At 38.5% G+C, this 288358-nt stretch overlaps 2 protein-coding genes across 2 annotated transcripts; one reads left to right on the forward strand and one right to left on the reverse strand.

Annotated features, from left to right (window-relative positions):
* Window positions 1-71175: 71175 nt before the first annotated feature.
* On the forward strand, window positions 71176-203002 carry PCSK2 (proprotein convertase subtilisin/kexin type 2). Its single transcript, XM_032214642.1, has 12 exons — window positions 71176-71676; window positions 94314-94418; window positions 121005-121118; window positions 124436-124544; window positions 129704-129741; window positions 147949-148025; window positions 154779-154867; window positions 160387-160562; window positions 187256-187471; window positions 190143-190243; window positions 192002-192229; window positions 197926-203002. The coding sequence occupies exons 1-12, from the start codon at window positions 71494-71496 to the stop codon at window positions 198410-198412; spliced, it is 1923 nt and encodes a 640-aa protein (XP_032070533.1). The 5' UTR covers window positions 71176-71493; the 3' UTR covers window positions 198413-203002.
* A 7233-nt stretch (window positions 203003-210235) lies between these two features.
* BFSP1 (beaded filament structural protein 1) lies at window positions 210236-237378 on the reverse strand. Its single transcript, XM_032213021.1, has 8 exons — window positions 237008-237378; window positions 233115-233175; window positions 223626-223721; window positions 221899-221991; window positions 219091-219198; window positions 215723-215943; window positions 213381-213466; window positions 210236-211173 (listed from the first exon to the last, which is right to left on the reverse strand). The coding sequence occupies exons 1-8, from the start codon at window positions 237376-237378 to the stop codon at window positions 210236-210238; spliced, it is 1974 nt and encodes a 657-aa protein (XP_032068912.1).
* Between the last annotated feature and the right edge of the window lie 50980 nt (window positions 237379-288358).

Raw genomic sequence — 288358 nt, forward strand, 5'->3', positions numbered from 1 at the left:
GTCCTAACATAGATTCCTTCTTAACTCCTCCATGAGAAAATTGATCATTCATTCCTAAGATTCACTTTTTAACCATTGTCAATGGGCATGTCCTCTTATCCTACAACCATTAACTTTACTTAAGAACCTTTGATGAAGAGTTTTGTCTTTTTGGAAATCTAATGTACTATATTACCAAGGGCATTTCTATCCCTATTCACATGCCTGTTGTTTCATGCAGGACTTGGTTTTGATTTTCCTTCCTTTCTGACTTACCTTATCTCGGATTATTACTTCTATCAATTTGCCTATCCAGCTAGTTCTCACTGGACAACCACACATTCAAGTTAGGAAAGCACTGAATGAGGGAGACTTCTGACAGCTCCTCATAGTTGTTGGTCATTTGAGCACTTAGCAACCAGCTCACAATTGTGACATCACAGAGTCCCACTGTCTCATGATCACCATTTGCAAAATGACAAGTAAAGTCAATGGAGAAGCCAGAAAAAAGTTGCAATTGGTGATCATCTGACCTTGGGATGCTGCAACTGCACAGGATTCACCTAATGATGTCAACAGGAATCATTGCAACTGCCATTATAAGTTGATGTGGTAAGTGACTTGGTACTTTACAACTGCATCACCCACCAATTACCATAATTAAGTGAGAGCTTCCCGTAATTTCATGAATCTTCTCTTTTTTATATATTGATGTCATATTGGCTACCTTCCAGTCCCCTGGCCCTGAAATTGACTTGAATGCAAATTACGTATTTTTCCTAGAAGTACAGCTTTTCACATTTATTTAAGAATGCTCAGGCAGATATTACCAGTATGTGGTAATTTGTTACAGTATAATACCTTAAGATGTTCTACAATGTCTCATCCTGTTACCTCAAATAGTTTTAATTGTTCTGATTTCTTTCCTGAGAAAATCAGTACAAAATGAGTTATTTGTCTTCTATCTTTGACAGTAAAGACAAATGCAGAGAATTCAATGAATTATCTACAATCACTACATTCTCCTTGAGTTTCCCTTTTCTTGCTTTGTCATCTAATGACCAAACTTGACTATTTCTTTGCTTCATATGTATGTTAAAATTACTTATTATTCTCCAACCTTTCCTTCCTAAGAATTCCTTAACTTTCACAGCTTCTTGCACAAAACCATGCTGGCTTCTTTCTGGATTTGAATGATCTCTCTCTTACATTATGGAATCCCATTTGCATATAATCATTCCTCAGAGGAGTATCCTAAGTTTATGATTTGATCCCTCTTATACAAACATTCCTGATTCTCAGATTGAAGTCATCCTTCCCCAAGGCCCAAGCAAATGGTCATCCTGGAACTGGGGCAAAGCAATTACATCTGAAAGGTCTCCTCTACATACCCCATATTTTTTGGAGTATAAGATGCTCCAAAGTATAAGACGCACCTAGCTTTTGGAGAGGAAAACAAGGGGAAAAAAATCTGCTTCTGCCTCCCAGCAATTTGCCTCCTTGCAACAAACAGCAAACAGTACAGACAATATACACAATTTGCAATGTTACACTTCAGACTATACTTGTACAGATGCTGTTAAAATTGATGTGCTTTCTGGAAGTATAATTATTCTCTGCTATTTAAAAGAAGATACAATAGCATTGGGTCTTTTCAGATCAAGCATTTATTTTAAAAAGTTTCTTCATTTTGTTAAGCTGTCTAGAACAATAATAAAGCAGTCTTTAAAAAATAAGTATAATAATTTGAACATTCTATAGGCATTTATAGTTATTGACCTACCTGCTTGCAGCAAATAGCAAACAGCCTGATTAGCACCAGAAAAAAAAAATCTGCTTCTGCCTCCCAGCAATTTGCCTTGTGGAGCAAACAGCAAGTTTCACTTTAGTTTAAGGGCCTCCCGATCATCAGCTGTTTGAGGCCGCAGTGATTGCTATAGCCTATGGTAGCCTCCACAAGCCCCATTTTCCCCCTTTTCCTGCAAGGAGGTAAATTGCTGGGAGGCAGAGGCCAAAGGGTGGGGTAGGGCTATATTCAGTGTATAAGACACACCCAAATTTTCACCCTCTTTTAGGGGGGAAAAGGTGTGTCTTATACCGTCTTATACTCCAAAAAATACAGTATCTCTCAAGCTGTCTCAGCATCTCCAGTTCACTTATCTTGGCTTCAAGGGAAAGGATTTCCTAAGATTTGGGAGCTTTGTGAGCAAGAGTAATCTATGACTTATTCTCAAATGGCAGATAGTCAAACATTTACATTCTGTGCAGTAAATGGGAAAGCATCTCCCCCTTTGCTAATCTTCTATCTTCATAGAGGTTATTGTGTATTCTTTTTAAAGAAACTGTTCAACATGAAATATCACATCTGTACTATGCAGTAGTTGCAGAGTCAATTGTGAATACTTCAAGATTAAATACATTTTGCCCAAGATCTATTTTAGTCTGTCATCGGTAAATTCTTTGTAAGTCCTTTTCTCTCCCACCCAAGAGATCATGTGTGACTTGACATTTTTATGAAAATGGACGAGCGGTGGATACTAAAAGAAAAGTTTTCAATTGACCAGCAATGATATGAAGCTGAAGCTTGAGAATTAGAGCTATTCTACAGTAGCTCGAATGCCTGAAGCAAATGTTTTTATTCTTTTTCATAAGAAATAAAAGCACAGTGTTTCAGATACATACTATTCTAAATGGGATGAAGGAGAGTTTGGAAAATTGCACTTATCAACATTCTTTGCTAACTGGTAAAGATACTTAACTTTACCATATAAAAGTCAAGGAGTAAGGAACCTAGCAACCAGCTTGCAAGCTATTTTTGATGGACACATGCAAAGAGGGAGAGAGAGGGAGGGAGGGAAGAAGAGAGAGAGAGAGAGAGAGAGAATATACATACACAGAATAGAATGGAATATATACACTGTATATATGTGTGTATATACCGTATATACATACATATACATATATACATATGTATATACATAGACATCAGAGGTGGGTTGCTGCCAGTTTGGATCGGATCGGGCGAATTGGTAGTAGTGGCAGTGGGAGCGTGCCCAAACCAGTAGTAAAAAAACTGGCAACCCACCACTGATACACATAGAATGGAATGGAATGGAGTCAGAGGTGGGTTCCTACCAGTTCGCACCTATTTGGTAGAACCGGTTCGTCAAATCTACCAAACCGGTTAGAAAGGTTCCAGCAGTGGACCCGGAAAGCAGGCCACACCTACAGAAGAGGTTCTAAAATTGTTTGAAACCCACCACTGGTCCTTGGATATGATTATTCTACACTAACATGCTCATATGTATAAAACTCAGTGCCTCTGTCAAAGGTAAGGATGACTACTGCGTTTGTAGTGCAATCAGAACATTGCGTGTGTTGAAGTTGTTTTAATGCAAACCAAAGATGCCTTTTAAAAAACAAGTTTACATCATATTCTTATGCATGCCAGTGCTGTGTGTGAGGCAATATAAGGTGGTTCTGACAAGTGTTGTCGGCATCTTCATATCCGGTCACATGGGCGGCAAGCCACTCCCACAAAGAAGGCCACACCCACAGAGTAGGTTCAAACAATTTTTGAAACCCACCACTGAATGGAGTGGAGTAGAACAGAATAGAACAGAACAGAACAGAACAGAATATTTTTTTTAATAATCAAGTGTGATTGGACACATAAGGAATTTGTCTCCAGTGCATAAGACGTCAGTGTTCAAATAAACAACAAAGTAACGTAATCATAAGATGCCAATAGGAGAAGGTAGAAGGATAATAGTAATGCAGCCCTACTACCTGGGTATTGAGTAAATATCCTTAGATATAAGGTAGTGCTGGGGGGATTAGGTGTTTAGCAGGCTGACGGGATGAGGGAAAAACTGTCTTTGTGTCTAGTTGCTTTGGCACTCAGTGCTCTGTAAGGTGGACTTGGATTTTAAGAGGCATTACCTCTAACCTTTGGTTAATTAACACATTAAGAAAAGTTGTCAAATGCCAATACCACAGCCCACTGAATGAATCTGTCCTTTTTAAAATAAGAGTGCTCAGCTCTTCCTCTCTCGACATATTGCTTTGAAGAACTAGAGTTCCATTCCCACAAAATAATTAGTATAGAAGTGATTGCACATCACTTTCTCCTACAAACTTCACATTTTCCTCAAGCAAGTCTAGTTTAACAGAATCAATTTGCTGAAAATGTAGCAGCCAAGTCCAAATGATGCCAAGTAGGTGCCTATTTTAGGTAATGAGTATTAATTCCATTTTATGGTCAAATTCAGGCAAAATCTTGCATATTACCATTTAAGTTGAAATGAATAATAGTAACCACAAAATCAGCTGATATTAATATTCTTGGAAAAGGCAGGACCTGGAAAATCATTAATGGGTGTGATGACATTTAATTTTCAAATAAATTATTGGGTCATTTAAATCTATAGATCATTATAATTTGAAATATCAAGAACACTCTTTTACAGTATTTTAACTGAAGATTATAAAAAGGCAAAATAAACATGCAATATACTATTTAAAACAATAAGTATTATAGTATTGCATACTTCTCAATTATATAGCTGAATTTCATCTAGGAATTAGAATACCAATTGTTTGGTCGAGAGCTATAAGTCATTACATTGAATAAGATACTGATCAGGTAACCCAAGTAAATCTGGAAGAATTGCCCTAAAAAGGTTAGCAAATTTCATTTCAGTAGAGACATCCTGTGGCTTTTCAAATTTGCACCAAATTTCTTTAAAATTTCCTCCAATTCAGAGTACTTTGATGACTTATTTTCATAAAATGACATTCTAGTAGTCTCTATTAATCCCTTTAAGCTGCAAGGCATCAGTATTTGGATAGTTCCTAAAGCTTATGCAGTACATACAGTCACCCAAATCCAATGAATCATGAGTTCAATTCCCAGCAAACAGTTTCAATCCACATTTGAGATTCCCGATAAGGATGAAACAGGAACTGTGGTGTTTCTTGAAGCCAAATGTATTGAAAACATCACACAAGATACAGATTATGTAAAAATAGAGAAATTTGCCTATCTGCAAAAGAATTGATGGTAGTCATTATGTAAAATCCTTTACTTGCAGGTAAAATATAATGCAAACTCTGTACTCTGTGAGGGAAGTTAAGCTCTATCTAGAACCTAGAACCTAGAACCTTCAAGAATAATATAAGCCACCACATTTTGTGTTGCTTTTTCTATCCTTTGGATGATTTTGAACATTGACCTGAAGAAATGCGACTAGTCAGTAAAAAATACTGAAATACATTTGATGAACCGTTACTATTATTGGTATATTGTACGTCAGCTTAGCAATTCTCCCAAAGCAGCTTGCCAGCTAGTTTGATGACCCACACAATATTTTTTTTTAAACAGTGGAACTTTTATAATTTTTCTCCTAAGGCAAATAGTCCAGATGTCAATTTGATATTTCAGCTAGAGAAAGATTCAAACATAATCTTCTCACCCTCATTTTTTTCCCCTTAACTAGGCTTCTTCCCTTGATGATATTGGCTTGCTATAGAGTTCCTAAGTGTACCACAGCTGGCATTTCTAAAATTAGACAAAAATGAAAAAAAGTTGGCATCTGCAGCTCAAAGTCTCTATGTGTCCAGGTTTGATCACAGCAGCCTATTGTGTTATCCATCTTCCTCCTAATCTAACCCCCAAAATTCTTTAAAAAAATATATGAACTCTATCACTCGGAGATCAGATTATACACACACATATACACACATCCCTCTGCAATGTGTCATAGTAGCCAAACAGAATAGGAAAGTTTTTAATTTCCTTTTAGCATCAAGCAACTAGGGGCAAGTCATGAGCAATTTCCTTTACCATACGACTGGAGAGGCAGCTCATTAATTCAAGCTGGAGATGGATGATGATGATACAGCCCCTGCTTTTTCTACTTTTTAAAAAAAAGTTCAAGTATTTGGTTGTTTATCCACCAGCAGTTTATGATCTCCTCCTGCTATTTATTGACATCCTCCTGATTTTTTAGAGAGGCCTGTTTTCGTCTTTATATATGGATTATATAAATAAAAGTATCTTATTTCTATTTAATTAGAGGCTATAACAAGATTCTCAATGTACCGAAATAGCACATTCTAATGTTCTTTTTTGTCCCCACTTGATGGATTAAAAATAATTCACAAGGAAATCTTGGCAGATATTACAAACATGGGTGGCACTTGATTTCTTCTTCTATTTTTATAGAGTTCGCTGGATGAACCAACTAAATATATTATAGAATTAGCAACATGTAAAACCTGATAGGTGCTGTCTGTCTTTAACACATATGAGCTGCAAAGGTCTGCACAACCACAAGATCCAAAGAATGAAAGCAGGACAAGAAGCAACGGGTGGAAGCTAATTAAAGAGAGATCCAACCTGGAACTAAGGTTAAATTTCCTGAAAGAGAGAACAATTAATCAATGGAACAGCTTGCCTCTTGGAGTTGTGGGTGTTCCATTGTTGGAAGTCTTCAAGGAAAGATTGGGATGGTATACGTTCTCCTGCTTTGGGTGGGTGGTGGTGGACTAGAAGAGCTTCTAGTCATCCCTTCCAGCCCTATGATTTTATGTAATTCTATGTTACAATGACACTAAAGAAATACCCTAAACCTGGTGACCATTTGGGTTTTTGCTGCTGAGAACCACAGTTCTTCAAACGTCAGGGTTTGCTCTCCAATTGTACTACACAAATGGCTTTCGGGCAAATATCTTTAAGATCATGCTGCTTTATAATTCAAATTAGAATAGGATTATAGACTTGCTTTCAGTGGAGGATTTTAAACAATGGAAATGGACTTTAGAAATACTGTTAGAAGTATTACCTATACTATTCATTTTTTTTAATATTATTGATGCCTGTGAGACCAAAATTAAAGCATAAGTGAATAAAGCTCATATTGATTTTGCTCCAAGACAGGCAAAATATATGTTGTTGTTTTAACCATTTGGTCTCTGACTCTTGCCAACTTTATAGGCAAGGGCCCTCCATTCCACCCCATCAAGCACAGCTTCTTTCAATTGTTGAATGTCCAACTTTGTATGAGATTTGATGTTATCAAACAAGTGTGTTCATTGCTTGCCCCGTCTTCTTGTTCCACTAACCATTTCTGGCATCATTGCCTTCTCCAATGTATTTCCACAGATGACATGACCAAAGTAAATCAGACGTAGTCTTATGATTTTAGCTTCTAGTGATGTGTCTGGTTTTATAGGAGTTTTTACGGTAAAATTTATAGAGGTTTTCTAAAGAACAAAGTAGGCATATTTTGAAGGCAATCCTGGTTAGCTGTACATCAGCAAAAGGAATAATAGGGACTGAATGGATGCTTTCTTCTACTACATCCAGTCTTCCTTGTAATCCCCCCAAATATTAGAAACTTGAAAGAGCCTCTTGTAAAAGAGGTTTGCAAGGTTTTCAGAAGAATTAAAGGAGATGATGAGACCACCTCTTCTAGGAATATTTGAGTGACAATATATTTAATCAATTGTATTAATAATGAGGTATTACAGGATAGCTAGACCATCTTTAAAAACATTTTGAAGAATAAGTATGTCAAACTCTGCTCTCCTATGTGAATTGTTATTCCCATAGAAAAAAAGAAGGAAAAATGAAGATGTACTGTGCATGCTTTTTTCTTTAAAAATGAAGTATTTTTTTTTCTTTTGGTAATGGTGGGCTTTAGTTAAAAATTACAGTAATGTTGAAATAACAATATGGGAAGGGATTTTTGTGTGTTATTAATTCATTTAATTGGCTGCTTTTGTAAGGAAACATTTTAACATTTTTGCAACATGGCTTACTTATGTTTTATATGGAAACAATGGCCTTTTCATCCACTGTGAGCTCTTAAGAACAGAAAAAGAAGCAAAAAGAATGTATCAAAATTATTGAGATTATGAAAGTCGGTTTGATTTTCCACATCTCTGATTTCACTTAATGTGCCTTTGCACATTCCTTTTCAGGCTGACACCTTTTAAGAGTAAATACCTGTGTCAGAAACTATGTGCCATGCTGGTGGCACTACAATTATATGTTATTAATTTGTTCTGAGTGATGACAGAAAGCGGCGGTTTCCCACTAACAGGTGGGAATCTGTCAAATTTCTCACTTTTATTGAATAACCCAAAGGACTGAATTGACTTTGCCTCTCACACTTTTGAACTGCTTGTGTTTACTCTGGTGGTGTGTGCAGAACCTGTGGAAATGTTTGTTTTGTTTTCAGACATTGCCTTTGGGAAACATTGCTGTTTTGACTTATTTAGCAATGAAGGAATCACATAGTAGTGGCATATGTTAGGTAGTTAGCATTTCAAAATAATGTACTAATAGTTCCCAAACTGTAGAACATTTCCTTGAAGAGCACCAAACCTCAGCTACTTTGATTGCCTTTGGCAGAGAATTTTAGCAATCCAAATTGGAAGGGAACAGTTATGTTGTCACTTCACCACTGCTCCAAGTATTTGATCTACGAACTACATTATTGGTGGTGTTAGTTAGGTCAAGGCACAAGATAACACATTTAGAAGCAGATGAATTTTATAAAATTAAGAAGAGAGCTAACATAAAGAATTCTGTAGTCGAATACATTAGATTTTTCACAAAAATGTTTGGTTTGTAAATTTGCATTAAGGAAATCAAAGCATTTTCTCCCCTGTTTTTACTGGTCTGTTTTGTCTTTTGATGATTGCAAGCAATGAATCTAGTTCACAGGAACCAGCTAGGAATGAAAGGAGGGAATAGAAAGGAGGGAACAAGACTCTATTCCAGACATAGTATTGAGCCGGTTCTCTCTGGTTCGGGCGAACCAGTAACGGCGGCTGCAGGATGCTCCGCCCATCTGCCCTGACATAATGTCCAAACACTGCACATGCACATGCTCACATTTGTGAACTGGTAGGGAAGTTATGTGAATCCACCGCTGCTCTATTCCTGTATCTAGAGAAGGAATTTGGTGTGGCTCATGTACATCTGAGGACAGATAAGAAAGCTGAGACCTCTTCAGAAATTTCACAGAATATAAGAGGCTACAGTAGGTGTCAGGATACCCAGGCCCCTGTATATGCCCATCCTTCCCCTTTGGTTCCTTAACTTCATTATTATAAGAACCAGAGATAATGTTCATATGGAGAGCTGTAAATCCATTTAAATAAATTTGGGATTTGAACTCCATAAAGAGGAGAGGAATATGGAGAACAGTCACAGTTTCCTTCCCCTTTATCCCTTTCACCAATGGTGAGATTCACTTATCTTCCCTACTGGTTTGAAAATGTGAGTGTGCTCGCTCACTTTGTTCACAAACACCGCATCTGCGCATGTGCACCGTCTTCTGCACATGCACAGTGTTCATGCATTGTGTCGGGGCGGGTAGGCAGAGCCTCCCGCCGCCGCCACTACTGGTCCACCCGAACTGGAGAGAAACGGCTAAATACCACCTCTGCCTTTCACCCATTCATAAGGCTTTGCGCCAACTGTGATCTATTTGCAGTCTTTTGCTTCAATGGAACATGCGCACGCACAGTAGAAGCATCTATATGCAGAGTACAAATTGATCCGTGCAGTTCCTAATATTTATATATCTTTTCCTACGAAGACTAAAGCTAGGACAAATATTTGCTTCCTGTGTTATTACAGTCCTGGGTTGCTTGCTCCTTTGTTCTTATGAACTATTGCTCATATTCATTTTCGTAATCGTTCCTTGTTAGGGCATCAAAGTCTCTATTTTGTATAAAAACACTCTTTGTTTTTTTTCTTTGTTTGAAAGTCTTGTCTCAAATATCTTGTTTCAAACTTCTTTGAGCAATCCAGTTGCAAACATCCAAATTGTAGCTTTTGGTATACTGTGCCTTGTTTAAAAAATAAAAAAAGCCAAAAGCATGAAATAAGCTACTAGGTGATTTCAGGTTATCATATAAGACTATTCTTCTGAAAATTCATCTCCTTTTAAGTGATTTCTTCTTTAGTGAGAGCTACATATTCATATGTGCCAACTCAATTTCTTGAGGCTGAGCAGGCAACACTCAGATTAGAATAGAAACGGGAATCTTTTTTCTGTGGAATAAACATTCATACCAACTTTATTTAAATAATAATAATAATTTATCCATTTGGCAAATCATCATAGGAGAGGTTTTACTTTTGGCAAAATCCCTCATTCCTCATTCTGGCCATTAGGGAATTTTCTCCACTAAGGAGTTGATTCTCAGCAAGTCATCAGAAGTCTAGTTACTGTTGCATCCAATGTGCAGGCTTTTTACTCAATGTTCTTTGAATTCCCCAGGGCCTAATAAGAGGATATAGAAGGTACAGGAGACAATGTTCTCTCTCTTTCTACCATTCCCTTTCTCTTCTTAAAAACCATCACAACTCAGTTCTGGTTATCCATTAATTTTAGTTAGCAGAACATTTTGGACAAGAATGTCATATTTCTTAGCTACAGAATTAAAACTACCCGATTTGTAAAGCAAACCTTAAGCATGCGGTCTTTTTGGAATTTGAAAAGATTTAAGGGGTTTATAGTTTCTTTACATAAGAATTCTATTTCCAATAAATTCCATGGTGGGTGGAAAGGAAATAACTATATAACCTGCCTTGGGTTTTTTGTTTTTGTTTTTTTGTTTTTCTAGAAAATGCAGGATAAAATAATATATTACTAATAAAGGGTTTGCTTGTTATAAAAATTGTGTACCTGCCTCACCTGAGAATGTCATCTGAACACCCAGCCCTGCTTGATTGGAATGGATCTAAAAGTTGCTTAAACATAGCCCAGTCATTCTGCAGTTTACATGAAAGGACAGGCATCCAATAAAGCATTTATTTTGACATCTCTCTGCATACTTAATGCACACTAAGCAACCTGTGCATTGTTGAACATTGTTTAACAGATATTTCCTTACTTGCATCCGTTGCACCCTTCCAGACCCTTTTAAGTCTCCCTCTTCCAATTATTCTCCTCCTTGTACCCCCGCCAATTGTCCCCAACTTGTGCTGCAACCTTGTGCATTCTCCATGATGCACCTCTTATACACCTCTATGCACGCAGCGTACTCTTCTTTCTCTAGTATCTCTCATGTAGCTCCTGCACTGATTTGCACGCTTCCCAACCTGCACCAGAGGTGGTATTCAGCAGGTTCTGACCAGTTCTGGGGAACCAGTAGTGGAAATTTTGAGTAATTTGGAGAACTGGTAAATACCACTTCTGATTGGCCCTTCCCCCATCTATGGGGGAAGGGCCAGTGATCGGGAAGAAATGGGGATTTTGCAGTAATCTTTCCCTGGAGTGGAGAGGGAATGGAAATTTTACAGTATCCTTCCCCTGCCACACCCACCAAGTCATGCCCACCAAGCCACACCACACCCACAGAACCGGTAGTAAAAAAAATCGAATCCCACCACTGACCTGCACCCATGTGCAGGGATGTGTCACAGTTCAGGAATGATGTGCATGAATGCACACAGATGAGCAAGAAATGGCCATGAGTCAGAGAGAATATACAAAGATGTGGCATGATTTAGGGAGTGTAGGAAGCACAGGGATGTGAAACAGATGCCACACAGGTCAGAGATGTTGAGCAGGAGAGTGACACAGTTCAGGAAGCTTATGGGTGTGTGTGGCATCAGTGCAGAAAAGTTGGGGAGATAGCACAGGTGGGAGTGACTTACCTGACCAGCTTGCAACCTTCCCTGATGGCTTCCCCACTGCGTACACTCCTTGTCAGCTTCCCACAACAAAGACCTTATGGAAAGCGAGCAGGGAGTGTTGGCAATCACAACTGAGTTTACATTTCCTACCAACTTCCTCACTGACTTGTAGGAAGTTGGCAGGGAGCATTGGAAATAACAAACATGTGACGGTCCCACAGGTGTAATGGTCCTGCAACTTCATATGTTAGCCCATTTGAGGTACCTTGGTTAAAAAAATTGTTGCCCCATAACATACCATTTCTCCCAATTGAAAGTGGCAAGCAACCAGACACAGACACAAGAGTTTTAGTGGTATATAGATTAAAGAACTTGCCCGCAGAGGCTTTGAATAGAAAGCAGCAGGAGCAGCAATAGCAACAAAACAGTAACAAAAAACATTTGAGCACAGTGATAAGTTATTGAATGGTGCTCCAAAGGCACTAATCCAGGTGTTTGATTTTGTGCATTCATCCTGAGCAGCCATTTTTAAAGCGGCCACCTCCAGTCCCAGTGATAGCATGGGGTTGGGCCATTGATAGAAGAGATGTCTTCGGAAAAGAGCTTCTCTTTGTCTCCTTCTTTAGCCATAGCTTCTTCAGAGAGCCTCTCTCTGGCCCTGAGGATCACAATTTCCTGAATAATATCTTCTATGTCTTTAGCTGTTAAGATCTCTTTCTCTGCCCGTAAATATGAGAGCTTTGGAGATGGTAATTTGTCTAACAAAGGTTGTATTGTTGTTAATTTTATACTGTGTAGATCGCAAAATTCAGGCATCCTTTTTTCTTCAGTTTCTATACCTTCCTCCCGGAAGTTCTTAGCTGATTGGGATTGTTTTCCTTTTGCTTTATTCCCTTGTTTCTTTTTCATTTTGTCTTCTTCATCCAAGATTTTTTGAGCCACATCTAATATACTTGCCCACTGGGGAGGGTAAGAAAACTTTCTCCATTTCTTTGAAGGCTCCTAAAAATCAAACATGCAGAAATGGCTGGAAGTATTTGCAACTTTTCCCCCCCAAGTAATTTATTTATACATACAAGCAATTTAAATGCCGCCAAAAGATTCTGGGTGAGTCATTATTTTTAAAAAAGAAAACACTAATTATAAGAATTTTAGCTATTCATGTCAGGCAGTAAAAGTTTCACAGGGACTTGATTCTAATCATATCCAAAGTCCTAGGAATTTTTCTGTATATTATCAAGCACATACATTTGGTTCAAAAACAAAAATGTGCCCATGATTTGTTCTTCTGGATGAAAATGTTCCAACACTAGGAGGTTAGAAGTTCAAACAATTCCGTTTCTTCAGTAAGCATTGCTGGCTTTCAGCATTCGAATGAAAAATGGAAAATGACTCTGTCACCACACTGACTACTAAAAATGATCTGGAGAAGAAGGCCTGCCTTATTTTTTAAAGTAGTCTAAAAGGATATCTTTAATAAAATAGTTGGCCTCACCGTTACAGGAATTACAACACTTTGCACTAGTTTTTCTTTTTTGGTGTTCCTGAGCTCCACAGCTGACTGAGATGCTTGGAACAAATCTGTGAAAAGAAAAATGGCCAATGCATAGGGTTAATAATGTGTAGGATCACCTGATTAACTGAATGCATATTGGTGGGTGATTATACAATGAATTATAAAATGCAAACCAGGATATAAAGTTTAGATATACCTCAGAGGCACATGTGGTTTCCAAAATTTGTTACTATATATATTTTTAATGTGACCAAAAAGAAAATGCATAAAAATATGATGAAGAACCTTTAATAGGATTGTGTACAGCTCTGGAGCTGAAGAGCCGAGGTGGCGCAGTGGTTAGGGTGCAGTACTGCAGGCCACTTCAGCTGACTGTTATCTGCAGTTCAGCGGTTCAAATCTCACCGGCTCAAGGTTGACTCAGCCTTCCATCCTTCCGAGGTGGGTGAAATGAGGACCCAGACTGTGGGGGCAATATGATGACTCTGTAAACCTCTTAGAGAGGGCTGAAAGCCCTATGAAGCGGTATATAAGTCTAACTGCTATTGCTATTGCTATTGGAGTCTTGGGTGTTTTATTGCAGACATTTCATTACCCAATGTGGTAATATTATTAGGGCACTTGGCCATTGGGCACAGGGCGCTGATTATAATGTCTTAAGATATCACCTAGTCAGGTAATGAAGCTTCTGCATGTAAACAGCCATGCTCAAGTGACAACGAAGGACGCCACTGTTTAACCTTGAGGTACACTTATTCTCTTCTATTGGAGCTGTGTAAAGCCTGTATAAGGATCAATTTGGGTCCAAGTGAAGCAGTATTTTCATAATGTTAGAACAATGGCTTTCTCTACAAAGTGGAGTGCATGCTTCAAAGGCTGTCCCCACCTATCTGTGGGCCCTATTATTTAATCAAATATACATATGAATAAAAGTGACATTAAATTAAAAGTCATTTTTCAATCCACTGCTTGTTTAGGGTATGCTATCAAAAGGCTAACTATAATGCTTGATCTGAAATTAAAAAAAAAATCACGTTCTTGGTTGGTGCTGGCATCCTTTATCAGGTTCCTTAGCACTGCTACCACATGGGGAATTTTAAGGCAATACAAGGTCAAAGATTACTCCATTATGATGAACACCATCTTTCATAATTGCATCTAGCTGTATCCACCTTCCAGCAAACTGAGACCTGATGAATCAGGTATTCTTTCCTTACTTAAAGGTAAAGGTTCCCCTTGCACATATGTGCTAATCATTCCTGACTCTAGGGGGCAGTGCTCATCTCCATTTCAAAGCCGAAGAGCCAGCACTGTCAGAAGACATATCAGTGGTGATGTGGCTGGCATGACCAAACACCGAAGCTGCATGGAATATTGTTACCTTCCCACCGAAGGTGGTCCCTATTTTTCTACTTGCATTTACATGCTTTCAAACTGCTAGGTTGGCAGAAGCTGGGACAAGTAATGGGAGTTCACTCTGTTACGTGGCACTAGGCATTTGAACCATTGAACTGCCGCTGATCAACAAGCTCAGCGTCTTAGCCCTGAGCCACAGCGGCCCTTACTTACATGTCCCCAATGCTCTTCAAATCTACACTGGATTCCCAAGGGATCCTCCTATGCAGCTTTAGAGTGCTAGAGCTGCCAAGAAAAGCGAGGGAAATTCTCACTGGTGAAGTTAAAAGTCTCTACACCCCCAATATAACTTCAGTGAGCAGCTTTGATGAGGAGGCAGGCACAATGCCCTGGCACTAAAAGATCTATTCTTATGCCACGGCCATAACAAGCCAATATTTGGCAGCAAAGCATTCGGTGATCCCCTTCTGTGCTCTTTTCACATAAATGACTCATGCCTGTAGTCCAGAAAGGGTTTGCCTGGTGACAGCCCAGATTTTTTTTACAAGTGATACCATGGGCACAACAGGGGTCCTAACATTCTGAGTAACATAGGTTATGAACCAAGAATTGTTTCTGGGCCTGCCAGATTGTGTTGGCTAAAGTTTTACACTAAATTTGTCAAACATCTGATTTTCAAGTTGTGTCCAGCTGTGATGACACATCACAGTCTATCAGCATACGCTTCTTCTTCCTACCGGCAACAAAAGGAATTGGTTCAGGGAGCTGATCTTTGCTTCCCATTATGGTTCTTCTCTTTGCTCATTTTAGGATTTTTTCTTCTTCTGTGCCCCTGGATCTACAGTGGAGAGCAAAGCAATCCATCCTTGTGCTAAGAGATGGACTGAGGAAAAAAATCCAACAGATGTAACAAAGTGTATGCAGATGGGAAGACTGAGTATACAATTGACTGATCATAGCAAAGGGCTTTTTTAACCGGCAAAAAATGGATTGTCGCATAGCTCTGAAAAACAATTGGGAAAATTGACTTCCTCCATTGAGATGAAAAGGCAAACACCCTTTAGATTTCTATGCTTCAGGTTTGCCCTTGACTTACGACCAATGGTTGGATGTTCTGATGGACTTGGAAAAAATGATTTATGACCTGTCCTCAAGGCTATGGCCGTTGCATTACTCCCAGGACACAAATCAGGCACTTGGCAACTGGCTTGCATTTTACAACAGGACTGGCAATGTTTTCTAATCACATTATAGTGATCTGTGACTTTCTTAACCAGCTTTTGACCAATAAAATCAATTGGAGAAGCCAGGTTTGCTTAATGAGTTTGTGATTCACTTAACAACATATGGTTCAATTGATGACAGCAGTAACATTGGGTCTGGTGATGTGATGACTCTCTTAATGACTGCATTGCTTAGCAACCAAAATCATGGTACCAACTGTGGTCGTAAGTTGAGGACTTCCTGTTTTAAGATATATTCAGATAAAGACCATAAAGTCCTGCACAAACTTTGTTCCTTTTCAGGTCAAGAGGTACATTTACATTTATGGGTGACACAAGCTCTTCCACAACTCTTTTCAATCCACAGGAAGGAAAGAGCCTCTGCAGAAATGAATCCATCTGTTACAGCTATTCTTCTAAAATCATGGATACCTACCTAATGGCAAAGGTTGCTTCCATGTCCAAGGAATTTGTCCCTGATCTTTTTTCTTTCCCTTCCTCATTATCATTGAGATGTAGCTTGGCCTATACGTCTGTCACTTCAAAAGTGGAGCTGAAGGTTGTAAAGTTGTTCATCCACAAATGCATATTTAAAAATTTAAAAATATACAAGCTATATCATTTATTACAGTATTTACAATACATTCACATTTTCAGTAGTTATTGCCTCACAAATTCATAATCCAGTAGAAGAGCATGTGTCCAGATTTCAAGGACTACAAAGTTTGATAATTTTGTTTCATGCTCTTTTCCATTTCCTTTGACAATAAAAAATCTTGTGACATATGAACACATTTCTTATAGCAAAAGCTATCATAGATTACAACCCTTATTATCAGATGCATGGACAAGACTATCTCTCTCAAAATATCTAGTTCCAAGTATCTTCAGGATGAAAAGTAGTGTATATGTTACAAATTAGGATTGATGTTCAGAAGTCTTTCCTTTAATGAATAATAATAATGATTAAAACAATGAATGGAAGCTTACCTTGTTCTGAAAGGAAGGAGCAGAACAACAAGGAAAGCTGCTGCCATTCTGCTACAATACCTGCTTTTTTCTCTCCAGCTAACATTAGAAGCAGTTTTGAGGGATCATTTTGCTGTGAGAGGAAATAGGAAGAAGCAGACAAAACTTCAAGACAGGAAACATAAAGTAAAATAAGGGGGGGGGGGGAACCCTAGCATAAATCATGAAAAAGAACAGGTCAGGAAAAAAAAACCCAGAAACAGAAACCCACCAGTCCAACTGAAGATAGAGACAGACAGACAGACAGAGACAGAGACAGAGACAGAGACAGAGACAGAGACAGAGACAGACAGACAGACAGACAGACAGACGGATGATAGGTATAGAATGGAAGCAACCTGAACTGGAATGGTTGGTTTTAAATACACCTGGCCAACTAAACTAACCAGGAGTATTTTCTTTTCAAATTCTCAATTTCTTTGTTATCTATCTATCTATCTATCTATCTATCTATCTATCTATCTATCTATCTATCTATTTATTTATTTATTTATTTATTTATTTATTTGCTGCCCATCTCATTTTGAAGTAATTCTGGGGGACATTTCTGCTAGAATATAAATTCAAGGGAAATGCTGAGCTTTTTGTGAACTGCTTTTGTGAGAAGGGTAACTGGTTTGGCGGGAGGGGGGGGGTATATGACTGAATAATTAATCCTTCCAAAATATACCAAGGAGTATAAACAATAACTGGAAGAAAATAGTACATCGAATCTCAATTGAATGGAATGAATGACACTTTTGTTGGCTATACATGGAATATGATTCAGACTTTAAATGAATGTGCTCCTGCTCTTAGCATGTTCCACTGTTCTCATACAGTCAGAGAGAGATGTAATTTTGATTTTCCAAATCAGCTTTTTCAAGGATACCTGGAGTTTGAGGCTGAAAGGAGAATTGGTGAAGCACCACTGTTTGGAGTGTCTTCTGCAAATGAAGTCTTTTCCTTTTTCAGATGGTATGCCAAAGTCCAATCCATCATTACTTTGAAATACATGTGGTGCATTTACTGTTGCAAGGGAGAATTCAGTGCGCATGGGTATAACTTCAGTGAAAAGTTCATCAGTGGAAATAAGGAGTTTATTTTTTTAAAATCAAACATCTGAAAAAATGTGATGTATTTTAGCTGAGTGCAACTTGCAATTCCAGTAATTTATTTTGCATTGCACTATTAGGTTAGATATTATTAGTTGTTTATCCAACTTGTATTGTACCTTAATTAGTTAATTATTTCAGGGTGGAATCCCTATAGTCCTAATTTTAAGAATCTTATCTAAGAAATTTAGAACTTTGGTAAGAGCTATTAGTCCTTTCCAAATAGCCTTTTGCTTGAGGGGAAAGACAAGTTTAAGAGAAAAAAGAGAAGTAATATATATTCTTTTTTATCTTTGGCATCATTCATTGCTTATTCCAGCACACCATGATTTTTTTCTGTGGGACTGGTCTATCAGGGCAACCTCGTCTACCCAATTATGGGATGGAGCATACTGCTTCTATCTTCACCTTTTAGCCCCAATCCATGAGCCTTCGCATAAATTAAACATAAATTTAACCATGAATAAATACTATGCCATTTTTTTTGTAGGAACATAAGCCTTGGACTTTACAAGTACTGAAAAATATTCAGTGTAAAGAAAATTAGAGTTCTGGATGTAATGCGGAAGCTGGCATTGCAGTAGTAGAAACTATAGCAGACAGCAAATCAAGAATGAGGAAGCTAAATGGTAGTAAGAATCTTTGTCATAAGGCCTTTCCTATGTAAAGTCTAATTTTGTCACTCTGAAAAAGACAACAATGACCAGGTTAGAAAGATACAGAGCTCTAAGGCTCATGTAATTTTAGAAAGGGTGGAATGTGGGAGAATAAACTGAAATAACACATGGACAGGATCAGAGGTGGTATTCAGCAGGTTCTGACCAGTTCTGGAGAACTGGTAGTGGAAATCTTGAGTAGTTTGGAGAACCAGTAAATACCACCTCTGACTCACCCTGCCTCCATCTATTCTCTGCCTCCCGAGTCCCAGCTGAATGGGGATTTTACAGTATCCTTTCCCTGGAGTGGGGTGGGAATGAGATTTTACAGTATCCTTCCCCTGCCATGCCCACCAAACCACACCCACCAAGCCAAACCATGCCCCCCAAGCAATGCCCTTGACCACTTGAAACCACTTGACAGGATGAAGTTGTTACTGATACTTGGACTCACAAAAACCATGAATCCTAAAGAAGAGAGACCAGGGCTAATTGAAATGTTCTTTTTATAGAGCCACCTCTATAAAAGTTCACAAGTGACACATAGTGCTTATAAGTGGTCCCCCATAATACCTGTGTTAGAACTACTTCTAAGCTATTTTAAAGTCCTAAGTTATATAAAGTTTACATAACTTAAGCCCAACCTGCTTATAGGCCTGTGTACTATTTATAATTGAAAGATGTGCAAATTATCCGTGGGCTACTTTTTTCAAGGCCCACTACAGATGTCTTTACTTCCTCTGTAATGGAGACCAAATAATGGAAAAATGCTGAGTTGAAGTAAGTTGTTTAATCACAGCTAAGAAGGGAATTAAAAAATCATATTTGATCATTTGGGACTTTTAAAATATTTTTAAAAGCCTTGCTTTGTCATCTGATTACAGGTTTAGTCTGATACTTTCTCTTTTATTTATTTCTCTTTCATTTTTGTTCACAATGACGTTATAATACTTTGATTAATAGTTTTATTGAATCATGTTTTTATAAAATTAAAAAAAGAACACAACAATATAAAGAGTTAGAAAAGATAAGCATTAAGGTTGCAAGAAAAAATATATAAAAAGAAAATAGATAATTAAGGAAACAGCTTTCAATTTTGTTCGCGGCAGTTACAAAAGTATTTAAAACAATTTCTCCCCTTCAAAATTATACAACATCGTCCCCTCTTCCCCATATTCTGCTGTATGAATCAATAAATCCAGAAAACATCAGTTCATTTTTATCCATTTCAGCCCATAATGACTATATGATAGTTTTGACTATATTTTTATGAAAAATCTTCAAGCATATGGATGCCAATAGACTTATAATTCCCTCACAGCTGTGTGTCTTACCAGGATTTAGTGGTGAAAAGAAAGAAACCCTTTCCAATAAAAAAATGACATGTATGTTTGAGCCTTTGGAGAGAAACAAGATTTACAGAGCACTCATGCATCTCTTAGAAGAAATTAATTTGCTGTAAGTATCAGAGGGAGATGACAAGTTGAGGTAGTAACCATGCTTCTGAAATAAGACCAAGAATTTCCCCCAGCAGAGTTTGAATACTGCTAACAAATCTCAATAAATAGAAATCTGCACCCATCATTTTAGTTTATAGATACTGGGCAGCTGGGTTATGAAACCAGCATTGAGATTTCTAATTTTTTAAAGGTAGATCTATGAAAGTCTATTATTTGTCATAAATTAGCAGTATAATTTATCCAAGGTGGAGAAATAAATGTTCATTTGAAAATGATTACAGTAAGGATCCCCATATATAAAAAAAGGGAATAAAAAGGATACTAGTAATTATAGGTCCATTAGCCTGATTGACATTGCATCAAAAATATATGCTAGGTACCTTTTGAACAGAATTGAAATCTGGGTGGAGGAAAGCAATATCCTCACAGAAGAACAAGCGGGTTTTAGACAAAGCTGATCTACTATTGATAACTGCTTTGTCTTGAACCAGCTAATTGCCAAATAGGCTTATAAGAGGAAACCTCTGTTTGCTGCTTTCATAGACCTTACAGCAGCAGCATTTGATATGGTAAATTTTAAATTGTATTTTATTCCAATTTCATTTTAAATTGGATTTTATCAAATTCCATTTTACATTGCTTTTATCAAATTTTAGTGATTATTTGTTTCTGGAACTTTGCACTTTGATATGGCCCAAGGGCTAATCAATAAAGACTCAATGTCAATGAGATTACAGTAAGGTATATGCATATATATATATATATAAAAAGCGGGGGGAGTAGTGTTATTAGAAGAAATAAGAGAAGCATAGGATACTTTCTAGAAGAAGTTAGTTTTTACATTACCAGTCTGCCTAACTGGAAATAGAAACTAGAGATTAATAATGCTCAGATTCAATGCCACTGATATGCTGGGATTTACCATCCATACCTCTGCATGTTGGGCAGACATAAGATTAAAGGTAACCAGTTCAATCTGTTCCTGGAGTATGTTAGCCTCTTTTGTTGTATGTCATCTGGTATTTAACCAATCAAGGTTTTCTCATATGTGATGTCACAATGGTGATTGTCAGCTATTGGCTTGGTCCTTCAGGAGAGGCTAGCTTATCCCACATTGAGGTTACCTATTGTTTGAATGGATGCATCATTTCTAGTGAGGATAAATACCAGAAATTCCCCTATAAAGAAAGAGGTAGCTGGTGATGAAGAACCACCACTATGAACAATAGTTCCCAGCTATTGATGTCAGGCTGGATCCATTTCTTTTTCTTTTTTTGAAGATGGGAACCATGGTTAGCCATTTTCCAGTCATCTGGTAATTACTCATTTCTCCAGGATTTTTGAAAGATATAGTACAGTGATTAAGTTCCTTGTATAGTTTAATTATTAAAAATGTAAAAAAAAAAATAGCACAGAACCATCCCTGAGAGATTTTGCCTTAAGACCAAATTTACTATGCCATGTAATCTGAAGTATGTTTCTGCATAGATTCTCGTTCCTTTTCTCCCAAAATGATTACCTGTCAGAGAGTCTCTGAGCTATAATATGCAAGACAGCAGAAATGAGATGCTACTGTATAACTTGTAGCTTAGCAGCATGCAGTAATTAGGATTGGAGTTTTCAGCCTCCTTTTGAATTGCATTGTGATGCTAACAAATGGACCTAGCAGGGATGTATTTGTGCCATTTGATGCTGATGCTGCCAATCCATGTAGGTCTCTGTGCTTTGCTGGGAATAATTTTGGTGCTTAGGACTGAATACGAGAGGAGCAAATTATTTTAAGCCTAACAATAGTTCCAGAGCATATGCAGAGACCCTTTCCTTTCTTTATAGAATGCTTCCTTATCTGTTCATATCTTATAAGTCAAGAAGTCTTTCAACTCATTTTCAGTCTGTTGTTGTTCCCAGGATGCTGCCCCCATAAACACAACATTGCTTAAGAAGTAACTGAGGATGACATGGCAAGTTCTTATGTAAGTGTCAGAGAACAGAGCCATTCTGCAAAAAATAATTACCTTAAAGAAACCTCCTTGGCAACCTCCTTTAATTTTGTTCATTTTTTGAATACTTCATTACTGCATTTCTTGTCTAGTCTATTTTGCAACCTGGATGCATCATTTGCATTCATGATTTATCTTTTCAGAGAAGATGATCAATTTGCACATGAATCTGAATCAAAAACCTATACTGATTCTCATCCATTTTTTTTAAAAAAGAAACATTAATGCAATGTAGTGTTTGCTATGTAGATTAGCAGTGATGGTTTTAGAATTGCATTCAATGTCCTATTCATTTCAGTGGGTCAGTTCATCTGTGACAGGTGACTCCAGATTCTGGTAGTCATCCAAGATCACCAATATAAACAAAGGTAGCTGGGAGAAATTTGAGTTTTAATCTGAGCTAGATGGTTTTCATAATTCCTGCAATGGGATTACTCAGCAGCAACCTACAGAATGGGCCAAGCCCAGGGGTGAAATTCATCAGATTCTAACAGGTTCTGGAGAATTGGTAGTGGAAATTTTGAGTAGTTTGGTGAACTGGCAAATACCACCTCTGGCTGGCCCCAGAGTGGATTGGTAATGGAGATTTTGTAATATCCTTCCCCCAGGAATAGCAATAGCAATAGCAGTTAGACTTATATACCGCTTCATAGGGCTTTCAGCCGTCTCTAAGCGGTTTACAGAGTCAGCATATCGCCCCCACAGTCTGGGTCTTCATTTTACCCACCTTGGAAGGATGGAAGGCTGAGTCAACCCTGAGCCAGTGAGATTTGAACCGCAGAACTGCAGATAACAGTCAGCTGAAGTGGCTGCAGTACAGCACTCTAACCACTGCGCCACCTCGGGGAGGGAATGGGGAGGGAATGGGGATTTTGCAGTATCCTTCCCCTGTCACGCCCACTAAGCCACGCCCACAGAACCGGTATTAAAAATATTTGAATTTCACCACTGGTCAAGTCTTCTCCATAGTCCTTGAGAAGAAACGGAGCTATGAAGAAGCACAGAGTGCAGACTTATGTTTGCATTCGTAGCATACCAAGGTGCATTATTGCATTTCCAACATAGTCATCAGGATCTTGCGTAAAATATTAAGAATTTGGCAAATCGTGTGTGGTCAAGTTATTAGCTTCTGAGACAAAGGAGGCTATGAGGTATATTAGGAAGTAAAGAGGATAGGAGCTTTTGGAAGGAGATGTTGGACAGAGGATAAACAGTAGTTCCATTCCCAGAATACAGACCATTCCTACAACAATGACTTGTTTTTTAAAAGGTGGTCTTGCCATTGACATCGAGATGTTCTATATAATAGTTGACCAATAGTTGGTGTTCTAACCCTAATGTGGATTAAGCCTCCCACACAATCTCTTCTACATGAGATGTTTGTAGGATTTGCCCTTACAATTTGCTTCCTGTGCTGAGTGGACTATTACCTCAAATAGTTCTCTCTTTACCGGGGGCCCTTTGGCCACATTCCCAGTCATTGCAACTTTGGCATCCCTACACTTCAGAGGTGGGTTGCTCCTGGTTTGGCCCGGATCAGGTGAACTGGTAGCAGCAGTGGTGGGAGGCTCCACCCACCTGCCCGGACGCTTCCACACATGCGCAGAAGTGTCGCATGCACGAGTGCACCCGAATCAGTAGTAGAAAAATTGGCAACCCACCTCTGCCACACTTGTGGTAAACTATGGAGGCTTATTCTGTGCAATGAAGGACTAGATTCTCCTGGAAACACTATAACTGCAAACATACTTATTGTATGCATTTCTTGCAATAGTTATCTCCAGAATAACAACAACAACAACAACAACAACAACAACATTTGAGGGTGAGACTAAAGGTGAGATTGATGGGCTTATTATTGTTTTGTGGAATTCCATGCTTTTATCAGCTGTATTTTATAACACACCCTTTTAAGCTTTTGTTTTCTTTGTCCTCCTGTACCAGAAATGTCTGTGAAGTCCATTAACTTAATCAACATTTTCTAATACTGACATTCGGCTATTTGAGGATTTTATACAGTCAATTATCCATGACAAACAGTTTTCATGGAAGGCTACAACACATTCTGTTGTCCAGCGAATACAAGGATACCAAAAGAGTAATATGTAGTTCGCAAAGACCCTCAGTGCTGAATTTTTTGTCACAGTAGTGGGAATGGCAAAAATGCCAAGGGAGCTAAGAAAGTAGATTTTCTGGGGATGTACCTGCTCAGCAATGAAGTTCAAGATGATAGGAAGATAAGATCGGAACAAGCATGTACAAACCTGCCATATTTAACATTTATGTGGCTAAACTACAAAATTAGTTTCAGTTTGAATGGACAGTCCTAAACTGACAAAGTGGATAAGTTGAGCATTGCACTGGATTGTCTCTATTACTATTTTTTTTTAAAAAAATATTATTTCTCAGTAGTCATCTGAACTTTGAGATTGATTCCCCTGGCCCTCTCCTTTGGATAAGTAGGGCATTCAGAATAAGTACCTTTAAAATCTGTTGGACTAGTGTCAGATAAGTAGGTGCTGGATTATTATAGCCTTGGACACAACGTACATTTAACTTGGGAATAAGCCCCATTTAGCACAATATGATCTATTCTCAAGGCAATATATGTGTAGGATCTCACCTGAAGAACACAAAGACAAATCTCTTTCACTGTTAAATGATGCATTTTTATGACAATATGCTTCAAAGCAAAATGTTTTAAGGAGATAATTTCCAGAACAAACCTAAGTCTTGGATATTAATATTTGATGGGCACTAAGATTTGGGGTTGCATGCTTCTGCCCCCAGACAGAAGAATAGAATGTCCTTTGGTTCTTTAAGGGTGTAAATGATGCATGGAGATAATAAATCTAAAAACAAATTTAAATAAAATGGAGAGACTAAGCTATCACCATCCTCGCTTCTGATTTGTGCATGCCTTCTGTACATCCCTTGAATGCATCCAGGGTTGTTTGGCAGGAATTCAAAAAGCAAAACAAAACAAAGGGAAGATCTCATAAATAGGCAGCTATGTACATCCCAATAGGCATAAACAGACTTCAGTGCCGATGACATTTTGAGACAGAAGCAGAACTATCCATTTTTTGCTTCAGTCTCCTCAATGTGTTTGTGTTCACTGATATTTCCATAAGATTGGATGAGAAAGCCGTTTTATTTACCATTTTTCTCTTATTTATTTACCTCTTCATCTGCAAGCAACATAGAACAATTCATGTCTCACCCATTGTGACCCCATGGACAACATTCCTCCAGGCCTTCCTGTCCTCTACCATTCTCTGGAGTCCATTTAAGATCAAGCCTACTGCTTCAGTGACTCCATCCAGCCACCTCATTCTCTGTTGTCCCATTTTTCTTTTGCCCTCCATCTTTCCCAGCATTAGGCTCTTCTCCAGTGAAGAAGCTAGCTAGAACAATAGCTACCTACAATAATATTAAGGGCTGAAAGTGTTTTGGAAGAAAAATATCTTTAGGATATTCCAGAAGAAGAGTAGCTAACATCAGGGCCAGGATATTCCCGAAGGTTGGAGTCATTAATGAGGAAGCCTGATGCCTAGCCCATGTTCTCAGCACTTCAGATAGACAGGAAACGTTCATAAGATCTTCTCCAGATATTCAGACTGGATAGTCAGAATCTAAATGTTTGAAAAGATGGACTATTGCAAGAGCTTTCTGATCAAGTAGCACTGTAAATGCTGCCTCAGATTGGTCACAAATTTCATGTGCTATTCCGGTAGGAACTGTGAGTCCTAGATACTTATATCAAAGGCCAGTTTCTTCAATAGTTTTTGTTTCTTCAATAGTCTTTGTTCCTAGACTATTTATACATCTCTATTTGGTAGAAGTTTTGTTTCTCCGCATCAAAGTCTTAACAACCTCCAGACAGTGACCCAACATTTCCACAGCATCTCCAGTTTAGTACAAAGTAGTGATGTCATCATGAGTGCCATCAACATCTCAGCCCAAACTGAGAAATGATGTTTCGTAATGTCATAACCTTCCATTGGAATGCCCAAAAGTTCAAATACTTATCTCCCATGACTACAGAATGGAATCACCCACTCGAATGGGAGCTGAATTATTTTAAAATGGTGCCTTCTGCCTCCAACTTTTTCGGGCAACTTTAGAGGTGAGTATAGATGGTGGTATTGAATATTCTCAGAGTGCTAATAGGATGAAGAGGAGCACCATTCCCAAATATATATGAAGGTCAGCCACTAGAAAGACCAATACTATTTCCATCTCATGACGGCCTAAAAAGTAGGTAGTAGAGATAATTTGGTTAAGATTTTAAATAAGATTTTCATGTTACGTGCCTGACGTCTTTATATTTAAATGTTATAATGTACAATGTTCCACAAATCCTTACTTTTAGGAATGTTGAAGTATTCACAAATTATCAATATCTTCTTGCCTGATAATTGAACTCTTGATTGATAGTTTCTGGATTGGGGTATTGTTTACTACTTACTACTTCAAGCAATAAACAATACTCCAACTGAGGACCCACCATACCAAACAGTAAACAATAGCCTAATCAAGGAACCACCAAGAACATTCCCACCAACACTGGCAGGGCAAGCCACTTGCATATAAACAGAGACTAAAGTCCACTCCCTTCTAGCATTGATGTGCTACCTAGTTGGATAATGAAGCATCTACAAGAAAACAAGAAAGCTAGGAGAGCACCAAGCATGCCATAGTTCTTCCTGTGCCACAAATATGTTCTTCTATTGGTACAATGAAGTTTAGATGATTCAATAAATCTTCCATAAAGGAATGATTGGTACAAACCATTATTTCATTATTATGATGTACCTGTGGTTATAAAGGTTTTTCAGCCATATAATACATTGGACTGTTGCCTTGGTGACGAGACCCAAAACATCTATTTAATTCCCAGGAGCAGAAGACAGACATTGGCTAAAAGAATAAAACTGCTCCATACATACAAACACAGAAGAAGCTTAGGTAGTATGTTAGGTAGATAACAGCTGTTAAAGAACCAAGTCAAGTAATACATATGTACATATATTGTATACATACATACATACATACATACATGTATGTACATATGTGTGGAGTAAATTCAGGGATGCAGTTAGAAGAAAGATTCAGGGATGCAGTCTAATTATCAAAGGATTAAAACAGTTTTCTGTGAGTGGCCTAAATTTCATTACCATCTGATACCTCTTTAATTACAACATGCAAGAGTTTTCTCAAGGTTTCTCTCCTATATGCAGCTGCCACCTCAAAGTTGCTGGATCATTCTATTGTTTTTTTCTGTATCCTGCTGCCAAGTGATGACACTGAGCTGTGCTTTTGCATTTGATTTATTGCTTAGTGAGAATCTGTTGCCATTTTTAGCAGGTTTTTTATTTTAAAAATGGTTTCTACATTGTTTAAAAAGCATCTCAAGAAACTCCTAGAAAAATGAGCTAGAAAATTAATAAATGAATAACATTATTTTCAAGTACATCGTGAAGATCAAACAAAATACAAACTTGGATTCAACTGCGTTTCCCTAAAATGCGAAGCCTTCTTCAAAATGAATCTCGATGCACTACTTAGGGAATGGTGTTTAGTATTCTGAATGGTGTGCCACAAATTTAGCAGCAATGTAATGAGTAAACTATTCAGCAGAACTCAAATGTCACAGACATATCCCTGCAAAACAACAGTGCAAGAGACTAATGCAGCAATATATATTATTTTGTTTATAAGTGAGATTTAACACAAAAATCCTGTTTATGTGCTTGCTGAATTAATGGGAACTAAAAGATGTATTAGGAGCAGAATCAGCTGTTTAAACATTAAAACTTGAATAGAGTTCTACAAGCTTTTGCCATAGTTCTGCTATATCCTGAACTCTTACTTATTTAGGTACAAGAAAATCTTGGTGGCTCCTCTATAAATCAGTACAGGGAGGATTCTAAATATTTCTTTACTAAAGAAGTTCCAAAGCAATCCATAAACTCCAACAATTTGGAATAAAGTATTTAATTGATTCACAAAACAGTTATCTAAATGTAAACTGTAACTTTAATTATTCTATTTTCAACCCTTCTCCAAAGAAGGATCCAAACATATTACAGAGTTTTCTGTGTGTTTTTCACAAAAATGGGGGCATTTTTGCCTCCCCCAGCCCTGCTGAAGCCTGCAGAGTGCTCCTGGGAGCCAGGGAGGACAAAAACTTTTTTTTGTGTGAGAATGTGAGAAAAATAGACCAATACTTGGCCTATATGGCTAAATGTCAGGGTTCCAAGTAACATCCCCACAGAATCAAAACTCCAAGACAGGTATATTTCTCAAAGTTTGTATTTATTGGGCATGTCATATTGGCACATCTGGAAAAATCAGACTCTGATCCCCTCAGGTTTCCCCCTTAATTAAAAGTATATTTTTCCTCCCCTTGTCCATGCATCCCATCACATGGTGCAATCAGGTCACAGTCCAAAGTTCAACTGGTCTCACATCCCGCCTCCTGGGACCTGGTGGGAACATCCTTGGTTCTCCGAAGAATTTTATTTGGTTACAATCCTCTCACTATCTCTTCCCTCCCCCCTCCTGTTTCCACAGCTCGATGGCCTTCGCACTGGCAGCCTGAAGAGGGCTTTGGAATAGCTAACGTTGAGTTGTTTTATATATATTAATTATTATATATATTAATTTAAATTATATTATTGTCAGCATTCAAATATTATGCAGAATTAAATCAGAGTCTAAGGCAGAGCTATCGTTCAAGTTCCAATTTAATAAGACAGACATGTTAGCTCGAACTGTGGAATCCCAATCTAAAGCTTCCTGGGATTCCACCCAGTTGAAAGTTCCTGATCTTAACCCCACGCCCATAAATTCATCACATGGTCCAATCTTCTTCGGCCATGCTGGCAACCCAGCTGGTTCCGGTCAGGTGCAGAGGTGCAGAGACAAAGATGACCTTGGGCTACTAGAAAGGAATGAGAACAACACATTCCACAATTCTACTCCTTTCTATTCCCCCCTCCCAACTACCACACTAATGAAACAGCATAATGAAATAATAGAGAGTGTGGCAGGCCAAAGATCCTAAAAGGAATATGACTGCAGGCCTGACATATTATATTATTATATTATGTATTTATATATATATTATATATTATTATATATTATTATTTATATATGTATTTATTACATTATGTTATGTTATATTTATTAACATTTTATGGATATACCTTTAGTTTCTACAAAAACTAAACTGTCATCATTCTATACATTATTTCTGTTTTATTGTATTGTGTTGTGTGTATTTATCCTTTTGGTTGTCATCTTCTTGTTACACCTACACCTACCAATAAATATATGTTAAAAGAATTCCATTTTAACATAATCTAGAGAGGCAGCAAGATGCGAAGACTTGATTTTTAACAAATTGCACCTGAGAAATGCCCTTATGTATATTCTTTGCTGGGGAGATGAATGACACACCAGAAAACATCTTGATGTGTATTAGAAAGAGAAAAAAAAGGCCTTTGATATTTTATTCCCTTATGGTGCATGAGAACTGTCTTTCATGAGCAAGTATGCTCCAGCATTCACCTGGCACATTTCTACCTCTCAATGGATTGCTACATATTTATTCTTCAGAAAAACAACATTCAGTGGCTCTGTGCAATGAGAGTGACATCAAAAAGAAACACTGTAAAGACAAGTTGTGAAATCTGGAAACTTAGTGGTATTTTAATTTGTAATATATTACAGATATGGATCATCAGGTAGGAAAAATTAGGTAGAGGACAGCAGCAGTTCATGACAATGTTTTTGGCCCTCTTTTTCCTTTACTGTGCTTGAAGAAAGTCATTATTCAGGATGCGGACATTGTTTTATTATTATTATTATTTTTATTTAGGGTTTTATATGCTGCCCAATCCCAAAGGACTCTGGGCGGGCTTACAAGAATGATAAAAAACACATAATGACAAAAACAATTTAAAACAAAAGACAACCCCTCATACATTCATTCTAGTCGGGGCGGACCTCAGCAGTGAGGTCAACAGCCCCAGGCCTACCGGAACCGCCAAGTTTTTACAGCTTTCTGAAGGCCATGAGAGTGGGTATGGTCCGGATTTCCGGGAGGAGCTGGTTCCAGAGAGTCGGAGCAGCCACAGAGAAGGCTCTCCTACGAGGGCCCGCAAGCCGACATGTTTGGCTGACGGCATCTGAAGGAGGCCCAATCTGTGGGATCTTACTGGCCGCTGGGAGGTATGTGTCAGCAGGCAGTCTCAAAGGTATCCTCACCCTAAGCCATGTAGGGCTTTAAAGGTAATAACCAACACCTTGAATTGAGTCCAGAGACCAATTGGTAGCCAGTGCAGCTCACGGAGGATAGGTGTAACATGGGTGTACCTTGGCACACCCAATATCGCCTGCGCGGCCACATTCTGGACTAACTGCAGTCTCTGAACGCTTTTCAAGGGTAGCCCCATGTAGAGCGCGTTACAAATTATGTTATGATAAATTACTTAATATGAACATATGGCTAATTGCAGTCACGACATAGCACAATCATGTGATGTTTTAAATGATCACTGTCAATAGAGCAAACTAAGACTGCTATGGAATATTGACATTTTAAATGAAGACGTGCAAAGAACAGATACCTTCAACTGAATTTTACATGCTTGAACTGTGATGAAGAGAACTAAGTACATAGTCTGTCAGAGATGGATGTGCCGATTTTATCAACAGTGGTGTGGAGGATCTTAGGTCAAGTTGAAAAACGTGAGTCAGATTCAGAAATTGTAACAGAGACTCTGTTACTTGCTAACTAATGCAATCTCTCAAGTATCTACTTTATATATTCTCTATACAACTGGTGGAAGGCATTAATTATGTTTTTAATTGCCCAATAATGGGGCTTTCTGTGAAGGCCAGTCTTTCAAATGCCTGAAAATGAGTGATGTATCAAGGCGTGAGATTTCAATTATTTGTCTTTGTCTCTGCTTAGGCTTCACGATTTTAAAGCATACATATATTAGGCTGAGATTTGAAGAGAAAACAAGCACAAGAAATGTTTCTCTAGACAGTTAACTAGACTTTCAGGCTATATTGTATGTTGAAAAGTTGACATTTAGGGAAAACAATTGTGGCCATGCTGGTATCAGAAGTCCATATAGAATATCAAGTTATTCATAATAGACAGAAACTCTATTGCTTATGTTTGTGATTTATTTCATGCAATTTTCCTTCTGACTGAAATAATGACATCTAATTAGTTTATTTAAAAAAATGTCTAGAATGAAAGAACTGAAGAAGCTTCTTGGGTGAGAAGCAAAATATTTTCAAAGAAAACAACAACAAAGTCCTTCAAGTTTCCTTTTGAAAAAAGCATCTTTGGGATGTCTGGAATGAAATGTTTGCTAGAGATGCATCTATTTTCTTTGAACATTGGTCATTCTTTTTAATGAGGTACTTTTATAGAACAGCAATTGATATGTACTTTTATTCCATTCTCTATATACTGGTGCTTCTTTTGATATGTTTGCCTTTTTAAAACCATTGAAATTCCTAAAGCTGTTGGGTTTTCTTTTTTTTTAGTCTATTTTTTCAGCCAAGAAAAAAATTGTGAGTGTTTTGCCCCATAATCTTTGGTCAAACTTAATTCACTGTTTTCCTGCTGAAGTAATGAGGCTTTTGTGGAATCAAAGATCTGTGCAATTAACTGTTCTTTAATTTCTCCAGCAGGAAAAATAAACATTTACATGTTGCCAATGTGGCTCAGGAAAAATACTGTATCTGGTTCTTAGTCACAAGGGGTTGATTATCTTAACCAGGTGATATTATCAGGTAGCAATTTTGTGGAAAATTAGGTCTCAAAGCTACTTAGGTACCTTAGCTGGGCTGTCTAAGTACGACATTCAGGTCTATTTATGCTGGATTCTTGGCTACTACTCTGTATATTTGGACTAAGTAAGTCTAAAAAAGACTGAAGTCCTTTCATAGAAATTTCATAGAATGTTACATTTCTGCAAGGTTTCGCTGTATAAGTTGCTATTATTTGAGGAAATAGAAATGTTTCCATGACTGATAGACATTGCTAATATTCTATTGCAGGGATGAAAATGATAATGATAATGATGATGATGACGAAAGTGACAATTCTTAATAAAGATCACACAATAATCATTAAACTACCCTGTCACCATTTAACCAATCAGACCTGATTGACAGCATGAAGATTCTTACCTTGCTACACTATCCTAACACTTCATTTGCCATGCCCCAAACAAAGAAAACATCGGATTATTTTTTTCAAGCTAAATTCTTTAGTGTTTTACTTCTACAGACAAAACCATGTCAGACTGAACACTCTGCTATCTGCATATACAATATGATATTATTGAGGGACTGTTTTCACCCTCTTTCTCTCACATATAATGCTGGAATGGTATTTTTAAAAAATTCCTTATTATTTTTTATTCTTTTTATTCCTGGGGAATGCATTTCCTCACTTATAGATGGAATACTTCTGCTGGACCCCCCAAAAAATAGGGTGGTTTTTTTTGTAAAAATGTCCTTCTCAGAGCTGGACATCACATACTGTAACAACTGGTTTGCCCAGAACCGAAAATGTGAGTGTGCGCACATGGGCGTGGTATTGAAAAAAACCAGCGATAGGACGTGATAGCACCAGGGTGGGTGGACAGGCCCAGCCGCTGGTCAGAACTACTGGTTCTCCTGAACCAGTCCAAACTGGCAGCAGCCCACCACTGCTTCTACCACTGAAAAGTATCCTTAGATGGTTGGCTCTCTGTTACAGTGTAAAAGGAGACGTGCAGTTCCATAGTAAATTGACAATTCATGCGTATATTTCAGAGGCTACCGGTTATTTTATTCCTTTTTTAAAAATCATGCTATTTCTATAGGAGTCCACACAATTATTTTTCTCATTGTATGGAAGATAAAAACCTTACTGATATGGATAAATCTGACAAATTGTGATTTGTCAAAAATCAACTGATGAGTTCCATGGCTGAGTGTCAGTGGGATTTGTACTTGTTTCCCCCCCAATTAGACTGTGGAACATATCTATCTCTTTTTTATATACTTTTCTCTTTGAAGCCTTTGAATGACATTTCATATCTGATGTCTCACTGAAATGGTACATATTTGTGTGTGTTTGAAAGAAATTCAGATTGGCCATTATGAGCCGTCATAAAATCATGCTGCTTCACATGTAGGTAATCTTTTGCAGCTTTCCCAAGCAAAAGTGTAGATCAGGCAGCACAATGGCAAATTAATATTTTATTTGTAGCTTTTCTGTCATGGTGACTTATTGACTAAATGCTGTTATATGCACTTCAAGAGGAATAGCTGTGTTCTGAATGAACAGAAGATGCTTAACAACCATTTTTCATCTATAAGCCAGAAATGTAAAGCCTGAGTTATTTTTATTGTACTGAGAAATTGTAAAGGTAAAGGTTCCCCTTGCACATATGTGCTAGTCCAGTGTTTCTCAACCTTAGCAACTTGAAGTTGTCTGGACTTCAACTCCCAGAATTGCCCAGCCAGCGAATACTGGCTGAGGAATTCTGGGAGTTGAAGTCCGAACATCTTGAAGTTGCCAAGGTTGAGAAACACTGTGCTAGTCGTTCCTGACTCTAGGGGGCGGTGCTCATCTCTGTTTCAAAGCTGAAGAGCCAGTGCTGTCCGAAGACATCTCTGTGGTCATGTGGCCAACATGACTAAACCCCGAAGGGGCACAGAACACTGTTACCTTCCTAACAAAGATGGTTCCTATTATTCTACCTGCATTTTTACATGTTTTCGAACTGCTAGGTTTGCAGAAGCTGAGACAAGTAATGGGAGCTCATTCCGTTACGTGGCACTAGAGATTCAAACCGCCGACCTACCAATCTTTCTGATCGACAAGCTCAGTGTCTTAGTCCCTGCATCCCTTTAATCTAGAAATAAATGTACCTAAATATAAATGAACTCAAAAATGGTAAGCTCACTGTCCTGAGGAAAGAATTGATGATAACTTCATACTTTTACATTTGGGGACAGTAAGTCAAAAGCTCCTTTTATGAGCGTATTGGTAGAAATTATATTTCCAGCTGGTTCCGCTCTTCTCTGGCCAGGGATATTGTAATACTGGTATCTCCACTGGTTATTCAACCACTGAAATGAAAACTGTTGAACATGCCCAGGAAAAGAAGCTGCCAGGATTAGTTTTTATGATTTTTATTAAACTGATTGTGGTTTTTTGACCATTATTGTTCATTTAACTCGATATTTTTTATGTAATTTGGTTATATAGGCCCCTGAATGTTGAGAGGGCTATACCTATTTTAAATACATGAATAAACTAGAAGAGAGACAGAATGAGATGATGGCCTCAGGTAGCAAATAGTGGGCATTGTAAGGAGACATGACAACTCCCAAGCTCCCTGAGCTTCCTCCACTGTTAGAAAACCGAGTTGTGTTTTGTATGTAGATTGCTCTTCACCCATAAATGAGTATCAGGCAAGGGAGAATGCCCTTCCATCAACTATGTCAAAGTGCAATTCCTTAAGCTGATTGTGTTTATTGAATAAATGGAGAGAAGGAGATCACATCTTGTGCGATGTACTAGATTAAGATTAGAGATTTCAAGGCACCAGTGGAATGCATTCGAGAGCACTTGAACATAATGATCAGGTTTTATGAACATAGCATATTAACTGGCTTCAAAGATCAAGATTGTCTGCATATGTTTTCACTTCATGCTGGAAAATTATACTCAAAATGTTCAATAGACATTCGGTTGGGTTTTTCTTTTTCTTTTGCTCTTTCTTTTCACATTGCTTAGATACATTGATGTTGTTCACCATCTGGGTCATTAATTAATGCAACAAATGTTTACAGTGAGCTGGTAAGGATGTCTTTTAGACGGCCACGAACCTTGTATATGCTGCTCCCTTAGTACCATTTTCTGCTTAACTCTCAGTTAGCTCTCATTTAATATTTGGATGAAATTTTGGGTTGGGTTTAAAATGCTGCTCCCACAGTAGCAAATGCTACTTTAGTCCCAGCTCTTAAGTATTGTACTATTGGCTCAAGACCAGAATGTATTCCAAAGCCATAAACATATTTTATATGGTTTATGAAATAACCCCCTGTCTTTCTAGATTGTGCAATATATATAATCCCAAAGAGGAGACAGAACAAATAACAACAATAATGCTGATTCCCTCCTGAAAGTGCAGTAAAATGCATGCATGCATGCGCGCGCGCGCACACACACATACATACATATATATATATATATGAGTTTCAAGCACCCCAACTGATCAGTGATCCTGAATAGTTCAGAGTATATTACACATACACAAACATACATACATACTCACACACGAGATAACAAATCCATTAATTCAATCCAGGTGGGGACACCACCACCCATTAATCCCAGATATTCAAGGCCATTTTAAAGATATGAAGAGTGGAGCTTTCAAACCTCAGGGGGAATTCTATTGCAGAAGGCAGATGCTGCAACAGAGAAGGTTGACTTCCTAGCCTTCCATTAGATTTTATTAGGTATGGGGTATAGAGCAAGACCATTGTCAATTCTTATATGACAGACAGAAGAATGAAAGCAAGATTGTCCTTCATATAATCAGTTTTACTGCCATGAAGGATTTTATAGGTGATAACCAGGATTACGTTTTGAATCTACATTGCCAGACAGTGGTGCTTCTGTAGCAGAGTTGTTACATAGGTGTACCGGTCTCTTGTGGATCACTTGAAAGCTACAACTAGTCCAGAACACAGCCATGTGAGCACTTATGGGCCTATAAGTGCTCACACGGCTGTGTTCTGGACTAGTTGTAGCTTTCAAGTGATCCACAAGAGACCCATGTAGAAAGAATTATAATAGTCCATTTGTGAAGTGACTAAGAAGCCAGATCTTAAGAAGGCTTTCTGGACAATAGCTGCCACCTGCTCTTCAATATCCTGAATCTGTGCACCAATATACTCTGGGGAAGTGCCATCCTATTATGAATGCAGATAGAAAATCTCCTACATTGGAAGAACCATGTACCCACAGCTATTCATTTTTGTCAGAATTGATTTTAAGCCTATTCCTCCTGTTCCAAACCTTTGCAGTCTCTAGTTGTTGGAACAAGATCAGGTCAGCATCAGTTGGTTGATTACAACTAGGGGTTGGCCCTGATAGTGATTGACTGAAGTAAGTCAAGAGAGCGCCGGCTTTGGCTAAATGATGCTGCACATATTTGGAAGTCATGTGGGTTAGAATCATTAAAAAATATGGGCAACAATTCAAGGACAATAAAATAGATTCAGAATGCTTTATACCTGGGATAGGGTGTGTGCGGCAGAGGTAATTGCCTGTTTTTTCTCACCTGCGTTGCACATTAAAATATGAAATCCTATAGAAGTTTGTTTCAAAATCAAGGAAAACTATTCCACTCCAGTCAAAAGGTTTTGGGATTAATTTACTGTAATTTAAATCAAAGACTGGGAATTTGGGACCCTTCAGATGTTGCTAAACTAGAGTTCCCATCACTCCCATAAGTGCAATCAATGAAATAAATGCTCAAAGTTGTATTAGCAACATCTGGAGGACCACATGTTCCATGGCTCTGATTTGAGTGCTTTAAAAAAAAAGATGTTTCAAATTAATCCTTGTGTGCAAATGTAGAGATTAGACACAGTATAAAATCTTAATTTTGTGAGGCAGAAACAGTGAGTTGAATTCCAATGTTGTTCATTCACTGAAACTAAAGGCATCATTTTTAAGTTTAAATAACATATGGGACCGAATACATTATGATTCATCTCTTTACAAAATTTATGGGTTTACTAAGGTGCTCATATTGATTTTAGTAAGCACATTAATATCTATATTACCAAAATACATATAAGAAAGTAATGCATGGTTATTGTATTAATAATAGAGCTGAGGTGGCACAGTGGTTAGAGTGCAGCACTGCAGGCTACTTCAGCTGACTGCTAGCTGCAGTTCGGCAGTTCAAATCTCACCAGGCTCAAGTTTGACTCAGCCTTCCATACTTGTGAGGTGGGTGAAATGAGGACCCAGATTGTTGGAGGCAATATGCTGACTCTGTAAATTGCTTAAACAGGACTGTAAAGCACTGTGAATCAGTATATAAGTCTAAGTGCTAATGCTATTACTCTACCCTCTCCAGTTCCTCCTTCAAAACCTGATACTTCTCCAATTTCTCATACTCTTTTTTAATGTCAGTTGGCATCACTACTTCTGGTCCTTGTTTCTAGTCTTCTGGTTCTTGTTTATTACCACAATGTCTGGTTGATTGGTTAGTACCTTCCTATCTGTTTGGATCTGGAAGTCACAGGATCTTTGCTTTCTTATTCTCCACAACCTTTTATGAGTTGTCCCATATAGATTTGGAAGGTCTAGCCATTGTTCTGTAGAGATGTTCCTGTCCATAATGCCAGCTACTTGGTTGGGTGTTCGGTGTATGCTGTTCCAGACTGCAGGTTGGCAGGGACTGGGGCAGGAATGCCATCATGTGATGCTTGGGTCTCAAACAACCCAGTGTCACAACCACTAGGCCACCAAGCCCCATATGTATTATCTATCTATCATCTCTCTATCTATCTATCTATCTATCTATCTATCTATCTATCTCTATCTATCTATCTATCTATCATCTATCTATCTATCTATCTATCTATCTATCTATCTATCTATCATCTATCTATGGCATGGTAGTCTAGTGGTTGCGACTGTGTGTGTGTGTGTTTATACACACACACGCGCGCGCACACACACACATGCACAAACACACACGCACACATGCACACACACACACCCTGCACACAGCACACACGCGTACAAGTGCACACGCACACACGCACACACAAATTCAAGCTCTGTCCTTGAATATTTAGTTCAGTTCCTGGCTCATCTTGGGTAGTTCTCTATGTTCCCAAGTTCGCCTATTAGATGAGATTATATCCTATAATATATGTGGTTACAACCAATCTCATCTAATAGGCAAATTTAATTCAGCATTTAATCAGAATGCCTGGCATTAAAAGTGAACATGAGTAGAAAGAATCAGCGAATGAAACAAGTTAATCTTGTTATAATTTGAGGACCAAAATCAAAGGGCACTTATAGAAGAGCTTCTGGTACTGAGAAGGAATATAACTGTATATGGAAATTGGAGTGCAGTGCATCAAACTTTCTGCTGTTTGTGGCATGTTTTCTGCACTTATTCCCATTTTCCAAAATGTGCGTGGATCCCTAACATAGACAACCCAATATAAAGAACAAAGAATAACTATTTTAATGAGGCTGATTTTGTATTTTTAAACTCAGGAGTCACCTTTAATATACTGTCATTATTTAAACCCAAGTTCTATTTTTGAAAAGTAAAAAGGTCTGCTTTGTTTTTATATGTCCCTGTCTTAAGATGAATGGATTTATTTTCTGCATGTACAAAACGCAGACTATTTTGTACCATCTTGAAAGAAAAGCAGCCTATGTGCAACAGGTTATGCAAGCACAAAGAAAAATTGATGTTCTCCTCTCTCAACTTTAATTCCACCCCCTAAGATTTATTTGCACTCCCTTGATTCCCAATACATTGATTTCATTTATTTTTAAACTTCTTTATGCTAACTACTCTCAGAGTATAAAATGTAATAGTTAAAACATCCATGTTGCAATTAAAACAAATGTGTCATCATAAAACCCGGAGAAAGAGAGAAAAACCACCATCGGGAACAAACATAAGTATATAAATTAAAGTGGTAAAATTTAGAGAACCAATGTAAGGAAGGCCAAAAAAAAATCTGTTTCTACTCCCAGTGCAAGAGCCATAGGCAGCTGGCTTTGGGACCAGTTGCAGTTTCTGAGTATCTTTTATGAGTAGCCCCACGTAAAGTGCATTGTTGTAATCTACTCAGAGGATAATGAGGGTGAGAGTTATGCAGTTAGAACTTCCTGTTCTATGTGAGTTTGCAACTGGTACACTATCTGAAGCCGGGCAAAATATTCTCTAGAAATGGCCTTCCTTTTTGTTCCAAAAAAAAGCAATGAGTCCAGAAGAATTCTCTAAATTGGAAACCAGCTTCTTCATGGGCAGTTCTTATTTAGCCAGATAACCCTGCAATGCAAATAGTAATTCCATTTTACCTGGGTTTATCTTCAGTGCGTTCTCTCCATCTGGGCCCTTATAACTTCTAGTCATTAGGGCAGGTGGTCAACAACATTTCCCTTATGCTCTGGGGTGCAAATCAAAAGTTGGAAATTAGATATGGACCATTGGATGTCCTTAAACAGCTAAATGTATACATTAAAGAGCAAAGAAGAGTAAACTAATCCTGACAGTATTCCACATATCAGAAGCCATGGGGTCAACATTTCTCATTGGGTCAACACACACACATACCACCAATTGATTAAAACTATCCACTGAGGAAGGAGTGGAACTATTGCAAAACAGTGCCTCAAATTCCCAAACTCTCTGTAGGTAGGTCAGTATGATATTACAATCGATGTTATCAAAAGCTACAATGTAAAATCTGAACATCTCCCTCCCTCCCTGTTATACTCTAGTGAATTCAGGAGGAGTTATTATGAATCTCTGAGGCTTCCTCTATTTCCCAAGCTTAAACTATGTTTTTTAAACTGTTTTCTCTATCTAGCATCTCCAAGGTCATCTCTTTCACTTTCTATATTATGCTGATTCCTCCCCAAAAGGGAGTTGGTCACTGTAGACGAGGCTACAAACCAGGAACAGATTTTTTAAAGCTTTCTTCCCATTCAGCCCAGACTCCATTAGAAAGAGGATCAAAGGCAATAAGGAGGCCCTGTCCTTACTTGCTCCTTGATAAATGAGCAAAGATACTGTATACATATCCAAGAGTCTGTAAGTCTGCCTGTTCAGAATTTGGTGGCCAGTGATTAAAATTCAGTACTGCAAGCAAACTCTGCCCACAGCTAGATATTCAATTCTGATAGGGTTGAAGGTTGACTCAGTCTTCCATCCTTCTGCGGTCAGTAAAATGATAACCCAGATTGTTGGGAGCAATATGCCACCATTGTAAACCTCCAGAGAGTTCTGTAAAGCAAAATGGGGCATATATAAATCTACATGCTGTTTCTATTGCTATTTGTATGAGAATCTTGATTTTCTTGAATGTGAGCTGCTGTAATCAGACATAGACCTTCTGGGAAGCTCCAAAGTAGTTTGTGCCTGCCCAGGAGATACTACAGCTGTTTTACAGAGATACACTTTGTACTAATTGGCTGAGGAGAATGGACTGGATTAAAGAGGGAATACAGGCTTTCCTTGCTTCTGAAATCATCACACAGACTCATGCAGAATCTTAACAACAGCAAATGAACAGCAAATGAAATAGACTGTCACTGAGATTCTGGTGTAAGAAAGATTTATGTTCTCCCCACATTCATTAGTTTGTGGTTGAACTTCCCCACAGCTTTGTGATTTCCCCGTCCACTATATGCTTTATTGTATCATTAGATCCTTATAGATTAAGTAAAATCTGTATTGAAAAATTATTTGTTTTCCACCCTGCCACAATCTCAGATTGTGAAAGAACTTCAAAATAACAGCTGTAAAAACATGTAGATCAACACCACTCAAACAGAAACCTACAAACAATCAAAATAGAAAATATAGATGGCACAATAAAAGCAAAGACTTTCTAGAACAAGAACATCTATCTTCAACAGCTTTCAAAATGTCAGCAAGGAATGTGGGAACAGTAACAGTATTTCTATGTTCAATCAGGGTGGTACTGGCTGAAGTAGGCAATCCTACAGATAACTTTGATGCCAAACCATGAAGAACTTAAAACTAGCAGCTTAAATTGTACTTGGAAAACAATTTGCAAAACACAAAACTCATATTATTGCATATGACCATGCTACATTTTAGTCCAATGTAATTTGCAAGTAATTTTTAAGGGCAGTTCCAAGTAGAGCACATTGCAGAGGTCTAGCACCTGTTGATAAGCATATGAAGTTGCAGTAGATAGGTCCCACTGTAACATTATGTAAGAGTGATGGAGATACATCTCAGAGAACCAATACTCTGTTTTTAGCATTTGAAGATTGACAGTCCTACAGACATTGTGACAGTGGTGAAATTCAAATTTTTTACTACCTGTTCTGTGGGTGTAGCTTGGTGGGTGTGGCAAGGGAAGGACATTGCAAAATCCCCATTCCCTTCCCACTCCGGGGCCAGCCAGAAGTGGTATTTGCTGGTTCTCTGAACTACTCAAAATTTCTACTACCGGTTCTCTAGAACCTGTCAGAACCTGCTGAATTTCACCCCTGCATTGAGACTTTAAAAGGCTGGGGAATGTATGCAAAATTATATTTTTGTATCAGAGTTTCAGTGACAATGCCTTTCTTCAGAAACACTGCTATATCCAGTGCACTGGGTGATAAAAAGCTTTTTTGTTGGTAAATTATTTTAGAAAACCTGGGATAACTGCCAAACTAGCCTCTTTAAGTGCCTGCTAGGATTTCTTGTTGTTCGTTTCTTCCAACTGACCATGTTAGATGTTCTCTGTTCCATTTGCTCCTACCTACATTAACAAATCTTCTAATTTTTGGTAAGTGCAACTGTAGACAAATGAGCAACCTCATTTGCAGCAACCTTTCAGTTTTCCTTTATAGCTCTCAGACAGAGCAAAGTAATAAATTGCCACCTACAAATTCCCCTTTTTCTCCACATCTTACAAAGAGTTATGTAGATCACGGAAAAGCAGAGGGAAATATATAAGTATGTTCAGTGCCCCTATTGCCTTCTTTAGGGACATTTTAGGGTTCTGAAATGGAGCTTCCTAATTTGATTTGCTATATGAAGAAAGATATATTGGTAGATATTGACAGCATCAACATAGTGAGATGCATTAACTTTCTACTCAAATTATTTAGTCTCCATATTTAGTTATATATGTTGTATTTGTAATGACGTGTGTGTGAGAGAGAGAGAGAGAGGGGGTGGTGTAGAGAGAGTGCAAATTTGGTCCTTCAATTTTTGTTATTTTTTCTGTTTTAACAGCATGGTCAGGAACTGAGATACATAGAAGATGGATCTGATCTTATATAAAGCAGCTTTTAAAAATGTTGATTCAGCTATAAATAGCATGATCCCTTATAAATTTCAGGAAATTTTTCACATAAAGATCACCTAGGGTTCATTTTGCATTCTGCAATAACCATAATCAACACCTCTTTAGCTTTTTTCCATGAGTCCTGTTTAGACTAATCCTTGAAAAACAGTTCCTATTACTTGACCACAACATGATTTAATAACCTCTGATGCCAAGCTTCACATTTGAAATGCATGTAGATTACCACTGATTAAATACAAGGTGATAATCTCTTCTAATACAATTTCTCATAAAAGTGCCAGTCATGGTTTTAGTCCTGTTAAACTCAGTGCCTTCCTGTGTTAATCCCTAGAAATGAAAATGTCAGACACCTTCCGCTATTGGCAGCAATTGTAAACAGCAGCTCTTGTAATTTCTTTGCCTTCTCTGCTTTCTATATTTTTAATACTAGTCCTTTAGTTCCAGATCTTAGAAGATGAAAATTAGATCCAGCTGAACCAAAACTTTATTATTTTATAATACTTCAACAAATAGAACCTGATCACAATCAGTAAAATATAAATATAAATGGATTTAGTTCACATGTAACTGGACCCATGAACTCTTTGTTAAAATGTTCATCCCTATATGTTTATATTTTCATATCCCTTACATGTTCATATTATCCTTATAGGTATTCATATGAGATATCACAACAGCCCCAATGCTGAAAAGAATTTGGTCTTTTTGATCATACAAATACGGTAGGTGAAATGATTCTTAGTTTAAGCTTTCTCAACTCAACATTCTCAGGCCCAGCCTTTGCCCCAAAGCTTTGTTTATTTATTTAACTTAGAAATATCAACAAACTAGAATTAAGTAAAATCAGTAGGTAAATGTAAAAGAAAATAGAGTAAAATCATACACACTATAAGCTTCAATAAAAATGTCAAAGTAACTTAAATTAGTGCTACATACTGAAGTATTTCAGATACAAGAAATATCTGGTATAAGTTTAAGGCTTCAGAGAATACTCTTTGATAATTAAAAATAATAGACATTATAGTATGAATCATAAACTAAAATAATAATTAACAAAGTGTTCCATCTGATAAAATAATTTTGTCTGAATTAATGAACTTATATATTAAAGTCTAATTTTAAGAGTAATCCAAACTTTGGATGTGATAGAATCTATGTTCCCACCAATTTTTCACTACTGGCACATAACTTTTATGAATATTCCAGTGAATCATTTTGGTGACCGTATTATATCACTGTTTATAATCACTTTGTGCAATGTTCTTGCTGAGCTGAGTATATGACCTACTGTTTCTTCTGCATCTTTCCACAATCTGCATTTGAATTACTTTGATGATTTGCGGGGAAAATAGGAGGAGGATTATTACTTTTGTTCACTGCCTTGAGTTATTTATAAAAAAGTAATAAAGGCAGGATTAAAAAACCTAATAAATAAATAATACATTATTATTTAGAATTAGATTTAAAGGTCACCTAACTCCAAAATGGCTCAGTGTGGCTTACCTAAATATACATATTTGAACAATATATGTTCGATGTGCAGTTTATCTATGAATTATATATATGTATATATAATTTATATACCGTATATACTCGAGTATAGGCCGACCCGAATATAAGCCGAGGCACCTAATTTTACCACAAAAAAACTGGAAAAGTTATTGACTCGAGTATAAGCCTAGGGTGGGAAATGCAGCAGCTACCGGTAAATTTCAAAAATAAAAATAGATACCAATAATGTTTTTGAATATTTATTTCAAAGAAAAACAGTAAACTAGCGGTGTATTCAATGAAATACTTCACTCACCTCATGATGCTGATGTCCCGCTGTGATGATGATCCCGTGCAGCCGCGGGAGCGATGTCCCGCCTCCTATGACACACGGCACAGTGATTCCTATCATTGGATCACTGTACCAGAGGAGGTGGGACATCGCTATGTGGCTGCTTGCCATAACAAGGAGGTGGGACATCGTTGCAGAGCGGCAGGAGGGGAGGAAGGGGAATCGTAAGACAGCCCTGCATTACATTAGAACGTGAGGAGGGGGGATGGTGCGGTGCGCTGCGCGGCAAACTGACACAGAGGGAGGGGAAACTCACAGGGGCACTGGGCCATTCACGAGTGTCACCCAGCGGCATGGCCCCGCCCCTTTTTCTCCTCCATTTCGGGCAAATTTTTCACTGACTCGAGTATAAGCCGAGGCGGCTTTTTTCAGCCCAAAAAGTGGGCTGAAAAACTAGGCTTATACTCGAGTATATACAGTATATGAATTTGTCATTCTTCTGCAAAATGAATTATACATGATTACCAATAAAAAATATAAAATGCCCTGGCAGCTGTTATAGTTCTTCAAACCAACTCAATTTATTCTGTGGGAATATAATTTTTGCAATGTTAAACAGAAAAAAAAACCTTACAGGAAAGAGAATTCAGCCTTTAACATTTGATTTATTCTATAATAAATCATCTGGAGTGGTTAGGCTTTAACAGTATTGCCATCAAACTTGAATGAGTTATCTGACATGAGTACTGCATTTCCAACCTTTTTAGAAAAGGAGCTGTCTATTTTGGCAGTCAATATTGAAGTAATATAACAGTGAAACATCTCCTGTTTTATCAAAATGAGAAATTTCTTATCAATATGTGATATTTATAGAAAATTTAATGAAAGAATCATTTTGATATGATATGGACGGCAAATAAATTTAATAAATAAAATATATAACAAATGTAATATTTGTCTCCCACTGTTCACATTGTGACATATTTATTATCCTGCTTAAATTCTGCATTCAAATTAAAAACTCAATCTTTAACCTTTGTTTGAGTTTTGAGTCATTGTTCAATAACAATTTGTAAATATGCCCAAACGGAAGTTTTGAATTTTATTTTATTATTGTTTCAAATCTAGTCAAGTCTGTCAGTGTTTCACCCAATTTTTCTAATTCCTTTTTAACTATTCTACTTATTGGGAGATATTGAAACCAGTAGTGAGTCTGAGCATCCCCCACCAAAAAAAAAAAAACCCTCAAAATATTTCATCTTTGTTTTGTTAAGAATGAGGTCTTGCTATCTGAACAAATTATTCTTTCCCCACCATATTTTTGGGTATATTCAATTTTACAAAAATAATATTTAAAGTTGAATAAAGGGGCAATAAATCTGAACTAAATATTTTTCTGGCTTTACCCCATGTTTAACTTGCTATTTACAATGTGATAAAAATACTTTGTTTTATTGAGCCAAAGTTATTTATGCAAACCATCTAGAAGTCCTGCTCCAATGACAGAAACTATCCAGCCATAAACAGATACAATCCAGTCAATACATTTTCAAGTTTTTTCAAATGTCGGAGAAAGTGTACTGAACCTTAAAATTGACTCCTGATATTTACCGTACCTTTCACTTTCATCTTGTTCTTAGCAAAACATATTGTTTTCTTTTTATGACAGGAAATGCAAATGAGGTCTTTTTGATCCCCTCATCTCACTTCACTTAAATTGGATTCCTTGCGTTTGATAGAAAAGATGCAGAGACCATAAGTATAGAAAATGTAGAAAGAACACCCTTTCCAGTACAAAAAAAATCATAGAAATGCATTTGGAATAAAAAGTCAGGTAAATTATGGAAACAACATTTGTTTGCTTGGCTTGGTTGATTTATATAGCTATTGGTTTCAATTTTATGTGATTCAAGGTTTGCTTATAATAAAACAAATACATAAGACATAAGACACAATATAAAAAAGCAAATATCAATAAAGCACATAGAAGCTGGGTATAATCTAGCCATTCATCCACAGAACCAGAAGACGGACTCAGTCCCATTCCCACTTTTGGGCACAAAAGTGTCCAAGTGCTTATGAAAGGCTAACAAGGAAAGGGCCTGTCTAATCTCAGAGAGGATGATGTTCCAATGGGTGGATGTCACAATAAAAATGTTCTCTTTTTGGCCTTGGTCAGCCAATACTTCCTAGTGAATGGTACCCAGAATCTGTTCCTTCCTGCCAGATCAGATTAAAAAAAATTGAGGACAGACAGTCCCATAAATAACCCAAATCTAAACCATGAAGGACTTTAAAGTAAAAAACCAGCACCTTTGAAATGGCTCCTCTCCTAACTTGAGAAAGTAAAGACTCTTGAAATGGATTATTTCAAAAGGAACCTTTAATCAGTCAGGATGGAAACTATTAGAAGCAAAGCAGCATCTGAACCCTTTAGGCAATGCAATGGGAATTTAAGCTGATAATGACCCCTCCCCTTTGTCCGAATGCAGATTCTAACCAATACACAAGTGTGAAGTGTTTCCTTAACTCTTCTGCCGAGTCAATAAAACACACGTTTGCCATGGCTATCTCTAGTTAGACATTAAAGTAAGTTATCCCACATGGCTCTCATAAACATCCCCCCAGAGATGCTGGGACCTTCAGTCTTCCGGTTACAGGAAACCAGTTGTAAAGTTGTAAAACTCCGTTGTTACAGATACACTAGTGATTTTACTCTGAGCCCTCCCCTCCTCCCAATTGAATGGCAGTATCATTTTTAGGATCTGGACAACCTTTAAAGTACTGGCACCAACTAGTACCTGATGTCCTGCTGCATTCTGCACCAATTGGAGCTTTTGACTACTCTTCAAAGATAGCCCCAATTTTGAGAGCATGATTGACCAAGAGCAGAACCCATTGGTCCAGGAATGAGCACAATAGGATACACAGCCTTATGTTGTACAAAGGTCCTCCTTGGCATGGCTACCATGTGCTCTTTGAGCAGCAGGTAAGAGCAGAGGTGGTATCAGCAGGTTCTGACCAGTTCTGGAGAACCAGTAGCAGAAATTTTGAGTAGTTTGGAGAACCAGTAAATACCACCTCTGACTGTGACTGGGCCCACCCCCATCTATTCTCTGCCTCCCAAGTCCCAGCTGATTGGGAGGGAATGGGTATTTTGCACTAACCTTCCCCTGGAGTGAGGAGGGATTGGAGATATTACAGCATCCTTCCCCTGCCATGCCCACCATGCCACACCCACAGAACCGGTAGTAAAAACATTTGAGTCCCACCACTGGCTAAGAGTCTATGAGGACCTCAAATGTGGTACTGGGTTTATCTAGGCATTGCCATCCCATGCAAAACCAAGGATGGAAGGAGGGCCAAAAACATAGAGCCCCTCTATCTTGCTTGGGTTGAAGCCAAGATACATTAGTATGCATTGGTAGCATAATCAAGAAATAAAGAGATCAGTGGTAGGTTTCCAATTTTTTACTATCAGTTCGCTCGTGTATGTGCGCGCAGAAGGTGGCGCAGTGGTTAGGGTGCAGTACTGCAGGCCACTTCAGCTGATTGCTATCTGCAGTTCAGCAGTTCAAATCTCACCGGCTCAAGGTTGACTCAGCCTTCCATCCTTCCGAGGTGGGTGAAATGAGCACCCGGATTGTTGGGGGCAATATGCTGACTCTGTAAACTGCTTAGAGGGGGCTGAAAGCCCTATGAAGCGGTATATAAGTCTAACTGCTATTGCTATTGCTATCTGGGTGGGTGGGCGGAGCCTCCTACCACCGCAACTACTGGTTCGCCTGGGTCGAACTGGGAGCAGCCCATCTCTGAAAGAGATGTTTGAATAGTGAAAAATGTGTCTTTGGTATCTTGGTGAGATGGGATTTCACTGTCTCATCTAACTCTCCCCCCGCCCCAAATCGAAAGAAAGCATTACGGTCTTCACCTGCAGTCTTTTCTTCCTCTCATCCTCCCCCTGCACTCCTAAATACTCAAATCACAGCTATCATCTTTGTTCTCCCACAGCACTTTGCAGGAACAGATCGAAATTTCCTGCTTCTTGGTGTTTATGCTACAACTCTGAAGAGCTAATGTAGATGTGGCAATAATGGTGTGAATTTCTGTTATGTGAAAAAGATGGAATGCCTGTTGACGCAATTCCAGAACAATAAAGTATATTTATTTGGGTTTTTATTTCTTTGCTTGTTTATCAATCAGATACATTTGCCACCCATTTCGCATTTCAGATGACTCTGAACCGTTAGCGTTAGGGATATATGGAGGTGAAATTTAACTCACTGCCACAATTAGGAAAAGTACCCTCCGTCTTTAGCTGCTGTTTTCATTTTATGCAAAGCCACTTGCCAAAATGGATAACCTGAGACTGCAGAATTACATGTGTTTCCTGCCAAAATCTGGATGGTGTTCCCAGATAACTATCATTCCTGATGAATTCCAATACTTGAAATCCTTCCATATTTGTACTGATGTCCACTTTTCTACTAGACTATTGCAGAGGGTCTTGTGTTTCCCCCCCTTTCTGTTGCAGTGGTTGTGAACTACACAATAGCTGTTGTGAGTTAATCCTGAATTTATTTATTTATTTATTTATTTATTTATTTATTTATCAAATGGCAATTTCACTGCTTGTGTCTCTCAGTGGTAGTATAGGAGCAATAATATGTTGGCTTGCAAGGCAGTTTTAAGATTAGAGATCCTAGCTTGCATAGGGACTAAGTTCTCTAACATAGAAGGCCCTTGCAAATGTGAGCGTGCATGGGGCCAAACTGGACTTTAGTTGCACTTAGTTGGTAAAAATATGCCTCAACTTTACCATTAGCAAGAAATGTTGGAAGTGGCAGTAGTATGATTGAAGCTGTTGAACTATTTTATACCTTCTCTGTCTTGGTGGAGACTATTATATGAAAACTTCATTTAACTAAAGACATAAAGCAGTGGAAATCATATCTATGGATCATGTGTTGATATCATGACTGTGACTCGGAATATGAAAGAATAAAGGGTAAGAGTCATGGTGGTGCAGTGGTTAGAGTGCCGTACTGCAGGTTACTGCTAGATCAGCAGTTCAGCGGTTCAAATCTCACCGGCTCAGGGTTGACTCAGCCTTCCATCCTTCCCAGGTGGGTAAAATGAGGACCCAGATTGTTGGGGGCAATATGCTGACTCTCTGTAAACCGCTTAGAGAGGCCTGAAAGGCCTATGAAGCGGTATATAAGTCTACTGCTATTGCTATTGCTATTGCTGCCTGCTGGCTGCTTGCAATTTGGCAGTTCGAATCTGACCAGGCTCAAGGTTGACTCAGCCTTCCATCCTTCTGAGGTGAGTAAAATGAGGACCCTGATTGTTGGGGGCAATAGGCTGACTCTGTAAACCACTTAAGAGAGGGATGTAAAGCACTATGAAGCGTTATATAAGTCTAAATGCTATTGCTATTGCTAAAGAGCATGAATTAACAGATGAAGTGGGGAAAATGTTTATCATATGTCTATTAAACTAGGAGATAGGAAACAGGCAGTTGAACTGAATAAAGGTCATCTGACCTTGTGGAATAGATTGAATTAACGCATGCAAGGAAGTGAAAGAATCAATTTATTATGAAACAGAGCTACATTGTATGTGAGAAAGAAAGGATGAATGATATGCTCTAGAAAGTTGTAAATGTGTAGGAATGTAGGGATCAACAAATTGAAGCCAGTTTGCATGCTATAGTCAATGTTCCCTCTAATTTTTTTTCAGTGTGGGCGGAAAGTATAGTGTTTGAGCGGCACATTTTCATGCCTGAGCACCTGAATTTTTTTCACAGATGTCACCCAAGACCATTCTAGTTTAAACTTCCAGCTGCACTTTTTCTTCGTAACAACATTTACTCCAGCTTTACGTTTTGACATCAGCACTGACTGATGATGTACCTATAGGGTTAGGGTTATCAATTATTACAATTATCTTTTCAAATTCATTTTGGATTAAATAAAAAAGAGCTTTGAAATGTATATATAAATGGCACTTAATACCACTAATATTAAAATAGTAAATGTTTGATATACTTCATTTTAATGAATTTCACTTGATATACTTCATTTTAATGAGTTAACATTCAATTGCAAAAGTTGTCTATACACTGTATGCTTCTGTGAATGTATTATATGCAATTTGCTATTTTAAATGAGTAAAATTATTAAAATCACCATAATTAAAGTCTCACTCACATCTAAGAGTTTTCTTCATTGTTAATTTGTAAACTCAAGGATTTATTGCCTGCATGTTCAACAATGCTGTTGATTGTTTAAAAATTTGTGGAATTTGCTCCTTTCTGTACAGAGGGTTTCAGTAACCTACTACTACTGCAAAACTAATTTCTAAACTGCATACTACTTGCAAATATAAATAGATTGTTAAAATGGCTTCTACCATAACCAAATAAGAGAAAAAACACCTTCCTTTTGTTTATAAAGTAGTGATTTTAGTTTGCTCTATGGAAGTCACTATTTTAAACTGACAGATAGGAAGTTTAATTAGATTAAAAGCAAAATATTCTCAATGACTTTGAAAATCCCAATGAGTTATCAATATAGGTACTCCTTCATTACAACGTGGGACTGGAATTTTTATTACTCAGCAATGTGGTCACAAAGCTGATGTGTGTCATGACTCATGTGACCGGGCTCTCTCGCCTCTTTCCAACTGTGAGGGCATCAATCATGTTAGCCAAGGGATCTGCAAAGCTGGCTCTTTTAAGACTGGTGGACTTCAACTTCCAGAATTTTGAGAGTTGAAGTCCACCAGTCTTAAAACAGCCAACTTTGCAGATCCCTGTGTTAGCCCAAAGCCTGGCGCTGGGCTTTGCTCCCCCATTGGTGGAGCCCCGAGAAGCGAGGAGGGAGAAAAAGAGCTCAAAAGAGCTACATTGTTGCTAAATGTAACCGGGGGAGAGCCAGCCCAGGCAATAGCAAATTAGCCGATCTCGCAGCAGGTCTGAAAGGGGGGGGGAGCAAAACTCCAGGCAGGGCTCTCTGACTGTTCTAATTCCCCGTGAAAACTGTTGTTGCCTCTGAAGCATTCGCTCCAGTGTTTTAAATCTTTAAGATCCCTCTCCCTTCCTTTTTTCTTTTCGACCTACACAGAATCACAGATTAGAGAATCCTGAAGTCGGGCGGGGCTGAGGAGGGAGAAAAAGAGCTCAAAAGACCTACATTGTTGCTAAATGTAACCGGGGAGAGCCAGCCCAGGCAATAGCAAATTAGCCGATCTTGCAGCAGGTCTGAAAGGGGGGGGGGAGCAAAACTCCAGGCAGGGCTCTCTGACTGTTCTAATTCCCCGTGAAAACTGTTGTTGCCTCTGAAGCATTTGCTCCAGTGTTTTAAATCTTTAAGATCCCTTTCCCGTTTTTCTTTTCAACCTACACTGATTAGAGAATCCTGAAGTCGGGCGGCAATGTACTGCAGTAGAAAAGGTTTAGCTGGAGGAGGTTTTGATTGCGATCGCTCTGTAGTTCGTGTCCAGATACCTGCCCCACGTCCCTCTGCGCGGCAATTAGAAACTACTGCGCGGGGTATTGCAGCCATGTGTGCGGCCGTGCAGGCGCGCACCTTAGAGGGAACAGTGGCTATAGTCCTATCAATGTTGATTTAATTTTTAAATTAAATCTAACCACCTCACCACACCAGCTTGGTCTCATTTTTAAGTCATATGGAATATATTTAATTTCAAAGACAAGATCATTGATTTCTTTAAATAGATACTCCAGGTGAGTGGCAGTAATGAAAAAAGAGATAGACATTTTGGAGAAAACCATGGGATATTCTGAATCAGTATGATCCAGGCAAAAGTGTTATTTTGCTAAGTAATGAGAGTGAATTACTGAGAATATGATGAGATAATGCAGAAAAGCTATCAGACCTAGGAATAAAGGAGACGGTAATTATTTGTTGAGAATCTGCTTTAAAAGAGAGTGTTTTCTTGAAAACAAAATGGTTTCAGTATTCTTATTCATATGAACAGATGAGTGAATGAAAGTAATCCAAAAGCATGAGTGAATTAACTATTTAGAACGAATGATTGAGAGAATTATGAAGGTACAAAAGTAATGAAGAAGCAGAGAAATGAAAAAGAATGGAATGTGGTTGGTTTATGGAGTGATTATGACTCATTTTATAAGTATGTGAAAGAAGCAATGTTTGTTTTGTTCTCATATTTAAAAGGGGAAAGTAGCAAAAATGACCATTCCTGTGAAGGTGTCTGATACAACTCTGATTAAAAGTTTACAACCAGTGAGAAGGAGCAAAACAGGGCAGTTGATTGCAGCTTATGCCAGATAGGAAATGCAGAGACTAGATTTTTGCTGTTTTACAAGCCATTGAGAATGTATGAATGTGCAGAACATTTATTGTATATTTTGGATTTAGAGATAGTGTATGATAAAGTGAATGGCCTTAAATTATGCAATGTTTTGCATGAGTGTGGAGTTGATGTTGATAGTAATAGTAGTCCAATGTAATATATATGATGGAAGTAGAGTGTATGTAAGAAGATTTAGTTAATTATCTAAGAAGGAGTAAGGCAAAGATGTTTGCTGTCCCTTTGGCTATTTAATGTATTTATGAATAAATGTATATGAAATGTCCAGGGGTGGGCTTCAATAATTTCAGCAATGGGTTCTCTGCATGGTTGCTGGGTGGCCATGGCAATGGTAGGCATGCCTATTTGGCCTCTTGCACCACGGGGGGGGGGATTTTCACCTTCCCCAGGCTCCAGAGACTTTCCTTGAGCCTCTGGGAGGGCAAAACTGCCTCCCAGACTCCGGAAGCCTTCCGGGAGGCCCATTTTTCCTCTCCCCTAGCCCCCTGGGCCCTGAACTTACCTCATATGCAAAATGGGCCTCATGGAGACTTCTGAGATGGGCATGGTGGGGTGGCAGTGGCAGGGCGTGATGGGCGGGGCAGCCAGGGGTTGGATTTGGAGGTTCTCTAAACCAGCCATAATGTTAGCTTCTCACCATCCCAGGCAAACCCCTAGCAGCCCACCCCTGCAAATGTCTTGTTGACCTTTTGATGTACTGGTAGTTTGTTTCCATCTGCCTCTTGTTTATGCTATGGTCAAATTTGATATGCTTTTTTGTCATTGACTATTTGAGATTCATCTTTCACAGCCAGGATACATAAGATAGGTTCAAGTTGCCCTTACACCCAGAGTAAGTTGGGTGACCATATATATTTTCATAAATAAGAAAGAAAGAAAGAAACAAATAAATAAATAAGTTAAGTTAAGTAAGTAAGTAAGTAAGTAAGTAAGTAAGTAAATAAAGTATGCATACATATATACAAAGTCAAATGAATATTAAGAAAGAAGTACTTTAAGATGGTTGGGTCATATAGAAAGAACAAATGAGGTGGTCCTATAGAAAGAATGAATGAGGATCAAATATTAAAATACACAGATAAAAGAAGAGTGAAAGTACCAAGAGGAAGGGGAGACTGAGAAAGTTATGGTTGAAAGGAGTTGATAAGCTCCCCAACAACAGAACAGAAAGGCCTGTCTGAAGGTATGGCTTTGAAGAGTAGAAAGATATGGAATATATGGATGTTGGTATAAATTGGACTTTACGTCAATTTTGTTTCCTTACTGCATTATTTTAATTTCCTACTTCTTATTCCTGATCTTCACTTTTCATAATATTGCTTTCCATGAAAGAGAGTAGAGTGAAGGATATGAATGTACTTTTGAATGTACAATAGCAATGTGTATCTGTTTTACAGACCACAAAAGGCATCCTGTTTGGTTTGTTGGCTGGTCTGAGTGTTTAAGATAGTTAGCTGTTTATTCTCCAATTCTCCCTCATCTTAATTTCATTACAACATATTCATAATTGCTGGTGGTCTGCTTCTAGGCAGCCACACGCTATCGAAAACAGACAACAGGTTTCTGGATGAGATCACTGTACAGACTTTTCCAATTTGAAGGCTTGCTTCTTTTCAAACACTAGCTGCCAACCTGGGATTTACTCAGCTCAGATAACTTATTTATTTCCAGCAAAACTGAGCCTCTGTAATTTATGCTTTCTCCATCCTGTATTATTTTTGCTGAGAAAAGCCATGCTTTTATCTACTATTCAATTGCAGCATAAAAAATTTAACAGCAGTAAACAACAGTCCGAAAAAAGTTAAACAAACTAAAAGATTTATGAGGCAGAACTAGAGTACATGGAAAGGCTCATGATTTGGTGAGAAATTTCCAATAGATCTCAGTTGATGTAAGGAAACACTGCAGATTTTATCTGCCAAAGGAGACCTGTCCATAGCAAACATAAAATAGATCATTGATCATGAATTTGATTTTCTGAATGGACAACTATCAGTGGTGAGCCAGAATAGAGCTGTCACTTGTAGCCATATTATGAGCCTTGGATCAGAGGTGGGTTCCTACCGGTATGGACTTGTTCGGCCGAGTAGGTAGTAATTCAGCCGCCCATGCACTCGAACCAGTTTTATTGTTGGCAGCACATTCTTTATTTTTGCTTCTGTGCATGCGCAGAACATTCTCCATTGCAGAAATGTATTTTTCCCCTTTTTCTTACATTCTGCGCATGCACAGACCTTTTTAGGTGTAAATGCGCACATGTGCAGAGCATGCCTTTGGCAAACAAATTTGCATGCCGAACCAACAGTAATGCCAGTAGCAACCCACCCCTGCCTTGGATAGATGGACAATGGTAAAACGTTCAAGACCAAAAGACAAAGCTGGATTGGATGAAAGAGCAAATCCAAAATCAGAATCAAAGAAGAAGCAGAGCCATTCTAGCAATCTATGTGACCAGATGGACCTACAGCCAAACAGAAGAGGAAAAGGATGTTCTGTTCAATGCCTTCCACTTTTAAGAAAATCCAATGGGTAAGCTCAGCTTGGACCTCAGGGAGGTCTTCTGTGAGAAGTCAAACTTGTAGTTTAGTCACTCATCTTACGGGACTGCTGTGCAAAGAACCCAGCTATGCTTGAGTATATAAAAAAAGCTGCTTTAATTCTTAAAATGTAAAAAGCAATAACGGTTGGCTTCATCATTGCTTAGGTTGCACTGAGATCAATTCTAGTTTTCAACCATGAGATCTGGAACCTGTCCTGAAAAGTGAACGGACATACTGTATACCGGGGAAGTGTCCTGGCAAATGATTTTTACTTCCACTTAAGTTTCCTATAAAGGAATATTATTTCATGTAACAGGAGAGGATGTTTACTCATTTGAGATATGCTCAGGATAATGCAAATTGGAATGCACTGTTCAAAAACTAAGAAAGGCTCAGTTCAAATTCATGACACAACCTGGGGCATGAAATGACATTTCCTTGTCTTTTCAGCTGTTCACTGAATATTTAGCTGTGATGGACACCACAGAAGAAGAAAAAAGGAAGAGAAGGAAGCAGCTAGGTCCCTTCTCTTCTTAGGGAAACCTTGTCTGATACAACTCGTCTTCTTTTGGTGAGGCTGCACCTCAGAGTTGTCTGATAGTGATAATGTCATTTCCTGCTTTTAAAGATTTCAGTCAGTGCTAAAGATAGCGTGAGCAAAGCAAACTAAGCGCATGGAGATTCAGTTACAATCTGTGGAAGACAGATACAATACAGCTTTCTCACTAGCGGGTAAGCATTGAAAAGGGATAGCAATATGATAGGAAGCTGTTGGGGCAGAGAGAGGCTCCGGAAGAACAGCCAACCTTTTATAACATTTTTAGCTGCCAAGGTAATCTGCCTTGTTATTTCCATGACCCTGCTTGTGTATCAGAAATTAAATGTCAAGCTCCAGATAATGGAATGCTGCTCCCTTTTGTTGGTGGTGATCAGAACACTGATGTACGAAAATAAATATAGCACTTTCACCATTAGTTACATTACTGAGTTTTCCATTTTGTTTGCCATTTCCATATATTTCCTTCTGCCGGGTATTAATGGGCTGGCAATTACCAGAACCCTGTACTTGATGTATCTAGCAGTTACATAATATATTTAAGTCAGCAGTAAGTTTAAAATAATTTTCTCTTGTCACCATTGACAGCCACTTGCACAAAAAGAGAAGAGAGGGAAAGAGAGAGAATTAAGGAAAAATTGCTTGGATGTGATTGAAAATAATGAAAGAGACATGGGAAAAGACAATGGCTCACAGTTTCTACATTACCACATTTTATTAACATTAGCCATCTCATAAAAAAAAGAACTTGATATAGATAGCTTTTTTAATGCAATTTTATCACTAGATAACACTAAACTTTATTTATTTAAAACATTTATATACCTGCCCATCTCCTAACCAACTCTGGATGGTTTCCAATCACGTTACAATAGAACATCAAATGTTTCTACAGCAAATAAAGTCCTTTCCCTTTATCTATTACAGCCTTGCACTGAAGAATGGAATGTTCATCAAGATTCCATTGAATATCTTCCTTCCTAAAGAAGGAAGAAGGAAGAGTTAAATGTCCCCTGCATATCCATAGTACATGGACATTAGGTGGGGCTGCCACTTTTTCTCCCCTGCATTCCAGAACACCCTGGTCCTCCACCGACAAACTTGCAATCTCAATGAAAAGGAGGCTACCAAATCTACCAGCCTTTTAAAAGAACTTGTTATAGGTATTTCAAAATACACGAAAACGTAATTCATTGTATTAGCTCATTGTTGTGCATACAGGACATCACTTTGAACCCCTGAGGAGAATCATCGATTATGATAGAATAACCCTTTATCCCAATAAATGTGTTATTTATTTATTATTTTATTTATTTTATTTATTTTATTTATTTTATTTATTTTATTTATTTTATTTATTTTATTTATTTATTTTATTTATTTTATTTTATTTATTTTATTTATTATTTTATTTATTTTATTTATTTATTTATTTTATTTATTTTATTTATTTTATTTATTTTATTTGTTTATTTATTTTATTTGTTTTATTTGTTTTATTTGTTTTATTTATTTTATTTTATTTTATTTTATTTATTTTATTTATTTTTTATTTTTTTATTTTTTATTTTTATTTTTTTATTTTATTTATTTTATTTATTTCATTTATTTCATTTTTTTATTTTTAATTTTATTTATTTTATTTTTTATTTTATTTATTTTATTTTTTATTTTATTTATTTATTCATTTTATTTTTCAAATTTCTTCACCACCTATCTCACTCAAAGTGGTTTTGGGTGGTTTACAAATAAAAACTGTGAAAAGTAACACAGTTAAAAACAATAATAAAAACAGAGCTAAAAAATTAAGAATTCCAAAGGTTAAAAAAGTGGTTTTTTTAGAAAAAGGTTTAGGAGTGCATCAAGCTACTAATCATCTCCAGGGTTGCCTGTCATTCTTAAAACCCCTTGCCAGTTGACAGAGCCAGAACATGACTTTCTTCCGGAAGACCAGGTGAGAGGGTGTCTGTCTCACTTCTGGAGGCAAGATAACATATAAGTTCTCTTCTTAGTCCCCTCAAAGTGATTTTTTTTAGCCACTGTGTAACATGGGGTCCCCACCCTGCTTGACTGGGTGGGACAGATTGATGAAATAATTACAAGTTGGTTCCTCAGGTAACCTGGTTGCATATCATGAATGGCTTTAAAGGGGATAACCAAAACCCTGAATTGGACCTGGAAGAAGACCGACATCCAATGCAGCTTACATAGCAGAGTTTCATGCGTCCCCTGGAGGCACCCAAAACTACTTGTGTCACCACATTTTCCACCAGCTGCAACTTCCAAATACTTTTCAACAGTAGCTCCATGCAGAGCACATTGCAATAGGCCAAAGGAAAGATGGCCAGGTCATGAGTGTTGCAAAGAAGGCTTCTCAGTCCTGGAAGGGGTATAACTGGGGCACAAAAATGGCCCCCCTAGCCATGCCTACCACTGTTGCTTGTACAGGAGTTTATGCACCGGGTCCATCTGACTGGGACTGATTTTCCTCCTCTTGTTTTTGGGGCTGGCTTTGAGATTTCAGGGGCAATCAGGAAGTTTCTTGAGCTGCAAGAAAATTGAGACACATTCACACACTCATTTTCATGCTTACACCATACCCAAACACATGCATATATACTTTAATTTTCTCTTTCATCACTATGTTTACTCAGCCTTTATTTCATTTTTATTATATTATTATTATTTGAATTAAATTGTTTGTGTGAACCTTATAGAAAGTTCAAAACCAGCACAAATCTTTCTCATTCTCTTTGAGATTCTCCAAGAGACCCCAGATCTCCATGTTTCATAACCGAGTAGACTGCAGATCATACATTTGGGAAACTTGAAGAAGAGGGATGGAAACTTGAAATAGCTTCAACCTGCTTATATATGCTGTGTGAACTGAAAACCAGAGCCGAATTGACTCAGCCATCTGATGGCCTCAGGATCTGCCTTCTTGCTATCATTGATGCTGGCCATGCAAATGTATATGATGGTTATGCAGCTTACTTCTGCAAAATGTCAACAGGGTGCCTAACTAATATATTTGAAGGCAGAGAGGATGAAGTGGATTGGGGATATAGTGGTGAGCCTGATCAGCTTATGGTTTGGTTCTGTGAAAATATGAGCAATTAATAACTGCATCCAGAACCGGAATGTTTCTTTGAAATTTAAAATATTGTGGCTTAGCAAAATCATGGTGCTTTTAAAAATGTTTTATTGTGTATCTATCCAGATCACAGTAGAGTAGTATAGAGTAGGATGGGATGGGATATGTACACATTTGATAGTGAGCCAGCTTGAGAGTTAAAATCTCTCTATCTGTACTTCTCACCTGCATCCTTATGAAACTGCTATCTACTCCCTGGTGATGGGAGATAGGTAAGAGTGACAGGCAAAATGTGCTCACAGTCAAATTACAGCAGTGGGTAGAGTGGGTAGCACTATCAGAGAAAGTGCCATCATCCTTGCTTTAACTGTATTGAAGAATCTGTATTCTTCAATGACTGCGTTAGAATCTAGAAGATGGAATTATCTTCTGAAAAATATTAAGCTTTCCCTATATTGAGGCACCTTTTTATTTTATTTTTTATAATATTCTGCTGGCCAGTATAAGTATAAACTTTATTGTCATTGTACTTAAATACAACGAAATTGGTTTTAACCTCACTGGTGCAAAATTATAACAGAAATGAAAAAAGGAAGAAAAAGAAAAAAAAACTAGTGTGTGCATGGAGTAATTGTGGTTGTATTTAAAAATCTGACAGTCCAAGGATAGAAGCTATCTTTAAACCTCTTTGTTTGGCTGGCTATACTTTGATGTCTTCTGCCCAATGGTAGAAGTGCAAAGAGACACTGACCAGGGTGTGAATAATCTCTGAGTAGCTTCCTTACTCTGCTAAAGCAGCGAGATCTGGCGATGTCATCTAGCGGTGTCAGAAGGCAACCAATGATTTCTTGTGCCGAATTGAACACTCTCTGTAGTGCCTTCCTGTCCACAGCAGTTAAACCAGCATACCATACTAAACGCAATATGTGAGGACACTTTCTATGGTGGACCGATAGAAAGAGGTCATCAGCCATTGTTCCACCTGATTTTTTCACAGGACTCTAAGGAAATGAAGTCTCTGTTGGGCCTTTCCAATCACCAGGGACATATTGTTTTTCCAGGTGAGATCTTGACTATTAAGCACTCCCAAGAATTTAAAAGAGGAAACCCTCTCCACACAGCCTCCCTCGATATACAATGGGGAAGGCTCCTCTCTGTGCTTCTGGAAATCTAGCACTATCTCCTTTGTCTTACTAGTATTTAGTTGTAAGTTGTTTCTTAAGCACCATGCAGATACCTTCTGGACTTCTTCCCTGTATGCTGATTCGTCCCCTCCAGTTATGAGACTCAGCACTGTTGTGTCATCTGCAAACTTTATTATGACGTTGGATGGATCAGAGGATATGCAGTCATATGTATACAGCGAGTACAGGTTTGGGCTGAGCACTTAGCCCTAAGGGGAGCGTGTGCTGAGCTTCAGCGTGGAAGATGTAAAGGACCCAACCCTTACTGTTTGTGGACGATCTGTCAGGAAGTCTTTGATCCATTCACAAGTGAGAGGAGGGAAATTCAGGTCAGTCAACTTTTCAATGAGAATTCCTGGTAAGAGGGTGTTAAAGGTCGAGCTATAATCTATAAAAAGCATTCTGACATAATTCCCAGATTTCTCAAGGTGGCTCAGTGCAATATGTAGAGCAGTGGTGATGGCGTCCCCTGTCGACCTGCTGCTTCTATAAGCAAACTGGTGTTGATCAAAATTTGGTGGAAGATGAGGTGTTGTAGGGCCAGTCTCTCAAAGCACTTCATCACTATAGACGTCAGTTTGTTTGTATTTCTGTTTAGCCGCCTTAATGCCTCTTCTCAAGTTTGCCCTGGCTTCATTGTATTTGTCTTCATTTCCTGCCTTGAAGGTGGAGTTTCGGGCTCTCAGAAGTGATTGTACCTCTGCTGACATCCAGGCTTTACGATTACTGTAAACTCTGATGTGCTTATTCACTGTTACATTGTCTGTTCATGTTTTAATGTATGAGAGTACAGTGTCAGTGAATTCTTGCAACTCCAAATGTTCAAATATAATCCACTCGGTAGTCTCAAAGCAGTCCTGCAACTGGCAGAGTGCTCCCTCCGGCCAGATTTTGACAGTTTTCACTATTGGTTGTATCCTTTTCCTAAGAGGGATATACTTTGGGCACAGTAGCAGAGAGATATGGTCAGATGTACCCAGATTGGAGAGGGGGATTGCTTTATATTCCTGTCTTAAGTCTGAGTACATATGGTCTAAAGTATTCTTATCTCTGGTGGTACACTGCACAAACTTAGGGAGAACAGACTTTAGACCAGCTTGATTAAAATCCCCAGCCATGACAAAAGCACCCTCAGGGTAAGTTTGCTTCTGCCTCTCGATGGCATCATGTAACTTAGAGAGCGCTGCGCTAACATTTGCATCAGGTGGAATATAGACAGCAGTGATAACGATAACAGAAATCTCTTTAGGTAAATAAAATGGCCGACAAATGACAGTTAAGAATTCCACATCTGCAAAACAGTGTGTATAAGCAACTCTACTGTTAGTACACTAGTTATTATGTGTGTAAATACAAAGTCCTCCACCTTTGCTTTTACCAGAATTGCTGTTTCTGTCAAAGCTGTGTGTGGTGCAGTTAGTTAGCTCCACTGATGCATCCAATACAAGTGGATGAAGCCAGGTCTCTTGTGATGGTCATCACACAGTGGTCGCGAATGAGCATATTTGCTGCCATCCATAGCTCTAGTTCATCAGTTTTGTGGACAAAGGGTCTAGAATTGGTTAGAAAAATGCTTGGTAATGCTGGTCTGTGAGGCTACTTCCATAACTGAACTAGCAAACCAGCTCTGTTTCCCCGCCTCTGCTTTTGCTCTCTTCACTGCCTCCTAGGCCCAACAATGATCCATGGAGAGCCTGGTAGTCTTACTATGACAGTCGGTATATTATGAGACTGCTGGAAGTTGCTGGTGATATCTAGTCGACTAGAAGAGTCAATCTTTAGTAATTCCCTGCGGGTGTAGACTAGTTTTGGCCTAACTCCACTGTGACACCAGGAGCTCAAAGCCACAGCGTCTAAGCGCGCCACCATCTTGGGTAAGATGTAAGAGTAAGAGCAGCAATAGCAGTAGCACTTAGATTTCTATACTGCTTCACAGTGCTTTACAGCACTCTCTAAGTGGTTTACAGAGTCAGCATATTGCCCCCAATAATCTGGATCCTCATTTTACTGACCTTGGAAGGATGAAGGCTGAGTTAATGAGCTGATGAGAATCAAACTGCTGGCAGTTGGCAGAATTAGCCTGCAATACTGCATTCTAACCACTTGCCACCACCATTCAGTACAATTAGAAAATCAGCAGCTTATGCTACAGTTTAGTAAGAGGTCTTTTCACCAAAGATGAGTAGATAGTATGTTATATGTGACTACCTAAGAAAGCATGGCATGTGGGAGTGTAGGGGGACCATTGCTTTCTGCTTGGGGAAGAGTAAGGAAGAATCTCAATCATGTCACTTGTTTAGCCTGTGTATATGCTGGTTGACTTTGATTGGGTGCAATTAGAAATGTGCTTACCATAATACATACATATAAACAATCTAGTCCCTATTTTGTTTTTAAAAATGGCATATGTTAGTTGGGGGATTTATTAAGGTTTTCATTCTGTTTTATTTAATAAAGAGCATGTCATGGATGAATTATGTTAACATGTACATTTCAGTAAATAAGTTGTATTTGACATTCTGGTCCAGATGACATTGAAGTTTGAAATCTGTACCTGGTTATCTACACCTGTACATTCAGGACTCCATATCAAGATATTCTCCCTGCATAGAACATTAGCATATTCATGGAGAAAGACTCCATGAAATATTCTTTTCCTATATTGTGTTTTTTTTTTTTTTAAAAAAAGGTGAGAATATTTAAGCATTGGAGCAGCAAATTGCTTGCAATCAGTTTACCAGTTAGCTAAAACCCATTTATTGGAACTTTTGCCTGGAGTTAAGCTTCATCATGAGGTAGGTCTGTAACTGTTAGGTTGATAGGTCTCAATCCTTAGAACACAGTAGCCTTGAGATGGCCCTCTTTCCTTATCTGAGCTTTATATGGTTTTTCTGAGATTAAATGATATCTCTTTGGGTTCTTGGAAGAAATGAGATAAATATGCAGTTATAGACCAATAGTACAACTTCTACTGCACTTTATACATAATACAACATAGCTTACAACATAGCAACCAAACAACCAACTAACCAACTAACCAACCAACCAACCAACCAAACAATCAAGCAAATAACCAAAAGTTGCTGTACAGCTCAGAGGTGGTATTCAGCAGGTTCTGACCAGTTTTGGAGAAACAGTAGAAGAAATTTCGAGACGTTCGGAGAACCAGTAAATGCTACATCTGACTGGTCCCGCCCTCTTCTATTCTCTGCCTCCCAAGTCCCAGCTGATTGGGAGGGAGTGGGGATTTTGCAGTATCCTTCCCCTACCACGCCCACCAAGCCACACCCACCAAACTATGACATGCCCACTAAGCCATGCCCACAGAATCGGTAGTAAAAAAAAAATGAATCTCACCCCTGGTACAACTGTGAATGCTTAAAGTTTTTCCCCTTTGCTTTTGCAGGTTTGGATCTTTTCAGATTCTCAAAAAACATGGAGCTCTTTTTTGTTTGGGTTTTGTTGTTGTTTACTGCCCTTGTACAAACTGAATTGCTACTATCTCACTTAACCTTAAAGCAAATATAACCAGTTCTGATAATGATCATGTTTGTAATGATATAGTGCTGGTAAATTAAGGCAAAACTACGTGGCACTTTGTCCAGAAAGATGGCATCTGTCCTTTGAAGGTCCAAGGGCACTGATTTTCGAGCAACTAATGACATTGCTTGCTACAAAGGTTGGTGGCTTTGTTCATCGTAAGAGTTTGCAGACTTACAAGGTTTTATTATATGCTCACACCATTTTTTTAAAAGGATTTCATTGCTGAATATAGAATGCATTTTCTGCTGTGGAAAAATCCATGACTTGTTTTCCTGTGCAGGGTGGATACGTATTAACATTATTATTAATATTGATTGCATAATTGCAACCCTTTGTAGAGAGGTTGCTTGATAATTTGATAGTCACTATGCAAATAAGCAAATAAAAAGTCCAGACTGCCTCTGATTCAGCAAATGCCATACCCATAATTTTAGCATACACAAAAAGCGATACTTTGCATGGAACATTGGCAGCATGAGTAGGTAACATGGATTTGCAAAAGTGTCTGGTACCAGTAAGCAGCAGATCATTTGCATGCAAGATGAACGGATTTGGAAAATATAACAATCAACGCACATGGCTCATAAGAACATTTTAAAAGGCAGATGTATCTCTGCTGAGAATTCAATCTGAATTTTGCAAATGCACTGAAGGTGAGCTAAATGTCCTGCAAGTGGGGGAACAGTCTAGGATTATAGAGAAAGTGTAAGGTTTTTTTTAATGACTGAAGTCTTCTAAAGCACATATATTTTCATACCTGCCACATATTTTAGTAGATAAGTTGCTTTTGGCACTCTGGTATAGATGACCAATATCAGAAAATCTTGCTGAAACATCTGGACTATTCCCTCAAGTTTGTTTTTAAGAAATAAATTACTCTCACATTTTTTTTTAAAAAAAACACCTCAATTGCATCACTGCTCCACCCACTGACTGCCAAAATAAAATTGAAAGCAGGTGCCCTTCCCAGGGGCTGAAAGATTGCTTGTCCTTGAAATAAATCACCTAGGAGGAAATTCTGCAAACAAAGAGAAACATGAAAGATGGATCAGATTATCTGAAAGATCAGGAAATATGGGTCACTGGTTGATAGAGAAATTACAATGATGAAAGGAATCTTGAAGGTCATTCAATCTATCGCTGTGCACAGTGCAAGATTGATAATATTTAATCAAAGAACTTGAAGATGTTGATACATTATGAAGGAGGATGAGAGAGAGAGAGAGAGAGGGAGGGAGGGAGGGAGGAAGGGAGAGAGGGAGAGAGAGAGAGAGAGAGAGAGAGAGAGAGAGAGAGAGAGAGAGAAGCTCAACCTACATTGCCTGCATAGTAGTTTAAAAAAGTGCTTGTATTTTTGATGTCAGGCAGTTAAAAACAAAAGCTAATTAAAATCCAGAAATCTGCTTTACAGTCAGGCTGTTGTGAATAGTGTTTGTCTTTCCAGAAAGCTGCTTTTCCTGCACACAAAATGAAGGTTAATTTCATTCTAGGTTCCTCTAAGGATGTAGAGAGAACTCTGTCTCCTCCTTCTTAGATTAGGTGGTGTTCCTTGATCAAAGTGTTCCTACAAATATGTGTTGAACCCTGACTCCCATGCCCGAATCTTAATAAGAGATTTGGAAACAGTCTAATTCAGTCTTCTTGTCCCTTTAACCCAATGTTGTCTTCTTTTAGCATCCTTCCAGGGATTTAGATCTTCTGCTGACAATTCTTGATTCAAGAGCATGCTTATTCTTAGCTCTTAGGTCCAATGCAAATGGAACTGTCATTTATTGATCATTGGTTCTATCTAGTGGTAGCTTAAAACACTGACATTTTGGAGAGGATTTCCCCACCCACCCCCATCCTAGATATATACTGGAGGTAAAAACACGGAGCTATTTGGTTCCTTTATGGTAAAGGCTGCAGTGATAGGAAATATCACATACAGTCGTCTTACCAATAAATGAATAAGTAACAAAGCTTTGAGTCTAGACCAGTGGTGGGATTCATTTTTTTTGCTATTGGTTCTGTGGGCATGGCTTGGTGGGCATGGTATGGCTTGGTGGGCATGGCTTTGTGGGTGTGGCAGGGGAAGGATACTGCAAAATCCCCACTCCCTCCCCATCCCACTAACCTGCTTTCCAGCTCTGTTCTCCTGTTCAGGGCAACAAAAGAAGATCAGCTGGGAGGCTGGGAGGCAGAGGGGGTGAGGCCAGCCTATTTGCCAGTTCTCCAAACTACTCAAAATTTCCGCTACCGGTTCTCCAGAACCTGTCAGAACTGGCTGAATACCACCTCTGATCCAGACATTGCTTCTAGGAGAATTCATATGTTTCATACATTTTTTAAAATCATACCACTCATTCTTTAGCTTATTGGTAAAAAAAGGAAAAGCCTCAATTTTGAGGAAAAAAGGTGCATCTTATACTCTGAAAAATACGGTAATCTCCAACAGGCACTGAAAATAGGATTGCGCTTATCTCAATAGGATTATTATTCATACTATCTCTTCAGAATATTGTGGAGTATGTAAATATTAACGTGGACTTTCCTAATTTGCAAAAAAAGTATGAAATCTATTTGTTTTTTCAGTGTCATAATGCAATGGGATGCAAAATAGTGCATATTTAATTTCAATGCTGGATTAATTGGACTGAATTATTTTCCATTGGGTGAATAGGTTCCTAGCTTTTGGTGACAGTTCATGGCCATTTTAATGAATTAACAAGAGTGACCATGTTTCAGAAACCAATTGTTATGGAACATGTTTTTTTATGGTTATGTAAAACACAGGATAATTGATTTATTAGAAATGAGATGTTTCCCTGCAGTCATTTTTAAAATAAAATGTAACATGGAATCCGATGATCACTTTGCCAATCATGGATCAAATTCTAATGATTTGGTAGCTGCAATTTATTGAATTTACTTTTCTTTTTTCCAGTTTTTATACTGCAATGAGTTTTTAACTGAGGGCCTCTAAGATAGTTCACCACGCTAATTATAAGTGTGGACCAAAATATTACAAAATATTACAATTAGAAATATAAATATAAAACAAACCTCTTCCCTGTACTATAGAGAGCAGAGGAGGATAGAAATTGAAGATCACAATTTTAAACACTGAATTCAACAACAACAACAACAACAACAACATTGGGGGGGGAATCAAATTATAGCCAATGAGTGATAGAAGCAATTCCACCCAACTGAGGATAGTTACAGTGTTGTTTTTGCTTGCTTATGCTTTCATGTTCATTTTCACAAGGCATCTGAGGGTCATAAACCCTTTGCATTTGGAATTGAGATGTGTTGCTTTAAATATTTTTTATCAAACGAAAGTATTCCAGATGTGTTGGGACTTCAGTTTTGGATCTTTGAGCCTATATAGGCCTGTGGCTGAAATCTCCCAACCTTCTAAAGATTGTCAACCTGGAGAAAATGTATCCAACAGAAAAAACCTTGAATTATTAGAAGAAATCAGCCACAGCTTCTTTCTACAGCTTTGGTTAACTTCTATGGCATTATTATTCTAATCAAGCATTTCAGGGAAAATTGAATAGCTCAATCTATCTTTAACACATGTTATTTCCACTTGGTTTTCTGCAAGATGGATTAAGCTGTGTGCTCATAGTTTAAATGGATTATGGAAAACCTACCGGGTTGATTTTGGTTTTGTATTTCACAGCTAGATGTATTTGTGTCAAACAGATTACAAAACTGTTTCCATTTTCCAAAGATCTGGATTTCTTTGGAAAATCCTTGAGAAAGTATCTGCTTCTTTAGTAGATATTATTTCACGAAATCATAGAAGGCAAAATTGGAAAATAATATGCAGATCAAATGATGAACCCTCTGCTCCCTGCAGGAATTCACTACACCAGCATCCTCTGCAGAAAACACTGGAATGAGAGGAAAACAATTTACTTATTCTCATGCATTTATAAAGCTTAGTGTAGCCCATGATTTCTTGGCTCCCTCATTTTCCTTTTTTCAATAGATTGCAGATTATGGAATTGTCCAATATATGCATTTCTCCTGCAAGGCAGTCTTTTCTCAATTTCCTTAACAGTACACAGTATATACCTAAAAGCCAATGAGGAATTATTTACATGGTATAGAGAATCAGTGAGGAAGTGAGCGTTTATTTGTTAGGGTTTTCTTATTTTTGCTTTTAGTATTGTTGACATAATAAATTGATCTACAGTATACACATTCTCTCCCACACATCTGCATTCACATCCCTTTTTGACAAATATATTAAATCTAACCATTTTTACTAGACAAACCACTAGAGTAATTTGTTTCTACATACTTTCTACAAGTTCTAGGAACTGCTTCAAAAGTTATTTCACAGGAATGGATGTTTTTAAATCAAAGAGATAAAAATGACAAAATTAAGCATTCTTATGCAAAACAGGGATGAAGGACATCTGATCTCTAAGCAAAAATCATATTTAGGGGCATCAAAAATAGCATTACTAGTCAAGTGATGGAAAAGGACATGCTTTTTTGAGGGTGGGAGTTAAATTGGAACTATGTATGAATGACTGGCAATTAATTGGATCAAGAATTCTCAGACAAAATATAAAAAAGACTAAAAAACAACTATTATAAGAGAAATATAATTGCTATATTTTAAAAAATCTCATTTCATCTTAAAAGTATATTTTCTATTTCAATTCATTTGTACTTTTACAACTGGTGAACGGTAGCTCTTTTTCATAATTGAGCCAATCTCCATGAAAACCTGGATTGTGTCCGTTCCCTTCCTTCCATTGAAATTCTGATAGCAGTACTGACTCCAAACACCATGCATTGCCTCAAGCCAACCCCAGTCTCTATCTACTAGCTTGGATTACTGTGGCATCTTTATTTTCCTTCTTCATTTTTTAAAGTCCTTTCATCTGTCTAGAGGAGAGAAGCAAAAGAAAAATGGAACTGACAGATATTTTGGAGCAGAAAATAGAATTATATTTGCAAGACTGGAAGTCTGCACATGAAGAAAATGTCAAGTATCATAATTTTGATGTTTTGGAGAACCAATGATGATATGATCGTAGTGATTTAGAATGGTTCTTGAGTTCAGTTGACCTGGAATAGTCTTTCTGCCCATGAGAAACATCAGTAAGGAGGTCCAAACAATACTTCTTTTCAGTGGAGTTTGCATCTCTTTGCAGCTGGACTTTTCAGACTGAAAAAGATTGCCAAGTGAAATCTGTTTCAAAAATTCCATTGAGTCTAGCTGGAGATGTATAATATTTTGAGGCCTGCGGTATAAGGAGCACAATGCTAGCTTTCCTGTTTTGCTTATCTAGAGTATTCTTGTACAAGAGAAGTGGAGAAAAGAGAAGTGTTAACTGCACTTAGTAATATCAGGAAAATCTTCTTTTACAGGCTGCATATTTGGCCGTCATATATATCTGTATAAGTATGAATGCATTTATTTATTGGCATCTTTTCTTTGGGAGCAAAAATGTACATGGAACTGCCTTTTCCAACTTTTCCCCACCATATTCCTGAGAGGTAGGCTAATTTGAGAGAGTGTGGACTTGTGCATGTAACACTTACGTGTGACAGAAACAGAGAGTAGAGAGGGTGGGAGGGGGAAGATTGTTCTGCCTTGATATGCTCAAAAGTCTATTCCCAGGTTCAAATTATCTAACTAAATTCCTTTGAAGGTTGTAATCTATTAAAAAGTCAATGTTGCAGCTTGAAATAAAGCTTCCTTATTTTTCAATTTCTGTCTATACTTGAGAAAGATATTGCGTAGCTTGAAGACTGGATTTGTTTTTTTCAGAAACCTCCCCACTTTGAATTGGTCTTGAATGCAGCCCTAGATGCTTATTTGCCACTGACTGAACAGGAATTAAGTTTCCAATTGTTAAATCAAGTTATCCAACCTTAATGTATCAATATTGTTTCTGTATTCAGTGTTGGATCCATAACTCTTTACGTTCCTCCATCCATGATGCTGAAGCAGAACTGACTGCATTGCAAGTATCTTAATGCCAATATATTACAGTTATTTCACATTGAAAGAAACTGTAGAAAGACATACCTTTTTATTTAATTGAGGACAAATCATTCACAAATTTGTTAATAACTAAACTAGAAATTTCTGCTCTCATTTTTGTGTGGATGTTTTGATACTTAGCAATATTTTGATATTTGGTAAGTGTCAAACCTGCCATCAGTGTGTGTATTTGGCCTTTTAGGTATTTTTTAAGCTGACCTTTCTCTGACAATCACATGGTTGCATCCATGAATCTTAAGCCTGATTTTTATACTTTTTATAAGTTGCAAATTGTTGACTAGTTAGGAAACCTGAGTGAGGAAGGATGTGCTCCTGAGCTGGTCATGTCTTTTAATTTAGAAACCTGAGGTCAGGATCTTTCAAATGATCCTGATATTTATATGCTGCCATGGGAGTCATTTTGGCTAAATAGGAGAAACAATAAATGCTTTGGATGTATTTAAAATCTAACTATGTTCAAAACTGTGAAAATAAATTGGATCTGGACTCATTTCTCCATTTGGATGGCACTATTCAATTGATTAAATTGATCTTGGGAAATAATCTACTGAAAAGCTTGCTGTGAAATAAGCATTTTTAAAATAGCTCTTTCAATGCCTATGATAAGCTGCTTGGGGAAGCTCCCGTCTCGGGCCCTGCCCCTCCAATTGTGCATGCAGAACTTAATGAGAACATGGGAGTTGAATGTCTCGCTGGCACTAGGACAATATTTGCCATATAGCAGACTAATTTAAGGAGTTTCCATCACCTGTGAAACATGCAGTACACAGCCTTGTCATCCAACAGAAAAGAATCCCCACAGGGCTTAGAGAATCTTCACTGCTTCCCACAGCAATCTCTGGCAAACTCTGAAGTCCGCCTAATGATAGGATTAATCCAGGGATTCCTAAACCATCTCCTGGTCTCAATTACAGATCTCAAGCACTCTGTAGAGTTCAACATTTGCTGAAAGTTATCTGATATGAAGAGAAGGTAGAGAACTTTGCGCAGTTCTCCATCTTTCAATTTACTGTTCAAATGGCTGCAGATAGGCTGAGAGAGAGAGAAACAGAAAACCTTAGATGATATATTCAACAATGCATTTGTGGAAAGCCCAGACTACGTTGCTACAAGAAAACCCAAACCAAACAACAACAAAAAGAATAACAATAAATGCAGAAAAAAAGTTAGCCAATTCTCAATTCCAAGGAATTCCCCGTCCACCCACTAGTCTGACTCAGATACCTCCTTAAATTTCCCAAACCCTTAAATTCTAGTGAGTTAGAGGGAGAATCAAAACCTCAACTGCTTTATGCATTCAAAGTACAAGCTGAGATGAGTTAAAAAGTAAAATGTGTTGGCTCCTTTTCAAGTCGTGGTTTAACAGACCAATGAACAATTGTTTCCCCTGGTTTTTTTGTTTTATTTATTTACAAACGCTAAGGAGACTTTCAAATGGCAGCAATAAACGATGAATCCGTTATGCACTGTTTTTATTTGCAACCCTGCTACTGCTGCTGAACTGTGAGAGCAACCTACCCTTCTGAATAGAGACGAAAGCCGCTCACAGAAGCGAATTTCAAATAAATCTAAGCGGGGGAGCCTAGCGAGCATATGATTTGGAGAGTAAGGAATCCTTGGAGGAATGTGATACTGATCATGGAGCCGAGGGCACTCCCGGGGGATGTGGACGGACCGGGCGTCTCGCCTCTCATCTCAGCCTTGCCTCGAGTTCCACAAAATCAAGAGAACTCGGCCGCGGATTGGAGCTCCCTTTGCCTCCCTCCGGGATCCCCCCCCTCTCGGCCCCGCTCCGGCTTCGAGAAAAGGAGGAATTCTCCAGGGTGCTGAATCCGCTCAGCGCGGCCAGGCTTGCCTCTGCTCCGCGCAAGCCTTTCTCCCTCTCTCCCTCTCCCTCCCCGCCCCAGCCAGCTGAAGAGGGCGTCCTGCTACGAGGCAGAAGGAGGATCGCGCTCTCTCTTGCCTCCAAGTGATTGGCAGCCCTGCGGCCTCACTTCGCTTTCTTTTCGCCGTCGCTCTGTATTATAGATGAGGAGGAGCTGAAAAATGCAGATCTGGCATCACACGCGCACACGCACACGCACCCATCGGAATAATTCCACGAGCAGCCAGCCCATCGGATTCCCCCTCTTCTCGAGGCTGTGAGATGCTAAAGCAGAGCACCGCTTAAATTGGTTGTCTGCAGCCAGCCCGCTGACCGGTCCCCTTAGAGTATCCATATCCTCCTTTGCTTAGCTTTATTCCCGTTATTGAGCCCACGAATATTGCCTTGCACTCCCTGTCCGAAAAAGCCATGAAGACAGGCACTGTTCCATGCTGCAAGACAGCTGGCCTCTTTTTACTGGGGTTCCTTCGCTTTGCCTCTGCATCTCAAAGGGCCATCTATACCAATCATTTTTTCGTTGAGTTTCACAAAGCGGGAGAAGCAGAAGCCAAGCAACTTGCTGCAGAATATGGCTTTAATGGGGTCAAGAAGGTAAGATCCCCATTCTCCCCTCCTTCTTCCTTCCTTTCTCTCTTTCTCTCCCCAGACCATTTAGTTATGCATGAGGTTTATGAATTTGTTCTGCAAAGTTGGCATGATCTGTGTCTGCATTTTAGTACTCAGGAAGAGGATTAGAGAAAAAGAGTTGTTTGAAACTCTTGTTAGACTAGGTTGATTGTTCCTAATCTAAATGACTCCTCCTATATAATTTTAGCACAGTTTTCTCCTCTTTTTTGGAGGAGAGTTGTCTATCTATGAGTGTGCTTGTAGCTACAACAGTTTAAGGAATGATTCATTCTTTGAACTCACACTTTGATCATGTCCACTAAGTTAGGAGCAATACAAAGATCCTCATGGATGATTCTTCTGTTTCTTTGACTTCTAAGGTTTAAAAAGTCAACGTGCAATAACCCCGTGGCACAATATTTTAAATTGGATGCTTTGTTTTTAAACCACACCAATTAGAACTAACATATCTTTTCTCTACTGATTAATTTTTTTTGGTCAGTTGATCTATACTGTATTGTGTATGAACCCACCTATTCACCAAGTCTTCCCCATTTGCCACAAGAAGGAGTCAGTTGCAATAGTCATTATTGATGGCCAGAACGGTCTGTTAATTCAAGAATCTTCCCAAGTTTTCATTTGGAAATCTTATAACAAGTCTATCTTGAGTTTTCCTTTTGTTTCAAACAATTTCTGTTCTGTAATCTCTTGGAAGTAGAGAACATGGCTGCAATAACTAATTAATGTTCCTTAACTGTATCCAAGTATCCATGCGCACTATAAATAGAGTGCGGGTAATATAACATACCAAGTTTATACACAGAGTTGGGGGGAGAAAAACTATGGTGTTTAACAGCAGTGTTTGTGGGGGGGGGGGTGTCAGAAGACAAGATAAGCTGCTTATGGTATCATTGCATATTAGTCACAAAGGGCTCCAATGTGCCTTTAAAACCTTTCCTTTCTGTACCTGAGAATGAAAACAAGCAGTGACTCCATGTTAAGAAAGAAATGAATTCCTTTTAATTAAACAACAATAATAGAATGTATGAACTTACGTAATGCTTCTACATTATTGGCAAAGTCCTTATATATATAAAAATACAAGAACCCAGCAAAGATATACCTAGTATAAACCAATTTCATCATATTATTTTCCCCCACCCAGTGATTATGCAAGAAGGACCTGAAATAACTTCTACTGCAGGCAGTGGGCTTCTCCCTGTTTACCTCAATAGGATTGAGCCCCCAAAAGCATGTCTGAAGAGTGGGAAATTGCAAAAAAGAAAGAAAGAAAGAAAGAAAGAAAGAAAGAAAGAAAGAAAGAAAGAAAGAAAAGAAAAGAAAAATTCATAATACTTTTTAAAGGTTTTTTTTAGCCAGCATGGACTCAGTCAGACAGGAATACATTAAAAATGAAGGAAAACCCAATAACCTCTGGTTTAATTCCATAACTGTCTGATAGATTTGGCATTTCTGAAATGTTCTGTTTCAGGCAGAGGAATTGTGACATTGCCAGAGTTCTGGGGAAGAGAACTTATGGGTAAATATCTGTCTGTAACTGAAGCTTCTTTGGTAAAGAAGTTTAGTTTTTAATGCACTTTCTGCTTTCTTCGCTCTCTTCCACTCTTTTTTTTCCTTCTTGATTTTGAGAAATGGCTTTTTGCTAGGTCTACTTTGTTCTTCTTCTCTTCCATCACATGATCACTTCTTTTCTGCTCATCAGATGGGAAAAAAGTAGGATCAGGGCAGAAATGTTCATGAAAAAGATACATAGAGACCAATGAATATTTGAGTGTTAAATGAGGCCCAGATTATTCCTGTGCACATATAAAAAGGGTGTAACCTCAAAAGAATACTATTTTCCCCCCATATGCCTTACTACAAGGATCTGTGTCTGAGTTCATTTCCTTCTATTGTTACTTAGTAGAAGCTTATCTAATTATCATTTCCTCTTCATAGAAGGAATGAAACAAGACGATATATTTTTATATACATCTTAGGCTGCAAATTCCATGCAAAATAAGTTCTGCTAAAAGTTAATTCTGAGTAGATATATGCACATTGTATATTAACCAACAAGGTTAAAAACAAACCAACCATCATCCACCACTTCCAGAACTGGCTAGCAAACTCATAATGAAGCACTGCACGGTTGATCTTAGCAACATTTTTCTTATAACTGTTGGAATGCAATAGCAACCTTTTATAATTGCATAAGTCTTGTTGAGTTAAGTGGCTCTTATCCTTAGTTGATGAGTTCAAAATCAAAGGCCTACTTTCCTATTCTTCCCGCACATGAACGACAGGAAAATTAAAGCCTTAGCGTATATGGAAACTATATCAATAAGTGGTAGGGTTTATTTTCTGTTGCCTTCCTTCCCTCTCATTGCATATCATATTTCAGGGAAGGAGAAACAACCACTCCATTATTTATAAGACATATCGTTCCTTTTCTATCGACTCCAGCTCTGCACAAGATGAAATTCAAGATGAAGTCCTTGGTTTCTCCTTTCCATTAACATCAACTCAGATGTTCTTCCTGAGCTGCCTTGCTCCCAGGGAAAATTTCTACTAAGTTCTAACAGAGATTTCCAACAGTCAATGTGACTAGGATCATTGTAGGGGAAATCATCCTGGCAGAATGATTTCCCCTACAAGTTCGAATTTAACTGAGTGATTTTGCTTCCTTTATACTCATCATCACAATGGGGAGTTTGCGGTAGAGAGGCAGCAGGAGGAATCTATCGTAGGCTATTTCCAAAATTGACTGTAATTTACTGATTCTGTTTCTCATTTTACATTGTGCTGATGTTAATGGGAATGAGCAAAGAATAGAGATGTAAAAGATACCTCAAAAATAACAATAACAAATTCCTAGGAAAAAGGAGGATGCGAGTTAAATTTTGGTTAATAATTCCTTCCAGAAGTTATGCTAGCTGAATAATTTGTAACTTTGATCTCAATTTTTCTTTTAAAATTCATGTCTGTTTGGAAGTTTTTAAATGGCCTCCCATACAAGCAGCCCTGGGTTGCTTCTAGCACAGTGTTTGTTGCCAATGAAAGAATAATCTGAGCCTACTTTTCCTTCTGCATGCTAAAAGCTAAAGGGAGCTAGTTTAATTTTTCCCTCCTGAAACTCTCTCACTCCCCTACCATGTAACTATCTATTGTAAACATGAGAGACAAATTATTTTCATTGTAAACACTTCTACATGGGTATTTGGGGGAAACCTCATTATTTTAGAATAACTCTTCCTTATGAAAAATATATAATGCTAGCGTGCACAGATTTTACAACGCTAAACATGTGGGCCCACAGGAGAATGGTTGCAAATTAATAATGCTTTTTTGTGTATGCATTATCTGTCTGGATTTAAATTCATCTGAAAGGCTGAAGGTAGATGATAGATGTTTATTATAAAGGGGGTGGAATCATCACCATTAAAACAACATTGACAAACCCTTATCATGCGATGAAATTGGGGAACTCTTACATTTAATGAGAAAATGAAGAATACAATAGCAAAAACCAACAACAAAACATGAAATAGTTGTAACACAAACCTATTCAACTCTTTTAACCCGTTACCAAAGTAATATCACCTTTACTATTCCAAAGAGATGCCTTTTTCTTATAGGGAACTGTTTCTGTAGCTGCTTATTGGACTATCCAGAGCATTAACCAATTTTCAGAATGTCAAATGCTATATTTTTCAGAGCATCAAGAACTGGACTGGAGTAGGTCTTTCTGTGACATATCATGGGTTACTCTTGAAAATATGGGAAAATATGGGAATGTAGACATGAGGCTACAATTGGTATAAACCCCACTCCCTAAAACTATTTGTGAACAAGAGTTTCTACAACATGATCCAGTGCTCACAAGGAAAAGTAGACAACCATATCCTATCCAGTACCTTTCCCTGACTTCTTCATCTGAAAACATTAGTGAGGCTTCACCGAGCTTCATTTCCTGATTTGCCACTGAATTGGGACCTTAAAAAAATCAGGTTTTGAAATTGTTCAATTTCATTGAAGAATTGAGTCCAGTGTATTCAACTTGCAAACATCACAATAAACAGATTGCTCCTTTGGACACTTTTTTATATTGTATGGGAAATAAAATGTTGCTTTTCCCCCCACAAACCCTCCCCCCCAAACTGTGGTTCCTGGAATGCATTTGTGTGACTAAATGCTACATCATTGATAATGGTCTATTCCTGGATGAAACACTGTATAGTTAACTAGGGTGATTTCATACATCCACACATTTTATACCCCAAACCTTTCTAGAGCAATTTGCAAGGCTCTGTAGTTATTCTCATGGAAACTAACCTGTGAGAATTCCTTCACAACATGCTTTAAGTAAGGAAGGGCAAAAATCATGAGCCATTCCCCTGTCCCTCCATTCTAATTTTGCACAACATTTGTCACTTTAAAATAGCCAAATCTACCTGAGGGGCTTACGCACTTTTAAAAAACTGGTGAAAAGATGCTGTGATGCCTTAATCTCAGTGTAACAAAATAACAGAGTAATAGAGATGGAGGGGACCTTCTAGTCCAACTTCAGTTTAGGCAGGAAACCCACCATTTCGGTTAAGATGGTTATTCAATTTCTTCTTTAAAAACTCCAGTTTTTGAGCACCCACAATTTCTGGAGACATTCCAGTGATTAATCTAACTGTCATGAGTGAGGAGGATCCCAAGGGATCAGGTGAACCAAGAGTTCTTATCAGTGAAAAACCAGCTCCCGCCAAGATCTTTAGCTCAAAGGGCATTCACAATGATTCCTGTGGAACAAGTGCTTTCTTGAAAATTAATAGACTCTATTATTCAATAGTGAAGTTGCATGCAACCATATTGACACAAAATCAATCACAAGTAGTTCAAATGTGAAGGGTCTTGAGCTGGTCAGTAAATCCCACTGCCAATCAGAGCATTTGTGAAATTCTCCATTTTTCCTGAGATGAAAAAAAAAGGGATGACTAGTAGATGGCACCAAATAATTTGTGTTTTCTGTATCATTTTGCTATAATTTTATAGTCATTTGGATTTTTGTAGCCCTCCTTTTACTGTTTATGCACATCAAATTAAGACAGGTTAAACCAGCAATTCTTAAATTCTTCAATATGGCAATAATTTGAGAATGATCAATGAATGTGTAACACACACACCTGCCCTTTCGATGAATATAACTAATGGGCATAGGCTTGAGCAATATTTAAATACACCACTTTTCTTAAATAAGTTTAACCTTTGCAAGACAAAAGTCTTCAGCTTTTTGCACTTCAGCTACTATCACCTGCAAGCTTGTGCCGGTATAATGGGAATCTAACCTTGCAAGTCTGGACAATACTTAAAATATTCCAAATGGACCTACCAACTGCCAAATGTTGGGAAGCCATTCTACTAAATTTTCTTTTGTGCACCTGAAAAATGCACCTGAAAAACCCCTTCCTTCTTTCCTCCCCCCTCCCTCCCTATGTTTTTTTTAAAAAATCTTGCAAGCATGTCTGATGCTGGGAAAATGTTTTGGCTCCTTAATGTCAAAAAGAATGAGATATAAAACATCTGAGAGAAATGAATTTCATTCACACACAACCACACACAATACCACAAAGGCAATATAATAAGAAATAATTATTTAGCATGATTCACTCAGTTCTAATTAAAAAAATGGAGAGAGGGAATACTTGCGAACATTTTAGCTGCAGAATAATTTTTTGCTAATTGCTAAAAGAATCTCAGTTGTTAAAACAGATTGGAATGTGCTAAGACGCTTGCCTTCTTCCAACATATAAGCTACCAGTGTTATATGTTTGGATATGTATTTTTGGATATGCTAAATCACCCAAAAAGCTTTTTAGTATCAGGAGTGCCATCAGGGGTAAGACCAAGGCAGAAGTCTACAGACCAATTTAGCTCATTTTCAGATTGGTAAAACAATACATGTTCATGAAAAGTAATCCCCTCCATGCATTGCCTAATTGCATTATTATTTGATGTGCTGCTTTTTGAACATGAGTCAAGCATCTTTGGGGATAGCTTGCTATTGGAAAGATCTGGGACTCTGATTATTTAACATCAAGCTTTTAGGCTGCATTCCCAGGAATAAAAATGAGAATACTTAAAAGCAAGATACATCTTGTCTGGCATCCCTTTCCTACTACAGGATAATTAGTCACTTTTGAAAATTGGTCTTGCTCTTAGTTATACTTCCACACATCCACTGTTTGCTCATAATCAAATGTATGTTGTCCTAGAACATGATGGGGAATCTATGGCATGCATGCCACAGGTGGCACGTGGAGCCATATTTGCCGGCATGTGAGCTATCAGCTCCAGCGCGCATGTGCATGCCAGGCAGCTGATTTTCAGCTTTCTGGAGAGCTGGGGGAGGCCATTTCCCCCTCCCCAGGTTTTATGAAAGCCTTGGGAGCCTGCGGAGGGTGAAAACTTATGTGCACATGCATTTGTGTGTGTGGGTGTCGCACGTGCATGTGCAGGTGGGCATACGTGCATTGAATTGTGGATGTGGACACACATGCACGTGATAGCACAATTTCTGTCCTAGAACATAGCAAATCCATTTAGTCATCATGGCTAATAGCCACTGGTGGTTCATGTTCTTCTTTGGATTGATCTTCTCACTTCTTCTACACTTTAAAGACATGTAAGCCATTGAACATCACAGCATCTTGTGGCAGAGTGTTCTATGAATCAGTGCAAACTGCATGAAGAAGACCTTCCTTTTTGTTCACCCTGGAATTCTTCTCATTTTAGGAACAGTGCTTGACAGGGATTATTCCAAACTTCAAACTATACCCCCTCAAATTTATACCCCTCAGACAGGGTCCGCAACTTGGGAGTCCTCCTGGATCCACAGCTGAGTTTCGACCACCACTTATCAGCTGTGACCAGGGGGGCATTTGCCCAGGTTCGCCTGGTGCGCCAGTTGCGGCCCTACCTGAACCGGGAGGCCCTCACAACAGTCACTCGAGCCCTTGTGATCTCTAGGCTGGAATACTGCAATGTGCTCTACATGGGGCTGCCCTTGAAGAGCATCCGGCGACTTCAGCTAGTCCAAAATGCAGCCGCGCGAGTGATTGTGGGCGCACCACGGTTCGCCCACATAACACCGATCCTCCGTGAGCTGCGTTGGCTACCTGTTGGTCTCCGGGTGCACTTCAAGGTCCTTCTTACCATCTATAAAGCGCTCCATGGTAGTGGATCTGGCTATTTGAGAGACCGCCTTCTGCCGATTACCTCCCTCCGTCCCATCAGATCGCATAGAGTAGGCCTCCTCCGAATTCCATCCGCCAGTCAGTGCCGACTGGCGACTACGCGGAGGAGAGCCTTCTCAGTTGCAGCTCCGACGCTATGGAACAATCTCCCCGTGGAGATCCGCACCCTCACCACCGTCCAGGCCTTCCGCACAGCCCTCAAGATCTGGCTATCCCGTCAGGCCTGGGGATAAGACTTTACTCTCGCCCCTCCCGAATGTTGAATGAATGTTGGGTTTTTTTATTGTTAATTATTTCTATTCACATTTTCTTTTTGCGTTTTGTCCCGCACTCCCCTCCCCTATTATTGTAAGCCGCCCTGAGTCCCCTCAGGGAAAAGGGCGGCCTATAAATGCTTAATAAAATGAAAAAAAAATGAAACTATGTTTGGATGGAATTGTAAATGGTAAATTATGACCTTACATTGCTTTCTTCAGCCTGGTGCCCACTAGTTCATAAGCAGGAGGTGGTTATTGTTCATCTGTCCTGCTTGCAAGTTTTTCATAGGTATTTGGTTATCCAAAGGCTCCAAGAAGTGAGCTTTTGGAATGCCTGCTCAACATTTTTCTTATGGGCATATCTAAGATGTAGGACTGCACATCTGTAAAAATCCTACCTACCAGGGAGATTCTACTTACTTTTGGTCATTTCTTCCCAGAATAGAAATACACAATTATTTAGCATGTATTCCATTTTTATAGATTATATTCACTTGTAAGCAATTTGATTATTTAAATATTTATGATGCTTAGTAGGTGAAATGCTTGGCACTTTGGCCTTAAGAAATGAGTTGAGAATCTTTCTTCTCACCTTCCTCCTTTGCCTTTCTTTAGCTCTGTTGCTTTAAAACAACAAAACAAAAAATAACAGAAGAATAATAAGGAATGGATGGAAGGATGAGTGGATGGATTTATATAGAAAAGTACTATTCAAAGGCCAATGATTCCTGCAGGAAAATTAATTAAAAGGATCTGTTTGTTTTGTGCAATTGATGTAATAAAGAAATAGGAGGTTATCAGCATGCACAAGATTAACCTCAATTTATATGAGCAATAATAGCTGTCATTTATTAATTGGTATTAACTACTGGTCTGTTTCTTTCTTTTATAGAGGCATGTGTGGTCAAATGTTTTGTTACTAAACTTTGCCCTTACGGGAGACCTTAATTATGTATATCAGGTGGAGGATACTATCTTTCTTTTTTTATCCATGACTTCTACTGTATGTCTGTAAATTAGTAACTATAAATTATAGTTTTAGACATACCTTATTTTAGGTTATGGATGTTAATTCCATTGTCTTTTTAAAAAAAATTATGGTAGTTAGAACAACATTGAATAAAATTATCTCCTTACTCTTATATGCCCATTAATGGAAAGACAAATTGGATATGGGGTGAAAATAATAAAGACCCTGCACTAGTACCAACCTTGCTTTTTTAAAATTTCAACAAAAAATATTTCACAAATATAGTTTCTACAAAAAGTAATAGTTCAGCAACAATTGGCAACTAGCAATGCTGGGTGATGTCATCTTCCCCTCCCTTAACAATATAGTTGAAATGATTCTCTTGCATTGACCTAAGTAAGAACTGTCTCCATACCACTGATCCATCACTGTAAATTGATTTTTAGTGAATCGTGAAAATGGAGTTGGTACGCTCAGAATCATCCAACAACTTCCATTTCCACCATTTCAGAAAGACTAGGAAGAAAAAGAAACACTGGGGGTTTTTTTTCAGCTCAAGGGCAATTAAATTTTAAGAAATGTGTTTAGAATTTGTGTACATGCTTTGTTCACTCCAGAATGGAAAAAAAATATGGTACATACATGGATAATATTTTTCTTCTCTTTTATTACCTAAAGCAAGAAAAGATGACTAAAGCTTCCATTTCATTTGCCCAGGCTGGAACGAGAGTTCCAAAATCACAAGGAATATCTGATGATGGAAACTGTCTCTTCGTCAGTTCTTTCTAACCCTGCCCATAGGTGAAGGAACTGTAGGATTGCAATCCAGGTTCCAAAATCCATTCGCCTTAGCCTTTCAGCATGCTTCCTAATCTGAGATTATCTATGCCAAACTTGGAACTGGTTTAAATTTATCGCCCCTCCTCTGAAACTCCCTGGCCCTTTAGAAAGGAAATTGGTTTACAAATGAATAAGGTAAATTAAACAGGAATGCTGTTTCCTGTGGGAAGGAACCATGCTGAACATTGGCTATTACAAGACCTCCAATATCTCACTACACAATGGATGTCACAAAAGGCACAGATGACACATAGGAAGCCAGAGAAGCACTTATAGCATCTTTCTAAGAGAGAGAGAGAGAGAGAGAGAGAGAGAGGGAGGGAGGGAGGGAGGGAGGGAGGGAGGGAGGGAGGGAGGGAGGGAGGGAGAGAAAAGACGGCATTCTGGTAGAACTTTTGCTAATGATTAAAACAGATTATATCCCTTATCAAAATATATGCTTTAGAAGTTATACCAGATAAGTGACTGTTTAGTAAGTACACTGAAGTGAAATTACAGACATCAGACTATGTTACTACGGTAGTTCTCTTTCTAAATAAATAATAAATATCCTATGCTTTTCATGGCCAAGAACTCTATCCAGGGTTGCTTAAAGCCAGCTGCACTACACAATCTCTCCACTTGCACGTTTTTCATTGTGCCTTGATCTGCAAGGTCTCAGAAATGGATCAGGTTTGTTGCCATACTATGAAAAGTATCATATATGATTTTGCTTTTCAAACTGTTAGTTAGGTGGCCTCTGAACAGAACAGGTTGTATTCTCTTTCTGTCTCTGAAAGTCTCTACAAACATATGAAAATATGTTTGTAGAGTCCAACTACAATTTTGGGCGGTGGTGGGGAAAAAGAATTGTTGTTGATATTAGTCTGAGCTTTCCTGGCTAATCATATTCACTAAAATCCATTTCAGGCCAACAAGACTCAGCTTCCAGAAGAGTGATTTAAAGAATTTACTTCCTTGTGCTCTCAAATCATGCACAACTCCATAAAATATCCTTCTGTTTACATTTGCTTGGTTCTGATCTATGCCTTGCATCTAATTCATTCAATAAAAAGAATTGGTTCTTAAGCACTGCAGCAGTTTCTTCACCAAGCTTGATACCACCATCATTTCTTCAAGTGTACTGACAGTCAGAAGTCCCAAGGAATTCTAAATGTTGTAGAATTGCACTGAAACAGATATCAGATTATTGCATCAGTAACAAAGGGCTTAGCACCATTTTAGACACTAAGGTTGATGACATGGGTGATTGTAGGCCAACCTGACTTCTTTTTTAGAAGAGGACTGATCAATCACAGTACATCGTTACTGTTTTAGTTGTCTGAAGTGCAAGGAGATTTGTGATTATTTTCACTGAGATTTATCAGACTGAAACAAAAGGAATCTAGCTGTGTATTATTTAATATGCTTTGAATTATTTACTGGAAGCTTACTGGCAGGAAGGCTGTCAGAGTTATATTATAAAGAATCTATGCTGAAGATTAATGATTTATGCTTTGCATTTTTCTCAAATTTTGGGATGTAACTTTTGAGTGAAGAATGTATGTTAATGGCTTAGTGCAAGTATATCAATAGGAGATAGGGAGAGTTAGTGGTGGGATTCAAAATATTTTACTACTGGTTCTGTGGGCATGGCTTGGTGGGCATGGCATGGCTTGGTGGGCATGGCTTAGTGGGTGTGGCAGGGGAAGGATACTGTAAGCTCTCCATTCCCTCCCCACTCCAGGGGAAGGATATTGCAAAATCCCCATTCCCTCCCCATTCCCTCCCTCAGCTGGGACTTGGGAGGCAGAGAATAGATGGGGTGGGGCCAGTCAGAAGTGATATTTACCAAACTACTCAAAATTTCTGCTACCGGTTCTTCAGAACTGGTCAGAACCTGCTGAATACCACCACTCAGGAGATTGACTGTGCTTTTTCCATTCATGTTCCTTGCTGGATTTGAAAGTCCAATTTGCCTATTTTTATGGTTTAGTTAAATGCTATTGTGAAGTTTTTGGTGTTTTCATGCTCAGAGTGGCTGAGCATTTATTTTTATTTTTTCTTGGTGGGGTTTCTGATTGCTTTGTGTTTTCATGGGTGTTGGAAAATGTAGGAGCTACAGATTTATTTTATTTTATTCCACATCTTTCAATCATTCTGAAGTATCCTTGGTTGCCCATATTTACCAATTTGGAAGAACTTCATGGGGAAATAGTTCCTCTTGGTACTTTTCATGATTTAGATGTAGAAAATGGAGTGCCTCAATTTCCTTAGTCCCCTTGCAGCTAGAGTCCCTAGAAAAAGAATCCAGATAGTGGTAGGAACATTTTTCCTGACCTGTTGAAGGGCCTAAAATTAGAAACTTGAAAGAGCAGTAAGTCAAATAAAGCTGCCAGCATTCCCTTAGAATGTGAATTTATTTTTCTGGTCCTGAATGCTAGGAGGTGATCAAAACAGCAGTCTTATCAAGAAGGACTCATTTTTTGAACAAGCACCTAGTCCTTGTCACACTCTAGATGAGACAAAAGTGTGGCTCTTTTTGGATCACCAAGGAAGGCAGTGTTTCTCCATGAATGCGTGAAAATCAACAATTTGTAACTGAGAGATAAATATCCCAAGTGGCCTCAATCCTGAGTGCCATTGAATCTTGCTGGGATGCGTCAAGCCCCCCCCCGCCCCCCCCAAGCATATTCATTTATTTATTTTTTTGTAAGAAGAGTGAGTACAGCAACTTTTTCTGGAGTTACATTTGCTTTAGTTAGTTAAATAATTAACCACATTCTGTGTAGAGCACAGCTGGTGTTGAGCCATGAGGTGGGAGAATTGTTTTTGTTCTTGGGAACCATATGCTACTCTTGCTAAAAATGGTTTCTTCATTAGAGTCTTCCTTTGTATCAGTATGTTTGTTTTCTTCTCTCTCTTTCTCTCTCTCCCTCCCTCCTGCCCTCCCTCCCTCCCTCTCTCTCTCAGTGTTCACTCATTCTCCTAGAACGGAGTAAATATTTTTTTTATCCATGCCTCCTCCATTAATTTTGACTTTCAAGCAGGACTAAATTTTTTGGTTCATCAGAACAGGTTTAGGGGTCAGAGAATATAGAAATGATAAATTGTAGGCCTCTTAGAAGTTTAATTCATGTATCTAACATCTCAGAAAAGAGAAAATAAAAATTAGAAGAAGAAAAATTGCCCTTGGTAATCGGTGTTTGTTGCTGACTTTTAATATCATGATTCAGATGAGATGAAGACCATCCAAAAACATCAGTGGAATGCTGTGTATATATCATGGGCAGTGGTGATATTCGGCCAGTTCAGACTGGTTCAGGCGAACCAGTAGTGGGTGGGCCCACTCACCCTCCGGCACTATTCCGCCCTATTTAGTCACATTTTATAAGCGGCATGCATGTGTGCAAGCTGCACATGTGAACAAAGTGCATGCATGGAAGGCTAAGCGCATGCACGGAAGGCATCATGGGCGACAATTGCCCTATGCTGCTCTGGAAGCAGGAAGCAGGATGTTAATCACCTTAAGAAGAGGGAACATGTAACATGTCCTATTTTAGGGAAGTTGAGCCTATGTTTGAAGATGTTCTCCATTTGAAGGACAGTCCATCCAGTCTTAAAGAAAAAGGATTAATTGAGCAGAATCAGGAAAATCAAGTTGCCTATCAGCATCTGACAACAGCCTGAGCAAGGAATAGGTCATAGCATTCTTAATTCTGGCAAAATGACTTGCATTGAAATGTAAAATACGTCCATCATTTCAATATATTTTCAACTGAACACAGAAGTGAATATAAATATCTGAAACATGTCTCTGTTCCTTTTTTTCCTCCTTTAGGGAATTTCATCTGGCTTTGGTGTTATGTAGGTGGCCCTTTTATTAAAATATAATTTTATTAAATTTCAAAAACACAAATAAAAATAAATGAGCAAAAAGAAAAGAGAATTGAAAACAAATAAAGGTCAAACAGAAACCAAGATACAGGTGTTATAAGAAAAAGGAAAGTAGAAAATGAATGACTTTTTACTTTCTTTGGTACAGACATAAAAATACATCCAACACTAAAATTAACAATAGCCTATGTTATTTCTATAATGACATATAATTCTAATCATTAAATCCCCAAATCAAAGTTTTATTTCTCTCCTTTCCTTGAAAAAAGTCCAAAAATGACTTTCAAGTAGAATAAAATTGGTCAAATAATTTTCTTTAATCAGAGTTATCAATTTTTCCATCTCTGCCAACTCCATCAATTGAACCCTCTATTCTTTTATTGCACGTCCTTCCACCTGTGTGCACCTAAAAGTCTTGCTACTATTATGTAAATTAGTGTTTAGGGGTGGCCTTGTGACCATTCAAAAATGATAGCAATAGCAATAGCAATATCAGTTAGACTTATATACTGCTTCATAGGGCTTTCAGCCCTCTCTAAGTGGTTTACAGAATCAGCATATTGCCCCCACAGTCTGGGTCCTCATTTCACCCACCTTGGAAGGATGGAAGGCTGAGTCAACCTTGAGCCGGTGAGATTTGAACCGCTGAACTGCAGATAACAGTCAGCTGAAGTAGCCTGCAGTACTGCACTCTAACCACTGTGCCACCTCGGCTCTTAAACGATAAACGATAAACACAGATACATGCAGAGATTGTGTTCATCTCATTTATATCGTTGCCTCTTTATCTTAAATGTAACTGATAGCATCAAATAAAATAATTGGCACTAGTTACAGTCACAGTAATCAAAACCTTGGTATATATTTCAATTAGATTGCATTCTATTTTTTGCCTTAGCAGCAATGGTATTGTCATTTCTTTTTTCCCCTCACTTTGAAATGGAGAGAGAGGAAGAGAAAAAGAAGGATTGCCCACTTTTGATGATTTATTTTTATACTTCATTCTAAATATTTTAAATTGGCCATCAACAGATTTCATATCAATCCAGCTATCTATCTGTCACACTTCTCTTTTGCCTTCTCCCCATCATCTTTCTCTTTGCATTCTTCATTTTCTGTACTTCTTCAAAAGCTTTGGATAGAATTCCCTTTCGTCTTAATAACCATGACATAGCAGCCGTTATTTTATCTGGTAGTTGTTGTGCCCTTATTTGTTGGCTTATTACATTTTTATCCAAATATCACAGGAGGTTATGTAAGGTTCCAATCTCCTTTACCTCACAACATCTTTGTGAGGTAATTTGGCCAAAAGATCATGACTGAGTTGCATTCATCCTGGGAATTTCATGACCAAGGTTTTTTTTTAAAAAAAACAAACAAACTCTGAGCTTTGCAGTACTTGTTAAACAATCTGTTAAACAATGATTGACTTTAACAACACTGAGAAACACAACATACCTAACTGTTTTAAAATAAATTATCGGCCTACCATTTCTGACTTTTTGTGATTGGTTAGTATAAGGTGTGATGGTGAAAATAATGTAATATATGATGTTTGCTAGGCCGCAACCACTGTTTGCTCTTGCTGATGTCATCTTTCAGAAATGCCAATGCTCTGAACATCTGTTGAGTAGCTTGCTTATGAAAACTATCAGTGGTATAAAAAGGGTGGTGATATATATAAAATCTAAATGTCTTCACTTCTAAATAGGCCTCCATATGTTTTGCCTTTTTATGAGTAATTAAAATGTATCATAAAGCGTCATTCACTTCAGATTGCCTTTCAGGATTTTGGCGTAAATCATAGGACTATCAGTCCTGAAAATCTAAAACTTGAAATAAACAGTTTCTGTTTGATTGACATAACTAATTGAGCCATTAACCACCAATTTCTAAAGTGCACATTTTAATTAGATTTTAATGGCTGCCTTCCTTAAGAAAGAGTAATCAATGCCACTAAAACTGGAACAATTTAGACTTTTGGATCATTCTTCATGAATCTTTGGGTGGATGTTCAGGAACATTTTTCAAGCTGTAAACAGGATCAAGCAATTTGAACCATTTGCTTGCCAAGAAGGATGCTGCCAAACCATTCGCAAATCAAGTGAGAGAAAGGTTGGCCAGATAGCTAAACCTATGCCCTCTGTTTGTGAAAAATATGTAGACAAAAAGCAAACCAATTGTGAAAGAACTGGCAAAACCTGTATTTTCTAGTTTTCTTTGCACAAACCATTGAACCTGGCTTTTGGTCTGCTTGAAAATAATAGCTTAGCTGTTTCGGAATGAAAATGGGATATTAGATTCAGAAGTGTCCACCTGGAGAAGGTATAAAAAAAATCAAGATAATGGCTACAATTTTGTGACTTAAGCCCTGCCCTTCTTTTTTTAATGTGTGGCACACACTTGACACATGTAGAAAAGGGATGGGGCCTTCAATTCCAGCTTTCTCACCACCTAAACAATATTTTTTTTACTCTCTCTCATGAATGCTCCTGATTGGATTTCATTTTTTTTCTTTCTGGTTCATTAGTTAATTGGTGTGATGATCTCTGATCATCTGATGTGGACTATTTCCTAGTGGCTGCAGTCTACCAGGGTATAGTTTTTACTTTAATATAATTTTAAAAGTTGTGATATTACACTATTGCCAGGACAATATATATTAATAGTACTCCATGGTATTTATCCACATATTCATTTGTCCTATATATCTGTGAGTGATTTATTTTTAAATTTGTACACTGCCCATCTCTCAGAGAGTCTGCTCAATTTGCAACATATTAACAAAGGAAAAACTAATTTAAAAAATAATATTACGATAGAGAGATTAAGCTGTACATTAAGTGCCCTCCCAATTTTTCTCCTTTGTATTCATAAAGGCAGAATGATGCAATGTAACAACACTTAAAGTGCAATAAAACTAAAAAGAATAAATAAATAAAATTAAACACACATGCAACTATACTAGATTTTAACTATTAGCTTAGATTTTAACTATTAGCTCTTGGCAGAAACCAAGAGCTAATTCCCTGATAATGTCAACTCTGAAGTGAACCTGGCTGAACCATCTTGTGTTGTCTCATAGTTGCCACAAAGCCTGAGAGATGGAAGGGAGGGAGAAATAGATAGCCCAGCTAACAGTCAAAATAAAAAGTTTATCTGTGGGAACCAAGGTCATCATAACAAGTGGCTGGTGAAGGAGGAGAGGAGCCTGCCAGCTATACTCATTGGACAATGTGACTGATGACACTGGGGAGGTGGGAAGTTTTACTCTTTTAATTAGGTGAAAACCACAGTAACCTTTAGAGTTGGTTTTCATCGGCAGTGCCGATATGAAGTATCCAATAAATGTGTCCTTTGAGGAATCTACCTGCCTCGGAGTCCTGATTTCAATGAGTGCGTTACTCAGAACACTGATAGATAAGCAGTGCAGCATCTTCACTGCCCTTAGACCCATTGGAACTTAAAAAAAATATGCCTATTCAAATTATTTAATTAGCCTGTTTGTTGGATTTAACACATCGCTAAAGACAGACATAAGTTTATTTTTAAACACTTATAGTTTAAATCACAAGATACTTAATAGTTTTCAGAGACTTGGCATCATAATAGTTTGTGGAAAGGAATAACAGAGTCTTCTTGCATCTTAAAAGGCATTAACTGTACTGCAGATACTGCATACGCTTTTCTGGATCAGAGTGACTACAACTGAGGCATGAAGTATTATCCTATTTAAGGCGCATAGATACACTCTTGCTATTATGCTACAGAACCAAGCATGACTTGAAATAAGGTCTAGACAGTGATAATTATATAAAGAAAGCAGCCACTTACACAACAGTGGCTGACAATGTCAAAGGCAGTCTTGCATTGGTATCGTGATAACTGGAAGGTCTCGATAAAGAATGGAAACATGAGAAAGACCTCTGTAGCTTTTCAGAGGTATCCAAAAGGACATGCCGATGCATTATTTAAAACTAATCCTTTCATACAGTAACCACATTAATCCTTGCCTTCCACATTTCTCATTATGTAAAAAAGATCAGGAGTATTTCATTAGGAGGTAGCCAAGTAGATCATGGTCCTTTTCATTGTCATGATTTGGAAGAAGATTGCAGAATGGAGAGGAGCAGCTAAGCAGGCAGATGTGAATTATTCTGAAGAAGAAAGTGCACCGAGATGTTCAGCATAGACGAAACTGTTCTGCCAGAGCAGTCTCATGGAAGAATACACATGCTTTCTCTCTCAACCTTATCCGCCTATATATAAGATGTGCGTCAGCAGTGTGGGTTCAACAACCCATCTTTTACTCTTTGAAATGTCAAAAGAGACTAGCTTTAGAAAATATTTGTTCATCTATATATATATTTGTCTACAAAAATGCAAAGCCAGATCTAATTTTCTTTTATTTCTGTTTTTAATTCTTCACTGCTCAGAGTCATGAAACTGAGATAGCAGCCATACAAATTAATAAAGAAACAAACAGATGTAACATAAATACCCGCTTAGATCCAAACTTACGTATCTGCCTGTAGATAATTTTTCAATTGAATATCTTAAAGGATCACATTTCCTTGACTTTGACTGAACAAAACCAAGTTAAAAAATTAGAATAGAATAGAATAAAGAAAGTTGGAAGGGACCTTGGAGGTCTTCTAGTTGAACCCCCCCGCTCAGGCAGGAAACCCTATACCACTTCAGACAAATGGTTGTCCAATTTCTTCTTAAAAATCTCCAGTTTTGGTGCATTCACAACTTCTGGAGGCAATTTGTTCCACTGATTAATTGTTCTGTCAGGACATTTCTCCTTAGTTCTAGGTTGCTTGCTTCTCTCCTTGATTTGTTTCCACCCATTGCTTCTTGTCCTGCCCTCAAGTGCTTTGGAGACTAGCTTGACTCCCTCCTCTTTGTGGCAACCCCTGAGATATCGGAACACTGAAATCTGGTATGTTCCAAGGATAAATAAAAATTTCCAGCTAACATAGCAAAATAAATTATTAATTCTCCTGTAATTATGAGAAGTATCATAAATAACAATTTACTTCCCCAAAGTGTAGAAATTCCAGTGATGCTCTACCTGCATTTGGTGCTTTTAGAAGGAGTTAATTTGGGGCTTATGATATTATATCTATGTTTCAGGGGTGGGTTGTTGCTGGCGTTACTGCTGGTTTGCAACCTGCATGCAATGTGCATGCAAACAAAGCAAACACGTGCGCCAGATGCGCGCAGCACGCACATGCGCTATTCAATGTAAATTGTTCTTCACACATGCGCAGAACAATTTACAGTGAACTGCACATGCATAGTCCCTAAAATCCAAAATGGCGGTGGCCAAGTGGCAGAGAGAGAACTGGTTCAGGGGCGTGGTAGGCCTGGGTTGCTGCCGGTTCTTCGACCTAGGTCTGAATTCCACTACCGGTTCAGCTGACCCAGGCTGAACCAGCAGCAACCCACCTCTGCTATGTTTACACCCATGGATTTTTGTGGATTTTTGAATAGAGGCAGCTCTACTGAGAGAATCCTAGCTGCCTCTGGGTATCCGAAATAAAAACATGCACACTTACCAACATCCCCCCCAATCTTACTTTCCTTCCTTTTTTCCTTTCTCCCCTACTTTCTAAAAACAAAAATTAGAAGGCATCATCCCTCATTTGGTGGGGAGAACAAAGTCTGCCACCTCCTCACTTGAGCTCTCCCTTAACATTTACTTGTCCTTCTCAACAAATGTAATTGCCATGAAGTAATTTTTGAATTTAAATCTTCCTTCCTGGATCCAATACCCCATCAAGTCAGGAAAAAGAGAAGCCAAGGAATCTAGCCTGAAGCAGAATTGTCTCACCGGGTAACTTGATCTCATCATTTTTGACATGTGGCATGTCTATAAACATTCAGTGTCATCTTTTTTGAGAAGCAAGACTAGCCACTGTTCATTATGGGTTGTGTTCCACAAACTTGAAGATTACAACATGCAGACCTGCCCAGCAATTCTGTAGAGTATCTTGGTGGTATGGACCATTCAATCGCTATAGATGGTTATCACAATTTCTGGAGAAGTACTCTGTAAGTAAAATTCAAGAACAAAAAATACTCAGCCAAACAAAAACAAGCAGCTTAAAAATATCCCTTCCTCCCTTACTCTCCTTCTTATTGCATGAATCTGAATTTTTGAAACATGTGCCCAATCCACTATACTAAAGTTAGCCCATGAATTCTTTCTTGTTTGTTCAAAAGTCACGCTGCTTGGTATTTTGGGAGTCAAAGTTTAGAGAGGGTGAGATTGGGCAAGAGGAGGCAGCTGGCATCAAATTTTATAGACTAAAATCCTGTAGATCAGATGCATGGACTTCATTCCAAGACAGAATACACATAACTAGTGCCTCCCAGTTAGATATCAAGAGCTTTCTTCAGGATGCCAGCAATACATTATGAAATATGATGGGTTATTTCTCTGGCCTTTTATTATGTAATGTCCCTGCTTATGCTTGTCAGTCAGGAAGGAACTGTAAGAAATAATTTGAGGATCCAGTTTTCAAAGGCACGTTGCTGGGTATAAGTGGAATAAAAAAAAATTCAGATGGATGCCAAGCAAACCTTTCTCTACTAGAATGTAAAACATGAGATACCTCCCAAGAATAACATATCATTCATTTTTAACAAATACAGTAGAGGAATATATGAACCACCAATGGTGTAGGAAGATTTATCTGCATTTATAGTCTTTATCATAGTTGTCCAAACTTTTGGCTTGCTTGGCTCACATGGAATGAAGAGGAATTGTCTTGGGACACATATCTATATTTATTAACTGTTGTGGCCCAGCAGGATCCGGTTGAGCTGCTGATGGACTCGGATAGCAAGGAACCATATGAGTCTTCCCTGGACAATGTGGAGGACCCTGGGCACTCAGAACAGGGACCAGAGAGGCTGGTTGGCCACCAGGAGGAGCCTGAGGCATGGAGCAGTGGGGAGGATCAAAGGCAGTTTGTCCCTGATGCTAGATTGAGAAGGGCTGAGAAACGGAAGCAGCAACTCCATAGGCAGACTCACAGAAGATAATTAAGCACGGGTGGTTGTTGACTGACCCCTCCCAAGGGAGATTATAGGTGAGGCGTTGGGAGGGGACATTTGCAGGAAACAACCATTCGAATTAGTAGTTAAGAAAATCTATCTGTGTATTTTAGCCGTGTCTGTTCGTTTGGAGTATCTGCATTGCTGCGTTTGAACTATCTGTTACTCTATTGAACGTGAGTTGCCTGGGCCCTCAGCCAAAGGATTCGTTATCTCAGTAATTGAACAGTGGCAAAGAGCCAAGCCTGTGTTCTGGTTTATTCACAGGCCGGGGGGTCAGAACAATTAACTATATGATATATTTTATAACAAACACCTTTATCTTTTATTATCTTGTGGGGCTGCTTTACTAGTTGCCCAGGACCACATACAGCTTTGGCCTTGGGGTGCACATGTGTGGTCTACATAAAGGCTGTTAGACTGATGAAATTTACAGCCTATATCATGGTTTTCCAATCTTTAGTCTTGCCTGGGCTGCATTGAGTGAAGAGGAATTGTCTTGGGGCGCATATAAAATTTAGTTAATATATTGTAGTGTAAAAGCTTCCTCCTGGTCTCTATAAAGGCTGTGGAACTGATAAAATAAGGTTCATTCAAAGCTGACATTCAAAATGATTTAGATATTTAAGAAAGAAAACCTCTTATTGTTCTAATAAAAGGAAGAGTATAGATACCCTTCAGTTGTCCTAAGAACACCTTAGATTGAGGCTGATTCCACCCATGGATTTCTCCTATTTGTTCAGTTTCTCATGCCTCACATAATCCCATTTCATTTAAACCATGGGTGCCAGTTGCAGTTGCTTTAAACATTGTTTTCTTTTAGGAAGCCAGTGCTTTTCAATACAGTTATTTTATTGTTTCATCATAAAAAGCTAGAATCCATCCATTTTCTATCTCCACCCCCATCCTTATACAATCTGCCAAACCTCATTCTTCTGTTATTTTGTGCTGATGTTCTCTGCCACAGTTTCTCAAGGCGAATTTATTGATTTATTTTTCTAATGTAGTAACTTCCCAAATTTATCAGTCTAGGTCTTCTCTCCTCTGTGCCTCCTTGTACAAAATTACTTCTTAAGAAGTCACTGGGTGGGAGAAATAGAATTGATACAGATTTATTTCACCCCTCCCTGGTGCCCTCTTCCAAAGCAACCAGTAAGGAAACATCCATCTACATTGGCAGCCAACTGCTGAAATGCTTGTCCAAGCTTAGTAGCAGCAGTTTCAAGTTCAATTTTAGAAAGTAGCAGCAATTGGTAACCAATTGACTGATCTTACAAACACTAGTAACACAACAAGGAGAAGCCTTGCTATCTATGGATAACATGGGCCATTTCTGAATAAGTCCAGTTGTTCAACTGGAAAGTAATTCACTGCAATGCTTGCATGGCAGAATGCACACCAGCCCCCCAACATGTCATCCTGGAAGCATAGCTACTAGATAAATATAAATGGATAGAAAATGGCAGGCTTAAAAAGAATCACCTGTCTGCCATGTTTGTCTCACAGTGGATGAAAGAAGCCAAATGACATCACGCGCATTGTAAAATTGTTATGCAGACAATACAAATGATGACATCTAGGGAATAATTTGTGATGGCATGGTAGGCATTTATACAAATACCTTTGCTTTTCACTAAGGATTTCTTTTTTGGTCTCCAGAGAGCCATTTAAACCAACATAAAGCACAGTTGTATCACTACTCTTTACTATCACTTTTAAATGTGTGCAATTTTATGGACCATTATTTCCTTGCTTATCCTTATTCTCCCTTTCTTTTAGATCATAAGCAAAATATGCAATCATGAAATGATTAACTATGGAGATAAAGATGGCAATATCAGGCCAACCTTAGGTGATCCCTAAAAGAGCTAAATAGGATTTAACATGGTTAGGAATGGGGTAATAAAACATCAGAAATTCCAAGACTATAGGGTAACTTGGAAGGCTTTTTAAAAAAAAATCTGGAAGAAGGTAATGACAAACTAGTTCTGAGAAACTATATGGCCATGGCCATCAGATGATGAAGAAATTGAGCAAGTGATTACCTATTTTATGTAGGTACAAACATTGTACCTGAATTGCCGTAACAATGCACATTCTAGAGCAATAGGTATTTTGCATTTTAAACTATGTTTTTTAAATTTACAACATTCACTTTTTCATAATTTTTCATTTATTGTTTTTGTAAATGTAAGTTGCCAACATATTTTAAATTTCCTCTTTTCTTGTATCTTAGATAATGTGAGATGCTTTTAATGATTGCAAGTTTAACTACCACGAATAGAAAATATACTGTAATTTATTCCAGTGTGGCTAACATTCCAACAATCAGTCTAATGATTTCAATATCATTTTTTTTAAATTTAGCTCCCCTTTATAGAGGATGGCTACCACTTTTCCCATAATGGCTTAGCCAAAAGTCGAAGGCGGAGGAGTCTTCAGCACCAACTACATTTACAGAAAGATCCCAGGGTAAGTGATCCATCAATGGCATCCTTTCTAACTATTGTAAAAGTTATGCTACCAACTTGAATGACTTTAAAAGGAGAAACACAAGAGACAACTAAACATGATGACTGTATATTGCCTCCAAGACTGAAGTAGGAAACTACTCAGCTTTAACTGCTGGGAGAGAAAACTGGAAAGGAGATTGGCTTTATGGCCTAATTCTAAGGTTTCTAAAAAGGCATTTGATTGGATGCTATGGAAATAGGATGCTGGGTTAAAGAGCCCTTTGGTCAAATCCAGAACTTACGTTACTCAACATTGGTTTTCCCATTTGGTTTCCAATTGATGAGTGCAACTGAGCAATCAAAGCCCTCTGCATTTTTTCCCCAAAAAAGTCAGTTGCACACATTGCATGTACATAAAAAGAAGCATGACATTTTGAATCCGTAAACATTGTTGAAAATGTCCCCATGTTCTTATGTGTTATATATATTTATATATATACATCATCAGAAATAGGAAATACCCCATTCTGTCTGCAATTTCTTATACCTCTTGGTTTATTTCCCCCTCCATAATATAGCTATGCAAAGATTCAGACTCAGCTCTAAAAAGTTGCTTCAGTGTCTATAAGCATGCAAACATATATCCATCTGCAATTATTTAAAGAAATCTCTTCTTTGATCAGGATTGCAAGAAGGCATGGCTGCTTTAAGGAGTTCCAGATGTTACCTGTGTGCTCTAAAGTGACTTTTGGGAATTGAATCCAAAATACTGCCCTAAAAATAAATCTGTCATTATGATTTGATCAGATGATCTATTATATTAAGCCACTAATAATAGAAGAGGTTGGATGATATTAAACTATGATAGTCATAAACTGCCTCTCTAACATTACAGTTCCATTCTCTGGCTGAGTTAATGGTTTTGCCTATTTGTAGCGGGTTACAGATGTTCAGATCTCTTGGAGAGGAAAGTTGCACTTTCAAACAAAAATGGACAGTTTTTCTGCTTGTATGCACTTCCCCTTTCCTCCCTGATTATCCTTTTGAAATAGTTTTGGCGCCATTTACCTTTAATGGCAGTAATCCATCTCCATTTTGTAAGGCTCATGAGCAAAGGACTTTTTTTTTTTGCAGTTGGGGATGATTTCACACAGAGAAAATATGGTTCGCTCTAGCTTTTCCCTGAACTGTTTTGGTTACTGAATTTGCAAAAGCTATCTTCCTTTATTCTCACACATCACGTCCATGTTTGTCTAAAAAAATGTTTGTTGTAGTGAGTGGCACTCTCCTTTTCCACTTACACAATAACCAAGGAGGATAACACTATTATTACACTTGAGACCCAAAATTCCATTGATTACCTTCCAATGAAAGTAAAAATGCAAGTGATAGTATTTATTACTCATTCCTTGTCTTGTATCATCTGCCCAAAGCAGCTTCTATTGGTAGCCAAGACTTGTAAGATTTACGTCAGCCCTATAGGGTTGACCAGATAAAGTAACAGACATTGTGTAGACCTAAAGCTACTTTGATTAGTATAGCTAGAAAAACAGAACCTTCCATATCTGAACATACTTCCTTACTTCCCCTTTTCAACTTCATGTAAATTAGAATTCGTGTTGCTGCTACTGTTGTCTGAAGGATTTTCCTAAGCCACTTCCTTGGTCTGCACTCAATCCTTATTTATTTGATGGCTACCTTGGTAATGGTAGGGCTTCTCTCTGTCCTTCAAAGCTGTTCTCTTCTGTACTGCTTACAATTTCAAATCATATGTAAATATATCAAAAATGTTAAGTTTTAGCAAAGCTCTAGTTTGAATTCATTTGATTCTTAACTTCCCCGCTAATGAGAACACACAGTTTCAACTCAAATGGAAACCTTCAAAATCAAATTTAGATGATTCCACTTTTACTTTTTGTAGTAAATTTTCAAAACAGGCTGAATTCAGACCAAGTTTGAGAAAAAACATAGCTATAACCTTATTGGATCGGCAGTTCCTGAGAGGTGGGCTTCTTTTATCTTTAGTCTGTTTGTTTCTGTTACATGCAGTTAAGGAAGACAAAAGCAAGAAATAAATAATGAGTTGCCTAGAATCCATTTAGATTAAGGGGTGGATAAATTTCATGAATATATGCATGCATACAAAATATTCATAGGATCATTCTGTTCCTACTCTGCTTTACAATATGTTCTTAAGGAAAAGATCACCCACAAAGCTGCAGCTGAGATGGAAAACCAATGAGAACGGAAGATGCACATTTCTGTAGTGAGTGAGAAGCAATGGGACTACAGCCTGGATAATATTCAGTAATACAACTTTGCTAACTGGGAGAGACAGGAGGAGATGATTCTAACCCTTTTATTGTAAATGAAAACCATTATTGGAAACGAAAAGCTAAATATCATTTCTTGTTTCTATCCCAGCAAGGGAGTTAAAGAAAATGAAAACAGAATACCCCGAGGATCACAGGTGGCCAAAGAGCTTTCTTAACAAGAATGCAATTTCATGTTCCTCCAAGCCACATGCTGCCATGCACTCCCAGAACAATTGTGTTTTGCAGTGTTTTGGTTTTCCATATTCACCTCTTCCACTTCTTTTTGAGGAAAGCTGCAAAATCAGATTGGAAGTTTCTAAACACTAAAATATAATCTCCAAGACTTCTAGGAACAGCCCCATAGGATCCTGAAGTTTCCTCTCTCACCATGCATGGGGTGGGAGTTTTGCCCTTTGGAGGTTCTTCAGAATGAGAATGGAAGGCCCTGCCAATGTCAGAGAAGGCAAAACAAGACCATTTGAATGATGTGTCAGGCATGAGCATCTGTAGGGAACAAGGGATCGAGTGACATTGCTAGGATCATGAGACGGTTGATCAAATATTGCAATTTGCATCAGTTGTAACTGAGGCAAACCACATTATTTGTGTCACTTGCAGAAGAAACCCATGCAATCTGGAGTATCATCATAGCTCTACTGTATGCCTAGCACAGCATCCGTAACTGCTTTCAGTCCTCTAGGCTTGAAACCCAACAATTTCTTTTAAGATGCCCCTAAAATGGAGGAAAGGGATATATCAGCCTTAGAGCTGATATATAGCTTCTACATTAATTTTCCTGCCATAATTTATTTTTAAAACACAAACAAAAGACAAACATGAAAAAGAGGAGAAACAGGAATGCAGTGGCTCTTTTATCTTGCAATAATGCCATGAAAGCTGGAACATTTGTCTAAGGTAGATTCTCTTCTCCATCCCTTGTTGACCATGGGTCCCCTGTGGCCACACATTTTCTCCGATTTTTCATTAGCTGCTCTGACCGAGCTCTAAAGCTGCCTTTTAAGCAGCATTTCAGAGCAGGATGGGTCTTTAAATCTCTCTGTGTTCCAAAATTAGTCACAGCTAGAAGTCAGCAGATTATAATATACTGAATAATAGGTTAAGTGCCAAACACACAGTATGTTTCATTCAATTCTGCCCATTTGGGCCAGAACTGCTCTCTAAGTCAGCTGCCTTGAAATTTGTGCCTTCCAGATGTGTTAGACCAGTGTTTCTCAACCTTGGCAACTTGAAGATGTCTGGACTTCAACTCCCAGAATTCCCCAGCCAGCATCCGCTGGCTGGGGAATTCTGGGAGTTGAAGTCCAGACATCTTCAAGTTGCCAAGGTTGAGAAACACTGTGTTAGACAGCAACTCCCCAAATTCCCAGCCAGCATTGTTGCTGTCATTGCTGACGGAGAACTCTGAAAATTGTAGTAATACTAAAATCCCAATTTAGAAGGGATTGGGTTGGGAAAAGATTTGTGAAACATTTCAGTCGAGGAAATTACTTATAAATGAAATTATTTAGATAAATATTGTTCTCATAGAAAACAATCCCAGAATGACTGCATATTCTGAAGCCATTCATTTTATATCATTCCAGATTTTAACCAAATATAAATATTTATTGCACAAATTATAATGTTTCTGGCATTACTTACATACTCTTTCACAGTTTGATTCTCTCCTTCAAACCACCCCTAGGGAGCTCATTATGTTAGTAACAATGAGATCTCCAGTGGTTGTTTGAAGAAGCAAAGCATTTTCCTTATGGATAGTTTAATAAAATCAAGCTGACTTCCCACAAATTACCATCCATTTCCCCCTGAAAGAACTGGAAGTTCAAATAATAATGAAATGATAACATAATAGACAGGTGCTCTGAATCTATATATATATATGTATGTGAACAAGAGTAAAACAGAGGGAGAGACAGAACTAATCATAAGACAATAATTAGAATAAACAAAGGGCTAAGCAATCTATGAGCATTAAGGCATTGTGTAAAAAATTCCAATTCTTGCCTTTCTTTTCGTTTGGTCACTGTCCTGAATTACTGAAGTCCAAAAGAACTAGGTTGCAAAATTGCAGGCGACCACTAGGTGGCAGTAAAGAACAATTTATCTGCAGATTCCTTCTATCATCTATCGGTCATCTGGATTTCTACAGCCTTGACTGGTAATTCTAATTGAAGTAATAGCATGTAGATTTCTTTAAGTCACAGGAAACTTGGAATTTGATTTCAGGAAAGAAAGGCAACATTTCCCCCAAAATAGCTCTCAGCTTCCTGGCAAATACACTGTGCCGAAAACATACAAATATATGAGTTCATCACTTACTTTTCAGGTTAAGATGGCTCTGATATAGGCTCCCATGGAGATGTCTTCTGTTCCACACTATTAAATAACTGCAAGCACACAAGTGTTAACTACACTAAATATGTTTAAAGGATTTTTATAATGTTGTCATGGAAAACAACATCTGTCACCATGCTTTAAGACACAATAAGGAATCTTTTTGAAAGATAATGATCATAGGAAGCCGAGGTGGTGCAGTGGTTAGGGTGCAGTACTGAAGGCCACTACAGCTGACTGTTATCTGCAGTTCAGCGGTTCTAATCTCACCGGCTCAAGGTTAACTCAGCCTTCCATCCTTCCGAGGTAGGTGAAATGAGGACCCAGACTGTGGGGGAAATATGCTGACTCTGTAAACCGCTTAGAGAGGGCTGAAAGCCCTATAAAGCGGTATATAAGTCTAACGGCTATTGCTATTGCTATTGCTATTGCTATTCAAGATCCAGATTATCTGGAAGAAATCCATTCAATAAAAAAAAAATCATGCATAAACAGAGGCTTATGCAGATAGGTGAAACAAATACAGATAAATGTATTAAATATGGTGGGATAGTACCTTTTATTTCCTGCCCAACTTTTACATATTGAGGCTCAAGGACACGAAACATTCAAACTCAGAGTTACAGACTGTGGATCTAAAACTAGAAATCTTTCATGTTTCTTTTGTCTTCTCAGACATACTTTACAGGATCATCCTCTATGGGCATCCAAGCAGCTGCATGGGTAAACAAGAAGTGTGATGAGACTGTGAGGTGTGATTATGAGCATACTTGTGCTATAAAATTATAAATTAGATTCACTCAAAAGAAGAATTGTATTTCAAATAAGAAACTACATCTCTCCACACCCCCTTCAAAGCAGTATGTTTCCCTTGCCATTAATTGAATGGTGAGCATATTTCTTTTCATTAAACAGAAAAAGATTCAGAAATTTAACTCGACAAAAGCCATCGTTCAGCAGGAAACACCAGGCCAAGGAGTAAACTAAGCAAACATAACATACCTATTTGGGCCCCGTTGAGCCAAGTTTCTCCCCCCGCCATTTTATTTCCATGTAGAAATAGATATGTCTCTATCTAGTATTAAAATAAAATGAAAAGTGAACTGAAATTAAAACTTCTACATGAATCAATACTTAATCACTTCATATTAAAAAAAAACCAGATATAGAGAAGCAAATAGTATATTTATGCAGTCTGGTGCTATCCTGTATATTAACTAGGCTTATTTTTTCCTGCAAGTAATAAACACAAACAAGCTTCCACCACAATTTATAAACAAGGTTAGTCTTCGTTAGCCATATATGATAGACCATAGGTTTGCCTTCAGCTGACTCTCTAAACTGTAATTTGTTGAAACAGGAGTGGAAACTTCCAGCCTGTGGGGAGTCTCAGATAGGAATAGAAAAATAGACTTCTGGGTGAACAATTGCTAATGAGGAAATTAAAGTCACTCTCAGTATATTGAATAATAATTTAGTTTCTTTCTTAATGCATTCAAGCTGCAAAATTGGGCATACAACCAGAACCGCTAAAGACTACCAGGTTTGCAGTTTTAGTTTTAGTTTTTTATGCTGGTAAGGTGACAGATCCAACGAGTATCGCCAATTCATCGTGATGAGTTGGAAATCTTATACTTACCCAGCACTGTGTAGAATTCAAATTGTGCACTTGGGTAGTCACATAAAAGGAGAATTAAACAGCAAAGTAATTGAAATGAATAATAAATAAGAGAGGGGGAAGCAAATTTAGAAGCAGAAAAGCCTAATTGGCCTGTAAAGCAAAAAAAAAAAAAAAAGTCTTGCTTAATCCGATGGAATAGCATTTACAGTTAGCATTCTTATCAAATTAAAATGTGTTACATTGTCTCATTAATTAGGAGGAGGTAGCACAATTCTTTCATATGGAAATTAAGAGAATTTTGTTACTGGTAGAATACTGCTTATTCAGTGACATTTTTCCCCACCCATCCCCAACACTCCCATGGAAGATTCTCTTAAGTTTATTCTAATGGCTCTTAGTGACATGTTCCAACTGCAGCCCTTCAAATGGATTAAAGCTTTGTGAGACAAATTTCTTGCTAAAATACTATCTATTTTTCCACAGAGCCTTATGTGAGGTATGGGGATTCTCAGAAAATTCATCAACTGATAGGGTTATACTCAGAAATGGGTTGCTCCCGGATCGGCCCAGATCGGCCAAACCAGTAGTGGTGGTGGTGGGAGGCTCCACCCACCCGCCCGGATGCTTCTGCACATGTGCAGAAGTGTCATGAATGCATGCACGCCAGCACAAGCAAACCGGTAGCACCAGGATTTGAAACCCACCTCTGGTTATACTAGCTCACCCATCATTGCAGTGCAGCAATTCATAAAACTTCATCTATAAACATGATATTGGCCATGATTTTCAAAACATAATATAGCAGTGGACTTATATACCGCTTCATAGGCCTTTCAGGCCTCTCTAAGCAGTTTACAGAGAGTCAGCATATTGCCCCCAACAATCTGGGTCCTCATTTTACCCACCTCGGAAGGATGGAAGGCTGAGTCAACCCTGAGCCGGTGAGATTTGAACCGCTGACCTGCTGATCTAGCAGTAGCCTGCAGTGCTGCATTTAACCACCGCGCCACCTTGGCTCTTGGCATCTGGGTTCATGTAGTACTCAAAGACAAAAATAAAATCCTGTTGAAGCCTAGTCCTTTTCATTTGATTCTTGTCTTCGAGTACTGCATAGATTGAGGTTGATGAGGTTCAGAATAGTTTCTTCTAGAAAGTTGAAGGAAATCTTAGTTATTTCACAGAAACTTAATTTTGGGATTTTAACATTCCAAATCCTTAGTCTATAGTCATGCCAGGTAGGAGTTCCAAAAATGTGGGCTAATGTATCTAAAATATCCCTTGGAATAGAATGGTCTAACTCTTCTAATAATTGTTGATAGAAGTTGGGAAGAATAGATTAGGAATATCTCCAGTTTGGTAAAGAATCTAGAATAAACATCCTTGAAAGGTTTTCTAGACTTCTCTTAAACACAGCTAATGAAGGGAAGCCCATCACATTTATGCGTAATTCATTCCACTGTCTCTTATTGATAGGATGTTTTATCCCCCCCCCCCACACACACAAAAGTTCCTTCAAAATCTGCCTTCCTATAATTTAAACACATAATTGTATATTCTGGAATAAGAAGCAACTGGTTTTGACCTTCTTCTGTGTAATATCCTTTTAAGTATTTGCAAAGTGCTGTTAAATGTTCTTAAACTTTGTTAAAGATACATACTCTGATCCTTCAATATTTTTCATAGATCCTCCACCCTCACAATATTTTGAGAGCTCAGTTACTGTATTTCATCTTCACTAGTGGTGAGGAAGGTCTCTTCTGTGGGTCTGATGCAAGTGTTAGAGATCTCTTATATTACCATGACTCCATTCTGGTGGACACTTCTTTGGTCACTCATCGAGGAACAATTTGATCCTGGCAACATTGGGAAATATCTTTGACTCATCTGTCTGGGATGAGTTCTCTCTTCATTTCTAAAAATGATACTGAACACCTACACAACTATGGGAAATGTTGCCATCAAAGATTGTTAGCTTAGTCAGCCAATGGGTAAAATCTCCATATAAAGAATAACAACTAAGAGTACTTCTACAACCAATGGAGAAGGGCCACCGCTGTTCTCCCAAAGCACAATGCATTTTCTGGATGGCAAAGACTTCTTTTGATTACTTATTTTTTCAACTATTAATATTCCAAAATAGCTCCCTGTGAATGGAAAAAATATTTTTAAAAAGACTCGTATATTCAATATGTAGCTTAAATCCTAAAATAGACAAATTCAAATTAATTTGCCATAAAATAAATACGTGAATCAAATAAAGATGAAGAAGACAAATGGTATAACCTTAATTCCTCGCAATACTTTCAGAATTGTTTTTGCTTGCACTAATATGAAGCTCAATATTGAGTGTAGACTCTCTTTTGGCATTGGTTGCAGTGAGAGATGGTTTTTCTGTTTAGCACATTAAACTGATGAATGAAGCAAGAAAGAAGTGGATGACAAGAGCTGTGTACTTAAGCTGAATTACTGTTTTGTTGTCCTGACCTAAATGTCTGGGTCCAATTTAATTCCCAGTTCTTTCTCTTCTTCATGAAGTTAAATCCTGCATATTATATTTATAAGCAATTTAAATCAGAAATCTTTACAGAACAAAGTATTGTCCTATATGGCCATGACCTTTGGATGCCTTCAATCTCAAAACAGTCTAAACAACTAGTTCATCGGTGAGTCATGTAACATATAGAAGAAGAACTGGACTTCTCCCCACTCTCCAAAGGCTTAGAATGTATTTTATCCCTCCATACACAACACAATATTAATACTCTGGTCAATTTCACTGTACCTGAAATTAAAAGTTTATGACAGACCAATCTCTCCAATGTTCTCAACATTTAAAATATCTTCCTATCAATGCTCATGATCCTCTTTTTGAAATTCAGTGTGTTGTTGTTGTATATTGTGTATTCAAGTTTGATGTAGTGGTTAAAGTGCTTCCTGAGACCTGGGGAGGGATGCATGGTGGTGGTGGTGGGGGAGAGAATGGGTCTGGTTTCAGCTCCAACCTCAATGACCAAAACTAACTCTGTAGCTTTTGGTTAATGTCTCTCGCCCCAATTCACCTCAGAGGATCGTTGTTATTGTAAAATAACAAGAAGTGAAACCTCCATTTAAGTCTTGCTGTCCATCTGGAGAATATGCAGTAAATAAATCTGACAGACAAACAAACAAATAAATAGCTGACGTGTCTATCCAAATCTGTTGGACAACTTCCATAATCACAATTAGCTCATTTAGACCAGATAAAAATGTGGAGTGCTATCTTATTAATTGGTAGGATGCAATTCCTGTGGTAGTACTTGGTCAGCAAAGTCATTTATTCCAGGTACAGAGCAATTTCTGTTTGTCCATTTCGTTGGATGACGTATCCTCAAAGTGCTGAAACAGGTCACAGAAACAGCCATCACAATCAATACTTGGCTAGAGTAACTATCTAAAAACTTTTAATTTTGTAGAGAATTAATTATCTTGGGTACCTTTCATACAGGGCTTTCTTTGGCACAGATAAATCCTGATATTGGCACAAAGCTTTTAAGCTCACCTGAAAGGGATCTGGGCGGTTACCACTTAAAACATTAATGAGGGATGGATTTTCTGTTGTTTTTTTCCTCTACAGTTTCAAAAGTAGATACTACTTTAGCTAGACTGTTATTTAGACTAGTTGAGGGGAAAGTAATCTGAGGACTAATAGCAGTGTGTCACTTCTAAGCTAGCGTTCCTTTATTTCACATCTTCCATTTTTAAGCTTTTTAATTTACATCTACATTTACATTTCACAATGGGATATTTGCAAATATCTTCTCAATTTAAGACTGAGGATGTTTAAAGCAATTCAAGGAAAACTCACTAATTTTGCTTAAAACTATATTAATGTTTCCCCTCCGTTACTTTTTCACAAAATGTTTCTTTTTAACGTATTGGGCCTAACACTGCAGGCAACACACAATTGCTTTCCCCCCAGATTTGTGGAAAATGATTCAGTTTTGTATCTGGAAGGAACAACATTATTGAAGAAATCTTTTTAATCTCTGGCCAGGAATTTAATGCTAGAAATACACCTTCTGGGGTCACTCTTTCTCATTGCTTTGAACTTAATTATTTTTATTAAATGAATTCTTCATTGTTTCTGTGACATGGAAGCACTGAAGGGAAACAAAAGGGAAGAGGGGAAACATTATTCTGCATTCTGAGAACATTCTTCATATTTTCTGCATGAACAATCAGGGTGTTTGGTTGTGAACAGTAAACATATTTGAAGAGAATCAGTTGAAAACTAGTACAACAGTGCAGGTTTAAAAAAATAGAATTGGTAATTTTCAAAAATATATTGTTACTCTATCTTCTCTGAAATACTATTATTTGAATATTAAATATTGGGTTAAGTACCATTTCAAAATCAATTTCTAATTCTGGAATAACAACTCCTGGTAAGTTCTAAGTTTATTCCCTGTTTTATTTTTAAGGAAATGACAGGATGCATAAAAATCCAAAGTTCAAATGGGAAAATGAAATAGGATCAAGACTGAAAAGTCTGTAAATAAATTATTCTTAGAAAAATGTGTGGTCCAAATTTTGAAATAAAAACTGACACAGAATTAATTGGTTGTTTTTTTTTTTTTTTTATGAGAATGAGAAGTAAAAACTCTTTGGACTTTTTACCCCCAGTGCTTCTTAGAGTACAGACTGCTTCTTCAGAGGAGTCTGGAGGCTAAAACATATGAAGAATGGTTGCAGGGTTTAGGTTTGTCCAGGCTAGTGAAAAGAAGGACATGGGGTAATATGATAACAGTGTTCCAATATTTCAGGAGCTGTCACAAGGAAGAGGGGTCAACCTATTTTCCAGAGCATCAGAAGGCAAGACAAGAAACAATGGATGCAAATTAGACAAGGAGAGAAACAACTTAGAATTAAGGAGAAACTCCCTAACAGTGAGAACAATTAACCAGTGGAATGGCTTGCCTTCAGTAGTTGTGGGTGCTTCATCACTGGAAGATTTTAAGAAGAAATTGGAACAGCTATTTGTCCAAAATGGTATAGGCCGGGATGGCGAACCTATGGCACATGTGCCACAGGTAGCATGCGGAGCCATTTGTTAGGGCACACCAAGCATTGCCCTGTCAGCTCCAGCACGCATGCGCGCTCTGGCCAGCTGACTTTGGCCTTTCGTATCAGCCATTTTTTACCCTCCAGAGGCTTCAAGGAAGCCTCCTGAAGGCTCTGGAGGGCAAAAAATGACAGTACCGGCAAACCAGAAGTCACTTCCGAGTTGTCCGTACGGCCATTTTTCGCCCTCCAGAGTGTTCAGGAGGCTTACCTGAAGCCTCTGGAGGCTGAAAAACAGCCCTACGGACAAACCAGAAGTCACTTCCAGGTTGCCCATAGGGCCGTTTTTCGCCGTCTGGAGGGTGAAAAACGGCCCAACGAGCAGCCTGTAAGTTTGGGAATGGTGACTTCCAGTTTTTCTGTAGGACTGTTTTTCACCCTCTGGAGGCTTCAGGGAAGTTCCTGAAGCTTCTGGAGGGTCTCTGTGGGGCAGGGGGCTGTTTTTGCCCTCCCCAGGCTCCTAGAAAGCCACTGGAGCCTGGGGAAGGTGAAAAAAGCATGCCAAAAGCAGGGGGGGACACACTGGTCACGCACGCATGCATGCCCGGGGAGGGGGGGGGTCACACGTACATGCAAACTGGGTTCATACGCATAGCATTATGGGTTTTGGCATGCCTGCTCATGACCCCCTGCGCTCTCCCCACGTCATCCAAAAAAGGTTAGTCATCACTGGTATAGGGACTCATGGTTGTTCAGGGGGTTGGACTAAAAGACCTTCATAGTCCCTTCAAACTACTTATTCTGAGTAGAAAAGGCTGTTCCATTAGCAAGAATTGCTTGCAATTTCCAGAAGCAGTTGTTCAGTTTGTGGAATGCTTAACCAGGACAATTTTGGGTTAGCTGAAATTAAAAAAAAATTACTTTCCTTCAACTTCCTATCTCAATATTTCCTGTTCTTTTTGTAGATCCCAAATCTGTCCTCTTATTTTTCTTGCTTTCAATTCATGGGTCTTGCATCCTGGTTTGTAAAGAATAGCACAGTGGTTCTTCACCTTTTTTTTTTTTACCACAGACCCCTCTAAAATAGGTTTTGGGGCCACGGACCATGGCCACAGACCCCCAAGACTTGACTCAAGATTTAAATCATAACATTTCTTCAAGCCATTGTAGATCCCCTGTGATGACATTACAATCTCCCAAGGGTTCACGGACTACAGGTTGAGAACCACTGGAATAGTATAATCAGATTTGGGGTACAACTGGGCTTGGGTTGTATTCATGACTTATAACATACTAGCCAAAACAGACTGGTACTGCCCTTATTAACAAGGAATAGTGCATGTGTTTAAAATTGGTAATTTACTGAGTGCCTTCTCAATTTCATTAAAATGCATTTTGTGGAAGCAACCATTAGTTTGGGTAGCAAAGATCAGTACAGTTAGTTCTCATCTTGTAATGCCCATAGTGTACGGAATATTGCAACTTGGAAATTGTAAAGTACTTCCATTAATGAATCAAATAAAAGGACAATAGATAGGCTGTACATCTGTGGAATTAAGAAAAGAGATAGGATATAATAGATTTAAATAAGGTTCATCTTATCTCGTAGAGTGGAGTGGTAAATGCATGCCAGAAACTGAAAATGTAACATTACTTACAAATGAAAGAGATGTAGTGCTTATTGGAAACTATCAGTTGAAGCTGTTGTAAATATAATGAATATAGGAATGGATAGGTTCATGAAATTGTATGTCACATTCTAATGAATGGTGCTAGTGGTCATGATACAGAAAGTTGACGATATAAGGGAAAATTGTGCAATATTCTGAATGAAGATGATCCAGGCAAAAACACATTTTGAAAGGTGATATGGAGGTTGTGAAGATATAAGAAGATACAAACAAAGTAATTAGGTCATCCAGAAACTCAAGAATAAATCAGAATTTTGAATGAGGATTGCTTAGAAAGAAATCTGTTCCTTGGAATATGACATTTAAGAATAAATCAATTTGTATGTGCTTGTGCCATTTCCCAAAGTATTACTGCATCAATTCTTTATAATGAAAACTCGAGAGAATGAAGAAAGAATGCAAGGATGGTGAGGATTTTGAATTTAGTAGATATAATCCCAAGAATGGGAAGTTGTTATAGAAGAAAAGGAAAAATGTGAAAGAAACTAGAATGAAAGAAAAATGATTCAAGAAAGTATTGTTATAAATGAGTACTAAAATTAGTTTTATCTCTCAAAGAATAAATAGAATAAATAGAGAAATAGAATGTGAAAGTTGCTTGGGATACATTGAAAAGAATCACAATACAGAGTTCCATTAATTTTTTTTGGGGGGGGGGGGGGTGTTATACTAATAGGAAATATGAAAAAAATATGATTAGTGAAATGATTAACTGGAAGGGACTGTGAATGGGGAACATAATAATAAAAGGCATATAATAAAATGATGTCAAGAAAATGAACAAGATAAAATTGATATTAAGAAACACTGAAAGAAGTATTTTAGTGATTTGTGTGGTAAAGCTATTCTGTTGGCTGAAAACCCTGCATGATTTGTAGAAAATATTAGAGAGATTTATCTATCTTGCTTTATTGTATAATGCAATAAAGAGGAGACCTCTGAAGCCAAGATACTTATGTTCAACAGGTAAAACTGACTAACATAAATGGAAAAAATCAAGTAAGTAGCTGAATCACTGTACATTTGGCAGAATGTTTACTGAAGATGGGAATTGAGACATTTCATGACCTGCAATTACTGATAAAAGATAGTGGGCCGTATGTTGTCTGTTCTGAGAAATGAGCGTATGCCGAAAGATGTGAAAATGGCTGTGAGAGAGTACATTTCTGTTCACGCTATTAGTTGAAAGTGAGAGCTTTGTGTATCAGGAGAATAAGTAAGCTGAATGCAGTGGGAATGGGAAAACAAGAAGAAATGGCTCAAGAACGAATGGGAACTGAATTGAGCAACTGCCAGGAAAGGAGAATGTTTTGAGTAGCTTGTCCTATAAGTAGAAGGAATGGAGATTGAATTTTAAAATAAATAGATGAAGTATTAATAGGTTGGTGTTAAGGGGAAGACCAAGAAGGCAGTACCTGGATAGAACTGAGAAGCTCCTCAAGAAGAAAGAGGTTAATCAGTTAATCAGAACAGAAGACCGTAGATGAATCTGTATGTAAACATGGTAGGTAGGTGACAGTGTTTTACAAAGATAGAAAGATGTGAAGATCTATACTGAATAAAAAAGGTAAAGCACATATGTGCTAGTCGTTCTCGATTCTAGAGGGTGCTCATCTCTGTTTCAAAGCCAAAGAGACAGTGCTGTCTGAAGACGTCTCTGTGGTCATGTGGCTGGCATGACTAAAAGCCGAAGGTGCACAGAACACTGTTACCTTCCCACCAAGAGTGGTTCCTATTTTTCTCCTTGCATTTTACATGCTTTTGAACTGCTAGGTTGGCAGAAGCTGGGACAAGTAACAGGAACTCACTCCATTACATGGCACTAGGGATTCGAATCACTGAACTGCTGACCTTTCTGATCAACAAGCTCAGCATCTTATCCACTGAGCCACTGCGTCCCTTATATACTGAATAAGTGTAAACTAATTTTAATTATATTGTCTATTCTTTTCCTTATCTTGTGCCTTAAATTTCTTTGCTTTACAGTTTCTTACTCCTTTTCATGCATATAATGAGTGGATTCCTCATAGTAGCACAGCCACCATCACATAATAGGTATTTACTGCTAGGCCATAAGAATAGACTTTTTAAACTAGCCAGGATGAACTGGAAATATCTTTCACTCTAAGCAATATGTTTGACATGTTTTCTTCCCAAGGTATTGTTGGCACTACTGAGAAACATTTTGGAAAGTTATGTGCATTGAAACACACCCATTATGTGGGAGTTAATTATACCAGACCCAAGAAAATCATAGAAAAGGGTTTGGTTGATTTGCAGTGAGGAATGTCATACTGCAACATCTAGGGATATTTCATATTGATGCTTAGAGGACAACATGCTATTATTCAGAGTGTATTTCAAGAGGAAATATGGGCTATTAGAGGACAGTGAAGTGGAAGAAATCATGTATGGATAAAATAGGAAGAGATGAGAGCAGCATGAGAAATTGGAATGGTAAAAGGGATACATTTAGGTTTTTTTTTTTAAAAAAAGCATTGCTATATTGTCTATTCGAAGACTGATGTGCCTCAGTTCCCCTTAGCATGACCAAGGAAGAGGAAACATAGCCCTCAAATTTGGCATCAAATTTGGGAATGCTAAGTTATCTCTATATACAGTATGAGGAAATTCAAAATAATGAGTATAATTTCAGGTTAGATAAAATACATCTTATCAAGCATTATCTTTAGTCCTTGGATTAGCAGCCCACCTAAGGGGGGATGGCCATTTGGAAGATGGAGCACATCACCAACCTAGTTTCCCATGAGATATCTATTTTAGTTTTGTTCATTTTCTGGACTGTATGTTTAATATTACCCCACTATTTCTTTGCTTTATCACAAATCCAACAAAGACAATATAAAGTTCCTTCTTTGCATTTACATTTCCAACATATATTTGAAATACCTCTGTATATCCTTTGACAATTTATCAGGTGTTAAATATCAAAAGTACAGCATTTCATCAAAAGTTTATTTTATCGAAATATAAATTTTAGACACTATATATTTGATAATACAGCCGTAAGTCCAGCTTTGCCATCATTTCTTTTCTGAAAAAGGCTTCCTGATGTGACATTCAAAGAGGTATCTTTATAGAGAACCTTGTTTTGCATTTGTTTCAAGCCCTTAGGTTGGCATAACAAACAGTTATGATTTTGAAATCTGAAATAAGCAAACATTTTAGATATCTACATAGCTGACAGTTGGTGGAATCTGTTTCAGAAAAGCAGAACTTTCAAAATTTTAAAAGAATGCAAAACAATAAGCAGCATTTGGAACACTCATATTGCCCTTGAAGAAAATAATGTTGCAATGCCATGTGACATTACTAAGCTTCTTTCTTTCAGTATTCAATTGCCTTTATTTATGTCGTTGTATCGTGATGGCATTAATGGCAAATAATATTATTAGCTAACTATTAAACGCAAAGCAAACTAATTATGCTTCATTGTGTTACTTTTGTTTCTCTTCTACAGTCCCATCTTTGTACAGTATTGACTTTTACATACTTACTGGCTCTTCAGAGCCTCTCAAAAACCATCAGAACAGATTGTACTGGTAAGTGCAGAAAATTGGGACTGAAGCATTTACAGGCTTTTTACAAGCCTGAAAATTAACAAGCAGGAGAGAAGGTTTATAAAAATGATTAGGCATCAATGCCTCTGTAGAGTCTGTATACATGGTTACAATTGTTCAATAATTTTTTCTAAGATTATTATATCTTACCTTGATGCCTTTAAGAAGTGCTGGATTATTGCTGGGTTAATTCTAAGCAATATAGGAATGCTGAGAGTTGGCAACCCACATTTATAATAGGCACCTGATTAAAAAGTTATTATTGTCATTGGCAATAACAAATAGAAATATAGGCCAGTGGTGGGGTTCAAATGTTTTTACTACCGTTTCTGTGGGTGTGGTTTGGCTTGGTGGATGTGGCTTGGTGGACATGACAGGGGAAGGATATTGTAAAATCTCCATTCCCTCCCCACTCCAGGGAAAGGTTACTGCAAAATCTCCATTCCCTCTCGATCAGCAGAGGCAGAGAATAGATGGGGGTGGGGCCAGTCAGAGGTGGTATTTACCGGCTCTCCAAACTACTCAAAATTTCCACTACCGGTTCTCCAGAATTAGTCAGAACCTTCTGAATACCACCTCTGATATAGGCCAATCTGCACATGTAGCAGAAAGAAGAATGCTGAGAAAGATGGGAGAATGTTTAAGTAATAAAATGCAACACAAAATGTCAGATTCTGAGTGGAATAGTACTAGCACTAGCACTAGCACTAGCACTTAGACATATACCGCTTAATAGTGCTTTACAGAATTCTCTAAGCGGTTTACAGAGTCAGCGTGTTGCCCCCAACAATCTGGGTCCTAATTTTAGTGACCTTGGAAGGATGAATATCCATTTCTACAGTCTGATATGACAGACAAAATTAGTTTATTATTTATTAGTGCAAGTTCACTTTTCATACAATTACTGACTATTTGTTTGGGTACACAAGAATCCAAATGTTAACATTATTTGAGAATAGGAAATTTTTGGTACATGACTATTATCAGCTTTTTATTAAGACGATTAAAATTCAATTTGACCAGTAAATAAGTCAAGAAGACTTGATTGTGTGTCTTACATTTGCTTTACAAAGAGGTGTTAAATAAGGTGGAGAGAAAGTATGAAATTAAAGCCTTAGATTAAATCTAACTAACTAACCATGCTGGGGTCAGATCCAATTAACTTTTTGTGTTTTTCTTGGCCGGAGGTGCACTGAAAGAGACCAGGAAATGAATGTGTTCATCACAAGAGGGAGTACATTTTATAATTTTAATCTTATGATTAAAACAGCGCGGACATTAAAAACAACAATAAAGCCACAAATAGGATGAAATTGGTCACAGGGCAATGCCTCACATTGGTTAATGTAACTGAAATACTGTGCAGGATATATACTGTGTAAAAGAGAGGAATTTCCTACTTTTCCCCCATTAAAGTCATATAAAACACAGTACAAAGGGACATGACATAATCTAACGCCTTCATCTCTCTCTGCTCTAAGAGGGTAGGAGAAGATGCACTTTATAAATACCGTTATGATAGACAACTTGTAATAAAATTCTGATGTTTGAATGAGATAAAGAAGCCCAGTTTTATAATCCTTGAAAAAAAAATCATCCTTTGTTGACTGAATATAGGCAGCCTCACACTAGTGCATGTGTTAAAAATCTGTTTACCATAAGCTAATGAATTCTGTTAACTGGGTTCTATTAAAGTGCAATCATTCATGTATGTATGTATATATGTATGTATGTATGTATGTATGTATGTATGTATGTATGTATGTATGTTTTCTGAGGTTTTCGCGGGTGTTAGTATGTAGGTCTCTAGTTATTCAGGTTTTCTCCCATGTAAAATTGGAGATGTCTTGGTGACGTTTCGACGAAGTCTCATTCGTCATCTTCAGGCTACTTCAGGCTTGGTGCTTCCAGGAGCAATGTGAGATCTCGGCTGTTTCTTCCTTTTAACTGCCAGTGGGGGTTTGAACTGATTGGGTGGGAGCTTGGCTGTGTCCTGATTGGGTGGTCCACCTTCCTTTAAAAGGAAGAAACAGCCGAGATCTCACATTGCTCCTGGAAGCACCAAGCCTGAAGTAGCCTGAAGATGACGAATGAGACTTCGCCGAAACGTCGCCAAGACATCTCCAATTTTACATGGGAGAAAACCCGAATAACTATCTATATCTATATCTATATCTATATATCTCTATCTCTATCTCTATCTCTATCTCTATCTCTATCTCTATCTCTATATCTATCTATCTATCTATCTATCTATATCTATCTATCTATCTATCTATCTATCTATCTATCTATCTATCTATCTATCTATATATATATATATATATATATATATATATATATATATATATATATGCCTTCCATTGGAATGCACAGCATGTTTACAGTTTACAATATTTTGACCATTTTCCCTTCTTCCTTTGGGAATAGTCATGTACTCAACTGATGAATTTGTTAATTTGTTCTGCCCAGCTGTCTTGCTGGTTTATTAGCATCCTGTTATTTTATGCACTACACTTAAGTAGAAGTATATTAAAACTCAATACCCAAGGGTCATTTTTCCTGTTGATGTTTTCCAATCACAAGGCCATCTTTAGAACTATGTGGACTTTTTTCCTCTAATGAAGAACCAATGAGAAACATGCTAGTAATTTAGTTATGCAAGGTTAGAAATTCTAAATATGGGCAAGTTCTAACTATTAGCAGGCTAGATTAGAGGATTATAAACACACAGGTTTATTACTTACATAAGAGAAAAGCATACATTATAGTTTTAGTTTTACTAAAAACTAAATGGTATGACCCTAAAAATATAAAAAATGGATCTGGAAAATATTCATTTACAAAATGTTTATTGAACAAACATGTACTTTGGACACTTGTATTAAAAGCTTTGCATATGGATTTTTTTCTTATCAAATATATTTTCTTACAGATTCTGAACCTTTAGTCAGATCCCGGTGGCTGTTATTTCTAATACCTGAAGAATCATAGGTTCCTTGACTCCATGTATATTGATTTAAATGTACCACTGTGAGGATAAAAGATTATAACCTTATTGTTAGGCCTGCAACCATATTCCTTTGGATCCTTGGCCTGCCACACTTTTTATTATCCTACTATGCCATTTCTATTGTGAGAAAATAGGAGGGGAGATGGTACGGAGTTAAATGCTGTGTAGCCAAAACAAAATTCCTTTCTAGAAGCCAAGGTCATCCATTGTCTCTACACCTCTGCACCTGACTGGAACTGGATGGGTGGAACTGCCAGCATAGCAGTGGAAGATTGGACCATGTGTTGGACTTGTGGGTGTGGGGGCAAGATCATGGACTTTCAGCTGGGTGGGGAAAACTGGGAAGCTTTCAGATTTGGGTTTTCCCAGATGTGCCAACGTGGCTCTCTTAATAAATTGGAACTTTGAACAATACTTTACTTTGGACTGATTTAATTTTGGATACTAAAATCATTATGTAAAATAGCAAAACAAAATTTAAAAAAAGATGTATTATTGAGGAAAAACTGTTGTTAGCATGTCTACCACATTGCTTAAAATTGATATATCTTTTTACAGATACAATGTAGAATATTGCATTTCCCCACCTCCAGAGTAAAAACAATGCATTCAAGGGGATTCATTTGGTGAAGCACTAATGATGACTTATTACACAACTATTTGGATTCTTGACAGAATTATTCAAATGATTACTTTTTGAGTTGCCTTATTGTGAGTCCATCATTCAGGTTAGCTGACCTAAGACAGAAACTTTAGTATATCTGTGTATGGTTGGAGTATTAAATTTCTACATTGTTTTGTAGAAATAGTATAATACAGGGGTTCCCAACCCTGGGTCACTGCCCACTTCCAAGCTGTGGCCCACTCAGAACTGGCCCATGGAAGCATGTGCCACTTGCACAAATGGAGATGCGCTCACATGGAACCACCCCCTTCCCCCCCTCCACAAAGCCCTAAAGATTGTAGACTGTTCCTGTAATACATTTCCTAACTGTTAGACTTGATTACAAATGCAGATTTGATTAGGGTAAATAACTGTTTTATACAAGCACATGAGAGGTGTTCATCCAGGGGAAAATGCAAGCCAAAGGGGTAACACCCCTCAACTTCACCACCATTGGTTTAATCTGGTTCAGCTCTCATCTAGTGCTTGCTTACTTATTATGTCTTTCTATTATTTAATTTCACTCAAAGAAGAAAAGTGAAACAACATTGAAATACACTGTTCAAAAACGATTTGAAAAGGCAGGTTCCTACTGTGACTAAGTAAACAATGATCTTCAATTGCAGTAGTTATTTTATCGCTTGTTTTACTTATAATTCCCCCCCTCCATTTACATGATGTTATGCTTAAAATTGGGTATACTTTTCCCTTGAATTGATTATGAATTCTCATCTCATTTATAAATATTCCAAACTATGCTCACATGGATACATAGTCTTAAGACAGGCTCTTGTCACATAATTCCATTTATTCCTCCATGCGTGAAGTCTCTGCATCTGGTAAAAAGAGCTCCTGACACCTAGTGAATACAGGAGGCAGATGAAGGTGAAAAAGAACAAAATACATGTGCATGCTTTTTGTACCTGCATATACCCAGCCCTCCAGCAAAAGATTATCTAAAAATTATTCTTCATCATTTGAGATATTTTGCTTCAATTGTTTAATAGCGGAAGCTGAATTGAGTATTAAGGTTTGGGGAAACTGATATCCTTTCTTGGCCAGATCTGATGACCCCCCCTACTAAATTCATATTGGAATTTAATAGGATGTCTCTTTATTGTCATCACTCATTTGATATCCTTGGAATAATGTTTCATAACTTAGCTTCTTTCAGACAAAACATTGGCTTCCCTCAGTGCCTTGGGTATCTGCTGAGTGTGGCAAAGGGAAGAATGACCACAGGAAAATCATGATATCATCATGCAAATATTGCATCTTATGTACTTGCATGAGACAGCATAACATTATTGCAAATTTTGTGTTTTTGTGCAGTGATATTATGCTGCACCTGTCCTGACATCATTATGGCTTGTTACAAACATTGTTGGAAATGTTCCCTAGAGGACCTAATGAAGCATCAAAAATACATTCCAATCAACTAGTAACTCTTTTATTAATATCCCTAAAGAGAGAGCATGCAGCAAAACGTTGTGGGTACTCCAACACCAGAGGTTTTTATGAAGCGATTGGACAACCATTTGTCGGAAATATTATAGGGTTTCCTGAGTGAACAGAAGTTTGGACTAAAAAACCTCCAAGGTCCCTTTCAACTCTGTTATTCTATTAAGGATACTTCAGAAAATCCACCTTTCTTGCTTCCTTCTGATAAAATGGATAAAAAGTAATTCAGAGCTTTGTTCCCAAGCTATTAATGTTTCCACCTTTTAATGGGTATCACAGTCAGAAAAGAAGGGGGAGAGAAAAGATTTGTAGATATAAGGTGATGTTCTCCTGCCATTATTCCTCTCATCTGTTTCATCTGTTTATGATGAAACATTAACAACTTGTCTTGGGCTATTAAAAAAGCTCTCAGACTAACAAAAGGCCTTTTTTCAGCATCACAACAATATGTATTTTAAAACCAAATATAATCATACCCCTTGGTGAATTTCCTAAAGCTAGAGGCATATACAATGGGTGGTGAGATATTCCCACTTATATCACAGTTATAGCTCTACCACTTATTAAAAGGATTAAAGTGAAAACTATCAGAGATATATCGAGAGCCGAGGTGGCGCAGTGGTTAAATGCAGCACTGCAGGCTACTGCTAGATCAGCAGTTCAGCGGTTCAAATCTCACCGGCTCAGGGTTGACTCAGCCTTCCATCCTTCCGAGGTGGGTAAAATGAGGACCCAGATTGTTGGGGGCAATATGCTGACTCTCTGTAAACCGCTTAGAGAGGGCTGAAAGCCCTATGAAGCGGTATATAAGTCTACTGCTATTGCTATTGCTATCTGCGCAATGGGAAAAATAATTCAGGGGTTTTGTATAAGTGTTACTAAGGAAATTGCTAGCAATGCAGTCATTAATTCCTTTTTTTTAAAAAAAATATTTATTACATTTCAAAAACAAACATTAAGATACAAATTAACATCAAGGAAGATGGGGAAATAACAGGGTAAGTTAAAAAGTGACAAAAATGCATCAAACAAACATATAGCAAAAGTGATCTCTGACATTTTTAGTACAGAGTTAATAATACAATACAATAACCTCTCCCTAAATTAAAACTGATTTCTGAATATTAACTCCTGGGAAACATGTTCAACTGTTCCAGAATGCAAATACTGATTACTGTATTTCAAACCAAAAAAGGAACTACAGAAACAATCCCATAAAATATTTTCAATTGAATGATCTCTTTTCACTTGAAAAAAATGTTATTTTTGTTCACACTTTTATTTATGAAAAATAAAACTATTGTTTAATGTGTCAGATTGCATGGATATAGATACCTATGTGTTTAGTTGTGATTTATCATTTATCAAACTTTGTATTAGATTGGGCAAGTATAGAGCCATCTGTAGATTTCACTCCGACATGGAATTCGCATGAAAAATATTTTTGATTAATGTATCCCTCGATTTTTCACAATAATTCATATATTGCAAGAATGAAACAATAGTTCTTAAAAAAAGAAAACAATGCAAACCTTTCGTAGTTTAAGACATGTTTTTTCCCAGAGTTCCTGGCATAGATTTTTCTAGATTCCTTGTAATATGATATGCTCAAATGCACACTGTGAGAAGTTACTAATACAGCCCTTGGAAAGAATCACAGAGTTTTATTTTGTTTTAATTCATTAACAACTGTATGTTTTAAAAACTTTAGACCTTTGAGAAAGCAGATAGGAAACTGATTACATTGGAGATTATGAGAAATAATTTCCAAAAATGTATTAAATTAGAGAACGTTTTCCTCTGACTATTGAAAATACTATTAAAAGAATGAGGAAGATGAGATAAATCATTTTTTAAAAATAGGAAATATGAAGAACTGAATGAAATTATACTAGATAGAGGTTTTGTGCCTTCGAGTCATTTTGACTCCTAGTCAGACAAGTCCATGTACTGCCAATATTTAACAAACCCAATGTCTTTGGCAGTATTTTTGGAAGTGCAGAGAAGAGCAGCAAAGACGATTAGGAGACTGGAGGCTAAAGCATATAAAGAATGGTTGCAGGAACTGGGTATGTCTAGTTTTATGAGAAGAAGGACCAAGGGTGACATAATAGCAGGATTCCAATATTTCAGGGGTTGCTACAAAGAAGAGGGAGTCAAACTATTCTCCAAAGCACCTGAAGGTAGGATAAGAAGCAATGGGCGGAAACTAATCAAGGAGAGAAGCAATTTAGAACTAAGTAGAAATTTCCTGACAGTTAGAACAATTAATCAGTGGAACAACTTGTCTCCAGAATTTGCAAATGCCATTCCCTTTCCTTCTAAGGTTGAAAGAGAGGAACTGGTCCACAGTTACCTAGGTAGGTGTAGGATTTTTTTTTGTCTAAGATGAGACTAAAACTTGAAATATCCTATTTTCTAGCCCAGAGTCTTTAATCATTATACCATACTGACCCTTATAAATCATGCTAGATATTTATTTGCTCATGCTATATTGTGGAGTTCCTCACATTGAAAGACATACCCTAACTCAAATCAGTCCAAAGTTTCCTAACCAAATTATGCTGCACACTGCATAAACTACTACCTCTTTATCTGCCCTAATTCCTACAGTGTTGCATTTTAGGATTGGCTTGCAAAATAACTGAATTTATATTCTAGGACACCATGGGATTAGTGTCAGCCTCATCAACATATTGTTCATCCTTTGTAAGATGCTATAGCTCTGTTTTAAAACCATTCACAATTGGCTCATTTCCAGCAGTTACATTTTCATTTCCTCTGTATCTTTCTCATTCTCATCACGAAATTTTCAGTGATAACTCTTTAATCCTTTTCTGAATCCTTCTAGCTCAGTAATGGTAGTATTCTATTGTTCAATTATAAGCTTTAAAAACCATTTGTGTATGCTATCTGCTCTCACTAGCTGTAGCTCTGTAGATTTCATAATTAGATATCCCTATATATGAGAACAAAAACAAAGGTTTGTATTTCATTTTCTCGGTACATTCCATGTTCACATTATCTATGTCATTGAATTTGGCTCCTGAACGAGTAAATTCTAGCAGTTGAATTGTTCCTATTTCTACTTGAAAGTTTCAGCCATTGCCATTGTTCTTCCTGCTCAAAATTTCCACCATTCTTTGACTGTATTTGAACTAAATTCAGAGGAGATCTGCTGGCAGGCCACCTTTAGTTTGAGCATAAATGACAGGTGAAAAGGTGGGACACAAATGCCTATAGAAATAAAGATGGACATTTGGGTCTTAGAATTATGCTGTTCATTATTGTTCTGTTCTTTTTCCTAAAGATTTCTTAACCAACCCTTTTTACATTTTGCTGGCTATGAAAGCATACTATACTGGGTAGTGTGTTGGTCAACAGGAGAACCGGCTTAAAATAACTATGTACTTAGCAGTAAAATGTGTTTCCTTGATTTTGAACTAATCAGATTTCAGCTCATCTTCTTTCTCAGCATTTTTAATAACAAAAAAATTGGAAGAAATATTACACAGGATCTAGGAGGAGATAGGATCAGATTCTCTGACCCTATTTCATAACTTTCATAATTCCTCAGTATGATTTTTCCCAAATGATAGTTAGAATCCAAACAAAGCCTAAATACGTGTTATCAATATAGCCATAGCTCCTTGACTACACCATCCATTTTCCTCAACTAGTTTTCCCTGAAATATAGCAAGGGTTTTTTTAATGCCAAGAATCTTTGGAAGGTTTTTATTGGAAGGATCCCATGAACCTACTAAATGTAAGTAATATATTGATTCCATTAGATATCATCCCATAGTTTTGAGTGGTATCTACTATCAACATATACAGTTTCTAGAATTCTTGGATGTATGAATTTATATGTGAGTTAATTAAACCAATCTAACCAATACCGGTAGCACATAGTCAAGCTACGTCCCATTCATTGGTTGTTGTAATTGTCTCATTTTGGACAGAATACATGATATAATATTAATATGTTTTGTTTCCTGATTTTCTATTTTGATAGAATCCTTTATTAAAAGTTATTCCTCAGGCAGTTTTGTTAGGCACAGATGAACCAAAAATAGCTCACTGAGGATTCTGGTATTTATTTTGAAAATTACAGATTGCATTCAGAACAGGGTAGCACTTTTCAGTTTACTGTTGTGTATTTAGATATTTAAAGAAAAAACAGCTATAAAAGGAAAATAGGTACAATTGGTAAGGAAATACTACAAATCACATCTGAATGTTATTTCTTTCAGTTATATTCACAGGCAACCATGAGAATATTTGCATCCAAGATAATTTGATGTTCTTTTTCTGGGAAGCATAAACAACTTTGGCCAAAAGTCATGTTGTAGCCCCTGGCTTGCTTGTGATGTAAAATAAGATTGCGACATAAAACTGAGATGGGAAAAGTTGCAAAAGTTGGTGGAGCCAATAGAAATATTTAATCTCCAAAATAATCCATATCCTATCCAGATTGAGATATGCCTCCCAGAATCAGTTTTTGTAAAATGGGATACAAATTAGATAAATAAATACCCCACCCTGAATAAATTATTAAGTTTAATGTATACAGCAAGAAAAAAAGCCACAAGTACCGTGAATTCTGCTGAATTTTAGTAAGATAGTAAAATAATTCAGGGAGTGGGGAAGGGAGCAGCTAGCATATGGTATCTCTGAACCCAGGTTTTGACCTTCTCTTTATGCCTTCGTGAGTTCCTCTGAATAGGGCCATTCTATGTACCAAAAATAAAATGATATCTTCTTTAGGATGCTTGCTCCTGAACTTCTAATTGTAAAATAAGATAAACCAAAATGCTTATGTTCTTTTACATGTCCCAATGGAGTATAAAATTGACTTTTGCAGGTAAAGAAAGTTGTGCAGCAGGAAGGTTTTTGGAGGAAGAAGAGAGGATACAGAAACATCAATGAAATTGTAATCAACATGGACGATCCTTTATTTACAAAACAGTGGTACTTGGTAAGCAAACTAACCCTTTCCTTCTTCACAGCAGGAGAATGTATTGCCTATTATGAGGCCTTCATACAGAACTTGGAATAAAACAATGGAATGATTCTGAAATATAATTGAGTTAGTTTTGGCAAATTTTAAGCTCTTTTAAAGCCCGCTGTATTGCCTTGGAAAATTTTAAATCAAGAAAGTTGGTATGGATAAGTTAGATGGATTTCTTCATCAAATTTCAATTGGCACACTGCAGTTGGGATTGAGAGTTCCCTTCCCCTCCCCTTCCTTCCCTGTCCAACATGGAGCTATTAGATTACTACTGCAGATGGGTTCCTGGGAAAAAAAAAGAGATAAAGGGAGAGGACCAGGATGAAGAAGTTGTATGCAATATAGGAAATATATGTTTGAACTGACAGGATGAACACTATTGATAATGCATAGTCTGCTTAGGAGAATTACCAAAGTTAGTGTGGGCCAATTATCTCAACTGGTCCAATATTACATTTGGCTGATACAGAGCTGTGTAAAATTTCAAGTGGTCTGGCCACTTGAAAACCATGGCAGCCAGTCTGCCTGTTGGTTAACTTGTACTGCACTGAATAACAGATAGATTGATCTCCATGTAAAATGTATCAATTCTATCTAAATGCTGGCTAACATAGTGATGTGCTAGCCCAGGGGTCAGCAACCTTAAACACTCAAAGAGCCACAAAGGTCCTAACCGGAAGCCCACCGTTCAATTCTGAAGCCGACCAGAAGTCCGGTTCCCCCACCATAGAGTCTCCTACTAGCATGTCATCATTTTTCCTCTACTTGTCCTAACCAAAAGCCCTATCAACTGTGGAGCCGACCTGTGACAGGAAGTGGCAGCAGAGAGATGAAAGAACCACATGCGGCTCCGGAGCCGCAGTTTGCTGACCGCTGTGCTAGCCTATAAGTAGATCTTCCTGCTCAAAAATACCTATTGGTCAGAGACAAAAATGGTGTGATTTGAGGGCAGATGATAGACGCAGGTAGCTCTTTACTTTTGTGAACTCAGATTACTTTTCCATAGCCTTCTTCTGCCTGCCACATTTTTTTAGTGACCAAATTGCAGCTACAATAACTGTAACTCTCACACCAGGCCTGGTGATAACTGACTCCACTGAGTGAATATGCCACTTTTTTAAACTAACCTTTTAAGAGGGTTAAGTTTCTCACTTGCACATAAATGATTTCTGTATCTAAATATCACTACATTTCCACATGGGAACAACGGTTATGTTGCTGGAATAATTAATACATAGATTATCCCTAAATCACAAATTTCCTTGAAAGCACAATTTTTGTCCTTATAATAAATCAGTGTGCCTTGTCCCATGGAGAATTTTGGTGTCCACTGTAAATAAGGGCTCCATCTATGAAGCAAGACTCATAGCAGCAATTGGACAAGACTATATATAGTAATCCAGGATCATGGCCAGTTCCATATATCTGCTTGAAGCTAGCAACTATGTACCATATTTTTCAGAGTATAAGATGCACTTCCCACTTTCCCCCCAAAGTGGGTGAAAATTGTGGTGTGTCTTATACAGTGAATGTTGCTCAAGCCGCGCCCATTCCCCCGCCCCTACCCTTCAGCTGTTTTCGGCCTCTGTGCATGACGTTTTCAGTCCCTGCACGCTTTATTTAAGATCAGGCTGTGGGGCCAAAAATGGGGCATACGGAGGGAGAAAATGTGGCATGTGGAGTCGGCAATCAGCAGCGATGTGCTCTGATGATCCCAGCAGCCTTGAATGTGTCTAAAACGGAGCATGCGTAATGCACAGTGGCTGAAAATGCAATGCGCAGAGGCCAAAAACGTGACATGTGGAGGCGGCAATGGGCTGTGGTGATCCCCATAGCCTGGAACATCTGATTGGGGGTATTCTGGGAGGCCGATCCACCCACCAATCAGCTGGTCATGCTGAATCAGGCTGCAGTAATGTGCTGAAGCTCACCAGGCTGTTTGGTGCAAGGACACTAGCCAGATGAATACTGATGGATGCTGGTAGGCAGAGGCAGATTTTTTTTCTTGTTTTCCTCCCCAAAAACTAATGTGTGTCCTTGCAATTGATTGACTTGATTCCATTTGCCTGTGCTTATTTATCAAATACATATGGCTGCCCATCTACCAGAAGGAATTCTAGATGGTGAACAAGAATGAAGACAGGATTTTACATCTAGACCAGGAAAGTCTTTTGAAAGATTTGTCTTTCGCAGGCTACAGATAACTTTTCCTTTTAGTGCCCATCTGGAATCTGGTTTTTATAGCAGCTTCTTAGTCAATGTACAAGGAGGTAAACAATAAGAACAGTGAGGAAAATATTAAGGAATGTTTCTCAACCTTTCCTGCTAACTGGAAGAGGCTAAAAAGTAGATTTCCATGTCACAATGCAGTAGCAATATTCCAGTGTGTCAGAATGGATCTAAGAGAGAAAGCCAGTTCAGACGAGCAGGATTAGGTCTTCATTATGGCTAGTGGGCTTTTGGTCCTGGGTCATGGCACAATGGCATTTAAAACCATTCCTCTTAATTTTTACTTTGCCCTTGATTTATCTCTAGAGTTTTGCATTTCGGATCTGACTTTCATGATTATTTTAATGCAAACTGCTATGCTGCTTCTTTTTTATGTATTAATTTGATACTCAATGAATGAGTTGGTTGCCAAGTATCCTGTGGAGTTATAACGAATACTTATTTAATTTGAAATTTAATTTGTTTTGAGTGAGAGATCAACCAAATTGCCACGCTTTAAGACATGGCTATCAGGATAACAAATGTGGTTTTCTGTCTGATGAGACATAAAATTCTCAGAGGCATAATCCTACTTTATGACAAAACAAGAATGAATATTGTGTTTTCCTTTTCAAAAAGAAAAGTATCTGGGTTCCAAGCTAGCTTTATAGAGTGGGGTTTTTTTTTATTATAGTCTCATTCTCTTCATCCACAGATGTTCCAGAGACAGAAGCACTCCACATGCTCAGAACTGAGACCCTGCCATTTTCCCCATACTTCATACGATCAATTGTTGAGATGTGCCATTCAAACTGCATTTCAAATAGCCCCCCACTACAGCAGTGGCATCCATCAAACAATGAAATCTATTAAGCCTCTTGCATTGTGACTTAAATGAGATCCACATTTTATGTTAGTATTTATGGATTTGTGCCTCTTTTTGGGTTACATTTCCAAGGAAATGAAGGCTATTTGGTGACAGATGAATCAGAAGGAATCTCAGTGGATGTAAACATTCTGCTTTGTGCCAAGAAAATTAGTCTCTTATGCTTTTTGTTTGAAATGTGATGCATTAGATCAACACTGGGCAAGCAGATGGGACTCCTGGCCTTGATTTAAATGTGGCTGAAGCTTGGGAGCTGGGCTACACAGGAAAAGGAGTAACAATAGGAATCATGGATGATGGTAAGTGAAAACTAAAACATCGTGACTCTCTTGTAAATTTTACTCTTTATTGTAACCAGGAATGCAATTTAAACTCACTCCATTATTCACTTCCTTCAACATTCTGGAATGTTAATTAAAAACCTTAGAAGATATTCAATCATATTTTTAATAACAAATAACAAAGACAAAGTTCCCTTTGGATATAGTCTGTGTATAATGAGAATTTCTTAAATTCAGCTAGGGTAAAGCATTTAGTTAAAAGCACATTAGTTTACTAATTCAGAAAAGGGCTAGCTGAAGTAAATGTTGAATTAATTGCCACGTGAATGTGTGCTTTTTGTGTGTTTCCCAAATATATTTCTAAAAAGAAAGAAAAAAGAATGAAAGCAAGAAGGAAGGAAGGAAGGAAAGAAAGAAGAAAGAAAGAAAGAAAGAAAGAAAGAGAAAGAAAGAAAGAAAGAAAATTTTTAATGCTTTCCTCCATTTACCTGAGCTGGATTTTTAATTTGCATTGTAAGCTTTCCCCCACAGTGCTAAAAATAATCAGAAAAGTTGCTATGCTTGAACAAATCCTCAGGGACCTATTCTTGCTATACTGATGCTCCACTGGATAAATAAGGCTGCTCATGTACTGATAGCATTATCCATTTGCACTTGACTCACAATTCCCTGGCTCCTTTATTTGGGTCCACAGAGGAACTTGTTACAGTGACTGAACACAACTGAGAGTTTCTGTGTCCAAGATCTCCCCATTTATCTTTTTGGATTGTGGGGGATGGGGGACAAAGAGAGCATAGAAGGGAAACACTGCAACTTGCTATCATCTAACTGTAGATTGTTACTGATTTGCACCATTTTAGGAACAGCTTTTCTGCAATCTTAATTCCATCTATTTCAATTGTCTCCGAGATTTTTACTCACACGAGGTTGTTGAGGAATTAGATCATCATCAGTCCTGGTTCAAAATATTCAGACCCACACCTACTGGACTTAAATGCAGATTAGATCCAATTAAGTTTGCATTTTCACATTATGTCACAATTTCTCATAACTGGCATTAAAGCACAAATCTGAGAAATTATGTGAAAGTATATTTTAGACCATTATAAATGCCAATTGACATGGAAATAAAATGAAATAAAGAAGGGTGGCATTAGAATGAAATAATTAAAAAAAAACAGTTGGAAACTCAGCAGAGCAATGGTGCAAACATATTTTGATGGTTTAGAAACACAGGTGTCAAACTTGCGGCGTCACGTTGCCATCATGTTTCATGATGTTTTTTTCCATTTGCGGAGCTGGGGTGGGTGTGGCCTGTGCATGACTATTGTTCCAATATTTGAGATGCTGCCACAGATAGGAAGGGGCCAAGCTATTTTCCAAGTCACCTGAAGGCCAGACAAGGAATAATAGATGGAAACTGATTAAGGAGAGATTCAGCCTAGAAATAAGGAAAAGTTTTCTGACAGTGAGAACAATCAACCAATGGAACAGCTTGCCTTCAGAAGTTGTGGGAACTTCATCACTGGAAGCTTTCAAGAAGTAAGTCTGTCAAAAATGGTGTAGGGTCTGCTTGGTTGGAGTGAGGGTTGGAGTAGATGACCTACAAGGTCCCTTCCAACTCTGTTAATTGCATGACGCATTCAGCTCACGGGCCACCAGTTTGACACCCCTGGTTTAGAATCTCTGCAAAGATTAAAGACAGAGCAAAGGAAGTGGGTTAGTTATATCTAATCAGCCTTTAGACTATGTGCCAATCCAGAACATCTAGCCTCCAGCCATTGTGAGTCTCTGCAAGCAGAGAGGAGCAATAACCTAAATCCTGATCATCTGTTCTACAGGCTGCCTACTAGAACTTCTTAATATATGAAAATAAAACCTGCTATAAGGTGCAAGATCAATGGTCCAAGTTCCTAAATCCTGGTCTTCAAATTGTTTTTTCTCTGCCTCTTGCTGATTAAAGAGAAGTACACAGATATTGAATGAAAGTAACCAATCTTATAAAAAAACTAATTTCCAAAATAACTTTGATGAAAAGTGAAGGTCTCTGCATACCTTGCTATTGGGATTATTGATTTTTGTTTTGCTTTGCAAATTTATGTAAAGAACCGCTACAATGAAAAGCAGTGTAAGCTGAATAATAAGTAAATAGAGAAATGGAAGGTACTTAAAATGGAAGTCTGCAAAATTTTGATGTGTTAGCTACAGGGAACAAAGATTACATTTGCTCACAGAGATGCAATTTTTATTCCAGCCATCACTGCCATTCAAAAATATTTTTTATGTCCTGTCACATTTCTAGTCTGCTATAGAAGACCATATTTTCATATTTGATTATGATTTTCTATACTGCACCTAACATGGTTTCAGATGGAAAATATGCCACTTTGCCTAACTAATCTGAAAGAATAAATGTTCTGGAATAAAGGCCTGGAGGCTAAAACATATGAGGAACAGTCGGAGGATTTGGGTTTGGCTAGTCTAGAGAAAAGAAGGACTAGAGGGGACATGATAGCAGTATTCCAGTGTTTGATAGGCTGCCACATAGAAGAGGGGGTCAATTTATTTTCCAAAGCACAAGAGGGCAGGACAAGAAACAATGAATGGAAACTAATCAAGGAGAGAAGCAACCTGGAATTGAGGAAAAACTTCCTAACATTGAGGACAATTAACTAACAAAATAGCTTGCCTTCAGAAGTTGTGCGTGCTTCATCACTGGAGGTTTTTAAGAAGAGACTGGACAATCACTTTCTGAAATGGTATAGGATCACCTGCTTGAACATGAAACAATGTGTAAATTAACACATACATATTTACAGAGATGGTTTAATTAATAAGATGCTTAGTTTGCAGATGATTTGGGATGTAAGGAAAAGGTAGCACATAATTGATTGTTACCATAGTATTATTAGGCAACACTAATAAAGTTATATAATAATAATCTTGAAGTGTGTAGACCACTTTGAAATGTAAATGAATTCAAAACCTTTTTTTAAAAGTCCAAAGCGCTCTATTATGAATGTTCTAAAACTGGAAGTGTTTTAAGATCAAACACTTCTTTTCCAAGCTCAAATATTCTCATGATCAAAACATGTCTTTCCATCCTCAAAACAATAATGTTGCACTAAACATGGAGAATTCCAAACTCAAAGCAGAGAACTTGAAATCCAGAATACTTTGCAAAATTCTGTAATAATCTCAAGGAAAATCTCTCATGGGATTTTCTACTTCAGATAATTGATCTAACTTTGATTCTATACACGTTCTAGCAGAGTACAGTCTATCTGAAGGGAATAACAGGGCAATCAAAGCCCAAAGCTGTTGTAGCTGCCATCTTGACATTTTTTATTACACCCTGAAGAGGTCCCTTTATATTAGTTTCTTTTCTGATTTATAAGCAACCTTTGGTGAATTCAGACCAAAGACTGCTTCCATAGTTCTACTACCTTTTGCTGATTCTTTCCATCATCTCAGTTTCATACATACCTGGTAAGGGTACTGTATTAGAATGATGGGGAGCTGAAACTGCACTTATAGAGATGCCCCATGTTCTGAATACATGGAAATAATTCTCTCTTCCCATAAGCCTAAATAGCTGGTGAAGTATGATGACCAAAAATGAAGTGCATTTGCAGATTTAGCCAATCAGGTCCTCTCAAAGCATCTACATAGATAGTAAAACTTTTACTTTCTTTTCCACAGCAGGGACTTAGTTTAAAAACAGGAGGAGGAGGAAGAGGAGGAGGATGCTTGCTCTTATCTACTGGGGGCTTGAAATGGATTGCATAATTGCTAATCACACAAAGAAAATGCATTTAGTAGAATACATTTGTTTTTAATGGAAGGTAGTTTATATTTTACAGCTGAAGGTTGATGAATGTAAATGTTAAATTCTTTATCAAAACAAAAAAAAAGTAGTGGTTTTTCTCTAAAGCATAAATTGTTCCAATTCATAATCATTCTTATAGAAGGAATAGATAACTCATGTACACCAGGTGCTGTGGTTTACAACGGTTATAAATACTAAGAATTATAATCAATGTCAAGGGATTTATGGGAAGCACAAAGATCTACAAGAATGGGCACTGGATTTTCGAAAACAGTTAGGAAATGCAGCTTTCTTTGAAAATGGCTATTATATAGTTTTCTTTTCCTTGCTACAAAAATTTCTGGGAGATCATATTGACCACATATATTTGGATCGTCATTAGGAAATATCTGATGGTCTATGTTCAACAGTTTTCAATAAATTTGAATACTGACTACTTTGGAGTAATTTAACTAATAAAAGAAGTATCAATGACATGAAGGCAAAAGATAGCAGTTCTTCTCCTCTATACCCTTCCCAGTGTTTTAGGAGATGGAAAAATTGTGATGAATACAGTATCCATTTCAGAAATAGGAAGCTAATGCCCTGATGACTGTAGGCCAAGTCAAGATATACAGAAAAGGAGTTCCTAAGGAAAAAGGAATAACAATTATTAGTGTTTTATAGAACTGATGGCATGAAAAATGGTGAGAAGGGTACTGTGAAGGTTTTGATTGTCATCTGTATCATTAATTAATTAAATCATGGGTACCCAGGGATGAGGACAAATACTATCAGGAGATTAGCATGCAAATAAAATTATTTGTACTTAGTTAGAAGCCATGCCATCATTACAAAATTATACCATTTGTATGATAATATCATGGCACAATGATTTATCATTTTGACCTCAGTGTGGCTTGTGAATTTTCCTAAGTGACCATTTCCAGTTTAAGTTCACTGAGATCTTAAATTTTGTCAAAACTGTTGGCTTTGTATGACTCTATTTGATAAATTAGGACCAATTGTAACCTTAAAACAGTGTTTTTGAACCTTGGCAACTTTAAGTCCTGTGCGCTTAAACTTGAAGTCCACAGGACGTAAAGTTGCCAAGGTTGAGAAATACTGCCTTAAACTATCTTATCAGTAAATCCGACAGCGTAATTTTTGTGTCTCAGATTCGCACCATATTTTTGAAACTAGCCTGTTCAGCCTACAGTATATAAGAAGTCCTAAGCCCATGATTGACTTGGGATATGCTTACCTATAAAGTAAATGTATTTCACAGCTATTCAAAAAATCATGAGTTTTACTATTTTTTCTTCAATATAGAGTATTTATGGTTTATTGTGGCTGTTGATTTTTGCAGGAATTGATTATCTTCATCCAGATTTGGCTGCCAATTATGTAAGTATACAATTTCCTTCAGATTACAGTTCTATATTTTTCTGTCTAGTCATTTTTTTATTAAATAGTTAGATGCTTAAGAATATTAATAGCATAACTATTGTTGATTTAGATGACAAAATGGATACATGAAATATTTACTCTCCATAATAAACACAGCAAGGTTTAATCTAACAACTTGTGAATTGTGGCAAATATAGGTTCAGTATAGGAAATGACATGGCTTTCAAATGCCAAATGCATTTTATTACTAATATTCAAATGTGCATAATCTCAAAATCTTTATATAAAGTAGCTGTCACACAGTGGAAGCAGCCAAGATAATTTATAGAAAGTTATTACCTGAACTGGAAGAAATAAATTTTACATGGATCTGATGTTCCAAAATATTAAATACATAATATTTTTTCAATCTTATAAAATCACCTTTTAGCTTCCAGCACTGCAATGCAAAATAAATACATAAGGCAAAATTAAGTTCTTTCATATTTAGAAGATTCTAGAATGTGATGAGAATTTTAAAAATGCCTTATCAAAGTGCAAATTTAGTCTATACAAAATTGGTCATAAAAATATTTGGAATCAAGATCACATTTTTAAAATCCAGCAGGAGCTTAGGACAGGGAATTAAAATATACATGTTGCATAAATGTTTGCAAAAGTAGCACCAAGTGAGAGAACTAATTAATCCTGGAAGGGATTATTGCTTTCCAAATAAGGTAGATCCCACTGTTAAAGTAATTTCCATTCACTGAGTATATAGAGAAGGTTCAGATTTCATTGTTTCCATTTAATGGCAAGGCTGGGACAAATCCTGTCTGATACCTTGGTGAATTCCCATCAGTAACAGGAAATAATTTTGGGTTAGGTAGACCAAGGGCTTGTCTCAGGAAAAAACAATTATGTTGCTAAACTCAGATGATGAAAATAAATCTTCATCAAAAATAAACAGAAGGTTAAGATTAGGGATTAATTCACCAATTGATTTGAATAAAAAGTCTCTTAAAGTGATAACAGCAGGCCAGGCAACCATTTATCAGCTTATTACTCTATTCTTCAATTGTTTAAATAGACTTTTTTTAATGGAGCATAAAATAAAGTGATTAGAGTGAGTATGGAAGAAATGATAAGAAAGACAGATGGATGGATGGAGAGGCAGACAGTTGGACAGATGTGGTATGTAATGTACAGAAGAGGCACGGTTATTTTTATTACCCTTAAACAGTTCACGAAGTACCACGGCTACATTTTTTCTAGCAGAGTATGAAAGAATCAGAACTCAGTTCAGTAAAATTTTATAGTGTGCACAAGCTGTACATTGTACATTGTTCCAAACCCAACTGAGCCTTAAAAAAAAGACTAATTGTTAATTCATTCTTTTTGTACTAGTAGGCTTCAGGCAAATTGCATAATAATGAGAATGTTTAGAGAGGGAATCAACTTGAGTTAGGCTGAATTTTTGTTCATTTTGGTAAATAAACAAAATGAAGGCAACATAGAGGAATCTTTCAACATGCATTCAGGTCTGAGAGATAGAGGCAAAAGCAGAGCTTTATGGAATGAAGGATCATTGCTTCAGATTGATCCCATAATTTCTTGAAAATGGCAAGTTTTTTTTAAATTTAGAGATAGATTTTCATGCAGGTGGTGGATAACAAAAGAACAATACTGGGCCTTGTGCTATTTTGTCATTACATACATAACTTACAAGGTCTGATTACTTAATAACTTAATTGTCTGATCTATTGGAGCATCCTTTCACTTTTGAGGTTACAAACTTTTATTCAGTGAGCTCAAGGCAGTAGATGCAGGGGCAATTTACAACTTTGTTATAAAGGTGCTTTTTTTAAAGCTCAAATAAATAATGTTGCTTCAACAGAAAGAGGAAATTTCCTTAAAAAAAGAGTTATTGTGATTTAAGACTCCTATTAGCATTTAGTCTACTCTTTTAGTAACAGGTGGGTTGGATTGAAGTCACAAGTATAAGGAACCCATTCCAGCTCCATATTTTTTCTTCTGGGCAACAGCATTTAGACTTATATACTGCTTCAAAGTGCTTTACAGCCCTCTCTAAGCAGTTTACAGAGTTAGTATGTTGCCCCCAACAATCCGCATCCTCATTTTACTGATCTCAGAAGAATGGAAGGCTGAGTCAACCTTGAGCCAATCAGGATTGAACTCCTGGCAATGGGCAGAATTAGCCTGCAATATTGCATTCTAACCACTGTACCACCATAGCCATTCAGATTCAGTCACATGTGTGTCTCTGTGTGTGTCTCTGTGTGTGTGTGTCTTTGCTTTCATCATCTTTCAAGCCTTCCCATGTACAAATTAATTGTTGTTATCAAAAATAATTGATCCAAATGTCTGTCAAGTATGTGGCAGCTGCACCTTTAGATGTTGGTGGCATTTACACAGTGGGGTAGCTCGGTGCTATAGTGACTCATGCTGACGATAGATGGAGTCATGCTCATCATGATTTAACACATCTTTGAAACTTCCCCACAAGAAACCTTCTGTTGAGTGGGAAGAAAAGGCACATGCTGGCAAAAAAAGAAAATTAGAAGCAGAGCTGATGAAATATTGCACAGAATAGGTGACATTTACAACTGCCCTTTTGAATTTCCTTTGGCAGCACAACATATACAACACAATGTGACAGAATACATAATGGGCTATTTTAAACAGAAGTGATCAGAGAGCAGAGCATAGTTAAGATGACTTTTAGTTACGCTCGCTGGATGGGGAGAATGGAGTTTCCACTTTGTCTACCATTGGCTGGAAACATTTAATTCTAATGAAAGAGATTCAATAGAGAGATCTGAAGAACCTCATCAGAAAGCGAGATTACTTATATTCATTCAATAAGAAGGAATATGAAACAGTAGACTGAATGGAGAAGGTTTAGATTATTTTCAAAATACCTAGTATGACTGGGACAAATACCGGGGGTGAGCTAGATGGACCAATGGCATGGCTTTGCAAGTTGGTGACTGCATTCCTCCATTGAATTAAGCTATAATCATTTATTGAATAAGAGATAAATAGGGAATTTCATACATTTATTATACATATTTATTTATGAAATTGAGCCAATCACCTGAAAGCAGATAGACTCTAGCCAGCTTATAGAATATAAATTCATAATGTGCATTAAAACAGCAAGTAGAGATAAAAGACTAAAATTATAGAATTATGGAAGATAGTCCATCTGGGTAAGCTTATTCCTAAAAACCTTACAAAAGGACCATGTTTCTACCTGCTTCTGAAAGGTCATAAAGATGGGGTTCATTTGTCCTTCAGAAGGCAACTGTGAGCCCTAAGTAGACCGGGTCAGGAAACAGGCATTAAAAGAATTAGTGAAACTCTACTTCAATGTTCATTGTAATAAGAGACACAGTGGCTCAGTGCTTAGATGCTGAGCTTATTGATCAGAAAGGTCAGCAGTTCAGTGGCTTGAATCCCTAGCACCGGATAATGGAGTGAGCTTCCGTTACTTGTCCCAGTTTCTGCCAACCTAACACTTTGAAATCACATAAAAAATGCAAGTAGAAAAATAGGACCTACCTTGGGAAGGTAACAGCGTTCCATGCGCCTTCGGCATTTAGTCATTCCAGCCACATGACCATGGAAACATCTTCGGACAGCGCTAGCTCTTTGGCTTTGAAACGGAGATGAGCACCGCCCCCTAGAGTCGGGAACAACTAGCACATACAGTATGTGCGAGCGGAACCTTTACCTTTACCTTTACCTTACTTCATTGTTGTAGGCTAAGTTAAAAGAATTTGAAAGCCAAAGGATCCAGTTTGGGCTTGCCACTGTTGAAATACTTGTGAAAAACAATGGAGTCTGGTTTTGTTTTGTTTTGTTTTGTTTGGGTGAGGGTAATAACATTATTTGAGACTGGGGAAAGGGACAGTTGGGTCAAACAATTTAAAATGGGATCACACTAAGTTACAACCTAATCAACCATTATGAGTTCATCTAATGTGAGAATCCAAGTGGTGTCTACCAATTATTTTTCCTAACTGAAACTGCTTCTGTCACAACAATCATTCTGGAGAGATGCAGCATGAAATCTTTCTCTTCCATCTTTTTGACATTTTTTCTGCCCAACAAGAACCAACTTCAGAATGTTGGGAAAGAGATATGCAAGGTATTCTTCAACCATTGGGACAGATCAACTTCCCAAGTTCAGTTAAGAAGAAGCTTATGATTATTACTTGAAGAAAATCAAGCAGGTTTCATGAGAAATGTTTGGATAAGAATAAGAGACAGGTGATTTTAAAATTTAAGTGGACAGGGGAAAAAACTGAGTGCAATATAGATGTCCATACTTTGGTAAACTACCATAGCCTCTTTAAACTGAAAAGATGCACAGCTAAGCCATCTTTTTTTAAAACAAAAAACCTGACACAGTTGCTGACTAACACAGCCATTTACATTTCTCCCTATATCCCAAATCTGTGGCATTGTGAAAAGCTTCAGTAATGTCCATCAACCTGTTGACCCTTGGAGTACCATTTGTTTCTACCTTCTCTGCCTAGAAAATGTGCAACTGCCTAAGAAGAGGAAAAAGAATAAGTTCCATAATGGGCATTTTGTGCATGGTCTCTTCAAACCTAGAATGAGCTACAGTTAAGGAGAGGTTAAGTCATATACATCACATCATCTGAATGATTTGAAACCACTTCAGCATGAGAATTCTCTTTCCTTCTTCTCCTTCTCAGTTTTTCTTGAATCAACACCAGGCTGAACCTGAGTTAGCATCCAAACCTAAGTGCATTCAAATTGTCCAGCAAGGTGGGAGATATCAGGGACAAGATTTCTAATCCAACTAGGCAATGAAACTTCTCTATTAGAAAACTAATATTTATTTTCTAGCACCTCTATCTTTCACTAAGATAATTTGTCAATGCCTCGGGAGGGGAGAGAATCCTGAAGAAATTTAAGTCAGGAAAATCATCCAGCTGACAGCTTGAAATTAAAGTGTTATCTAAAGTAACAGCTGGAGGAACAATGAGAAAAAGCTTCCCTGCTATACTACACAATATAACTGCTGTTGTATTCATGTTGTATAATTGACTTTCAGTTATTGTCTCTCAGTTGCACTTACTCATTTATTGGAAGCAGCTCCTGATAACCAAAAACTAAGGATGCTGAGATAAACCAGCACAATTGATATCTGCAGCAGATAGCATATTCCCATCGGTGCAATTACCCCAAAATTAGTCTGTTCCATCCAATTTGTTTTTCTTTAGGTGGGGGAAAAATTCTGAAACCAGAATGCAACCCTATGCATTTCTTTCATTGAAATTTTGTAATGATTTACAGTTATATCCAAGTTGCCTTTGGCACAAATAATTAATATCCCAGTCTGATTATTTTCATACCTTTTGGTTTGGTGGAACAATGGCTGTTTTGGAAAAAAATAAAACAACATGGCCTACATAAAGGCTTAAAAGCTGTAAAGAATTGGATGCTGGCCTTTTACAGTGGCATCTGGATTATTAATATTTAAATCAGACCATTTATTTGTTTCTTCATTTTAGTGGATCAATTTTGTCTTGAAAATGAGAGAATGTTGCTGCTGGGTGTAAGTGTTAATTAATATATTTTGACTGATGCCATATGACTTACCTTCGTTGGACACTTTCATAAGAAAAACAATAAAAAAAACCCTTCAATTTAAGAACTTTTGAAGACTAAAAGCTCTAAATAGACATTCAGCTATTGCTATTCTGCATTGTTTAAGGATGCATAATTGGGCATCTTGTGCAAACGCAGCCCAGAACAGGAGCTTGAAGGGGTCATCTTGACATTTTCCCTATCCCACTAGTTTTCAATCACTTATATAACTTCAAGGTAGAAGTGGCTCAGCAGTTCAAAACCTGTGAGCATGAGCTGAATGACTGATTGAGCTCCCATCAATTTGTCTCAGCTCTTGCCCACCTAGCAGTTCGAAAACATGCCAAATGTAAGGAGATAATAGGTATCATTTTGCTGGGAAAATAACAGGGACATTAAAGGAGCCATCTGAGGTGATGGATAAAGGTGATGTCACCAGCTGATCCTTTCAACTTAGAAGAGCCTTGGTAGGTGCTTCCAACACAAATGCAGTAAGAATAGTAGTAGCTAGAAAAGAAACCATTGGGTGTCAGATTGAGACACAGATTATCTCTTTGAAGGTAGGGTAAATTAAAAGTCTACCCCAAAAATGGCTTAAGGAAGAGACAAATTTGGTTATCTTCTCTCTGGATCATTTGCAAAGGAGTTGTGTGACTCTGGGCTCATTACTCTTTCAGCCCAATCCATGCCTCAGGATTGTTATGGGGAAAAAAGACAGGAGTACTATGTATGCTGTCTTGAGCTTCAGGAAAGATGGAATGAAAATGCAGCTGTTACAATACACACAAGGTTTTACAAGGATATTTGGAAGATAGCATCATGGTTAACTGGTTGGAGAAGATCAGTGTTTATATCAATACTGAAGAAAAGTGATTCAACTAACCCACATGAATGCCATTTCAGCAATGATTAGTCATCAGCCTGAGGAGAAGATGCTAGATTTTTTAGAACTATCTCAAAAATCACTATGAGTCAATATTGACTTGATGGCAAATAACAACATCCAATGTGTATTTTATCCAACATAAGGAAATGGGATTTAGCAAGTTCTCTAAGAACACACTAATGGCATCAGTGTCAACAGTTGCAGAGAATGACCTGAATTATTGATAGTGTTTATTTTAAGTGTCTTCTCCTAAAAAAAAATCATCAGCTTTCTCCGATGAGCTGCTCTATGTCATATAGTTTAAAGAATAAGATAACCATCTGTGATAGCTGTGTCTTTGCTTAGACCTTTCCTTTTGTAGTGTTCAAGGTATTGATTGAAGGTTGAGCAGGGGGGAAATGCTGCATATTTTGAAAACTGTATGTCTACCAAAAAGATTTTACACTGATAAAATGTGCCTTGATTTTCAAAAGTAGATTTTTTTGTGAATTTTTACCAAAGTTCTTATGTCAACAAGCCACAGTAACCTCAGAAGAAGAGAGGTACAGTAAGCCTCAGATAGGTAATATGTTTGGGGGGGGGGGGAAAGATGTGGAATTGAACTAATAAATTAGCATCTTGATTGCTAGCTTCTTTCTGCAGGCAGTTCTTATATCTGAATGTTCATTTTTTTAAACAGCATCTGTAAAACCAGCATTCAGAAGGAAGCTAGGCAAAAGGATGCTGCTAGAGGATTACTATCTTAAAAAAATACATGATTTTTGGTTTTATGCATTTCTTTGAAGCACAGATAGTCTTCAACTTACAGCCATTCATTTCACAATTGTTCCAGGATGGTCACAGGATCAAAATTCGGTCCTTGACAATGGCCATGCATTTACAGTGTGACCTTCCCAGCTGACTTCTCACATGCAAAGTCAATGGGAGAAGCCAGATTTGCTTAACAGTAACATGATTCACTTCACAGCTACAGTGATTTCCTTAACAGCCATGGCAAAAAAAGGTTGCAAAATCAGGCACAACTCCTTTAACAACTGCTTTGCTTAGCAATGAAATTCTAGCCTCAATCGTGGTTGTAATAGTCTTCTTGTATTTGTTTTGCCTATTTTCTCAAGATGGCCTATCACCCATTCGGCCCTATGGAATACCATTTCCTCTGGGTTGTATTTGGCCTCAACTCTATTCTCCTTTAGAAAAGCTTTAAAACCTTGGCTTTTCAAACAGGCCACAAGCCAGGGTGATAGGTCATCCCACATGATTGATGATGAGTGGTTGGAATTATCTTGTTTATATATTTCCCTAACTAGCACATTGGCATTCATGCCTTGGTTGTATCTTCTTATGATGTATGTTTTTATAAAGTACCTTAAACCTTGTTGGATTTGGCATTAAAATTTATATTTACCAACAAAGAAATAAAGGGAGACTAGTATAGATCTATTTCAAGCTATTTAGCTCTTATCAGCTAGCCATTCAAATCCCAGAAGGGTATGGCTAGCTGATGAGAGCTAAATAACTTGAAATAGATCTATACTAGTCTCCCTTTATTTCTTTGTCAGTAAATATAAAATTTAACACAAAAATAGTTTGTAGCGAAAGCAGCTGCCTGCAAAAGCTTCTGTATTGGGGCTGAAAGACAAAAGTAGAAGCAGTATGATCTGTCCCATATTTGGGTAGACCAGGTTGCTCTGATAAAAAACACTTATTATTTGGTAATTAAAATTACTCAGTTTTGGACTACCATCTTTTTAAAATAAGGAAATGTACCAACTTACTGGCTTGCTCTGAAATACACACTCACCCATATTTGTCCAGGTACAAGCTGGGTACATTTAACAAAGACATTCTTTCTTCTCTGTGCTTTAAATTTCATGAATTATAAATTCTTTTTTTTCTAAGAGGAGTTTTTCTTTTGATCATTAAAATATCAGCATAATGTATTCCATGGTTCACTTTTTAGTTCATAGTACTCACACAAAGCCATTAATTTTGTCAGGCAAAACCTCTCTGAGATAAAAGACATTCTGGAGGGAATAATAATGCTGTTCTACAATGAAGAAAAAAACATTTATTATAAAAAATGAACATGAGGAGAACAGCTGTGGGTTTTGTGCTGATCAACTGTTGGGGGAAAGATTGAATGAAAGCAGACTGTGGTGGAGAAGAATGCTAGCTGCAGAACTTTATGCATATCAACTGAGAAGTGTGTGCTGTTAGTTGCGAAGTCCAACCCATCACGATCCCATGGACTATGTTCCTCCAGGCCTTCCTGTCCTCTACCATCCTCTGGAGTCCATTTAAGCTCATGCCTACCGCTTCAGTCACTCTATCCAGCCACCTCATTCTCTCTTGTCCCATTTTTCTTTTGCCCTCAATCTTTCCCAACATTAGGCTCTTCTCCAGTGAGACCTTCCTTCTCATTAGGTGGCCAAAGTATTTGAGTTTCATCTTCAGGATCTGGCCTTCTACAGAGCAGTCAGGGTTGATCTCCTCTAGGAATGACAGGTTTGATCCCCTTGCAGTCCAAGCACCATACTTCAAAGGCTTTGTGTACCAATCTGTGTATCAATCCTCAAACATTTTCTTCCCCATCCGTAGAGATGGTGACGTTGTGTGCAGCAACATATGACATCACTTTGGAGGAGGAGGAAGACATAGGACAAAAAATAAGAATGCATGTGAAATGCTTCAGATTTACTTCTAAACAGAACATGCAAAACATCCCAAATGCTCCCTTTTCCTGGGATTGCATGTGGCCCTTTTGAAAAGTTGTAGGTAGATGCTACATTCCTGCCTCCAAGTATTTTTAAGCACCTTTTTGGAATCATGTCAAAAGAACTTGATTGTTTCTTGCTGGATCAGAATACTGGTGAAAGGAATTTTTTGTCCAGTTGGCCAAAAACAGAAATTAAATCCCTGGAACTGGGAAATGAAGTTCAGATCTTGCAAAGATGTCCAAAGTGTTCCTTTAGGAAAACTACACACCAGGGAAATGGAAGTAAAATGAATAGACATGTGTTCAGTGCAGGAGATTTTCATCCAGTCATCCCTATTGGTTGCCCATGTATTATGATCTTCGGCTTCAGATATTCAGAATGGAACCTTGGGTGCTGTATACATTTCTCCAAGAATGCACACAGAACTAGTTCTTCTTTCTCAGCTGTAGGAAGAAGACAACAGTAAACCATTTCTGTAAATGTTGCATGGTCATGCAAGGAAAATACATGGACTTCTCTAGGCAATAGCCAGGAGTCAAGATACAATGTTTATAGTATTGTATATAGAATGTATATAGTGTTCTTATGAGCTATGAATATGGGCATTTTTGATTGTAAAGTGATTTTGCTATCAAATTTAGAATATGTTTTTAACTTTGGGGACTTCCGGGGGGCGTGGCCTGTTGCCGAGGAGGGCTCCACCGAGCTCCTCAGAGATCTGGTCTGTATATCTAAATAAGATCATAGATAGCACCCCTTTCTGGCTAAGAAAGGGGCAGGGAGAATAGCCCCGTAGGTTAGGATCTAATCGTAAACCACAGCCTTTTTTCTTTTTTTGGCTGTGGAAAGAGATTAGTTCCGGCCGAAGCGGAGCTCTTATCTCCAGCCATTTCTTCTCAGCTGCCTTTTTTTTTGGCAGCCCCAGACAGGCTAGCCCCCCCCCAGGACAAGACAAAGTTTTTTTTTTCAAGCTAGAATTGATACGGGCGGGTCCCACCCCTGTGAGATTTATGTTTTTAGTACTATCGTAAATACCAGCACCATTCGTCTTAGAGACTTCTTTGTCTAATTAGACCTCAAAATGGCGATTTCTCTCCGTGGATGATTGATATACTTAGCCGGTGTTATCTTCCTGCAGACTGCTCCTTAAGAAAATAAATTTTTCTTTTTTGGAAATAGAGGGGAGCGAAGCTCTGCTTACTTGCTTATTTATTATGCCATCCAAATCAAAGAAGCGTCTTGCTACAAAAGAATTTAAAGAATTTTCATTGGAAACACAGCCTTTGTCTCCTATGTCTTCTGTTGAGGAACTTTTAACACAGGAATATCTCCTTAAAATGCTTAACGCTTTTAAGAAAGAAATCAGGGAATTTGTATTGGAATTATTTGATGATTTACAATCTAAAGTTAATCAAATGAAGGCGAATACTTTTGCAGCTGTGTCTGCCCTGTCAGATTACTCTGCTGAAATAGAAAACAAATTGGAAAGTCTGGAGAAGGCTAATTTTAATTTGACTACCAATATTCAAATTTTACAAGAAAAAATTAGAAATAACGAAGAACAGCTTATGATACTAAATTTTAATAGGAAGGCATTTGCAATTAGAGTCAGAGGATTCCGTGAAAAGAAGCAAGAGAATTTAAAACAGATCTTTGCTGAAGCCTTCAGCCACGCGCTGGGAAGCCCGGGACTTAACTTTGATTGGCAGATTCGGAAAATCTATCGCCAGAACTCATTGATAGCGGAACAGCGACAGCTCCCGAGGGACATAATTATATATTTCTCTACAAAAGAATCTAGAAACGCGATTGTGCAAAATTTTTATAATAATAGGCTCCGAATTGATGACCAGGACCTGATTGTCTTCAAAGAGATTCCTTTCCAGATATTGAGAGCAAGAAGGGACTACGCCTTTTTAACTAAAGAGCTTAGGAGTCAACAGATTCGATACAGATGGGAGGCCCCTGCCGGCATCACGGTTACATTTGAGAATCAAAGATTTCGTCTTAACTCTATTTCGGAGGCTCAAGATTTCTATTGTAGGATTCTGAAGGCGGGACTTCCTGACGCGCTCGGAAGAGAGGAGAGACAAGCGGAAGGAGAAAGCAAACGGCTGGCCATGCGGCTGCAAGATGGAGGGGGTAGCCCCTCCTCTCTCGGAGAAGCAGAAGAACGCAGATCGAGAATTTAGATACTTCAAAAGACTTCCTAAAGTTGAGGACTGAATGGGGGTTTGAGACCTCTCTCCGGTAGAAAAAGTGGACTAATTTTTATCAGAAGGGAAAGCTGGATGAAACTACTTTGAGCTAGATTCTAAAGTAACGTTAGCACAAATTTGATAGTGGTTAAAAGAATGCGGAATGATTTATGTTGTTTAAACTTTGTTAGATGGGACTATTTTAAAATAGAAGGTTAACTGACTCTTGCTGAAAGTATTATTTGAAAATGATCCATGCTATTTAACTTTTATTTGAAGGGAAAGTTGGTTGTTATAGTTACTTTTTAAATAAACGCTAGTATAAATTTGATAGTGGTAAATATTAGACAAGCAAGAGATGAGGGTAAAATGTATGTGGAATGAATTATGTTATTTGTGGTAAATACCAGACAAGCAAGGGAAGAGGGCAAAATTTACGTTGTTTAAAGCTTATTAGAACAGGAAGCCGCTTGGGATTATCTTAAGATAACTGTAAAAAGAATGCGGAATGATTTATGTTGTTTAAACTTTGTTAGAAGCGACTACCTTAAAATAGAAGGTTAACTGACTCTTGTTGAAAGTATTACTGGAATATGTGGAATGATTCATGCTACAAATCGCTCTGAGCTATATTTTAAACAAATGTTAGCATAAATTTGATAGTGGTAAATATCAGACAAGTGGGGGATGAGAGTAAAATGCATGTGGAATGAACTAAGTTATTTAAATTCTACTAGAAGGGGAAGTCGGTTGGAATTATCTTAAGATAGAAATTGATTCCTGTGTAAAGTAATATCTGATCTATGTTGCTTAACTTTACTAAGAAGGGGAAATCTGGTTAGATTATTTTGAATTACGGTTTGAAAAAGGGGTAAAGAAAGATCATTCACGTTGTTTAAATTTTACTAGAAGGGAAAGTTTGATTACTTGTCTGTAAAGTTATATTTGAATATATGGCAGGAACTATGCTGCCTAAATCTTATTGGAAGGGATCATGAGGTTTAGGAAGGGAACGGGAGAGTCTACAGAAGATCGGGGTAAATAGCAAAGAAGTAAGAGACGAGAATAAAATATAGATAGAATGATTTATACTATTTAAGCATAGATAAAGATGGGGGGCTGAGATCAACACAAAGAGTGGTTTTTTTTTTTTTCTTTTTTATATATTACTTTTATTTTTTAATCCATATATTTTAGATAGAAGGTAGTGCCAGGTGTGGGCCCTGGGAAGCCGGGAGGATTAGGGATGGGGATTGTGGGGGGTGGGGTGGGGGGGGGTTAACATAATCTTAATAAGAACAAGAATGTATTTATATACGGTGGTTCCTTTTTTTTTTTATTATTATTATTATCTTTTTTTTTTTTCCTTGGTTCATTTTACATTTATTAGATCAAACAACACTCGAATAAAGGCATACACCAAGGAGGGAGGTAGAGGGAAGGAAGAGGGAGGAGTAAGGAAGGAGTAAGGGGAATGTAAGGAGTATGTAAGGAGGGTGTCTGGGGAGTAAGGGGAGAAGGAAGGTTTGAGGGGAAAGGGAAGTAGGAGGGGAGTGTTAGAGGGAGAAAGGAAAGTTGGAGGGGGTAGATGGGGTGTATGGAGGATGCAAGGGTTAGGTGGGGTTGGGAATGATGAGTTGTGTTTCCTTTTTATCTGTTCGTTTTATTCCTTTTTTCCTTTTTTTTTTTTCTTCTTTTCTTATAGTAAATACCCTGTGTATAAATGATTGCAAATGGAATGTGAAAATTGAAAATTGAATAAAATATGAAAGATTAGAATATGTTTTTAACTTTGGATATTTTCTTTTTGTTTCTTATATTTTGTATTTCACTGTAGGTAGTCACTCCAGCAGAAAGGCATGATATCGAGTAAAAAAATAAATACTGCTTATATTTTGGATATTTGTTGTTTTGACATAGAACATATTACAAATCAATTGAGTTGAATTATTTATCCTGTGGGAGATTCCATACTAATGCTCCTTTATTACCTTTATTCAATTACTTGCAGCTTATAGTTTCCATTGCTTCAGTGCTAAACTGATAAATGTCAAAATAATTATCACAAGTTGCTTTAAACATGCCAGACAAAATCCATCTCCTTCTGTATGGGACAAATATATGCATCCTATATAATCAGGTCTTCTTTGATACCTTTCTAAAGCAACCTAGAAATTAGAGCAATCCCAAGCTTATCTATTCAGTAATAAATGCTACTGAATTCATTTGGAATTTCATCTGTATAAAAACACAGAATTGCTATGAAAAGCACATCATATTTATGGATATCGTAATTCCTTATGATCTATAAAATACACCCGCTAAAATCAGAGTAAACAAATAAGCATAGTCTAATGTACTTGTACTATGAAATAAATTGTTTATACCATATACAAATGTGGAAGTAATATATATTCAAGGATGTTTAAAGTAACAAATATAATACATTTTTATAATTCAATATGATTACATTTCACAAAATGGATGTTTTTAAAAGGCATTCATCCCCCCACCATTTCTGAATGTCGTTATAGCTGAAGGTGAAATGAATTGCATGTTGAATACAAGTTTTACAAATTAAAAAATTGTACACCGAATAAATAAGATCCCATAGTTTTCCTTTGATAGACATTGAATACCTAACCTATCCACCAGCCAAGAATGTGTCTGAAGATACTAAGTGTTTTCTCATAGTCTTGTTTGGACAAATGTATTATGTTGCCTCTAGAATGGCTTTTGGACAGAGTCCAGAAACTATATAGGTCGTTAAAAATGAATTTAATCTGAGACTAGATGATGCCTACATGGTATACCATCCCTGCTTTGTGTGTACTGCTTCCAGTTTCTTTTAGAGTCAAGGATTAGGATTTTGACCTCTAAGACTATCAGTGATTGACACCTTTTTGATGAAAAAGATTTTCATTTAAATGTGTTAAATGTTTGTTTCCCCCCCCCCCCTTTTCGAGTGTAAGCCGCCCTGAGTCCCCCCAGGGAAAAGGGCGGCATATAAATAAACTTCAAAAAAAAATGTTTGCAGGGTGGAAGTAGGACCATTTTCAGACATGTAAGAGAATAATTTGAGAGTTGTGTTTTAAATGCAAGAGAGATCCCTCTCTTGGGGTCTACATTGTCATTTTTATCCGCTTCCCTAACTCACAATGGCAAGGAAACTGCTGTCTGTTTTCAGCAATTCTAGCCAGAAGGGTCCCAAACAGGAGCTGTGGTTGCAAGCTGCTTATCTCTGACAGAAAGGAAAGCCATCTAGGTCAATGTCAATTAGCCTTGAGGGTAAAAGAAGCATGATTTTACCTGAGTTTGGCTTTGAAAATCAAAGGACAAGGCAATTTAGTTTCAGCCAAATTGGGTTTAGAAATTCAATGAGGGAGGGAGCTAAGTCTCAAGGCTAGCTACTGCTTCATTTTTTTGGCAGAATGGCATGAAAATGACAGGATTGATAGATGTGTTACAGAAAATTAGCTCTACTCACCTTCAGCTGAATAGCCTCCAAGGTTTAGATTCAATATCATTCAAAAGATTCCCCAGAACCAATTATAAGACAATGGAATCAGGGCTGAGAAAAGCACAGTGGTTTTGAAATTATCCAACAAAGGAGGTCTTTTTGTCTCTCAAACGACAGCTACAGGATTTGGGTCTGGCTAGTCTAAAGAAAAGAAGAATTTGAAATTCCAGTATCTGAGGGGCTGCCACAAAGAAGAGGGGGGTCAAATTATTCTCCAGAGCACCAGAGGGCAGGACAAGAAGCAATGGTTGGAATAATCAAAGAGAGAAACAACCTGGAATTAAGGAGAAACTTCCTAACAGTTAAGACAATTAACCAGTGGAATAGCTTGCCTTCAGAAATCATGGGAGCTCCATCACTGGAGGTTTTTAAGAAGAGACCAGACAGCCACTTATCTGAAATAATATAGGTTCTCCTGCTTGAGCAGGGGTGGGATAGAAGACCTCTAAGGTCCTATTCTATTCTGTTTTACTCTATTCTATTAAAAAATAAGAGCTTTCAGAATTTAAGAATTTAAAAAGCAAACTTACCTCCACAGCCCAAATCATTTCATCAAAACAAATCTTCATTGTTGTACAATCCCTATTTGTTTCTCTGCATTGAAATAAACCTGTTACTCTGCATAGATAGATTGATTAAAATGAAGCTTCATCAAAGCAAAAGACATTTTTGAAGCTCCACACAGTCTAATAGCTTCTCTCTACTGCATGTTCTAAAGTTATATATATATGAAAAAGGCTCTCCTGTCTGTGACTTTTTTCTGAAATTTGAAGGATAACTACTAGAGCGAGAACCATTGTGATAGTGGACCCTTGGTGTGGAATTATTCTCCCAGATAATTTTGCAGTTTCTAAGGAATCTTCAGTGCAGTCATTCAATTGTGAAGTCATCAGGACTCTAGTTGAAACTGGATATAGTTCCACCTTGACATGCATGCATCCATCCTGGCATGCAATTCATAGGGACAGATTGAAATTAAAGAAAAATCCCAAGATATACATTTACTTCTTTGAAGGAAAAGCTACTTCATCACTCCAATCAGTTCAACAATCACTCGGCTAGAAAATCTGCCAGATATGGGTTCAATTTATTTATTTATTTATTTGTTTGTTTGTTTGTTTATTTATTTATTTAATTTGTCAACAAGTACAAGGAAAGAAGTATGAAAACACATGAAAAAATGACACAAATAAATGAATATGTCAGCAAAACATAGCCATAAACTACATAAAATGAGTACATATAAATGGGGACACTAGGACAGGGACGGTAGGCACACTGGTGCGCTTATGCACGTCCCTTTAGAGACCTCTTAAGAAATGTGTAAGGTCCACGGTAAACAGCTTAAGGTAAAAGGTATGGGAGTTAGAGGAATTAACAACAGGCTCAAGTAGGGTGTTCCACACATTTACTACTCTGTTGCTGAAATAGTTTTTCCTGCAAGCAAGATTAGAACGGATTACATTAAGTTTGTATCTATTGATAGCCCTTGTGTTATTGCAGTTGAAGTAAAAGTAGTCATTAACAGGTAGGACGTTACCTACTTTCCATTTCTCAGCCTTCATTCAGTTCATCATTGCTGTGGAATAGTATATGGAAAGTATCTCCTGATTAAGAGAAAGGACAGATAGAAGTGAGGGTTATGTTCATATAGACTACACCACGCTCCAGATCTCTGGGTGACCATCCCCAATGATGAATTGTGGGGGTTTGTTTTTTCATTCCTGGCTGGGTTTTTTTGGGGGGGGAGGTCATTTTCACCATTTTTTATTCTTCATTTTTGTTTAGTTTTGTATTTCTTGTTTTTAGTGTTTTTATTTAGTAGTGAATACCCTATTCAAATATCGTGTTATCAGACCAGAAACTATCATGGTCACTTCCTGATTGCTATCCTGCTTATAAAATTGGAACCATCATAATACTTGGGTTTCCATCTTCCAACCCATTTAGTCAGAGTATCCCAGTGTCAAGAATTTTCCTAGAATCAACATGGTAGCAGACTATGGTTTTAAACACTGATAAGGACACCAAAGCTATTTTTGTGAAATATCCTGGTGGGAAACCAAGCTGACATGGTCCAAGGTGAAACAAGAAGCTTGCCATTCGCAAAGGGCACATGTCCACACATATACCACATTGTTACATTTCTGTATTAAAATCATTCAAATGTCTTAATAAAAAAAAAGTTCTAACCAGCTATCTGAAACATATAAGAAATAAGGCAAATAAATTTTCCTAGAATGGGAGAATTCAAAGGGTTTGCAGGCAAAAGCACAGGGTATCACACACCTTAAGTGAAAACAGAAATGTCTGAGAGTAATTTATGAACTAAGAGCTTAAATTTGGCACAAATCTGTCATTTGTTAAGAGGAAAATTCCAGCAAATAAAAGGTGGATTTAATTTCCTCTAGTCTGCTGAGATTCTTACTATGAATAATACATGTTTCTTTTTAATTCGTTATTCACAAACACTTCTGCCTCTAGTGAAATCAAATGTATAAATTTAACTATACATATTTGGTCATTTGTTTTCTCCATTGTTTATGTCACTACAATCACATTGGAAAGCATATGGGCTCATTCTTTGTAACCCCCCTGTAATGGAGGTGTTCAGAATAGAGGGGAAAGATTTGACTTTTTTGGGCAAAGAGAGACAGAAAGGAAAATACTGGCCTCACCCCCTCCCCACCCCCATTAGTTCCCTGACAAAAGTAGACAGGTCCAGCTGGATTCAATCATGGATTACTATCAAAAAGACGAAACCTCTTTGTACCAAGCTCCTTTGCCAGCCTTAGCCAACATAATCTGCCATGCAATGTAGGGCTTCAGGTAGCAGGCTCATAAATAATTCTTTCTGTGATCCTATCCTTGGAGAAATGAATGGAAGAACAAATATTGGCATGTAAAGTTTGGATGCTGTAACTGAGATTTGGTTTCTTCTAAAATGTCTGTAGGATTTAATGTAGGGCCCAAAGGAATTCTTCTAACTAAAAGTTATGGTAGCAGCTGACCTTTGCTTTCTAGTATATTACCTTCCCTCTCTCCCTCTCCCCCCCTCTGTTTAATAATAATTTAAAAAGTCATTCTGAATGAATGGTCAGGTGAATTAAAAATAAGAGCCTGTCAGGGTATATACATTGGGCCAGATGAAGTACAAATTATCCCAAGCTGAAAATAAGTTTCTTAACTATTCATGCTTTTCTTGACTGCAATCAGTCATATATGTGGTATTAACCATTTTTATTATTTGTTTCCCAGAATGCTCAAGCCAGCTATGATTTTAGCAGTAATGATCCATATCCATATCCCCGCTATACAGATGATTGGTTTAACAGGTAAGAAATTGATTCAAATCCCTTGCTTGTCAGGAATTTATCACCCCACTCAGACTTTTACTGAGGAATGGTTCAAGACCACTGTTCCACAACCTTTACAAACTTCATATTTTATGAAGTCAACGTTCAAGTCAAGATTCATAGACCAATTATTATGTGGTTTTTAGCTTAGTTTGTGGTCTGAATTCAGCCATTGTGAGCTCTGTGCATTATAATGTAATGTATGGGTTGAATCTAGTATGGCTTAATGGATAACTCATGTCTATGGAGATTCTCAGTCATCCAGGTCATAGTTGTCTCAAAGGTGCTTTTTTAAAAGGCAACTGGACTGTGTTTTTCCTTGAGGAAGAGGACATTTCACTTCCCATCCAAGAAGCTTCATCAGTTCTGACTAGATGGTGGTGTTGGGGTGGGGAAATGGAAGGATTAGTTCAGACAACTCATTATTTGAGATAACTCATGACAATGCTATGGGTAAATCCAGTCAACATCTCACTATTCATGTAGGTGCTGGAGACTAAAAGTTCTTTCCTTTCTTAAAAGCATGAGTTATTAGGAAAACGAGATGCTCATGTGATTTGATATACGATACGATACGATACGATACTTTTATTTGTATGCCGCCCTTTTCCCTGGGGGGACTCAGGGCGGCTCACAGTTCAGGGGGAGGGGAGGACAAACCAAGTTACATATAAGACAATACATCGTTAAAAGCACAACATTCATACTATTCGGGTAGGGTTAAGGTCTTTAGCCCCAGGCCTGTCGGGACAGCCAGGTTTTAAGGGCTATGCGGAAAGTCTGGAGGGTGGTGAGGGTACGAATCTCCACGGGGAGTTCATTCCATAGGGTCGGAGCTGCCACAGAGAAGGCTCTCCTCCACGTGGTTGCCAGTCGACATTGACTGGCTGATGGAACTCGGAGGAGGCCTAATCTGTGGGATCTAATTGGTCGAGTGGAGGTAATTGGCAGTAGGCGGTCTCTCAAGTACCCAGATCCAATACCATGAAGGGCTTTGTAGGATATCCATGGTAAGAACTGAAACAAGATATTGCACTATAGTATTGGTATGATGAGAAAGAAAACAGCATTTGTGCCTTCACTATATAAAACTTTGGGCTTGCCTAGGAAAGTTTGTAGCCAAGGATCTCCCTTTTTGCAAAAAGAAAAAGAAAAGAAAAGGCACAAATGAGCCAACATTCTCACATGGAATACCTGGGCCTGCAATCCATTTTAATTTCTGTATTGAACCCAGTCTGTTTACTCTTGAATTTTACCAGACTGCCAGGGTAAGGTGTACTTGATCTATAATTGCTTATAAACAACACTAAAAGGCAGTCTATGGATCCGGGCTTCATTGGAATCTCAATCCTAGGTCTCTGAGCACTCCGGGAAGGCATATTAATTTTACTCGGCATTCTTTCTATAAAATCCACTTAACTTAATTGGACCAAGCTTATATTATCCGTTCTTTCCATTAAAAAAAAATCTTTCAAAGAAATATCTTAGAAATCACATCCTCTAGCATAGACATTTTTCCCCTGGGTAAATCAGAAGCTCACAAGCCAACAGTATCTTTGCTTTCAAGAGAAGTTGGCAGGAACCTCTTCGATTCATTTATCTACTCCTGTCACATATTGTAGAAAGAGTGGAAATATCTTTCCTACATTTTCATGCAGCATTTAGTGGAGAATTGCTCGGAGGTAGTGGCTAAACGCCAAATTAATTAGCAATTGCATAGGTATTTTTAATCAATCACCTAACAAGAAAAGGAGTCCAACATTTGTTATCTACTGAAGTTCTGATCTTGTTACTCTTATGGGACAAAAGGTAATATTTACATGAATGTATGCTTTCTTTTCCATGAAAGTAATCAAAAACATTAAGCAGATATGGATAACCTGAGTTCCTTCATCTGATTTAGATTATAGACCCAACAATCTCATACCATTGAGCATGCTGATTGTGGGAAATTAAAATCTAAAATATCTAGAGAGCACCAGATAGCTGTTGCTAGTTTGGATTTTGCAGCCCTGATCTGATAGTTTTAACAAAAGATGATTTTGGATCAATCAGTATGTGTCTTTTTGTTGTCTAGGTTAGAATGTAACTTTAAAATGACAAGTGATTCCATGGGGCTATTAACGTGTTCTAAGGCAAAGGAAAGTCAATATGTTTTTTTTGCTATTGGATAGAACTACTGGGCTGAAAGAAAATTAATATTGGGTAGTGCTACAGGACTTCATGACCACCAGATGATATAAAAGAGATACAGTGCAAAAAGCCCTAACTCTTTGCTGCCATCCTCTGGTCATATAAATATTTACAGTCCAGAAATGACTAAACTTCAAAATACAATAGGTCTTTGATTGCAATGGTAGAATATTTGTTTTCTTATATTTATCTTTCAATGGTTCAAGAGCTTCGCTCATGAATCCATTTGTGTGAGACAACAAATATTTTGGTGCATTGGAAAATATCAAAGATAAATTCCTACTCAAAGACTCGTTGAAATGAACCTTGTCAGACATCAACGGGGCTTCTTTTTAAGTAGAATGCTCAATATTACACTGTTAATTCAGGGAGAAAAGTATGAGAGAAGAGTAATATTTCTCTAACACCATAATCAATTCTACTATAGGGGAAGTCAGAATTATAAATGAAATGAGTAATTTGCTCATTGGTCTTGAATGTATTTTTTATTTTGGCTCCTATACAATGTTTATTATGATTGATTTCCCAGCCATGGGTTCCATTTAAGTGGCTTTTGGAAGGGAAAAATGATATATATATATTTCTTTAAAAATCAACTATACATAGACTCATGCCTCCAGGCAGTTGCTTTGAAAAATGGCCATGAGTTCTCTCATTTGCAGTTTCTCCCAAAGACTGATTTGGCCTTTGAGGGAGATGGGAGACACACACACACACACACACACACACACACACACACACACACACACACACACACTATCTAATCTATCTATCTATCTATCTATCTATCTATCTATCTATCTATCTCACAGAAGTGAGTACACCCCCTCACATTTTATAAATATTTAAGTATATTTTTTCATGTGACAAAACTGAAGAAATAACATTTGGCTACAATGTAAAGTAGTGGGTATACAGCTTGTATGACAGTGTAAATATGCTGTCCCCTCAAAATAATGCAACATACAGTCATTAATGTCTAAAGTGCTGGCAACAAAAATGAGTACATCCCTAAGTGATAATGTCCAAATGGGACCCAAGTTTTTCCTCCCTGGTGTCATGTGACTCATTAGTGTTACTCATTAGTTTCAGGTGTGAAGGGGGGCAGATGTGTTAAATTTGGTCTTATTGCTCTCACTCTCTTACATACTGGTTACTGGAAGTTCAAAATGGCACCTCTGGCAATGAACTCTCTGAGGATCTAAAAAATGAATGTTTGCTCTACATAAAGATGGCCTAGGCTATAAGAAGATTGCCAAGATCCTGAAACTGAGCTGCAGCAAACCCTGGCTTTGTGTCTAATGCAGGATCAAAACTCACAATCTCCCAGTTTCTAGTCTGATGAATTAATCACCACACTAAAGTAACTCTCTTTTCCACTACACTAAACAAATTTTTATGTAAGACAATATGTAACACTAGAAAGTGCCTCATACTTTTACACAGACCTCAAATACTGAACAATAGATGCCTAGCAACACAGGGTCTCTGGCTGTTCCTTTAATGCTATTTTCAACAAATCCCCCATTACTGAGGGGAATTTTTCTCCCAAAGCAAACTTTGAATGTTGGAAAAGAAAATAGATCTAATGGAAATTAAAACAAAACTAAATAAACAGAAAATATCAGAGAAAATGAACACCTCTTATCGGAACAACATCACTTTCAAGAACAGGTTGAATACCGGTGCCACATTTGTAAATCAGCAGGAGCGCTTTTTAAGAATGCTTTGATTGAGCTCAGTGAAAGTAAACATTTGTCTTTCCTGAGTCAAGTCCAATGGGGGGAAAAAAACACTAAAACACAAACGGCAAAGTCAGAAATATGCCTGTGTTTTTTCTTGAAGGATTATTAGGCTGCCCTTCAGCAGTGACAATGGGACACATCAATTTGCAACCAGAATAAATATACTGTGACCTGATGGTAAAAGCTAATTGTGAACGCCACCATTCAGTTTATACCATACTTGTGATCAAAATGTTGGCACAGCACTGACTCCAGGATGTAAGGGATGATAGAATCCCGAAACACAAAAACATTCCAGGTCCAAGATGGGCCTAAGCAAGATACCTCCTTCATGTATATCCAGAGGTGGGCTGCTGGCGGTTCACGGGGTGAACTGCCAGCTAAGATTCAGAGAACCCACAAATCCCACTCCTGGCTGGCCCCACCCAACTCACCCCGCTCCTCCCAAGAATCCCAAAACACAACCTGTTTTGGATGCATGTAAGTGCAGGGTGCAGGCAGAGGCTTGGGGAGGGCAAAAAGCGGGCCTACCGGAAGTTTGGGAGGGCCTAGGGAGGCCGTTTTCACCCTCCTGGAGGCTTGAGAAAAGCCTCCAGCGTCTGGGGAGGGCAAAAATGCCCCCCTCTGCCATGGTGCAAGAGGCCGAGTAGGCCATACCCACCATGGCCATGCCCATTGAGCAATTGGGCAGAGAACCTCTTGCTAAAATTTTTGAAGCCCACCCTTGTACATCTATCTCTGTGTCTGATCTCTGCATGAACTTTCTCTCTACTACCATCACTCCTTTATTGGATAGAAAAACCTGTTTTTCTTTTTCTTTCTCCATATTTATCGAGGAAATGTTTAGGCATCTCCACATCTTTAATGGAAAAAACTAAAAGATACTGGGGGGGGGGGCAGTAAAACAACAGACAATATGTCTGTCAGAATATCCTAATTTATACATTGACTTTTTTCTTTCCTCTGCATGTGTCTGAAAGGAAGTACAAATGGGAGAATGGTCAGCCCTTGACAAATGCCCACTTGATACTGAACATATATAATACGTGCACACATAGCCACAAACACTATAATTCTAGCAGAGTTTAGTATGGCTTCTTCAGTTTCACTTCCAGAAAATAATTGGGTGTCCAGTAATTGTAGCTATTGTTTCTATGTACAAAGTGGCACAGTACAATTCTCCATGATGCCCTCTATCTGAGTTTCTGTGTCAGTCATCATTGCTTTACCATTTTGTTTACTTGATTCCTGGGACGTGCGGTCAGGGGAGGCATGGGAGGCAGGGCCTCACCACTGTCATCATGAAAAGAAAAAAAATGTAAAAGGAAAAAGGCTGAGGTAGTTGCTGCCAAAATCACAGTGGATGACTCTGCTTAGTGCTTAACTGTGTAAAAAAGCCTCTAAAAAGTGCCCTCTACAGGACACTGTAGGACACTGTAGGAGGCGGGATTTAGTCTGACTTTATGATCACTCGAGCAGAGCTAAGCAAGTGTTAAAAGCCGAAAAATTCCTTATGTAGATGAGGCACGTCATCCTCCTGCCTCCTATAGAGGGCGTTTTTAGAGGCTTTTTAGAGGCTCTGGGATCAACAAGGTCAGTCTGACCTCAGAGCTCATGCCTTTTTCCTTTTACCTTTTTTTTTCTTTTCATGATGGCAGGCAAGAGCAGAGTTGAAATCCACTCTGAAACAGCTGGAAAAGGTGTGTGTGTGGGGAGGGGGAGGAATTCAAAAGGTTTGATTGCATGCAGAGCCATGTTGCCTTTTCAAGCACGTGCGTGCGCGCACACACACACACACACACACACAGCTGGATAAAAGTATATAAGCCCAGCTTCACTGATTACAAGTTTGAAAAGGCAACATGGCTCCACCTGCAATCAAAGGCTCGGATTGGAAGACAGCAGGGGAATGGGGGGGGGGGGGTATGGCAGAGGAGCTGCTTTCAAGCCATTGGAAAATATATCCAATCCAACTTCTGTGTTTGTGTTTGTTTAAGAGTGAGTGAGTGAGAGAGGGATCCAACTTCTCTGTGTGCATGTATCTGTTTGAGAGAGGTGGGAGGGAAGGAGAGAGGGAGGAAGGAGGGGGAGGGAGAAGAAAAAAAATGAAGGAAAACTTATTTCGCAAAGGAGAAAAATGCTATCGCTTTAACTCGGAACTGAGCATGCCTGACTGTGGAATTCTGGGAGTTGAAGTCCACAAGTCTAAAAAAAATTGAAACCCCTGTGTCAGTGCCTCACCAGCCATAAACCTCACCGCACGTCACTGCGTGACTCAGTGAATGAGATTTACTTTCTTCTGCTTTGGCCTCTGGTCCGACCAGAAACCTTCCAAAATACTTTAAGCCATATTTGGTGGTTTGGATGGAAGAAGAAAAAATGCTGCACAGAGTTCCAAACTCATAATTCTTCAAAGCATTTGGAAGGAGTTGCTCCATTTCTTGACTGTCAGAAACTAGATAGTAACCTAGACTGCTCTTTTGCACAAGTAATACTTAAAATGATCTGTGGCTATACAAAAAGAACCATGCTTCTTGGTTTCTATAGAGATTCTCAATCATCCAAGTCATGGTTGTCCAAAAAGAGCTTTTTTCCAAAAGGCAATATGACTTCCTTGTTTTTTTCTTTGAAAAAGTTTCAAAGTTCTGGACTAAAGAAGCTTCTTAGATGAGAAGCGAAATATTTTCAAAGAAAAAATTCCAAGAGTCCAGCTCCCCTTTGGAAAAAGCATGTACGGAGCATGTTTCTTGATGCTTTCATGAGATTTGGTTACAATTTCTATCTTTCTCCATAGTCATGGAACCAGATGTGCTGGAGAAGTGTCTGCTGCAGCCAACAACAATATATGTGGAGTTGGAGTGGCTTATAATTCAAAGGTAGCAGGTAAGGCTTAAACTAGAGACTTTCTTCCCTAGCCATATTACTGTTTTATTAAAAAGAAAAAAATGGATGTGTGAGAAGTAGATTATTTGCAGTATAAATTTCCCAACATGCTATACTTGGGGAAAAAAATAATGTATTACATTTGTCTTTTGGGTGTATAGAATTGGCCCTGTTTCTTGACTTGCCTTCCTATCTGAGCTGTTATTGATGAGCACTGCTGAACTATATATTTTAAACCATAATATACTATTAATCTATAGTTCTTGGCAGGAAGCTCATCTGATAAAAAGACTGACCACAGGCCTTTAAGAAGGAGACAAATTGATGTAGGCTCCTCCTGTTACAGGAATGCTTTTGATTATTATTGCCAGCATTGATTCTTTGTTGCTATTATTTCTGTTAATATTTTATCATTTTTAGAATGGTGTTGGTATGTTTGCTTTCATAAGCTCATTCGTTTATACAAGGACCATAAACTATTCACAGTTTGTATGCAATAGGAACAGTATATATTAGAATAGGAAAGAAGGGGAGGGAGGGAGGGAGGGAGGGAGGAAAGGTTAAGTTTGTTCCCTCAGAGTGGTAGTGTGAGCAATATGTGAGCAATATTAGATTTGTCAAAGTCTTTGGGGGAATTATTTTTTGGTAAAGAGACCCACGATGTAATAATGAATTAGATTCTAGTTGAGGTCTAGCACCATCAAGTGGTCACTGAGATATTGGTGAAAAAGTCAGTAACTCAAATCCAGGAAGGTTGCAAATTATTTTTCACATTTTAAAACTATAGGTTTCAATAATGTCTTGGAGAAAAATGGAGCCATTTCATAATTTATTTTAGAATGAATTCTAAAACTTTTATTTTCAGAACGGAAGCAAATTAGAGGAGGGAACTGGAGAAATATTTCTCTATGATGGGTTTCCTTACATTAAGGATTTTTTTAAATGAGGAATTTTATAGTTTCTTTCAGATTATAATGTTACTGTCTAGAGTTTTTCACTGTAGCTTATTACTTCCTACAAATATCAGTTGAAAAGAACAAGATCATCAGAACAGAAACTTTGGCTGTTATTCATACTGGTATTAAGATGAGAGAGGTGACTTCGTATTCTCCAAAATTGGTGGAGGCAGGGGTCATGCATGGGTTAACTCAGTCAGTAACCAATAGAACTGAGTCTACCAAAGTGATGTCATCACCTCTGAGGAGCATGCTCCCACTTTTTTAGACTCAGTTCGATTGGAACTGGCTGTGCTAATCACTTTCTCCTCAACTAGTATTTAATAATTGACTATTCTAATTGGATTTAATTGGCTTTTACTCAAAGGAAAAAAATTCATTTAAATTGGAAAGACAGAGAATAAGATTCTACTGGATCTCCTTTGGAGGCAGGACTCTCAATAGCCCCTGGGCTGCTGGAGAGACATTGCCAGGGCTTCTTCAAAGCTTTTGCCTCCGAACTTGCCTACGGGCTTCTGAGGCTCCCTGGTTTTGCAATAGCCGTTGGAGGTTCCGCTCAGCACTGCCACCTCTGCAGCTTCCCCTGGCTCTCCCTTGCTGCCAACGCCATTAACCACCGCCGCCAGAAGCTGTCGGACACCACAGGGAGCCTCCAAAAGCTGTGAAAAGCTGCCGCTGCTGGGAAGTGCTGCCACTGCCACCACACCTCACCACCGTTGCTCCATGCTCCTGCTGCTGCTAGACCACCATGGCTTCGCCCTTGGCTCCACAGCCTTGTCACAGGGCCTCCAATGACCATGCACACTTTGCAGCCTCAGCTACCTCGGGGCACCGGCTTTGGCCTTCTCTTGGACTTGCACTCCAGCCCTCCAAACCACTTTGTCACATGCCCGATCTCCAGGGACCCTCAAAGAAGGCTCCTAGTAGAGCAGGCATTCATCATCTGCTCCAGATTCAGGCCCTTCAACCTGTGCCTCCAGGCCAGGTGGGACGGGGTTTTTATTCTCATCTCTTTTTCATGCCAAAGTCTTCGGGGGGCTGGAGAGCAATCCTCAATCTCAAATTTTTAAATCGATTAATCAGATACAGAAGATTCAAAATGCACTCTCTCCTATCAATTCTGGAGGGTGTGCGTAGATACAATCTCCTAACATCAGTGGACCTCTTGGAGGCTTACCTCCATGTACCCATTCACAGGTGACACAGATGGTTCCTCTGCTTTGTCCATGCGGGCCACCACTTCCAATATCGGGCCCTTCCCTTTGTGCTGTTGTCAGCCCTGAGGGTTTTTATGAAATGTCTGTCAGTCGTAGAAGCCCACCTGCATGCCAGGCCCATCTGGATCTTTTGTTACCTGGACGACATTCTTTTGTTGTACAGGTCACATAACCAGGCCCTCTGGGATCTCCAGGACACCCTACAAGTGCTGCAGGAGGTGGGGTTCTCCATCAATCAGGAGAAGAGTCACTTTGTTCCCACCTCTTGTCTGGTGCACTTGGGAGCCCTCATCGATTCATCTCAGGGGAAGGTCTTCCTATCTCAGGAATGCCAGAGCAGTCTCAGGGATTTAGCTAAGTAGGTGCGAAGAAGACAGTGGGTCCCTCTTCTCCAGCTGTCTCAACTTCTGGTGAAGATGGTCTCCTGTTTCTCCATTGTCTCTTGGGCATGGCTTCATAGCCACTGTCTTCAATGGTTTCTTCTGCCATTCCAGAAGACCAACAGCAGCTGCTCCCTAGTGAAGGTCAGCTTGACTTCAGAGGTTCTGCAATCTCTGGACTGGTGGATCTCCCCGGCCATTGCTCAGGGCTCCCTCTTCAGGGAACCTCTGTGTCTCGTAGTTACAACAGATGTGAGTTTGACAGGTTGGGAAGCTCACCTGGAGGTTCAGGTAGCTCAGACTTTCTGGTCCGATTCCGACCTATCCCACAGTATGAATCCATCTGGCCCTCCTTCATTTCCAAACCTCTCTTCGAAACACACATGTACTAATTTGACAGATAACACTACGGCCAAGGGGCATGTTAACCGCCAAGGGGGGACGAGAGTGGTATCTCTCTGTAACCTGGGTGGAAGCCAACCTAGTCTCTCTCCACGCCGAACACATCTTGGGTCCGACAACACCATGGCAGACTGGTTGAGCCGCACAACAATTGATCTGGCAGAGTAGAGCCTGAATCGTCGCATTTCCCACCAGCTGTCATCCAGGTATGGGACTCCGACTCTAGATCTCTTCACAACGGCATCCAACAAACAGCTGCCCAGGTACCTGTCTCGCCACACAACATCAGGCACAGAAGGGACGGACACTCTTCGGTGCAGGTGGCCTCACGATCTCCTCTACTTCCCTCCCTTCCCCCTGATACAGTGGGTGATTCGGAAAATGATAGAGGAGGAGGCCAAGCTCATTCTAATCACGCCACATTGGCTGCATCGACCATGGTACGCAAACCTGGTCAATCTTTCTGTGGAACCTCAGTGGCTTCTCCCAATGATACTATCCCTCCTTCATCAGGGCTCCATTCACCATCCCGACCTGCGCTGGCTCCGCCTAACTGCTTGGAGGCTGAGCGGACAGTTTTGAGGGCAACTAGTCTTTCTGAGATGGTAATTCAAACTATTCAGGCTTCCCGCTGCCCAGCCACTAATAGAATCTATGAATCTACGGGGCAGACCTTTGTTGCTTGGTACCGGTCTCAAGGGGAGGATCCTCTGAAGGCGTCGGTTCCCCAACTATTGGAGTTCTTGCAACAGGGGCTTGATAAGGGCTCTCCCCAAACACCTTATGGCGGCAGGTGTCAGCTCTTTCTTCGGTTCTCTCACTTCACCGAGACGAATCCCTCTCCTTGTACCCTCACATCTGCAGGTTCCTTAAGGGGGCTTCTAATCTCTTCCCTCCTGTCAAACATGGATTCTCCTTGTGGGATCGGACCAAAGTCCTTGAATTTCTCACTGACCCGCCCTTCGAACCTCTCAGGTTAGCCTCCTTGCATCACCTCACGCTTAAAATTTCCTTTCTGGTGGCCATAACATCTGCACGGAGGGTTTCAGAACTGGCGGCTCTTTCCATCTGTGCTGACTTGTGTATGTTCCACCCAGACCATGTGGTCTTTCACATCAACCCCCCTTTGTCCTGAAAGTGAATTCGACATTTCATCGTTCTCTGGATCTCACTCTTCCAAATTTCTGTCCTGCTCCATCTCACAGCCTAGAGCGCAAATGGCACAAACTAGACATCAGGTGTGCTCTTAAGATCTACATCCCTCCCACTGGTGTGGGCATGTGTTGTTTATGTAACATAATAATAAAAAAATTAATAATAATAAAAAAAGATTTACATCGCCAAGACGGCAGTCTTCATATGCAGCGAAGCCCTCTTTGTATCTTTCCACCCTACCAACAAGGGCCTGAAAGCTTCTCCATCTATAATTGGCCAATGGATCAGGTCTGCCATTGCAAAGATTTACATCACGCATCACCTCACACCTCCATCCAACATTACGGCTCATTCCATGTGCAGCATGGCTAGGTCAGTGGTGTGGACACAGCAGGCCTTGGTGGAAGAGATTTGCAAAGTGGTTACCTGGTCTACTCCTAATTCATTTATAAGACATTATAAGGTGGATCGGTATGCATCGGCGGATGCGGCCTTCGGAAGGTCGGTCCTTCAGCAAGTTCTTCCTTCTTCCAGCTCCTAGGCCAGTCTCATTCCCTCCTGGGGACACGCCAGCTTTGGTATGTCCCATGCATGACAGCTGTCTCCACCTACTTTGGATAATGGGGCATTGGTTCTTACGTGATACGCCCCTTCTCTGGGCAGGTGAAGACAGCGGTCATCCCCACCCATTTGGGTCCTGACCTACTTCGCAAAGGGAGGTCTGGGAGCATTGTTGTGAAGTCACAGGATGAAAAGCAACTGTTCAGTGCACAGCAGTCTACTTATCTCCGTCAAGAAAAGCAGGAGCATGTTTCTCAGAGGCAATGACATCACTTTGATAGACTCAGTTCTATTGGTTACTAAGTTAACCCATGCATGACCACTGTCTCCACCTGCCCATAGAAGGGACGTATCAGGTAAGAACCAATGCCCCATTTCATGTAATGCATTTAATCTAACAATTTTAATAAAAGCCTTTTGTTTCAACTTTTTAATTTTTTATCTACTCCCCTGTACATTTTTCATTTAGATACATGAAATCAAAACCTGCTTAGATTTGGTTCAATTAAATAGTCTACAATATTGAACTTGCAAAAATTAATCTTGCATTCCAAAACTGTTCGCACATCTCATGAAAGAATCACTGTGTTTGCATTTGCTTGATCCTGGATGTTAATTATGTTTTGGGCAGGAAAAAAAAATCAAATCATGGTTTGAATTTTTATACCAGAATTTCATTAAAAAGATGCTATAGCATATGCTAAGCTTTAAATTCTGTGTTGAAATCCCCTGTTGAGAAATGTTATTATAAATGTCTTGTTTGATTTCAGTTTTTTAAATTTCTCCTTCTCCTTAATCTCTCCTTCTTTCTTTTTCTCTTCATCAATATATATTGATGAAATCTGCAGGTATCCGAATGTTGGATCAGCCATTTATGACTGACATTATAGAGGCTTCTTCTATCAGCCACATGCCTCAAGTAATTGATATTTATAGTGCTAGTTGGGGTCCCACTGATAATGGCAAAACTGTGGATGGGCCAAGAGAATTGACCTTACAAGCCATGGCAGATGGAGTGAATAAGGTAGTGCTTTGTTTTATGTTTTCCTGCCCATTATGTTGCTGTAATATCAGACTTCAATGAAAGTTACTTACATTACAGAAGATAATGAATTGCCTATAAATATTACCTTATCAGAAGTCCTCTTTTGAAGGACACATGGAAGTATAATAAATTATCAATAGGAAAGTCTTGTTTTGGTTCAATGGAAATAGGGCATACAAGAGTTAAATGGTGGCTGATACAATGAGAACAAACTGAAGATTTTGCTATCTGGATACTTTACGCCTCAGAAAGCAGGAAATTGTTAGTAGGCTTGATAGTTTTCCCCCACATATATCTTTAATGAGGGAGGGAGTCCTGCAACAAGCTGAGATGTCAACAAAATGATGAAATGTGCCTGACTGTGACATCATGATGCCAGCTCCAACATTACAATGCAATTGTAAAAAGTGGCAAAGTTTGTGTCACATCATTGCAATGTTTTCTAATTACATGAGAGAAGCTTTGGACCTTTGGCATTCGTGTAGTTGTGGAAATATACTGTAAGTACTGCTGAGAAAAAGGAAAACACTTCATTATATAGGACGTGGGTAAGCTGGACAATTTGTTCCCACCTTATTTATTTATTTTTTTAGCTTTTTCCTCTTATAAACAGATGGTGATGATGTTCACAACATCATGAAGGATCAGCCTCAGGTCTTACTTAAGGAATTTGGGAGCCCAATTTGACTCTAGTTTCGGTAGCCCGTATTTTGATTAACTTTGTATACATATTTCTATGTATTCAAAATGAAATTCTTATAGGACCTCAACTTAACAACAATTATGTATCTAGAAAAAAACATTTTGGACACAAAAGGCATCTCCCTGTAAAATTCTGTTTCAGCAAGTGAGTCCATTGGCCTGATATACTTGTTGACCCAACACAGTTTATCTTCTCTGTGGATTTTCCCATCCCTACATCCAATCAATTCAGTGTGCTTAGTGACTGTCCCTTAGCTGTTGTGAAGCTGCACTTGCTCATGGATAGACGGGAACACTTGAATTTCTATCAGTCCCACCTACCCGCTGGCTAACATAGAGCTGTATTGCCTGCTAGATGGTTCTTCCCATTCAAAACATTGTTAGCTTTTTCTTAACCGGATTTCTTAACAGAATTAGTTTCTGAGTGGCTCTGTTACTCTGAGCAACTTGAGAGAAGCACAAGGCACAAGAGAAGACTGAAGAATGGAGATGTCGCTTGATTTTGTGTCTTCACTTGCCCATAGCTTCCTTCAGTCCATCATGTTGCCTCTACAATTCCATAGAATCAGCCTCAGCTGCACCATAAATGGCATTACCTCTTCAATAATTTTCTTTAAAAAGCAGCTACTGAGGAGTCACTGTAGGAGAGATTGTTGTTGTCTGGTCCAAGATTGAGAGCTTCCTGGAAACATTTGATTCTCCTCTATGTGATTTCATAAGATTGGATGCCACAGGAGCTTGGCTTAGCAGGACTCTCTCTTTTTTTGCCCACATTTTATGGTAGCGGCTAGGCGATTTCAGGTGATTTTTTAAAAAACTTAGTTAAAAACAATTGAGCTTAGATGAATCAGTGCAGCATTTAATATAAGTATTTTATTTTTAGTAGAATGAAAGAAACTTGTATTTTAGGATTCTCGTGGGATTTTATCTTCCAGATAGACCTGCAATTTTTATTAAAGGACCAGATGTTTTTATATTATTTTTTATTTAGGTTATAAAAATATGGGAAAGGAAAAGGAGCGCTATAACTACTCTGATAGCCATGTAATGTCAATTATTACCTTAATGAACAGAAAATTAACACAGGAGTAGTAATTGAAGAGAACAGAATGGTACAGGAAAATGTGCTGCACTTAGCATAATATGTTCAATTGAAAGGAAGTCAGTGCTAATGTTGTTTAAATGGCAACTCTACGGCGTTTCATTTAGAATTTGGTTGAATTCATAATAAAAAGTGGCTATCTTCCTTAAGAGCAAATTAGCCTAAGACTGTACTTGGTTTGAATTTCATTCTAATAGACTGCAAACCTAACCTCTCTCTCTCTCAGCGAAACCTTACAACTGTTACCATCCCAATCTAATCTCATGTGGAATTCAGTTACCAGAGAAATTGACCATATTTTTAGTCAACATTCTGAAAAATTAGGCTTTAAGGATTTTTTTCCAGTGACTGTCCATGCAAGTGCTTGCCACTGCAAGTCATTCAATATTAATTCTAGATCTTCTTTCCTAGTTGTGTTTTCTAAATTACATTTGCTATTTTTAATTAGCTAGCTCTGATGTCAGAATACTCCTGCCAGAATATTCTAGAGAGAGGTGTCAAACTGGCGGCCTATGGGACAGATGTGTCACCTGCAAGCCATGCCCACCCCAGCTCCACGAGTGGGGAAAACATCATGAAATGCCACGTGATGGCAACGTGATGCAGCGAGTTTGACACTCAAGTTCTAGAGCAGGGGTGCCAAACTCAAGACCCAGGGGCCAGATCCAGCCTGCGGGATGCTTAAATCTGGTCCGTGGTGCTGCCATGGAATCAATGAAGGACCAGCCCGCGGTGCTGCTGTCAGCAAAAACGGAGCTCGGCAGAGCTGCACACAGCTCTCCCAAGCTTCGTTTTCGCTGGCAGAGGGTTGCAGGAGGCCGTTGAAGCCAAAAATACAGCTCAGGAGCCCATTTCTGCTAGCAGAGTGTTCAGGCCACAAAAGGAGCCCTGACACGAATGACATCAAGTGGGCCATGCCCAATCTTAGCCACGCCAACCCCAGCTCCCTGAGTTCAAACACAACCCTGATGCGGACTTCAATGAAATCAAATTTGACACTCCTGATCTAGAGGTTCCGCTGCTTGTTGTGAGGGAATATACTAATTACATGGCACCTGGGAGAATGCTTTTCCTTACCTTGTTCGTGGTTTCATGCATTGCACAGAGAAGATACTTATTTTCTTCTCAGAGCACAGCTTGCTTTTTAAATGAGTTTTCAAGGAGAGGTTAATCAGGGAAAGAAGCAGGCTACATCAGGAACGCTTGGTTTCAAATGGCTTTTTCTCACCTGACTCTTGTTTTTAAAATGAAAAACAAATTGAGAGCCCCAAAACTGTACACTACATATGCCTAAGAATTCAGCAAAATGGAAATGCCACTAGAATGTATTGCTGTTTCTGAAATAGTCTTTTTTTTATTGCCTGTGGACTGAAAAATTATCTGTACACTGAATTACAAGCCATTAGACATGATAACCCTCCACTTTTTTACTTCAGAGGAGGAACCTCTTCCTCATTAAGAACCTTTCCTAAATCTGCTCTTTTCCCAGGTTGAGCAGAGCCCATCAATTTTAGGTTGCTTCCTTGGATCCATAAAGCCTTTCTCTTTCTCCACGGCCCTCCCTCCTTCCCCACAACCAGTTGTTACTCCTGTAATGTGTAGGAAGTGTCTGCCAATAGATCTCTACTTCTGCTCCTCAACTTCTCTGGAGGAAACTTCTCTGGAAAACACAAATGGTCCAGTTCTCAATCGCTCAGAATAGAGCTGGAAGGTACCTTGGAGGTCTTCTAGACCAACCCCCTGCTCAAGCAGGAGACCTTGTACCATTTAAGATAGGTGGTGGTGGTCCAGTCTCTTCTTAAAAGCCCCCAGTGATGGAGCACCTACAACTTTTGTAGGCAAGATGTTCCACTGGTTAATTGTCCGCACTGTTAGCAAATTTCTCTTAGTTCTAGGTTGCTTCTCTCCTTGATTAGTTTCATCCATTTTTCTTGTCCTGCTTTGAAAAATAACTTGACCTCCTCTTCTTTGTGGTAGCCTCTAAAATACTATAACACTGCTATCACCCCTAACCCTTCTTTTTTCTAGACTAGCCATACCCAGTTCCTGTAACCGTTTTTCATATGGTTCAACATAGTCCATTTTCTATAGGTTACTTAACATGAGTGCTCGCAAGGACAACTTTGCTAGACAAAAGCCACCTGATTTATAGTGAAGCTGGATGATGGCATGGGAAACACAGAGTAGCGGTAATTATCCAATTTATGGGACCTTCCCATGTCCAACCATTGATATGGATACAACAACTGATAGTTTTCTTGGTTTTGGCTTGGTGGAATGTAGAAGCCCAATCAAGTTTGACTTGTTTAGCAAACAATGGTAAAAACCAAGAATGGTTTAGGGTGATGTTTTCTGGGCTTGTATTTGGAACTACTCATATATGGTATATATGTCTTAAAATAATAATGGCTTAAGAGTTCCCAAGACCTTTAATTATCAGTTGGGGACCAGAGATAGCATCTCTTCTTTTGCTTTTTTACTAAGATCTAAATAGATCCAAAAGCACAATAAAATCATCTTAAATCGTGTAAGAGAGGTTATTTCCCAAAGGCAATTCATACGTATGTTGGAGAAGGATAATTGCAATAGCAAAACATTTAGCACTACTTGTAGCAGTTACTATACAACTTGAGGCCCATTGGATAATCATTTCAGAACTATTTCTTTACCTAAGCAGGGGGGGGGGGGGAATGACTGCAGGTTAAAAAAAAGGCAGTGGAAATGGGAGAAATTGCCAACTTCCTGCCCACTGAGTGGGAAGGTGGCAGGGAGCAAGATAAATTTCTCTCCCTCTCTTTCTTTCTCCCCTCCCCCCCATTTGATTGTACAAACAGAAATAGTCAATGGGAAAGGCAGCAAGAGGTTGCAAGTCCAAGGCCAGCTGGCAGATAAGTGCCTACTAACAAATGGGAGAGGGAGTGAGGGGATGTCAGTAAGGAATGTCACATGGAATATCTGAGAGATGCCATGTAGGCTGAGAAGAGTGTGTGGGTATGCACAGAGATGCTGCATAGGTTGGAAGGGCTGCATGAATGGGCAACATAGATCAGGAAAGGGCATGGGTGTGTGCAGTGACGTGCGGTCAGCTTTAGGGCTGGTGAGGCACTTTTTAGACTTGTGGACTTCAACTCCCAGTATTCCACAGCCAGGCATGCTCAGTTCCGATTTAAAGTGACAACATTTTCCCCCCTTGCAAAATAAGTTTTCCCATTTTTTTCTTCTCCCTCCCCCTACTTCCTCCCTCTCTCCCTCCCTCCCCCCTCTCTCAAACAGACACACGCACACAGAGAAATTGGATCCCTCACTCACTCTCAAACAAACACAGAAGTTGGATTGGATATATTTTCCAAAGGCTTGAAAGCAGCTCCTCTGCCATACCCCCCCTTCCCCTGCTGCCTTCCGATCAAACCTTTTGAATTCCTCCCCCCTCCCCACACACGCACCTTTTTCCAGCTGTTTCAGATATGATTTCAACTCTGCTTCTGCCTGCCCTGCCCTGCCCTTCCCTCATGAATTGAATTGAATTGAATTGATTTTATTTGTAGGCCGCCCTTTTCCCTGAGGGGACTCAGGGCGGCTCACAGAAACCAGGGAGAGGGGAATACAAAACAATACAATACTAAAACAACAACACATAATAAAATAATACTCAACATGCATACAACATTCGGGCGGGGCAATGGTCCTTATCCCCAGGCCTGACGGGCGAGCCAGTTCTTCAAGGCTATGCGGAAGGCCTGGACGGTGGAGAGGGTGCGGATCTCTACGGGGAGCTCGTTCCAAAGGGTCGGGGCCGCTACTGAGAAGGCCCTCCTCCTTGTGGTTGCCAGCCGGCATTGGCTGGCCGATGGGATGCGGAGGAGGCCTAACCTATGAGATCTTATAGGCCGTAGGGAGGTAATTGGCAGAAGGCGGTCTCTCAAGTATCCAGATCCACTGCCATGTAGGGCTTTATGGGTGGTCAATAGCACCTTGAAGCGCATCCGGAGATCGACAGGTAGCCAACGCAGCTCGCGGAGGATAGGTGTAATGCGGGTGAATCGAGGTGCACCCGCGATCACTCGCGCGGCTGCGTTTTGTACTAGCTGAAGTCGCCGGATGCTCTTCAAGGGCAGCCCCATGTAGAGCACATTGCAGTATTCCAGCCTAGAAATCACGAGGGCCCGAGTGACAGTTGTGAGCGCCTCCCGGTTCAGGTAGGGTCGCAACTGGCGCACCAGGCGTACCTGGGCGAATGCCCCCCTGGTCACAGCCGCTATATGATGGTCGAATGACAGCTGTGGATCCAGGAGGACTCCCAAGTTGCGAACCCTCTCTGAGGGGTGTAGAATTTGACCCCCCAGCCTGAGTGTTGGATTAATGGCCGAATTTTTGGGAGGAAAACACAACAGCCACTCGGTCTTTTCTGGGTTGAGCACAAGCTTGTTAATCCTCATCCAGTCCATGACGGCTTCGAGCCCCCGGTCCATTACGTCAACCGCTTCATTGATTTGGCACGGGGCGGACAGATACAATTGAGTATCGTCCGCATATTGATGGTATCTAATCCCGTGCCTACGGATGATCTCTCCCAGCGGTTTCATGTAAATGTTAAATAGTAGGGGGGATAAGACCGAACCCTGCGGCACCCCATATTTTAGGGGCCTTGGGGACGATCTCTGCCCTCCCACTAACACCGACTGCGACCTGTCCGAGAGGTAGGAGGAGAACCACCGTAACACGGTGCCTCCCACTCCCACCTCCCGCAGTCTTCGCAGAAGGATACCATGGTCGATGGTATCGAAAGCCGCTGAGAGGTCAAGGAGGACCAGGATGGAGGGATGTCCTTCATCTCTGGCTCTCCAGAGATCATCCATCAATGCGACCAAGGCGGTTTCAGTGCTGTAACTGGGTCTGAAGCCTGACTGGAAGGGGTCTAGATAGTCTGCTTCCTCCAAGGACCGTTGGAGCTGGAAGGCCACCACCTTCTCAACAACCTTCCCCAAAAAGGGGAGGTTGGAGACCGGGCGGTAGTTATTAAGGACAGCTGGATCTAGGGATGGCTTCTTCAGGAGGGGTCTCACCACCGCCGCCTTCAGTGCGGCGGGGAAGTTCCCCTCCCGAAGGGAGGCGGTTACAACCGCCTGGATCCAGCCTCGTGTCACCTCACTGCAGTTAGAAACCAGCCATGAGGGACACGGATCCAAAGCACAGGTGGAGGAACTCACAGCTCTCATGGCCTTGTCCACATCCCCGGGGGTAACCTCTTGAAACTCAACCCAGAGCTGTTGTACTTGGTCCCCCTGAGTCTCGGCTGGAACTGCAGATGTGGAGTCCAAGTCCGTCCGAAACCGAGCAATTTTGTCCGCTAAGAATTGGGCATATTCTTCAGCTCTGCCCTGCAAGGGTTCCCCCGCCTCCCTTTTGTTCAACAGGGAGCGGGTTATCCTAAACAGGGCGGCTGGCCGGGACTCTGCGGACGCAACCAGGGAGGCTATATGTGATCTTTTAGCTGCCCTAAGTGCCCTAGTATATTCCCTGGTGCAGGTGGTTACCATTGCTCGGTTCGATGCGGACTTATCGGACCTCCAACGGTGCTCTAGGCATCTCCTCCGGCGCTTCATCTCCCGGAGCTCCTCGGTGAACCAAGGAGGTCTCCGGGATCCGCCGCCTCGGAGGGGCCGCAGTGGCGCAATCCGGTCGAGGGCCTCTGACGCTGCCGAGTGCCACGCAGCAGCCAGAGTCTCCACCGGACTGTGGGTGAGAGTATCAGGAATAACCCCAAGCTCTGTCTGGAACCTTACTGGCTCCATAAGACGCCTGGGGCGGAACCACCTGGTCGGTTCCTCCTCCCTACAGTGGGGGTTGGGCTTCCGGAAGTCGAGCCTCAGTAGGCAATGGTCTGACCACGACAGGGGTATGATGTCACTCCCCCTCAGACCAAGATCACACATCCACTGCTCCGAGAGAAATACAAGGTCAAGCATGTGTCCCGCCGAATGGGTTGGGCCTCGGATTACTTGAGTCAAGCCCATGGCTGTCATGGAAGCCATGAACTCCAGCGCCCCGTCAGAGTTTTCACCGAGCGTCGGCAGATTAAAGTCCCCCAGGACCATCAGCCTAGGGAACTCAACTGCCAGCTCGGCTACTGACTCGAGGAGCGAGGGGAGGGCTGCTGCAACGCTGTTGGGAGGCAGGTACGTTAGCAGCAAACCCACTTGACCCTTGAGGTCCAACTTTAACAGCAAAGACTCACACCCGACAATCTCCGGAGCAGGGACCCTACGAGGAACTAACGACTCCCGGATAACAGCGGCCACACCCCCACCCCTTCCCTGGGCTCTCGGCTGATGCAGCACCTGAAAACCTTCTGGGCACAGTTCTACGAGGGGGACTCCTCCCTCTGGGCCCAGCCAGGTCTCAGTAATACATGCCAGGTCTGCCCTCTCGTCTAAAATTAAGTCCCGGACGAGAGGTGCTTTATATACAACAGACCTGGCATTTAGCGACAACAGCCTGAGACCAGGGTCCTGATTACTTACACCATCTGGTCTTGGAGTGGGACTCCTAGGGCCGGAAGGAGGGATCTCTGTGATGTAGCGAACCCTCCTTCCCCGGTAATGGCCTGCCCTAGAGTCCCCGCCGTATCTGCCCCTCCCTGTCACGACCGCAATACCCCGACCCTCTCCCGTGTCTTTAGCCCCCTCAGCCACCCCCATAGCCCCCGCAATTCCCGGCAGGTCCTCCGAATCAAGCACACTCATTTATACACTCAAGCAGTCCCCACGTGATAATTAAAACACATAAAATACAAGAGTCATAGGGTAATAAAAGTGGGATCATCCAATTCACACATACAATCACATGCACTCGCCATACCATTTAAGAGTGTGCGCAGCGTGCGTAGATCTTATAAAAGAGTATATATAGAAGGGGGAGTAGCCTTCGTCCCTTCTTATGTATTTGGGAAGGTCCCAAAAAGTCCAGGCGATTAGAAGAAATCGTTAAAGCTGTTAAAGTCCGATTTATCGATAGTGTCAGTAAAGGCAAAGTCTGGGCAGTTAAGATGGTTTCCCTTGGGCGATAAAAGATAATATTGACCAGATGGATGCAGTTAGTTCGTACGTGCAGAGGCCTGGCAGATGTAATTATAGATGTAATTGTAGGTGGAGTGAGTAGGTGGTAATTAAGAAGGCGGTAGAGATGGTAAAAATGATGAAACCAGCCAAGAACTAGAGGAAGCGCCAGTAACGGCCACTGGAGGGAGTCAGAGGTCCACATATGCTGCCTTTCCGGAGTAATGGTGTCCAATACAAGATGGTCTGGTAGACCGTTTTGCCTGACGTGGCACTCCTGAGGCAGCAACAGCAGCAGATGGTACCCAACACAATAAAAAGTTTGTTGTTGCAGTCCTGGGATCACAGTCCAGGAAGGTAGATGGTGAATAAAACCTTGCAAAGCCCAGTGAAAGCAGCAGCAGAACCCAAAGGAGATGTCGTACCAAGGGGAAAGAAAGCAGTCAACAGGGCCGCAATACCAGACAGTAAAATTGAGGTGGGGGTAGAAACCAAGTCCTCCGGACCAAACAGGCACTTCCATGCAGCTCCTTACCCTCTGATCAGGGCACGGAACAAGCTCCCCAGGGTAGCGGGGCAGCTTCTTGGGACAGCGGGGCCAAAGCCACCGCCGCTCATGCAACGCCGCCACCACCGCCACCCAGCTGTTCAAGAGGGAGCAGTCAACAGGGCCGTAATGCCAGGCACCAGAATTGCGGTGAGGGTAGAAAAATAATCCTCCGAACCAAGCAGGCACTTCAAAGCACGGATCCAGCCTCCCAGGATAGCGGGGCAGCCTCCTAAGGCAGCGGGGCCGAAGCCGCCGCCGCTCGCGCAACGCCGCCACCGCCGCCGCCCAGCTGATCGAGAGAAAAGTCACCGAGGGAGGTAACGCCGTCCCGGGACCACCCGCAGGCAGCCCCCTCCTCAAAAAGTTACCTTCCCTGGAAGCCTGACAGCTGATCGTTTGCGAGGACCCCTCCGTTGTCATATTCGGGGTCCTCGTCGCCTGGAATTTTCCGCTGTTTCTTTTCAGTAGCCGGAGCGTTAGAGCTCGGCGGCCATTCCCATTCTCGCGCATGCGCACCCAGCTCATGAAAGGCCAGAGCTCTGTCAGACTGAGTTAGTTGCTCCCAGAGAACTCTAAAAAGCCTCTAAAAATGCCCTTTACAGGAGGCAAGAGAATACGTGCCTCATTTGCATAAGGAATTCTTTGCATTTTAACCCTTGGCTATCTCTTAAAAGGTGAAAAATTTCTTATGTACAGGAGGCCCCTATTTCTCTGGCCTCTTCCTATGGTTAACACAAAGCACTGTTCCAAGTCACTGTGAATCTGGTAGCAACTACCTTGGCTTTAATTATTTTTAAAAAATTGTTTAAAATTATTTCCTTTTCCTCATGACTGGTGAGGCTACGCCTCCCCTGCCTCTAGTGACTGCACATCCCTGGGTGTGTGTGAGTGTTGCTATGTGGGCCAAGAAAGGTGCAGGAAGCAGTGAGAGTCAAGAAAAATGTTTGGGGTTACAGAAGTAGTTGAGAAGTGCTACACAGTTGGGATGGCACACAAATAATAGTATGAGTTGAAAGGGTACTTGGGCATGCTTGGAAGTGCACATGAGGTTCCATGTAGGTTAGGAATGCATGAAGGGGGGGGGGGCTATATAGGTCAGGAAGGGAGGGGGAAATGCCCAGAGCTGTATTGGAATAGTCACATGGGAGTTGCATATGTTGGGAGTGGCATAGGTTGGGAGTGTGCATGAATGCTGCATAGACAGGGAAGGCACACAAGGGTAGTGCAGGATGAAGTCTGCATGGGAGCATGAAAGGGCAGCAGCAGCCATAACTCCTAAATTTCATTTCCTCAGAAGTCACGAGTCCCAGGTATTGAGCACTTTCTGTAAGTTAGCCCATTTGAGGTATCTTGGTTCAAAAATTGTTGCCCTGAGATGCACTGTTTCGCTCTGGATACAAGAGTTTTAGTAGTATGTAGATATCATCCTGATTCAAGAGCAAAATAATTTTATGCCTCTTCATCGTAAACCCCGATCCTCTACCTTGAGCTGAAACTATATGAGTCGTCTAGATTTCTCCCTCTGTGCATCTGTCCAAGGTTATACGACTACCGTGTTTCCCTGAAAATAAGACAGAGTCTTATTTTCTTTTGATCCTCAAAATAAGCACTTGGCCTTATTTTTGGGGAGGTCTTACTATTTTTCAGGTGCAGGAGGTGGCGAGCATGGTCACCTCATGGCTGCTGCTGCGTTGCAGTATTTTCAGGGAGGGCTTGTTTTTTGGGGAAGGATTATTTTAGCACATGCGATCGAAAGCCTGATTGGGCTTATTATCCAGGGAGGTCTTACTTTCCGGGAAACAGGGTAGCATTGTTAATTATTTTCAATCCATTCTCCATAACAAATGGTGATAATGCCAAAATAACAATATGTGCATGTTGACATAAATCCACACTTGTAACTGCCCCTCCTCCTAGATGCCCCTGGCAAGTTATTTGGGGATTAGGACTTTTGGGAACCTGACTCTAAAAGAGCAGAAGGCAAAACATTGCCTATAGTTAAACAACGCCAGAAGCAAGATAGCTGTACACTTTCTCTGGTTTCTCTTTCTCCCTTGCTTAATTCTATTTTCAGACTTTGAATTATGCAGGGAAACATCCAAGCTTTTTCTTTCCTTTGGAAAACAGTCAATGGTTGCTGCCAAAAAAACAGATAATTAGCACCCCCTGCTAAGATGTTCTAGCTGAAAGCTTAGGCAGGATGAAAATGGCAAGAAAAGAAAAATATTATAGATTGGAAGCGTGACCTTCAAAATATATTCTGTCTTGCAGCAATGCAATTTCATATTTATTATTATCAGACCCGCTTCCTCTGTTTTGCTTTGGTATGGTTCAAAAGAAAATAAAAATGGTTGCTAGATATCTGGAAACTCCTATGCTGGGCTGGAGAAATGAAATGGAGACCCCAAGGACCTGAGCTTCATTTCTGCAGCCCAATGAAGGATTTACACTATATTCCCCTGCATGGAGGGGAGAAGAAATTTTTGGGCAGGTGGAAGCAGCTTGTAACCTTCCTTGGCAACTCCCTTGTTGACTTCCTGGGAAAGCCAGCAGAGAAGATTGCAGATGATTGAAGTACACTTAGCAACTTGGTTGTTAAGCAGGGGTTGGCTTCAACATTTTTAGCAAGGGGTTCTCTGCCTGGTTGCTGGATGAGTGTGGCCATGGTGAGTATGGCCTAGTCAGCCTCCTACACCATGTCATGGGGGTTGTTTTTGCTCTCCCTAGGCTCCAGAGACTTTCTTTGAGCCTCCAGGAGGGTGAAAACAGCCTCCCCAGGCTTTGGAAGCCCTCTGAAGGCCGAACTTCCAGTAGGCCAATTTTTCACCCTCCCTGAGCCTCCGCACATGCCCTGCACTTACCTGCATTTAAAATGGGCTGTGTGGGACTCCTGGGAGGGGTGGGGCAGGGTGGGTGGGATGGGTCCAACCAGGAGTGGGATTTGGGGGTTTTCCGAACTGCACAGAATCGTAGCTAGAGGTTCTCCTGAACCTCTGCGAACCTCCAGCATCCCACCCCTGGTGTAAGTGCAAATAAATTGCCAAACACCCAAATGATGATCATGTGACCAGGGAGAGGCAGCAAAATGTTTTATGATGTCCAGAAGTGTTTTATGGCTCATAAAATGCACTTTTAGAGTTTTGAACAATTGTTAAACAACCAATCATAAGCCGAGGATTACCTGCATCCCTGAAAATGGGATATACATCTGTATACCTGATGTATAAATGGTTCTTATTTGGAAACTAGTCATGATGGAGCTCCAATAATATTTTCAGAATAGGAAAGTACTTATTCAACAGCCATGTCATGGATCTTTAATAAAACTCTGACATTAATAAACATGGAGAGTCTCATTTTGCTTGCCAGGGTTTGATTTTGATTATCATATTCCAAGGAGATCACACATGAATAAATGAGGAAAACTGAAATATTAGCCAAGCAAGGAAGACATGTCAAGAATTTTAATGTGATGGCAACCGGGAAGTGATTATTTTCAGTATCGGAGAAGGGATGCAACAACATTCTCTTGCTCCAATCTGAGATCCTCATTTTAATTGCAATTAAAGTGGAATGTAGGTAATTGGGAATGATATGAAACATATTTTTCATCATATTCAGCTAAGGTGATTCATAAAGCAGCTGCTTGCAGAAAATTTAGTGTCACACAATAATTTGGATCAACAGCTTGGTAGTTCCCATACAGAACCTTTTCCATGAGTCTTATGCACTGCAAATAAAGTCACAGCTGTCTGGTTCAGGGGTTTCAAGAAAATATAACAATCCAGATGTGAAAGAATTGTTTTGCTGTGAAACAAGAGTGAGCAATTGCTGGCCCCTAGCCCGGGCTCTCCCTATTTGATTTTGGGGTCCACGAAATGCTGCTGCATCTGGATAACAAGTTGCTGAAAAGCAGCGGAATAGTTTTCTTTTAAGAAAAAGAAATGACAAGGAAGATGTAGCAGCTGAAAAAATGTAGCTACTTTTAAGTTCTTTTTAAGGTGAGGTCCCTGGATATCAGGAAGGAAATTCACTGTTTTCTGTCCAGTCTCTTTTATAGTGGGCTGCACCAAGTTGCTCACAGATACTTCCTTTATTACTTTGTTTCGATATTCTGTTAACTAAAAAATAAAATAAAATGGCAAGCAAAGTGCCATCTTCCAGCATTATATCTATTTCTAAGAATTTGCCTGAATCCTAATTATCCCCATAGCAAATCTTAGGCAATGCAAAAGCCTCTTGCTCGGAAAACAAAAGACAACTAGCAGGGACAATAAAGAACATTTAAAAAGCTAAAAACCTACCAGGGAAAATACATGCTGAATTTAGTATTTAGTACCGAACTGAGACTACAGTAAATTGTCTTTTGAATGGCCCCTGGTAGCATTATTGGAGTAACAACCATATCATGCTTTTGCAATTCCTACAGCTACTATATCTGGGCTGCTACAAAAAGAACATTCTAATCCTTTACTGCCTAATAGTTACCCCTAATTTTGCAGCTCAGTTCATGGTATCCTAGTAGGGAATACCACAAGTTCTTAGTCTTGTTAAAGTGCTTTTCTTCTGTCCTTAAGGTGTCAGAAAAGATGGCATACTTAGCATTGCTCTTATTGCTGAGTCCTATCTTGCCAGGAATGGTACGATTCTTACAGTTTCCATGAAGAACAAGTTAGGGAAATAGATTGCTGGATTCCCATGAGCTTGGCTGTTAGATCCTGCATGGATCAAGGTTGATTCAACCTTCCATCCTTCAGAGGTCGGTGAATGAGGACCAGATTGTTGGGTATAATCTGCTGGCTCGGTAAACCACTTTGACATGGCTAAAAAACACTGTGAAGCAGTAATGTAAAGGTTCCTCTTGCACATATGTGTTAGTTGCTCCCTACTCTAGGGGGCTGTGCTCATCTCCCTTTCAAAGCCGAAGAGCCAGTGCTGTCCGAAGACATCTCCATGGTCATGTGGCTTGCACATGGAATGCTGTTACCTTCCCACCAAAGGTGGTTCCTATTTTTCTACTTGCATTTTTACATGCTTTCAAACTGCTAGGTTGGCAGAAACATGAAATGTGAAGTGGTATATAAGTCTAAATGCTATTTTTATTGCTAATTCCTTGTTCTGAATTGCAAGCCTGCTTTTAATACGTTTGAACTAGTTGCTGATATTCAGTCTTCTTTTTTTTTTTTTAAGAGAACTTTTTTATTTTTCTTTAAAAAAAACAAACACAAATATGTCATCATTTGTCAATCATTAAGACATTGAAATACAATTTTTTTTGTTGTGTGTACCCCTCCCTCCCTCCACCCCCCCATCCCCCCTCCTCCTTCCCCCCCCCGACTTCCCAGAACCCGTACACGGTATGGATTTTTAACTAACACAGTCTAAAATCTATTGAGAAAAAGAAATAAAGAAATTAATGACATTCTAGATTGAACTTAGCTTCTTCTTACTGAACTAACTTTTAACAGTTTAAATCATTTCTGATCTTAAGCATAGGCTAACTGGAATTTCTTAGTCCCGTATTTATTTTGTATATAGTCAATCCATTTTTTCCAGTCTCGTTTATATCTCTCATTTGAATGATCTTTGAGATATGCCGATATTTTAGCCATTTCAGCTAAGTTTGTTACTTTCAATGTCCATTCTTGGATTGTAGGCAAGTCTTCCTTCTTCCAATATTGCGCCACCAACAGTCTTGCTGCAGTTATCAGGTGCAGAATCAAATTGGTCTCTACCACTGTAAAATCAGTACATATACCTAGTAAAAATAACTGAGGAATAAACTTTATCCTTTTTTTAAAAACATTTTGCATGACCCACCATATTTTTATCCAAAATGCCTTAACCTTTTGGCAGGTCCACCATATATGATAATATGTAGCATCGAGAGAACCACACCTCCAACATTTAGGCTGTACATTCGGATACATAGAAGCCAACTTTTTAGGATCTAAATGCCATCTATAAAACATCTTGTAAAAATTTTCTCTCAGATTTTGAGCTTGTGTAAATTTCACATTTCTTACCCAAATTCTTTCCCATGTATCCAACATTATTGGTTCCTCAATATTTTGAGCCCATTTTATCATACAATCTTTAACTAATTCTGTTTCCGAATCCATCTGTATTAATACATTATATATCCTCTTTATATGCATTAAGCTTTGATCTCTTATTTGTTTAAACAGATTATCCTCAACTTGAATAAAGCCAATTTTTTGATCTATTTTCCACCTAGCCTGTAATTGCCCATACTGGAACCATGTTTGAACTACCTTCTCCTCTTTTAATACCTCTAAAGATTTTAATTGTAATACCCCCCTTTCCGAGGTAAGAAGCTGTCTGTAAGTAAATCTGTCCTGTTTTTGTGCTGTATTCATATTTTCAATTGCATGTCTAGGAATTGCCCACATGGGTATCTTGTCATTTAATTTATATTGGTATTTCTTCCAAACCCGCAATAAAGCATTTCTCAAAATATGACTTTTAAAGTTCTTATCCAATTTTTTGTTGAATAACAGGTAAGCATGCCAACCAAATACCAGATCGTGTCCCTCAATGTTCAATATTCTATCATTGGTTAAATGAATCCAATCACTAATTACAGATAATGCCACTGCATCATAATATAGTTTTAAATTAGGTAGTTTCAATCCTCCTCTCTCGCGTACATCTTGCATTATTTTCATCTTTACCCTCGGCTTCTTTCCTGCCCACACAAATTTGTTGATACCCTTCTGCCATTCTAAAAGGTTCGCATCTTTTTTAAGTATAGGTAACATTTGGAAAAGAAATAAAAATTTTGGTAAAATGTTCATTTTCACTGCCGCTATCCTGCCCAGCAAAGATAAGTGCAATTTCTCCCATTTTTTCATCTCTGTCTGTATGCTATGCCAAAGTGGTTCATAATTATGCTTATATAATTTCCCATTTGAAGTTAAAATGTTAACTCCAAGATATTTGACTTTTTTAACTACCTCACATCCTAGCATCACTCCTAATTCTTCCTTTTGTTTAATATTCATATTTATAGCTAATATTTTGGTTTTTCCTAAGTTTATTTTAAAGCCAGACACTTGACCATATTGATTAATCGTATTCATTAAAACCATACTGGATTCCTGCGGTTGTTCCAATATTATGACCAAATCATCCGCAAAAGCGCGGACTCTATATTCTTGCTGCCTAATCTTGATCCCTTTTAAACCATCCAAGCCCCGTATTTTATTCAACAATACTTCCAAAGTTATAATAAACAATAATGGGGACAAAGGACAACCCTGTCTTGTACCTTTTCCAATTTGAAAAGAGTCTGTTAAACTTCCATTGACTATGATTTGTGCTGTTTGCTGTTGGTATATTGCTTTAATTGACTGTAAAAAATTATCTCCTATCTGCATTTTTTGCAATATCTTCAGCAGAAATTGCCAGTTAACTCGATCAAAGGCCTTCTCAGCATCCAAAAATATAAACGCGGCAGGGATCTGGTTGTTCTTTCCCAAATATTCTAATGCATTAATAATTAATCTGACATTACTTTTCATCTGTCTCCCTTGTATAAAACCTGTTTGGTCCGTATGTATCAATTGTTGAATGACCAACATTAACCTATTTGCTAATATTTTAGTAAAAATTTTATAATCTACATTCAGTAATGAAATGGGTCTATAATTTTTGGGTTGAGTAGTATCTTGATCTTCTTTGGGTATCAAAGATATAAACGCTGTCTTCCAAGATGGAGGGACTTTACCTTCCGTTTGAATCATATTAAATAATTCCCTAAGAGGTTCTACCATTTCTAACTGTAAGTTTTTGTAGTAAACCGCTGTCAAGCCATCTGTACCTGGTGCTTTCCCTGGCTTTAATTGCTTAATTACCTGCAGGATTTCCCCCGAGGTTATTGGTTGATTCAATTTTTGCCTGTGTTCTTCTCTAACTGAAGGTATTTTCTCCTTGTCTAAATATTTGTCTATGTCTAAACCATTAATTTTATCCCCTTTATACAGTTCTGTAAAAAATTCCCAGAAAGCCTTTTGAATCTCTTCCTGTTGGAACACCTCCTTCCCTCTGTAAATCAGTTTAGATATATTTCGAGTTTTCCTTTTTTTTCCTAATCTGATAAGCTAACCATCTGCCAGGTTTGTTTGCATTACAAAAAGTATTGTGTTTTGCATATAATAAATTAGTAGCTACCTGGTCAGAGATCAACATGTCAAATTGAGATTTTAATATGTTAATAGCTTCCTTAACCTTTGTATCGTCTGGTTTCCTTGTTAACTCCAGCTCTTTTCTCTTAATTTCCTCTTCCAGTTCTGTTCGTTTTAGCCCTTGCTTATTTCTATGTGTTTTATTTATATTCATCAAAACTCCTCTCATATACGCTTTGCTTGCATCCCATACAAATTCCATAGATGTACCCTTATTCATATTCAAAACAAAATATTCAGATAGTAATTTTTTACAATCATTAATATAGTTTTCATATCTAAATAAATTTTCATTCAGTCTCCAAAACCTTCTTGCCTGCACTACCCTTCCCAACTCCATCCAAACTGGATTATGGTCCGAAAGGACTCTAGCTGCAATCTTTGTTTTCTTGACCCTAGAAAGCAAATCATTAGTGGTTAGAATAAAATCGATCCTTGAAAGGGATTGATGCCTGTCCGAGAAGAAAGTGAAGTCATATTCCTCTGCATTTCTTTCTCGCCAGATATCTCTCAATTCAAAATCATCCATAATGTCAAAGAAAGATTTGGGTAACTTTGCTCGCATCTTGGTATTTAGGCGGGAAATCTTCTTATCTCTCTTAGTGTCTATCACTCCATTCCAGTCACCCAATAGTATACAGGAACTATAGTCCCACTGTACTAATTTAGCATGAAGATTTCTATAGAATCTATCTTGCTGTTGATTGGGAGCATAAATTCCCAAAAGTAATGTCTTTTTCCCTTCTAAGATTAAGTCTAAAGCAATATATCTTCCGAAGGGATCTGCTTCTATTAATTCAGCTTTCATATCTTTTCTTAAGTATACAACTATACCATTCAGTCTTCTTAATCCTTGCGTTTTTTGTTCCATCGGTAATTTAGTGCCATCTATAAATTTCTTACAGAAGTAGGTTGTTTTTTGTTTTTACCAATGTGGTTAGGATGCAGCATACAATGACTGTACTGATTAATTAATTGTAGAATATTTAATCTCAACTTCTTTGCTTAAGGAGATTTGTTTGATATTAAATCAGGATACATCTAATCCTGTAGCCCCTGTCTCTCACTTCCAAGATTTTAAACCTTCCAGTGTTATTACCAAATATATTTCAATGGGATTTTCTAGGGATTGGATTTGATAACTGATGTTTTTGCAAAACAATACACACGGGATAATATATACCATGTTTAAAAAATGGATGTCAACAATTGCAAATTTTTATATCAGCCTTCCAAAATCTCAGTAGTTACTGGGATGGTTGAAACAAAGGAAGAAATGATGTCAAAGAAGATAGCCTAGTATGGATTGTGGGGGGAGGCGCTGTACTTTCTCTGAGTAACACACATCCAAATAATTTTCTGTAAAAGAACTGATTGGAGAGGCTTCAGAGAAATTGATCTTGAAGGTGCACAAAACTGTAACAAAGATGATGACAAATATTTTAATTATAAGAAGTGGGAATCAGGCACCAATTCTAGGAGTTCTAATCCAGCCCTTCTAGAAGGCATCAGGTTAAGAAAAATGATTTAATGAGGCTAATGTCCATGAAGAGGGGGGAAATCCATGGGCTTTAGAGAAGAAATAATGAAGATTGCACTGACAATCCTCTTTTAAAAGTCTTGCTATTTATGAGCAGTTTAACAAGGCACCAAAAATTGGCACATTGGCTTCTCTTGGGTCTTCATTTATATGTCTGGCTTCATTACTGCTTGTTTCCAGTTTCTATTTGTCCTTCTAAAAATAGTTAACTAAGCTGATAGCTATCTGCCCCCTGCCCTTGGCCAGTCCAATTTAAAGAAAGGCCTTCGGAGACCCTTCATTTATTTCAGTTGTGATCTGCTCCTTCTCCACTCATATGGGGGTGGTGCTGAGAGGGAACATTATATTGCTTCAATAACTTAGCTCTGCCTAAGGGATGTGGATTCTGCAAAGGTAGAAATGATTACCTAAAGAGAAGCATTAAGAATTTATAATTTAATCATGGCACTGTAATTGGATTCTCTGGTGAAAAGAAAAGCATGGACATTTTTAAAATGAAAATCATTACTTTATTTCTTTTCTTTTGTTGCAAGTGTTCAAGGTAACTTGATTTTTACTTCTAACTCTTGCAGTGAAAAAACTAATGGAAGGTTGAGGCAGAGGATATTCTGGTTAAGAAACATGATGTCAGTGGGACTTATTTTTAGGATGTCATAATAGGACTGTGCTCTTTGTTGTGTATGGTACAAGAATCAGTTATTTTTCTGTATCTCTTTGCTGCCATCTGGTGACCATCCAGATGTTTTCAGATCAGATGTAGTACTTGTAAGTTATTTTCCATATTAGGGGGCCACTTAAAGTGTTCCTTTCTTCATGTATTTAATTACAATTTTTTTAAATCTCAGTTGTCTTGTTTATTAGGATTTGTGATTGTTTTACTATCTAGCTATGTGCTGTGTTGTTTATCAACTACAATTCAGATATGTGTGTGTATGATCCAGAGGTATTGATCCTACAACAACCTCTTAGATTCAGTCCATGCCAATAAATTACATTAAGTATACTGCAATCTTCCACTCAGATTTCACCTTCATGTATTTCTGACTAATAATTATATTAATCAAATACTGACAACAAAACTTGGTAGAACAATTTTGAAATCCTTGGAAAAAATATTTGGATACCTGGATGTCTATATCTACAAAGATATTGTGAAAGCCATGGTATTTCCTGTAACAATCTATGGAAACACAAATTGGACTTTAAAAAAGCAGGTTAGGAAAAGTATTGATGGTTTTAAACTTTGCTGTTGGAGAAGACTTCTCAGAATACCATGGACAGCAAAGAAAACAAAAAAAAAAATGGATCAACGGACAAATCAATCCAGAATCATCACAAGAGGCACAAATGACCAGGCTCACATTATCCTACTTCAGTCACACCATGTGAAGATCTACTTCCCTGGAAAAAGTTCTAATGCTGGGAAAAAGTGGAAGGAAAGAGAAGAATAGTACGACAAGTAGTAAGGTGGAGAGACTTGGTTACAGTAGTAATGAGTGCACAGTTGGAAGACCAGAACAACAAGGTTAGGGACAATTCATCATGGAGAACATCTATCTATGTGGTTGCTAAACTTTTCCCAACCTGTTCCTTCAGGTCTTCCTGTGATATACACATTGCTGCTCTAACAGAGTCCATGGTTGCTGGTTGTCCTCTTGTTCCCCTTCCTTCCACATTTCCCAGAATTATAGACCTCTTCAGAAAATTAAGTCTTTGCATAATGTGTCCTAAGTATGATAATTTGATCATTTGTGTACCCAACTCAGTAAATTATTCTGACAGGTTTCTGCCTGCTTGACAGTCACACAGGATAGGCTCAAGTTGATTCTCTGTAGTGGTTATTTGATCCCTGATAGCTCAAAGAGGTTTTCTCTTTGGCATCAGAAAAAAAGGCATGCTGAGAGTAAAGATATAAGAGCTGGATATCTCTAAAGTTGTTTTAATGACTTCAGCTACTGATGGAGAGAGGGAGGAGGAAGGTGAGGGGCTCCCCCTCCTTTTACCGCAATTTCCACCTGAGATAAAAAGTATTGCCTAATCCAACTAATGCAGCCTGAGGAAATGGGAGGTGAAAAGAGGTGAAAAAGGAGTCAGAAAGGGATTTGAAAGGGAGAAGAATAATGGTTTTCCTCTTGACTTCAAGAGAAGCATGGCCTAAAAGTTGATGGTCCTAAAAGCTTGTTCCTGACTTTGGAACAAAAGAGATTCCAAATAAGACACAATGAATAACTGAAACATATTTTATTGCCTTGACTAACAGACAGATTGCCTTAGGAATAACATTCTAACTTTTGTTGTATCTGCTACTGCTTTATTAAGGCCTGGAAATTACCAATGCAAAGGGGAAGAATTGAAGGCAAGTTTGCCCATAGTTGTTTGGAAAATTCACCTCTTGAGGCCACTTAATATTTTTATATTCCTTGTTGCTACTAGAATTGCTCTATATAGAAGATTACAAAACTACCTATCACTTTTCTTCAAACTGAGATTCCTCTACCAACTAGTTGTGCCTGTCAGATTCCTTTTAACATATAAGGAGATCAGAACTATTTCCTGCATTTGATGTTTTTGATCTGTTGGCTTGACAATAATATTAAAATGCTACAAGCATTGAGCTAGGTTGGCAGTGCAGTTTGGCAGAGAGTGGAGAAGGAACAAACCAGACAACAGTGTCAAATATATATATAAGAACTTATGATTTATTTATTCTTTGACAAAGCCTGTTTGACTATTAAAGGTGACAGGAAGGTGGAGGTGACAGGAAGAAAGATTGGGCAAGCCTCCTCCTTCTCCAACCCTCCGCCTTCCCCTGTTCTAATATTTTAAAAATCTATTCTGCCATCTCTGTTTTATCTATGAATTAGAAAAATACAACTTCCCCACTGTATGTGGTCTCAACCTGAAGATCCCGCAGTGAAGCAAAACATAGAACGACTGTCAATCACCCACTGGCTATTGCTTAATTTTCTTCATTGAAAACTAAATAATATATTCCACCAGTCCCACATTTTAACCTTACGATAAACCAGAGGAACAGAATTAGAATTAACCATACTATTGAATAAGAATAGAATAGAATAGAGCTGGAAAGGACCTTGGAGGTCTTCTAGTCCAATCCTCTGCACATGCAGGAAACCCTATACCAGTGATGGTGAACCTATGGTATGCGTGCCACAGGTGGCACACGGAGCCATTTGTCAAGGCATGCAAGGCGCTGCATTATGGGTGTGGCATATCCGCACACGACCCCCCTGCGCTCCCCCCACTTATGATACAAGAGCCAAAAAAGGTCCACCATCACTGCACTATACCATTTCAGACAAATGGTTGTCAAAGCTTTTCTTAAAAACTTCCAGTGCTGGAGCATTCACAACTTCTGGACGCAAGCTGTTCCACTGATTACCGTATTTTTCGGAGTATAAGACGCACCGGAGTATAAGATGCACCAAGGTTTTGAAGAGGCAATTTTTTTAAAAAAGTAGATAGGTAGATAGAGGGATAGAGAGTGATAGAAAAATACAGTAGGTAAATAGGTAGGAAGAGAGAGAGTGTAGATAGGTAGGTAGAGGGATAGAAAGAGAGAGAAATAGAAAGAGAGAGAGAGAGAAGTTAGATAGGTAGGTAAATAAAGGGATAGGAGAGAGAAAGAGAGAGAGACACCATAGGTAGGTAAGGAGAGAGAGTGTAGATAGGTAGGTAGGTAGAGGGATAGAGAGAGAAATAGAGAGAGAGAAATACAGTAGATAGGTAGGGAGAGAGAGAGAGTAGTTAGGTAGGTAGGTAGGTAGGTAGATAAAGGGGGGGGGGGGAGAGAGAGAGAGAGAGAGAGAAATACAGTAGATAGGTAGGTGTTTCTGCTGGCACAGCACTTGATCAATGTAATTCTCATCAATCAGTTAAAGAGCTTTCCAAAAGGAAATTAAAAAGTTTTTGCACTCTGCAAACCTCCCAAAACCGGCCCGTTTTTCATGAAAATGGGCCCTTTTTTTCTTTTTTTAAAAAGATTTTTATTAACAAACATGTAAAATACACACACACACAAATTTGTGCAATACAATACGAACAGGAACTTCCTGTTCTTTATAATAGCAATCATCAATCGATACTGCTCACCTTATATTATTTCCCCTTCTATTGTATTTTATTTGGATTTCAACATTCTTAACCCTCTTATTTTACTCATAACTATTATTTTTTTGAGTTTTGTTATATTCCTTCATTTTTGTTTCTTTCCTCCATCCACCTATGCCATTTATCCCATATCTGGTAGATTTCTGATTCTTCTTTTCCCTGGATTTTTTTAGTTAGTTTGTCCATTTCGGCACAGTCCATAACCTTTCTTATTATTTCATCTTCACTTGGAATTAATTTGTTTTTTCATTTCTGGGCAAAGGCAATCCTTGCCGCCATAATTATATGTAGTATTAAATACTGGATTTCTTTTTTGTATTTCACAGACATAATTCCTAATAAAAAACTTAAGGTTTCCATTCTATTTTAACCCCTGTTATTGCCTCCAGCCAATTTTTGATCTTTTTCCAAAAGTTTTAGCCTCCTCACAGGTCCACCATAAATGGTAATATGTTCTGTGTATTGATTCACATTTCAAACACTTTTGGGGAGGTATTTGTTTAGATTTTAGCTAACCTTGTTGGTGCCAGGTGCCACCTGTAAAACATTTTGTACTGGTTTTCCTTGTATGCAACTGATAGTGTCATTTTTAAATTTATTCCCCTAAATTTTTCCCATTTGTCTAATTCAATATTATAGCCAAAGTTCTGTGCCCATTTTATCATTTGTTCTTTCACAATTTCCTCTTCCATTTTATACTTCAGGAGGAATTTATATATTCTCCCTATCATCTTTCTATCTGAGCTTTGAATAATTTTATCCAATTCGTGTGGTTCTGTTTCGATGTCATGTAATTTAGTATCTTTATTGTGTTTAGTTTTGATTTGGAGGTAAGTTAGCCAGTCAACTTTCATGTTCTGATCTGCCAATTCTTCAATTGTTTTTAAATTTCCCTGTCTATTAATTAAGTCTCTGTATCTTAGATTTTTCTTCAAATCTGTAAAATTTGGGTGAGTCGTCCTTTCTGTCGGTGATAGCCAATTCGGGATTTTCACATAGTAGATTTTTTTGATTTTGAGCTATTTTTGCAATAACGCTCTTCTGATTAAATGATTTTGAAAGTATTTGTGCATTTTATTTTTATCATCCCATAGAAATGTATGTCAGCCTGCTTGCAGGTCATGGCCTTCTAAGGTCAGAATTCTTTTATTCTTTAGCTCTATCCAGTCCTTCACCAGTGTTATTGTTACTGCTGATGTATTTAAATCCCAATTTGGTAATGCTAAGCCTCCCCTCTCCTTGCTGTCTTGCATTGACTTTAGTTTAATCCTCGGTTTTCGTCCCTGCCAAATGAACCTAGCAGTTATTTTATTTAATTCTTGAAAAAAAAAATTACTTGGATTAATAGGTGCGGCTCGCAACAGGAATATTTTTTTTCAAAAAGGCACAAATAGCCTTGGGGGGGGGGGGCTTGCAGAGTGCTTCTGGGGGGGGGGGGGGCAGAGGGGCCAAACACGAGCAAAAAATGGTCCTTTTTTGTAAAAATAAAATCACGCATAGACTTATGGAGGCTTATAGAGTGCTGCTGGGGGCTTGGGGGGGGGCATTTTTCTGCTCATTTCTGCCCTCCCCAGCCCCCTCTGAAAGCCTCCATAAGGGTATGCATGACCATTTTGGTGAAGGGGCGTGGCTTCAGGAGGCAAAAATGCTATATTCAGTGTATAAGACGCACCCAGATTTTCAGCCTCTTTTTTGAAGAAAAAAGGTGCGTCTTATACTCTGAAAAATACAGTAATTGTTGTAAACCATCAGGAAATTTCTCCTTAGTTCTAGGTTGGTTCTCTCCTTGATTAGTTTCCATCCATTTCAAGAAGTGTTCATACTGGTAGTCCTCAACTTACAACCATTTGTTTAATGGCTGTTCAAAGTTACAACAGCATTATAACAAGTGACTTATGACCATTTTTCACACTTCTGACCATTGCAGTATCCTCAGGGTCATGAGATCAAAATTCAGGCACTTGTCAACTGGCATTTATTTATGACAATTGCACTGTTCTGGGGTCATGTGATCACATTTTGTAACTTTCCCAGACAGCTTCCAACAAGCAAAGTCAATAACTTCACTGATTTGCTTAACAACTGTGGCAAAAAGATCATAAATAGGGCAAAACTCACTTAACTGCCTTAACAATGGAAATCTTGGGCTCCATTGTGGTTGTAAGTCCAGGATGACTTGTAGTCAGATTGCTGAATGTTTGAACAATAACAACATAACCCTATGAAACTTTAAGTAGCAGTAATTGTTTGTGTTCAGGGAGACTCATTGTGAAAGACCAGAGACCTATTTTTCTTCAGTTAATAGTACAGAGATGTAGCTGTACCACAAATCTATGTAAGTTGTAGACTAGCTTCTTTGATTGAGTTATTAGTGTTCCAACTGTCCCCTACACTTCCACACACTCACAAATTTGGTTCCTTAGGAAAAGTAGAATGATGCTGAAGGTTATCTGATTGTTCAAACAGAGAAATGCAATCTATCTGTCTGTCTCTCTGTATGTCTAGGAAATAGATTGAATCTCAATAGCTTTAGAGAGTTAAATTATGTGCCCTTCTTTCTGTTGTCCTGATCTAAATTGGATGTCACAGATCTGCCACCTGGATTGGGAAGAAAGCTCCCACTTGTATCAAGTATGTGTCAGAGCTTAAGATTTTAATTGTCCGTAGTTGTTAGAGAATCAAGTGACCTGGGAAGTTAAGTGGACTTCTTTCCATTGTTATAAAGGGCAAGTTCCGTTCCTATTATTTCTTGCATTGATCTCCCTGGGCTGCCTTAGCTCACTGCTGGAAAAAAATCTTTCAGCAGCTGAATAAGTATATTGATAAATGGGAGTACAATAGATTGTGAAATTGGCTGAGAAAATCTTTAAAACAGAAATGTAAACAACTTAGTAATTTATCACTTTGAGTAATTGTGTGTTTTTATCTGTATAAGCAGAGCACTTCTATCCATTTGCTAATGTGCTTTACCCATGAAGGTCTGCCCAGTTACTCTATGGCTGAAGGTGGAAGGAAGACATTTATTATTTAAATTGTTCTCTCTTCTCACCCTAAACTGCATGAAGGTTTAATGAGAGCTGGATTGACATTTAGGGTCCTTTATATCTTACCCTCCCCTTTACAGCTAATATTTTTGACAGAACTTCCACATTCACAGTTTCGTAGTCTTGAAAATCAAGAGCCATAAAAGCTCAGATCTGATGTCCATACCAGGGAATAGGGTGGTATGGTGGGGCAACACTCCTGTGGCTTCTGCAACATTATCTCAAGCGACCAGTGGATTCCACATGAAACTACTTTTTTCCCACATTAATATCTCTATCATTTAAAAAAAAACTATTTGACATATAATGGCTAAAACTGATTGGATTTACCTGTTCTGCAGGGCCGTGGTGGCAAGGGAAGTATCTATGTCTGGGCTTCTGGAGATGGAGGTAGTTATGACGACTGTAACTGTGATGGCTACGCATCAAGCATGTGGACTATCTCCATCAATTCAGCTATTAATGATGGGCGGACAGCTTTATATGATGAAAGTTGTTCCTCAACTTTAGCTTCTACTTTTAGCAATGGGAGAAAGCGAAATCCTGAAGCCGGTGTGGTAGGTTGAACAATTACTTCTTTTTTTCCCCTTTGTATATTTTGTTAATCTATCTTCATTCAACTGATCTATTGAATAATGGCTACCCAGGGGTGGGTTCCTGCCAGTTCTAACCTCTTCCATAGAAGAGGTTCCACAAATCTACAGTGCCGTTTAGAACCGGTTCCAGCTCCCCCCCCCCCGCCTGTCTGCACATCATCAAGATGAAGAGCAAGAGGAGGAATTCTGGGAATTGAAGTCCACAAGTCTTAAAGCTGTCAAGTTTGAACACCCCTGGGCTTTTTTTTCTAAAGGGTTAGGGGTGCAATGGTCTTCTAACTTGGCAGCTTTAAGACTTGTGTGTTTCAAATGCCAGTTTCTGAGCCAACATTTTGGTTGCTAAGCAAGAGCATTATTAAGTGAGTTTCACCACATTTTACAAGTTGGCCATGTCCACCCAGTCACATGGCTGGCAAGCCACTCCTACCTGGTCACATGGCTGGCAAGCCACTCCCACAAAGCAGGGCACACCTACAGAAGAGGTTCTAAAAATTTTGAAACCCACCACTGTGGCTACCCTACTATCCACCCAATAATTTTTGGAAACTTGGGATAACAGAAGGCAACACTAGATGAGAAAAAACCTATTTTACTGCTGTTTAATGAAAAAAAATGAGAAGTTTGGCCGAAAGGAGATTTACTTTTGGAGATTCTCATTATTTAGTGAGAAGACAAACATGGAAAGGTCATGAATTCTTTATGAAAATCAAGCAAGCCAACCTTCATTTCTCTACTGAACAGATGTTTGGTGACATTTTAGTTATAATCTGAGGAATTATAATTTTAATATTGTTTTTAATAAAAGTTTTCAAGAATATGTATGTTTTTTGTACTTCAACCTGAGAAAATGCATGAAGTTGGTATCAGATAACAATTAATGAGAGTCTATATGCAAGTATATTTAGTAGGCTAGTTCAGTTTTAAAATTAAGCAAAACTAGATGTGGAAATTAAAAATATACACAGTAAAATGTTAATTATACAGTTGCTATAATATTTAAAAGCCTTTAACTGTAAACTTGCAAACCATCTGACTGTAATACATGGGGATAGTTGCCCACCATCTCAGGGAAAGGCACTTTAAGGAATTGCAAACAGATGCTCTCCTCACTGAATTCTCCAGCTTCACATTTAGTTTAAGGATTTGCACACAGGCCCTACTTCTGCGTGTTCCAACTTCTTGCGATCAAATCTGAAGTGCTGCACAATCTAACAGACATATATGGTTGGGAAAAAAAACCTATGGAGGAAAAAGTCTTCATAGAAGTTGGTTTCAATTCTATCTGGAACAGACAATGTCATGGTGGGGTTGGCTGATAAGGCTATAGAAACAATATTGCTGATTTAATCATTACTCAAGATTGGTTTACCTTAAGAAACTAACCCCAAAAGGTACATAATATATCACCCTGTAGTGACTACATAAGGTAATCAAAACAAACAAGTGTACCACATTATGAACAATATGAGGATCACCTATTCCTGAGTAGTCTATTTTTGTCCTCCATTTGGTGGGTTCCGGATCCTGGTGCAACTGGTGTGGTGCAATGGGGCCTGGTGTCCACCACATGAATGTGTGTAGCACCCACATGCATCCTTACCTCCTGCGACACTCCGCGATGCCTCTGCGATACTCCAGCTGTTTGGCAGAGCGTCGCACAGGTGTCTTGTGCTCCGTGCGCATGTGCGGAACCACCGAAGAGCTCAAATACAGGTAAGGATGGTGGGCGGGCTGGTGGGCCCTCCAGAGCACCATACCAGAATGGTACCCAGTGCTCCCGGCAGGCACCGGTACGCCTGTACCAGGGCGTACCGCCTGCAACCCACCACCGGTGTCCTCTACCACCACAAAAAATCATCCTGCTCTATTCTAGTGGCATCAGTTTTTGAATAACATCAGATGCAGCCCTTCAGATGATCGGAATGAATTGTGGCCTCCAACCCTAAGAAAAGTATCCAGTTCTAATCCACATTTAAAAATCCTTGATGTTATAATGTAGTCAATTTTATCCATAGTTCCCATGAATGGAACTCATTCACAGGAAGTTGCCATTAAAAGCAAGTTGGGAAATATGATATATGGCCAATCCTCCTTTATCCAGATTTATCCTAAAATATGTTCTAGAGTAAGGGTTTCCTGTCTCCTAAAGTATGCTCTACACCAGAGATATCCAAACTTGGCAGCTTTAAAACTTATGGACTTCGAATCCCAGAATTCTCCAGCCAACATGAAATTCTGGGAGTTGAAGTTCACAAGTCTTAAAGTTGCCAAGTTGGATATTCTTGCTCTGGAGTAATGTTTCTCAACCTTGGCAGCTTTATAGTGTGTGGACTTCCCAGAATTTCCATGCTGGCTGGGGAATTCTGGGAGTTGAAATCCACACATCTAAAAGTTGCCTAAGTTGAGAAACCCTGGAGCAGGAAATCTTGGAGGATGGTATGGAGACAAGTAACTACAGAAGGCAATAAGCAATGCTTACATTCCATAAGCAAGAAACTACCAGTAAAGAACACAAAAGAAAATGAACCCTTCTTAGGAAGAAGTGATTATTCTGTTTAATATCTCTTTTTATCTTTTTATCTCTTTACTCAAGTATCATTTATCTAATTAAGCTTGTTGTACTTTGTTGCAGGCTACAACAGATCTATATGGCAACTGTACATTACGCCACTCAGGAACATCTGCAGCTGCCCCCGAGGCTGCAGGAGTGTTTGCTCTTGCCCTGGAAGCAAAGTAGGTGAAAGCAGCCATCAATTATTTTGTTATAAATGCAAATCACTCGATGGCTTGGAATCCAATTTTAAGCATCCATGAACTGAACATCAATTGCTATCTAAAGCAGGCTGCACACGGAAGACAGTTTCATGTTTTTTAGAAAATGTGCAAGGAGAGAAAGGATATTTTTTTTAAAAATTCAAAAGGATTTAAAGCCATGCAGTTTGCTTCTGTATTACTTGATCTTCTTGTATTGACAGAAGAATTTGAAACCACTTTCAATACAATTCGGCTCCATCATGGACTCTTTATCTCCTGCACATATTCTCAACTCTCATCAAGAGGGCTTAATTCTTTGGAATGTAGTGAGGTTAACTTTAGAGAAGGTACATGGAAGATGGCACTTATTCTTGAAGAGGTATTGATTTTTCTAATGCATTTTTAACCCATGGCCTCTTAAAGATCTGTCTCCTCCTGTTCAATCCCGCCATGGCTTAGTTATTTCCACCCTGATTGCTTTTAGTTGTGCATATTTTCTTAATACACTGTATTGCTTTCTATAGTCTTCTAAGCACACTTATTGAATATGTAGGAAATGGTGCCTCTGCCAAAGTATTATAAGAATAGGACAGAATATTTCTCAGTTTAATTCAAGCAAAATCTATTACAGTATCTGTCTCTCTGTCTGTCTGTCATCTATCTAATCTATCTTCTATCATCTTCCACCACATGTCTATCTACACTATATGTCTGAATCTATGTCTATCTAAAACTTCTATTTCCTCTTCATTGTTATCTGGAGGGAGAGTGGTGACAAAATCTGCAAGATTATGTCACAAACCAAGACCTGTCATGCATTGATATAACAATCACATACAAAAGGGACCGGACTTAAATAATGACTTCACACTCATTTTGTGAATTTTCTCTCCCCCCTCTCAGCCCAGGCAGAATTACCTGTTTAGATAGTACTACTATTATTTATCCACAGGTCCATGTATTTTAAAAAGTATTGTTTTTATTGCAGAGTCAATTTATCCTTGATTGTTAAATCAGAATGTTCTTGCCATAAGACATTGCTAAGAGTTTTCAAGACAGTGAGGGGGAGATTGGTGCATGAAATCACCGTCTAAACCCTTAACACCCTCTAAAGTGTCAAACTCGCGTTGTCATGGCAGCGTCATGTTTCGCAACTTTTTTCTCCTTTGGTAAACCAGACATGGGTGTGGCCACTGCATGATGTATCTGGCCAGCGTACCGCGAGTTTGACAGCTCCACTTTAAACATTTAAATATATTGGAATGCAACTTTCAAATCATTTGGTTTTGCCAAGATAGGGTTGATCATAATGCTGATCTTTCTTTGAAAAACACAATTTTGAGAAAGTCTAAAATGAATCTTTGTTAGCACTAGTTATTGAAGGATGCCTGTTCACCAGTTAACATATTAAGCAAAAAGCAAATCAAAGGGAAAGGGTAGTGTCATGTGGATAGTGATAGTGGTAATTCTGGTAGAAGAGAGATATTACAGACAACTTTTTTTTAAAAAAAAATCTAGTTTTCACATTCTGCACATTTTAAAATGAAGGGCAAGAAATTTGATTATTGGAAGAGTTTTCAATCTCCTTTTGATGATTCATTGAGCCTTAAGAATGAATCATTTCTATTTTTAAAAGTCTTGTTTATATCCACATAACAACTGTCTGAGATATATAATGGTCTTTGCCAAAATAGATTTTCTAAAGATGTCAGATCTCCCTATTTTGCTTCCTGGCAGTGTGGATCTGACTTGGAGGGATTTGCAACACTTGACTGTTCTCACATCCAAAAGGAACCAGCTTCATGATGAAGTTCACAAGTGGAGAAGAAATGGAGTTGGCCTTGAATTCAACCACTTGTTTGGCTATGGGGTCCTAGATGCTGGGGCAATGGTTACAATGGCTAAAGACTGGAAGACGGTTCCAGAGAGATTTCACTGTGTGGGTGGATCAGTCCAAGAGCCTCAGTAAGTAACAATAAACAGAAGTGTCTTAGAACTTTCCATAGCTCTTTTACTGTCCTTTTATTTAATCCTGTAGCTGGGGGGAAAATGCATTGGCATAAATTGCATTGTCCTTGGCCGTCATACACATCAGGAATGGGATTATGCTGTGCTGCTATCCACATTCTTTGAGGGCAGTGTTTGGTGGTTTTCCCTGGATGAAATTTAAATATCAACTGCTGGAAAAAACTAAGTATCATTATATTACAGAATGTGTTCTGGCATAGTATTTCAACCCATTCCTCCCCCCTCCCCCCTCAAAGGACTAATTACTTGTCAGCCCATTGGCAGCAAAAATTGCAGCTTTCTTAGTTGTAGCGAAGTGGATGACTGAATTTGTATAGTTTAAATACAGTTGCTGAACAAACTCTTTAAACCAGTGGTCTGTGAGTTGACAGGAAGTTCTCCAGCTGGACAGACGTGGGAGATGTGGGCTCCTAAGAGTCTCACATGAACCCTGTCTGACAAACCATCTCCAAAGATTCTTTTGAATCAGAAACCACACTGGAGGTGTGGGGGAAGAAGGGCAGTGTCTCATCAGACCCTGAGAAAAGCAACAGATGTCTTGTGGGTTAGAGGTTTGCTTATGAATTGGAGTCGGGGTGGCAGCCTTCATGGCTGACAAGGTGCTGGCCTTTTTGTCAAAATAATTTTGGAACAGGCGGAGACCAGGAGAGATAAAAAAAACCTGGTAAGAGAATTTATCTAACCCACAACTATAAATTAAACCTGGAAAAGACAAAGAAATTTTGAGAACATAAATAATACTGACTTTTTTTTCCTAAATGAAAAAGAAGAAAGGAAGGTGGAGGGTTGTTACACCAGCCCCCCCCCCCCCGAAGTTCTTTGTCTGTGCTTTCAAACAGAAGAACAGAAAGCAGAGGAGAGAAATGAGGAGTGGAAAGGGGAGAGAGGAGTAGGAGAGAGGAAGGGGAAGTAGAGAAGGGAAGGAGGACAGAGAGAAGAAAGGAGGTAAGGGAGGGGGAAGAGAGAGGGAGTAGAAAGTGAATGCACAAATATAGTGCATGGAGAGCAGAAGAGCCAATAGCCATTTTTTTTCTTTTTGTTTTGGAGAGTTGATGGTAAGATGAATTAATGTAAACATTTAATAATACAATACGATGTTGGCTATGTAATAGTATACATGTGGATTATATGTTATGAAAATGAAAAATAAAAAAACTTTATGAAAAAAAGAAAAAGAAAGATGCTCTGTATAAGAGAGATAACACATCAGCTATGGAGTAACCTCAGACTGACATAATTTTTCCCAAAATAATTATTAACCTTATAGACTATCAACCTATTAGCTATTAAGATGAAAGATTAAGATTTGTGCAGTTAAGACGGAAAAGATGCAGTTTGAAATGTTACTGTATAGAGGTTTGTGTCAAATCACAGCATACACAGCATAGTTACTAAGCTATAATCTTCAAAAGGTGCTTCTATGGGGGTGATCTTTCAAGTCATTATCTGACTTTTGAACTAGTCCTTGCATTTTTAATGGCAAGGTTTTTCAGAAGTGGTTTATCACTGAGGACTGAGAGAGAGTGATTGACCCAGTGGTGAAATTCAACATTTTTTACTACTGGTTCTGTGGGCGTTGCTTGGTAGGCATGGCAGGGTAAAGATATTGCAAAATTTCCATTCCCTCCCCACTCCTGAGACCAGCCAGAGGTGGTATTTGCCGGTTCTCCGAACTACTCAAAATTTCAGCTACCGGTTTTCCAGAACCTGTCAGAACCTGCTGAATTTCACCCTTGGATTGGCCCAAGGTTACTCTGTGCCTGATGTGGGCCTAGAACTCCTGGTCTTCCAATTTCTAGTCTGATGCCTTACCCACTGCACCAAACTGACTCTTTGAAAGATAGGGAAGAGAAAATGTATATGTTGAAGCCATACCTGTGACAAGTGACATTTTGTGGCAGATTGAGCCTTTTAAAACAACATTCCATTAAGAGAAGATGGGAGGAGTTCAGTTCAGCAGGAGTCAAGTTGTTAGAAGCATAAGAACCAAGTTGTTCAATTGCATGTGTTAGGCTGAAGGGGGATTAATCAATTTCAGGTTTCCATTCTCTTGGTCCCTCAGTCAGCTGATCTCTTTTAAAAAGAAAGAAAGAAAAAAGGAACTGTCTCCAGTAGTCAATTTCTTGTCTGATTTGCAGCCAAACCAGCACTGCAGGATTGGTGCCACATTGAAAAGAATGGGGCAGGTTTACAGCAGACCTGTCAAGCTATAACCAAGCCAATCATAGTCCTCAGTTGTGTCAAATATTTAAGTCTCCTTCTCCATGTGCCATGGATTGTCTGGATGAGAGAGGTCTTTCATTTTCCCAGGAAAAAAATCATTAATTTCATGCCAAAACACTCTGGCCTAGCTTCAATTTGCCTCAGCTGTGGGCTGCCTATAAGAGGAAGGTTTTCTGGCATGATCATGTCTTCAGAATCAGTGAGAGGAACATTTTTTCTTACCCACAGTAAATATCTGTATTGATGAGTCCTTAATCCAATTTAAATTTACAAATTTGTTGCCTCCCTTCAATGGATTAGTTATCCTTCACTAACTCTCCACATGTAGGAATAAAGAACAGGGTTATTCAATATGATTCAGATTATCCACTCTTATTTAGAAGGAGAAAATTGAAGTAGTAAACCCAGCTTGGCAATTACATGGCATTTTCCTTCTGATATAAAGCCAATGTGATAGGCTGAATCAAAAATGGTCAGGAAATGCCTTCTGGAAAAGAGCTTGGTGCTCCATTCCTCACTTGTAACAGCAGAAAATAGATTTCATGAAAAGTTACCATATAGGAATTCTCAAAGCATTATATCAAGCAGCTTTCTGTGTACATTTCAATTTGCAAGACCCATGAGTAATAAAAAGGGCATGCTTAACTCCATCAGGGAACCCCAATTATTATTTGGCTTGTCTTTGTTCATAAATAGTAAATGGGGTCACCTTTAAAAAAAAATCAGAAAATAGTTCTTCCTCCTCACTCGAAAACTGATGATAAAAATTAAGAAAGCTACAGTCCTTGAGTTGTATTAGTTGGAATATAGCAGAACCTGAGTGTCTTATTGTCCTTTCCAATAGATTTTGCATTGGACCATAATCTATATAATGCTTTCTCTGGTCTTTTTCCTGGTGTTGGTAAAAAATAAAAGCAGCAACAAATGAGCATTTCTGTCAATATATCTATTCCTTTCTAGTGCCTAAGACACTGAAAGCACAGTATTATAGTCATTTCTGAAAGTCAGTTTTTCAGGAGGTCTTCATAGTCAAGTATCCATGGAAGCAACACTGTTATGCTTGTAAGACTACTCGTTCAAGGTAGGCCAGCTCAAGAAAAAGATAATTCACCAAAAAAATTACAGGGATTCTATTTTATTGTGATATCTATAGAACATTAAAAGCTTGACAGAGGTTCTTTCTATTCCATTTTATACCAGATAAAATCAAGGCAGGGTTTCTTTCTGAAACTTTTACTTTCCTGGGATTGAATTGTTAATTTGAATTGTTAATTTCCTTCTTTAGCAATAGCAATAGCACTTAGAATAATATACTGCTTCACAGTGCTTTACAGCCCTCTCTAAGAGGTTTATAGAGTCAGCCTATTATCCCCAACAATCTGGGTCCTCATTTTACCCAACTAGGAAGGATGGAGGACTGGATCAACCTTCAGCCTGGTGAGATTTGATCTGCCAAACTGCTGGCAGCCGGTGATCAGTAGAAGTAGCCTATAATATTGCGCTCTAACCACTATGCCACCATGACTCTTAAGAGCTCATCCATTCTTTCATAAATAAATTTCCACATTACTTTACATTCCTACATGATCTGAAGATTGTATATATCAAGGGTTCTTTATTTAGATGGAGAAAGTTGGGCACATATTGAAGCATTCACTTTGCTTTCTAAACTGGATTAAAAACATAATATTCAAGCCAACATCAGGACCGGAAGTTCTTAGTCCAATACCAGAAATTTTAATGACAGTCTTAGTTCTTATATGCAACAAGTTGTCCATGACTAGTACTCAAATGAAACCAATAACTGAGCATGATAAATAATATTCCAGTTTGAAGCAAATTAAATCATTCATTAAATTTGTATCTGATTTATTCCATCATATATTGATGACTCCAGGTTACTTTTAGGACTCTGCATATGTCATCTGAATGCTGTTTCATTGACACATTAATACTTGGTTTGTTCTATGTTCTCAAGCCTTCAGCTTAATGCGAGCCAGTCCAATTATTTTCTTATTTGATTTCATATGAAGTCAATGAAAGAACCAAACAATTAACTGGGGCAATTTCTTAATTTACCATTCCATATATTTTATGGGAATTTACACATTACTGATGTAAAGGTTTTATAAGGATTATAGAACATATTGGATAGGTTTTATCTGGACAAACTTAAATATAATAGCTTAGTATCATAGAGTTACTGAAGGCAATGATAAGAAATGCTGGAAGTTGTAATTCAGCTATATGGAAAGAAAGGAAAGAAAAGGAGACGAAAGGAAAGGAGATGAAAGAAAAGGAAAGGAAAATCTTTGTATTATTGTAAGCAGGGAGTTGAAAGTAAGGAGATTATGCTTCATCCAATTTGGACAAAAACAAAAATGAGTTCCCATTGAGAGATGGCTGGGATGTGAGTTTCTATGGTTGAGATTTGTTCATTTACTTAATGGCCATTATTGGTTCAGTCAAAACCTTATTAAAGATAATGACTGCCAACCAATAGAGGACATAGCAATGTGGCAGCCAAAATTAGATGCCATAGGAAAGTGTAGATTCTGAAAAGGAGGGAATGTGGTATAGTATTGTCATAAAATAGAACAAAGATTGCTCATCCATTTTACTTAATCTTCCTTATAAAATTAATCATTTTCTTATATTTCCATATTTCTAACTTCTGTTTCTGTTGGTTATTAATGTGATCAATATTATTGCAAATATTATGATTTCTCAAAATTATTTGTATGCAGACAACACAGTTTATTTAGAAATGGATTTTTTTATATTTAATAAAAACTTTTTTTAAAAAAAAAGAACAAAGATTTATTCTCTGCAGGATTTAAGATGGCTCAGGTAGAAGATAGAATGTTTGAATCACAGCTGGAAAATAGAGGCACAGGAAGCATTTGTATTGGGCTGGGAGTAAGAATAAGATGACAACATCCATTCTTGCATTTAGTGATGTATCTATATTGGTAATGAGCCAAGCAGGAAGTTTGAATCTGCCCAAGATGCTCTTTGTAGAAATGCTGATTATCAACTTAAATAATAAATAGAATACTATAAACAAGTTATGATGTGAAAGGGAAGCACACAATTTCATGATCTCATAAAGCCCCAAATCTGATTTTTTCCAGTGGGCCTGGAGACCACAAATGGAGACAGAGCCAGTCATGTTGTGGTTTTTGTTCTGGGTTTTATTATATGAGGGGTGTTTTAATGTTGTAAGCCACCAAGGAGTCACCTATGTGTAAGTTTGGACAGCTACATAAATTTGTATTAAAAATAAATAACCTATTAATTATCTTAATGCAGTCTTTTTATATTTTCATTCTGTCTTAATCTGCACTTTTGGATTGATGGGTACTGAGGAAAACATGGTATTCAGCATTGCTTTTCTTTGCAAATCCTAGGAAAGTATCATCTGGTGGCAAGCTGGTTCTGACACTTTCAACAGATGCCTGTGAGGGGAAAGAGAACTTTGTCCGTTACCTTGAACATGTTCAAGCAGTTATCACAGTGAACTCTACAAGAAGAGGGGATTTGAATATCAACATGACCTCACCAATGGGGACAAAATCCATCTTGCTGAGTCGGCGGCCAAGGGATGACGATTCCAAAGTGGGCTTTGACAAGTGGCCTTTCATGACTACACATTCTTGGGGAGAAGACCCCAGAGGTACTTGGGTTCTCGAAGTTGGGTTTGTTGGGATCTTACCCCAAAGGGGAGTCCTGAAAGAATGGACATTAATGCTACATGGAACTCAAAGTGCACCCTACATAGACCAAATAGTGAAAGATTACCAGTCTAAACTGGCCATGTCCAAGAAGGAGGAGTTGGAAGAAGAATTAGATGAAGCAGTAGAAAGAAGTCTCAAAAGTATATTAAACAAGAATTAGCACTGCTTTGCATGACAAATGGCTAGATTTCCCCTTTGTCCTTTCCTGTATGTTCCCATTAGGCATATAACATTCACTGTCTCTCGATCACTATCCAACCTTTTCATTCTACAATGGTGCATTGTCTAATTTAACTACAGTGGAAATTTCTGAATTCTGAGCCACAAATATATGATTATAAACCAATTACTTTGCAAGAGTGTATGGCTGTAACTATTCTAATTTGAAGACAAATTATTTCAGGGAGGGATATTTTATTTTGTTTTGCTACATTTGACCTCATGCAACATAAAACAACCAACTGGCAATGTTGTGGCCATGTTTCTTTATATATTTTTGTAGCAGATACGTAATTTACAATTTTATTTTAAGTTTTGGAAGAGGGCTTGCTGATGTAGGCTTGCTGAAATATTGCAAGTTATAAAAAAAAGGAAATAAATATCAAAATTTGGGGTTCTAAATTATATTTTATTTATGTTTTCATGAATTACTTTGAAATCAAACAAAAACAATTGCAAAATCTTGTGTCATTCTGCTGCTGAAAATTTTCCTCATTGCTGGCTGCTATTGGCCTTTGAAAAGTCTATATTCACTAACCAATATCTTCACCAGCATTTAGCAGTAAGAAGAGAGAGAGTTTTTTGGCAGGAAACTGGTGCAACTGTTTCTTTTATTTATTTATTTATTAAATTTGTTTGCTGCCGTAAGGCAACGGTTTATGTAGGTTTTTTTTCCTTTAAAAAAACCCTATCTTCCCCAAAACTCATCAAAACTTTAAGCACAAAATACAGTTTGGTCCTGAGATCAGTTCAAGCACATTACCAAAGCCAATAAAATAAGAATCATAGCTTGTCAATAGTTATAGAATACCAACTCTATCGTGCATTATCACAAACTGCAAGCCTATAGCATCCTTGAACTAAGCCCATTTAATTCAACTGGAGTTAATTGTGGTTATGTAAGAAGGAAATTGCCCTGAAATAAATAGATGAAGTTTATGGGAAAGCTAGTTTTCTGAGCTGTATTGTTTACCCAGGTTCATACCCACAACTTCAAGCTATCCCTAGGCTGCAAAAACTCACCAATCAGTATCAGAACTGGAAGTTCTGATATCAGTAGTAAGCACCTCCCTTTGCTTTATTGTAGTTCTTTTGGCAGACCAATCTGTACAAATAATTCCCAGTGTATGTAGCATTCTTTGACAACTGAATTTGTTGCTTGTTAAATAATTTCCTAAAGAGCAGGGAGATATGTACTCTTTGGAAGATACATCTAAATGAAATACTATGTAGAGTTTCTGCTATATTCATAATTCCCACATGAGCTATAGTGTAGCTGTTCTTCTGAGATCATGAGTTCTAAGCTAGAAGAGATAATTGTGCCCCATGGCTGCCAGCTCATAGTCCTGCTTAGATTACTTTTTACTTTTCTAATGCCCTTGTGTGAACAGATATAATATTAAAAGATGGATTGGGCAAGCTAATCCATGATCCCAGTTTGTCAAATCATGGATTAGGAAACACAGTGCAGTGACAGTGACTATGGCGGGATGTGAAGCACCTTCAATAGTGACCTATTATAGTGACCTATAGCAAAATATACCCTCTCCTTATTATTGTTATTTCAGCACAACAATAGTTGAGTAGCAATATAAGGTGTGTCTCTTTGAGGACCCAGCCTTTCTCTTTTCAAAGGCAAAGAATGATTATGTTGATTGGAGAGAGAATTGAGCATATTTACCAATACCTTATACCCACTTCAGATCTCTTCTTTCTCTATCCTCCCTCCTAAAAGAACTTTGACCTTAAACACCAACCTTCTGTTTATGATCACGAAAGTTGCCCTGGTGGATTCCACAGGAATGAGACCCAAGCACATGAAATTGACATGCATTACAAGCTGGCTGGCAAAGTTATTGACTCAAAGTCTTGAAAAAATACTCACAAATCAATTATTGTTCATCTTTCTCCTCACTAATATTCTCACAGTGAGGAGAAATGATGGGAAGGACTAAATAATTCTTTTTTTTTTTTTTTGCAGAATTTGGGGGAAGGTGGGGGGACATTGCTGAAGCTGTTCTGTTCCATAGAAATTCCAGAGTGCAGAAATCAGAATGGTGTCCAAAATTCAGTGTAAAGAGAGTTTGATGCCGAGGAAGTAGCATTAGCTATTCCTTGCCTGCATTCAGATTGGATTATAATGCACCACAATGTCCCTGGACACTTCTGAGAATCTTCATTCAGTACAGATATTGCAAGAGATTGGATGGGGGAAAGATTTCTTATGTGAGAATTTGGACTGTGGGAAATGAGAGCAGAAGCAAGCACAATTTGGTACTAACATTAATGGCTTCAAAACGCAGCAAGTCATGTTGTTTTACCCTTTCCTTGATGCTTTCATACTGGGCTTTTTTTTGCTTCTGCTAGTGCTCTGCATGCAAATAATGACTCTAATGAAATGTGGAGTAATTAGTGTCTAATTCTCAATGCAAAATGTATTAGGGCGCACACAATTTGTGCATTGTTTCATACAAATTTATGGGCTGCAATAATGTTTGAACTGTCTCTTATACTTCTTTGTGTTTCTCTAGTCTATCTTTTTAATGTGTGGTATTTGCAAAGATAAAACCTCAAGCATTTCTGTTACAAACCTGGCTATTCAGAAGTGGGTTTTGAAAATTTATAAATCACAGACATGGGTTAATGAAGCCTCCGAACCAAAATAATCTGGAAGTATATGCAGATCTCTTCCTTGATCTCCCAGATACAGGAATCAGTGAACAATAAGAACACCAATACTTCAGATTAAAAACCATCATAAATCCAATCATTCAAAAAAGAGAAAAGAAAAAGGGAATAAAAGCCATATAATTTAAAAGTGAAATATAGTAAGTAATAATACAGAATTAAATGGTTAGTTGTACAAAAATAAAGCAAGCAGTGAACCAATCTCATTTCTTTTTAGTATGAGTAAAGCAGCTAGAGTTTTGCAACTAAAAGACCTTTCTTTTTTCTACTCACTGATTAGCGTCTCAGGTGGACCAAAAAAACTCAGTTTGTAAACCAAAGCCAGCATTTTAATATAAGAAGTCCTCCAAAAGCTCTCCAATATATACAATAGGTATGGAAGCCACACTTTTTTAATCAACTGAAGTTCAAAAACCTTTCCTTGGCAATTTTTTGTTGAGTATGTAATAATAATCTCAAAAATGAACTAGAGCATGAAACGGTCAGATGTTCATTCTTCAAAGAATAGAGGCACTGGTTTATTGCTAAAACTGGGTACAGATTGTCGTTGCCCTTTTTTCTCTTGATTCTGCAAGAACAACTTGGGACCCCCAGGTCTAAGTACCTTACATTTTTGAAATAATGTCAATCCTTAAAATATTGTATTCTCAATTCCAGATCAGTATATTGGTTGATCAATATCTTTGACTTTCCATCTTCCAGCAACATTTACTGTAGGATCTTCATGGAACCTAAAGAGAATTTAGCTATTTCTTATTACATGTCTCTGGTACAATTCCAACTTTTTTAAAATTAGGATAATTATGAGGAACCTTACTTAAAATTTAGTTTGAAAATTGAAGACTACACAAAGTTGAGTTCTTTGCAGGTTAACTCATTTTCTCTCTTAATATTTAATGGATACTTAAATATTTCTCAGCAACTCCATACAACCTGGAATTGTGTAATTTTAATGTAATTTCCCTATATTTCCTGCTTAATTTAAAAGGTTGCCTCTCTCTGAAGTGGAAAATGTTGAGCTGACTCAAAATGGTGCATGCGAGCTTTCCAAAGTATCTCCCTAATCAGACCTAAAAAATCTGATGAATTTCAACAAGTAATCCAGAATAGAGGCGATTAATATTATATATACAACTATTGTAGCACAACACACAGCCATTTACATCTATTTATTCTAGTAATAGAGTTCATTGCAGGAGCCTTCTTGGTAAGATGTTAATTATTAGTTCTTATAAAACAGAAGATAAAACTAAGGTTAAAGTGCTTGCCAGATGGCTGACTAGACACAGGGGGCAAATTAATGGGCAGATGATAAAGTAAATGGAATCTTCTACTGGAATATCTGGAAGAGATTTTCATGCCTCAAGATCATGGCATGTGCAGCTGTCATATGTAGGGAATAATGCTTCCCTTGCCATCTTGAGATTTTATTGCAGAACGAGGGGCTCTGTATCTATATCCCTTCAGTGTTAATAATTCCTAATACCAAAGTTTATGTAACTTGAGGTATGGAGTGCAGACTCATGAGTATCTTGACATTCCCTATGGGAAGCTACAGGTTATCCAAAATAATTAGGTGTTTTTGCTGCTCCAAAACATGACTCTTGGCTTAGAAGCAGAAAAGACACATTTTGTTATTTGACTCTTTTTGCCAGGAAATTTAGCCACACTTGACTCTGCTTGATTTTTTCTGCTCCGCCTGTTCGGCTCCTATCATGAGTAAATTGTTAGAACTTCAGGGATTTAGCAATAAAGGGACATTAAAATAATGGATTTTGGATGTAGGTTAGGGGAGAAGTTGGGAGCACCAGGCTAATCAGTCATTTAAAGCAGCGTTTCTCAAACTTGGCAACTTTAAAATATGTGAATTTCAGCTCCCAGAATTCCCCAGTCAGCATGTCTCACTGGGGAATTCTGGGAGTCGAAGTCCACATATCTTAAAGTTGCTAAGGTTGAAAAGCATTTTAAAAATTTGGTTTCCCACTGGGCTCTAGCTTCTAAACTTTACTCTTTGTGGAGTTCTTTGTGCTCTCTGAGCTTGGTTGTTTTCTTGCAGGCATTTCATTGCCCAAACTAGGTAACATCATCAGTGCTAGGAGCACTACTAGTTTGTATAATGAGCTATCCGCAAGAAAGGAACCAATCTCAGAGATCACCAAGGACTCCTCATTTCAACCTTGAACTACAAATATTCTACTTTATCGGTCTCTATTCACTGGAGTGCCCAAAATTTAGAACATTTTTATTGGCAAATTTGCAGGGAATACTAATGAAAAAGACAGCCTCTGCCTTTATGGTTTGGATCAGGGAAAGACTTTACTGACTTCTTTCTATATTGCTTTTATTACAATGGCAGTGGGTTGATTCTTATTGTTCCATTACTATCTGAGCTCCCAGGGTCCACTGGCGCCTTTTATGCAGTTTATCTGTTAACCAGTAGAACTATTAATCACACATATAGGGTTGCTAGGTTTTGTGCTACTGGTTTGCATCCCTCAAAGGTTAATGATTGCTTGGCGCTGAATGCAGGCACTGGGTCGCCATGGTTCTTATCTCTCTTATTTTAAATTCAATTTTTTTATATTCTTCCTATTTTCTTTCTCTTTTTAAAGAATGGACGGTGTTTACTCTCAATAGCGCTGGTCTTGTGATAGTAATAAAATGAGAATCTGTTCAATTATTTCGTGATTTATTTGCACTTGTGCCTTGCCTTACTGGGCGCAGTCAAAGATATATTTTGTTTGTAAAGTGAAAACTAATCGTATGCAATTTTTTCATCAAACCAGCTTAAAACATCTACTTTTTTTGTTAATTTGCAATGAGTAAACTGGTTATTTGAGGGTAATTGCTATAGTTACTCTATAAAAATTTTCAAATCTCCCAATATGGTTTAATGTATGACACTCCAATGATGGATTTCAAAAAGGCACAGCTAGTTATATGCTTGAATAAAAAGAGAGATTGTGCATTTCATGTAAACCTTCATAACAAAACAATTATGATGCACACCAGACAAATCTGAACTTTGTTGACCAAATAGAACATGGAACTTAAACATATATTCTGACAACATGGGAATCACGTGAATTTATAATACGGTAAAAAATGGTTCATAACCTGAAACTCCACCTGCGTAGTGGGTCCTTATTCTATTTTGGGATAGGCAGTGTCCATAATGTGCAAAAACATGTAGGCCCTGGGACCATAGGAATCCTGTGAGTGGCGAGTCTTGAAGGAAAATAGAAACTACTGTATACTCTCAAACTGTGTACTGATCTGCAAATATTTGCATTATTAAATTAGTTCTGGATTTTTTTTTTGTTTGCTATTATGTATGGAAATTGGTACACCCTTTTAAACCCATGAATGTAAAACAGAGTTAAAGAATACGTTGGGGCTTGTTCTATTCTCAGATTTTTGCACGAACGTGAGTGTTTTAATAACCAAAAAAGAAGGATTTTAATAACCAAATCCTTCTGATGATAGCATGAAAATTCTCAGCCACAATTGAGCACACTTTAAAATTAGAGACTTCCATTCCCTTTGATGAGAGAAGCACATTATAATCATATGCACCAGCATTTGTGAGTATTTTTGCATGAAACACTTTTAGAGTGGAAAACGAGGAAGTTGCATGGCCATAAATTCTCCCTAAAGCTAATTAAGGACAGAATTCCTTTCAATCTCGTTGTTTTTAAACCGTGATTTCTTAAAACTTAATGAGCATATAGTATGAACAGGCATGTCTGAGAGTAGAATTTGCTTCTACTGGGATGACTGTCAACTCTATTCTAGTCCTGCATGAAATCCTTGCTCCATTGGAGACTAATATCCCTATTGGCATAATGCATTTTCATCAAATTCAGCAGTAGCAGGGAACCAAATACTGTAGGCATTGCAGCTGTCTTTCCTTGCTGGTTCAGTTCGTCTATACTTACGTATGTAACTGTTTAAACCTATGAAATTTAAACATTTAAACTTTTGCTATACTATATGGAATGTGTAGTAGTAGCATACAGGCATTATTGTATGTTATATATTTATATAGACACATCCTATTGTAAATAAGAGTAAGAATTTATTGCATATATGCATACATATGTATGTGTGTATGCATTTCTAACAGATGTGCATAGCCCATGCAAATTTATTTACTTTGAAAGCAAAAATCACAATAATGTCTCAGAAAGCCTTCTAAATGATAATGGAGGAGCTCATTGAATTTATATGTAGAGATGCCATTGCTGTGATGTAAGTTTTCCATTTGAACATTAAAAGTCTTATATTGTAGCAAAATAACTAAATGGGTGTATATATTTTCATAATCCCAATGGAAAAGTAATTCTAAGGAGCAATGGCACATTTTGATATTAATAGTATTATTATGTAGATAGATTCAATTTGTAGGGTTTTAATTTATTGTATGCATCAGAATGCAGTTATGAGTCCTTTTTGTGAGACTGCTGATGCAAAATGATGTTTATTTATCATAATTGTTTTTTTAAAAGTGTGAGTCATGGGATGAATTGTATACAGGCAATCAGCTATTAAGCCCTGTGCTAATGTTTTATAATATGAGTAAAAATAAAGAGATGTTGTAAAGCAGCAGATCCAAGCACAATTGCTTATCAGTAGTTATGTGACAGTGTAGTTTTTACATTTAGATAAAAAAAATATGGCAGAACATGCTGGTATGATTGTTTCAGAGGTTAGGTAAAGAAAACGTGCACTTTCTTGGAAAGGCAGTCTGTTCTCCATCTGTCTTTTTTGCATTTAGACTAAATATAATCTAAGAACAAGTGAAATGAGAAGCTGAAGTTCCAAAATCTCACCAAACCATCTGCTGAAATTGACATGTGAATTGGTTTGCTATAGTAATAGGCTTTTATTTATTTATTTTATTAATATATTTATACATGGACCTTTACAAACTGTTTTCGGGGGTGATCTAAAAATTACAGTGGAATATCTACAAAATTTTAGAACTGCATAAAACCTATTAAGCTAATTATATGAAAGGGCTGGATTACTTTGCATTAAATGCAGTAAATTGGATGCCAGGAGAACTTCTACAGGAAGAACATTCCACAAACTAGATAGAGCTACAGAAAAGACCCATCTCTCATCCACAGCTGGCACATCTTAAGGTAAGAGAAGACTGATGATGAGGCACATTGTTTCAAGTATTCAAGCACCAGGATTGATATTTTGAAGTGTGCTAACAAACAAATCGGGAATTATTGGATTAAAACAAAAAAACTTTAGGACTATATTTCTGTTCTTTCAGAGCAGGACAAAATACAATACATTGCAATCTAATGAGCATGACTAATAACACTGGTTATTTATGTGCAACAGGAGGGATCCATTGCCCATGTACACCTAGATGGACTTTCTAATTGGACACTCTGGAAATATGTAACTGGACTACATCGTGTAGGAGTGAAGATTCTGTTGCTTTCAAGATGTTCTGTAATTTCCATGCTCTTCAATCATGGATAATACGACCTATGGTCAAGCCTAATTTATCACTTTGGAGGTGGCCTTTGTGCTTATCCAGTGGGGTATTATATTTTCTCCTTTTTAATGACTGGCTCTATTTTCAAACCTTTGAATAAATAAATATCTGCTTTGCATAGGGTATAATAGTCTTGCCTGGCTTTGTAGCCAAGATTATAGGCATGTGAGAAATGACTCTGAGCCCATTTTGAAAAGGGGGGGGAGTTATTTAAATCATAATGTTTAAATAGAAATGTGAGACACAAATGTGCTTTATGCTGACGGTTTTATTTCCACTGAAAACATATTCAGATATATTTTGAAGATCAAACCTGACTAAGCAGCGGGGAGGAATAATGCCCATGCTGCCACAACACAATTACCTAATTTAATGCTCATGTTTTGTAGAAGAATAAAAAGGAATCAACTGAGTCTGCCAAGGATACCCATAGAATTAAATTTATCTCAAACAAACCCCATCATACAGAAGATTAAATTAACTCCATCCAGTCAAATGGAATGGGATCTAACCATCTACTGAGCCATTTTCCTTATGATAAAGGAAAAGCATGGTGAAAGAGCTGGGGAGAAGTAATGCCTTCCCTTATAGCACTCACTGCCAATACATAGCAGCACAGAGAATGGTTTCCCAAATATTGGCTGCAACCTATTGCTGCGGGTTAGTTGCTGCTAGTAATGTTTAAAAGCCTTACTATTATTTTGCTGGTGCAAGACCTTCTGGAAATTCAGTCAGTTCCTGAAGAAAATGAATAGTTCTGTGTTTCCAAAATGGCAATACTTGACCCCATTACCATGATTCAAAAATCACTAGTGGTTTTAAGCATATTGTGGGAATAGGGACTATGAATGGCTTCACTGAACTGACAAGTATCACTTACTGGAAGCCACTTATCGCTTAGTGATAGTATTTCCCCCATTTGGTGGCCTCTAGAGATGTTGGTCTTCCCTCAGCCCATTCCTTGAGCCATCGTATGCAGATCCTCATGTTAAAGCATTGCTCTTTTAATGGAAACTTACAACTTAAATTCCCAGCTACCTCGCTCTATAAGATTGCTCAGCCTTCTTATCATGCAACAAACAAAGCATGACCCATCACTAAGCTTACAGTCAAATGTTTGTAACTGCTGTTGATGGCAATGAACATAAAGGCTTGATAAACCTACAAGAGCTCCAGAAATACTCATCTTGTTGACAACTGCTTGGAGAAAATATGGTGCAGAAGGTCTCCTAATATCCAGGGATGGATTCTTCTGCCACTCTATGATTTAAAAAGTTATCTATGAGTTTGATCTATAAAGGTTGGTTTTGCATCCACTAGCTGAGACTTTGGAAGCTCAAAGAAGAGCACCTAGGATGATTAAAGGCCTGGAGAAAAAACAGATGAGGAACAGTTGCAGGATTTGGGTTTGGCTAGTCTAGAGAAAAGAAGGACTAGGGGTGACATGATAGCAGTATTCCAGTATTTGAAGGGCTGCCAACAAAGGGGTGTGTGTGTCAAATTATCCTCCACAGCATGAGAAGGCAAGACAAGAAACAATGGATGGAAACTAATCAAGGAGAGAAGCAACCTGGAATTAAGGAGAAACTTCCTAACAGTGAGGACAGTTAACCAATGGAATACCTTGCCTTCAGAAGTTCATCACTGGGAGTTTTTAAATAGATACTAGATCTTCTCTGAAATAGTATAAGGTCTCCTGCTTGAGCTAGAAAACCTTGAAGGTCCCTTCCAGCTATACTCTGATTGAACTTAAGACAGAAGTTCCTCCAATGTGTGTCATCACTACTGAAAAAGCAATTGGTGCTATCTGTGCCTGCTAATTTGTATTTGTATTTGGTTTTAGTTTAAACCTTTATAAATGGTAGGAAGAGTTGTAAGCAATTTTGCCGTTTTATTCTCACAACTATCTGTTTAAAATAAATAAGTTTCAGAGAAAACATCTCTGGGCAGGAATTTTTTTTTTTATGGATTTATAGGCCGCCCTATATACAAATATACAAATATTCATATATACAAATATACAAATTTGTATACAAATTTGTATACAAATTTGTATACAAATTTGTATACAAATATACAAATATACAAATATTCATATCAAACAAGCTGCTAACTTAATTGGGCTTCTATACCAGAAACCTCAAGGTTGCGGTGGCTCAGTGGCTAAGATGCTGAGCTTGTCGATCAGAAAGGTTGCCAGTTCGGCAGTTTGAATCCCTAGCGCTGCATAACAGAGTGAGCTCCTGTTATTTGTCCCAGCTTCTGCCAACCTAGCAGTTTGAAAGCCTGTAAAAATGCAAGTAGAAAAATAGGGACCACCTTTGGTGGGAAGGTAACAGTGTTCCATGTGCCTTCAGCATTTAGTCATGCTGGCTACATGACCACAGAAATGTCTTCAGACAGTGCTGACACTTCGGCTTTGAAACACAGATAAGCACTGCCCCCTTAGAGTTGGGAACAACTAGTACATATGTGGGGAACCTTTACCTTTTACTAGAAACCTAAAGCTACCAATATTTTAATTTCTATGCAAATGTTCAGAAAAATAAAGCCTTGGGCAATTAATTAAGATTCATAATTCTGTATCTAGTCAGGTCCATTGTTTAGATTTAAAAGTGAAATCCAAGGGTTCAACTGCATTGTGCATAGAGTTCCAAGTGACTTCCTAATATTCCGCCTTTTGTGGTTAAATGGCAACACAGATCCTCTGAGCAAATATATCTATGGAAGACAAAATATTTATTAGGCAAAAAATCAACCATATGGTACCAGCTAACATTCAGAGATTTGTATCATCAGAAACTCAGATATTAGTATAGTCCAAGAATCACTTCAATGAAGACATCAAATCCATTTGTAGTATATTTGATACACTTCTGGACATGTGGTGGCACCAAGCACAATGGCCCCAATCCCTTGCAAGTCGATTTGATTAAGAAAAACTTCTGATCTTAATAGAGATGTACTTCTCCCCAATTATTTTCCTTTGAACATTGATTTAATGGAGAATAGAGGGTATTTTGGTTCTTCTCTGGAGGATTGGGACAGTTTAATTCCAAACAAGTTCTTATAAACATATTAGGTCTAAATTAATATTTAGAGCTGGGGATACATTAAACTGGTTCTTCAGGTTCTTCTTTCTTTTGATGGTGTGGCTACTCTTCCCCATGTCCAATCTTTTAACTGAAGCCAACATAGGAATAATCTTGAAAATTGGGGCTTCTGTTCAAACACAGCCTCCAAAGATGGCAAAAACTGAGGATGAGGGAGTGACAATGGAATTTTATTTAAGATCCCCAAGGTGAAACATCTACAATTTTGCTATTGGCAGAGAAATTCAACTCCACATTCACTATTTTTATCACTCCATCAGACAATATAAGGGGAGAGTAGTGAGGAGTCAAGCAAAATACATGTTTTAGGCTACCAACATCAAACCATTCACATTGGTAGGGTTCCATTAATTTTGTTTAGCATTGCTATTAAATAAAAAAAACCTCTGAGGATCACTTCTGTAATAACTGTAAGCTGGATTAATTGGCTGTTCGAAGGTACATACTAATGTTTTTTGTCTTCCAATTTCTTTTTGCTGGTTTTCTCAGTCATGGTCTCCATAATCATAGCAGTTTCTTCATAGCTTTCAATTTTGTCATCAGAGAATTTTTCTATGGATTCTACCATTTCTACTTTCTCATAACTCATAGTGTTTGGGAAAGCTAATTCCTTATGCAAGCCATCCTGCTTCTTGCATTGCTTCTTTACATAAATTCCTTCTTCATTTCGTTCACTTGGACATGATGTGGAAAATGGTTCCAGTGCCCCAGTAAATTGCACTTTTGGAAATTCTTGTTTTTTCCCAAGATCTCTCCAGACCCTGGATCCATCATCATCCTTCTCTTTGCCTAACAGCTTGTACTCATATTTAAGGTCTTTCTGCATCCTTGATCGCTCCCGCATTTCATGGACTTCAACTTCACTTTTGCAATGTTCAGGAGATCTGGGTAATTCTGGAATTGCTTTCATACCACGTGATATATTTCCACCAACATCCGAAACAATGACTCTACCTTTATAAGGAATAGGTAAAGAATGGAAGCTGGTGTCATCATAGCTGCCTTTTTCTGCAATAACTACATACCCTTTAGCATGGAACCCAGTTCTAGGTTCCTGTCGTTGATAACATCTGACTTTGTCTTTCACTATATTGCACAATTTGTCAAAAGCTTTGCTTAGTTGTGCTCCATCGGGCACATCTTCTTCCGCTTTTCTGGGCTCACTTTCTTCCTTTGTACCATTGGATCTATGTTCACTTTCTTCATGCTTGAAATCCATTGGAACTTGGTCAAATCCTTCTTGTGGCTGGTCAAGCGTTTTCTCTAAGGAAGACCCATTGGTAAGGTCTTTGGGTGTGATCTCCTTCCTCTTAAACATTTTCTTTGGCAGGCTTCTTTGTCGAAACTTGGCAGCAGCAATGTCTTGCATGACCAGTGTAATGTCTACATGAATGGAAATAAAACAACCATAAATATAACATGAGATGCAGCCCACTAAGGAGGAAATGTATCATATGCAGACATAACCTCAAAGATGGTTGATAGGGTGGTGTGAATATTTGTTGAAGAAAATGTTAGGTCAGAGTGCACCATTTGTTTAGGCAGTGTCTGTACTTGCCCTTTGAGGACACACTCCAAAATGTTGGTTAAGCAAAAGACAAAACCTAAATGTGATTCACTTTTAATGATAAATTTAAGTTGACCTGATATGTTTACTGTAATTTTACTTTAATGCAATTAGTATGATTACTGCTTACCTAATTGCTTACATAATTATTACTAATACTAGTACTAATTACTAATATTACATACATACATACATACATACATACATACATACATACATACATACACACATTCTCAAAATAATACCTGAATGGATGATTCCTATATGATGAATATTTAGATGGAGCTACTGTACAGAGAAAGAAAAGGAACTTCTCCCTCCCCTTTTCTCTCTCTCTCTGGTTCTTCCTCTCTCTGTCTCTCTCTCTGTGTCACTCTCTCTCTCTGTCTCTCTTTCTGTCTTTCTCTCTCTGTCTCTGTCTGCCTGTCTCTCTCTCACTCACTCACTCACTCTCTCTCTCTCTCACACACACACACAGAGAAGTGGATTACATTTTTAATTTTGTTGGGTACAGTCTATGAAGACAAAGCTACAGCTTTCAAATCTGACTATAATCTACAAAGATGCTCCAAAACCTTATGGATATTTCAGCAGTAAGGACTTCTGCAATACTGTAATTCAACATTATTAACATGACTGTGTAAGAAAACATTAGTATTTACCAGGGTCCTGCTGGACCATAAAATTCATCCAATTAACAAAAAATTAAATAAGGGAGGCTCAAGTGATGAAGACACCCAGTTGTTGTTGATCTCAAAAAGCTAAATAAAATCCGATCGTCAGCACTAGAATAAGAGATCCCCAGGAAATCCTGGTGTTAAAGATGAAAGACTAGTCTAAAAAGGTTTTAAAAAATAATCCTGGGAAAAGAGCAAATCACTTCCTCATTGTTAACAAGAAACAACTTATAGCCATTAGAAGTCAAGCTAGTAGATGTGATGTAACTATTTTATGTAAGAAAGAAAGTTCATTTTAAAACAACCAAAATTCAGGCATAATAGAGCCAAGGTGGCGCAATGGTTAGGGTGCAGTATTGCAGGCCACTTCAGCTGACTGTTATCTGCAGTTCAGCGGTTCAAATCTCAACGGCTCAAGGTTGACTCAACCTTCCATCCTTCCGAGGTGGGTGAAATGAGGACCCAGACTGTGGGGGCAATATGCTGATTCTGTAAACTGCTTAGAGAGGGCTGAAAGCCCTATGAAGTGGTATATAAGTCTAACTGCTATTGCTATTGCTATTGCTATAATTATTTTAGGATTTATCAGGAGGGGCAGGATTTATTCCTGGGCTGTATATATACAAAACATTAATTCATCACAAATTTTCAGGATCCCAATGAACAGAAATGTTAGTTCACTTTAAAAGTATTGGGAATATGCTCTAGGACAGCGATGGCGAACCTTTTTGGCACCAAGTGCCCAAATCGGAAGATGTGCGCATGTGCATGCGCCCGAGTGCCGGAAACCTGAAAACCAGCTGGACAGAGTGCAATGCCTGTTTCCTGGACAGGTTTTTAAGCTGTTTTTCATTCATGTTTGGGATGGTTTGGAGCCATTTTGGGCCCAAAAAACGGCTTGAAATAGCCCGAAAAATGGCCTAAAATGACCTGGAAAATGCCCCCCAAACAGTCTGAGTTTTGGCTGATTTGGGGGGAGTTTTCAAGCTATTTACCAGTGCTTCAGCCCCTGAAGGCCAGCTGGCCAGTATGAATGTGTGCCGGAAACCAGAAGAGCAGCTGGCAATGGCACGTGTGCCCACAGAGAGGGCTCTGCATGCCACCTCTGGCACAGGTGCCATAGGTTCGCCATCACGGCTCTAGGAACTGTGAGGTTGGAGACCTCTCTTCTTTCTAAGAAATCAATAGATGATTCAGTTGTTGTCTCTCTTCCTTTGGTAAATGCAATGATTTTGTTTAACGTAAGTCACCCGTGCTCAGGTAATGCGAACAATGAGATTAGCATACAGAAAGATATCACACACTGGTCTCATAGGCTAAAATCATTTCTGTAGGCGCTTGGTTACCTGTGCCTTTCAAAGGTGGCGTTTCTGGCGGTCTGTAGGTCTGTGGAAACAGGGTTGCTGGAGTACCAACAATAGCAGAATTCAATCTATCAGAATAGGGAAAAGATATAAGGCAGGATCAATAAATTCCACTGAAACAAAACCTAAACAAACCTTTAAAATAATGTTTAAAGTAACGCCAAGGCAACCCAGGTGGGTTACGTGTAATCCATTGTAATTATATGTATTTGTGATATTTTCCAAATAAGTTCTTTTTTATTCCATTCCAAACCTGTTGTCTTAAGGTGAGCTACGTGGAGTGCAATCCACCCTCGCCTCTCTAGATCAATTCGCTGAAAATCCATTGTCATCAAACATTCTAGAACAGAATGTCATACTCTGGCAAGTTAACAAAGCACATAGGAACCCCACTGAAAAATAACTGAGGAGCAAGAACCTACCCAGAGAGGATTCCTGTTGGAGTAGCTGAGATACCCCTAGAAAGCTCTGTGAATGGGAAACTGCCAGCGGTAAGAAATAAAACAAAGTGCTCCAGATCTCATATATATCCAAAGCCCTCTCAGTCCCTGAAATTTTCAGTTGTCTAAGAGAAAAGTCAGAATTGCTTCTGTTCACCATTCCTGAAAGTTACTTTTTATCTTACTTCTCTTTAAGCATATAATTGGACCATACGGTTGCACCTCCTCCACCTTAAAGATGTGTGGGTTAAAAAGGTGGAGTGCATGAATGTGCATCCCAATTTCCCTGTGTGTACTTTCCATATTTACTCCACTATAAAAGTCTTGTACATGTGCAGAGGTGGACATGCTCCAGAGAACTCCATAGGTTTATATTCCTGGTACAATAAGGCACTCATTATAGAGAAAAACTTGGAGAAGCAAAATATGATTTAAATCCAAGAAAGGCAGAGAATTTTAATGTTAAACTGGCTTGGCCTTAAATCCCTTGGGTACAATAGAGAGGGTAGAAAAACACAATTAGACTTTCAAGATTATGTTATTATAATCTATATCAAAAGACTTCCAGTATTTCTTGTGGAATCCATTTTCTGATCTGGCCTACCTCAAAGGAGTGACAGCCACTCCTTTGGCTGTCACTCCTGTAGAGCAGGGCTGTCAAACTCCCAGCCTGTGGGCCACATGTATCACACGCTGGCCACTCCCATGCCCAGTTTAGCAAAAGTCCTGATATGTCACGTAATGCTGCCATGGCGATGTTATTCTGACACACCTCTGATGTAAAGACTTCTAAGCACATCTATCTACACATACGTAAATAGGCTTGGAGGGTACTCTGATTAGATTCATTACCTTTCATTTTAATAGCATGATCAGATCATGCTATTAAAATGAAAGGGAATTAATTTAATCAGAGTACCTAGTTTTAATTCTTATTGATTAACATATTGTCTTAACAGAGCACTTTGTGAGTGCATTCTATTTTTAAAGCAATACAGTTTGGCTCTACATATGCTTGGAACTTGTCCTGTGGTCACACATGAATAAATACAGGACAATATGTTTGCAAGCAGGCAATTATGATTTTGGGGCATAATATATTCACTGCACTTAAGACAGGAGGAGTTCTCTCTCCTCAATCACTTTGATTTAAAAGAGGGGAAAGTGCTACAAACCACAACTATGGTAAGATAATTACCGAGAAGTGTTATTAATGTAGATCTTTTCTAGATGTTTTGAAATTTTTGTGAATGACTAGTTCTATCGATACACATCTCTGCAACTACTGCACATTTTTAATATTTTTTTTAAAGATATATGGTTATTGACAGTTGCACAAAGCGTTCCGTTTGACATCAAAAGAATTGAAACAGAAAGTAGCCATTAATTAATTCCCTTGCATCTAAAGATCTCCTTACCCAATTAAAAACAAAATTTGAGGTGGTAAACCTGGTTTTTTACTCTTACAAAGAAGAGTTGAAAATCAACAATGAGAGTTGGTAGTATCTCAAGCAAAAACAGGAAGTCATGCAGATTCCTGGAAACAAAAGCTTAACACATTGATGTAGAAATGCTATTAATGGGTGGCTCAGAGAGCATGTCATGTGCTTCTATAGTGAGTAGCATATTCCATAACAATTAATATTTCATTTAGGATGTTGCACAGTACTGGGAAATAATGTTTTGGCCTGAGAAATTTAGACACCTGCCATGCCAGCCAAAGCAGAGAAACCTGGAAAGCTGTTGTGAATAGTCCTATTATTTAAAATATGAAACAGTATGGTGAAGACCTGATTGTTCAGTATTGAAATGATTTCTTAGGCACAACTTGATGAAACTCTAAGCCACTTTGCTTTCTGCTTTTTGTTTCAAGATTTTCCATACCTGCTATCTTCATTTTCAATGACACGTTTGTAACGCTCCAATTCACTCTCTAGGGACTGTTTATAAATGGACAGCTGGCGACACTGGTTGGTGTATTTCTCCAAGGTCCTTTCAGCGTCTTCGATGCTCTTTCTCAGACTGTCAATCTGGTCATTATATAAATGGATCTCATCATTGTAACTCTGCTGTGTGTCCTTAATCACCTGATCCAGCATTGCTGTCTGTTTTAAGAAAAGGAAGATGTGAAAGATTTCCTAAGGCTGGTCTGCTATGGGGAAACAGCACAGTTCACTAGCAGCAAATATTTAGAATACTACCTTATTTCAATGACATGAAACAAATAATTGATACTTTTGTGTTTCAAATATCACTTAGCATAAAACACACACAGACACACGTACACGTACACACACACACACAAACCAACCAATATTAGCAGCAAGCAAGTTAAAATCATATTTAGATAGCACAATGTCCAAGGTGTAATTTCTTAAAAGTGTTCATCTGTCCTCATATAAATAATGTTAACAAAAACCTGCACATCTGCATCAGTTAAAGTTCTAAGTTCATACCCAGTATATAGGATTAGTGTAGTACTAGAAGTACTAATGTTTCTAATATATAGCAAAATGATGGGTTCAATATAATCCTGAATCTGTTTCTGGGATCATAAAGGTTTTATTGGAAAATTTAGCAGCAAGCCATCGCAAAATGGTAGCTTGATTTTTTCTCTCTCCACTTTTCAGTCAAAGGACTACTGTAGTAAGATTAGGATCAGGATCAGCATCAGGATCAAGATTAAATTATAATTTTTAAACTGTAGATTTAGCACACCCATTTTACTGTATTCCCTCTCAGGCCCCAGTGAATTGTTGATAACTTTATAAAGTCAACCTCCTCCCACTCCACTGACATAGTTCCTGAATGCCATACCCTTGCAGGGAAAAGAAATGATGCAACTAGTGAAGTTCTATAGATGCCTAGTAACATGAACCTGGAATTTTACACAGGACTTTACACTACAAGAACTTGAAGTGCCAAGACAAGCAGTGCCCTTCTACATTGTGTTCTCAAGAAAAACTGAAGCCTATTCCTTAATGTATTTCCCATTAAAAAAATAAAAATCAAATCAAATCACATCAAATTAAATTAAATTAAATTTTGACATCCTCTGAGAATTCTCCTGAAGAACCAAAACATTGAATTTGAATAAAACTATCCTTCCTCTTTCTCCATGCCCCCAAAACATTATTTATTTATTCATTCATTCATTCATTTTACAAGTATTGCATTTGAACAAGAGAGGAAAAAGTCATGTTTTTTACATTATGCTGCAGGCAGTTGAAAATATTTGTCAGAAAAAATTCCAGTGGAATACATATTGACCACCAGATGGTGCTCAGTCACCTGAAAAACAGAGATTTGCCTGATAGGAAAATTATATTATCACTTCCACCATTGCTCTTGGAATAAAAATATAAGAAATCAAATCAATTCAAATTTCATTATTATGATCTTTGACCAACTTTTACAGTAAAAAAAAACAAAAACAGCATTGGAAAGATTCATTATTTGGATAATTTTGAAAACTCAAAAGTATATTCTGCAAAATCTTGATTAATTTTATTCAAAATGTATCTTGCAGATCTTGGGAACAATTTCCATTCCTAGGACTGAAAAGCTGGGTACAAGTGAATTGTACAGATTAAATATTCCACTGCAATGAACCCTCATAGCTTATGATCTCTCTGGTATTTTTAGCTGATAGAGGAGAAGAGCAAGTAACGATTCTAAGTTATCCACAGAGTGCTAAAAATGAAACAGGCATGCATGCCAATAAAAGCATGCAACATTAGAAAAAAGGCACTGATTTTTGTAACGAAGTGTTGAGTCTTCCTAGTGAACAAGAAGGCCAAAGTGATACTAATTTGAAAAAATTAGGATGCCATCTTTTTGCATTAAATGATTGTCTATGGAAGTAAACTTTCAGGGGTGTCAAACTGGCAGTCCGTGGGCCGGATGTGTCATGTGAAGGTCACACCCACTCCAGCTCTACAAAGGCAAACAACATCGCAATATGCCACGATACGCCATGTGACACAATCAAGTTTGACACCTGTGAGGTAGAGGAGCATGAAAGAATGCTAAAAGGGGGATGGTGAAAAGGGGAGAAAACAGAGGGCTCAATCAAGGAATGATGCAATGCTACCTTCCTCAGGGCAGGTGACGTTATGCTCTCAGTGAAACACTGCTTATCTGCAGGTCCAATTGTTCACAGGTGTCAAGCCCACAGGAGTTAAAACTCAGACTTCACAGAGCTCTATTCCCCTTCCTCAATTTCTAAAGGTCAAAAGAATCCCGGATTACACCAGAGTGTGCCATCTTGTTCACCCTGCTATCCGACTTGATTGGATCCTAGCAATTTTTCTCTCCAAGAAAGTGGTAAATCCCTCTAGCATGACTATAGGAGCTTTGTCCTGTCCTATTCTGAAAAGAACCCAGGTTACTCTGAACAGGACCATTGGTGGGAATCTCTGAAGGTGATAAGCACAGAGAAAAACAATTGAGACCTACACTATTTCTCAGGAACACAGTGGCTCAGTGGCTAAGATGCTGAGCTTGTTGATTTGAAGGTCGACAGTTCAGCGGTTCAAATCCCTAGCACTGCATAATGGAGTGAGCTCCCGTTACTTGTCCCAGCTTCTGCCAACCTAGCAGTTCAAAAGTATGTAAAAAATGCAACTAGAAAAATAGGGACCACTTTGGTGGGAAGGTAACAGTATTCCATGCACCTTTGGCATTTAGTCATGCTGGCCACATGACACGTGTGGGGGAACCTTTATCTTTAAAAAAGTAAGTTTCCCCTCACACATATGTGCTACTCATTCCTGACTCTAGGGTGGGGGTGCTCATCTCTGTTTCAAAGCCAAAGAGCCAGCGCTGTCTGAAGACATCTCCGTGGTCATGTGGCCGGCATACCTAAATGCCAAAGGTGCATGGAATGCTGTTACCTTCCCACCAAAGGTGATTCCTATTTTTTCTACTTGCATTTTTATCTGCTTTTGAACTGCTAGGTTGGCAGAAGCTGGGACAAGTAACGGGAGCTCACTCCATTACGCAGCACTAGGCATTCAAATCACCAAACTGCCACCCTTTCTGATTGACAAGCTCAGTGTTTTAGCCACTGAGCCACTGCGTCCCTTTTTTACCTTTACACTGTTTCTCAGATAACCTCCTGCTTGTGAAACAACCATAATCCAATCTAATGATCTATCTTTTAATCAAATAGTTTAAAAACAATCTGAACTTAAATCATAATGCTTGTAAAACATTTGTTTTAGAAAAAGTAACTTTTTTTGAAACAGTACCTCTGTCTGAAGCTTAAGTTTCTGGCCTTGGAGCTGGGAAAAAATGCCCTTGTATTCATCTAACTGATTCTGAAGTATTGGAATCCTTCTCTCGGTTATCAGCTTTTCCTGCAAACAAAACAGGAGGAGGAAATATGAGTAGAATTGGATTGGTATCAAAAAACTGACTATAGGTTGGAATGAAAATGATTTTTTAAAAATCCAATTTTCCTCTTTGCCTAATGTAGAAATGTGATATACATCCTAATTGTTCAGACATCCCACAAAATTGGATGTTATGGTGAAGTGGTGAATAGTAAATCCTACTGAGGGAACCTTGTGTACAAACAAGAAATATTTATAGCTTCCAGTTGTGCTGAGCATCCATTATCCCCTCTTTCCTCATTTTAAATACATCTATGTATTTATGCTCACACCTGAGCATATATGTTTCTGTAACCTATCATTGATATCAGTGGTGGGTTTCAAAAAAAATTCAAACCTACTCTGTGGGTGTGGCCTCCTTTGTGGGAGTGGCTTGCTGGCCATGTGTTCTCTCTCTCTCTCTCTCTCTCTCTCTCTCTCTCTCTCTCTCTCTCTCTCTCTCCTTCCTTTTGTCTCTCTGTCCCTTTTTCCTTTTTTTCTTTCATCTCTCTCTCACTTTTTCTTTTTTTTTCTTTCTTTCTTTCTTTCTTTCTTTCTTTCTTCCTTTCTTTTTCTTTCTCTTTCTCTGTGTGAGTCTGTCTGTCTGTCTGTCGCTGTCTGTCTGTGTGTGTGTGTGTGTTTGTGTTGTGTGTGTGTGTGTGTGTGTGTGTGTGTGTGTGTATGCTTGTGTCAGTGGTGGGTTTCAAAAATTTTTGGAACCTCTTCTGTATGTGTGGCCTGCTTTCTGGTGGAACCTTTTCTAACCAGTTCGGCAGATTTGACGAACCAGTTCTACCGAACTGGTGTGAACTGGTAGGAACCCACCTCTGATTGATATGTAACTACCATACATGTTCTTCTAGGCCAACATGTACACATTTTCATAGACCACGGCATTAGAAGAGCAGCATGTACAACAACCGCATTTGTCTCAGGGCAAATGTAAAGAACCCTTGATGAATTACTCATATTTAGTTGCAACTGAAAAAAAGAGTTAAGGTATCTTCAGCTGTCCAAGCAGAAAGTGCAATATTCTTGCCTCAAAATGCAGCTGGGAAAAGGACACCTCCCATTTCTTTGCGGTGTCTAGCAGTTGCTCATTGTGGAATACTGCCCTAAGCAGTCAATATCAAGACAATCAGAAGACAATTGGTGCAGGGTTCAACAAAGATCAACTAATTAATTGTCTGAAGGGCTTTCATGAGATACTTATAGGCCTGTGTGAGATATTTCGCCTTGGTGAGGTACTTAGTGCTTTGAAGGCAACAATATTTTCCTCATCAAGATGCAGCAGTTACAAAAACTAGTTTCTCTAGATTCCTTCTCTTGCTTCAATGTCTTTCTCCAACTCAGTTATTGGAAATGCCAAAGTGGACACTGAAACAAAGTGAAGAAAAGTAATATGGCATCTTTGCATTACTCTTTGAAAGTAGAGAGTGGGCATTCCGGAATCCAATCTGAGTTGGTCACCAGGACCAAAGGTTCGTTCTTCCAAGCTTTTCGGACTTGTGCTGGAGCCTATCTTCAGAGAACTCTCTCTCCCTCCAGAATGTGTGCACTGGCCTGTTCTGTATCTAACATTTATGTGGTGCCTGGTTGTGTGCGACTTTTAGTTCTTAATTGGGGTGTTGATGGCCAATTGAGTGGTACTTGAGAGACCGCCTGCTGCCAATTACCTCCCACAGACCCATTAGATCTCACAGGGTTGGCCTCCTCTGGGTGCCATCTACCAGCCAATGCCACCTGGCTATTACTCGGGGGAGGGCCTTCTCTGTGGCAGCTCCGGCCCTCTGGAATGAACTCCCCGCAGGGATTCGGACCCTCACCTCTCTCCAGGCCTTCCGAAAAGCTGTCAAAACCTGGCTTTGTCAGCAGGCCTGGGGGTGATGAGTTCCCTCCCCTCTCGACATGTATGGTTGTGCGACTGTTGCCTACTTTTATTATTGTATTTTGTCTTTTATGTTCCCCCTTTTTTTCCCCTTTGAATTGTTCGCCGCCCTGAGTCCTCCCGGAGAAGGGCGGCATACAAATAATAAAATACCAATACCAATACCAATACCAATTATTGCTATTTCCTTGTGCTGCAGAATCCGTGGGCTCCTGGGTAACTGGTAAGCTAGTGGTAAATTAGCACTCCTGACTAACAAGGGGCCGGTTTCCAAGGGTTCAATCATTCCTTTGTGAAGTAGCTTCAAAGGAGTTGTAGCAAAAGGAAAAGGTAAGAAGCACTCCTTTGTAGCTCTGTATTGATCCACAGTATAACCTTCCAAGTTTCTATCTTAAAGTCTGATCTTATCCTCCCATCTTATTTTATAATTGGGGTCTTTCAACGAACATAATTTTTCTTCAGGCATTGTGTGGAATGGGAGAGACTTGAATGTTGGGAGCAAGGCTGGGTTGAGAGCCAGAGCCTCTCTGAATGCCATATGTTCAGCCAAGGCACAAGGAGGAGTTTTTACTATAACACAAGTAGACTTCTCTTCTTAATCTCAGATCATAATAAAGCAAGATTCCAACTTGTACACGTGTGTACATGAAGATGCTAACACTCCTGCCAGACCTTCTGGCTGAATACATGGCAATTGCATGCCCCTTTCTCTAGACAGTGTAAAATCCTCAAATGTTCAGATGTATGCCTGAAGAAAACTTTTGATAGAAGAATGATTTGTAAAAGAAAATGCTTACCTCACTGCCACCAGCCATGATGGTGGACATCTGAGGCGTTGCTTCCACAATCTGTTCTAAATTTCTGATATAGGTCTGTACTTCCATGAGGTTCTGTGGCCAGATAAAATTATTATTCAAACTTATTATAGCAAGAAACTTGATGAAAGAAACTGTACTACTGAATTTCTATTTGAATTTCCCCTTCTTCTGGGAGCGAGGGAAGCAAAAATGTTGAGGAAAAACTGGAGTTATACTGTCACTTATACTGATTAGCTTTATCAGAGTATTCTCTAGCATGCTACTACAATTACTTTTCTCAACCTTTCTTCATAGATGGTGCCATTTGGTTATATAAGTGGCATACAGTTATTGAATTATATTATTAATACGTATCAGTGGTGAAATTCAATTTGTTTTATTATTGGTTCTGTGGGTGTGGCTTGGTGGGCGCGGCAGGGGAAGGATACTGCAAAATCTCCATTCCCACCCGATTCCAGGGGAAGGATATTGCAAAATCTCCATTCCCACCCTACTCTGGGGCCAGCCAGAGGTGGCAGTTGCCGGTTCTCTGAACTACTTAAAATTTCCGCTACCGGTCCTCCAGAACCTGTCAGAACCTGCTGGATTTCATCCCTCATACATACAATGGTTTTAACAATAAGCAAAGGTAAAGGTTCCCCTTGCACACATGTACTAGTCATTTCTGACTCTAGGGGGCGGTGCTCATCTGTTTCAAAGCCAAAGAGCTGGCGCTCTCTGAAGACATCTCCGTGGTCATGTGGCCAGCATGACTAAATGCCGAAGGCACACAGAGCACTGTTACAATAGGTAGTCCTCTCTTAATGATCATTGATTCAGTGATTGTTAAACATTATGATGGCAAAAGAGGAACAAAAGAACCTATGATCTGTCCCCAAAGTTATGTCACATAATCAATCTTCATCTTAGCCAAAAAGCTTGGGGGAGGAAGGGTTCAATTGTACAATCTGCTAAACTACTTGATAGGATTAAACCAGTATGTTTTGTTTCAGGAGAATATAAAGATGAGCACAAATAATGATACCTTGATAGAAATTGGGTCCAAAAAACCAGCAGGATGTGAATTTGGGTTAAAGCCGGACCCTTCTCACTGTTAATTTTAACTTTTAGAATAGAGAAAGCTCTGAACAGATGTTTCCTTTTCTTTGTAAAAGAGGCCCCGTAGAAACATTGTTGATAGGAATTTCAAGTATAGAGAAAAAGTTAATTGTTAACAGAAGCAGGAGCAGAGCTGGTTAAGAAGTAGATCTCCATCTACTGGAGGTATCTAATAAATTTTTGGTGATCTAAAATGACCTAATATTTATGACTTGCCATCATAAAATAATTTATCCAAATATAAATTCCTGCCAAAAGTTTTTTTAAAAATAGTATTAAGAGGCAAGTTAATTTTTTGTGTACAAAATATGTCTGAGTTGGAAGCTCTGAGTTGGAAGCAAATTTGTGGATTAAGAATTATTTTGCTGTATGTAACTTTCATTTTCCACCAAATGCTGGTTGACAAATATCGGTATAAAAAAATAGAAAGAAAACAAAAGAGATCATCCCTAAGCAGAAGAACACTTTTACCAGTCATGTCTCTTCTTTGTGCCCAGCATGGATTTAGACACATGAAAGAAGATTTGTATTAAAAGGGAAGGAGCAGCTTCATTTGTTAAAAGTTGCTTGGGAAATAGAAATGAGAAAGAAGCAGCTATAAGACTTACCTTCTTGTATCTGTCTTTCGTAGCGTTTACATCATCTTGCAAGAACTGTGATTCAATCTGGAGTTCTAAATTACACAACAAAGCTTCATCAGCTTCCTAAAATAAAAATAAAATATTGATTCCTTTTGCCCTTTTACTTCTGTTTTTAAACAAATATTTGAGTCACCAGTATTCAATGGAAACAAGGGACTTCAAAATCTATAAAGTCATCTCTTGCAATAACCTATATAGCACTTCTGAAATTAATTAATAGAAAGCTAGGAGGGATGACCTTGAAATATTTAATTTAAATATTTGCAAATATATGCATCATGCATATACAAAAACTGAACTCTAAATAATTGATAGGCAACTCATAATCAATAAGCAAATTGATTGAATAGATAGTCTACTGCACTGCATGCCAAATAAATATAACAAGGAGAAAAGTTCCTTGAATCAAATGTGATTCTTAGAGGTTTCAAAGTCACATTTATACAGTTTTCTTGTCAACAAGGTAGAAGTAGTTCACCAATGCTTTCTTCTGAGATATTTTTCAACTTCCCAGTCTAAATAACCAATCTGGGATTGCATGGTGGTTTTCCCCCTCCAAGTACTAAGTATCCTTTTTCTGATTAACTTTATTTTTTCATTTATATTCCCTACCTACTTCATTGGGCTTCTATTTAGATCAATTACGTAGATGCATTTTAAGGAGTTTTGTTTTTAAAAGAAAATCATTATGTAAAGATTATTTATTATCCCTGCTTTGTTTGTCAGGGGCTAAGATACTGGTTTGCTATTTAGCATTAGGACAAATGGGGGAAAAACCCCACCCTTTTTGAAAAGAACAATCAGAAGACTTTCTCAACTTTGAACAAACTAGGAAACAGCTAGTAGGCTGTACAAGTGTCAATCAATACAAGCACGTCAGGATCCATTTATTTAGCTAATGAACTGTAGCTTGTCCAATTTCCAGTAACATCACTTCTATCAGCTGTACTACTGTCCCATTTCAGATTAGGCAATGTGATGGAAAGTTATTCAATGAGTTTTGCTTTTGTGATAGGCCCAGCAAACTAATTCCAAGCTCTGTTGTGCTATTCAAAAATGTGTAGATGCTTGCTGTTTCCATTATACCCATGGATTGCAAAAGTAGCATTGCTGTTGTGCCGGTAATAATGATAGTAAAAATAAGCATAGAATTTCACTACAGGCCTAGTTATCTGCTTCGTGAGCAGATAAAGATTTATGAATGCAAATGACAAGTAGAATATTCTAAGCCAGCAGTCATCCATTTGCTCACTGTTTCTCTATTTTCCTACGGAAAGCTGAATCGGAAGCATTACAATGAGACCATGAATCCACTGATAGGCTGAGAAAGAAAGCTAGATTCTGCTGATGAGTACATATTTGGGAAAATAGAATCAAATTAAACTTTAGCTTAAAAAAAATAAATTTAGATATTTCTTTGATATTCATCAAACATCTGGAAACCAGGATTAATGATGCACTGCGTACAAAGATACATTAAGTAAAGGTTCTCCTTGCACATTTGTGCTAGTCATTCCTGACTCTAGGAAATGGTGCTCATCTCCATTTCAAAGCCGAAGAGCCAGCACTCTCCGAAGATATCTCTGTGGTCATATGACTGGCATGACTAAATGCCAAAGGTGCATGGAATGCTGTTATCTTCCCACCAAAGCTGGCCCGTATTTTTCTACTTGCATTTTTACATGCTTTCGAATAGCTAGGTTGGCAGAATCTGGGAGAAGTAATGGGAGCTCACTCCATTATGCAGCACTAGGGATTCAAACCACTGAACCACCAACCTTTCTGATCGATAAGCTCAGCATCTTAGCCACTTACAGTGTTCCTTACACTGTGTACCACATTCCATGCACCTTCAGCATTTAGTCCGTGCCAGCCACATGACCACGGAGACATCTTTGGACAGTGCTGGTTCTTCGGCTTTGAAATGGAGATGAGCACTGCCCCCTAGAGTTGAGAACGACTAGCATATATGTGTGAGGGGAACCTTTACCTTTTAAAGATACCTCATCATATGGGTGGGAAGAATCATTTCAGTGTTATATGTGATCAGTTGAGCATGGTTACAATTGGCTCAGAGTGTTTCATTATTTATTCAGATTAACAGAGTTGGAAGGACCTTGTAGGTCATCTACTCCAACCTCCCACCCAAGCAGGAGACTCTACACCATTTTCTGATAGATGGCCATCCAGTCTCTTCTTGAAAGCTTCCAATGATGAAGCTCCCATAACTTCTGAAGGCAAGCTATTCCATTGGTTGATTGTTCTCACTGTCAGAAAATTTCTTCTTATTTCTAGGTTGAATATTTCATTCAGTTTCCATCCATTATTCCTTGTCTGGTCTTCAAGTGACTTGGAAAATAGCTTGACCCCTTCCTCTCTGTGGCAGCCCCTCAGATATTGTAACACTGCTATCATGTCTCCCCGGGTCCTTCTCTTCACTTGACTAGTCATGCCCAGTTCCTGTATCCATTCTTCATGTTTTGGTCTTCAGTCCCCTAATCATCCTAGTTCTGCATAGTAGATTCTACATAGTATATCTGGTGTGTGTGTGTGTGTGTGTGTGTGTGTGTGTGTGTGTGTGTGTGTGTGTTATCCCTATCCTTCATTGACTTTGCTTGTTGGAAGCTGACTGGGAAGGTCGCAAATAATGATCACGCGACTCTGAATGCTGCAGCCATCGTAAGTACATTCCAGTTTGCTAAACGCCCACATTTGGATTAAATGGCCATGGGAATACCACAGTTGTGAGGACAGGTCATAAGTCACTTTTTTCAATGCCACTGTAACCATGGTCGCTAAATGATTAGTTGTAAGTCAAGAATTACCTGTAAAAGTTAGGCAGGAATCTGTTGGTATTGTGCGTCTGCTAATTAATATTTACCACCCAATTGGTTGGGTGCCAATTTCTAAACTCTTTGTTTGTCTGTAATACAATACTTATCAATATGTTTTGAAAGAAAACTGTCAACTAGAAACATTCACAACTCTTCATAAACAATGTGTTGTAATCTTGACACTTTGCTTGCCTCCCCATCCCCGAATGAAAGTGACGGATAGGACGATATTGCATCTCAGTGCATAAGATATTATCAATTGTTGCCTCAAAGAACAGAATTTTGAGCATTAAGTATGTGGAAATTCTCAAGCACAAAACACTGGTGGTGGGGATTATAAAATACCTTGTATAGACAGCAAAAGCACACAACAAAAATTATTATATTTGTTTCAGTGTAAATCTCATTATCATATGTTTGCTTCCAAGAAACAGCAAGCAACCATCTTTGATGCCACTTGCCCATTCACCTAATTGTTTACCAAAGTAGAATATGCCTATTTCAATTATTAGGTTGGGCCTTTAAAATGAAATTGAAAACATAATAAATAAGACTGGGATCAGTCATTAGCACATATGGTGCATTAAATCTGGAGAAGATTCAAATCCTAACTCATCCATGAAGCTCCCCATAAAGACCTCCTTGGCCCAATTATTTTATTTCATAAAAATAGATTTTTTTAGCATTTATTCTTAGGTAGGATAATCTCAGACATACAGTGTTGGTATTGTATTTGAAACTAGACAACAAAACCACATATTGGATTTCATCCAGATTTGCTCAGATGTCGAGACTGAAGCCAGTGGAAATGAAATCAGTCATGACTATGTAATCAACATCCTATAGATTTGTGGAGTTTTCACTAGCAGGAATAGCAATGGTTTTCTGAGGTAGGTAGTCCAAGGAGGGGGGGAGTAAACAGAATTGTAAACAGTTTTTTTAAAGGACAAAGCATTCTTCAGATCCTTCCACTCTCTGAAAATCCCAGCCCCATCTACAATTATGACACATTTTCATTGCAAACAGCAGTCATCCTATTCCCCTCCCTATTGCAATTATTAAGACCAGTTCTCTGTGATCAAAATACTGCTCCATTCTGGGCAGCACAGATTGACAGTGATCTCTCCTGAGGAAGGAAGGAAGGAAGGAAGGAAGGAAGGAAGGAAGGAAGGAAGGAAGGAAGGAAGGAAGGAAGGAAGGAAGACTGTACATCTATTTTAAGTCAGGAAACATTTCTAAAAGCTTACACAACAAACTAAATAGACTTGCAAGATCAGATGGCCTTTAAGAGTATCAGTATTACGCTCTCTCTCTTTCCCTCCAACATTCTTTCTGTAAAACAATGTATGAAAGCATATGATATGCCATGTTAGGGCAATGATTCCAGATCTCCGTGTAACTGATTGCATTTGATGATTAGCTAATGAATTAATCGACCCCTTAATAAACCACTTATTTCTTGCCTTGCCGAGCAAATTGATCTCACATTCAAAATTGTTTCTGTACTGCAAATGTTCTTTGGTTTCAATATTTTTAGGAATGGGATAACTTTGCCCCTGTTTTTTTATCTTGGCTGATTATTTTTTTAGATGATCTATGCACCAAAATATTTGAACAATGTTGTTATTTATTCATTATGAATGTTCTGTAACAACCAATTTCAACTAGGCGCTTGTTTGCGAGCTGCCATTTGTGAGTATTGCATTAGCTGTTTGATATTTACAATTTGTGACAGGTCAACTCATGTCAGCTTGAAAGGATTTATTTCCTTGATTGAATTACATTTGCAATCAAAGAAGCCCTAAATTCCCCAGTCTCTTGTCTAATGAACAATTCATTACATTTCTTTCATTCTCAGTTAGAATCTACACATTGCAACCTTCCTCTTCTGCCTCGAACTCTGAGGTTCCTAGTGAAATGACTGGATGATTGAAAGCCCAGTTGGAGAGAAATGGGGCAAAATGGGTTGCTGCAAAAATATCAAGACAGATATATGAGGGCTGTACATTTCCCTGTAGCCTGCTTTCTTCAAAATAGCAAATATCTGATATATCATGATATTAGGATCCCCAAATTTATACCCTGTTTTGATGAGATAATTTTACACTCCCTAGCTAAATATCCATGAATCATACCCACCATTTGTGTATGCATCAGAGGTGGTATTCTGCCGGTTAGCCTCGGTTTGGGCGAACCGGTAGTGATGACGGCAGGGGGCTCCGCCCACCCACCCAGATGTCATCACGGATGCTCTGTAAATGCACAGAAGGTTCTGTGCATGTGCAGAAGCACCGTGTGTGAGCAAAGTGAGCAACACACACACACATGTTCCCAGTTCCAAACTGGTAGTGAAGACCATTACTGATACGCATAGAAGGATACCTCAGGCCTCCAGCCCATCTTCCCATCAATCAGTTGCCAATCTTACATCCATTCTGATCTTCTCACTGCACACCTACCAACCTTTGCAGTACTTCTTTCCCTAGCTTCTTCCATCAGTCATCCCTCCCCCAGAGATCTTCCCAGTTCATTCAGCCCTTCATCTGAATTGTTTTGAACTTTTATGCCAATAAGTTTTCAAAATTTTCAAATCCTCAACTTCCCCCTTAAAATTTCTTTTGTGTGTTTGCAATTTGGAACACTTCCCAGGATCAAAGGAAAACCAAACTGATGGCAAATTCACACTTTTACACATTGGTTTTGTTATAAAATGAGAATTGCAGGTGATGTGAAGAAGCAACATTAGGACGATAAAGAATAAGCAGAAAAATAACACAGAGCTAAATAAACGAGGAGTAATGGGATTCACTAGCCTTTGTCTAGTGAAAATGGAAAAAGCAATAAGTGTGAGATGGAATTAGGAAACAGAATATGATCAGAGAGAGGGATTTTGCCATACCAAGATTGACTGGCAATCATGACTGCATAGGTTTGAGAAACTAATACCACAATTCCATAAATGCTTACTTTAGGCAGAGGTGCTGACAGAATGGGACTGCCTTACTCCCAAATAAATATAGAATTGCAGCCTTAATTGGGGATGGGGTAAGAATTGGAAATATACAAATGTGCTTATTTCACCTACGTGTCCATTTGCTACATACCCATGACATCCTGGTTGTAGTCAACTTATGGCAAATCTCCTAAATTATACTATGAAATTAAATTTTCTTGGAATACTGGAAATTGATTTATTAGTTCCATCATGTCAGTGTCAACCAACAAAGCTCAATTTTCTCGAAGATGATCTAACCCCCCACAAACCTGACATCTTCTATTAATGCACCATTACCAATGTCATAAAGTCTATTTATACTACTTGTCTTCCTTTTCTCTTTTCTTCTACCTTTCCAAGAGGTCTAAGGTAACTAAATATTCACATAATGTGCCCAAAGCAGGACAATTACTGGAAATAGCATTTGTGTACAGCAGAAGTGGTGGACTAAGCCAAACCATCCAATTTATTGCTAGGACCCTCTATTGTCTATCAAACCACCTCCTCATTATTAGGCAAGGAGAAGTAAAGGCTGAGGCCAGAAAGCACAATTTTCTATTATTGTGGAACAGCCTCCCCCCAAATGTTAGATTAGTCATCTTGAGGTCAGTCTTTCAGAAGTTAGTAAAGACCAAAGTTTTTCAGAAAGACTTTTGGAAATGATATTATACGACAATATTTGAAAATCTTTTAAATGTATCCATTTTTTTCCTTTGTCTTACCATGGATGTTTTATTGAATTGTGCTGTTATAAACCTTGGGATTCAATGGCACATGTATTATTATTGTTAGTATTCAGATATAGTTTTAGTTTCTTTCCTGATATTGAATCTTACTTATTCCTTCTCTCTCTCTCTCTCTCTCTCCCTTTCTCCCTCCCTCCCTTTCTCTCTCTCCCTCCCTGCCTCTCTCTCTCTTTCTCTCTCTTTCTCCCTCCCCTCCCCCTCCCTCCCTTCCCCCCGCCCTCCCCGATGAAAAAGATATTACTGAAAAAGGTGTAATTGAACTGAACTTGTTGAGGTGGTAGAAAGAAAGATGAAGAGGTAAAGAAGAACAATAGAAAAGGAAATAGGGAAAATGTCTTATGAATGTGTGTCAGGAGTGAAAGATCAGACCACACATGATGTTCCAATTAAACTCATTTATTGTTCATATCTATGTGCAGGAATCTACTCTACTAATAGCTAGCACTATTTCTCCACTAGATAAGGGTTAATGGAATTTAAGAGGGTTTGGACTTAATCCCTTTGTGACTATGTAGAGACTCTAGGCTGATTCCTCTTTTGACTCCGCCCCTTAGTTCTGTGACTCCCACACACTGTGTCATAAAGGAAATAAGACAGACTAAAATTATAGTAGACTCTTCAGTTGAACTGTCTGTTTAACAGTAGTAATTTATTAGTGTTCTGCTCTGAAATAAGTACCATTGAATCAGTGGTGGGTTCCAGATCCCATTCCAACCGGTACAGTTAGAACGGGCCCAGCATCGCCCATATGGACGCATGGGTGAGTGCATACATTGTAGCTGCAAACAATGCTTCCACAAGCTTCGTTGATGTTCGGCGAAGGGTCGTGCAGGTGCTGTACATGCCATGCACGTGCGTGGAAGTGCCGAAAGCTTTAAAACATGGTAAGGAGCTCAGGCAAGTGGGTGGGCTCTCCGGAGCACCAGAACGGTATTCGGTGCTCCGGGTAGACTCCAGTACACCTGTACTGGGGCGTACCGCCTGCAACCCACCACTGCATTGAATTCAACAGGGCTTATTCTCAAGCATGTGAATAGAACTTTCACCTAAAATTTTGTTCTTCTTAAAACTGTAAAAGAAATATTCAGATGAATTACTGTACATCAACAGAATATTTTTCCTTGTGTTTGATTCCAAGCTGGCAAATAATAGTATCAGAATTTGATAAGTGTTCGTGCCCAAATCAAAAATCTACAACCTCAAGTCTGATGTAATGCTACATGAGGGGTGGGTTGCTCCCAGTTCGGCCTGGTTCAGCTGAACCGGTAGTATGGTGGCAGGAGGCTCCGCCCACCCTCCCAGATGCTTCTGCACATGCACAGAAGCATTGCACGTGCAAGCACGCATGGGAGCTAGCCCAGACCAGTAGTGAAAAAATTGGCAACCCACCACTGTGCTACACCATCAAAAGTTACATATAAACTGTAGCTATATAAAATGAAGGTTTACACTAATGTACTAATCTTTCTCACTCAGTCCATAGAATCATTATTATGGGAAGAAAATGAGAGAGATTGCTATGTATATTACCTTTAACTCCTGGAGAAAAGACAAGATATAATTCTAATACTTTTTTCAGCATGTAAGAAAGCATAAAAGTCCAGAAATGTAAAACAGCTAATTTTAATTCTAGAACATCCTCCCGGGGGGGGGGGGAGGAATAATTTTAAAATATTGATTGTTTAAATACTGTATGAGAACTAACTTGGTATAGATGATTAAAGGTTAGAAGCTGGGAGACAATGAGCTTTATTTGTTCTTTAAGCACAAAGGCACATTGATGACTTTGGGCCAATCATTCTTTCTTACTCTTGGGAAGAAGTCAAGGGAAGTCATGTTTAAAAATGTTGTCAAGGAAACTATATGGACATGTCCAGGCAGTCATTAAAGTTAGGATTGACTTGAAAGGATACCCACCCACACAACTCTTTATACAATAAATCAGAGTGTGATTAAATTAGTGTATCAATCATATACTATATCTGAGTTCCCTCCATCATCCAAAAGTTGCCCTTTGGAACAAACCTGGTTTCACTGGTAAATAAGTGATACAATAAGGAAACCAGGTTTGATCAAAAGGACAACTGTTGGATGATGGAGGGAATTCAGATATAGTATATGATTGATACTCTAATTTAATCACACTCTTTTTTCCATGCATATAAATAAGTTGGCACACATATTTATTTTGCCAATTACCTCCAATTACCTCCAATAGACCGATTAGATCCCACAGATTAGGCCTCCTCCGAATTCCATCCGCCGGCCAATGCCAACTGGCGACTACCCGGAGGAGAGCCTTCTCTGTGGCTGCTCCGACCCTCTGGAACGAGCTCCCCGTGGAGATTCAAACCCTCACCACCCTCCAGGCCTTCCGCAAAGCCCTTAAAACCTGGCTGTTCCGACAGGCCTGGGGCTAAAGAGCTGTTGCCCCCCCGTCTCGAATGGTATGACTGTTGTGTGTTTTTAAATTATGTATTGTTATGTTTCGTCTTTTATTTCCTGTTTGTACCCCCCTTCCCTGATTTGAATTGTGAGCCGCCCTGAGTCCCCTTTGGGGAAAAGGGCGGCATATAAATGAAATAAAATCAAATCAATCAAATCAATCAATATTCTGTGGTGTTTTAAGCTTTAAACTTTCAAAAAAATGTACATGTAGTTTTTAAAACACCCTATTTTTAAAGCTGGAAAAAGTAATTCCTCTCACACAAAACTAGCAGTTCTAAGTGCAGATAGTATTGCAAAAGTGACAGTACTAAACATGTCTGTCCCTGTGTTACTATTGGCTGTCAGTACTCATCACATCACATGAAAAGCAGCATTGATGGAAGGACCTCTGACGAAAAGGATAAGAATATTATATTTAATATAGTGAACTTACCTTATTAAGCTCTTCGAGAGTACTCTTCTGCTTCTTCTGATATTCACATTCATTTTTATATCTAAAAAATTAGAAAATAAAATCTCATTCAATTCAAATTGGAGACCATTCCTCCACTATAACGTAAGGCATAGATTCATACCACGTCCAGAGTTTGAATTTTCCCTGCCTACAGTCTATTTTAATTTTAGATTATATCTAAATTAGAACAGATTTGTAGCGACATGAATTGAATTTACTATAGTACAAAAGTTTACCTGATGAATGATACTGTACTGATCATAGTTCTCGGTATTCATTTTTGTAGATTATTTATAATTAATTGATAGTAAATGATCTCTGAGATAATTTTTTTTACTATTTCTAGCACTAATAAGTAATTTCTTTTTATTAATTTGTATTTTATTCCTTTACCTTGGCTATGTCTGTTTATAGATCTTCTTTGAAATGTAACAAAAGAAAAAGAAAAAGAAAATAGGCAAATGCCTCAAACTTGCATTTTTATATGGAAGTTAATGAATACATTTGGACCAGTAGTGAAATTCACTTTTTTTACTACCAATTCTGTGGGCGTGGTTTGGTGGGCATGGGGTGGCTTGGTGAGCATGGCAGGGGAAGAATACTGCAAAATCTCCATTCCCACCTCACTCTGATGCCAGCCAGAGGTGGCATTTGCCAGTTGTCTGAACTACTCAAATTTTCCGCTACCAGTTCTCAAGAACCTGTCAGAACCTGCTGGATTTCACTCCTGATTTGGACATAATATTAAACTAGGCCAATAAATACATATGCCCACAATGCCATATTTGTAGCTTCCAGAAGACTGAATTATAAATGTTTACCTCTGAGAAATTTTTTCCCCTGCGTTAAAAGAATCTCTCCATTCTTCAAAACCTGAAAATTAAGATATAACTTCCATCTTTCTTGCTGATGACAACATCACCAGCCATGCCTGCTGAGGCTCTGAAAGGCTGATATAAGTGCAAATCTAATGTCCTTCTCATGGCTTTCCTCCATTTTCTATCCTCCTCCTTCATTGCTGAGAGGAGAAATATAGAAGGTGTTGCTTTTACTTAACTGTGGGATTTGTCCAAAATGGCAAATTATTCTTTCTTTTAAAACAAGCCAACTTTAAACCATGACTTATTAAGTTAGCTACCTTAAATGAACCATAGTTAATGTTCGCTATAGTTGCCAATTTTGATGAATCCAGAAATTGTGGTTAATTAAAACTAACACAAAGAAGAGGGAGTCAAGCTATTCTCCAAAGCACCTGAGGGTGGAACAAGAAGCAATGGGTGGAAACTAATCAAGGAGAGAAGCAACTTAGAACTAAGGAGACATTTCCTGACAGTTAGGACAATTAATCAGTGGAACCACTTGCCTCCAGAAGTTGTGAATGCTCCAACATTGGAGATTTTTAAGAAGATGTTGGATAACCATTTGCCTGAAGTGGTGTAGGGTTTCCTGCTTAAGCAGGGGGTTGGATTGGAAGACCTAAAGATCCCTTCCAATTCTGTTATTCTATTCTATTCTATCCTATTCTATTCTATTCCATTCCATTCCATTCTATTGGCAAATCTTTCCAAAAAATTCTTTCTCTTGTTGCACATTTTAAAGGAAAGGAGAAAGGTAGATCGTGAGCCCAAGAGGAACCCAAGTATCCTCACATAAGAGCTTAGAAGAGCCTTTTTTAATAGGGATTACATAAGAGGTCGGAAAGGTTTTCATGACAGATCATGATTGGGGAAAAAACGTGAAATGCATGTGTTGCACACTGCTACTGCCTGCAATGGTAAGAAAGAATCTTTATGGATTGCAACTTATCTACCAGCCTGCCATTTTGCTGTTGCAGTAAATCTTGTAAAACTTGGATCATGAAGGTTAGAAGTAAATTAAGTTATGAGGTTTTGGGATTTTATACAGGGGCTCCCAGTAATCTGATCGTTATTTTAAGGATTCTTCCAGAATAAAAAAGACTGGCTAGGGTTGTGTTCTGCATTTATATGTATATGTCCCATATAAACTATGGAAGAAAATAGAATAAAAAACAATCCAAAATACTGAGCACAATTTGGATACACTTTAGACGCCAACAATTAAGGAGTATTGTCAGCAGTGCCTGCCTTCTAGAATAATATATTTCCAGAGGGATCCAAAATATTCTCCCACCCTGATGGTAAAATCAGGAAGCTCTTTAAAAAATTGGCCATTCCCCCAGATTATGAGAATCAAGTGATAGCTGAGCCCCATTGAATGGGTTTGTTTCAGAGCCACACATAATTTCTTTTTGTGTTTTGTATTTTTCTAATTTTTTAAATTGTAAATCTTCCTGAAGGCACTGGAAGTCAAGTAGTCTCTAAATCAGTGTTTCTCAACCTTGGCAACTTGAAGATGTTTGGACTTCAACTCCCAGAATTCCCCAGCCAGAAGTCTAGACATCTTCAAGTAGCCAAGGTTGAGAAACACTGCTCTAAATTGTACAAACAAACAAATAACAGGTAGTCCTAAACTTTCAAACAGTCACTTAGCAACCATTCAAATTTACAATGAACACCACTACCACCACCCCGAAGCTATTTATGACCTGATTTTGAAGTTGTAACAGCTCCATGCGCCCCCGCGTGCACACACACACACACACACATAACACACACACACACACACAGCAGTCACACGATAATATTTTGGGTACTTTGCAAGTGGCACACCTTTATTAATGACCACTGGAAAAAAGATATTAAAATTGGCCATGGTCCCATGGTGATCTGCTTAATGACTACAACAACCTACAACCATAATGCCAGGCTCAATCACAGTTGTAAATTGAGGGCTACTTGTTTCCAAATAAAATCATAGAAAGGAATTATATCTGAAAATAGAATAAATATTTTCAAATGTAAAATAAGTATTCCATATTTTGGGGATTTTTGTTATTGTTTCGTTTACCTCTATTACTACAGAAAGAAAATGGGGGGGGGTGACAAGCCTTTGTTTTCAAAGATAGGAGGAGTGAGATTAAGAAAAATAAATGAAAGATGTTAAGAAACAAAGGAGAGATTGGACAGGACATGTATATGTTTCATGGCGCACATAGTGAGAAATGAAATGATCTGAACACCTTGAAGGCCCTAAGGATAGAAAAGTCATTTATAATTTGCATAAATAGTAAAAGAATAATAATTGCAACTATTCAGCCAATGTTACTCCATGCATTCAAAACACTCCATAAAGCATTGGAGGTGATCACAATCTGTAAAAGCTATTGATTGGTTAATGTATTGCATTTCATATCCCCTTTCAGCATTTTTTCCAAATTGAGAAATATTTCCCAATTAAGTATTTTCTATGCAAATACGTAATTTATTCTCAAAGTAGCAACTTTCAGTTCCTGACACAAATTCATTAGACTAGCTCAGTAACCTAAAATCCATCCAGATATTTTTTTTTCCCTTTCTGCACCATTACTATAATGTATCTATTTATGGAACTTTATAGAGCATCCAGATGACACTGTATTTCACACTTAATTATTCTAACTTTCTCCTCACTGTGCCTTCATGAAGGAAAAATTGAATAGATGCGCCCTGGAGTTTTGACTGCTAATATTCTCTTTGAGCACATCAGTGCAGATAGTGAGGGCTATCACTGCCACTGGGAAAAAATGACCTAAAATGACATGAAGGCCCTTATTTCTTTTCATTTTCACAAGCCAAGGTCCTAGGATCTTTGTTTTGCTTTTGTAGGATTTCTTACCCAAAGCCACAAAAAAGATTGTTTACACCTGAATTTAGAAAAAGCCAAAGGTAGATGACACAGTTTTGAAGAACCATGAAACTCTATGCATACATCTGCCGTAATGAAAACATCTCCTTCATTTCCAACCAACTTACTTGTTACAGTATTCATCCAGCATGCGCTGAGCATCTTTCTTTTCACGTTCCAGCTTAGACCTGTTGGTGGCCAGGTCACAGACCCGCTGGTGATTGAGATCAATCTGAGCAGCAAAAGCATCTTCTAATCCAACCAGCTCATCCATGCGTTGGAACGTCTCAAGCTGCTTGCGGAAGATGGAATTACGCTGCTCAAGCACCCGAGCCCTGTTGATGTAGTTTGCAAACCGTTCACTAAGGTCCTGCAGGTTTTCCAGGCCTTGGGTTTGTGCAAGACCACCAAATTCTGGTGATTCTGGAAGTTCTTCATAAGCCTCAGATTGTTCATACTTCTCCTTGTGGACTGCATGCAAGTAGCTGCTCCTATACATGGCAGAGTAGGGAGCCGTGGGGGAGCCCAGGAATCTCCCTTGTCTGTGTCTTTCCAGTTTGAAGCGTAAAACTGGATCTTTCCACTTCAAATGTGTTTGAACTCTGGGTAGACTCAGTTCTCCGGTGAAACCCCAAATAAAAGCTCAGTCTAAGATTCTACGACTCCTAAGCTCACTGCAAGAGAAACAAAACAAAAATTAGACCACCCTGCCTTCTGGTTCTCGATAGTGGTGGTTTTAAATTCTGTCAGCACTTTTTGCTTTCTTCCCCACCAGATTTTTTCAATTGCACGTGACGCTGGGGGAAGCAAAGGGAGAGAGCTGTATAGTTTTTGCTGAATTGATTAGAAAGCAAGAGAGGAGCAGAACACAAAAGGCATGTGGCTTTACAAGATGAGTCCCAAACATTCCATTGGGTTTTTGTTCTATTTTGTCTATCACGGGGCATTTTGACTGAGAGTAACACAGTTAACTAATGAGTGGAGTAATGTTGCCTTGGCCTGGTTTTAGAAACAGAATCCTAGTGACAAAATGATATTTAAAACTTAAAAAGCACACTTTTATTTAAGAGCATCTTTAGCACCTACATTATCATGATAGTAGTTCTTATGGTGTTGTCCCCCCCCCCCATAGTCACACAAGTCAGAAGTTCTTATGCTATTCCAGAGAAAGAAGCCTCTATTTTTCAAATAGTCCAGGACTGCAGTAAACTCTGAGTAATGTATAAAGTGATATCTTCTCATTTTATCATCAGAGGTAGGACTGAGAGTGAATGGCTCAAAACCATCAAATGAGCTCAGTGGCTGAGAGGTACACATGCTTAAAGGTAACCAGATCCACTGTCACTGAAATTCAGTAGTGTGATAGATACAAGCTGGGGCTATGGAATCCCACAATTTTAGGGAAGATAATAGCAATTGCAATAGCACTTAGTTATATACTTCACAGTGCTTTACAGCTCTATCTAAGCAGTTGTTGCCCCGCCACCAACAATCTGGCTCTTCATAATATTAGAACACTATAGGGTTAATTCCATTTTAGAAGCTAAGAGAATCCAGCTCCAATGGAAGTCTCCCCCCTCCCACACACAAAGGAGAATCTATTTGCTTCCCCAGAAATTAAAGGCAGCCACAAACTAACAACAGCAACAAATCAACTAAACTCAGATAGCACCAAGGATGTCATATAACAATGATTTGTCCAATATTTGAATGCTGTTAATATTAAAGCATGATAGTAAGATTACTATTTTGCCTTTTGATATTTACTATAGAGCAGTGGTTCCCAACCTTTTCTTCACCACAGGCTCCCTTTAAATACCTTCTGTGGTGACAGTTCATGGCCAGGGACCCCCAAGACGTAACCCAAGATTTATATCATAACATTTCTTCAAGCCTCCACAGACTCCCTGTGATGACCTCATGCCCCTCCCCCAGTGGACTGTGGACCACAGGATGAGAACCACTGCTATAAAGTAACATTTGCCTTCTTTTTGAGAGTCAGATTCTATAGAAATACTATGATTTTTTATTATCATTTGTTCCAAATCTTCTCTTTTATTCATTTATTACTCATTTATTAACAACATCTGTATACCAGCTATTTCTGCAATTCTAGATGGTTTACAATACTTAAAGCCAAAGTCATCTATAAAGACAACCTAACATGAAGGAAATGTGTGTTGCTATTTATTTTCCTGCCCAAATGCTCTACAGAGCTCTTCACTAGTTTCCTAAAGTGCAAAAGAGTGAGAGTAATCCTGACTTTAGGGAAATTATTTTGTGTTGTGAAAAGATTATTATAATTACCCTAATGTCACTCCCTGTTCCCTTGATTTGTCAGGGGGAATGCATGTAGAACATGCAGATTCTACTTGAAGTTCCAGAGGCAACTAGAGCTCAAATCATTTTGTTAATCTGAAAATCTTTCATGAATTCAATTAATTTTAAATACTCTTGGGCTGTATCCAAATAATAAAATGTGTTCTCACTTGAGGCAAAAGTGACTCAAATTACCCTACTTTGGACAGATTATATGAAAATCTAGATCTCTGAAGAAGGCCTGGAAAGTTGAAAGGAAGAAGAGGACAACCAGCGGCAAGATGAATTGATTCAGTTACAAAGGTGATGATTGTACTGTTGGAATAGCAATAGCAATAGCAATAGCAGTTAGACTTATATACCGCTTCATAGGGCTTTCATCCCTCTCTAAGCGGTTTACAGAGTCAGCATATCGCCCCTACAGTCTGGGTCCTCATTTCACCCACCTTGGAAGGATGGAAGGCTGAGTCAACCTTGAGCCGGTGAGATTAGAACCGCTGAACTGCAGATAAAAGTCAGCTGAAGTGGCCTGCAGTACTGCACCCTAACCACTGCGCCACCTCGGCTCTAAAGGACCTGGTTGTCATGGAGAAAATCTATTTATGTGGTCATTAACAGTTGACACTGATTTGATGGCAAGAAGTCAATCAAATATGGGCTTATGGTGTACGCTGAGTAATGCTTTGCTTCATGTTTCCATTAGTTTTCAGTGTATTCCATCCAGACTCATTCTCTCTTTCTGCCTCCAACATGAATTTGATGAGAAAATAGAATGCCTCAATCCCTATTTGAATACAGCTTCCTTAGGAAATAATCCATCTTGTGGTTATGCTTGTATTTATTAATGGGCATTTGTTTATGCACTCATCAAATTTCTATGCTCCCCATCTCTCCTAAATGATCCTGGATTAAGTGACTTTTGTATAAAAGTCACTTAACCCAGTACCTAAGCAAAGTATGCAAGCATAAATGTATGAGTATGTTGGAAAGAACTTTTTGCATCTAAGCTTTCAGAATAAAAGATGTCCCAAATGTTTCCCAGTGAACACAGAGGAACCTTCTTTTCCATAATTGCTGTAAAATGACCTTGTTAATTCTACAGTCAGATTTATCATGTAAAATGATAGCAACAACCAGGTCTAACACTTCAACAGAGTCAAATTTGAAAGGTCCCAGATCAAGTCTCTAGAGAGAAACTAACTCTCAGAACAATATCCATTAAGCCACCCCTATCTACCCTTCCATGTCATGACAACTTGCCCCATGTATAGTATAGTGCAGATGTATGATTCTAGATGGTAAAGCCAATTGTCCGATTAGTAATATTATATAACCCCCAAAGTGCTTTTTCAAGAGGCAACTGGACTTTCTGGTTTTTCTTGGAAGACATTTTTCTTCTCATCCAACAAGCTTGGATGAGAAGTGAAATGTCTTCAAAGAAAAACCAGAAAGTCCAGTTGCCTCCTGAAAAATCACCTTTGGGATAACCATGACCTGGATCACTGAGAATCTCCATAGACACCCTAAAGAATTATGGAAAAGAAGACACCTTTATGATCCCTAGGAAGCATTTCTGATTTATTTTACTATGAAAGGTCAGAGACAAAATACTTATAAACACACATACATCAGTGGTGGGTTCTGGCAGAGACTACTGCCGGTTCGCACAGGGATGTGCCGCACAGGAGAACCAGTTCGAGGGCATGGCAGGCCTTGGTCGCTGCCGGTTCCAGCAACCCAGGCCACCAAGTTCCTACTGGTTCGGCCAAACCTATACAGAAAGAGAATGTTCTTACCATTAGCTCCCATACAAGTTTAATTTCTTTCCCTCTTATTTTCTATTGAATCCAAGAGTCAAATAATTGGGGGAATCTAAAATACTAAATATTGATGGTCATATATTAAAAATATTGTCATATATTGATATCTGAATGAAAAATATTGATCCTTCTTAACATTTTAGATTCTTGATGAAAGTCCTCCTTTGAGGGCATCTGTTTCCCCGTCTATATTAATAAGACTCTTATTTCAATGCACTCCTAAAAATTGATTGGTTCTCATAAAATTCAGTTAAAACTGAAAAAAACCTGGCTAAATACACACCACCAGAGGGCTGTATCACTGCAGCATTACACCCTATCTCAAAATGTAATTTAACAAAGTTAGGATGGCAACCTTTGTACCAGAGTCTGCATCATGTTCTCAATTTCAAGAATACCTTTTTAAACACATCACCTATCTTTTGGGATTCACACTCCAGTATTTTAACACAATGATGGCAAAATTAGCTTTCAGTTCTTTGTTCTTCAGTGCTCCAAAATTGGAGGCAGGCAACCACTTTGTTGAATCAGGCTAAAAGGTCATGTAATCTAGTATTTGTATCCACAGTAGCCCAAAACTGCCTCCTTTAAATTTGTTTACCCCTACAGCATTTTTTAAAAAAAAGTTCTGATTGTTATGAAAACCTAGAGTTGCAGTTGATTGGCTCTTCTTATCAAATCATTTTGATGCTTTGTTCTCCAAAGCTTCTTTAAGCAATAGATGCATTCATACAATTATATAGAAAGTCCAGGCAAGTTTCAGAAGTGGCCTACATCCATCCTGTATTTTGTCATTGCTTCTTTCGTCTTTTAATCTATTGAAAGAATGAGCAGTACAGCAGAACAATCTCTTTCCTTACCTGTACAGCAGAATATGCACATTTAAGGCATGGTGACCATGGTGACCATGATTGTCCTTGTGTGCAGAAGTACATGTGGTGCCCTTTCTCAATATTCTGTCTGCATTTCCAGGTTCAAAGTCCTTTCATATTTTTCATTGCAGTTTCAATTTATTATCATTCTTAGTCCAACTAACAAGTAGGGGGAAATTAGCTAGCAGGATTTTAAGCCAAACAGTAAAATTGGTGATATTGGGTGGTCTAATTTAGAACCTGTTTATAAAATGGATCCATTTGATAACTAGACAGACATTACTCGGCCACATTCATGTGAGGTAAAACACAAATACTAATTTCCTCAGAAGTAAATTTAGCTGCAGTCCCCTCAGGTTGTATTGCTGACATATTCATTCATTTTTCTTGTTCTATGATGAAATAATAGGAACTTTTGGAAAATCAGACACTTCTCTGGATGATAGAGTGATGTGGACAAGGTTCCTATACTTAAGTCCTTTAAAAGCCCTTCCTTGACAAGTAGATTAAATCAGCTACCATTCAACTCTAAACTTTCCTTTTTTGAAAATGAGGTTCTTGACGTGTTATGACAGTGCACTTGAAGGTGAGGACAGTGGAGGCAGTTAAAGAGCAGCAATACAAATAAAAATTGGGAAGATTGGATGGATGGTTTGATTACATAGCCCACAAATGAAACTAAGGATGGCCAGAACAACTGAGAGGTAGGGAAAGAAATGAAGAAGAGAAAGTAAAGACTGGCAGACAAACTGAAGAGATGCAGGTGCGAGGCCCACTAGTCTTGCTGTACTCATCCCTCCAGATTTTCTTTTGCCCCAAATCCAAAACAATAAAAAAAGTTCTGGATTTCAGTTCTGCAAAACGGCAGCTCACAAAGAACAATTAATCAGAACTGCCTTGATGCAAGGCTTGGGGTTCAAAGCAAAAGTTGTTTATTATTATTATACAATTGTATCACAGCGGCCAGTTGTTTCGCCAGATTTGGCATTGATTACTAGTCAGGCCCCACCCAGGGGCTTAGGACGTCGTAACGTATTTTCATAATATGCGTGCAGATCCAAGCAGTGCGGCTTTTTGCATTTGACTGATGGTGATTTTGTCCATTTTTAACTGTTTTAAATGTAATTCCAGTGCTTTTGGAATAGCACCTAGTGTGCCGATTACCACTGGATTTACCACTGCTGGTTTGTGCCATAGTCGTTGAATTTTGATTTTTAAGTACTGGTATTTTGCTATTTTTTCACATTCCTTCTCGTCGACCCTGCTATCACCTGGTATTGCGATGTCTATGATTGTAACCTTGTTTTTCTCAACCAGCGTGATGTCTGGTGTATTATGCGCCAGTATTTTGTCCGTTTGCATACGGAAATCCCATAAGATCTTGACCATCTGATTTTCGGTGACTTTTTCAGGCTTATGTTCCCACCAGTTTGTTGTTGTTTTAATATTATAATTTTTGCACAAATTCCACTGGATCATTTGTGCTACTGAATTGTGCCACAATTTATAATCAGTCTATGTGATTTTTTAACAGCAGCTGAGTATGTGATCAACAGTTTCATCAGCTTCTTTGCAAAGTCTGCATTTGGCATCATCAGAGGATTTTTCAATTTCGGCCTTAATGGCATTTGTGCGGATAGCTTGTTCTTGCGCAGCCAGGATTAGTGACTCTGTTTCTTTCTTTAATGTACCTGTTGTTAACCATAACCAAGTTTTTTCACTATCCACTTTATCTTTTATTTTTTCCAGAAATTGGCCATGCAATGCTTTGTTCTGCCAACTCTCCATTCTTGATTTTATCACATCTTTTCTGTATTCTTGTTTCGTCTGTTGGACCTTCAATAGATTTTTGTTCTTTACTTCGATTAATAGATGTTCTTGACTTTCTTTTAAATAATCAGCCAGTGCATGTTTTTCTTCTTCAACTATTTGCTTCACTTGTAATAATCTTCTGCCACCTGATTTTCGGGGCAGGTAGAGTCTATCAGTACCATGTGGATGTAAACTGTAATGCATTGTCAATAGTTTCCTGGGTTTTTGGTCCAAAATGTCCAAATCAGCTTGTGTCCAGTTAACTATACCAGCTGTGTATCTTATAACTGGTATTGCCCAGGTATTTATGACCTTGATTGTATTTCCACTGTTTAATTTAGATTTCAAAATTTTCCTAACTCTGTTGGTGTACTCTCCCCTGACAATAGTTTTTACTTCTCCATGCTTGATGTTATCCAACTGCAGAATGCCTAAATATTTGTAGGCTTCATTTTTGTTGCATTTAATTAGTTGGCCATTGGGCATTTCAATTCCCTCACATGTAGTGATTTTGCCCCTTTTTATGGATACAGTGGCACATTTTTCCATGCCAAACTGCATTGAAATATCGGTGCTGAATACTCGGACTGTGTTTGTCAGTGATTGGATTTCTATTTCTGACTTTCCATAGAGTTTCAAATCATCCATATATAATAAATGAGAATTTTTTTCAGCTTCTTTGGCTGTTTGGTAGCCTAATTTCATTTTTTTAAGATTACTGATAGTGGGATCATCGTGATGATGAAGAGAAGAGGTGAAAGTGAATCACCCTGGAAAATTCCTCGCTTGATATTCACCATTCCGTAGTTCTCATTCCCTACTGCCAACTCATTTCTCCACTGTTTCATCGCCTTTTCAGTAAAGGATGTAATATTTTTTGCTAATGCCAGTTGTTTCTAAGCATTTTATGATCCAACTATGTGGCAATGAGTCGAATGCCTTTTTGTAATCAATCCAGACCATATTCAAGTTCGTTTTTCTGTTCTTACAATTTTCTAATATCATTTTATCAATTAGCTGAACTTTTGTGCCCCTGCTCTTTCTTTTGTTGCCTTTTTGCTCTACTGGTAAGATGTTGTTTGTTTCCAAATAATCCATCATGTTATCTGCAATAATGCCTGTGAGTAATTTGAAGGTTGTTGGCAAGCATGTTATTGGTCTGTAGTTTTCGGGTATTTTTAGTTGCATCCTTCTGAATCAAGTATGTTTTTCCAGTTGTCAACCATTCATCAATTTGACCATTTTGTAAAATTTCATTCAGTTGCTTGGCCAATATTGCATATAAACTGGTCAGATATTTGAGCCAGAAATCATGCAATTGGTCATTTCCAGGTGATGTCCAATTCTTTCTTTTTTTTACTCAATTTTTGAACATCTCAATTGTTATTTCTAACACTTGCATTTGCTTGTTGCCAATGCTTTTCTCAAAGTCATGTATCCACTTTGCTTCCTTATTGTAGTCCTTTGCATTTCAATTTAGATTTCAAAATTTTCCTAACTCTGTTGGTGTACTCTCCCCTGGTGATAGTTTTTACTTCTCCATGCTTGATGTTGTTGTTGTTGTTGTTGTTATTTCATTCTGTGTGCACATCTGTTCTCAAGCTAACTCAGAATATTGCTTTTTGGTCTCCAGGGCCTTAAATAACTCTTGATTGCAGTTAAAAAGAGTGAATAAATAAACACACTTTAGACCGGAATAGACAATAGTTTGATTTCTCTGTTATACATCTGGGCATTACTCAAAATAATAAAAAAAAGCTGTACTGGGTATTAATTTATAGTTACTCATGCTAGGTCTCTATACATTATATTTACCAGTGACGTGTGGTGAGGTTTATGGCTGGTGAGGCAGTCCACTCCTCCGACAGCCCACTGAATAAAGCACTTTCTTTCGCCCGCCTGTGCTAGCGGCAGCTCGCCTGAGCTCTGCCGTGAGCACAGGCGGGCGAAAGAAAGTCTCTTTTGCCTACCTGTGCTCGCGGCAGCCCGCCTGAACTCTACCGCGAGCACAGGCAGGTGAAAGAAAGTGCTTTAGTCAGTGGGGTGTCGAGGGAGAGGAGAGAATGCCTGAGCATTGCATTTATTAAAGAAAAAAGAAAAAGGAAATTTGAAGGAAAAGAGGGAGCGTGGGGTGGGGGTGGGGGGCATCAGAAACAGAGAGAGGAGGAAGAGTGAGTGTGACGCTGCAGCTTTAAACAGAATGACAGAATGACAGAGTTGAAGACTCTAAAAAATGTGTCCTCTACTATGAGGCAGGAGAACTGCGTGCCTCAACTACCTCAGGATTTTTTGGGCTTTTAACCCTCGCTTAACTCTACTCAAGCACCTAAAAAGTCAGACTAGATGAAGCATGCAGTTGTCCTGCCTCATAGTAGATGACACTTTTTTAGAGGCTTTTTTAAACAGGCAGTCATTCACAGTGTGGCAGCAGCTAGCTAGCCTAACCTCAGCACTCACCTTTTCCCGTTTACATAATTTTTCCTTTTCATGATTGACAGTGGTGAGGCTGTGCCTCCCCTGCCTCCCCTGACTGCAAGTCACTGATATTTACTCTACAGATTGCCTTTTCCTGAGTGGAAAAATTTACTATTTTTATCTCTGGTCAAGAACCTGCTATATCTTTTATATTGTTATTTTATTATTTTAATAGTGTTTTTCCTTTGTGTGCAGTTTCATTTTATGTGGAAAACATATAAAAATGTATCAGTTAATTGGTTAAACTTGCTGATGATCACGATTTCACCCACTTGAATTTACTGATGATGTATAAATAAATAAATAAAACTTAAAATAATGCAAGACGTATGTGAGAGAGGAGGCTTGAAAATGCCAAATTTAAAACTATACTATGAAGCAGTAGTTTTATCAATAATTAGTGACTGGATTAATTCAACAGAGGATAGATTACTGAATATCGAGAGGCACAATTTGATATACGGTTGGCATGCTTATTTGATATACGATAAGAAGGTGGATAAGACTTTCAAAAGTCATATATTAAGGAATGCTTTATTGCGTGTCTGGAAAAAATACCAATATAAATTAAATGATAAGATACCTATGTGGGCAATTCCCAGACACGCAATAGAGAACATAAGTATAGCACAAAAAAGGATGTAACCACATATAGAAAGCTTCTTACTATAGAAAGAGGTGTATTACAGCTAAAACCTTTGAATGTATTAAAAGAGGAAAAGGTAATCCAAACATGGTTTCAGTATGGACAGTTACAGGCCAGATGGAAAAAAGATCAGAAAATTGGTATTACGCAAGATGAGGACAATCTATTAAAACAAATTAGGGATCAAAGCCAAATGCATATAAAAGGTTATATAATGTATTAATAGAAATGGATTCTGAAACAGAATTAGTTAAAGGCTGTATGATAAAGCGGGCACAAAATTTTGAAGAACCAATACTGCTGGATACATGGGAAAAGATATGGGTAAGAAATGTAAAATTCACGCAAGCCCAAAACCTGAGAGAGAACTTCTACAAGATGTTTTATAGATGGCACTTAGATCCTAAAAAATTGGCTTGCATGTATCCAAATTTACAACCTAAATGTTGGAGATGTGATTGTGTTGATGCTACATATTACCATATATGGTGGACTTGCAAAAAGGTTAAAGCATTTTGGATAAAAATATGGTGGATTATGCAAAATATTTTTAAAAAGAGGATAAAGTTTACCCCTCAGTTATTCTTGTTAGGTATAACTACTGATTGTACTGTTATAGAGACTAATTTCATTTTGAACCTAACAACGGCAGCAAGACTGTTGTTGGCGCAATACTGGAAGAAGGAAGATTTGCCTACTATTCAAGAATGGACATTAAAAGTAACAAACTTAGCAGAGATGGCTAAAATATCAGCATATCTCAAGGTTCACTCAGACAAGAAATATAAACTGGAGTGGAGAAGATGGACTGATTATATTCAAAATAAATATGGGACTAAGAAACTCCAGATAGTCTATGATTGAAGAAGCAAGGAATGACATAATTTGTTTAGAGTTAGCTTAACAAAAGAGGATTTAAAGTACAAGTGAGGATGATGGTAATTTTTTTTTAGTTTACTTTAGAATATGATTGTTAAAGATTTATATTCTGTATTTGCTCTGGGAAGTCGGGGGGGGGAGACTGGGCGGGGAGATGGGTTCGGGGAGATGGGGGGAGGGGAGGTAAATATTTGTAAAAGCTTTTTAAATTTTCAATAAGAAAGTAGTAAGGAGTACATACCGTTTTAGGACTAATTAGCCCCACCCATTTTATGATGTCACTTCTGCTCCCCCCTCCCTTGGAGGACTGTGATATCATAACCCCTCACCCTCCTGTCTGGCTCTCAACTCCTTTTACAGGAAGTAGTGCAACATCACTTGGGAGGGGGTCTCTCCCTAGGAGGACTGTGACATCATAATCCCTTACTCACTTTTACTGCAAGTAGTGATCCTAGCACCCAGAGGTTTGGTACTGTATTAATTATTCACCAGAGAGCTTTCTCATTGGTCTGTAATTGTAGAGGCAGTGATCGGTTGCAGTTGCCTGTGACATTGGTTTTGCCTCAGAATGGCTTCCCATTGGTCGAATCAAAAGAAGTCCATCTAGAGCATCTGGGGCTTAATACTAAACAAGCAGAGCCTTTTCTGATCGGTTGGTAGATGGTTTGAGAAACAGGGGATCCCAAAATTAATTTAAAAGCCTGTTCACGCACTGCGAGGTGTAAAGGATTTACCAATGTAAAGTAAGCATACCATGACTCAGTTCCTGAGTCAGAATCCTGTTGTAATGCAAGGAATTTGGGACATCGTCTTGTCTTTGTTCTAGGGTGTGGGGAGGGTTTACAGTGCACGGATGCAAAAATAAAATGCTATTTTGCAAAAGGCCTTTTTGTAAGAGTGCTTTGCTTTTCTGAAATGTTTCAGGGATAGAAGGTAACAGGCTGGAAAACAGGGTTCCTGAATGGGATACAGTCAATATATGTAAAAATTAAAAATAAAATGTGGTACTTACCTTATCAGGGAGGAAAAAGAGCGTTTCAGGCACTGGGCGATCCCGCCTGCTGCTTAAAATGATCTTTTTCCTCCCCGATTGCAAAAATGGGGCTTGCATTCCTCCTGGACAGATCCATCTCCCAGGCCGGGAGCAGAAGCTGACCGCCCTCTGACTGGGTTGTCTGGAGAAGGGGGAGGCCAAGCAGCAAGCCACCTTGCCTTACACCTCTCACACAGTGCCTGCTTCACCTGTCCCTTCTCAGACAGTTCCAGGCAGCCAAGATCACCACGCTGCCACCTGAAAACGCTGTTATTGCATTCTCTGTCATGCAGTGCTTATTGCTACTGCTGCTATTGCACCCAGCTACCGTATCTCTTTGCTGCATGACAGATCTGGGCAGATTTGGGGGGAAGGGGGGATGGAAGAGGACCAATCTCCTCTGCACAAAGGCTTTTCTCAGGATATTAGATCTCCACTTTGTCTCTGGAAAAAGCTATTGGCATCATTGAGCTCTTGGCTAGTGGAAGAAGCGTTGGATGGAAAGGAAACTTTGGAATGCAGGAGCGCTGGGTCGGAAGTCTTGCTGGAGCCTGGCACCTGCTTTTGCCCCAAGACTAAGGAAGAAGGGTTGCGAAGAGGGTTGTGAACAAGCCTGGTTGTTCAAGGAGGCAGCCTTGCAGGGTCGTTTCCTTTATGTTTCCCTTTTGCTGCTCAGGTGCCACCGCGAGGAGCCATTAATCCAAATGAAAGGGATCCCCAACCCCCAGTCAAGCACAGGAGCAGCCATTCAGCAGCCCCGCATGTCTTTCCCTCCTCGCTGAAGAGAAGAAATGAGCAGACTGAAAACCGAGAGGCCCTACAGTATCCTAGTCACAGAAGGACTCGGGAATATAATAGGCAAACAACCACTTGTTCGTACCAATAAAATCAATTTTGTCATGGACATTACTGGAGGATTCAACACGCTGTGATATTGTAAGTCCGCAGATCGGTGGGTGATTTCTATGTGTCATTACTATAGTATAGTAATTTTTAATACAGTCTTTCTTTCTCTTTAAAATTTGATATTGTGAAGGCTTCAGAGGTAATTTACCTTTCAAAGTGTTCAGAGCTATTTCGGCTATGGCCCCCACCAGGTCATTATTAGCATTACATAAGATGGCCTTCTCTGTTTTGGTCCAGACTTTACTAAGATTTTTAAAACACTCCAATTTCTGCGCACCCTCTCAGACATCCTGGATGAACTGAGACCCTTTCCATTAAAACAGTTACTTTTTACCCTTCTGTTTTATAGTGTAAACTACCGGCCATTCAGGCAGGAAGAGACCTGTTCTCACCCTAAAGGCTTCTGGAGTAGTGGCTGCCAGATCAACTAAAAGATAGCCATGGAGTTTGCTAGTGGCATCTTGGAATACTTCTAAAAAGTACCGTGTTAGAAGGGTACATTTGTCATGACAGCATGACTACTTGCATCTGGTCACCAGGACATCAGAATAACATCCAATAGTTTGCATTTAGAGTTATTGTTCTCATTTTGTTACCTTGAAAAAAGAGATTTTGAAGTATGTGAATAATACTAAGGTTTTTGTGATGGATATACTGTGTAAAAGCTTTCTCTATTTGGTCGCTGTCACCTGCAGTTGCCATGATATCGTCTACCACCATTAAATTGGTTTGACTCGGTGGAAATACGTCAGTATCTTCAAAAGAGTCAGGAAGACCCTCCATAAACTTAATATTAGGAAATTTATTAAGCAATTATTTGAACAGAGGTTGCCAACAGTTATAAAACCATATAATGTTTTGAGGCACTTCAGATAATACATGTTCAGGGTGTTCTAGCATTTGTTTTATAAAATAAGATTTCCCAGAATTGGAAGGTCTACTTATAATACATGAGAAAGGATGTACAAACTGTGCACTGCTTTTCATCATACTTAATAGCCATAATGCAGCATACAATAATCCTCTGTTTTGAGCATCCTTTTATTATAGACAACTTTTAAAGTTTTTCTGAGCATCCGTGTTTCCAGAGCCCACTGCTTCTTAATCCTAACAATGCCCGGCTGTTGTACCTTGATCACTTTCTTTTCCTCACACTATGTTAGACAATACTCATCAACCAACCCGCCACCACAAACCCAGTAATTGAAGTGTCTGGAGGAATCTTGCTTGTCAGCTGCCCTAAATAATCACCTAATGCTGGGGACCATGCTGCCCCTCTGGTAATAAAAATGACAGAATCAGTATCTTGATAGAGGCATCTGTCCCCCAAATGATCCAATAAACTGTATAATTCTAGCCATGCATAAGCGGTTGTAAAATTGCCAATGAACACATTTATACACGTTGACTTAATAAGCTGATTTTTAGCTGCTTTTCACGTTACAATCACAAATTTGTCATCCACAAATTTGCAGGCAGACACATCGTAATAGGGCACAAAAAGATACTTAAATAATTCACCAGGATCTGTCACCACAGACGTAGTCAGCTAATTGGTTGCCTGGCCAAATTTACCCCACGAGTTTAAAAATAATTTAGCAATGTGCCTTTTAGCAGGATTGACTTCAATATGTTCCTGCCATAAGCGGACTGCCTCTTTCTTTTCATAATCATAAACATAGCGCTCTTTATCTTCTTCTGTCTTGCACCAATCGGGGCATCCACTGCATGTTAATATAGCCTGAAAACAAGGTGTTTGTTTCCTTTCAAAACGCCAAATTTCATAGATCTCTGCAATTCTGTAGCGACATTCAATTCTACAGTGCACCACGTGCCAGTTAGGGCTCTTTCTTCATCATTGTGCAGGCATTCCATGACTTATTGTTTTTGTGTACAGGTTGCACACAGTCTAAACATTAATTTTCCACCTGACTTATGTGACAGTACCAGAAAGTAGAGGCCTCTTGGAGGGTGCACTTTTAACTTTAGCAAATCCAAAATACTGTTTTGTATCCCCAAAGTTTTGGTATATGATTTCTAGATGTCCTATTGGGTACATCTTGTTCTTGTTCACAAAGGGATATAAGCTTGTAAAGTCATAATATAAGATTTGTTCCCCCTGCTTTGGTTTATAATACAGACATGTAGCATTTGTTCGCCCCCCCCCCCAAAAAAATACATCTCTGGGATTCAAAGGGGCTGGAAATTTACAATCTGTTAGAAACTATTTCAAACCTTCATCATTCTTCAGCATATTGGTCCATTTGTGTTCCCAGATGATGTGTACTACATAGCCTACACTCTTCAGGTATTCTTCTCTTGTCTTAGTGCGTGAATACAACAAGCCATAGGTCGAATCAAGCAGACTCTTGAAGTCATGGGCATTGTAGCATATAGGGCATCCATGAAAAAAACAACCATAAAATTCAAATGCAGTCAGGACACCATTTATGATGGCAAATCCATCCAAAAAGTAAATACCTACTTGCTTTTCACTGCCTTGCATAGCATGTTGGATGTTGATCTTCTCAGTATGTGCTATATACAACAGCCATTGTATACAGCAAGCAGAATAGCTTTTCTTGTTCTTCTAGTAATTGTCCAGAGGTGCTAGTGCAATGGTGGGATATGACCGGGTCGCCCCGGTACAACCATACCGGTGCCTACTGGGAGTACCAGATACCATTCTGGTATGGTGCTCCGGAGGGCCCACCTGCACCGAACATACGGCACCTGCACAATACTCCACCAAGCAGCTGGAGTGTTGCAGAACGTTGCAGAACGTTGCCGAACATTGTGGAGTATCGCGGGAGGTAAGTACGCATGTGTGTGCTGCACGCATACATGTGGTGGATGCCCGGCCCTGGTGCACCATACTGGTTGCAACAGGATCCGGAACCCACCACTGCACTAGTGCTATGGTGTCCTTCTTCAAAAACATGAACCAGTACTGTGCCATGCAAACAGACGGTAATGTTACATACTGGAAAGGATCAAGGCAACGAATTTCAATCTCTTCAAGAATCTCACCCCCCCGCTTCCCTGTGAAAAACTCCCTTCCTGTCATTTGCATAACTTGCTCCCTAAACCTATTACAGGCCTCTCTCAATATCTTGACATCTTGCTTGCAGTAGGAAGCAAGGTCCTTTTTGAGGTTAAATGCTGTACCTTCATTAGCAGCATGCCATTTGTCAAATTCCTCTCTCTCACTGGGCATCATGGTTTCAGTACTATAATACTTGACATCCAGCAACAGGTCCACATAGTTTTGATCCTCTGCAGTATTGAACAAATGAAGAAAATACCCCCTGGAGCCTTGAAAGCCCATTGCTTTAGGCAATTTATTCACTTTCATGGATAAAAAACAAAAGGCTTTCAATAAAATGTATATGAAAGATAGGGTTATGCATAACAGTTTACCCCCGAGTTAACAATTGCATCTTCACCTTTTCATGAATCAGCTGCCTGAGGATTAGATATCCATCATAACTCTTGGAGTTGTGAGTAATGAATGTAGATCCTCTAAACTTAGGCTGTACAAACATTTTCACAAATTCCTCCAGACACTTATCACCATACCATTCTCATTTCCTAACATCACCATCATCCAACATGTCCATGGCATAGACATAGTTTGGTATGTGTGTCCCTGTTTCTTGACTCCATTCAAAATCATATACAATGTACCTGAAGCTGACATTTGGCTTAAAAATCCTTTTCAGAAAACAAAAATGGCCTGACAGGCTATCTACTTTGGTATCACACTGTCTGCACTTCAACTTCTTACATTCAACATGTGGTGGAGACACATATATACCACACATTATCCTCACAAATAATTTTTCCTTCTACCGACAACCATTTGTGTCTTTCAAGACACACCTTAGAGCGATAAATGAACTTGCACTTAGGGCCTTTCATCCTCCCCCCCTCAACCACTTTGTGGCATTCTGACCCCAAATAGGCTCGACAAAAATATTGACAATCATGTCTAAATTTATGGTGATATGCTGTGTGACACAGTTTGCAGAAGTAATGTACGCCCATGAAACCTTTGATGTTTTTTACCCAGTAGTAATGATGGTCATGTAACAACATAAACAATACTTTTTCTTGCAGCCTCCCTCCAGTTACAAAACACCTCCATTCCCCTTCATGATAAAACACGATCTTTATCATTATACCGAAGTAGTCCTCAAATACGTATATCTGTGAGAAATCAATTCTGTGGGCTGTAGATATCCCGAGTATGTTATGAAGGTCTGTGGCTCTGGTAATAATTTCTTGTTTAGTAGACACCCTGTTAACTAACAATAACAGCAGGTTGCCTGCAAAACACAGAAATAGACCCTCCTCATTGAATTCAACCTGGTGTTGCCTTTTCTTCTCCAAAATCTTACTGAATAGAACTGTTCCTAACTTCCTAAGCCCTCCCCCTTGTGGTTTTTAATAATCATGAGTGTCAATTCTAAATAATTCCTCCATAAGATCTCCACATTGCTTTGTAATAAATTCTCTACGTAAGTAAGGAATTGATCAGCATTTAACTTCTTGAGAGGCCTAACACTAAAGAGCGGTCTGCCTAATTCCTCAGCATTCAGCTGCAATTGTACAAAATCGTTTGGTAATCTCTCTCCCTGGACATTTGGTTCAAAAGAGTCTGTATCTCATTATGAATAACATCTACAGCCTGTGTGAATGATCAAACATGCTCCATGTTTACACATCTATACCATTCATAGTACTCTATTGCTCTGTAATGCTGCAGGGTCCTCTGCCATGCTGGAACTCTCTCAGGTAGTATACAGTAGTGTACTTAGTGAGGCGGAATCTTCCAAAGGGTCCCATTCTTCTGCTGATTGTGTTTCTGACATATTACACTCTTCACTGGTAATGTCACTCTGTGTGTGTCAGTAGGATGTTGTTCCTCATCCCCCATTTTTGATTTTCTACAAACAGGTTCTTTTTTTTTTTTTTGCAGATTTTTAAATTATATTTTCCCTTCTACAACAACTTACAGTCATTACATCAACATTGTTATGTCATACCTGTACATGTATATAATATTTCGCTTCTATATTTTCACACTTTATACACAGTTCTATATATATTTATATATATTGTTTTTTGGCTTAATTAATTTTACTCCTGTTTTGCAGCCATTTGTACCAATTGTTCCAAATTTCATAATATTCCGACTCTTCTTTATCTTTTAATTTCAGTATTAATTTGTCCATCTCTGCACAATCCCAAGTTTTTTTTTATCTCTAATTCGTCCGAGGGAGTATTATTTTGTTTCCAGCATTGGGCAAATGCTATTCTAGCTATAGTTAGCAGATGTGTTAATATGTACTTAATTTTCTTTGTATATTTCCCTTTGATTATTCCCAGTAGAAAGATTTCAGGTTTGTATTTTATCTGTTCTCCTGTAATTTCTTGCACCCATTTCCAAATTTTTGACCAATATTTTTGTGTTTCCAGGCAGGTCCACCAAATGTGATAATAGGTCCCTTGTACTTTTTTACAACTTCCAACAGGTCGGCTTCATGTTTGGGTACATTTTAGCCAATCTTGTTGGTGATAAATGCCAACGATAAAACATTTTGTATATATTTTCTTTAAGTGCTGCTGATCGTGTTAGTTTATAATTTGTGTTCCAAATTCTTTCCCAATCCACTAGATCTATGTTGTAACCAAAGTTTTTGGCCCACGCTATCATGCAACCTTTAACTTTTTCTTCTTCTAATGTTACTTCTAATAAATATTTGTAAATTTTCGTTATGAATTTATTTTCCGGGCCAATTAAAATTTTATCTATTTGTTGTAATTCTGGGTATATTCCATATTCTTTTACGTCTTTTTTGTATCTCGATTGTAGTTGGAGATATGGCCACCAATCTATATTTATATTTTGCTCCTTTAATTCTGGATTTGTTTTCAAATTCCCTTGGCTGTCTAAAATTTCACTATATCTAACCATTTTCGATAGATCTAGTGTGTGGGATGTGTCATGGCTTCCATAGTGGAAAGCCATGTTGGTATTTTCATGTAATGTTTTTCTCTCATTTTATTCCAGACCTGTATCAGTGTATCTCTAATATAGTGTCTGTGAAAGCATTTTTTTTTCTTTTTAACCTCTTCCATAGGAAAAAATGCCATCCCATTTGCAAATCGTGGCCCTCTAATGTTAGTATTCTTTTATTTTTTTAAATTTATCCAATTTCTGATCCATGTTAGTGCTGCTGCTTTGTAATAAAGCTCCCAGTCCAGGAGTCCCATACCACCTCTGCTTCTGTCATCCTGTAGCGCTTTCAACTTTCTCCTGGCTTTCTTCCCTTGCCATATAAATTTTAATATATTATTCAATTCGGTGAAAAAAAAAATTTCCTAATTTTATGGGGATTTTTTGAAATAGGTATAATAGTCTGGGTAGTACATTCATTTTTATCACTGCTATTTTCCCTAATAATGTTAGTTGTAGTTTCCCCATAGTTCTAGATATTTTTTTATTTCTTGCACTAATTTTGTATAATTATTTTCTTTTATAGTTGAGCACTTTGCAGTTAGCCATATTCCAAGATATTTAACTTTCTTTGTCACTTGCAGTCTTATTATTCTTTCTAATTCTTTATTTTGTTTTTCCTTCAAATTTTTAGTTATCATTTTAGTCTTTTCTCTATTAATCTTTAACCCTGCTACATCTCCATGTTTTCCTAATTCTCGCATTAAGCTATTTCCTGTTTCTAGTGGGTCTTCTATAATCAATATCAAATCGTCTGCAAAGCCCTGGATTTTATACTCCTCTTTTTTAATTGGTGTGGGTTGGAATAAAAAGCAAATTGTTTTTTTTTCTGGTTTCATTTTTCTCCAACTATCTATCAAGTTTAATTCCTTCATCATCTCAAAACAGGTTGTTGGTAATACTTTTTTTATTTTCAGTTTTTTTGTAATTTATGTAATCTTTTTTACTGTCTACTATGGCATTATAATCTCCTATTATGCAGATATTCCTCACTCCAATTTCTTTAATATTTTCATGTAATTTTTTATAAAAGTCCTTCTGATTTTCATTTGGGGCGTATATTGCTACCAGTAGTATTGATTTTTTATTTATCCATATCTCTATCATTAATATTCTTCCCTTTGCGTCTAAATAAATTAAATTTGTCTTTATCCCATCTTTAACATATATCGCTATCCCTTTTCTCTTTTCTTCTGCTGATGCTGCATATAATTTTCCTAACTTAGGACATTCTAGGTATTTTATATCTTGTTTTTTAATGTCTGTTTCCTGTAAGCATATTATATCTGCCTTTTGTTTTGTTAATTTTGCCCTTTCTTTTTGTTGGCAAATTTAAACCGTTAATATTTACTGACAATAATTGAATTTCTTCTTCCATCCTCCTAATTCTCTACCTGTCTTTGTTTTTTATTAACTCTAGTTTCTTTTTTGGCTCCTTGTTTTTGGTCTCACTTCCTTCTCTCTCTGTTGTTCTCCCTCCTCCCTACTACCTTCTCCCTGTTCTTCCCTTATTCTCTGTTGTCGTTCTTCCTGGCTTCTATATTCCATCTCCTCTTTACTACTCTGCTCCTCTTCCGGGCCTACTAGTTGCTCATATAAATCCTGTGCCTTCTCCAGACTGTCAACTCTAATCCTTTTCTCCTGCCAGGTTACCAACATTCCTTCTGGTACCAACCACCTAAATAATATATATCGTTTAATCAGTTGTGTCTCCTTTGCTCCCTCACTGTTCACGGGATTTGTTTCAAGGTTTGTATCTCTTTCCCTTTGTACATCGTTGGCTCATCTCTTGTTATTTTATAAATTATATCTCTTACTTTTTTCCTCGTGAATCTGATGTGTACTTCTCTGGGCAATCAGCATAATTGGTGCTTATCCTGTATATATTGTCCAATTCATTTAGAATCTCATGTCTGTCTCTTTTTAACATCTCTGCTATTAATCCCAACATTATCATTGGTAGATCTTCCTGTTTTGTCTCTATTACATTCTGGAATCGAAGGTAAAATGCTGCACAGTCCATTTCCAGGTGGATGAGAGAGTCTTCTAAGTTTTTGCTTGATGTTTTCATCTGTTGTTCAACTAAGTCTAGTTTCTTCTCTGTTTGTTCTGTTCTTTTTTCTACCGCTTTTATTGACTGTTCATTTTTTTCCAGTGTTTGTTGTATAATTTCCATTTTGTCATCTAATTTCTGTATGTCGTTTTTAACTTCATTTTTCATTTCACTCATCCCTATTTTCATTTCATTCATATCCGTTTTCATTTCATTGTGGTTTTTAGCTACTGCCTCTTGAAGCTTAATCACAGTTTCTTGGATAGTTAGCAGTGCTGTCTGCACATTTTCGATATTCGATCCAGAATTTGGTTTTTCCATTTCTACAAACAAGTTCTAAATAAATGAAAATTTAAAAAAAAACAATGAAGAGTTGTCACTGTTCAATGAATAAAAATATCCAAATTATTGTACATTTTAATTAACCTTGTATGTCATGAGATTCGTAGTTCATAATTTAATGAGTTTATATGCCGCCCAATCCCGGAGGACACTGGGCGACTTACAAATATGAAATAAAATAAAATTACAAATAGGGGAGAGAAATAAAAACAATTTAAAAAACACAACATACATTTGGCTTAGCTGGGGGTTGGACCTGATTTATAGATCAGCAACCCCAGGCCTGTCGGAACAGCCAGGTTTTGGTGGCTTTTTGGAAGGCCGCGAGCGTGGGAAGGGTCCGGATCTCTGTTGGTAGCTCATTCCACAGAGCCGGAGCAGCTACAGAAAAGGCTCTCCCCCGAGTGGTTGCCAGCCGGCATTGTCCGGTCGATGGCACCCGGAGGAGGCCTAGCCTGTGGGACGTTGGGAGGTATGTAGCAGGAGGCGGTCTCTCAGATATCCAGGTCCAAGGCCATGTAGGGCTTTAAAGGTAATCACCAGCACTTTTTAGCGTGTCCGGAGACCAATAGGGAGCCAGTGCAGTCCAGATGTGGACGGCTGGGGCTCAACTTTCTGTCCTTGTATATCCCATGCACTACATGATTGGACCTGCTGCGTTTCATTAATCTGCTGAATGTTTTGTGTTCCTGTAGGACTTGGTACTTCTGCAGGGACCTGTTCTCTGCTTCTATCTGCAGGCACATGAATAATTAGCGATTAGTATTCTTACTTATTATAGTACAAATAATATATTGACTGCCACCTGGAAATTCAAACTAACCCAGTTTTCTAAAAACCTGTATGTAATAACAGTTCATACCTTGCATTTCATTTTCTTCAGATCCATGTGTTGTAGCTATCTGCTGCTCCATTTCTGGCAGCTGTTCCTCCACAAGGCATTTGTGAGAGCCAAGGTGGCGCAGTGGTTAAATGCAGCACTGCAGGCTACTGCTAGATCAGCAGGTCAGCGGTTCAAATCTCACCGGCTCAGGGTTGACTCAGCCTTCCATCCTTCCGAGGTGGGTAAAATGAGGACCCAGATTGTTGGGGGCAATATGCTGACTCTCTGTAAACCGCTTAGAGAGGCCTGAAAGGCCTATGAAGCGGTATATAAGTCTACTGCTATTGCTATTGCTGTTTGTGATGTGCTTGCTTGCGGGTTCCCACCATCTTGAACAACTTGTAAAGCACTGTTCCTTGGAAATTTTTCATGCCACCTTTCTGAAATGAATGTACAGCTATGAGGCACCGGGTTCTCACTTTTATTACAATAAATAATACTGACTATGGCATGAAACCTGAGGGACATCCTTACAAGTTATTGTTTGGTGATGGACCTTCATTGCATACCCTAATTCCTTACATCTTTCATCCAATAGTTATGTCTGCAAAATAAAGTACCGTACCTTCTAATTCGCTTTCTTGTGTTCCTCGTACTGTGGCTTCCCCCTGACCCCTGTTATATGCAGTCCATTGAAAGTCCATGGGTATTGTAAAAGCAGCAAACATTTCATCATCATTACCCCAATCTGAAAGAAACACCAAATCATATAGGTATCCTTCTTGCTACAGAGAAGATAAGAGAAAGCCCTAACATACTAAAGACCTATAGTTTGAATCCTGAGGCCACCCCCAACCTTTATACATTAATTTTGATGATAGACAAGCCCTCCCTAACAGACAATGTTATTTATACAATGGTAAAGTTTGCAAATTAAATAACATACCTTCTAATACCCTCTTTGTAGGCACCAAGGGGTATGCATTGCCTTCCCTGATATATATGCACCATTGTGATTATGTGGGCATTGTAAATGTGGCAAACATATCATCTTTCTCACACTCTGAAAGAAAAAATGAATCAGACCGGCAACTGTATTGCCACACAAAAGACCAACCCATCCCTCTAATATTTGCTTGGTTAAAGGAAAACAATATCTTCACATGCTTTAGCACACTGACTGGGTGGAAGTGGCCAAGTCGATGTCACTGAATTCTTTGCCCCAATGAATGATCTACAAAAAGAAGATATAAAAAAGGAAATTTATTATTTTGTGCACTTACTACTTAAATAAGATTAAAATAAGTACACAAAACAATAAAAGAGCTACTTACAGAAGGAAGATGACTGTCCTTGCCAGTCTTCAATATCACCGACCACCTTGCTCCAATGAATGGCCTGTACAAAGGCCTGTACACAAATGAACTCTTCAATTGCATGCACTGCATTAGGATGAAACAAGCACACAGAAAAGGAAGATGACTGTCCTTTTGTGTGTCTTCAACATCACCGACTGACCACCTTGCTCCAATGAATGGCTTGCACAAAGAGACAGAAAGGAATACTTTAATTGCATGCATGACTACATTAAGGATGAAACCAGCACCCAAAGCAATAAAACAGATATTTACAGAGGAAAGATGACTGTCCTTGCCGGTCTTCTACATCACTGACCACTCTTGCTCCAATGAATGGCCTGCACAAAGAGACACAGAAAGGAAAACTTTTAATTCCATGCACTAACACCTTACATAATAATAACACAATGAAAGAGATACACTCAAGGAAGAAGGCGGGGCTTAGCAGTGAGAAGACGGAGTTTCAGGCTATTCCTGAAATTCCCCTATTCCGAAGGAATTTTGGACAGGTCGTTCGGACTCTAGCTGTCCCGTAGAGACAGTGAAAGGTGAGGGGAGATCCAGTGACCTCAGAGACGTTCGCAGGTCTCTGGGGGGCTTGGAATTAACCCCTCCTGCCAACTCCTTCTGGATTAGCTGTATGCTAACCGAAACTGCAGGTTGCCCCTAAGAATGGTGGAAGTGGATTCAACTGGTAAGCTGATTTTATTACTCAAAGAGAGACGGGTCCGCACTAAAATTTAAGCTAATTGAAACCAAAGAACAGAAGAATCTAGCGGCGAATTGGTTTTTCTTTAATGGATTTATGGCCGGTAGTTACCCTATTTCTTAAATGTTTTAAAGAATTCTTCAACATTCCCCCCTGACTCTTTCTAAGTGGGTTGTAAAACTAATCTACTACAAATTGGCTTTTTACGATCTGACACTTTTATTGCTTGGCTGTGTTGGTCTAAGATCGGATAAGATCGCACAGCTCCCAGTGTGTTTTTACTTGCAAATATTTTAGAGCCTCTAACTGCGTCACAACATGGCGTCGATTCATACTTCAAAAGGTTCGTTTCAAATATTTTTTTCTGCATTTCAAAAGTTGTTTGATTCATATGAAAGATTTGAAAAAAAATTGGATTATTTGACATTAAAATATGAAGAAAAAAGTGAGAACGTTGAATGTTTGAATGTTCCTGAAATACAAATGAAGAATGTGAGAAAGGAAGTCTTTCAAGTTGCTGACACGCAGGGCGTCTGGTTTATCTCCGAGGAAGAAAGAAATGCAATGCTGGAAAGGGGGGCAGCTATACAGAAGATTCATTTTAAGAGACAGAACGCAGGAGGAATGAGAAGTATTAAAGAATCTACACTTTATGAAACATCATTGGCAGATTTTTTAATTCCACCCTTGAGAATTAAAGACAATCTGAAAAGTTTAACAAGCCTGGGACAACATTATTATCTCATCAGAGACATCCTGAGCAAAAAGGTGCGAAGATATCCCTGTTTGGACTTGCTTATAAAAACATTTGGTAAATCTGTTCAATGAATGGCAATAGGATTGAGAAGGTTTTGTTATTGGAGAGACATAGGCTGATAGATGGAAGAATACAATTTAAAATTAGCTAAATCTAATTACTTTTATTTGTAATAGATATAGCTGAATAATAATTGATATTGATAGTAATGTATATAATGTGGAGTTGATATGATAAATAATAATTGGATATGAGAAGGGAAGGTTAGAAATATTTTTGGATCATATACAAAGGTTATTAATCACAATAAAAAATAAATATTAAAAAATATTAAAAAAAAATAAAAAATATTAAAAAATAAAATAAAATATATATAGTTAAATGTTAACTAATAGGGGGAAAATGTTACGATATACAATATAATTACTTAAAGAAGGGAGAATGATAATAAACTACATTGCATGGAAGATGGAATTCTTGGTATTAAATATTATGGATGTTCAGCTAATACAGGATATGAGGATTTGATGTTAATAGAGGATTTTACAAATAAGTAAATGAAATGTCAGCATGTGGTTATGGATTAAATCTTTGGCATAGTTAAGGATGAAGGATGTTTAAATAACTGTAGTCAACTAAAAGTGGAGGTATAATGATGTCAATATGGTAAACATTTGAGTTAAGATATTTGAATTAATATGAATTAATGGAAGAGATGCACCAAAACATGTTGTAACCAGCTGATATACTTTTTTTTAATAATATATACCTGTGTTCTTTTTTTTTGTTTTTGTTTTTTGTTTTTCTTCCCTTCCTTGTCTTCTGTTCTTTTTGTCTTTTTTTTTTTTTTTTTTTTTTGATTTTTTCTTTTCCCACTGGTGTGGGCATGTATTATTTAAGATTATTATTATTATTATTATTATTATTATACAATTGTATCACAGCGGCCAGTTGTTTCGCCGGATTTGGCATTGGTTACTAGTCGGGCTCCACCCAGGGGCCTAGGACGTCGTAACGTATTTTCGCAATATGCGTGCAGATCCAAGCAGTGCGGCTTTTTGCATTTGACTGATGGTGATTTTGTCAATTTTTAACTGTTTTAAATGTAATTCCAGTGCTTTTGGAATAGCACCCAGTGTGCCAATTACCACTGGAATTACCACTGCTGGTTTGTGCCATAGTCGTTGAATTTCGATTTTTAAGTCCTGGTATCTTGCGATTTTTTCATGTTCCTTCTCGGCGACCCTGCTATCACCTGGTATTGCGATGTCTATGATTGTGACCCTATTTTTCTCAACCAGTGTGATGTCTGGTGTATTATGCGCCAGTATTTTGTCGGTTTGTATACGGAAATCCCACAAGATCTTGACCATCTGATTTTCTGTGACTCTTTCAGGCTGATGTTCCCACCAGTTTGTTGCTGTTTTAATATTATAATTTTTGCACAAATTCCAATGGATCATTTGTGCTACTGAATTGTGCCGCAATTTATAATCAGTCTGCGCGATTTTTTTTACAGCAGCTGAGTATGTGATCAACAGTTTCGTCAGCTTCTTTGCAAAGTCTGCATTTGGCATCATCAGAGGATTTTTCGATTTTGGCCTTAATGGCATTTGTGCGGATAGCTTGTTCTTGCGCAGCCAGGATTAGTGACTCTGTTTCTTTCTTTAATGTACCTGTTTTTAACCATAACCAAGTTTGTTCCCTGTCCACTTTATCTTTTATTTTTTCCAGAAATTGACCATGCAGTGCTTTGTTCTGCCAACTCTCCATTCTTGATTTTATCACATCTTTTCTGTATTCTTGTTTCGTCTGTTGGGCCTTCAGTAGATTTTTGTTCTTTACTTCGATTAATAGATGTTCTTGACTTTCTTTTAAATAATCAGCCAGTGCATGTTTTTCTTCTTCAACTGTTTGCTTCACTTGTAATAATCCTCTGCCACCTGATTTTCGTGGCAGGTATAGTCTATCAGTATCACCACGTGGATGTAAACTGTAGTGCATTGTCATTAGTTTCCTGGTTTTTCGGTCCAAAAGGTCCAAATCAGCTTGTGTCCAGTTAACTATGCCAGCTGTGTATCTTATAACTGGTATTGCCCAGGTATTTATGGCCTTGATTGTATTTCCACCATTCAATTTAGATTTCAAAATTTTCCTAACTCTGTTGGTGTACTCTCCCCTGACAATAGTTTTTACTTCTCCATGCTTGATGTTATCCAACTGCAGAATGCCTAAGTATTTGTAGGCTTCATTTTCTTTGCATTTAATTAGTTGGCCATTGGGCATTTCAATTCCCTCAGATGCAGTGATTTTGCCCCTTTTTATGGATACAGTGGCGCATTTTTCCATGCCAAACTGCATTGAAATATCGGTGCTGAATACTCGGACTGTATTTGTCAATGATTGGATTTCTATTTCTGACTTTCCATAGAGTTTCAAATCATCCATATATAGTAAATGCGAAATTTTTTCAGCTTTTTTGGCTGTTTGGTAGCCTAATTTCATTTTTTTTAAGATTACTGATAGTGGGATCATTGCGATGATGAAGAGAAGAGGTGAAAGTGAATCACCCTGGAAAATTCCTCGCTTGATATTAACCATTCCGTAGCTCTCATTCCCTACCGCCAACTCAGTTCTCCATTGTTTCATTGCCTTTTCAGTAAAGGATGTAATATTTTTGCTAATGCCAGTTGTTTCTAAGCATTTTATGATCCAACTATGTGGCAGTGAGTCAAATGCCTTTTTGTAATCAATCCAGACCATATTCAAGTTCGTTTTTCTGTTCTTACAATTTTCTAATATCATTTTATCAATTAGAAGCTGATCTTTTGTGCCCCTGCTCCTTCTTTTGTTGCCTTTTTGCTCTACTGGCAAGATGTTGTTTGTTTCCAAATAATCCATCATGTTATCTGCAATAATGCCTGTGAGTAATTTGAAGGTTGTTGGCAAGCATGTTATTGGTCTATAGTTTTCAGGTGTTGTTCCTTTAGTTGGATCTTTCTGAATCAAGTATGTTTTTCCAGTTGTCAACCATTCATCAATTTGGCCCTTTTGTAAAATTTCATTCAGTTGCCTGGCCAATATTGCATGTAAACTGGTCAGATATTTGAGCCAGAAACCATGTAATTGGTCCTTTCCAGGTGATGTCCAATTCTTTACCTTTTTAACTCGATTTTTGACCATCTCAGTTGTTATTTCTAATACTTGCATTTGTTTGTTGCCAATGCTTTTCTCAAAGTCATGTATCCACTTTGCTTCCTTGTTGTAGTCCTTTGCATTTTCCCACAATTCTTTCCAGAATTCAACTGTGGCCTGTTTTTCTGGTTTTTCACTTTTGGTGTCACCATTTACATTAAGACTTTGATAAAAACGCCGTTGGTCTGATCGAAATTGCTGATTTTGTTTATATTGGATGATTCGTGCCTCATATCTTTCAATTTTTCTAGCTGTTGCTGTTATCTGCTGTTTTACAATCTCTACAGCTTCATTGATGTTTCTTGTATCCAATCTATATCTCCTGATTAGCCGATCTATGATTTTGTTGTTTTTAAGCCGTTGCTCATGCATGTTCTTTAAGTTACTAGCATCTGCCCTTAATTTTTTTATTTTTTGTTCTAAACGGATTTTCCACTTTGGCTTTGATGCTTTTTCTGTTGTATGACTAGGTACTTTAATTTTAATGCCTAGTTCATTAGTGACTATTACAGCTGCGCTGTACATTAACTGGTTTGTTTCCAAGATGGATCCTGGTTCAATTGTTGAAAACACTGCATTAACCATTTTCATGATAGGGGCCAAAATTTTCTTTGGCACAGTTTTTAGTGATGGTAAACGTTGCCTTTCCTCATTAAGCAGAAAATGCTCCATGATCTTATCCTTCAATTCTTTTTGTTTTTGAGTTAGTTCATCAGTTGGTTCAGTGATAACTGGTTCTAGTGGTGGTGATATTATTTCCTCCCCAAGAGCTTCTTCTGGGAGTTCTACTATAATGTCTTTAGTTGTGTCTTGAATATCAGTTATTTCCGCTTGTGATATTGTTTTTTGGGTTTTGCAATTTGCCTGAATTTCCTCATGTTCAACTTCACTAAACACTTTATTCCGTATAATAAATCGCCTTTGATCTGCTAGTCATTGTTCACTAACATTTGAATCTGGATATTGTTGTTTCCATAATTCATACATTCGCTTTAAATAGCCTCTTTTTTCTGGCTCTGAGTTGTAGTAACAGGCCATTATGGCACGGTTTTCATCTGCACTATATTTTTGTCGTTTTGTTGGCTGGTCCACTTGTAGCCCACTTGTCGACGGATGTCCAGGGACCCCAACATCCGCCGCGGCCCTTGTTAACCCGCGCGACGACCGATGCGGTATGGAATTCTTATTTGTTTTTTTCACCATATTGTATGGGTTGGCGGGGTTTTTTTTATGGGACCAGATGCCAACCTGATCCCAACCTTCCTCCTTTCTCATCCGGGCTTGGGACCGGCAATGGCGGAGTTATTATTATTATTATTATTATTATTATTATTATTATTATTATTAATTATAATTATAATTATAATAATTATAATCAAATGAAAATGGATATATTATGATGGTGATATGTATGAATATTTGAGTTAAAATGCTTGAGTTAACATGAGTTATGTTTGTTGACTGTGGAGGAGATGCACGAAAGTTTATTTGTGACCGACTGATACACTTTCTATAGCATGTAAAGAAAGATGTTGTACTTGTTTTAAATTAAAAAATTTAAAAAAAATTAATAAAAAAAAAGAAAGAGATACACTCAAGTACTTACTTGTGTTATTGGTTGAAGATATTTCCAGATTGTTCTTCGGCTTCCAGACTCCTCAGTTGCACTTTTCTTGGTTTTTATTTATGGATCATCAGCCATGTGATGGTGTGCTCTGAGCCATTTTTCATTGCAGGAATCGGGTCCCATCCTTCAATAGGCATGCCAACAATGCTTATCATCATCATCAGATTACTTATGTTTGGAACAATTAGGCGGGTTCCTTGCTCTGAACATATGAGGTTCATTTTCCTACTCTGCTGAACTAACAGCAATTGTGCTGACAGTATATCTAGCTTTTTTGATACTGTTAGGAATTTAGGCTCTTTGAATATGTTTTCCCAAAAAATCTCTGTTGTCATTCAAATCAATTTTGTAATTAAAAATTTCATCAAATTGAATCAATGCTGCCTCTGCTTCTGCCTATGGAACGACTACATCTTCAATGTTTCAGTAATCCAGCTCCAAATATGTGATAAAGGGTAATTTGTTTGTTTCTGGCAATTGGCAACCTGTTTTTAGATGGTCGCAATCCATCAGCGTTTTATTCAAATTGGTGATTATGCTTGCCAAAAGGTTTTTATGAGGCAAGAAATCATTGATTTGGAACTAATTTTATGTTTTTGAAGGCTTCTGAAGCTAGCATTGTGTCAACCATTTTTTCATGTGGGCCCTTTCCCCATTTAAGCATTTCAAATGCTTTAATTGATCGCAATATCAATTTTTCAACCTTGATATCTGTGTTTCTCCCTTGCAGGGAATTTGATAGAACAGAAATCACATTTACAATATCAATCATGAGGGCCAATCAGTCAAAAAAATTTAAATTTTCAAAATGGGTAGCCATTCCTGGGAATTTTTCATTGTCCAAAAAACCTGATGTAGCACTGGATAAGTACGCCACACAGCTATGGTTGACCTTAAACTACAGGCAGTCCATCTTGGTCCCAAAACTCTGCCAATCTTCACAATTTCAATACCCAGTTGTTCAGAGATTTAGAAAACATCATTCTGGCTCTTGCAGGCTTTCTGGAAAGTGGTGTGTACCTCATCAAGGAATATCTTGATGTGGTTAACTTGTTTGATTTATTTTATCGCATCATCCAGCATAAGTTGGAAGCGGTGGTTTAAGCAGTGCCAGATTATGATGTTTGGGAAGTCTTGAGCTATTCTGGTGCTGACTCCAGATTTTCTCCCAAGCATAACATTGGCACCATCAGAGCAGAAAACTATTAAATTCTTCTGCAGATATTTGGTGGTAAACCCAACTTTACGTAAGGTTCCCATTGCTGCAGAATGCAAGCCTACTCCCACATCTACTCCAACTGTAGTTAGCAAATTTACTTGTCCTTCAAAGTCTGAGAATGGTTTGCATCTTTATGCCAGATTGTAAACAGTAAACAATATTTTGCTAGTACAGGATAAATGTTTGTCAGTTGACTTATCTATGGTTTTTATTAAAGCATCCTGCTCCCATTGTTTACTGTTCTCTCTACAAATAAGTTGTGCTTTTGATTGAAAATGTTCCTTCAATGTTTTTCTCAGAGAGGACTGCTGATTCTCCTTAGTTATCCCTGAAGCCTCAACCTGGAAATTTTTCCACTCTCTAGAAACATGAATACTTTTCTCTAATGAGAACACAGGTTTCGCACAGTACTCACACAACCTAACTTTTTGTTGGATTCTGCCAGTCCATCATACTTCTTGAAGTTTCTGTATTGCTTGCAAACTTCAGCAGTCAGGAAGTTTTGGAACTTCAGTGGAGGAGTTGGACTAGCTGCTTTCTCCGACCTCAAGTGGTGGAAGTGGTGGTGCTGGTGGTGCTGGTGACTGTTGTGAATCAGCTGGTTGCTCCTTTCTTGGTTTTTTTTTGGGGGGGAGGGGGTTGGAGAAGAAAGCAGCCATACTCAGTTGCCTCTTCATCCTGTTAAATAATACTAACTGCAAAAGAAATAAAACAATATTAGACTCGATTGTGGTTGCAAGCTGAGGACTACACTACAGGTAACAGAAGGACCTCTGTTTTCACCCAACAATGTACAGTCTTTTCAGGAAGAATGTCCACCAACAAACAGGAAAGATATAGTCTTTTATCTAAAAGGTTAGATCAAGAATGAATGTCATAGGTAGATTCACAGAGCAATACAGATTTCTTTTCTGAAATTTATTCCTCAGTTCAAAAATCAGGAATATATGAATTAGGTTCAGTACTTAGGTCGGTACAAGTAGTATTCAAGAGTTAGTGGTGACATGGTCAGAAGCAGTGGTAAAGCAAGATATGGATTTAAAATCAGAAATATTTTGTTGGGTATTTCAAAGGGAATACAATACATATTTAATTTTACACATGTTAACAGCTGCTGGAATTGTGTTTGCACAACAATGGAAAAACAAAGATATGAAAATGAATAAATATTGGAATGTTCAGGAATGAATAAATTGATAATTAAATAAAAAAGGCTTAAAATACTTTTTCATCTGGGATTTGTTTTATCAATGGCTAATTAACAGAAACAGAAATTAGAAATCTAAAAGTATGAAAGAAAACACCAATTATGTAAGGAAAGGTTACTAAAATGTATAAGCAAATATTATTAGTACTTGATCATAATTAATGGGTAGATAACTGCGGGACATTTCACACAGACGTACACATACCCAAACTATGACAGCGCCAGGAAAACACCAAAAGAATAACAGTTTTCCCCTAAAAGACTGGAGCTGAAACCAGTTTTTTCCCTAACCCTAAGGACAGGAAAGCCACTGGAATAAAAACCATCAAGGCATTGTGGGAAATTATAAAGGACATAAAAACCCTCAAGCTGCAGGAGCTCACAAAGCAGCACAAAACATATGAAAACTGCCATGGAGTCACATAAAAGCTGCAAGAAGCAACCACCTCACTTTTACCTCAACAACCAGGTATCACACAGAAATAAACATAAAATAATGCAAAGCTGCCTTGCACCAACCTGGCCTGCCCATAGAAAAACAGCTACTTTGAGGCACATCACTTGAGGCACATTATGTGCCTCAAAGTGGCCTGCTTTTCTATGGGCAGGCCAGGTTGATGCAAGGCAGCTTTGCGAGATTTTGTGTTTATTTCTGTAGTGAATTCACTACAGAAACACATAAAATCTGAAAACCATGCACCGACCTGCACACTTAAAAGCAACATATTGCATCACAAATAAAACATTTGCAAAAAGCAATAACATTTCTTGTAATAAACATATTTTATAAACAATAAATAAAAATTCCCTAAAAACCATTAAAAACATATTCTATAAACAATAATTAAAAATATGATTTCCTCCTTAAAAACCATTTAAAAAAAGATATTCTATAAATAATAAATAAAATATCCTTTAAAAAACATTAAAATCATAAAGAAAAAAAACCGAGTCACTTACCAGCAGTGAGAATCAGCAGCTCTCCAATGCGATCAATGCAGGCAGCAGGCAGGCGACCAGGCAGCAGGTAAGCTGGAGTGGAGGGACACAGGGACAACCCAGTCAGCTAGGCCTGCCTGGCAGGCTGAGCCAGCCAGGCAAGGCTGGGGACTGTGTGGGAGGTGGCAAGAAAGGCCTCAACCGAGCACCAGGTGATCCTACGATCTAGGCGAGCTCAGGGATCCTCTAGAACGAAAACCACAAGGGATCCCTGGACTCGCCCAGAGCGCAGAGCCGCAGCAGACCGCTCCAGCTCTGCTTTCCGCCACCCCCACACTTTCTTGCAGCCATGTAGTCTAAGCGAGTGCAGGACCTCATGAAGGCCTTCGCTAGGTCCCCAGACTTGTCTAGAAATGCTGGCCGCTCTGCCTAGGCTCCTGCTGTCCCCGCCCCCACACATTTTATTTTTAAGTTTTACATATATTGACTGTATTCCATTCAGGAACCCTGTTTTCCAGCCTGTTACCCCCTATCCCTGAAACATTTCAGAAAAGCAAAGCACTCTTACAAAAAGGCCTTTTGCAAAATAGCATTTTATTTTTACATCCGTGCACCATAAACCCTCCCCCCATGCTAAAACAAAGACAAGATGATGTCCCAAATTCCTTGCATTACAACAGGATGCTAGCTCAGGAACTGAGTCATGGTATACTTACTTACATTGGTAATCCTTTACACCCCGCAGTGCGTGAACAGGCTTTTAAATTAATTTTGGTATCCCCCCGTGGCTCAAACCATCTACCAACCAATCAGAAAAGCCTCTGCTTGTTTAGTATTATGCCCCAGATGCTGTAGATGGACTTCTTTTGATTCAACCAATGGGAAGCTGTTCTGAGGCACAGGCAATGTCACAGGCAACTGCAACCTATCACTGCCTCTACAAACACAGACCAAAAAGAAAGTTCTCTGGTATAATTAATACAGTACAGAACTTCCGGATGCTAGGATCACTACTTGCAGTAAAAGTGAGTGAGGGATTATGATGTCAGTCCTCCAAGGGAGGGACCCCCCCCCAAATTATGTCACACTACTTCCTATAAAAGGGGTTGAGAGCCAGACAGAAGGGTGAGGGGTTATGATGTCACAGTCCTTCAAGGGAGGGGGAGTGGAAGTGACATCACAAAATGGGCAGGGCTAACTAGTCCAAAAAAACTATATCTACTCCTTACTACTTGCATCATTTAGCTTGTCAGAGCTTTTCTAGATGAAATAAAAGTTTTAACTCCAGATTTTTTTTAGTACCATTATAGAATCTAGTCTGTGTCCAGCAACAATGGTACTGCACTCTACTTCTCTCTTACACATTACTTTCAGATAGTTACTGTTCATTTTAAGAATATACTATTATATTGCAATTGGTTTATATTATATTTTGCAATTGGTTTACTCTCACTTAATAATCTCTGTCCACAAAGTTCTTAGTCAATATAGAAATAATGTAGGGAAAATGGCAGGGAAGACAGAAGAAAATATAGTTTAAAGTAGGAGTTGGACACAGCTTGTGGTTGATGGAACAATTATGTGTGGGACTGCATAGTAGTTAGGAAAAGCTGCTTTAGACAGATCTTTCCTGTCTCAGTTCCTGATTTCAAACCAGGAATGAAATTCAGCAGGTTCTGACAGGTTCTGCAGAACCAGTAGTGGAAATTTTGAGTAATTCAGAGAACTGGCAAATACCACCTCTGTCTGGCCCCAGAATGGGGAGGGAATAGGGATTTTGCTGTATCTTTCCCCTGCCACGCCCACCAAGTCACGCCCACAGAACCGTTAGTAAAATAAATTGAATTTTACCACTGTTTCAAACCCAGTACTTCTGAATGCAGTCTGCGACAAACTAAGACCAGTTGTCATGGATAATGAGGTCTCAGAGAAAATACCATTTAGGTTGACAAAATACCCTTGTACTCCCAAAGAAGGTGCCAATAATGCACAGCCACAGTTCATACATTTAGCTTTCAAAGGAGAAAGTAGGCATTGAACACAGATGTGCAAAATAGGCCAAGTCTTAACAATAACAATATATTCAATATGTTCTTAGTAATTATGAAGAACTTTATAAAATGCCCTTGTACTCATTGCTACTGTGGTGGAAGAATCAAGATTGAAATGTCCAAGTTCATAACTACAGGGGAAAGGTATTTTATTTCCTCCATACAATTATAGTTCTATCCTTTGAAAAATACTTGATTTTTTAATAGTATCTTTCTTTGTGGTTAGGCTTTTACACCAATAGAGAAAAGTATAGGAATTAAATCTGGCTAATTGCTAACTGATTTATTTGTTTTTTGTGTTAATGCTCTTACCCTTCTTCTGTTGTGCTTCTATGAACCCTTTTCGGATAAATCCATGAAGCACATATCCTTGAAACAAATATTACAGCTCAGAAGCACTTCAGATCTGCAGAATAATGGACCTTAGAAGTCTGCAGAGGATCTCACCTTTTTGCATCATCTCAAAACAAGTGATTTTTTTTAAAGACTAGACTACAGTTACAGAGGCAACCCTGTGGTCTCAGGGAAAGATGCAGGTGCTTAAAGAGTTGAAAATAGATGACAAAAATTATACACAAAGATCAGGGTGGGTTCCGGCTGCTGCCACTGCTGGTTCGCTCAGGGATGCGCCATGCTATGCGTGCATGTGCAGTACTGAAAAATGCTTCTGCACATGCGCAGAAGCAAAACACAAGATGGTGCCGCCTACAGCACCGCCGATAGAACCGGTTTGGGGGTATTGCAGGCCAAGTTACTGCCTACTCGGCCGAACTGGTCCAAACCGATAGGAACCCATCTCTGACACAGATACACACCAGGCTCCCAGGTGCCCTTTTACCTTCAGATCCAAAGTACAACCAGGCCCTAACAATGTGGGATATGATCAGATGGATTATTACTTTTCTAAAGTTTAATCTGAGATGTCTTGAAAGGTCCAGCTTGTGTAGACAGAAGTAACCAGATTAGCACCAATACAAGGCTGTTGTGTGGTTTACTGGTAGGATTTGGACCTAATTCAACTGATAGTAATCAACTTGAAAGCCATTTATGGCACAGCACTATGATATCAATTCAGTCCTCTTGCCATAGTTTAGTTGCCCATCAAGTCCACATCTAGAGAGGGGTCTGGTGAAAAGAATGAGAGGTAGAGATAGTATAGGCTAAATATCAGGTCCTTTCCATGATTGTCCCCACTTTGGAATAATCTTTCCCTGGATGTAGGTTGGACCTCATTTCTTATTGCAATTTGCAACCTTATAAACAGTATTGCACACCAACATTTTTGGCTCAAATTCATTGTAGGTGTTAATTTTTCAGTGTGTGATGTTTTTAAAAAACTATTATTGTACTTAAGATGCTTATGCTTATTCTTCAGTTGGATGGGAGTGATCCAGTGGTGGGTTACCAATATTTTTACTACTGGTTCGGACGCACTCCCACGCAACGCTCTGTGCCCAATACGGGCCAAACCGGGAGCAACCCACCTCTGGAGTGATCTACCAATACAGTAGTCTTTGACTTACAACAGTCTGTTAAGTGACTGTTCAAAGTTACAATGGTACTGAAAAAAGGGACATATACCATTTTTCATATTTATGACCATTGCGGCATCCCCATGACCATGTGATTAAAAATCAGGTGCTTGGCAACTGGTTTATATTTATAACATTAGCAGTATCTCAGGATCACATGATCCTCTTGTGCGACCTTCCGACAAGCAAAGTCAATGGATTCACTTAACAACTGTGGCAAGAAAGCTTGTAAAATGGAGCAAAACTCAATTACTTAAATGTCTCACTTACCAACATAAGTTTTTGACTTGACTGTGGTCATAAGTCGAGGACTACCTGTACTGTGAAACAAACAAATGAATAAATTTAGAGTGGAAGAGTGCCTCCTTAGTCTAGCTCAGAGTTCCTTGTAGAATGTTGTAGTATCAAGATACAAGAAGTTACACCCTTGCCTGCAAAGGTGAACTCCAGGTTCTCTCTTCTACTTCTCTTTTGCTTCAATAGGCTTAAGGGGAAATGCTCTTCCTCCGGACTCCAAATATTAACATTTGGAAATAGTGAAAAAATTGTCCATTTTGCATTTCAGCAGAAAAGGGAAACAAGAGCAAATCCAAACAGCTCTTGTTGAGAGATAAAGAATATACAGCAAATTGCTAAAAGTCCCAATTTGTCATTTGCTGCTTCCAGCTCAGTGTTTCATAATTCTCAGTGATGAATGTTCTTCCATCAGCTCTTGAAAATCCTACAGTGACAAACTGGATTCAGAATTGGATACTGATCACATGGCCAAGTTTTTATGCCAGGGTCAGCCACTTTAATTTCAGTTTTTTAAGGAAGGGAGCAATGTTTTTTTTTTCAGAAGGAATAATATTTTTTAGCACAGCATTGGGATAGGAAAACAGCAGCCTCATTTACGCACTTTCATGCAGCCACAAATACATACTTATCAACAAAATCAACATTTTAATTCCTGGATGACTTCATCTCCAACATTCAGTTCTTGAAATATGAGTGCTCTTCAGAGAACATCTGGAAATGTTTTAAAAGTGCCCAAGTTTTGTAATTAATTAGTAATCCATACTTTATTCTCTCTTTTTTTGCTTCTGGCAATCAGAAGCAATTAAAGCTACAAGAATTATTGGAAGGGAAGAGGGGAGTGAAGCGGTATTATTTTTCAGTCTGGTGTTTACAATTACTAAATATTAAATAAGTGAAAATGAATTCCCTGGAAGTGTTACTATTTTCCCCTTAGAGAAAATAGAAGCTCATAAGGTAGCTTATAGAATTTCTTGTTTTTATCTGACAACACTTGCTTTTTCCAAAATACAATAAATGTTCTACCTTAATACCTTCCAAGAATTAAATTCCTTGTTTTCCTTTAAGGCATTTTTAATGAAAACACTCTGATCAGCCCAACATAATTTTACAAAAAGACCCAGTAGTCCATGTCACTGCTAGACAAATTCAGTGGTTTTAACAGATCCTGATTTGAACATACAGCAAACAACCCACTTTCCTAGCTCCGTTTTCTTAGAACTGTGATTATTTCACTTTATTTTTGTTCCTAGTATTTCTTCATTCAACTGTCAGCAAAACTTTGTTCACCAGTTTCCTAGTAAAATCCCAGATTCTGTGGAAATTTCTCACCTTAATTATTGTTTATCTGTGCTGTGACATAATGGTTGCTGATTGCTTTAGGCCAGTAGTTTGCACGCAGTCTTCTCTATCTTCAAATAAAATTAAGTACATTCTAGAATAATAGAGTTTAACAATTCTACCTGGCTTTTCATTAAATGTTCCATCTTCTTCAGCTGAACGCCTCCTCTGTTGTGAGTCTGTAGCGCCGTTTACTTTTAATATTGTGAGAGCAATTATAGAATTCAGATATTGTTGAATTGCAATGATTAGCTTTGTGACAGGTTGCTTAACTCTCTATCTTCAACCTTTCATTTTCAGGAAATCTGACAGGCTTCATATTCTTTTCTTTCATAAAAAGTATTTTAGTTCTAAAACTCCTTTTGGTTCTTTTGGTACTCAAGTTTAGTTTTCATTGAATGTTCTGGCCAAAAGTAAACATACAGAGATATACCAAGTTTTGTCCTTCAAGGTAGGGGTGGGTTAATTTTTTTACTACCGGTTCTGTGGGTGTGGCTTATTTTGTGGGTGTGGCTTAATTTTGTGGGAGTGGCTTGGAAGTCATGCACAGTCTTTAATTGCATGCACTACATAAGGATGAAACCAGCACACAAAACAATAAAACAGCTACTTACAGAGGAAAGATGACTGTCCTGCCAGTCTTAAACACTATCAACTGACCACCTTGCTCCAATGAATGGCCTGCACAAAGAGAGACACAGAAAGAAAGACTTTAATTGCAGGCACTTACACTTTACATAAGAATAACACAATGAAAGGATACACTCAAGTACTTACTTGTGTTATTGGTTTTGTGGCTGAAGATGTTTCCACATTGTTCTTTCGGTTTCCATCCTCCTCAGTTGCACTTCTCTTACTGTTCACTCATGGATCATCGGTCATGTGATGATGTGCTCTGAGCCACCTTGAGAACCCCATTTTTTGCATCTGCTGAACTAACAGCAATTGTCCTGACAATATATCTAACTTTTATGATACTGCAAGGAATTGTATAGTTCTTTGGATCTTTGAATATGTTTCCCAAAAAATCTCTGTAGTCATTCAATCAATTTCATAATTAAACATTTCACCAAATTCAATCATCCCTTCCTCTGCTTCTGCCCATGGAACGACTATATCTTCAGTGTTTCAGTAATCCAGCTCCAAATATGTAAGAAATTTGTTTAATTTGTTTGTGTCTGGCAATTGGATACCTGTTTTTAGATGTTCACAATCCATCAGCCTTTTCTTCAAATTGGTGATGATGCTTTCCAAATGTTTTTTCATGAGGAAGTGCAACAAAATAGTTGATTTTGAACAAATTTTATATTTTGGAAGGCTTCTGAACTTATCATTCTATCAGCCTTTTTTCACATGGGCCCTTTCCCCATCTAAGCATTTCAAATGCTTTAATTGATCACAATACCAATTTTTTGGCCTTGATGATGTCTGTGTTTCTCCCTTGCAGGGAATTTGATAGAAGAGAAATCACATTTACAATATCAATCATGAGGGCCAAATCAGTCAAAAAAATTTAAATTTTCAAAATGGGTAGCCATTCCTGGGAATTTTTCCAAAAAAACCTGATGTAGCACTGGATAAGTACACATATCTTGTCAAGGAATATCTTGAAGTGGTTAACTTGTTTGATTTCTTTTATGGAGTCATCCAGCATAAATTGTAGTGGTGGTTCAAGCAATGCCAGATTACAATGTTTGGGAACTCTTTAGCTATTCTGTTGCTGACTCCAGATTTTCTCCCAAGCATAACGCTGGCACCATCAGAGCATAATGCTATTAAATGCTTTCACAGATATCATATGGTCAACTCAACTTATGTAAGCTTCCCATCACTGCAGAACATATGGTCTCCACATCTTGTTCTTCTCCAATTTCACCAGCTCAACGAAAATGGTTGTTATGCATTCTGAATTCTCAACTTTTACAAAAACTATCACAACAGCTTTCATTGATAGCATTGAGGCTTTGTCAATGATCAAACACACTTTCAGATTATTTGCAATAATACTGGTATACATGGTGGTTTTAAATTTCTTTTGCAATGAAATCAACTATTTCACTGCAGATCTCCATGAAAGCAAGCCTACTCCCAGCGGCTTCATGTAGATATTAAACAGGAGGGGAGACAGGACCGAACCCTGCGGCACCCCATAAGTCAGGGGCCTAGGGGTTGATCTCTACCCTCCGACCAACACCGACTGCGACCTGTCCGAGAGGTAAGAGGAGAACCACCGTAGGAACAGTGCCTCCCACCCCCACCTCCTGCAGTCGTCGCAGAAGGATACCATGGTCGATGGTATTGAAAGCCGCTGAGAGGTCAAGGAGCACTAGGACGGAGGCATAACCTCCATCCATGGCTCTCCAGAGATCATCGATCAATGCGACCAAAGCGGTTTCCGTGCTGTAGCCAGGCCTAAATCCCGACTGAAAGGGATCTAGATAATCGGCTTCCTCCAAGGACCGCCGGAGCTGAAAGGCTACCACCTTCTCAACAACCTTCCCCACAAAGAGGAGGTTGGAGACTGGATGATAGTTGTTTAAAACAGCTGGATCCAAAGATGGCTTCTTCAGAAGGGGTCTCACCACCTCCGCCTTTAGAGCGGGGGGAAAGAACCCCTCCCGAAGGGAGGCGGTAACAACTGCCTGGATCCAGCCCCGTGTCACCTCTCTGCTGTTAGCGACCAGCCAGGAGGGGCATGGGTCCAGTACACATGTGGAGGCACTTACAGCTCCCATGGCCTTGTCCACGTCCTCAGGGGTAACAGCTTGAAAATCAATCCAGTGATGTCCTGCCAGATTCTCCCCTGGTGCCTCAGCTGGCTCTGCGCAATATACCTCTTCCACTCTCCATACACCTCTTTCTTCCACCCCTCTCCAACTTTCTATCTTCCCTCCATCATCCCCCTCTACCCTAATTCCCCTCCCCTCTACCACTCTCTCTCCCGATCCACTCCCTCCCTTCCTTCTCACCCTCCCTCCCATCCTCTCTCCCGCCCTCTCTACCCATTTTTCTTCTATCCCACTCCTCCTCGCCGTCATGGTGCTGGTGCTGGTGCTGGTGGTGCCGGTGCTGGTGACTGTTTTGGATCAGCTGATTGTTCCTGTCTTGGTTTCTTGGTGAAGAAAGCAGTCATATTAACTGCAAAAGAAATAAAACAATATTGTGTTTTGGATTCAATTGTAGTTGTAAGCTGAGGACTACAGGTAACAGAAGGGATCTCTGTTTTCACTCAACAGTGTACAGTCTTTTCAGAAAGGATGTCCCCCAACAAACAGGTAAGATATAGTTTTTCCTCTAAGAAGTTAGATCAAGAAGAATGAATGTAATAGGTAGATTCACAGAGCAATACAGATTTCTTTTTCTGAAATTTATTCCTCAGTACAAAAACAGGAATATATGAATTAAGTTGAGTATTAAGTCACTCCAAGTTGCTATTCAAGAGTTAGTGGTGTAATGGTTAGAAACAATGGTAAAGCAAGATATGGATTTAAAACCAGAAATATTGTGTTGGGTATTTCAAAGGGAATATAATACATATTTAATTTTACACATGTTAACAGCTGCTGGAATTGTATTTGCACAACAGTGGAAAAACAAAGATATGAAAATGAATAAAAATTAGAATGTGCAGAAATGAATAAAAGAAGGCTTCAAATATTTTTTCATGTGGGATTTGTTTTATCAATGGCTAACTAACAGAACAAAAGTTAGAAATCTAAAAATGGCTGCTTTTATATGTGCAGGTTGGTGCAAGGCACCTTTGCAAGATTTTGTGTGTTTATTTATTGAGTGTGAATCACTAACTCACTACAGAAACAAACAAAATCTTGCAAACCATGCACCAACCTGCACACTTAAAAGCAAAGTATTGCATCACAAATATTTTTTTTCTAAAAACAATAAATTTATTTTAGAAAATATTTCCTAAAAACAATAAATTTAAAAAAAATCCTAAAAACAAAACAATTTCCTGAAAAAATCAACAATAAAATATCCTTTAAAAAAAACATTAAAAGCATAAAGAAAAAAAACCCAGCCACTTACCAGCAGAATCAGCTGCTCTCCATGAGATGGATGCTGGAATGGATGTAGGCAGCAGGCAACCAGACCAGATGCTTCGGCTGAAGGTATGCTGGACTAGTGGCACACAGGGACCACCCAGTCAGCTAGGCCTGTCTGGCATGGAGCTGAGGCAGCTTAGCCAGCCAGGCGAGGCCAGGGACTGGGGGGAGTGGCAAGAAAGGCCTCAGCTGAATGCTGATGGGCTTCACGGGCTTCCTGAAAAAATTAACAATAAATATCCTTTTTTAAAAAAAATTAAAAGCATAAAGAAAAAAAACCCCAGCCACTTACCAGCAGGCAGAATCAGCTGCTCTCTGATGAGATGGATGCTAGGCAGCAGGCAACCAGACCAGATGCTTGGTATATGCTGGACTAGTGGCACACAGGGACAAACCAGTCAGCTAGGCCCACCTGACATGGAGCTGACGCACCTTAGCCAGCCAGGCAAGGCCAGGGACTGGAGTGGGGCAACAAGAAAGGCCTCAGCCAAGTGCAGGCAGGCTTTGTGATCTACACAAGTCCCTGGGGGGACTGGCTGAGGCCTTCCTTGCTGCCACTTTCCAGGTTCGCGTAGACCGTGAAGCCCGCCAGCGCTCTTGGTAGCTTCTTGCTGCTGCTGGCACACCCTATGAAGTTGCTCTCTGAGTGCCAGCAGACTTTGTGGTCTACACAAGCCTGGGGAGTGGCGGCAAGGAAGGCCTCAGCCACTCCCCAGGCTTCCGTAGACCATGAAGCCCACCGGTGCTCTCAGTAGTTTCTTGCCACCCCCAGCGTACCCCGTGAAGTCACCCTCCTAGCGCTGGCAGCAGTGACGTGCGGTCAGCTTTAGGGCTGGTGAGGCACTTTTTAGACTTGTGGACTTCAACTCCCAGAATTCCACAGCCAGGCATGCTCAGTTCCGATTTAAAGCGACAGCATTTTCCCCCCTTGCAAAATAAGTTTTCCCATTCTTTTTCTTCTCCCTCCCCCTCATTCTTCCCTCCCCTCCTCCCTCCCCCCTCTCAAACAGACACAGCAACACAGAGAACTTGGATCCCTCTCTCACTCACTCACTCTCAAACACAAACACAGAAGTTGGATTGGATATATTTTCCAAAGGCTTGAAAGCAGCTCCTCTGCCATACCCCTCCCTTCCCCTGCTGCCTTCCGATCAAACTTTTTGAATTCCTCCCCCCTCCCCACACATGCACCTTTTCTAGATGTTTCAGAGACGATTTCAACTCTGCTTCTGCCTGCCCTGCCCTGCCCTCCCCTCATGAAAGGCCAGAGCTCTGAGTCAGACTGAGCTAGTTGCTCCCAGAGAACTCTAAAAAGCCTCTAAAAATGCCCTCTACAGGAGGCGAGAGAATATGTGCCTCATTTGCATAAGGAATTTTTTGCTTGTTAACCCTTGCTTAACTCTTAAAAGGCGAAAAATTGCTTATGCACAGGAGGCCCCTATTTCTCTGGCCTCCTTCTATGGTTAACACAAAGCACTTTTCCAATTCACTGTGAATCTGGTAGCAACTACCTTGGCTTTAATTATTTTTAAAAAATTCTTTAAAATTCTTTCCTTTTCCTCATGACTGGTGAGGCCACCCTCCCCTGCCTCTAGTGACTGCACATCCCTGGCTGGCAGGCTTTCTGGTCTACGCAAGCCCAGGGAGTGGTGGCAAGGAAGGCCACCACTCTGACCTTCTTTGATTTCTTTGTTTCTTATCTTTCTCCTAGTTTCTACGTGCATAAATGTATGTCTTTCTCACATCTTTCCTCCTTCTCTAGATCCTTCTGAAGATTCTTTATCAAATTTAGTTAAGGAATATCGACCCATATACTAAGAAAGATTCACAATGCCCCCCCCCCGCCCCCAAGAAACATATTTTTGCTTTGCTTTTTATGTGGTCAGCTTTGTCTTAGCTTATGGTCCACAATACACAGTTAAACATCACGTAAGAGTGATATATTAGAAATTAGAAGCAATAAAACTCTTCTTAACACAAAAGATCTACTTGTAGAAATCTTGGTGCAGGTGGAAGAATTGCCAGCTGCTACTTTATATTTTCAGCATGTTTGTGCCTAAAATTTCTTTTGAAATTTGCTGTGTTGACAGCTGGACAATCCATGCTTGCAAATGTACCTCACTAAACTTGAGAGGGAAAATAAAAACAATAACTGATCTTTTAGACTGTGCATCTCAATAGAATATTCTCAATATTTAATGAAATCATATGAATATTCCCCATCCCCAATTTTTAGACATTTAAGACTTGTTACATAAGAGAGGAAAGGAGAAGGAGAGGGAGAAGGAAGGGAGGGAGGGAAATATGGATCTATGTCATAGGACACTTGAGGACATTTTTGTATTATTATTATAGATATTGAGGTATTTGTAACCAAAGACAAATAATAGGGATTGTATCTAACAACTGAAAATGACCTGAAAAGATCATTTTTTATTATGACATATATGTACCCTTCATTCACTTATCTAGCAAACATGGTGAACCTTCTATCCAATAAACAATAGTAATGACTGTTAAACTGGTTACAATTCGCAATAACACTGAAATATTCTGGAGAAAAAATATATGTTTTCTATCTTTGCTTGGACGACAACTACAAAGACTGTGCATCACTTTGGTTTCTTAGAGAAAAGGGGATCATGTCACCCAATCTTTCTTACACCAGTTTTGTTATTCTTTGAAATTGGTTAAACAGAGCTACGCTGAAGCAAAAAGACTGAAACCACAGACAAAGGCCAAACACAAGTCACTTTTCCGAATCAACTGTAAAATGAGGGAGTCCTTGGTGCTCGATGACTTTGGTTATTTTCTTGCAGATATTTGATTACCCAATATAGGTAACATCATCCAATATAGGTAACAACATCATCATCATCAAATGTCTGTCTGACCCACCTGAATATCATCTGTCTGTTCTAGAATTTAGAATACTTCACCTTCTTTTGTCTAAGCCAGTGGTTCCCAAACTTGGCAACTTTAAGACTTGTGGACTTCAACTCCCAGAATTCTGGGAGTTGAAGTCCACAAGTCTTAAAGTTGCCAAGTTTGGGAACCACTGGCCTAAGCATATCATAACTCTCAAACTAAAAGTCATAACTCTCTGCAAGGAGGAGGAGGAGGAGGAGAGGAGGAGGAGGAGGAGGAGAGGAGAGGAAAAAATGTCTGGGTAGTGGGCATGGCAATATTTGGAGACAGCAGAATAGAGAAAGAATGGGGGAAATCACAAAATACAAAGCCATGAAAACAGAATAGAACAGGAAAAAGAAAGCGAAGATAGTACCAATAGTAGCTGCCTTGGGTTTAATGTCCCCAAAAGTTGGAACACCACTTAACACCATCGGCAATGACAAAAGCACTATCAATCTATTGCAAAAGGCAGCTTTACTTGAAACAGCTTATATCCATGATACCTTTAACACCATCAAGCAACAACACCTGTGTTTTCTAGCTCATTGGAAAGAATATATGGATGAAAATGTCAAATACAATCTAAATATTTGACAATGTGACAAGCTTTAATATCCTTTAATTGGATGCAGGCATGAAATAGCCTCTACCCTTGTCCCAAAGGTGCTTCTTTCAAGAAGCTAAGAAGCTACTTCAGCTCTGACTGGATGGTGGGAAATGGAAGGATTTCCACCATCCAGTTAGAGCCAAAGAAGCTTCTTGGACGAGAAGCAAAATGTCTTCAAAGAAAAAACAGAAAGTCCCGTTGCCTCTTGAAAAAAGCACATTTGGGACTATCATGATTTGGATGACTGAGAATCTCCCTAGACATTCAGTCTCTACACTTGTCCCCATGTGATTTTAGAAAGTTGGTGTGAAGTTCTAATTTTCAGTTGAAAACTCCATGAATAGAGCCTCTTACTGCAATGGCTGGCTTATTCAATAGCTGAACAGTCAGAAAACATATTAAGGTATATATTAGATGGAAGACAGCCAACAATCATATCCCAGCAGGCCGTCTCTTGATGATATGCTGGGTGAGGAAATTTCCTGTATAAAGATCAGCAGGGTGGGAATATAAAAGTGATATGTGAATTACTATTAAACTAGTCCATTTTACCATCCACTTTAAAAAGGCTTTATTCCAAATTACCTTTTCTAATCATTTTTCCCCAAAAAGATTTATTTTTAAAATCAACATGCATTTTTATTTTCATCTTTGCCTAACAAATGGTTCCTTTATATGCGACATCCCCTTATGTATATTGTTTTTGATATATGTTGCATCTAACAAGATATTACTTTTCACCCATAGGCATCACTTCTGATTTGGAACAGTTAATAGAATATCCTGCTATGTTACAAAGGCATCCATCTTTTGTATCAACACTGGAATAGTAGAATGAGATATAAAAACAAACACAACAAGTCCCCTGCAAATAAAACCAATTTGTGTTCAAATGAGTCATATATACTCCATGTTGCTATGTTGTCTTACACAATCCAAGGTCCATGCAGATATTAAAAAGCGAGAATGAAATTGGGAATCATTGTTTAGCTCCCCTAAGTAGTGTAGAATCTCTCTGAGCTTTGTTGTGTTCTTGTAGATGTTTCATTATCCAAACTCGGTACCATCAATGTTAGTCATGATGACGTTACCTAGTTTGGGTAATGAAACATCTGCACCAAGGACCCCTCATTTCAACCCTGAGCTACAAATATTCTCCTTTATAGGAGAAAACATACCATTAATCTTCACTTTAGGCATATAACAGCTTAATCTATTTTCTATACATCCATTTAAGGGATACTGATTCTATATTTGTACCAAATTCTTTAAATATCTAGGTATGTGTTCTGTCCCCCCTTCTCCGCTCGTTAACAGACGACAGACAAACAAACTTAAAAGGAACTCTCTTTATCAGTTCTTGGCTCAGACTGGCTGTGAGCCCAAAAATAACATAAATAAAGTCTCTGACCAGATAACAGAATACTAAACAAAAACTCTTACAACGCAATGCACTTCTCCCAGTGTATCCTTGAATCAGGGTTACAGAAAACAAAGCACTTCTCCAAGTGTAGCTTACATAAACCACGACTGATGATCAATCAATGTTGAATGAACCAAGGAACGTTGACTCCTGCAACCAGGGCAAGGCACCATCCATCCTTTTATCCCCAGAACACGCCCCTAACGAGCCCCAGCTGCAGTGTTAATCTTGCATCCTGAAAAGACTCACAGAAGATGTCTGCTGAGTCACAACAGGTGTGTGTATACAAAAAGATATAACTCAATTAGTAACATGTAATATGAATAAAATAGAGAGAGAGGTTTCTTCAGGTATCAATAGATGGGAATCATTAAACCTTATCCTTTAAGGAAAGGTAAACACTTCAAAATGAATATTATTACAGGCTAATTTATATTGTGACAGAAATTCCAGTTTATATAGCTGTGTAATAAAAACAAGATTTGATTCTTTTTTCCTCATTCAAATAATTTTATCGGGAAACCCAATTTTAAAAATTGGGGAAAAGATGACGATATGGAAAATCTGGATAGAAGACTTTGAATCAAGCAACAGATGATGAGGATGAATTTTCAATATATTCAGTGTTCAGAGACAAATCATGTACTAAATATAATCCAAAGGGAATATTTACAATTACAACATTGTTAACTCCATTGTGTGTATCAGCAGCATTTCAGCTTTTTTGTTCTGATGTACCAGAACGTGTTAAATCCATGAAACAAAAAGGAAAAATGTACTATTGATTTCTATAGGTATTTATCAATAAATCAATTTGATACGGAGATCAAATGAATAGACTAATTAGATATTTCTACATTGCATACACAATGGGAGAGTGTTTTAATTTATACAGCAAGAGTGTCAATGCAACTTAAATTGTGACTTATAGAACAAAAATATTTAGAATTTATTGGATTTATGTTCAGGTTTATATAGAACAGGATTGTTTAAAGCAACATTTTTGGAGATATAATTAGGATAAGGCTTCTTTAAAATATGTCTTTTTGCAATGTTTTACACTTATTAGGTTTTGGGAGAAAGTATTGGATTATATAAATATAATTGTGTGACAAAAACTAAAATTTTCAGATGATCATATTCTTTTCAACAACATACCTAGTACTTGGAATTTGACAACTAGGCAACATAAATGGATCTCCAGGCCCTTACTATAGCTAAAAGACTCAGATTGAAAGATAAATATCCCCCCTGTTTTTTATCAAGTGGGATCCATTCTATGACTGCCTTGGTCCACTTGCCATCAGTTCTTCTTGCTGTGTGACAAGCCCATTTCCATTTCAATTCTTTTACTCTCGTGATGATATTGTATACTTTTGTTTGTGTACACACATATATAATATTTTCCAGTGAAGGGTTCTTGAAGTATAAAGTGTCCCAAATGTAGGGCTTCTCCCACCTCTCTATGCATATTTTTAGAAACATATGGTCTTTTTTCAGGTATATTTTTCCCAACAAATATTTTTCTTCTGTAGCTTGTTGATTGGAGAAAAATAAACACTAGCAAATTATTTTCAGTGTTACCATCTGTGCCACAGCAGGGCATGCTGTGTCTCTTGGGAATCTCAAAAATCTGCCCACCTGTTTTTATAAGCACTCCTGCAAATGAATTCCTCCTAATTTCCTTTTCTTTCTTTTCCTTTTCCCTTTCCCTTTTTATCCTTCCTTCCTGTCTTCTCTTTTCCTTCCTTCCTTCCTTCCTTCCTTCCCTCCCTCCCTCCCTCCCTCCCTCCCCCCTCCTTCCCTTCCTTCCTTCCTTCCTTCCTTCCTTCCTTCCTTCCTCTCTCTGAATTTCCCACAGCCATAATTCCAGTGCAAACTTTGCTTTGTCTAGGCTAAGCTTTTAAAATTTGAAATATACATAATACATTACGTATATTACAAAGAATATTCCAGTGAAATAGGAACATGGTTAAAATGCCAAAGTGCTCCCATAGCAGCTGAACATTGAAGTCCGGATATGTTCAGGAACAAATCTGTGGCAACAGCTGGCTCAAATGGAATTTCTGTTCCATCATAAATTGGAAGAAGGCAATAGGAATGCATTTCACAGAAGAAGAAGCCTGCTTTATACTTTCAACTACAGCTGCCCATAAATGTACATGGAGCATTCTGCTCCAACACAAAATCAACACAGCCTGTAAAAACATGAATCTTTGCATCCAATCTGCATTTGAAGAGAAGAGAAATTAATTTGCCAGGTGCAGTTGTCATACCCTTTTTCTTCCTACAACACAAATAATCCTCCACTTGTTATTAGCACGGCACTACTCAAATGGTACGGACTGTACGTTCCTTAGAAAAAGCTGACAACAGATTTCCAAAGGCCCCTGAAATGTTTCCTGAGATTTCAATGCATGTTATTGACAGCTGCAGTTTGTTTTAAAAGGATTTAAATTAGGAGAGACAAAGAAGGCATCTCCTAAATTTACTCATTAGAGTGACTAGCAAAATCAAGAAATGGGCCTTATGGATTTTGGCAAACCATCACTCCCAGCAACCTTCATCTTTGGCCGTGCTAGGTTAGAGTGTTGGGAACTGTGGTTCAGCAATTTTGGGAGGGCCCATAGGCTCCCCTACCCCAGTAGTCTAGCTGACCACCCAATCTTCCCTTGGCTATATCTATGACATTGCCACATCTACAAATGTAGTAGAAATGCATTGTCTTCTCACTTTCATTTAATTAATGGAATTTATATATCTAGTATATAGTCCTTCATCTCCTTCTACACTAGAAATAGAGATAGATGGAGTTGGACAGTCTCCTGCAGTGGTTTCTGACTTCTTGAGGACAGTCCTCCATTTAGGCTTCTCTCTCTCCTGCCTTTTAGATGATTCAGATTCCCTGCTTCTCTACCTTCCTTTCTTGTCTTTCTCTTTAAAAAGCATACACATTCCTCTTGAGCCTGACTGATGTAGCATCTCTGTCATAATTCTTGCCCATGCCTCTCCTGGGTTGATTTTGCTCTCATTAGATCCAGAACTTTTGCAGCAGACATATTTGCTTTTCCTTGCTCTGCTTGCTGGTTTAAGGTATATTCCCTGTTCTGTTGATGTGCAACTGCAAGAAAACCGCACAGCCTGATTACAAACAATTGCATGTCAAAGTAATGACAATGGTGCATTGAAATATCTGCAAGAAGCACCATTTACTCATAAATAGAATTGGTGGATCATAAAATAGACAAGTAATAGAAAATGAAGAAGCTATGAAAACACCTTTAATAGTAACTAACAGCATTTGTTTATCTCTTAAGGTTGTTTAAGTATTCACCCCCCCCCCCACCCCCCCCCACCCTTGGGAAAGATGCAAAAGATGGGGGAAATGCCAAATCTACTCTAAACATGTGGCCGATTGTGTTACCAACCAATAGTAATACCTACAAATTTGGAATATTTCATTTTTAGGAGTATGATTCAAAAGGGTTCTCAGAAGGCAAAGTAATGTATGAATCTCAAACAAGTATATTACAGCTGTGCAAACCCTCAAAGGAGGCTTTGCTTTGATGAAAGTTCATATAAAGTAGCCCTTTGAAGCAGCTTTCAATGGATGGGACTCCATCTCACCACTCTTCAGAGAAGCAAAGCAGCTGCATGGCCCTACTTCAAAGGCCTTGTCCATCTCTTCCAATCCATGTCCCAGAGGTGCTTTTTCAGGAGGCAGGTGGACTTTTTTTTTTGAAGATGTTTCATTTTTTTTCAAGAAGCTTCATCAGCTCTGATAGGATAGTGCAGAATGGAAGGATTTATATCACAGATAATTCTCCAAGTGCTCCAATGACCCTCTAAAAGGATGCAAATGACCAGCTGTCTGCAAGGATATAAACATTTCCCACCATTCAGTCAGAGCTGAAGAAGTTTTTTGGATGAGAAGTGAAACATCTTCAAAAGAAAAAATGAAGTCTAGTTGCCTCCTGAAAAAGCACCTTTGGGACAGCCATGACCTGGATGACTGAGAATCTCTACAGACCTTCCAATCAATAGTTACTAGGACTACTGATTGAGCTCTGAGGCAACACAAATTATTGAGGGTAACTTTATCACCTCCAGAATGTAAAGCACATAAGAAGGTGAAGCAAAATCACCTTTCAGAGGCCTAATACATTTCATATGGATAACTAATGGTAGCTGATATATAACTGTGGGCAAGCTTCCATTTGCTTCTCTAATTTGTAAAAATAGCCTTT

This window comes from Thamnophis elegans, chromosome 3 (assembly GCF_009769535.1).
Source record: "Thamnophis elegans isolate rThaEle1 chromosome 3, rThaEle1.pri, whole genome shotgun sequence".
Lineage (NCBI taxonomy): Eukaryota > Metazoa > Chordata > Lepidosauria > Squamata > Colubridae > Thamnophis > Thamnophis elegans.

Coding starts and splice junctions, on each gene's coding strand:
- PCSK2 (XM_032214642.1), top strand. CDS start 71,494: ATGAAGACAGGCACTGTTCCATGCTGCAAGACAGCTGGCCTCTTTTTA. Junction 148,026..154,778: donor ACAGATGATTGGTTTAACAG/GTAAGAAATTGA, acceptor CTTTCTCCATAG/TCATGGAACCAGATGTGCTG. Junction 190,244..192,001: donor GCTCTTGCCCTGGAAGCAAA/GTAGGTGAAAGC, acceptor GCTTCCTGGCAG/TGTGGATCTGACTTGGAGGG.
- BFSP1 (XM_032213021.1), bottom strand. CDS start 237,378: ATGTATAGGAGCAGCTACTTGCATGCAGTCCACAAGGAGAAGTATGAA. Junction 223,722..233,114: donor CTCTCGAAGAGCTTAATAAG/GTAAGTTCACTA, acceptor TTTTTATTTTAG/GAAGCTGATGAAGCTTTGTT. Junction 211,174..213,380: donor GCCACCTTTGAAAGGCACAG/GTAACCAAGCGC, acceptor CCATTCATGTAG/ACATTACACTGGTCATGCAA.